The following is a 282,687-nucleotide window of genomic DNA, read 5'->3' on the forward strand; positions in this document are numbered from 1 at the left end:
TGTGACCACCACCCCGGCTGATGCAAGAACATGACGACAACTGTTAACCGTTTTTCAATACTTTTACACCCTGATAAACTTTTAGTATGAGAAAATAATTACATTCTAACAAAACCATTCAGATCTGTTTTTATTTGTTCCTGACCTGCCATTTCTTCATTACTGATATGCTGTTTGCAGAGAACACTTTAAAAAAAATACACAGGTAGATTAGCAGAATAATAATGCACTAAATAATCATGTTTATTTTATATAATCTTACTTACTATTTTTTCAATAAAACCTAAAATGCTGCTGTATTGCTCAAATTCAAATTTGCAGGGATACTGTACAGCTTGGCTTCACTGTGGAACACATTATTTTGATATGGTCGTGATAATGTCCATCAAATAAAAACGACGCTGAAGGGAGCTACTAGACAACAATCAACAGCAGATTCACATATTTTAAACTCAGTTACATTTAACTACAAGCTACAATCTTTAACACACACAATGCAATCAAAGCTCAGAGCTGAAGCCTGACATGTGCAACAAGGTCCCACATTAGACAACATCTTAATCATTTGTGATCAGAATCACATGCAATGATGCTGCTCTGGTTTGTTTACATTCACACTGTTTCCACACAGGGGGAGTATGTCAACATTTCCACTTATGATTGGATGAGAAACACAAAATTGTGATGTTCCCACGGCATGTCAAACTTTTATAGACATATATGTTTTATCTTAAATGTACCTGTAATTTATCTATTCAAAAAAAAAAAAAAAAAAAGACTAGATTACATTAACTCAAAGTGGCCTGACTCATAAACATCCCACCGTCTCCACCATGTAAATTCATCTTTAAAGCTTATATTTGGTGTCCGTGCCCACATGTGTTTTTGCACCAACCTCTCTGGCACCATGTGATGCCTCTATAGGCCTGTACGGGCTGACACAGGCGCCCATCTTTGCAGCAGGGTTCATAAAGAGGACATAAATCCTTTACTCAACGGGATTTTATGGCCATCCCGTGCTTCCCTGCGTTAACTCCCCCTCCCCAAAAAAAAAGCCTCGGCGGGCTGCGCTCCCACAGCAGAGACGCGCTGCCGGTGTTTGCACCAGCCTCACGGTGGACTGTGGAGCCACGGTAGCATAAATATGCCGCAACTTGCGTTCGGGCATTGAGAAAACAAGTGCTCAGCCGACTCACCTTAAAGCGAAGCGGACACTTGGTCGCTCGCCTCCAGTGAAGGCGCGGGGCGGTCCAGCTGTCAACGCGCAAATCCCAAGACTTCTCTCCGATCCCTGCGAATAAAACTGGCTAGAAATGACTGCAGATATGTCCAGGCGCATGTAACGCGCTATCTGTCATAGTGCAGCGTTCCCAATCCCTCCGACACGCACACAGGCGGCAGCCCGAGCCTCTGCTTGATGCCACACAGACCCGGTCGGGGACAGTGTTATTTCGGTGAAAATGCGTCCCTTTTCGTTGCAAACGGGGCCAGAGATGGCCTGTGCCAGAATGTCCGACGCGGATTAGTGATGTTTTGAGTCTTGAGAGGTCAAACTCCGCCCCTAGTGTAGCCTCAAGTGCACTGCTGCTGTATTGCAATCTTCAGTCCCTGCATGGCAAACTGTGTGCTGGCGGAAGGTCAGACTTCCAACTTGTCATGATGATGATGAGAGAAGACATCACATGACTGCACTGGTTTCATAATCATGCAGCACTGTGGGGACTAAACCCTGCCTGTTTTTTCTTTTTTCTAAATGCTCTCACTTAAATGTCAAACAACACAACAAAATGCTGTTTTATGTTTTGGTTTGGTACAAGTGAAATATCAAAATGCGTAAATATGCCACAGTTGCAATAAAAAGCCACACTGGACAAAATAGCAGTCATGCCTTCAATCACGTAACATGTAATATTAAGCGTGAGTTTTCATCAAATACTCATGCAAATGTTCTAAATCTACCATTTCTATCTCAGTGACTCTGGCGCTGCAGTAAAACCGGACGTGGAATCACAAAAATTGGGGCAGATGGAGGGCCTGGAAGGGGAGAGCCTGCAGAGCTGAGCAGGTTTTAAGAGTAGACAGGACGACTGAAAGAGGCTGATGGTGCGTACAAGCCAGAGTCAGCAAAAATGACACTCAGTAATTGGTGTGTCTCTCTTCCAGTTTTTTTTCTACATTAGTTTTTAGTGGATCTGTCTAAGGCAGAGCAGATTTCTTTTGCTGTGATGTTTGGACACACTGCTTCATAATGCAGTGCACCAACAAATCTTTGTCAGATTTTCAGATTTATTTTAGAAATCCAAGATAATTGAGTGATTTGGCGACACAGTGTACTCAACACACACGTTAGCCATCCTCATGCCTCGTGCCAACTGTTCAGCAGCTACTGCTTTTCTCACTTCCTTTAAATACAATGTGTACAGTAGATCCAAGTAGATCATTTACAGTATGGTATGTGTCAGTGTGTGTGTGTGTGTGTGTGTGTGTGAGACTACAGCATGTGGTCCAGCCTGTGAAAAATGGTGTAAATTCACTCTTTATGAGTTGTTACGCTGAGAAGTCCTCACAGATTTTGAGTCCAAGAATGAAACCTGTTTGTGAATATTAAACAGGAAAATCTTCTGTCACAGTCATGGAGAAAATCATTATGATTCACTGTAACTGTGACTGTAAAAAGACATCACTATTACTGTCACTGATATACTCAGTGTTATATAAAGTATGGGCCGTGTGCAGTCTATGGGATGGACATGTGTGTATAAATACAGCACAGCATCTCTCTGATCCTATCTGGGTTTCAGCAACAGCACTGAAACCTCCCTCGAGACACATGAAGAGTTTTTTGGTATCATTTATAAAGAAGCCTGGAAAAAAATAAGGCTTCGTGTTTTTCCTTCTGAATGTTACACCGAGTTTGTTTTTAACATGAGCTGTCAAACTCAACTGTTTTTAGGTTATTTTTGGATTCTTTTTTTGTGTGTGTGTCTGTTTTGTTCTTTGTTTTTTGTTCCCACTTCCTAGCGTGTCGCCGTTCAGCCTTAAAAAAGTGACTTAGAAAGACTTCGAGGAACTATAAATATCTACCCGCTACTATTTTTATCAGGTGTTAGACCTTTGCTGAAAAAAGGAAAAACTCTTCTGCCAACTTAAAGTACCCCCTCTGTATGAAACAGAATTTACATGCTGAGGTCAGACACTGTCCCCTCTACAGATACTCTACCATGAAATTACTGTTGCTGAGCCACTATTTATAATTCATGGTAAAACTCAGCAAGCAACCAAGACCCTAGACTTTCTCATAGTTATGTCTCAAAACATTTAATGCCTCAGTTGGCTGGAAAAAACATCCAAAAATATAAATATACCTTATTAATTCATTTTAAAATCATAATTGAATGAGTAGCATTTCATACCATGACAGTAATGTGAAAGCTGAAAAAGTAAAATAACTCTCATGCCATCCTGTGTGAGCGACGGGGCAAATTCCTTGGATTCCTTGGATTACTGAGATTTTCGAGAGATGATAGTCTTGTATTTAGTTTGCTCGTGAATTCTCACCGGCCTTGAATTCAATCCTGCCAGAGTTTTGTCTCTGATGTCTCCCAGACTCCAGTTTTCCAGCTGTCTGAAAGGCAGAGTTTGTGAATTGTTCCCTCATCCAGGGCGTATGTGCAGTCACATTCAGAAGCATAAAAAATATGTCACAACATATTGTGCTTATGAGTGTGTTCAAGAAGGCAACACACCTGAACTGTTTTAGAGGTAAAATACATCAAGTACAGTAGAGAAGTAAAATCCTGCAGCTTTAAGTGTTTTCAGCTTTTCTTTTTTCTTGTATTTTGCACACTTTCACCGTGTTGCTACTGTAGCAGTTACACATTTTGAGTTCATTTAATTTAGTTCATCAGGATACAGAACAAGCATTTCAGTTTTTTTCTTCAGTGTTATTTAACTCTAAACAAGCTGGTCTTGACATCCATTTTGTATTGTCCTGTGAGTGGTTATCGCACGGATAGTTATGGAATATATTTGCATATAAAGTCAAAGGTTTTGAATCCATGAATTTGCTGTGCTTCTAATTAACAGCCCATTCATTTTGAAGGGCATACTTCAATTTCTTCACAGGACAAAGTCTCGGTTCCTCAGTCCTTCTTCTGTTATCCTCTGTGGAGGATAACTGACCTAAACATGAAACAGAGCTCCCACTGTTATTTTATTTCTATATATCCATAGATGAAAATTGTAATTTGTTTTTAGGTTATTTTTCATGCTGATTTTTTGATTCACGTAAATAGCTTATTGTATATTCAGCATTTCTTGCTCTAACATGAAATTTTTTTTATGTTTTTGCCTATTATGATAATATAATAATAATGATGATGAATAAATAGCAATGAACATTATCCGTTTATTTTTCTGCAATACAGTAGATTTATGTTGTTCCAGTTGTGTGCCATCAAAAAACAAGTGTCATTCTTTATTTACATTACATATTCATCAATTCAGTTCAACATTTATAAAATTTACAGTTTTATTCAGTATCAGTGGAAACTCATTTTGAATTAATTATAGCACGTTCCTTTTGCTATTTACATGATTTTCTTTGGTGTAAAAGAAAAAAACTGTATTCAAACACACGAGCCAACAAGTGCATGAAACATTTTGTGTCATTGCATGGGAAAAATCCAAAATATTGGTAAGGAATTGTGACTGCACTACTAATTGACTGTTTTGCCCTCATCACAGGCAGGACCACTATACAGCCAACATCACATTGCCAGACTACAAACAGTTAGACCATCTACAGGTCATCAGACTCTGGGGCACTGATGGGCTCCATGGTCACAGTGGGTAGGATCAGATGGGTGCCCTCAGATATCCATCCCATGGCTGTCCTGTTGAAGGTGGGCCGCTTCACCCCGGGCTCCTGCAGCTCCGGGTAACTGGGTGGGTTCAGGTCCAACTCAGGGAGCTTGAATGTGATTCCTCTCGGGGCTTTGTCAAAGCCTCCAAAAGGAGTGGCCACCCTGTAAATTGACATCAAGTGTAAGTGGTATTCTTCATTACGCTCTCTTCTACATCACTAAAATGTAATAACAGTTTTCTCACCGGTTAAAGCATTTGTATCCAGGAAGATCTGGTCGTGGGTCTGGTGCCGGCATTCTCAGTTTGAGAGTTTCGGCGAGGTCGGGATCACTGAGGATTGCCTGCTCCCATGGGGAGTGGTAGGATTTGGGCATAGCTATAGCATTTGCCTTCTTTGCGGTCGTGTCTGTCAAGAAGAGACAAAAGCAACGTGGCACACATGAGGAAAAATCTCACCATGAGATCATATAGTAAAGGACTGTCCCAACATTGTGAACAGAATGAGTCACAGTTTGGTTTGCAGTTACGGGTTAATGCTGAGCTGTTGTCTCTAGCCGTTTTTTTGGAGGCTGAAGTTTTAGAGTGAACAGGATTATGAATAGAGACTGTGCTTAGAGAACACTTACACAGGCGGACTGAGTTGTCCATCATTGCGAACTGAAGCCTTAAAATAGCACATAGTTGAAGTGTGCACTCATCATATAATGTGTCCACATTGGGTGCTCCCTACTGGAGCATTTTAGAATAAGTACAGGGCGCTGTTTGCTAACAGAATAAAATATATAATAATAATAATAATAATAATAATGATGATGATGATGATGATGATGATGATGATGATAATAATAATAATGATAATAATAAAATAGAATGAAATAAAACGTTTAAATGTGCTCAGGTTATATGATTGATCATAGTTACATATTTGGTGTCAAGCTATTCAAATTGGTCGGCAAGACCAGCTGTTATGACTGTATGTTACCAGTTATCATTCTAATGACAGCATTACATAATCAGTCACTCCTATTTCACTGTGAAGCATTTTTGACAGTTTCACCATGAAAGAAATGGTAGTTATTGACTTTACTTATGATTATTGATTTTTTAATATTCAAATCCCGATTTATGTTGTAAATCTTAATGCTCAACAACTTCACTAACTAAACAGCAAAATTACCTGAAGTGGCGTTTTCTGGATCAGCAGTATTTCCGTCAGCTGGTGCATCCACTTTAATTTCCACAGTGAGTGTATTATCAGCTAAAACATCATTCTGGAAAACAGAATAAAGTAGAGTACATGTATTTTTGGTTACCATTTGCGCAACAAAACGTGAAGCTGGCACAACCATGGCTGCTCTTCTCTTCAGTGCATTCAGATACACCCGCACAAGCAGTCGTAACTGCATTGCACGCACACACACACACATGCAGAAACACATCAACAGCCACTGATAACCACAGGAGCAGCTCCTCAGCAAAGTGCCTGAGCAGCCTTTCAGATTTGGCTGGAGGATGCAAAAGGCACGAGGCACATGTCTCTGTTATCACCCATGTGTTGTAACACTTTTTTCTCAAGAGCATATTTCCTGATATATTTGCTTGATGAGTAACACACAGACAATTTTACAGGTTTTCATGCAGACAGCAGGGATGCCAGAATCCACAGTCAAGATTGTGAGAAAAGGCAGAATTGATTCACCAGTTAATCAAAGATGTGAAGTGAATGAACAACACGTGCAGGTTGACTCACATTTAGCTGCGCATTTGCCTCATTTTGAATGCTTTCAAACGTATATTTGTCAGATCTCCTCTGGCGCATTTTGAAAAGCCGGGAACCTCTGTTGGAAAGCAAAGATAACTCCTCCAACATAATGTCTTTGGGAGTGCTGAGCTTTTTTCCGAGATCCATTACGTCCCCTGTCGGACAACAAAGTTGAGAAAAACAAACAAAATGCAGAGTCTGTACATTAGTCAGTATGTTATTTGTATATTAATTGTTGCATTTCACATAATCGTAATCTAACAAGATTTTCAAAAATTGAAAATGGCCAATATGTGTCATTTAGTCAAGATATATTTACTAAAAATGGATAAAAAAAACTTGTTATTGTTATTCATTCAATTTGTTATTGATATTAATGGGCTGCCAATAATGATGGGGGAAAAGCTTGCCTTGGACGCCCCAAAGATGTGAGGTTTATGGAGTGGTGATCATAGTAACTGGATTACTTGCAAATTTGTTTGACAAGACAAACTTCAAAAGCCGTAATGTGGCATTTTAACCTCACCTTTGGGCTGTTTTGGGCCTTTAATGTATCAGCTGATTATGTTTACATGGTGCATAGTCTTAGATAAACTATATATAATCAAATTATCGCAAACTAGCTTGGAAAGGGGGTGGGGTGGGGTGGGGGTGGGGGGGTGGGGGGGTAGTGGCAGACGGTTTGTTTCTCCCCTGGGTCCCCCTAGTGGGTTAATCCAGGCCTGGTTTTAGAGCTGGAAAGTGCTGGATAGACAATATAAATATACACACAGAAATATCCCGATATCATTTTGCGAGCTGGTTTAAGGGAGGGTCCATAAAGGAGATCAGATGTGTCACAAAATTGATGTTATGCATTTGATGAGTCCTGAAAGTCATGGGAAATGAGTTATCATTTTACTTGAGAGTTAGTTTTGGGTGTGCATGATGCTTCCTCATCCACCACTGCAGACGGTATGTACCCCAGCTGTCACAGACCTTCACATAACAAACAGCTACACAGTTGGCCCTCGCAACTTCCCTCCCCTTTCCAGAAATAGACTTTTGAAAAGGACAACGACAAAGGATTAGCCACCATTGGTAGTGCATCATCCCATTAGCTTATTTATGGCAAGTGCTGGAGAGTAGCCCTGACATTTTGAACCCAGATCAGAATAGTTATTCTGTTGCAGCAGTGTGTTTGTCCGCTGAGCCTCAACTCTAATATCATACCATTGGTACCATGGACCTCTCGGCAAATAGCTGCTGCACACTTCTTCCTCTCTCCAGCTGGCATTGTACAGAATTGTGACATTGTGGCTTTGGCAAGGTTGGCAGAACTCAGGAGTACTGGAAACACATACAGGACACAGGATGTAGTTGTTCTGCCCAAGTCATAAAGATGGAGTGTTGTTCCTAATACTGTGACCCCGGTGAACATCAACAAAGTGCTAACCCTTACGTTGACGGGTTACAGCTAAACGCAGAGATTGCTTTTTATCGTGTAAGTGTAAGGTCATCTTCCATCAGCTGTCAGAAAAAATCCTCCATCTATAATGTTCTGTTATCGTCAATATGGTGACAAAAGGTGACAAGGACAGAATAAAACTCAGGATACACACACTGACTCTCTTGTGATAATGACATGATAGTTGCCCCATTCATTTCTGTTACATAATATACTAGTACAGTATATATATATATTAATCTATAAAATCTGTCTCCCATTTGCTGACAGCATCTATTGGAATTTGAGGATTTGATGATTTAGGAGGTCCCGCCATTAAATAAATCTGCCATATCAGTGTTTGTCATGTTATGATAATCTCTGTAGAGGTACATTTAAGAGATTACATGTATTGCATAACTCTAAACCCCATTGTACTTGCACTGGCACCACAGACGTAATTCTTAGATTGAGCCTCATCTCTGGATAAATTTTTGAGTATGTGAGCGAATATTAGTGGCATCTTCTTTTAATGTTGCCAGAATGTTGAGACAAACCACCTGTGTAAAGGTCAAGGGTGAATATTGTGTCCTAGGTTTGTATGTGTAGCTGGACGCAACAAATATCCAGTAGTACAAAAAACATAATGCTCAAACATAATATCCAAAATGACGTCGTTACATTTGCAGCTGCCGATGAAATTGCATATATTTAGTAGTCAAATGCAGAACATGATGCTAGAAGGTACATCTCTAAATAAACGTCTTTAAAAAGTCATTGTGTCCATCTGCTGACTTTGCAGCTGTGATGTTTGTAGCAATTTAAAAACAATGTCCATGCAAAGTAAAGACAGAGCATAGTGATGTAATTCTAAAGCTAGAAAATGTATCTGATTAACTGATAATCTGTCAAGTTTAGCTAAGAAAGCGACCTCTTCAATTCATAGAAAGCATAACTGTTAGTTAGAAGCCGCCAAATGTATTTTACCGCATAACGTAACTTTATATATAATTTAAATATACCACACATTTACAAAATACAGGCTTGTCCGTACCTGTGATGGTATCCCTAGTGTGCAACCTGTATCCTTGAAGGGGAGACACGGAGGCTCAGGGGTCAACCTACAGTAGGTAGTTTGATCTTCCCTGATCTTCACACTCCCGGACACTAAAGCCAAACTGTGAGTGTGTCTCTGTGTCTGTTGTGAATGGTATGCAGCTTACATCAACAGGCTAAATTTAACCTGCCAAACACTCAAAACCACTCTCAAACACCATGGGGCAAGGATAGCTACCAGAGAGAGAGAGAGAGAGGGAGAAAGAGAGAAAGAGAGAGGATGGACGACACACACATGCCCACTGATGTTCTGTGAGGAAAGAGCTCCCCTCCAGAGACATGTTCCTCCACTTGTGTTGAATCTTCAAAGTTAGTATGTCTCTGTAGGTCGCATTTAGTGGGCACAGCTGCTACTTGTGTACTCCTCTCTTGAAACTGAATTGTAGTTCTGTCATTATGTGTGGTTACTGACTCTGGATCAGTGAGGGGGGGTGAAGGGGGATGTGGTCTCATCCCTGAGATAGTGATCAGCCAAAAAGATTTTTATAAAGCAGCATCAAGGTCACTACCCTGGCAGCTAAACCTGATGTTATACTTTGGACATACTGAACATTTAATTTCTTATGAAAACATTTTCTGTTACTGTGGACCTCAAACGCAGAATTAAAGCCAAAAAAATGACACTTCAAAAACTTTTAGATTCTTTTTTCATATATTTTAATTTTGCAGTTTGTGTTTAAAAAGTGCAACAAGTAACATTTACTCAAGAAAATCCATCAAACATAAGAAAACACGGTGGCATCAGTCATCTTGAAACTTTGACACTCAACGGCAGAATTTGTGGTTCTGTTTACTCTTTAACACCACACAGTGTGCGATCAAAAGTGGGATAGTTTTTACTTTTGACTTAAAAGTATATATAATAATAGCAAAGAAGCTCACGTCCATTTTGAAATCTCACATGTGCGTCGTCAGTTCAAATAAGGCCAATGATAAGATGCAATACTTACTACCAATTTGCTGCTTCCCTAAAAAAGCTCCCCAAGAGCAGACAGAGATATTAAGACAGAGAATAAAACTGTTCACGCACACACTGAATATTCTTGTCATTACTGCTGCAACTGTAGTGAGAGAAAACAAAACAAGATGAGTAACATCTCTGATGGTTATTGCTGTATCAAATATTCAGATGTGAAACAGTTTGCATAACCCCAAACCGAAGACTGATGTGATCACAAAGCCACAGTGAGTTTTAAAGCTACAGTAATTATACATGACACAAAAGCCACACAAAAGTTTCTTATAGTGTCTTATTTCTCACCAAAACCAGCAATGTCAAAATGACCACCATTCCTGTGAGCAACAAAAAAACCCAAACATTTATTTCATCTATTTCACATTCACTTTAGCTTTCATAAAACTTTCTGGGCACTTGACACTTTTCTTGACCGTAGTGGTCCACTTCTGTCCTAAATCAGTCTGTAAAAACTACTAACTAGTAGGAATGTCTCTGCAATGATCGCTTAGACACAATTGAACAATCCCCATCAAGGCTTAGCAGTGTAATATCTCATCAGCAACACAACACAATAGCTACAGTACGTTGTTGTGCCCTTCTAACCAAGTGACCACTCATACCATGAAGGCAGTGAATTTTTTGGTGCGATGCCCATCACTCCCATCAACAATTTAAAATAAACATAATAAATTGACTAAAACATGCCAACATCTCAGACCTATTAGATAAACTTGAACCATCACACAACAAGAACAAATTCACTTTTCATCAAAATAGTGTGAGCTTATTCCATCTGTTTGGGCCAAATGTACCTTTTTGCTGTCATGTTAGTACACCTCTCTTTGTGTAATGTATGCCTGACCTCATCTTAGTGGTATTAACTTCTCTGGACTGCACTATAGAAGGAAGAGTAGTTTGGACCGGAGCCTTGTCCCGCGTATCCGACACTGGCCCTAGTGGCAGGCCTTAGCGGCTGGGCAGGTCTGAAGGGAGGCCCATAGAAGGCTGGTTTCTCAGGTGAAAATGTCCTGCTCATGGACGGAGCCTGAAAAGCTGGGGCTGCATGATAATGAGCCCTACTGACAGCTGCAGGATCAAGAGACACCCTGCGTTTCCACTCATCTGGAGGCTCTGGCAGAGATCTGCGGTGCCCTGCAGCTTTGACATTAGCGGCAACAGATGACGGGAAGCTCTGAAACACAAAGGCCTCATCCACAGAACCAATTGGGCTTCTGGACGCCGCCTCCCACGGTGACAGTGGCTTGTAGACCTTTTCTTGGAAGGATGCGCGCCTCTCTGTAGGTAAAAATGATGACTGGATTCCAGGTGTGCTCACAGGTGACATAAGAGGAGAAGGCATCGAATTCAATCGCTTGGGCAAGCTCAGGGAGCGGCTTCTTCCAAATCCCTGAAAGAAAAGCACACATTAGCTTGGCAGTGTTGCAGACTTTGCTGCCACCCTCTGGCTTCATGGTCGCCTAGACCACTAATAATGTTCTAGTTTATTTATGTTTTATTGTTAAAGTAAATAATACATTTAAATGATTTTGGTAATTTTGGTAAAGTTACTTGAAAATTTCATAGAAAGATTTTCAGCTCACTGTCAAAAAAAAACTAGAAGAGGCTCTTTTATGAGAATATTTACTTTTTCCCATTATGTTTTTTATATTTCCTAGATGTTTTTTTATATCATGTACTTTTCGCACATTGAACTTTTTTGTGTGTGGGAATCTTTTATGACTTGGGACTGGTGATTTTCACTACATGCCCAACATTATCATTTGAAATGCTTTGATTCAACAGCCAAACTGATTCACAATTCTCTGTCTAAAATAACTTTAAAAATTTCAGATTTGTCATCCAAATAGAGGATACCCTTTTCCTATTAATCCAATAAAATGGTTTGAGTGATACAAATGTATGGAGTAAGCAGCATTTGACATTGACTGGTTATAACAAATAAAGAAAGAAAAAGTTTCAAGAACTTACCTGCTGTTGGTTCAAGAAACTTGAAAAATAAGTACACTGGCAATGTTACAACATGAAAGACAAAAGATCAGGAAACTTTGTTTGGAACTATGTCTGTGCCATCTTGATTTTGTTTCATCTGCTTAAAGGGGAAATCCACTCTAAAATAGAATGTTTGAAGGCCCTGGGCATCTATGAAGGTGTTTTTATTTATTTATTTTATTTCAGACCTCAGATCTGGTTTAAGACTAACTAGTCAAAAGAAGCAAAATCACCTATTTCTGTTTACAATATGTACGCAGTTTCTTTAATATTAGAACTACATATGAAAACACTGAATGAATTGGCACTATATAAATGAATTAATATTGATTGATTGATTGATTGATTGATTGACTGATTGATTGACAACATAACAGAAACAAACCTATCTAAACAGGAGCACAAGAACATTTCACCACTCAGTAGGTCTTGCTGTGATGTAAGGTTGAACATACTCACCTGAGCAGAATTCATTAATCATACATACAGACACACATACATGTACTTCTATACTTGTGAGGAAACTCATTGACGTAATGCATTCCTCAATCCTTAAGTTAAACCTTACTCTAACCTTAACCTTAAAATCAAGTCTTAACCCTCAAACAGCCCTTTGAAGATGTGAGGACTGGTCAAAATGTCCTCACTTCCCAAAAATGTCCTCACTCTGCTGGTAAAATGCTTGTTCTGGTCCTCACTATGTAGCAAGTACAAGAACATACATATACACACAGAAACACAAGTACTTTTAACTGTGATAATAGATGCAGACTTGCCGTCAAAAAATTATTAAAGTAGGAAAATATAAATTCTGCTTTAGGGTGGATTTCCTTTCAATAGCACCGTCCTACAAACATGCAGAAACTCTTTTAAGAGCCGAGATCATAGTCCCAAACTGTGAAAACAAACACATCATGCAGTCAAGGTGAAACTTAAATTCACAGTGGTGATTTGATAGCATGGTTGTCCTGTTAACCTTCAGCAATTTATCATAAATTTAGTTAGTTATTGAAAAAAGCCAATGTGGTGAATCTTAGGAAACTGATATTACTGAAGGTGAAATGAATATGAGTAAATCTGTGTGAGGCAGTGAGAAAGAAAAAGGAGGAAATATGGGTCACTCAGAAAAAATAGTGATACAGTAGTTCAGGAAAAGAGAGCAGACACTCATGGCACACATAAGAAATACACATGAAGAAGGAAAGAGAAATTTAATAGCAAGATTGTGCTGAGTACAAGAAGTGCAATAAACAGTGATATGTTTGAAAGACAGAGACATAGAGACAAACAAGACAACTGTTTCCTATTTTCATTTTGAGTTGCTACCGGTAATGCGGATCAATAGTGGAATAGTCAAATCTCTGTGATAACTCGCTCATGTTTTACAGACTGTCTGATGACTTTACTGACAGTAAAATAACTGGCCATAACTGACAATTGCAGAAAATATATCCACATAAAAAAACATTTTAAATCATCAGGATTAATGATAATAACTAACATTAATGATTTTAACTGTTGTGATACCATAAAAGTTTGGAATGAGACTGAAGTAATTGCAAATTGTATGCATCCAAAAAATAAGTGCATCAACACGTTCTCCCAAGACACACTAAAATGTTCAAATATTCTGTAAATATAATTATAAAAGTGAGTAACTGTTATTCCGGTATATTTTTAACTTAAATTTTAATTTAATAAATAAATGTATAAATAAATATTATTAATTTATGTACCTTTGGGGGTCAGTGATGACTACATCTAGGTAAAAATGCATGTCGTGCATGTCATCTTATTTCTTACAAAAGAAAAACTAAAGAAAGAAAAACAACTCAAATTAGAGACCTTAGTTGAACAAGGCTCTCTGCACACATTATTGCACGTGTCATAGCACTTCCTGAGAATCACTCAACATTATTTAGTCTCACATTTCCTTTTTCAAGCACACATGCACCTCCCAAGTTTGAGGAAGATGATATAATGTGCTAAGTTATATATTACTCATGCTTTCCTTACATTACCAGCTAAATATACTCTTATAGCTGCATACTGTAAATCATTTTGGATGTGGCCTACATTTAGACAGTGCAAAAGTCAATACACCTATTGAGTATGACATTTTAGATGCTACCAAGTTCCAGACGTAATTGTGTCCTATCATCTCAGTGTTGCCCACACTAAAACATGACCATATACAGTATTAGAACTAATGAAGCATTGCAACAGGCTTCCACTGTGTGCATGCCACCACTGGCTTCTTAGCAGAAAACTTTGGCCGTGGTGCCATTTGACGTACGCCTCTAGCAATAAGAGATGCAGGAGAAAAAGCTGAAGCTATGCTGTCACCAGTAGATGACTGCTGGGAAGATGTGCTTGCAGGTCGCGCGCTTGGTGCTTGCTTGTTGGTTATGTGATGGGCTGCAGGTGTGACAGTGTGCTTTTCATCCAAGAGCTTGTCAGTTGCAAGAGGCTTAGCTGATCTTGTGGTTCGGCGGGCAGAAAAACTTTGGGAACTTACCGATACAGGAGACTTAGCATGGACTTCTGCCTTGCTTTGAACAGCAAGTTCGGGGGCATTATAAGGAGATTGAGAGGGGGTGGATCTTTGTTTAAGGCTTTTGGTAGCCTCAAACTTTGATGCTGGAGTTGGTTTGGGGCTGGGGCTTTTGGTCTCAGGGACTGCATCATACTTGAACAGCGACGAGTCCAACTGATAAGGCTGATGTTTCATAATATCTAATGGGTTGAGGTGCTTTGGAGCTTTTTTAGGTTTCTCTTTGGTCTTAGGTTTGATTTTGGGGCTTGTGGAAGGGGCTTGCTTGGCAGCTGATGGAGGATAGAAAGGAGCAAGAATGGGATTATATGACAAAGGAGGTGGGGCACGAACATTGGAAGAATACCTCCAGAAGTTAGGGAGGGACGAGGTTGGGGAGGGGGATCTTGTTTTGTTAGCTTGAACCGTTTCAGCATCAACAACAAACTTCTCCATACGGGACTGTCTTTTGGCAAACAACTCTGCACCTTTTCCTGCCATTGTTGGACGATCACCTGCTCGATTAACACCTTTGTCTGAGACTCGACCCTTCAGAGAAGCCTGTGACACTTTTGATGCATGGACGTAAGATTTCCCTGCTTGTGGTGGGCAAGAGGCAACTGAAGCTTGAGGACTGTCTGACTTATTCCTTGAGGGTGAAGGTGGGTGATGTGGGCTGTAAGTAGGACTGCGGGCCTGCATACTCACAGGGGATCGTGGTGGCTGTTGACTCCAGTTATTTGCAGTTGGCTGAGGATGAAGCTGAGAAGAGGAGTTGACTGGAGCCCAGGCATTGGCAGGTGTTTGAAGTGTTGCCCGAGTTTGATCTGGTGCCCAATGGTTGGCCATCTGTTGAGGCTGAACCCAATCTTGCTGCTGTAAGTAATGCTGACTATGAGGCCCCATGGGACTGTGAGAGGGTTGTGAAACTGGACTTCTTGGTGGAATATTGGTCTCACCAGAGGGGCTCCTCATCCAAGGTGGGCAGGTTGGGTTGATAGAAGGTTTTGGGGCAACTGGAGGGGGATTCTTGAGTTTTATTGGTCTGGGTTGCATGAAGTTACAGGCTTCAGCCCCCAGACTAAAACAGTCCTCCTCTGACTCAATATAAGACTTCCTTTCCCCCTTGTTTTGAAGGCGAATATCTGATTCTTGCACCAGCGTTGATGGCTGTTTATTAGTGGTTTTACGTTTTGACTCTGGTAGGATGCCGGTCTTGATTGCTGGCACAGATATTCGCTCATCTCTTGAGGCTATGATATCTCCAGTTGGGGACCAAACCTGTGGGTTAGTGTTAATAGGCACAGGCACTTTGAATTTCGGTTCTTGCTTTGTCACTGGAGCGATGCCAGCAGGTGTGACGGGAGCAGGCATGCTGTCTTGAAATCCTAGGAAAGGCCTTGCAGTTCTGTTTGGCACCAATGGTCTTGGCACATTGGATAGGTGGTTCATTTGTTTAATATTTCCCTGGTATTCGTCATACTGCTTTAGATTTGCATCCATGTAGTTGGCCTGATCAGTTTGCATGTAGATTTCCTTAGTGTCATAAATATCCTGTGCCTCTGTATGTTGGGGTTCTGCTGCTGTTTCCACAGGCATTCCTTTACTCCTCAGTTCTTCTTGCTCTGACACGATTTCATCCATCCGTTTGCGGCGTTGGGCAAACATCATAACACCCTTCCCTTTTGTTTCTGGTAATGCATCCATTTCTTGAACACTTCCCCAATTCAGACTTAAATTATGCTGCTGGTGATAAACAGAATACTCCTCCTCTATCTCAGATTCACTTGTTGCCACAAAGTTATACTCAGCTGATTGGACTTCTTCAGTTTCCTCCTCTATTTGGTCTTCACTGTCAACCTTGTTATCACCAGTCCCGTAACTCACGAGTGTATACTTCTTGACCCTCTGGCGGCGTTTGTTAAAGAGCAAGGCTCCCTTATTTTGAGGGTTGGGTGCATCTGTAAGAAGCCGAGCAATTCGCTTACATTTAGACTTGTTCTCCTTGACCTGTCTTTCTGATTGGCTCTCCTTATGACTGAGTCCTGAGACAAAGAAAGAGAGAGAGAGAGAGAGAGAGAGAGAGAGAGGGGATGGAGGTGAGGCGGATGAAAACATACAGATCCGTAATTAAATCAAACATTTATCAAACATTTTGTTTTGATGTTTTGTCAGTCAGTGCAAATTTAAGAAGCTACTAAGTCAATTAATTATGGGAAAGATTAAAAGATTAATTAATACTAATTGGTTTGTTTGATAAAGTGCTTTGGCATTATTTTATCTCAGTTTGCAAAATAAACTAATCATCATTATTATTATTTGAAGCAAGCACACTAATAACAAGCAAGATACATTTTGAAGTTGTCCCTGCTGAAGCAAGCATACTAATAAAAGCATCATATTTACTTACAGCTAACTTAGGGGGGTCCATGAGGCAAGGAAAATGATCAGCTCACTTTCCATTGCCGTCAAGTCTTACGATTGGAAAAGGGATCAGGTAACAGGCCAGCTTGACACATGTTGGTGTCTGTCAAATTTGTTTCTGCCAGCCTCATCATATGGTCATATTTTATTCTTATCCTGCACTGACTATTAAAGCCATGGGAATTCTCCCGGCAAGTCCACCACAAATAGAGCCCACGTTACAGCATGAAAATAACCAGCACCCATAATGCTTTGCACCAGTTATTTATTATTTAAATAAAGTCTCTTGCTTTGTAGAACTTCTATAATAGTAACAGAAAACGTAATTTAAGGTTTTTATCAAAAGTTCATTTGTGAGCAAACACAAAATTATTTTGTATCTATTAATAAATCATACATAATTTAGATTTCACTATATGCACAATTTGCTATATAGTCTTCACAGTTTGCACTAAAACCTCCATATGTCCGCTGGAATATGAAAAGTGAGGATAGAAGATAGATACTTACGTGTGCGCCTTGCCCTCTGCCTGTCCGGTCTGCACAGATCTGTGTCAGACTCCCAGTTCCACTTCTCTGCCTGCTCAGCAGCCTCGTCTGAAATTCCAAAGAAGACAGAAGCAGGAGGTGCTTCACTACGCCCTCCTTCCTCTGAGGATTCAGCCCTCCTGTTCCCAGTCCCTGGACCCTGTCTATTACTGGCTCCCAGGGGTTGTTCTGTGGTAAGGGTCAAGGCCAGGGTCATTTCAGCAGCACAGCCAACAGAGGAGGAAGATGACTGGGAATGCGGCAGTGATATCTGGCTAGCGTGAGATTCGGAGTAAGGGTGCTCTGGGTGTGGGGACAGCGAGGTTTGGATGTGAGGAGACTCTGTGGCGGACTCTCTTGATTCACTGAGATAAATGTCATCTTCTTCTTGGTATGACACATCGTCTTCACTTCCACTCAGTTCAGGCAGGGACTGTCGCTCACCTGCAGAGTCCCAGTCTTGTGACTGAAGGCCTTCTGGGGACTCGAGGTCAGACTTCGGGATATGAGCAGGTTGAGGGTCTAAAGGGTACTCTGCGTCACTGGCATCATCTTCATAGTAGGACTCAGAGACACAAAGTTCCTGGGAAGCATCTGAACCTGACCATGGCACCAAGTTATCATTGTTGTCTTGGTCTTCAGCCTCTGGCTCCATCTCTAATGCTGTTTCACAATGTGCTGGGTGTCACCAACAATACCTTCATTAAGACAAAGATAAAAAGATTCAGGCCAAAGTGCCCTTTCCCTTTAAATGGTGATTATGAAATAATATGACACTTTAGCACACTTTCAGTATTATGTGTTATCTATATAAAATGCCATAGAAAATACTCTCCATTCAGACTAATATGAGTGTAAACACTTGATTCTATTCAACACTTAAATTCTCTCGCAGATATGTTCAAATTCTAACAATTACGATTATAACTCCTTTTCATTTAAGTGTTTACTGTTTAGAAGAAGAGATTTCAGCATTAGTACACTCTGTGATATTTCTATCTACCATGTATTTCTCTATTCCTTTCCCCAATAGGAAGTGTAGCTTTGCTTTGGCAGTTGCATCAGGACTGCCATCGCTCTAAATGGAATGGTATGTAATATCAAAGGGGAAACAGCATTCACATCCAAGAGCATAAGCAAAACAATTGGGTGGCTGTTTTCCGAACTCCTGTTTATACAGCGTGGTTTCTTTCCCTCCACTGTTCTCATCTATCACTGCACCAAATATCAGCACAGCAATGGCTGTCTATTTAAGCATTTCCATTTAAGAACTAAACCAGAGAGGCTATTTGTTTTATACATAGTAGAAATACTAGGCCTCCTAGTCCCTCACACAAATCCAGTGTTTGTTTTGTATTGTAACCGTAACATGTTAAATCATATCAACAGTTAATCTATCAAATTGGCAACTAAATTATTCTCTCAAATTATTCTGGAGATCATTGTATCAGAATCACTGATAGAAAATGATTCTATTAAATTATCCAGTGTAAAACATCTGTTAGTGTTTTTCCATGTAATCGATCATTTAAGACAAAACTGATATCAAATTCAGCAGTTTTGTTGCTTACACCTTTTTCACATTAGTGTATGGACATAAACAGAAAATAGTGCCCTAATAATATCAACATTGTTCATATTAGTGCCTACACAATGTTAATCTATAGATCAGAGTTCAGAGCAAAGGATGTTTGAGCAGTTTTCTTCTTTTTCGTCTTCCAACAGATTTTACTGCAAACACAAACCTTTTACTGTCAGATGTCACATTTCCTGACTTCCACCAGAGGGTGGTACAATAACACTTCACACTACAACCTGTTCACTAATTTAAAGAAAGACATTGTTCCACCTGTAAAATCACCTGTAAAATCCTCACATGTTGTATTTCTACACTCAGAGGTTCTAATACACAAGTGTATCAGTTCTGAATTAATGAGCTGAAAACCAAAAACATGCCCACCATTAGTGTCACTACAAATATCATTTAAGTAAAAGCACTAAGAGAAAAAAATATATATATACGTATGCCATAATTCAAAGGAAAATAGTAGAAAATAGCAACATTTCCTGGAATTTAACCAACAGCACTCAAGATCTTTAGAGGCAGCATGTATTTTTGCAAAGTCACAAAACAGAAGCATTTTGCTATTATTAGATCCTTAAAAATAGTTGTGTTTAAAGGGTAGAGGTTTGCCCAGAGGGGGGCGCTAAAGCAAAGGCAATTAATTATAACCAGAAGTGTTTTTCCCAATAGGAGTGTGAATGTGGACAGCAAATATAATACCACTCTACCTACATTAAGAATTTCAGCTGATATTCTGGCCAGAGAGTGGCTCTTCAGAAGCATTAGGTTTCATTCACTGTGGATCAATAAATCTCCGACAATATATCACATCTATCTGAACAGTAGTTTTCTGGAACAGGGCAGTAGTTTTCTGGAACAGGGCATTGACAGACTGACATCACCCCTCTTAGTCCACAACTTGCGGAGGCATTGTTTTACAGCTGAGTACAAATTTTGACCAGTTCAAATGACCCTTGTCTACCCATTTATTTATTTATTTAGAAGAGTACAAAGTTCATTGATAGACAAAATATATCTTGAAAGTTCTTGTAATCGCTTACATGTCCCTCATAATTTGCACAACAGTTTGAGTGATTTTTTAAAATGATTTTAAATCAAATAATGATTAATGATGAATGATTTTTAATCAAATTTAATTTGTTGATCACAGGAATTAATTCTATAATATAAGAAGACAAATGAACATTATTGTTTTCATAAGGGCAATCATTGGCATTTTGTAAATGAACACATTTCATTGTCTAACATTTCATTGTCTCTTCTTGACTGAGTTTACAACCAATTTGCAACAAAGCACAATTAATACATGCATGTCTCCTAGATAAGATATTGTTTGACGATGTTTATGTCTGTAATTGACTGGCCCTCCTGTCTGCACAGGACTGCAAACTGAGCGGGCAGAGTCATATTTGGGTGTCATATATTTGATACACTGATCGGGGCAAAAGGATACTATAGCTGTGGGTCAACATAACAAGGGGTGACAGAACATCACAGTTTACAAAAAGCAATAGCTAAAACTGCAGTACAGCATCTATCATTGCACACATCCAGTTCATGCTCACATTCTTCGTTTGCAGAATGTGTCGCGGCTTTATGTGGTAATTGTCGAAGCCTCAACTAAAGTGTATTCGACTATGTGACTTATTTTGTATCTTTACTGCACCTACACTATACAAAAGCCCTTTGACACACACACACACACACAGCTGCAGGATTACTAAAAGGTTCAGACACTTGGGCACTATGCCTCATACCCACACTGCTCTTCACACTTGGTTCCACTTCATTTTCACACTCAAACCATCATCAAGCCTTACTTTGGTGCCACAGGAGTTTCTGTTTCCTAGTATGGCAGTAACTTGAGCATGTTGACTCGTTGCCATAGAAACAGGGAGTCAGCATCCCTGACAAACGAGTGAACTCTTGGTCTGGGGGATGACCCCAGCGAGGACTGAGCTCTAGCGGATTAGATGTTTCCATGTTATTGCATAATTAGACTGTCTATGACTCACACCAGGAGCCTTACAACAGAACAAAAATAAACTGAATCTACAGTTAACCCAGACATATCTTCCAATCAATAAGTATATAAAACCAGATGTATCTTTAATATAACTTATATTGGCACATTAATTAAATCAGTCCAGCAGCAACTAGAGAGATGTCATCTACTGTTTAATAGTTTCTTCCACAGGGAGAGCCATACAGACTTAATAAAAAATAATTAAACAACCAGACAGGCAGGCGGACTTGGAGAAAATCTCAGTAAATGAAATTCACAACATTAGGGTGAATGAAACAAAGATATATGACTTATCTTCACTCACATAAACATGCACAACAGACCAGCTGTCAGGAGGTTAAAGGAAGCCCAAAGAAATTGAGGAAAAAAACTGAGGAATTACTTTCCAAGCATCATCTACTACTTACAGTATTCATCCCTGAAGCAAGTGTAAGAAACAAAAAGTTGGTCCAAAAATGTCTCGTTAGGCAACATCCAGCATCGCAGTCTCGACATCCTGCTGGTTTCACTAGAGAGTAGACTAGACTAGAGAGCTCTTGGGAGCGCTCGTTGTGGATTGCAGATCATGTTCCGGTGACCTACCAACTTGCTCATTGTGTGGCCTTGCTCATTCATGTATGCTACTGTGCTTAAAGAGAGAGAAGAAAAGGTGTTCCTGCCCCCAACTAGACACAGCTCAGTTATAGCTATAGTTATATATGTAACAAACTTGTCAAAAGGAAACACTGAAGATATTTTTAGAGTGATTTGAAATGTGCCTTTAGCTTTGTACCGACATGGGTGCTATGCTTTTGATAGTCATCTCACTGGTTATTAACTGTCTTACACGAAATCAATGCAGACACGCTGTTTGCTGTTTTTCAGCAACAACGTTTAGAAGCTGCACTAATAATCAGTTGCTCACTGCTGTTTGGGCTGTGAATAATGGTTGATAAAATTCAGGGTGAAATGACACATGTCAAAGCTGCCGTTCAGTAAATAGATGAGGTAAGACTGCTGTTCTCTTTGACAGGATGCCCGTACATGGAACTGAGTCTGAGCTTAAATCCGTGCTTTGCAGAAGTTACATGGTAATGGAGAAACCTCTCTACTACAGCCTGGTAATCACATTCAATCATTATTTCCAGATTTAAAGTCTTACTTCTGTACTTGTGCATTCATTTAAAAGGGTTTTTGTTTTTCTTGCAGCCAAGTGCTTATTAAGTGAAGAAATATCAATGGATATTAAAGTATAAAAAAGGCAAGAAGCTGCTCAAGATTGTTCTTTTTACGTTTGTTTATTTCCGTAGTGATTAATGGTCTCACTGTGGAGTTCATGAACTGCAGCCTTCGGATGTCAGACAGCTGTTGCATTGTTGCTTTCTTTCCAAAATGTCTGTTAAAAAGTTTTAAAGACATTTTAAAGAAAGTTATGTTTCAGATAGAACCCCACAAAAATTTAATTAGATAAGAATAAAACACAGGCACAAGCAAACGTAACAACGTTTTTCATTTTTACTGTTGTGGGCAATTTAATCTAAAACCGTGACTGTGGTTGTTGTTTAGCTCATTGTGTTACACAATGAGAATCATCACGCATGGAAAATATGACACCACCAGACTAACAATATCTGCACATCCATCCATTGTCTGCACTGCTTATCCTTAAGAGTCATGGAGCCAATCCCGGCTGACATTGGGCGAGAGGCAGGGTTCACACAGGACTGGTCAATCACAGGGTGGACACATAGAGACCCCAGGTTCAAACTGCCTTTAGGTTCAAATCTGCTAACAAACCTTGTTGTGAGGCAACAGTGCTAACCACCACTTCACCATGCTGCCCAATATCTGCACAAATTCAACTTAAAAAAGCAATTCAGCACATTTAAAGGTTTTCGTTCAGAGCCTCAACAGAGCTTTCTTAATTGATGGTGAGGCATTTTTGCCCAGCGCCACTTTTTTTGACAGAGCTCACAAAAACGTGTACCACCTAAGAGGATAATGATTTATCACCACACTACGCCCCGCTGACTTTTCCATGCCTCCTGTGCCAATTTGATTACAAAAAAATCACATTGGGTAGAATAAAATGCTGAAAAGCAGGTTTCCTGAGGATAACTGTAATGATTAACATGGTCCTAGTAAATGTGTCTTTTTTAAGTCTCCATCATCCAAGTCCACTTAAGCGTTGCAACATTTTGCTTCCTGTCAACCTCCGGACCACAGCAAAATGAAATTTGACAACATACTTTCAGAAATTAATGGATTTGGAAAGTTCCAACTGAAATTAGTCTTGATTCAGATCCTCTCCCGAGTGACTCTACCATGTCACTTCTTGTTGAATAACTTCATGGCAGCTGTTCCCTCTCATCACTGTGACCTTACGGCTCTGGATGATGGTGGCGTCCTCGGTAATCTGACTCTGGAACAGAAACTGGCTGTTGGTGTTCCAGCAGAGCAGGATGGGACTCCGAGCTCCTGTCAGATGTTTTCAAAGCCCCAATATCAACATTTGTCTGGCTCGAACAGTAGTGAGGACACACTTATTGTTCAGTGTCAGAATGGATGGGTGTATGACAACAGCACATTTAAATCAACTTTGGCAACAGAGGTAAGTGTCCTCAATAAATATAATAGTATTATTTTATATAATGCATGTTTAAACCAAATGTTACTCTCCTCAGAGATATTATACGTGTTATTTGGTATATTTCTTGTAATCAAAGGGTGTTTTGGATCCTTTGTGGTTGAAATTTTGAAATGAAATGCAAGTAAAAATGCAGTTTTGAATAAGAGAAAATGCCAAAGTTTAACTTCTAAGAGTTCAACTTCCATGACTGAAAAATTACTTAGTTGTAATGCTTTCGATGGTTTATTTGCAGTGGGATCTTGTGTGCAGCAGAAAAGGGATGAACAAGGCAACAGCCACCATTTTTTTCATTGGTGTTATGCTTGGAGCCCCTTTATTTGGGTTTCTCAGTGACAGGTAAGATTGTAACAGAAAAAAACACATGTTCTTTATATATCTGAAATGTCACTCACTGTCTGCAACAAATGTCAGATAAGTTCAATCCAACTTGTCATGAGGAGCACTAGTCAGCCAATGAAAATGGTTGTACAATGTCTTTGGTCAACCTGGAGGAGCTTTTCAGAGTTTTTTTTATCTTTTCTTTACATGACCAGGTTTGGCCGACGGCCACTGCTGTTGGTGTCTTATTTGTCATCCATGGTGTTTGCAGTCCTAAGTGCATTCTCCACATCCTATGTAATGTTTGCCATCTTCAGATTTTTTACAGGGATGTCACTTGCAGGGATAAGTATCATCTCTATTGTTCTAAGTAAGGAGACTAATGCTAAAACATTGCTAAACTCTGAGATGAGTCCTTGTTCACATTTGTTATTTTTTTCATTTCAATTATCGATCTGGCCCTGTGCTCCAGATGTTGAATGGTTCAGCATTGAACGCAGGACTTTTTCTGGTGTGATCATCAGCCTGGATTGGACAGTTGGGAGCTGGATTCTGGTTGGAATGGCGTATTATGTAAATGAGTGGAGGATGCTCATTCTGGCAGTAACCTCACCTCTGATACTGTCCGTCATTGCTTGGAGGTAACAAAGTTTCACATTGTACATTTTGCTGCATAAACAACTGAATCCTAACAAGAGTCAAGTAAGACACTGAACTCACCATGTTTGTCGCGTCAGGTGGCTTCCAGAGTCTGCAAGGTGGCTCTTGGCAAACGGGAAGGCAGATGCTGCTCATTATTACATTATGCAATGCGCTGAGATGAACGGCAGAACCAAGTGTATAACCACCATCACACCAAAGGTAGATTTCAGGGTTGTTTCCACTTTGGTTCACTGACAATCTCACAACGATATAAAGAAACAAAACAAAACACTACTGTTAAGTGCAGTTGGAGTATTGTGAGTTAACAGCTTGATTGTGTTTGTCCTGCTTCCTCACAGGCATTACTGGAATCTGCACAATCTGAGACTGTAGACCAGAAGTACACATTTATAGATCTTTTTAAGACTCCGGGTATAAGGAAACTTGCAATATTCTCAGGGATAGTATGGTAAGCGTTAATTTCATGAGATGGGTTAAAGGAATAGTTCATCGTTTATGCTTATTTACTTTCTTTCTGAGAGTAAGATAAGAAGATTGATACCAGTCTCATGTCAGTGCACTAAGTACAGTCAAAGCCCTGCAACAATCTCCCTAAAGTTAAAACTGGCATGTCAGTATAAAAGTTGTAATGTTTTGTTGCATTTTCTAGGTATGGAGTGGCATTTACATATTATGGGATCAGTCTGAACATCACTGGGTTTGGACTCGACCCATACGCCACACAATTAATATTTGCATCCATCGAAATGCCAATGAAGATTGGTGTGTATGTGTTCTTGGAGAAAGTTGGTAGAAGACCTGGTGAGATGGGAGCTCTGCTGTTAACTGGCCTCTGTCTCTTCATCAACATATTTGTTGCAAAAGGTTATTTCGAGTTTTTATTAAATATAAAGGTACAGTTTGTAGGATTTAGGCGGATATTTTGGTATAGAGAGAATATTCATAATTATGTTTTCATTAGTGTGAAATTACCTGAAAACAAGAGCTGTGATTTTGTTAGCTTGGAATCAGCCCTTCACATCGATGATCGATGTACAGAGCATACATCCTCCTCCATGAGTCTACCATGTTGCACTTCCATGTTTCTACAGTGGCCCAGAATGGACAAACCTTCCACATTTTCATGTTGATGTAGCAGCTACACCGTTTGGAAGATGAAGTGGTTGTTGGTGTTGGTTAATTTTTGTGTTGTGAGAAGTTAGAGGACCCAAAAAGGCAGTTTTATTTGTATAGCACTATTCAGACACAAGGCGATTCAAAGGGCTTTACAGTGACATAAAACACAATGAAAACAAGGCACAGAAAAATTAAAATTGCATGTAAAAGATAATAAAAGCACAAGCAAATAAATAGTTAAAGCTTAAGAGAAGAATAATTGTAGATTACAAGAAAGTTATATGGCTCATTTATTGGAAAGCCACAGCAAACAGTAAGGTTTTAAGACCTGATTTAAATGAGCTGACAATTTTAGCAGACTTTAGCTTGTTCCATAGGTGGGAAGCATAGAAACTAAAAGCTGCTTCACTTTGCTTGGTTCTGATTTGGTTCAGGAGGTGTGAGGCAAAGGGTATTCAACGCTAGATGCCCTGAAATCCTACACACTGCTGCTTTTATTCTATTTATCTTAATGCATTTTTAGGTTTTTGTCTACATATATGAGAATTATCTTGATAAAATATCTAAACTTTTTCCTTCAGATAAGTGGATAATTCGTACTGTTGTGGCAGTCTTAGGAAAAGCCCTGTCAGAGGCCTCATTCACGATCATTTACCTCTTCACAACTGAACTCTATCCTACAGTCATCCGGTTAGTCAACAACAAGCTCAAGTTTGATTTCAGACAATGTTCTTCTATTCTGTTGTGCCCACTTGTACTACAAGTTTACATTAACGTCAGCGCTTTGGTTTTTCAGACAGAATGGTTTAGGCTACACCTCGTTTGTGGCACGACTGGGCGTGTCCATATCACCGCTCATCATGCTTTTGGAGGATGTGTGGCATCTCTTTCCTCCAGTCACGTACTGTGCAGTGGCGGTCGGGTCTGGTTTAGTGACCTCACTCCTGCCTGAAACATTAAACACCCAGCTGCCAGAGTTTATAGAGGATATTGAGAAACCAAGGTGAGTAGGAGTTTTGTTAAAGCAAGATTACATGTGATTCAGTAGTAAAGCTGCAGTAAAATATTAGCCACCTGAGTGAACATCACTCTTGAAGAATGATCCAGTCAGGTTCCTTGCAAAGCCTATTATGGGTAACCATAAATTCAACACATTGTACCTTACTTTAACATCGTACACATTTTAATAGTTTGCTAGTGTCTTAAATAAAAATGATTATCTGTGTCCTTTCCTAATTCTTTAACCATACATGCAATTCATGCATGATAAAATGACTGACGTAAGTTTCATCTATTTTGCAGGGTGCAAATAAGAAGGAGGCAGGAGATTCAATAAAAGTCACAAATATGGATAATGAGAGTGACACCTGTCACACAATTTAGAAGAAAACAGTAGAAGAAACCCAAGAGAAGTGTAAATGTAAATGTGCTTGTTGGCAAATGGACAGATGGATGGGTGGATGGATGGATGGATGGACGGACTGATGGATGCGAGGTCTGTTTGTTTATGTTGGCACGCTGTTATAAATACAATAAATTGACACATGACAGAAATGTTATGCTCTAATGCCAGATTCCTGAATATGCATTCATTCTGACTGAATAATCAGATCAGATTTATGAACACAGTGATGCATTCATGTGCATGTTAGTTTCAACACATAATCAGTACACTGAATATTACAATCCAAATTAAAAACTGTGTCCAGGGAAACTCAGAATATCATATTTATTAGGACTCATCCTCTAGACATATTTGGCATTTTAAAGTAGATTTTTTCATATTCATGGTACTTTATGTGTTTTAATATATTTTACTGAGATGATGAGTTTAATCAGTATCCTTCACCGAATGTTATCCTGCTGCTCTGGCACTGGAGTTTACCAAGACAAGTTCTGAAGAATGTTAATTGCAATCGGGATTAAGTCAGCTCCAATAACCATTTTTATTAAAATCCACCTAATAGTTGTGAAGATATTTCACAGAAAAAAAAATGTCAGCCTCATGATGGGATCACCAAAGTCATGTGGGTTTTAATGCATTAAATAAGTCTTGAGATATTTTAGTCCGGACCAAAGTGGTGGATGCAAACTGATTTTCTTCCACAAAGCAAGTTTTATTTTACCTTTAGATTAAATAAATACAATAATCCCCTCCTCTGTTATAATACGTCTTAAGTCAACTTGTTTTGTAAGTTCCTTTTTGTTGTCTGGACTCATCAGCCAATGATTTATTCTTGAAAATATGTTACTCATTTTACATACTTTAACATTTTATATGTAACTTATATGTGTTTGTATTTCCTTACTACTCATTCACACAGTCTCTTCTGTGACCATTATCAACATTGTCTAACATCTGGTATGCTTTATGATATTTTCTTTTATTCTTGAGCTTCATCCTGAATTGGACGAGTTGCACCGTTTATTTTGAAGATGAAGTTGTGAGAATATGCTGGCAGAGTTGGAGATGGCTTTGGGAGATTCCAATAAGGATGATCCTCTTCCTTCTGCTGAACCATTTCATAGCAGCTGTTCCGTCTCACCACTGCAACATCAGCTCTCTCGACAATGGAGGTATTTTTTGACATGTCCTGTAGTTTGACACCTGCCTGAGAACTCAGATCATTTATGAACCGGTGGGTTTGAAGTTCACAATGAGGCAGCCACGTCCACTGAGGTGTCAGCAGGTGTGTGCCTTTTCATAGCATAGCTTGTAAAGTGTCATATTATGTTATTAGAGTGTCTTTGGTTGTACAACAGATCCAACATCAGCTGTTACCTGGACGGTTGGACTGAGGGCAGACTAGATACTACAGTGACTCATGATATTCCCTGAAGTACAAAGTGTTATTAAACGAAAGTACAAGCCAAGGCTAACTGCTTAAAAAGATATATCAAATATCTAGTACAGCCGAATTAGTAATAACGCTGCATCTACATGATCTATGATTAAATTCAGTAATATCAATAATAATAATAATCTGCATGTGCTTTTGTGTTCTTGGGTCATTATGAAATGATTTATTTACAAATATTTGTTATAGTATATAGTAATATGTTATAGTTTTTATACTTTTACACAGTTGACTGAGCATGCTTGGTCTATTTATCAAACATTCACAAATTGTCATAGCTGACCATTAACCACAGGCGTTCAAAAGCCTGAAAAAGGATAGTGGCTCACTTTCACTCACATTTTGTGTGCTTGGTGTTTCATCAAATTCAATCATTATCTTTTCTCCTTTGTCTTATTTCGAAGATGAAGTTTGAAAATATTCTGGCAGAGGTGGATGGCTTTGGGAGATTCCAGTTAAGGACAATCCTCTTGTTGGTAATTCCTCGAGTGACTTTGCCTTTTCACTTTCTGCTGAGCAACTTCATAGCAGCTGTTCCTTCTCACCACTGCGACATCAGTGCTCTGGATGATGGAGGTGTTTTTAGGAATTTATCCGAGGCAGAGAGACTTGTTGTTAGTATCCCAGTCCAGCAGGATGGGACTCCAAACTCCTGTCAGATGTTTGCAGAGCCTCAGTATCACCTGCTGCTCAACTCTTCCAACATCACTAACCTGCACACAGTGCCATGCCAGAATGGATGGGTGTACGATAACAGCACCTTCAAGTCTACTCTGGCCACAGAGGTGAGTCTTATTCTCTGTCTTCCTACAAAGAATCAAACCAATATCAATCTCACATTAACCATTTTTTTCTTTTCCTTTGTGTGTGTTGTTTCCCCATAGTGGGATCTGGTTTGTGATAACAAAAGAATGAACAAAGCCACAGCCACCATCTTCTTCATGGGCGTCATGCTCGGAGCAGCAGTGTTTGGCTATCTTAGTGACAGGTGTTCATATCTATCTATCTATCTATCTATCTATCTATCTATCTATCTATCTATCTATCTATCTATCTATCTATCTATCTATCTATCTATCTATCTATCTAAATTATGATTATTGTTGTCATAGTTTTAGTCTGCATTAGCCTATGTGCTATGGTTTAGCATTAGCTGTCTCAAATGTCTGTTTCGCTACTGCAAAATTTTAGTAACATTTGTATGGTGTCTAAAAGTGTTCTTGCCAGGTATTGAGCGTGCATGGGAGAGTCTGAAATACAACCGATGCAGCTGCACAAGGCCAGTATTGTGTTTGCAGCCCACCGTTCCAAAGATCCTATGCAGATAGTGCTCCTCAGGATAGAGGGGGTGAATTCAAAGTGTTAAGCGATTCTCCAAAGACAGCATACAACACTCTTGTCCTAACTTGACATTATTCTTGACCTTGATCCTGATCGTAAAAGTAACCCTAACCCACACATAAACATTACAGCATAAACCAGCCTACTGGACAGTTTATGAGAAGGAATATATTTACTAGATGTTTTATACTGTAGATTTATCTATAATCATTTTGTCTCACAGGATTGGCAGGAAAAGAACACTTCTGGTGTCCTACGTGACAACCAGCGTCTTTGGATTTGCAAGTGCTTTCTCATATAATTTCACCATGTTTGCTGTCATGAGGTTCTTCACTGGATGTGGGATGTCCGCAATAAGTATAGTCACCATGGTCCTTTGTGAGTTTTATATCATCTTCTAAAAAATATTAATCTCTGACGACAAAGACTAAGAATTAACCCACAGTAGTGTTTTTTATAATGTAAAGGTGACTTGCTGTGAAGTTATATTTGTTGAGGGGACATTTTTCCTTTTCATCTAACCCTTAATTTATATTAATTTCAAAAAAGTATTTACTGTTCCCTAAATATTATCAAGTATGTTTTAATAGATTTGATTTGTCATCATTGCTCTTTATAGGCATTGAATGGGTGGACATTAAGCATCGCACTGCAGTGGGCTGTTTAATGACCTTAGACTGGAGTATTTGTACCGCTTTGCTACCTGTTGTGGCCTATTTGGTGAATGACTGGAGGTTCCTGACTGCCACAGTAACCACCCCACTGTTTCTGGCAATGATCTCCTGGTGGTAAGAAAAAAATTATTAACTGAGCTTTCTGCCATTAAAAGACATTTGCTGCCTTTGAGTCTGCAGCACAGTATGAAGCTTAAACTAAACCCACGAGTTTAAAAAAGAAAGAAAGATCTTTCATTTTTCTTTTTTTTTTTGCCACAGGTGGATCCCTGAGTCTGCCAGATGGCTGATAAGTAATGGAAAGGTGGATGCTGCTCATTTTTACCTGAGCAGTTGTGCAAAAGTCAATGGCAGAAAGCAATTCATGGCTGACCTAAAACCTGAGGTACTTTACATAATCTGATCATTTCTATTGATGATACCCACTACCACTCTGACCAAAGTTTCCTTTTGATTCTCCAGATTCTGTCCAAAGTCATACTTGTAGAAGATGTAAACAAAAAATATTCCTATCTAGACCTTGTGAGGACCCCCAGAATGAGGAGGCTGGCTGTACTTACTGGCATTGTGTGGTATATACGTTTATTTGGTTTTACCTTTAAACAAGTAAACTTTCTTAAACCTGGAGAAAGGTAATATGATATATAATAATATAATATGTACGATCCACTTTCCATATGTAGTCGCTCAACCTGAGAACAACACCTTTTAATAAAGAGGTGACAGCGTGGGTCAGTGGAAAGTTGCTGTGGAATCAGTAAAATAACAAACAAGGCATTTCAAACTATATTATCATGTGGATTAATTTAACCCATAGCTCATTTCAACATGCAGAGTAAGTTGATTTATTGTTTTAATATAACACAAAGCTAAAGTGCTGTTGCTATGGTAACCCACAGCTACATCGCACACTGACTTTAGACAGTGGTTCATCTTCTGATTGTTGAAGTATTTGGCTACAGATACCTGTCAGTCAATCAGAAACTTGTATATTGTAACTTTTATTTAAAAAATGTATAATTTCTGTCCATAGGTTCGGAGTGGCCAGTATGTATTACGGAATCAGCTTGAATGTCACTGGATTTGGTGTGAACATATATCTCACACAGTTCATCTATGGCGTCAGTGAACTTCCAGCAAAAGCGTTAATCTTTTTCACTTTGAACAAAACTGGCCGACGGTTAAATCAAGCGGGCACACTCTTTCTGACCGGACTGTGTATATTCTGCAACATGTTTATCCCTCAAGGTAAATGATCAGTTCAAGTGTGTGTTTCTTTGAAACGCTAAGCTGATAGTGAGACTACTGCAGCTACTGCAACAGTAGTAGATGACAGCAACTAGTGGAAAAACTACACTTGGAATAGAAATAGTACACACTTGCATTTTTAACTTGCATTTTGTTGTAAATAAGTAAATACTACAACTGGAGGATGCCAAACCTGCGAACAGTCAAATTCTACACATAGTTGGAAGCTTGGGTTGAAATGTCCTGTCACGATTATTTCCTTTCAGACAAGGGGGTGTTTCGGACAGCTGTGGGAGCTTTGGGCAAGCTGTTTGCAGAGGGAGCATTTATAATTGTATTTCTATACACATCAGAGCTTTACCCCACAGTAATGAGGTTGGTAAACTATCTAATATAGAGCGTATAGATTGCACATTTACAACAGTATCCAGTGCATAACTAGAGGTCTATTCCAAGAAGCAGGATAACTGGATAACTGAAAACTAGGATACATGAGGGGGCTGCAGTTGTATCCTGAAACAGTTTGGCCCTGATAGTTACAGTTTTATTGTATTTTTGGCCACACAGGCAGAATGGACTGGGCTACACCTCCCTCATAGGCCGTATAGGTGTGGCTATATCCCCCCTCATCATGCTTCTTGAAGAAGTGTGGGGCCATTTACCAAGTACCATTCTGACCTTGGTGGCTGTTGCTGCAGGGATGTCGGCTTGTTTACTTCCTGAGACACAAAACGTTCGACTACCAGAGACTATTGAGGATGTGGAACAGACAAGGTACGGAGCCATCATTTTGGATTGTATCCAAACATCCAATGAGTTATGCTACAAAATGAAAATGTCTTTTGTGTTTCAGAAGAAGAGAAATACCCACATCTGATGAGAAATCTCTGTCCTAACTGTTTCTTCATGGCAAGCAAAAGGCCCTTAAGTTGAGTTGTCAGTGATATTAAATAAGAACCACCTGTATACCTTTCCTCAATAAACATGATCGAATATTTTACAGTACCACTAATTCATGACAATTTTTTGTGTTGTTCTTCAATAAAGAATCTGGGATGGCAGGTTGTGCTGTTGAGCCCTCTGGAGATACAGGCAAGGCAGCTTTAGTTATATAGCACATTTCAAAGTGCTTTACATAGGCAAAGAGAGGCATTAGAATGACACTGATGAACGATAAGCAAAAATAATCAGAAACAACTCGATTAGGATAGAATAAAATGAGATTTTCATTTATTCAATAGATTTTTCATTATTAGATAAAAATAAAATACTTAGGATGTATAATATATAAGAAATTAAATGAAACACAAATGAAATAGACCATCACATCCTATTACAGAGACTGGAACACTTCATTGGCATTAAAGGAACTGCACTAACCTGGTTCAAGTCCTATTTCTCGGATCGATTTCAGTTTGTACATGTTAACAATGACTCCTCTGCCCACACTAACGTTAGACATGGAGTTCCACAAGGCTCAGTGCTTGGACCAATACCATTTACTTTATATATGCTTCCTCTGGGTAATATTATCAGGAAGCACTCCATTAATTTCCACTGTTATGCAGATGATACCCAATTATATTTATCAATAAAGCTAGATTAATCCAATCAGTTGGCTAAACTTCAAGTCTGCCTTAAGGAGATAAAGTCCTGGATGGATCTGTTCGAGGTTTCTTCCTGTTAAAGGGGAGTTTTTCCTTGCCACTGTTGCTCAATATAATATCTGATGCTTGCGCATGTGGGGATTCTTGAATCCTTAATTTTGAATTCCTGAATCAATGGGTCTCTCTCTTAATTAAAGAGTTTGGTCTAGACCTGCTCTTTATGTAAAGCATCTTGAGATAACGCTGTTATGAATTGGCACTATTTAAATAAAGATTGATTGATTGAAACTTATTTTCTTCCACAAAGGAAATTTTATTTTACCTTTAGATTAAATAAATACAATAATCCCCTCCTCTGTTATAATACGTCTTAAGTCAACTTGTTGTGTTTATTCCTTTTTGTTGTCTGGACTCATTAGCCAATGATTTATTCTTGAAAATATGTTATTCGTTGTACATACTTTAACATTTTATGTGTAACTTATGATTGTTTCTACAATTGAGGGATACCAAACATGTGTGTTTGCATTTCCTTACTACTCATTCACACAGTCTCTTCTGTGACCATTATCAACATTGTCTAACATCTGGTATGCTTTATGATATTTTCTTTTATTCTTGAGCTTCATCCTGAATTGGACGAGTTGCACAGTTTATTTTGAGGATGAAGTTGTGAGAATATGCTGGCAGAGGTGGAGATGGCTTTGGGAGATTCCAATAAGGATGATCCTCTTCCTTCTGCTGAACCATTTCATAGCAGCTGTTCCGTCTCACCACTGCAACATCAGCTCTCTCGACAATGGAGGTATTTTTTGGCATGTCCTGTAGTTTGAAACCTGCCTGAGAACTCAGATCATTTATGAACCGGTGGGTTGGAAGTTCACAATGAGGCAGCCACGTCCACTGAGGTGTCAGCAGGTGTGTGCCTTTTCATAGCATAGCTTGTAAAGTGTCATATTATGTTATTAGAGTGTCTTTGGTTGTACAACAGATCCAACATCAGCTGTTACCTGGACGGTTGGACTGAGGGCAGACTAGATGCTACAGTGACTCATGATATTCCCTGAAGTACAAAGTGTTATTAAACGAAAGTACAAGCCAAGGCTAACTGCTTAAAAAGATATATCAAATATCTAGTACAGCCGAATTAGTAATAACGCTGCATCTACATGATTTATGATTAAATTCAGTAATATCAATAATAATAATAATCTGCATGTGCTTTTGTGTTCTTGGGTCATTATGAAATGATTTATTTACAAATATTTGTTATAGTTGTTATACTTTTATACAGTTGACTGATTTATCAAACATTCACAAATTGTCATAGCTGACCATTAACCACAGGCGTTCAAAAACCTGAAAAAGGATAGTGGCTCACTTTCACTCACATTTTGTGTGCTTGGTGTTTTTGGTAAATTCTAATTTCCTCTGTTACTGAAGCATTTCCAATCATTATCTTTTCTCCTTTGTCTTATTTCGAGGATGAAGTTTGAAAATATTCTGGCAGAGGTGGATGGCTTTGGGAGATTCCAGTTAAGGACGATCCTCTTGTTGGTAATTCCTCGAGTGACTTTGCCTTTTCACTTTCTGCTGAGCAACTTCATAGCGGCTGTTCCTTCTCACCACTGTGACATCAGCTCTCTGGATGATGGAGGTGTTTTCAGGAATTTATCCGAGGCAGAGAGACTTGTTGTTAGTATCCCAGTCCAGCAGGATGGGACTCCAAACTCCTGTCAGATGTTTGCAGAGCCTCAGTATCACCTGCTGCTCAACTCCTCCAACATCACTAACCTGCACACAGTGCCATGCCAGAATGGATGGGTGTACGATAACAGCACCTTCAAGTCTACTCTGGCCACAGAGGTGAGTCTTATTCTCTGTCTTTCTAAGAAAGAATCAAACCAATATCAATCTCACATTAGCCACTTTTTTCTTTTCCTTTGTGTGTGTTGTTTCCCCATAGTGGGATCTGGTGTGTGATAACAAAAGAATGAACCAAGCCACAGCCACCATCTTCTTCATGGGCGTCACGCTTGGAGCAGCAGTGTTTGGCTATCTTAGTGACAGGTGTTCATATCTATATATCTATCTATCTATGATTATTGTTGTCAAAGTTTTAGTCTGCATCAGCCTGTGTGCTATGGTTTAGCATCAGATGTCTCAAATGTCTGTCCTAACTTGACACTATTCTTAACCTTGATCCTGATCGTAAAAGTAACCCTAACCCACACATAAACATTACAGCATAGACCAGCCTACTAGACAGTTTATGAGAAGGAATATATTTACTAGATGTTTTATACTGTAGATTTATCTATAATCATTTTGTCTCACAGGATTGGCAGGAAAAGAACACTTCTGGTGTCCTATGTGACAACCAGCGTCTTTGGATTTGCAAGTGCTTTCTCATATAATTTCACCATGTTTGCTGTCATGAGGTTCTTTACTGGATGTGGGATGTCCGGAATAAGTATGGTCACCATGGTCCTTTGTGAGTTTTATATCATCTTCTAAAAAATATTAATCTCTGACGACAAAGACTAAGAAGAAATATACAATTATGAACCCAAAGTAGAGTTTTTTATAATGTAAAGGTGACTTGCTGTGAAGTTATATTTGTTGAGGGGACATTTTTCCTTTTCATCTAACCCTTTTATCCATTTTGTATTTTAAATATTAATTTCAAAAAAGTATTTACTGTTCCCTAAATATTATCAAGTATGTTTTAATAGATTTCATTTGTCATCATTGCTCTTTATAGGCATTGAATGGGTGGACATTAAGCATCGCACTGCAGTGGGCTGTTTAATGACCTTAGACTGGAGTATTTGTACCGCTTTGCTATCTGTTGTGGCCTATTTGGTGAATGACTGGAGGTTCCTGACTGCCACAGTAACCACCCCACTGTTTCTGGCAATGATCTCCTGGTGGTAAGAAAAAAATTATTAACTGAGCTTTCTGCCATTAAAAGACATTTCCTGCCTTTGAGTCTGCAGCACAGTATGAAGCTTAAACTAAACCCACAAGTTTAAAAAAGAAAGAAAGATCTTTAATTTTTCTTTTTTTTTTTTGCCACAGGTGGATCCCTGAGTCTGCCAGATGGCTGCTAAGTAACGGAAAGGTGGATGCTGCTCATTTTTACCTGAGCAGTTGTGCAAAAGTCAACGGCAGAAAGCAATTCATGGCTGACCTAAAACCTGAGGTACTTTACATAATCTGATCATTTCTATTGATGATACCCACTACCACTCTGACCAAAGTTTCCTTTTGACTCTCCAGATTCTGTCCAAAGTCATACTTGTAGAAGATGTAAACAAAAAATATTCCTATCTAGACCTTGTGAGGACCCCCAGAATGAGGAGACTGGCTGTACTTACTGGCATTGTGTGGTATATACATTTATTTGGTTTTACCTTTAAACAAGTAAGTGTTTCACATTCTTAAACCTGGAGAAATATATAAATAATATGATATATAATAATATAATATGTACAATCCACTTTCCATATGTAGTCGCTCTAGTCCCTTTTAATAAAGAGGTGACAGCGTGGGTCAGTGGAAAGTTGCTGTGGAATCAGTAAAATAACAAACAAGGCATTTCAAACTATATTATCATGTGGATTAATTTAACCCATAGCTCATTTCAACATGCAGAGTAAGTTGATTTATTGTTTTAATATAACACAAAGCTAAAGTGCTGTTGCTATGGTAACCCACAGCTACATCGCACACTGACTTTAGACAGTGGTTCATCTTCTGATTGTTGAAGTATTTGGTAACAGATTCACAGTTTCAATCAGAAACTTGTATATTCTAACTTTTATCTTAAAAATTCATCGTTTCTGTCCATAGGTTTGGAGCGGCCATTGCGTATTACGTAATCAGCTTGAATGTCACTGGATTTGGGGTGAACATATATCTCACACAGTTCATCTATGGCATCAGTGAACTTCCAGCAAAAGCGTTAATCTTTTTCACTTTGAACAAAACTGGCCGAAGGTTAAATCAAGCGGGCACACTCTTTCTGACCGGACTGTGTATATTCTGCAACATGTTTATCCCTCAAGGTAAATGATCAGTTCAAGTGTGTGTTTCTTTGAAACGCTAAGCTGATAGTGAGACTACTGCAGCTACTGCAACAGTAGTAGATGACAGCAACTAGTGGAAAAACTACACTTGCATCTTTAACTTGCATTTTGTCGTAAATAAGTAAATACTACAACTGCCAAACTCTCTAACAGTCAAATTCTACACATAGTTGGAAGCTTGGGTTGAAATGTCCTGTCACAATTATTTCCTTTCAGACAAGGAGGTGTTTCGGACAGCTGTGGGAGCTTTGGGCAAGATGTTTGCAGTGGGAGCATTTATAATTGTATTTCTATACACAACAGAGCTTTACCCCACAGTAATGAGGTTGGTAAACTATCTAATATAGAGCGTATAGATTGCACATTTACAACAGTATCCAGTGCATAACTAGAGGTCTATTCCAAGAAGCAGGATAACTGGATAACTGAAAACTAGGATACATGAGGGGGCTGCAGTTGTATCCTGAAACAGTTTGGCCCTGATAGTTACAATTTTATTGTATTTTTGGCCACACAGGCAGAATGGACTGGGCTACACCTCCCTCATAGGCCGTATAGGTGTGGCTATATCCCCCCTCATCATGCTTCTTGAAGAAGTGTGGGGCCATTTACCAAGTACCATTCTGATCTTGGTGGCTGTTGCTGCAGGGATGTCGGCTTGTTTACTTCCTGAGACACAAAATGTTCGACTACCAGAGACTATTGAGGATGTGGAACAGACAAGGTACGGAGCCATAATTTTGGATTGTATCCAAACATCCAATGAGTTATGCTACAAAATGAAAATGTCTTTTGTGTTTCAGAAGAAGAGAAATACCCACATCTGATGAGAAATCTCTGTCCTAACTGTTTCTTCATGGCAAGCAAAAGGCCCTTAAGTTGAGTTGTCAGTGATATTAAATAAGAACCACCTGTATACCTTTCCTCAATAAACATGATCGAATATTTTACAGTACCACTAATTCATGACAATTTTTTGTGTTGTTCTTCAATAAAGAATCTGGGATGGCAGGTTGTGCTGTTGAGCCCTCTGGAGATACAGGCAAGGCAGCTTTAGTTATATAGCACATTTCAAAGTGCTTTACATAGGCAAAGAGAGGCATTAGAATGACACTGATGAACGATAAGCAAAAATAATCAGAAACAACTCGATTAGGATAGAATAAAATGAGATTTTCATTTATTCAATAGATTTTTCATTATTAGATAAAAATAAAATACTTAAGCTGTATAATATATAAGAAATTAAACGAAACACAAATGAAATAGACCAGAAATACAGTGCAGTAATAAATCAAGTTGCCCCAAATGGAACAAATGAAACAAGTATAAGTAAAGAGTAGATTAGCAGAGACACCTATTAATCCAAGGCACGGGAGAACAGCAGAGGTTTTGATTTAGACTTGAAAGTGTCTCCGATCTAAGAGCCCGACTGGGTTTATGAGACATCACAAGAGATCAGAAATGTGTTTTGGTTTGAAAAAAAAATCACTGCATGGAGTCCCTTTTAAAGGATCGGGCTTCTCTTGGCCAATGTGATAGCTACTAAGCTATAGCTGTAGCTGATGTACTGCATGTTAAGAGGATATTGTGTTCTCTTGCTCCTCGTATATGACAGGTCAGTCTTGGCAGATAAATAACTCATTACATTCATTCAGAGATAAGAAGTCAAGGGTTAACCATATTGAGGCATATGTTTTTGATTCCTATCAGCCACCTCACTTAAGTCAACCACTGAAAATAATCCAATCATCCCTGCAAAAGCAAGTGAGTTATGAGAAACTATGATTTCATTTATTATACAGTTTACAGAATATCTTCCTAAATGATTTATACTTCATGATTTCCTGTGTTAAGATCCAAGTAGGATCGAAGCACTGGCAATTTTGTGGCGTGGAGCGTGCAGGCGTTACTCCTTATTTCATTGTCATGATGTTCTGTCCCATCGGCTTGTGTATTTCCTACTCATTACAGTTTTGTGTGGTTGACAGAGCGTGCATGGTCTAAACATTCACACATTCTCACAGCTGACCATTAACCAAAGGCAGAATACAAAAGGAAGGCGGCTCACTTTCAAACTAACAGTTTGTGTACTTTGGTTCTGATAAATTCAAATTTCTTTTAGCATGTCCACTTATTCTTTTTTTCTTTGCTTTCTTATTTCGAGGATGAAGTTTTAGAATATGTTGACAGAGGCAGATAGCTTTGGGAAATTCCTATTAGGGACAATCATCTTGATGGTACCGCACTGATTCTGGCAGTGGCCTCTAGGTGGTATGGAAAGAGTACTAATTAAGCTTCTGTAGCTGTAACAAGCAATTTCCTGTCTGAAAATGAATATTTGAATATACTTTTGATAACGTGTCCTTAATCACACCACATCACAGGTGTGTTCCTGAGTCCATTAAATGGCTGGTGAACAGTGAAATTTGGAGTTTTGTTTAATTGGACGATCGGTCTAAACATCTGATGAGACATCTCCATCTTCATCATAGTAATTTGGAGCCCCATATGATGTTATGAGGGAGTTTATCATTGATGGTAACGTTCAAAAATCAAAACTGTAACTAAGTCTGTCTTACATACGCAATATATATATATATATATATATACCTTATTACAATATACTATTTAAAAACAAAAGTGATCATATGCATTAGTGACTCTACTTTTTTGTTGTAATACAATAAAGAGATTCTATTTCTTAAATGAAATGCAAACAAACGATGACTCACTTCGCTACATACTGAGGAACCTGCTTGAACTCTTTTAAAACATTCATACTTTAGTTCACACTCACACAGACAAATGTTGTCTTAGTGGTTAAGTGAAGTAAAATATTCACCAATTTGAAATGTAAAACCTGAGAGGAAGGTTTGCTGCGTACTTCTTTTTTCTCTACAGGCATGGGCGAATGAGGAGGGTTTCTTTTCCTCTTTTTAGTTTCAAAGAAAGACTTTTTGCACTCAGCGGGAGGCCACAATGAAGTTTGAGAACATTCTTGCCGACATTAATGGATTTGGAAGATTTCAGGTGATGATCATTGTCATCAGCTTCATCGGCCGCTTCACAATGCCATGCCACTTCATGCTGAACAACTTCATAGCGGCTGTTCCTTCTCACCACTGTGACATCAGCTCTCTGGATGATGGAGGTGTTTTTAGGAATTTATCCGAGGCAGAGAGGTTCGTTGTTAGTATCCCAGTCCAGCAGGATGGGACTCCAAACTCCTGTCAGATGTTTGCAGAGCCTCAGTATCACCTGCTGCTCAACTCCTCCAACATCACTAACCTGCACACAGTGCCGTGCCAGAATGGATGGGTGTACGATAACAGCACCTTCAAGTCTACTCTGACCTCACAGGTGACCTACATTTCTTTTCATTTGTAAAGCTTCAAACAAACTAAAACTAAAATGTATGTGTTAACAGCCACGAACAAACTTGCCTTGTTTATTTGTCTGTATAAGTGGGACCTGGTGTGTGACAGAAGAGGGAAAAACAAAGCAACTGCTACCATCTTCTTTGTTGGGGTGATGTTTGGAGCCATGACCTTTGGGAGTCTGAGTGACAGGTATCACAGCTTGGCTACATGTCCTTCAGTGTCTTACTTTGATTACCCAACGTTTCAAACAGTCTTTTTTAAAAGAAAGGGGACTTTCTTACACTCCCCAGGTATGGGCGGAGGATCATGCTGCTGGTGTCGTACGTGTCTGGAATGCTCTTCGCTGTTGCAAGTGCATTTTCTACGTCCTACGTGATGTTCGCAGTCCTGAGGTTCTTCACTGGGTTTTGCATCACTGGCATTGTCATTGTCTCGACAGTCCTCAGTAATAATATACTTTAACGTCTGTTGTAAACTGTTAAGCGTACTCTACATCATGTTTATCATCCCCTGTATCATCATAGCTAAGGCTACTAAATGTTGCACTAAAAGTTTTCTCTGGATCTTGATCTTTGAAAAGTGATGAGATGCTTGCTATGTGCAGGTGTGGAGTGGGTGGACATTGAGCACAGAAAACTGGTTGGAGTGATTGACAGCTTGTCCTGGACATTTGGGAATACAGCGTTTGCAGCTATTGCTTACTTTGTGACTGACTGGCGGTGGCTAATTGTTAGCGTCACCTCACCTCTAACCTTGGCCATCATCACCTGGAGGTACGACTCTCAAACACCCTTTTAGTCTGACAGCGTGCCTTGATTGACTGCTTGAGACTTGAGTGTCATGTGCCATGTATGCGTTTGAGGATGAAAGAAATTAGAAAAAAAAAAAATTCGCACACTAATGTTTCAAACTCCGCAGTGTAAGATCAAATAAACAAGGGCAAATAGTTAGCATGAGGTAGAATACAAAATCAAGAGCACATAATCCTATAAAGCAATATATACATACACATACACACACACACACACACACACACACACACACACACACATATATATATATATATATATATATATATATATATATATATATAAAATCTCATAACCTGGTGTGCTTATCCTTGTTAACGGGGTCCTACTGGGGTTCGATACACTGGTTTAGCACATTTTATTCACTGTATTTGTATTATGCAATGGAATTCATTATAGTACCATGTATTACATCAGAGTGAAAAAAAAAAAAGTTTTTGTCTTCAACATCAGGTGGATGCCAGAGTCGGCAAGGTGGCTCATTGCCAATGGAAAGCTGGAGGAAGCACAGGTTTATCTGAAAAAATGTGCCAAGATGAACCGAACAGAGGAGTCAGTTCACACACTTAAGATAGAGGTTAGCGTATGTCAGATTATTTTCAAATGAAGACAACTGATGAAAATCAACAACTGTAATCTTCAGATTAGAATTAGTTTGTGTTGTCTAAAGCACTATTATAATTACTAATCCTTCAATCTTTTTTCAATCACGTTTTAAGAAATAATGCTGCTTTGCAATTCTTTCAGACACTATCCAGTATTATTGTGACTGAGAAAAGAGATCGGGCCTATTCCTACCTCGACCTGATACGAACACCTAAAATGAGGAAGCTGGCACTATGTACTGGTTCACTGTGGTCTGTAGACACATCGTCTTGTGTCAAAGAGTTTAATTTTTAGCTCTGGTTGTATCTAAACTGACTACTGGTTTGATTTAATGAGTTTCCACTGTCTCTTGCTCTAGGTTTTGTGTGGCGACTACATTTTATGGCATCAGCTTCAACATCACAGGCTTTGGGCTCAATATCTATCTCACTCAGTTCACCTATGCTTTAATTGAGCTCCCAGCCAAATTGTCAGTTTACTACTTACTGGATAAGATAGGCAGGCGATGCACTGAGGTGGGAGCTCTGCTTTTGGCTGCCGTCTGTCTTGGGATCAACGTCGTAGTACCAAAAGGTGGGCATTCATAAATGTCCACAGGCATCAAATGTCATTTTGTTGTTTTATTCTAATATCTTAATCATAACAACAATAAAACGTCAACCATTAGTTATAAATGTCCCTTTTTCAGATATGTCTGTGGTCAGAACGGTGGTAGCAGTCATTGGAAAAGGGTTTTCTTCAGCATCTTTTGCTACTGTTGTGCTCTACAGTTCTGAGCTATATCCCACTGTCGTAAGGTAACTATGCATGTCCTCCTTTTCACTCAACCTGTCACACTTTTGGATTTGTAACACACAGTATGTACAGAGCTATATCATGACTGCAGGAAATTGAACAAATCTGCTTTTTTTCTGTCTAACAGTAATAAAATCATCATTGAGAGCCTTAAAGTTGTACACAATCTCATCTGTGATTGAGGGCAGTGTCTCTGAATGTGTTTTAGGCAGAATGGTATGGGCTACAACTCCTTCATGGCTCGCCTTGGTGTAGCAGTGGCTCCTTTGATCCTCTTACTGGATGAAGTGTGGAAGGACCTGCCCCAGATCGTCCTGTGCTCTGCGGCCGTACTGGGGGGAATAGTGGCAAGAACACTGTCGGAGACACGCAACAGGTGCCTGCCAGAGACCATAGAGGATATTGAGCAGTGGCAGCCAACACTGGAATCAGTCAGTATTCACTCAAGCAGTTACTTTAAGCGGGTCAGGATATTTTGGGCTGGATAATTAGGGATGTGTGAGGAAAACTTTATCTGGAGATTGAACATTGTGCTCTTTAATTAATAGTGAAGTTTGAGAATAACACTTTTGACAAATTAATTTAGATGGTGTATGTTCTTAACCTGTTTTTGCTTTCATACCAACTCACCGGCCTTTGTCAAAGGTTACAGGTCTGTAAACTGCAAGTTGTTTGTTGTTGTAAGTGATGTGATGAAAATGAACAAGTTTCCTATGCTATCTCTAGCTTGTTAGTCATCTTTGTACCCTGAAGGTTTGACCTTGTGATCCTTTGGCAGGGTTCAAACCCTCAGGTTGGTAACCACTGTTTCAATGTAAATTAGATCCAATTAGTGCATTTGTGATAAAATAAAGTATTTTAATGAAAAGTGTTATGGACTCGATTTTGTTTCCTAAATACTCAAACTAACAGACTGTTTAAAAATAAACCAGACTTATTTACTGCAATACATTTGCAATAACAGACTTTACTAACAAATATGCACAAAGAAATTAAGTCAAAGCTCCTTTATTAAAGAAACAAAGCAAGCACAATTCTTTTCTCAGCAATCCCCTAAAGGAAGTCAACCACATCTAATTGACATGTTTCTGATATTCCTTTTGAAAATCTTAATAGCCAGGTCTAATATTTACTGCTGATATTTCATCTGACATAACACTTAGTTACAGAATTAACATGGATGGGAAAAAGGAGAAACAAAAAGCGGACAAAATATAAAAATCAAAATGCCAAATTTTAAACATTAAGATACAATGATACAGAAAGATCTAAAACTATAGTACGCAATTGTTTTCCAGGACACTTCTTGGCTATTGTTCAGTACTGGGAATACTCCTTGCTCTCTAGTTTGGCAATGATTCGCTCCAGCTGTCTTTTAGCTTCACATTGTGGGAAGTTACTCATTTCATAGTATTGGGGTGCAATCTTCACCAGCCTGTTGAAGAAGAAGAAGAAGAAGAAAAGGCCATTTATGAGTCTGTCAGGAGATCATTTACAATCAAAGCTCAGTTATATTCATCGATCTTTATGAGCCTGTATTACTAAAAATGTTTGATCTCTGCGTACATACCATTCTGGTTTGATGTCTGTGCAAGTGCGGATGTAGTTTTTGGTGGTGAGGACAAATTCATTGTAGAGCACCCACTCGGGCTTGTGGTCCAGGACTGTAGATGGGTGCAGTTGGACCACTTGGTTGTCTTTCACTGTGAGGTAATGACCCGTGCGCTCCAAATGTGCCACCTGGACGATAAAAAAAAAAAATAAAGAAATAGATAAACAGATGAATGCGGATGTCTACAAGAGCTACAGGGATGTCAGTCGACAAACATCTCTGATGCAAACTTTAGTTACATCCTGTGAAAACATTGGTAAGACACTGATCTAATGACATCTTTCATAAAGAACTATGTAAAAATGTACTGATGCCTATTCACCTGCATGAAGAAGCCGGTGCAGAGCGCTCTGCGGATGTTGATGTAGTAATCTCTGCTGGTGAACTCTGTGCTCCGGCGGGGCAGGTTGAAGCGGTCCATGATCCTGGACAGCTGCTGCCGCACGTTGTCAGCAGACATCAGTGAACGGTAGTTGACAAAGTTGTCATAGCACCACTGGTTAGACTCGTGGTCTGGGAAAAGTGCAACAAGGATTCAGAGTCATTTGGTTAAAAGTGTGACCTTTATATTCTAAAAAACAAGTATGAGAAGTCTTCTGTGTTTTTTTAATTTTAATTTAAAGCTGCACTTATAAAAGAACTAGCTGACATTAAGGATACACTTTTCTCACAAGTCAATGGAGGCAAAAATCAGAGCATGCAAGTCTGTATGTTTGGATTAAATATGTACTCAAAAATGTTGTTAATTCACTTGGATGTTTGACATTTCAAAGCTGTTTTCACATTGAAATCTGAGTTTAAGACATCACAACTAGTTTGGAAGTACGTCATGGTGCAATATACAACTTACAGAACCTCAAGCCTTCAATATATAGGAGAATTAATTTTTAAGTGAAGTCGGAAATTCCCACCGGTTACACTTTAATGGTTGCTTATTCCTGGTGCAGCAATAGGTGCAATTTAAGAATTCTTAACAATCTAACAGATTTTTTTTGTGCTAAAAACATCACATGCAAATTCAAAGTGTGTTTATGCCTTGAAACATGTGTCAGTCTTTAAAGCCTGATGCTCACTTTGTTTGAAGGCGTGGTAGACGTTCAGCAGCGTCAAGTGGTCTCCGTCGATGTGAGCAAACCTCATCTTGGACTCGTCTGCTGCCTTCTTAGCTTCCGTGGGGCGGACAAAACACTGTGGGACTAAACAAGGTTGGTATGGGCCCCAACAAAGCCGCCCATAGGGATGAGTCAAACATTCACAGAAAAATGGAGCAAAGCCTATGATGCTAGGGCACTCGACACTGCGTTGGGACAGGGCAGGACCACAAGCTCTATCAAAGGGGGCTGCAGTCTTTTCTCATGGTCATTCCCAACTGTAATGGCTATTAGCTCGTAGAGAGGGGGTCATTTAACCACATCTGTAAAACAAGAGTTTTCACACAACTACAAAGTGTTAGGGACATCAGCAATGTTTTCAAGATTCAGAATTTTTTAGTATTTAGACATAATGACTAAGGATATGACAAAGCAGATAATCAAAATACATCTAGGCTACACATAGTAACTATACATAACAATAAGAGTTAGACTTAACAATGCATTACGTATATAAAGAAGGTTCTGATATATACGATGAATATGAAACAATGTAAGTGGTTCCTGCCCTATCCACTTGATGAACCGCTTGTGAAAAAGCTCACTAGACATACAGAGTGTATTATGGCCTTAAATTAGAACCTGATGTTGGGCTTTAACATTAAAGTTGTTCAGAGTGAAAGTCAGTCCAACTAAAACGGAAACTGTGGATTAAAAAGGCCTTTTGACGACGACACACGAGTTCACATTGAGGCTGCATGGCTATGAAAAAAAATAGCAAGATTGTGTTTTTTTTTAATATCATGATAAATAATGATTACTATAACTTTGATAATGCACCCCATAATATATTTCCTTAGGAAGATTTACTTTGTTGTGATTACAAGAGTCAAATATTTGTTCATCAGAACAAAATATGTCATCTTCTCCAACAAACTGAACGCTTTTGCAACTTCTTAAATTGTGATAAAATTTTAACTGAAGTTCACACTGGTCTGAAGCTCATCTGTGCTTTCTCAAAGAAAAAAACATCGCAGCTCAATTTTTGCCACTTTCTCACATCTAAATGCAACTACAATTCAGAGTGCATATCTACACTGTGCAATATATACTTGTTTGTTGCCATCTGGTTCAAAGATAATTATATTTTCAATTTCAGTTCTAATTAAATTCAGAAATATTTCATATATGACTTTGGGAAATACAAAAGCACAAACACTTATATTACCAAATTCAACATACAGTTATGTGCAATTAAGGGCCCTGCCTTCATTAACATGCGTCCAAATACTGTGAACAAACTAAATTCTAGGTGGGAAACTTTTTTCCAAAACCACCAGTGAGTACAGCGGGCAGGCGTGTGTTTAACCCCGAGAGGCCGAGGCCTACAGAGGGCAAGGAAGAGGTCAGCCCAGTCCTGGGCATTACCTGACAGCATGGCAGTAATGGAAAGGATCTCGTTAGAGCAGTTAAACTCGCAGCTGGCTATGACCATCTTAGCCAGCTGGGGGTCCAAAGGAAACTCTGCCATCATGGAGCCCAGCTCCGTCAGGTCACCGTCATCGTTGAGAGCTGCCAAGTAATTCAGCAGCTCAAGGGCCCTCATCAGTGTCTCAGGAGCTGCAGAGCGAGAAGGCAGACAGGAAGGTCAGAATCATGCCTAAGTAGAGATCGATAAGTGTTTTATCATTTAATCAAACTAATGCAGACCAACGAACCTGGTGGATCCATGAAGTCAAAGTGCACGAGGTCATCAATACCCAGCTTTTTCAGCTGCAGCACAACAGATCCCAAGTTGGACCGAAGAATCTCGGGGTATGTGTTATCCTGGAGTGGGAGTGTTTACAATGTAAATAAACAGGTTACAATAACTGAGGTTCTGTTTTTGTCTACCTCCAAATCTCAAAAAGTGCAGACAATAAGAAGTCTCCAACTATTGTCACTTGCCTGCATCTCTGTTTTGTAGGCCTTCTCTGTGTAGAGGCGGAAACATTTCCCCGGCCTTGTCCTGCCAGCTCGCCCTGCCCTCTGCTGGGCAGAGGCTTTACTGATGGCTGTGACAAGCAGAGACTCAACTCTGATACGGGGATTGTAAACCTGGACACACATTTGAAAGCATGTTTAAGCGAAAAAGCAGACGTGATGTCCCCTAATAAAACATACTGCAGGAATATCCAAATTCTGATGTAGCAGTATATTACACACAGGGTTAAATGCAGTAAAAACACGGTGAAGAGTGTTTAGCTTTGCCCACCTTTTGCTTGGCAAACCCAGGATCGATGACAAACACCACACCATCAATTGTCAGGGAGGTCTCAGCAATGTTTGTCGAAACCACAACCTGAGGAGGAAGCAACAGGCAGTCAGATATCATCAAAGTCTGGTGAGAGTAGTAAGAGTGACATGCATAATTTTACCTCTTTATATTTCTCATAGATCTATTATTTAAGGTGTACCTTTCTTCCTATTGCACCATTGGGCTTTCTTGGAGGAGGCGGCTCAAAGATCCTTTGCTGTTGCTGTGGAGGCAATGTGGAATACAGTGGAATGATTTTGATGTCTCCAACTTCAGGTCCGAGGTCATCTACCTCACGCTTGATTCGTTTGCAGGCCTCATCAATTTCCTGAAAGAAAAATTAAGACGTAATGCTGTGTGTGCTGAGGAAACAAAACAATACAGCTACAATGAGAAATCCACAGGACCAGAAATGCGAGCACAACAAGTCTTACCTCTTGACCAGTGAGGAAGAGCAGGCAGTCACCTTCATCTTCCTCACACATGTGAATCTGGATGACGGTACGGATCGCTGCCTCAAGGTAGTCTCGCTCTGGTTCGGGGGTGTAGAAGATCTCTACAGGGTGTGTACGCCCAGGAATAGTCAGGAGAGGACAGTTGTCGAAGTACACCTGGAACTTCCCGGCGTCTAGCGTGGCACTCATGACGATCACCTGTGCATGGAGGGAAAAAACGTTGTCGTGGATGTTGTTTTTCTAACTCGTATTTGCTCTATTTAAGCACAAATATGATATCAAGCATTTCTCAGTATACCGAAATGTGTTAAATAAGTTTTAATGACTATTGATCAGGCTCTTCTCAGTATAAATAGATGTACCCGTTATAATTTTTAAAGGCTGTTGTGGAACAAAATACAAGGAAGCTTATTGTTTTCTGTGAGTTTAGCCTGTAAGACGGGGTTGAGGCCTCCTCTCTTTCTGTGATACTGATAGGACTTTGTGAGAAAGACTTTAGGGAATAGCCACAGCTGGTCGAACCAGCGCTAAGAGAAAAAACAGTGAGATAGTAAGACCAAGAGGGTGTCTTGAACATATTTGGAAGGTCAAAATCATGTGCTTCCTGTTGCTGGCTACAGCAATGTTCTATAATAGCTGGTGAAGAGACAGCCCCTCTTCAGTCATATCTCTGTAATGGTGATGGTGACTCATGCTTGCAAGCATTAAAGATCTGCTGAAAATTTAAATAGTGCATCTTTTGGGTGTTTGATTACCAGCTCTCATTTGCACAAGACAAAAACTGATTTTGCAGTTTCCGTGACAGTAACAAGAATGAACATCGGACAAGAATTAAAAAGGACCAGCTGAGTCCTCAGCCTGTGCTGTACAGCATGGATTTGCTATTAATCATACGCCAAGCTCTTATACAGTCATCAAGTGTCTAATTTCAATAAGTGATTAAGTAATTCAGTCAGCACACTTGTAATTTTCATAATTCTCTCCAGTTGAGTAAATATTGGATTCAGTTATTGTGCCTTCCACAGACTCGCGACACTGTTAAATGCTTCCTTTATCTCAAGGACTCTAGAGTTTCTTTGAACTCTGCATCTGTTTGTGTTTTGCTCAATGGTTCACTTTCTTATCAGCCTACGTATTTATTAAAGCAACTGTTTGGAGTAAAACGTGGCATATATCATGGTGATGGCAAACAAATAATTCATTTCTTTTATTAAAAAATGAGCCAATACCTTTAGATCTGGTCTTTGACGCACCACCTCCTTGAGTACTCCCATCAGGATATCTGTGGCCAGAGTTCGCTCGTGGGCCTCGTCCAGAATGATCACACCATATCGCTCCAGCAGCGGGTCATTCATTGCCTCTCTTAGTAACATACCATCTGTCATGTACCTAAACAAATTACAGATGAACTTTGTTAGATTGAGACGTTCGACATTTAAACAAATAAGAGTGATTGCTCTGCAACTCTATAAAGCCATTAGCAGACCTCAAGCACTTACTTAAGTATAGTCTTGGCAGAGCTACAGTCCTCAAATCGAATGGAGTAGCCGACTTCCTGCCCAAGCATGACGTCCATCTCGTCTGCCACTCTTTGAGCCACGCTCATAGCTGCCACTCTCCTAGGCTGAGTGCAGGCTACTGCCCGCTTAGGGCCAGGCAAACCCCTCACCATGTCCACACACCACTGTGGGATCTGAAGATTGACGCACAGGTTGCAATTAATTCAGAAAAAATACTTTAAAAGGAGGAAATCAAATCATATGATGGCATTTCAGTTGTGTTCAACAAGTATTACACAAGCTTTAAGTGTCCAGCATATAAGAGAATGGCTGATTTACTGCATCTCAGACCTGTGTTGTCTTCCCAGAGCCTGTCTCTCCAACAAGGACGAAGCTCTGATGCCGTGTGATGATATCACTGAAGCTTTCCTTGTACTCCCACACTGGAAGCTGTAACCTCTTCTTCAGGATCTCGTAGTAGCGCGGCGTGTGCGGCAGGTTGGTGAACGGGTTGATCTGCTGATGCATGGCCATCTGCTTGATGGGTACCACGCATGGCACAGCCACCGTGCTGTTAGACGGGACGGGAGAAGGCTTCGGGTCTCTGTCCCGGTCTCTGTCCCTGTCTCGGTCCCTATCTCGGTCCCTGTCCCTGGAACGGTCCTCGCGGTCTCTGTCACGGTCCCTGTCCCTCCTGTCAACATCATCATCATCATCATCATTAGACATGCTTCCAGTGTAAAAGAAGTTATTATGAAGCTACTTTGTGATTTTCTGCCTATACTAATTCCAGATACTACTGCAAAGGATAAGCATTAGTTCAACCCTATTCACATCATGTAGGATGAACGGCAGAGATGGGAAACTTTCCCGTGCTTACGACTTACGGAGTATCAAATCAGACAAGTCAAAATGGTTGTATGATGGTAGAGTTGGTCATGGGAGGGTTGTAAATCATTTATCCATTAAATGTCAATCCATGAATGTAAGAGCATACATGTTGACCTGCTCTTACATACATGTATAGCTAACCCTGAAGCCAATATTGACTTGTAAGTTTAAAATAAATTCCAATAGCAATGAGTCTTTATGTATTTTGTTTTCTTTTTCAAAAATACATGACATTAAAAAAAACAAAAAAAACATTTGAAACCTTTTAATTCACAATCACAGGAAATTGATGGAAAATTAATTATTTCTTAATATCAAATGCAATTTCCATCAGCTCTCAACTTGTGTGAGTGAGTAAGCAAGACAAAGATTATCAGCTAAATATTCACTGTATGGCATTTATGCTGTTAAAAAACCAACTTAATTGGGCAACTCATTAAACATTGAGGAATAAAATGCATAACAGAGATAGAAATCAATATCATTTGCTCAGGTCACTTTTGACTGCTGTTATGCATCAGAGCTTAAAAATAAACACTTAAGCTTGTTTTTAAAATATAGCATGACTGGGGTGTACCATCATTAAAGTTTACAATTGAACAAATTGCTTTGCAGAGCTATCTGGTGAATAAAATTATGTAATGGTTGCTCTGTTTCTAAACCACCTGCTGATCAACATGTACACATGCTATAAATTGGCCAATATATGTGCACTGAGTTTATTAGGTTACTAATACTAACAGCCCAGCAATTAATCTTTACGAGACCTTAATCCATTATGGCTCCAATATTGAGCCTCTTTTATTGACAGACTGGCCAAAATATTAGATGCACAACAAAATGCAATACAGCATCACAGCTTACCCTCCAAAATAACAATAAAACAGAACGAACACCTCTTTACACTTAAACTGAACATTATACTCTTCATAACTCAGGGATTTAGTGCAGTTATATTAGCCTGCATTAGTTTTAGATGGGTGTGACGACATTGAAGTTTGAATTAGCGCCTTAAAAACAGTTTTAGTGGGCAATAAGATCCCCCAAAGTTCCGGCTAGCACAATGCTACGGACAGGACTAAACGGGCACCATGAACACGATCATTTCTAATAGTAAATTACTTTTTTCTTGAACCAAATCACAGCCTTTTACTTTGCAGATAAGGTTAGCCTGCTATGTCAACTTAAGCTATGCAGCAAAGGTAGTGAACAGCTCGCTAAGTCAACGCTAGCCGCACACACGTGCCTCAGTCGTAAAGGTAGCCGGGTGCTTCGTTAGCTAGTGCCGTCCTCGACAGCTACAGTAAGTTATTAAGGTACAGCAGCTAAGTAAAATACTTTCACAGCCCTGTATCAGACAGGCATTTAAGGTGCTGCTGTTGGGCTGTGGCTAAGACCAGAGCTACAGCACTAACAGCATATATTATCTCTGGTCTTGTTGTACATCCATGGTGGCTATTAGCCAACTGAGCTAGCATCAGCTAACTGCTAGCTAGTGTCTGACTGGAAAGGCAGACATGTTAACTTTGGAGCTTCACTTACCCTTCAGACCTCTTCTTACTGGAGGAGTAGTCATCCCCTAAATCCAGACGATGTCTTTTGGACATCTTCAGGCCAAAATGTAGTTTATCTTTAATCTGTTAACGCGGACACAATTTAACCGGGCAATATGGGACTAACTTGGTTTCCAGGTTCCTGTGGTTGTGTTTTCCTCATTTCAAGTGTGTTCACAGGTCACATTACCGCCGCCTGCTGGTCTGGAGGACGCACTCATATTTCCACCACTTCATAATGATATTTTATTGGCATTATAAAAAGAGAGAATTTACATGCACAAGGAAAAATAGAAAGGGTGCATTCCACAATGTTACACCATTCATTTGTGTTTCATTTGCACCACCTCACAACAACACAACTAATAGATTACTGATAAAACAGTGTGATACTGGAAACGTTAGAATAACTACTGATCACTTGAACACATAAAAACAAGTACAGCAGAATATATCAGGGTTTTGTGGGCCATTTAATGTAAAATTTATACAAATCCTCAGTACAAAAAAAAGTGGGACTCACTTTCTACTTCTCCAAATTTACACTTGTAACACAATCTGCTCTTCTCAGGTTCTCCTCCTATATATGTTTGCATGAATCTTAACTACATTTTTCATCACGTTACCACGCAGCACGCTTTATTCTAGCATAGGAAAATATACAAATTGTAGAGAGAGGGTGGGAAGAATAAGGGGGTTAATAGAAGATGAAAAAAATAAGAAGAAGGGGGTTAATACAAGCAGAGCAGCCCTGGACCCCCGTAGCCGCCTACAGGGGTGCAACACATATAGGGGCATATATGTCCCACAGCATCTCTGTACCTTATAGTAGCTACATGTATGTGGCATCCACATGTACCCCGAAAACTATGCAAGAAAACCAGTAATACTGAGCTACATTTTCTCTAAAAGCAATTGTCAGTGGTAGAAAGTACTGAATACTCATGTATAATTCTGATCTTAAATTTACTGCAGCATTAAAATGTTATGCTATTAGATACTGCACTGCATTTCAGATGGAAACACATTTTCTCTACATTTAGTTGCAAATGATTGCCACTTTCCAGTTGCATATTTTATATATAACATGCATTGTTAATGGTAAACCAAACTCAATAACAATATATAAGAATTTAAGATAAATTTCCACTGAGACCAGCTTCAGAATTTAAAATGCTCTTTACATTTTAATGCATCGCAAATATGATAATATAACAGTGATATCGGCCGTTGTACCTACATAATAAGTACTTAGTTTAGTTACATTTTGTTGAAAGCATACTTTTTGGATGTTAAAGCCGTTTTCCTCCAAGCTGCTTGGAGGAGGAGTTTATATCCCAAGATCAGGCGTAACACCAACTTATTTAATTAACAATCAGGCGTCTAGTCAAAGCCTTTCTAATAATTAATAAAAGTAGAACACACGAAAGTAGCTTCAGCTGTAGAAAAACAATGAAGAGTAAACATTTGACCTTCATGCGTTTTGAATAATGAAAACAGACTGGCGTCGCCCCAGACCTCAGCTCCACCCTCAGAGAGCTACGCCTATTGACAGGGTTATACAAGACATTTATGAAACATATTTCATCTTGACACGTAAGACGATCCACACTGAGCTGAAGTTTTTGCAGCTGTTTCTTCATGCTGATCATGCGTCCACATCGGTGAGTGGCACATTTAGGGCATGTGGTGCGTTCACAAAGTACAGTGTATTTATTTAAGTACTCATCTCAGGTACTAAGCTCGAATATTATCCCTTTATTACGACCTCGCCTTTCTACTCCGATAGCCTGCATTTTAAGGCGTCATGTTGTAGGCTGTTTTTTTTTTTTTTTTTTTAACTCTATTATATGTTTTACAACTATAGTTATTCTGCACATTTAGATTTTATACACCGAACATATGATAATGATAAAATATGGGAACAGCAAAGTTAAAATACTTCGTCTTACATGGCTATAGTTATAATGATCCACATCACCGTCAAATGAGCTATTCTGCATAATGAGGACTTTGACAATATGACAATATGTTTGTGTTTTCATAGTGTGATGTTACCACTTTTTCTTAAGTGAGGGATTTTAATGCTGCCTTCATCACTGTACTCTTACTAGATGGCAATTTTCATGCAAAGCATATAATGAGTTGATAACAAAGAGGTGTTGTCCCTATCATTTTGACATGTTTCAGACCAGAGAGCATAAGGGGAGCAGCAGTGTTGGTTTTGCTGGCTGTGAGTCAACAATGTCTCTCAGCTGACAGTGAAACTTTGGCTCCACCAGAGGTCTCCCAGCACAATGGCACTCTGTATGCAGCCTGCAAAATGAGACCCAGCACCTCACTACCTGAGGGTCTGCCCAAAGTGTACGGCCAAGTGCTGTTTAAGCAGGATTATCCTCAGGGAAATCTCAAAGTCCTCCTCCGCTTCAGTGGCTTCCCCAGAGGAGGTGATCCAGAGCCCAGAGCGGTGCACATCCATCAGTACGGAGACCTGAGCCGGGGCTGTGACTCCACTGGCGGCCACTACAATCCACACGGGCTACATCACCCCAACCACCCTGGAGACTTTGGGAACTTTGAGCCCCAGCAAGGACGAATCAATAAAATGATTGAATCAGAGGCAACACTGTTTGGAGGGCTGTCTGTGATTGGGAGAGCAGTGGTGGTCCATGAAAAGATGGATGACTTAGGCCGTGGAGGGGACTCCGGGAGCCTGTTGCATGGAAACGCAGGCCGGAGGCTCGGCTGCTGCATCATTGGGATTTCCTCCCCCAGTCTGTGGGATATACACCATAAGCTGTATAACAGGGGGATGAGGAAGAATTAGTCTTACAGAAGTGGCACATAGCCTACTGTGGGTGACTACCAAGAAAATCAATGACTTAATCACATCCCCTTTCTCCAGACATTCAGCAGACAACACTTGTGGAGACTTGCCTCAAGCATTGGTCTGAGCCAGTTGGTTGCACAGTTTATTGGCTGAAATATCTTGAGGGCTCAACACAAGATTTGGCACAAATTCATGGTCCCCAGAGGATGAATCCTATTGACTTTAGTGATCCCTTAACTTTTCCTCTAGTGCCATCCTTGAGTTAAAATTTCGGTTTGTCCCATACTGTGGTTCTTGACCAAATACCTGCAAAACTAGTAGCATTCCCCTCAAAATTCCCCTAAAATGGTAAACAACATACCTGCTAAATATCAGCACTTTACCATCATCATTGTGAGCATGTTGGCATGTTAACATTAGCATTTAGCGCAGTGTACCTCAAATTTAGCTTTGTTTCATGGCCAAATGCTCGCAAAAGTGTCATTTCCTTCAAACTCGTCTCTGATTTATGTTTGGTGTTTATTAGCAAATATTAGCATTCTAGCATGCTAAACTAGGATGGTAACATTACAACTGTGTGCATTAGCATGTTAGCAGGCTATTCTTAAAATAGTTTCTTCTGTCACAACAAACCAGTGGTTGAAAATTATTTATTGCAGAAATAAATCCATGTTGTACACATTTATGCACACATTCCACACATGGCTCTATGTTATTTCTATCTGGTGAATTCATATTTTTCACCACAAAACACAATCAAGACATCAGTGCTGGTAATCTAGGTGTTGTGGTGTAACAGACTAATAAGGTCTGTAAATGTATTCTTATCTAAGATCTGTTTATTCAACATCAGCTGACAAATTCTTGTAAATCATTAAATATTTGTTTCGAACATTGTCAAGGAATTAAAAGCATGGATCAAAAAATAACAATCAATCAATACTATACTGTAATTCAGCTTTTTATATAGCTTTGATAATATTGTGTTTGCATCCTAACTTGTGTAAGGATGTTAAAACAAAGTGACTGGAGCTTCTAGACAGACTCTGCTAGCAAAGAGGAAGAGCAAGTGAATGTCCTCCAATAAAGAAATGAAACAGTTTGGAAATGTTTGTGTTATATATTAAGAAAGTGAATAAAGCTGCTTCTTAGCTTAAATGTTATTAAGGGCAGCTGAGTGTCTGTTGATGTAGGGATCAATGAGATATTGTAGGTCTCTAACTTCAAAGGTGAAGAGTGGACAGAGGTAGAAAGATAAAGGGCAAACTTTTTCTTAGCAACACGATTTATGGCTATGATCAACTGGCAGCAGCGACTATACTTCTCTTAATTTGGAATTAAATGTCTATGTGAAACAAATCCTGAATCAGTGTCTCACTCTGGAGTGAAAAGCACAAATGTAATGCAAATAACATTTTCCCTTACTGTCGAGTTCAAATTCAGCCATTGGAGTAATTCCCACTGCTAAAGTAAATGATCGAAGACGGTAACTTTCTGATCACAGACAGAGAAATCTAAATCATCACACCAATGAAGCATTATAGCGATATCAGCTACATCCACCAGCCCTTTTTTTTTTTGCTACTTTTTAAAATCACCATATATCACACAGTTTCTTCACTCCACGCCACACATGTGTAGCTTCCAACTTGGTGGCAACAGTTTGGGAATAACCCTTTCCTGTTTCAACGTGACACTGCCCCATGCACAGAGTCAGGCCCATATCACTTTTCCCTACTTTGTTGTGGAAGAAGTTGACAGACCTGCACAGCGTTCTGACCACAGACTCATTCCTCATCTTTTGGATTCACTGGAGCACAGACTGCAAACCAGACTTTATTGCCCAACCTCACTAATGCTCTTCTGGCGAAATGGGAGAGAAACCCTGCCCCCAGTTTCCAAATTTTCGTGGAAAGGGTAATCCGAGTAGAGTGGAGGCTGTTACAGCAGCATATTAATGTTCAACAATCACATTAGGGTGTTATGTTCGGGTGTCCACAAATTTTAGGTCATGTAGGTTTGTTATGAGTCGTTATCATTAATTTGGCAGGAGTATATTAATGAGCAGATCATCCTTGTAGTCTTCCAATAATTGGTTTTGATATTTCTTGGATTTACACAGAGTAAATAGAAGCTGTGGACAACTATTTCATTATTTTGTAATGTAGTAGTCGTTTAAAACATCCCATATGTCAATAATCACTTTGTCCTGATGTTTTTCTCATCATTCTGAAGTAGTACCATGGTAGAAATTTAGGAATGCATTATTCATCCTTATCTTTCTGACCAACACCAGACTCGGTCTCCTGCTCTGACTGGACGTCCTCATGCTCTTCAGCACAGCTTGCAGCAGCAGCGGCAGGTATTGCGCTACTGATGTTTTCCTCTGTTAGAATACACTCCGTCTCAACAGTTCCCACACCATCAGTGTATTCGTCTGACTCATCCTCTCCTCCTCCTGAGTTCTCTAAAGTTTGCTGTAAGTGGTAGACGTCTGACAGATGGTGTGTGTTCACATCTGTCCCCGTGGGAGGGGACTCACTCAGACGCTCCTCTTCTTTTGACTGGTGGCTCGTTAAAGCTGTTAAATCAATTGTGATCTGCGATCGATCACTGTCATGACGCTCTTCGCTGTCTGGCGTTTCTGTCTGAGGGATGATCGGCTCTTCCTCGGCTGACTGGTCTGAGGGGTTCTGCAGGCACGTCTCCTCGTCGGATGCCTCCTCATGAAGCTCCTCTGGTGGTCCGCTCTCCTGGTTTGCGACTTCTGTGCAGCTCGACAGATCGACAGCTATTTCTTCTGATCCTTCAACGTCTGCAATCATAGAAGATTTAAGAAATATAATCTCGCCAACACACAGAACAATAGGCTGACAGAAGTATTGCCACATTGAATATTCACCTTCCTGTCCAGGAGAGTCTGTTGACTCAGTTTTTAGGCTGATGGTGTCTTTTCCTCCTATTATGACAAGACATTATTAAAATAAGCGTTTATAAAAGCTGTAGTAATTTAGTCATCTGTATGTCACCACTTGGATGGAGCGGATATAAATGAGTAGATGTAATTTGGTCACATATGAGAAGTGATGGATGAAGATGAAGTTCAAAGGTTAAAAGGCAGATGACACAGTTATGAGAGGAACATACTTCCGTATATTCCCAGAGACACATTGTAAGTCAGGCCTCCAGGTAGCCAGAAGCAAAATGGACAGAGGAAAGGATAAAAAGTGTAAATCATTGTAAAGAGTATGTAGTACACAGGCTTCAGTGAAACACAACAGTCTCAGTATATTAAAATACTTCACTGTTCACCTGGAAGGCTCCATAATCCAGATATTTCTAATGTTTTCAGTTTCTTCTCCAGCTCTGCTACTCGATTTCCAAGAATCCTAAAGAAGAAAGACATAAAAACTATGAAATTCACACGCTCGGTCCGACATCTAAGTTACTCATATGCGCAAATTAGAGCCTAGACAAAGTGTACACAGAGAGAGAGTGCAAAGAATGAGATGGAGTACTTGTTGATTTGACGCTGGTGCTGAATCACCATGTTCTTCTCGTGGATAGTTTCCAGTAAAGCGGTGGCCAGAGACTTGAGGTCTGAGATGGACTGTGGCGTCACCGGCAGACTGCAGCCGTTTTCTTCAGACATCAACAGTTCCTTCACTGCATTCATGAGTCACAGGTTAACTACAGACACCCCCATGCTGTCTTCAGATTAAAGGTTTATAAAAACACACACTTTTTTTTTTTCTTCTTCTGACCTTGTTTAGCAGAGAGCACCCCGGTCAGTGCACTGCTGTTGGCTTTCCCACAGATTTTGGAGTTTTTCCGACACTCCAGGGCACTCTGAAATCAGTGAAAGGCTTTAATGTGTGCAAAAGGCTTCTGAGAGCTCAGTCAATCTAAAACTCTTTTTAATAAATGTAACGTTTGAAAAAAAAAAAAAAAATTAAATGGCTCCGTTTTCATAGAATTGAGAAACTACAAACAACATGTAGCTACCTTGTACTTCACCAGGTTTCCTTTGAGTAAGTTGATTTCTTCTTGAAGTTGACTGAAGCGTTGGTGCAAATACCTGAAAGATTATTTTGAGCAAAAGCCAAAATTCAGACATCATTCAGCCTCCTCAGAATCCATTTCACCTTACAGATAAATGTATTATCTGTTATGAATATACTTTTTTTTATACTTTATGTCTGACTGAACTGGTCAAGTCTTGGAGAAACTCTAGACTTTAGACAGTTAAAGATTATTTCTTTAACTGTGGACATTGATGCAGATACTCTTAATATTTCTAACAGTGAAGCACCAATAAAATGTTTTTCAACAAACCTGTTCTCCATGCAGAGTGCATCTATGTCTAAAATCCGTATCTCATCATTTCCCACGATGTGGTTCATTTCCACATTGAGACGATGAGCCTTCTGCTGAAACACGTCGCGCTCTGCTCGCACGTCCTGAAGCTCGTCTGTGAGCGACTTCACACTGTGCTCCAGGACCTCGTTCTACACCAACACAAAACACACGCAGCAAAACTGTGACTTCATCTAATAATGCAACACTTCTATCTTACTTGTGAGTATAATATTTCATCAGTTCATAATCCTATTTATTTTTGACTCTTTGAGGTAAACTATCACAGTAATTCCATGTTGTTTCATTCATTAGTTTTGGCACACTTTTCTTTTATTACCTTATCTGGTTGTTCTTACCACCATTAATCTGGCATTAATATATTCGGTCGTGCCCTTGTGTGTCCGAGAGAGCCTCATGTGCATACACAGAAGCTGTTCAGGTTAAAAACTGACTCTTTGGAGGTTGGCACAGTATTTTGGAGTTTAATTTCAAAACAAAATTTTTGGAAAGTCGCATGAAATACAACTGAAAAAGAAACAATGGAAATATGACTCATGACTCTGAGTAATAACATCTGCTTTTAAATAGTCCTATTCTGACTCATGTTACAAAGTAATGTAAAATAAAAGGAAGGAAGATTTTTATTAAACATTTGTTAGCAGAAAATCATATATTTGCTATAATGATGTAATGTATACTGCATGTGTACATGTAGTCATGTCAAGCATCCTACTTTGACATTTAGTTGACAGGATTTTGTGCAACAAACCACCTGAGTGGCCTGAATATTTAAACACAGAAGACTTTAAAAGACAGAAGGCCAAGCAGCAGGCAGCGAGTCCCTGTTCTCACCTGTTCTCGAGCTCTTTCTAATTGTTTGACCAGATCCTCCCGTTCATGAGCAGGAAAGTGTCGAGTGCCAACCTCCTCGTCTCCCAACCTCTGCTTGGTGATGGTCATTCGGAGGAGCTGTTGGCACAGAGATACATTTTCCGTTATTTTCTGCACAGTGTTACAATATGTGATTCTGCCTTTTTAAAATCTCATGGCCTATTTTTTTGCATTCAAATGAACTTAAGCACTGCTATTTGACTTTGTTGCAGTATAGCGCACAGTGTGATGTGGTACCTTGTTGTCACCTTGAGCCTCCAGCAGTCGTTGTTTCAGCTCCTTCACCTCCTCAGAAAGTTGACTGTTTTTTTCTCTGGAGTCTCTCAGTAGCTGGGCTAAATTCACCTGAATGAGACACAAACACAAGGTCACACGAGCAAGATCACACAGGCTGGTCAGTATTACTAAACTGTATGCAAAGCATAGTAGCCACAGTAAATCATAACTGAATTCAGGGTATTAACATCCACTTATCTCTAGCTGTTTGGAGCCTATGTGCAAAGCTGCCAAATGTCATTTTAAGGAGCCTTATCGATATTTTAGTAAAGAGTAGAGAGGTTAAAATCAACTTACTTGGTTCCTTTTCTCAGGAGGCAGAGAGGGATCTCCATCCTGTGAGTTATAACATTAAACCAAACTGTCATTAAATGCAACATTTCATAATAGCGGACAGCAGACAATGACAATGTTTATTCTCCACTTTGCTGCCTGATGCAGCGCTCATGATGCATCTTTAGGGCTGTACTGGTTCAGAGATGTCTTACAATGAGTTCTCTGTACTTCTTCTTGAGTCCCTGGTGCCGCTCGCGGAGCTGGTTGGCCATCAGTTTGTACTGATCTCTCTCCTGCTGGCAGGTGTCCAGCTCTTTAGACAGAATCAGAAGAGCTTCTTTCTTACTCTCCAGCTTCCGCTTACAAATTAGGAACTGCATGTAAGGACAAGTGTTTTATCAGAAAGGGTTAAAGACATTGTTATGTGAACACTGACAGATACTAGCTAGGTAGGAAATCACCAAAGCCAGAAACTTTAATATTTAACTGTTTATTAAATAAGATTATGAAGCAGCTTGTGGACAATATGATCACACGAGACCTTCTTCTGATATTGCTAATAATAATCATGATCCTGATCCAGCCTAATAAATGCCAAAAAATAGTGAATACACATACAACCACAAACAAAAAACACAATTTTCCAGAGTTTATGAAACACAAACGCATCGGATCTTCACATTTGAAAGGCTGAAACAAGTGAATGTTTGGCATTGTTTGCCTGGATAAATTAATTAAATGATTATTCAATTATCAGGTCTGGTGATGGCCTAATCAATTAATCAATTAACTTCCACTTGTTAAAGTGGAATCATTCTGGTTAAAAATGGCTTATAATTTAGACAACAACATATTAAATCATCATATTCATAAAAATATCCCACAATAGAACAGATTACTGCTATAACATTTGTTTTTACAACATTTTACTGGATCTATGTAAAATACGGACATGGAGGTGATTAAAAGCTCATCGTGAACTAAATCATCTAAATGCATTGATTGTGACTGATTACAACCAAAGTGGAGTGAATACAGCCGCACTGTGGTTCATGTTGCTTCACGTGTCATCACCTCTGTGTGACACTTTGGCTCTGCAGGTGCAAGGAAAACCTACTTCCTTATCTACATTCCCCGCAGGCTGAGAGACACCAAAGCAGCTGAGATTTAATCCGGTTTAGTCAAATCGTTAACTATCCGTGGCTCCAAACACGACGCGACACGCACACTCCGGACACAAATGCACAGCTGATGTGATAGTTTGTGCACAACAATCAGTGGAGGTTAGTGAGTGTGTTTTCGCGCTCTGTGCTCTGTGCAGCCTCACCTCGTTGACCAGCCCCTGCCAGTCACTCTCGCTCCTCCTGGACGGATCCATCTCCAGCAGAAGAGAAAACCTTAACGATGATGCGACGTGAGGTTCAGATCAGCATCACCGTGATCAGGTCTGGAGACATTTTGCATCATCAAAATGGATTAGCTGATTGAGGAAAAACGACCTGCATCACTTCCGTACGTCCTGACGTCGGAGAAACGTCACGAGGCGTTTGGAGACCTTCGTTAAACGGAGTACTACCTGCAAGGAGATCTGAGTAGCTAGAAGATATTTATTAAGCCTGTAGCGCTGTATGAAATTAGTAATCAAATGAACCAAGACAGACAAACAGTGTACCTACTTACCTGCTGCTTGCAGCAGGGCCAATAATTTATTTTATTTTAGACTAAAAAACGGTGATATAACTGTCCAAATGACATTTTCAAGTCAGGTCATCAATAAGCTTGTATACATGTTTTGTATTATTTACAATTTCATGGTTATATTATATAAAAAATGTCTGTATCTATTGATGCAATTATTATTTCACACTGTCTCATCTATTGATTTTATATTACACACTTGGGCACTTTGCGAATTCAGTTCACAGTGCACAACCAATTATTGATACCTGATTAATATTTCATTTAAAAGTCAATTAAATTTTAATGGCTAACCAAATGCAATGCAACCATGCATTCATACACAAATAAGATGTTTAATAAAGTAATGAAACTGTCATTAAACACCTGAAAATACATAAAACTGATCTGATCAGTTATTTCACAGCAACAATTTGACCCTTATGCTTTATTTTGTGACATGGCCAGTAGTGCCTTGTGATGAAAAGTTTCAGATCAGCAGCATTTTTCTGCCTGATGTGATGTGCATCCTTTAGATTAGACTGTGTTAATGTGAGCATTATGTATGTTCTTTCAGTGTGAATATAAATTTCCCACATAGATGTCATTTCATAGTGTACACAAGAGAGAACAGCAGCTTTTGGCTGTTTCGTTACACTAATTGCTTACAGAGAATAAAATAATTACATTTTGCCAAGAAAGTAGTGAAAGTACACACAGGACAGATGGTTTGGTAATGACTGCTGCTGTTGATAGTGCAGATTGGACAGAAAATGTATGTTGGCTATTGGCAGAAGCACTTTGCACAGATTTGACAAGAGGCTTTTCCAGTGTCATCAGTCACACCTCAACATGAAATGACATTAATAACAGTGACATTAATGATGATGACACTTTGTCTGGCTGACTCTGACACTGTAACAGACACACACGATTTCCTCTGTTCTCGTTCTCTGAAATGAACCATATAATTCTGTCATTTGTCCTTTGCTGCAGTTGAAAGAAAATGCTCTCTCAGATGCCAGATGCTGACAGCAGCATTAATTTCAAGCATGCTGAGTTTGAAGCACTTTGTCTTTGCTTAATGGCCACATTTCACAGTTTTTCTTACAGCTAAGAATGAAAGATAGAGTGAAAAACAGATGACTACAAAGCCTTTGGTTACATGGTCTTTATTGCATTTGCACAAACTCATTCTCGCATAAGGCTGAAGGTTGGCGATGTAATGTTGTGTAAAAGATCAGTTGTTGGTAGTAGTGTGATACACTGGATGTACATCATTGCTATGTAGGACACCAGGCAATAATGTATCTTGTTTTCAAGAAATCTGTAGTACTAACAAAAACATTGCTTATGTCAGATCTTGTAAGCATTTTGTGACTTTCAGGTGTTTAACAGTCTAAACACCAAGGCCTAATTTACACATGATGCCTGTTATTTATGTGAAAAAGAATTTATATTCAGAGCCAAACAGTAATTAAATCTGTACAATACTTCAAAAAATATCAAAAGATCAGTAAAGAAAAGAGCACACATTTGTGTCCTAAGACCATGTAAATGGCATTTCAAGTCATATAGCAGCACAAAATTAACCTTGTGATTGTAATTCAGAGCAACATTCAGTATTATACATTTTGCATAGGAATCAGAAGTGAAGTTATTCTGCCACTAATCAGGCACTCTGTTCATACAGTAGCTAGTTCTAAATGTTGTGCAGTTAGGCTTAAGCTCGTGAAATTTAGTTAATAGGCTGCTGTAATTTTGGTGAAAAGATTTTGAGGAAAATCATGCACATTTAAATGCTCGGTCATGACGGTTACCAGGATGAGAAAGCTTCAAAATGTCTAGTGGCTGCTCAGAAAGATAACGTTCCAGTTGTTTCAAACAAACCACTTCACCTACAGAGTTTAGAGCATTTTAGGGCAACTTCTGACATTTTGCATGCAGTGGTGGATCCAATCAAATTCCACACACATGGCCGGGCTGAGCCTCTCAAAACCCACTCCTTTCCACATAGTTTCAATGACTCCATTTTTTTCTACAATTTTCAGAAACCGCTCTCAATTCCACTTCACAAAGGTTTGGCCAGATGTGAAGAAGTGAGAGAACGAGGAGTGTTGGTGCTCTCTCATGTATCACTCAGTGAAATCTGTCAGGTGTAACATCATCAATTTGTTCCAGGCGAGACCGTCTGAAAGTGTCGTCCCTTTAAACGATTATCGCATCTTGTCCCTATGACAGCAGGCTTTTCACCGTGCCTTCAGACACAAATACATTCAGATTTGGTCAGACAACAGCAAATTGGTTGGTTTTCGAGCATACTGACAACATGAAATCAGTCTCTCACTTTTTCTTTCACTCATTGAGGCAACAGTGAAGTTTACATGTGCACCATTAGGAATCATATATAAAGGTCTTTTTTTTTTTTTTAAATATAACCTTTAATGGAAAGTTTCTTACTACCTGTGTGGGTGGCCTGGCTACAGTTTATGGTAACACTGGCCAGAAAGGACACTCTGTGGCTCAGCCATTGTCTGCCGTGAAATTACCTTCATGCTGTTTACATTTCAAAGGTGAACAAGGTTTCCACACACTTAGAGCTATGCAGTGTATCTCTTTATTTTTGAGCTTTCGGCCTGTGCACTGATGAAGGTCTGATCAAAAATTGAGTGATACACTGCAAAGATCGAAGTGTGCGGAAACATATTTTATCAGTCTGTACTTTTTTGATGCTTAGAGCACCTTAGTAACAATATAACCGGACAGAGCAGTGGTTATCAGCTGCATTACATTTCAAAGGCTGTCTTTGTTTTATATTTCCATCAGCCCTCAGTTTCAAGTTACTTAGGGAACCTCCATAATTGCTAGAAATGCATATGAGTTGCAGAAACTTGCCAAAGATGTTCGTCTCAAACCAAGAAAGATATATCTAGTAGCATGACGAAGATATACAGCAGTTGAGACTCCTTTGTAGCATACACGCAAAACTGATCTGAGTGACCGACTCACACTGTGATTATTAATTTTCTTGTTAGGCATTATAAGCTTAAATCTACAATGATATGCTCAAAAACCATCGATTTGCCTTTGAAGCTGGAGGAGAAAATGAAATTCCTCCGGTCAGTGGTCACTGCTATAAATGACCGTGGTGACTGCACGTAAATGTCCTTGAACTTGTGAAACATTTTGGTCTCCACATCCCAGAGGTAGATTTGTGTGAAGGAATAATCGCTGCCAAGAGCAAGGTAGTGCCTGTCCGCGAAGGTGAAAGGTTGGAGGATCATTGCTCCTCGAGAAGGCAGAGCCAGCACCTCCGTGAACTGCTTGTTTGACCACTTGAGGACTTTGGAGTCACCGATGTAGCAAGTCATGGCCAGATACAACTCATCCTCCTCCCGGAAAGCTTTGACTGCCACCACATCGTCGACATGTGGGATTTCACCATGAAGTATGAACTTCAGGGTGCTCTTGTTCCACAGATAAATGACAGGTGACTGAGAGCGACTTGCTAAGATGAGGTAGGACTTCCCGTCCACCTCAATATACTCAGCATCCGTATCACGAAACCACTCGTGCAGAAACTGGTAGGAGAAGAAACCAGTTTCATTGCGGTCTGGTTGGTCGGTCCACTTGTACAGAGTAGACAAACCTGCCTTGGAGCTGTCCACAATCACAAAGAACCACTCACCGTCCATTTGGAAAACCTCAATGTCATTTGGCTTTGAGATGTTGAAGACCTCAATAGTTTGAAATTTTGTGAACTTGTTTTGCTGATCGTCAAACTTGTAAATGTGAGAGCCACCAAAGAGCTGGGTAACTATTATCAAGACATGGTTTTCGATCAGGACCGACTTGCATCCGACAACAGATTTCCCTGTGAGGATAAAAAAACAGAAAATGACTTTTAAGCAATAATTTAATTCTAGAGTTATTCTGTTAAATTAACCTTAAAACATACAAGTCACATTATTCCTAATTTTAGTTTTTGTCAATAAATCATGTGACTAAAACCAACAATATGTTGATCTGTCTCTTGATAATCTTTAACTTCCTATGCCAGCGTCTCTCTACTTCTAACCCATTGGTTCCTACTGGAGATGAAAATGTTAAAAAATGACTGTCATGACTATATACTTTCATTTTTTGAAAAAGTTAAAATAATAATAATAATAATAATAATAACAGTTTTTAGCAATCATTTCTCAAACAGGAGTAAATGACCAATTTGTTGGGGACTATTTTCAGCTGCTGAGTAATAAACACTTGGTGCTTTCGACAGTATTTACAGCACCAGGATGATGTTTGTGTGATTGACATAAAATAAACTACAGTCCCCATGTTCATTTCAGTGAAGTAACACCCACCAAATGTGACAGTGACGTGTTTTTAAGCCATGACAAAGGGGAATAAGCTGTGTCAAACTGCCACGAAGCAGGCAAATCTAGTTTGTAGCATCAGTTCATTGTTGGTTTTGTTTTTTTGTGATATTTTCTGACTATGAGAGAAATACAGAATATCAGACTTAAAAACTTTTAAGAAAAGACAGTGAGTGTTGTCAAACCTGTTATATTGTCAAATTTCCTGAAATTCATTTCAATGTGATCCCACTCCATGACCACACAGCTGTTGGAGTTTGGAGCAGCCATCGCCACGTAGATGTCCTCTTTAAAGGAGAAGATGTCCGCTGACATGGACTGAATGGGGATGGACTGATGCCGCACAAAGTCTGTGGGATGCAGACAAAAACAGAAACTGCTAATCTGCTGACAAAGTGATAGATTTATAACCTCACTGCTTAAATTACCTTTTTTCATGCTGTGAAAAGCTTTGAGATGACACTTTGTAGAGCCATAGCTATCATATTTTGGGTTTGTTTAATATTTAATTTGGATACAGCACACCTTCTAATATTATTGTTGTAGTTTTATGGTATGTTTCTGTATAATATGTGAAGTCTTTTTTATGCAGTGATTTGAGGTGTATTCATGTCACTTTGCACTTACATTGTCTGTCCACATTTGCACTGATAATAGTTCTGCCCAGGATTATTGAATAAGAATAAAAGTGAAACTAGTGTGACAACTGTGAAAGTAACGCTTAGGTTAAAAATAACGATAATAATAATTCCTTTCTAACGTTTGCATGCTAACACATTAAACTAACATGGTTAACCTGGTGAACATTATACTTGCTGACACTATCATTGTGAGCATGTTAGCATGCTGACATTAGCATTTAGCACAAAGGACTTGAGTGCCTATTTACAGCCTCACAGAGCTGCTAGCATAGCGATACACTCTTCTTGTTTCTCTGCCCTGTTGTTTGTGGATGTGAGTGCAAAAAAAAAGCAATTTCCCCCTGGGGATTATTAAAGTAATTCTGATTCTGATGTGTGAGTGTACATACATCTGTGTAGGTGTTTTCTGGGCCACACGTGTTACTGTGTGTGTCTTGTTTAATTATTCAACTGTTTCATTGATTTCTTTCTTTCCTTTTGTACGTGACATTTTTAGCTGTGTCTGAGCCTATTCATAATTGCCTTTGATAATGTGCTTGTTATTTTACCTGTGGAGATACACTCGCCCGGTGGAATAGGAAGGTCATTGAGCCGCTTGCCCTTCATGTCACTGGGGCCTGCGCAGAAGACATCTGATACTGTGGCGTTTGTGTTTTTCAGCCATGTCATCAGCCACTTGTTCTCACAGTTGCACTGGAAAGAGTTGCCTCGCAGATCCCTAATGTATGTCAGAGGAAATCATTAATATCAGCTTGGACACATTTACTGAACAATGAAATATGTAATATTCATATTGGCAAGAGAAAAGGTCAAGAGGGTTGAGATGCCACAAAAGCTCAAGAGAGGTGTGCTTGTGTGTGACAAAACAAAGTATGATTCAAACTTTTATCATTTTTTAGGTCAAAATGAATAAATGCTGCATGTTTTCTTTATGCTGTGGCATGCAGCATTATTATCGCATCTTCAAAATTCAAACTTTGCAGGAACAAGAATAAATAGTACTTGGTTTAGCTTGAGGATGAAGTCTTGCTAAATGTCTTAACTGACACTAATACATATATGAATAATTTTATCCACAGTTTATGTTACAGAAAGATTGTTTTTTAAATTGTTCTGTGACTATTTTTCATCGAGAAGCAGTTTCTCATTATTGTTAGGACAATTTGTAAATGAAATGTGTGTCAAATGACAATAAAGATTACAAATTTAGCTCCAAAGGAACTACAGAGGGTGACTGAGACATAAACGTGACATTTGCACTATTCAGTTTAATGAGTTTAATGCTGGCAAACACAAAACACAGCCTGAGTCAGCTTCACTTTGGAAGGCAGTATGGAAAAATATCTCTCTCACACACGCACACACACACACAAACACACACTGCTGACACCACAACTGCTTACTCACAGTTCCAGCAGTGAATCCAAATCAAAAAAGAGATCTCTTGGCAGAAACCTCATCTTGTTATTGGCAAGTGATCTAAGCCAGAGACACAGAGAGACCAGAAACATGCACATCATTGTCAAGTCTTTTTGAGATGATAAGGTGTTGGTGCTACAGATACTGTGTGGGTGGTAGAGAGAATAATGACAGCAGACTTACAGATGAGTCAAATCTCGCAGACCACGAAAGGCATTTTTGGTGATTGTTTCAATCTTGTTCCCTTCAATGAATCTGTTCAGCGAGTCATAAAACACCAAAATACCAGTGAATTAAATAACGTTGAACATAATGTCATGAATCATGTCATGTCAAGGTTTTGGTACAGAGATATCTGTAGATGTTGATACACATTTCAGAATATTATGTTTATTAACAACATTTCTTGCCCATCGAAGAGGCCGGGGAGGGGGAGTGTAGGTGTTCAAGGCTGAGATGGTAGATTGGATGGTGAGGAAGAAGCTGAGGTTGTATTTACGGCATGATGTGTTACAGTCAATATACGATGCAAAACAGACAATACAGTATGCAGTAGATACAATATTGTGTTGCAAAAACTAGTACAGAAACTCCCCGAAACAACAAGAAAACAAACGAAAAAACACACACAATGTCACACAATACTCACAAATACTCAAGATGTGGAAGGCCAGAGAAAGCATCATCTTTGATTGTGGTCAAAGAATTTGCATTGAGAAGTCTGTAAGGAACAAGTAAACCATAAAAACAGAGCAAACTGGAAATTAAAACTTTTGTGTTTGGCACCTTTCCTTCTTTCTTTTTTTTTTTTTTACCTACAAATTACCATGTTACACTGAAAAGACTTTGCATGATTGATACTTCATCTACTTTTTTATTGGCCTGGTCTGCACTGACCTGAAATGTCAACTGCTGATCACAAATGAACCAAAATTGCACTCACAGCAGCTGCAGAGAGGGCATGAGTGAAAACATCCCCTCTGTAATTTCAGAAATAGATCCATTGACCATGCTCCTGTTGAAAGAAACGCATACAAATCAAAATCAAACTCGTGCTGTGACATGTTAACACTCTGTACCAGACACACCAGGTGCCAACTCTGCAGGGAAGCACAGAAAAGCAAGTAAATTGTCTCCTTGAATGCAACACTGACTGCCTTGTGCTTTGTTAAAGAGATCATCCACTTTGGCCGAAGAAATACTATTTGTTACTCACAGTGAGTTGATCTCATTCGGTATGGTCCGTGGGATCTGTAAAGTACCGACGCAGATGATGGTCTCCTTGGAGCAGGAGCATCCTGAAGGACATTTGAAATTCCTCTTAGATTCAGCCGCTCCAGAAATACACAGAAGCGCAAAACCGGCCAGTAGCCACTCCTTAGTAGATGGCATGTTGCCTCTTGAACATTAATAACAGTAAGTGGGGACGTGGTCGGTGATGGCAGCAGCTTTTACCCGCCTGGGCGACATCAAAATGCAGCACTATAGTGGAAAGCCCTGACACAGGCTGATACGGCTGCAGCTGCGTCCCGGAAGGCTGCTTCACTTTCGGCCAGGGGGGGAAAAAACAAAAACGTCAGTAACCACAAAGGCAATTTGTTGAGAAGAAAGACTCTAAAAAATTTAGTGTTTATATGTTGTTGTTTTAAAAAAAAAAATCATTTGAATTAACGCCACAAAAACAATTATTTAATGTGATATTCAAGGTGGGGAAATCAAAGCAGCACCAAAACAATACTGTAACACAAAAATTGCTTATTTCAGCACCATGGAGAGCGAAAACGATGTTTAAATTCACGTGCAGGCGTTATCACGTGATACCATGTGCATACCGGAGCACTTTGACTCCATTAGTGCAGAAAGTCCCACAAAGAGGAAAATGCATTAAGAAGTAACACAGTAACTCCAGGTTAGGGGCCATCACACTGTTCTCTCTAATGCACCAAAAACATCAACAGTGTTCCTCCAGGGCCACAGTTACCAACCACTGCTCCATTTACTGATGCGTTTACTTCCCAGAAAACAACAGAAATGTCACTTGTCTGTACACACACGGTGCTGTGATGGTCTCAGTGTTACTTGAATGCACCACTAGAGGGCAGCTGCTGTAAACCAAACATAAGAGTCTTTTTCTGAACAAGTTACAGGTTTGTTAACAAAAAAAATAATCTGCTGTCTTTGTAGTTGGCAATTCTTTTCTGTTCATATTTTGCCAGTTTAAAGCTGTAATGTCAAGCGTTTTTATGCGATTGTAGCATCTGTCAAAACTATTCATACTGCATGAGGTTTTGTTTGAAATCTATTTGTTGGCTTTGGACCAGTCATTCTTCTGGCCCCCCAGGGTTTAAGCCAAAGCTTTAAATTTTAAAATCCTGCTCTTTAAAAGACATGTTTAGAAAAGAACTAGATATTGAAAAATTGTATCATCCTAAAAATGTGTTACCGTTAATTTTGTTACTTTCCGTCTGGTAGATTTATCACTCTGACCATAATGATTAATACAAAAAAAATGTCTTTAGTATAATAAAAAAAAAGACTAAAAACATACATTGATGCATGCTTTTCTTGCCTGTAAGGTTTTTTACATGATAAACTGGGGGGCACTTACCAAGCAAGTACATATTTAACATAGTAAACTCATTCAATTAAGTAGAATTATAAATAAATGTTTATTCTTGAATGGTGTCAACACAAACTGTGAAGACACAAAAAGATCACCCAGTTCCAACAGTGGGTTGTGTGATAGATAGTATTTAGTGTTTTACTTTTCACTTGGCAGACACCTTTACACAAAGCTAATCACATATTCTTTCCCACATATACACAGGAGCAATTATCAGTATCTTAACCTTAATTCTTTGTCTGTTAAGTAACTGAATCTGTATTAAACTGGCGACAGAAGTCAGGTTTCCCGTCTGGTTCACAGCCCTCACAGCGAGACTGGCTTATTTCGCAATCCACTATCATGTCCCTAAAACTCTAAAAATAACTGTTCCACAACATCATCTTAATACCACACAACACCATTATTCATAGAAAGAAGTATTCACTAAACAATAAGGTTGTAAGTTGTCGCAGCAGGCCCTAACAAGGTGCTGACCTTTGCTGGAGGACCAGTAGTTTATGAGCATGAGTGAAACCAAATACCCATTACCAGAAGGGAGCAACCGTACATGTCTGCCATTGCTGGCATAATTCATGACAGCTCTGCATCTAGCATTGCTGTTTTTAGGCAAGAGTATCTCTGAAACACTCAGAACACGTGCAAGCTGAAACCAGCGACAGCAAACATCTCTTTGCTGTCTCTTTCTAGACAACCATCGAGATGTGATCAAAACACCTACGTAGAAAAGTGTTTTTACTCTCTTTTGACATTAAGTCTCTGTGAAATACAAACAAGTCATTTTAGGCTCAGCCATTTTTCTTTTGCGAACATGATGCCCATCACTCATGACCTCTGACACAGTGAATGTCATATTATTAACATTTTGCTCATGTTTTGGATGTCTGTAAAAATTTATGCACACAATAAAATGTATTTGTTTTCATTTGGTTACTCACAAATCAAACTGCCAAACCAACCAGCAGTGGTGCAAAGGAACTTCAAAACTGCTCATCTAAAGTAACCACCATTAAAAAACAGCTGACTCGTGATCAATCACCTTTACACAGACAGAATAAATATCTGTACCACTGAATTTAGTAACACTCCTGCTGTGATTTCTGTGGCATTTTTCCTCGAAAATGAATTTGTAAAAAAAAAAACTAACCTGTACCTGATGCACTATAACAGAGAGCATAAAATAATATAAAGAAATAAAATAACAACTGTGGGCACAAAGATGAGCATTACTCTATGACATAAGTTAAAGGACTTTGTGTGTGATGATTGTTCTATCCAATAATCATGATCAATATTTAAATATACTTTAAAGTCAGCTGCAGCTCAGATACTTTCTTAAAGCCCTCATCTGTAGGATTTTTTCATTTTACTCTGGTGCCATCTGATGGTCGTATCAAGAATAAATAAATTGACATCATAAAGAGTCCTTGGTGTTTAGCAATTGCTTAATTGTTATTTAATAAATAATTTACTAATATTTATGGATCAGTTATAAGCTTTTATTTAGAATGACGTAAAAAAAACCTACCAATTTTTTTTAGTAATCATATGATGTAAATATTTGTAATGCAGTAATTAATATTCACAGATTTTGTACTGTCCAATTAGTCATTTTATTTGCTAATAAGCTGCTAATTTTAGGACTTTGGTTCAGATGCGCAGCACACAGCAGCATAAACACCATTTGTCACAACCTGGCGACAAAAAAGTTGTTCTTGATTAAGTTTATCAGTGACCTATAAATGATTTATTATTATAGCAAAAGCTGATAAATCATCTATAAACCGTCTATATAGGGTGTCTTGTTAGAAAATTTAATTATTTGACCTTTAGAAATTCAAAGATAACCTTTTGCACTTTTGCTGGAATAAACCTAATCTAGGGTTTAAGGATATTATGATTATAGAGTTAATGTAGATTATAAACCTTTTGAGGCAACCTTTGATTTATTTTGGGCTGTATCAATGAAACAGACTTGACTTTACATGAAACAACATACTCTTTAGGCAACATTTTGATATGAATGTGTTGCTTCTTTGAATTTGTGATATTTATAAAGTGGTAAACTTAGTGAACCCTTCAGCACCAGGTCAGTGATCATTTATCCTCTTTAAGTGAATTGTCATTATCGGCGGTTTAGGGTAGCGCTCTAATCCCTTACATCCAGAAAACTAGCTCACATGTGACACTTTCAAATCCAAAAATGACCTTTTGCCCTTTGAACTGTGAAACCCTTGATGGCTGGAAGGGGAACCTGGAGAAGTGCGGTGTCTGGCTGCTGGTGACTGCTTCACAGCAGGTGTTCAAGCTCTCAGACTTCTCCAGTTCCCACTGAGGAGCTGCACAAGGGAAGGCAGCCGCTATCAGATACTGACCGGCGCTGCTAGATGGCATGATCCTACAGCAAACACAAACAATTCACACTGGAATTATGCAGCAATCGAACAAGGCTGTGTTTACAATACGTTATTGTGTGATAACATATTTATGTTGGAAAATTTCATATCATATTTGTGCTATTTTCTTATTTTGTGAGTTATATACATATATGTCGCCTATGCCATTTTAGTCTAGCTTTTATTTGTTTATTTATTCATTTATTTCTGTAAATTATTGTCATGATTTTTATTTTGGTTTAGTCTTTTCATCTTTTTTTTACTGTTCTTTAGTCTAGTCTTAATTTCATCCTCTTTTTTTTTACTATTATTGCTCTGACTATTCAATATATTTTACTGTATTTTATATTGTTTTTATTTTTTGCCTTTCTCTCAGGTGCATTGGTTTCATATTGGATTTTCTTCTTCTGGCGAAATGTTTTTTCGCCTCACTTGTTCTGTCTGATTGTCAGTTTGTCAGTCATCTGTCAAAAGCTGTATTAACCTGTATGACCGGTGCTCTGCAAATCAAGTTTGATTGTTTTGTTACAAAATCCAGAACAATCTTTTGTATTTTAAACCCACTTAGTAAAATGAAGTTGATTAACCACTTGGCGTACAGTCCTCGCCCACAATTTTGTACATTATACATATTTCCCCCAAATTCTGCCAAACATACTTGATTTTAGATTTGAGCAATATTTGCCTGCACAGCATGAGTTTAAGTACTTTGTACAATGTCTTAAGTACAATTTAAAGATACTTGTACTTTTCTTAAGCACATCTATTTCATGCCACTTATACTTCTACTCCACTACATATCAGAGGCTATACTACTATTAAACAACAGTTTGTAAGGGTACAGCAGAGTAAGTACTTGTACATTTGATACTTTAAGTACATGTTGCTGAAAATACTTCATTATTTTTATGCAGTAATTATACTCGTAATGGAGTATATTTGCCAATAATCAGAAGACAATAATGCTTATCTTAAACTTTAACATTACCATTACACTTTTTAATTTGAATATGTTTGAATATGTCAGCTGTTATTTGTTCAATCAAAACTCTTGCTGCAGCTCTGCAGATTGGTCTAATTTTAACTTTTTTTATCACAAATGCTGAAAAAAATCTCTTCCAGTGACAAACTTCAGGCTCCATGAGGACCCACCTATCAGAGTTTGTGCGTGTCGACCCATGTCAGCTCTGCGAGTGGACAAACAACTGTCCGATCAACACTTGTCAACTCTGAAAATCTGTCACTGTAAAATCAACACTTGTTAACGCTGGAAGATTTGCTGTGTTACTGTTCAACTTATCCTTCACACTCACACGGTTATTTTTAGAGCAGGTACATATTGTGTGTTCTGCATCAACATCTGATGTGTGAGGGTGAGAGCGAGGGTTGAAAGGTCCTCACATGGACTGTTTGTGGCGTTGATTAATGGTGCTTATGATTTAACACCTGCTGTTTTAATGTAGCCACTGTAAGAAACTGATCTCAACATGCTTGCGTGAGCGGTGTCCCCATTTTAAATAGCTGCCTAAATTTATCAGCTTTGTGGAGGTCAGTTCAACCTGTGCATGTGTTCGTGTTTTGGCACAGAAAGAGAAAATCAAGTCTTTAATAGCTCAGATATTGAAGAAATAAAGACCACATGAGTGCCATTTTTCCACCTGAGGTTTATTATGAGAGTATATCCAGTTTTATGGAGTATAAAGCAGGAAGTTTCACGATACTTTCACGATATTTATAGAATTATGCTTTAGATTCATTGTTTGATTTAAGTCAAACATTCAGCTGCAACATAAATAAAACACTTTACAGTATTCAAGCACTGTGATGTCATTTCATAGAAACTTTTTGTAGATGTGAAATCTAAGCCTAAGTCATGACCTTTAGTAGTTTATGCTGTTTGTCTTTGCAGGGCAGCAGAGGCACTCATGCAAAGTCATGGCAGATAACCGGCTTCACTCATCAGAGAGGTGCTTCAAAAACAGTTTCAAAGACGTGTTCAGATCCAGAAGTAAAAGTACCAATAAACTCATGTACAAATACTCTATTGCAAGTAAAATTCTGGCTTAAACTTAAGTAAAGTATTATCAGCAAAATGTAATGTGATCAGAGTGGAGCAAGTTTTAATCCACAGCTGAGTATTTTAGTCCAGAGGTTCCCAACCAGGGGGTCGGCCTCCTCCAAAGGAGGTCAATGTATGAGGTCCTGAGATGATTAATGGGAGGTGAAAGATGAGAAAACAAGAGTTCTGATGCACAAATGTGTTGTATTTTTGTTTTGTTTTGGTTTGGCTACACCTTATTAATGACACTGAGGGTAAAAGTGGGATTTGAGGGTGACAAAGGTTTTATACTGGTGGCCTCTGTCCTTTATACTGCTGTCAGTGTGCCCTCCACATGGAGCAACTGTTGGCCCAACCCCTCCCTGCTGCATACCACCAATCTGAGGCCCTGTTCAGAAACAACACTTGTGTCGTCAACACTTAGACGGAGCTCTAATAACTAGATCGTCACCACACAGGGTAGAATTGTTCGGCTTTGTCCTTGACAGCAAACATTATTATCGAACACCCAATCCTTCGTTTACTTTTGTCAGCTCTCCGATATGACCCAGTGATGGGAACTGATTAGAATACAGATGTACCCATGAATGGATGAAGCTATAGTAAATTCTTCTAGCAGACTGGCACCAGCTGCTGGTGAATAATTTTCTCCGCCAAGGAAAAGGCAGCTGTTTCAGTGAGAGGGCAGAGCGCTGGTGCCATTCTCAGGTCCACAAATGGCATTGGAGACAATTTCAAGTAACTTAGTACATTGTAAATACAATATTTATTCCAACCTTCTTTGCGCAACCAAACCAGTCTTGCACTTCCACCACCAGACCAAAACCCTGTATATACAGTAACAGTTTGATCTACATACTGCGTTTGTCCATTTGTCATGTATCTTTATGTTTGTAATTGCTTTTCTTTGTTTATGCTTATGTCCAAATGTATATTTCTGTGCATAAATCTTTGGCACTATGTAAATATACTGAAAGCTACTGAGAACAGGGGTCATTTGTTATCTTCAAACACACGTGATCAATAAAACGGATTTTTATTCTTCACATTCTGATATAACTAAATATCAGAATAACTAAACTAAAGTGATTTAATGATAACAGTCCATCAGAAACATTCCACCGTCAAGCTGCAGAGAGTACATGTGTTTTTTGTTTTTCTTTAGAAAATGCCAAGTTTCAATAAACTTTACAAAACAAATAATTAAATTCAAACTTTAAATTCGAGATGACTCCATGTGGCATAATAGATTCAACAACTTGTTGATTAAAAGAAGCCTTAAAGCACAAAAAGCCACTTAGTTAAATCTTGTAACTTTTTGTGTTGGTTACACTTACTATTCTTAATATTCTTTACAGTTAAGTTAGTAATTTTTCTCATATATTTTTTTACATATCTTATCATTTTTCTTTATAATAATTGACTGATTTCTCATTGAGACTTACATAGTTAAGTCAGATATCTTCTGTAAGTCACAGCCAGCTGAAGAAACTCCTGTTACATGATTCAACAGGTTTCTCACTGCCAGTGTTCACCTTTCTGGAATCACCTTATATAAAGTTACCTGAGGGACAGATTTAGTTTTTGCACTGCCTATAAACTGTTGCAGTGATTGCACCTCCTGTGATTCGACAGTGTCAAAGAAAATGTGTTAAATCTCGCGGTGCGGAGCTGTTCTCCCAGGAAAGGTGCTGAATCTTTTTACAGGTTGGTTTCATCAGGCCACGTGCCGCTTGTACAAAGTTAGACTGTAAACCTTTGCGCACAGCCTCTCCACTCTGAGACTCACATCAGAGAGAAACCAGCATGGGATTTTCCTTGGGACTCCCCCCATCTCTCATCCCCCCTCTCTCTCTCTCTCTCTCTCTCTCACACACACACACACACACACACACACACACACACACACACACCCACTCACCCCTCTCGCTCTCCGTCCTCCCGTCCCTCCAGCCTGCAGAGTTTTCCGTCCTGTGTTGGGATAACATCGTAAAAGAGGACCACCTGACGGTAAGACCGGACTAAATGGAAGCAGCGGAGGAAACTCTCACTTACCGAGATGGCACCGGACTGCACAGGAAGCTGCTCCCAGAGGACAAAGATAAGGACAACCCGGACAGTAAGGCCCACGCCACCGAGTCCAACTATGTGGATTTGGACATGAAACCGGACGGAGCAAAAACGGTGAAAGTTACTTTCACCGGCGAGGGAAACCAGCTGTCTGTTGTGAAATGCGACATTTCAAAGCAAGGGGAGCACGACAAGGAGGGTGAAATCATTTCAGAGGACTTTGTTGAAGAGCAGTTAGAGGACGAGCAGGCCACCGTCCCCGGGCCTGTTTCGGATGAGTCCCCTTTGGACACTCCGGCCAAACCTCCCAACACCGATCAGAACTCAGAGAACGAGAAGCAGCGCCGGGCCGAGCTCGAGCCGACTGACTACAGCGAACATGTGTGCGGTGAGAGTGATGAGCTCCAGTACACGGACATGTATCTGAACAGCAAGACGGAGTCTGATGATGGTGCCAGCGCGGTGCTGTCCGACCACTGCGGCTCGGACACCGTGGAGGACGAGTCTCACTATATCACGACGCACGAAATCCAGCTGACCGAGCTCGACCACGACGTGGATTACGACCTGGGGCGAGGGACCTGTTGGGACTTTGAAGACAACAACCTGGTCTATTCATTTGTGGATTACGCGTCTTTTGAAAGCGATGAAACGCAGGAGGGGACTTTGATCCTGGAGGGCAGGAGTCAGGCGAAAGTGCAGTCTAATCTTGGTGGAGCAGTTGTCAGCACCGAGCAGGAGGACAGTGATCTTTGCGACTCGGACAAATGCGCCAGCTCAGATGAAAGCGTGTGCAAACATCAAAGCGGAGACGCTAATGGGGGGAAAATTCATTTGTCAATTAAAACATCCTCCAGGGCGGTGAACGAGCCTGTCAACATCTTTGACAACAATACATGTGGGTACACAAAACACTTTGGAGACAGGAGCCATTTCTCTTTCGTGAGCTCTGGCGCCAGAGCGGGGCCCTTGTGCGATAGAGCCCAGTATTTCATCCCTGCTCCAGGCCGTCAGCACCTTGCAACCAAACTGAGACGGAAAGATATTAATGAGTATTCCAGCGGAGCGTCCAGCTCCATCAGTGAGCTGGACGACGCTGATAAAGAGGTGCGTAATTTAACTGCCAAGTCTTTCCGGAGCTTGGCATGTCCATACTTCGATGCCATTAATCTCAGCACTTCTAGTGAGTCGTCTGTGTCGGAATATGGACTAAATAACTGGTCGGCTTATGTGGACTGGAACTATGGAAACATTTCGCGGGGGAGAGAGCGGAGCGTAATTGCGCACAAGACCTCCAGCGCAACTTTGGAAATGAATAAGACTGTGGACAGTAAGAGGCACGGTAAGTCTGTTACCAGCATGAGAGGTCCACAAACCAAAATGTATACAATGAACAAGAGAACAACTTCTCAACAATCCTCCTCCTCTAGTAAAAAGATCGAACTGAAGGATCCTGTTCAGCCAAAGCAGCGTGGAGTCACGCTGAATTTCCGCTGTAATGTTGAAGCGCCTGAAGGCGCCAGACGTCCAAAATGCTCCAAGAAAGCACGATCAAATGAGGTTAATGGGACTGTCTTGGCCAGGTCAGGGTGCGAGATGCAATATCAGCACACAGATAGCATGGGGGATACTCACAAAAGAGCAGTTTTTGCATCAAGTCTGTTGAAAAATGTGATTTCCAAAAAGATGCAGTTTGAACAGGAGCGTAAAATGGAGAGGGGTGAAATTTGTGACACATATCCAGCACTCTCCCCTCAGCACATTCAATTCAAAGATCAAGAGGGGATGAAAGAAAGGATTCCAGGAAGAGGCTTACAAAGACAGACATCAGAAACAGAATCAGGATTCACTGTTAATTCGGCTGATGATCAGCACACAGAGGGCAGCAGACCCAGTTCCTGTGAGCCTGCAGACAAGCAGATAAACAACAAAGCACCAGATGATCCAGAAAGGGGACAACAAGAGCCTTTAAAAGAACCACTCAGCCACAGCCAAAGCAGTGCATTTAATTCATCGAAAGAAGATGAGCCAAAACCTTTAAAAGAGGCTGAATCCATATCTGTAAATGACACACAGACCACAGCAAAAGAGGAATTAGACACAAGCAGCATGCTGACAAAACTACTTTTTGTTCCAAGCTGGCAGCTCCTTTCAAAAGAGAAGGATTGCACAGAAGACCCGCCAAGCCGTGCACCTGTCACAGTCACACCTGTTGGCCCACAGAAATGTGAAAAAGAGTTCAAAACAGGCAGTAATGAAAACATAGAAAGCAAAGGAGAAAACGGGAAGGGCGGAAAAACACCCGAGATTAAAATATGCCTGAGAAGTGTGAAGGAAAATAAAGGTTGTACACTGAATATTGCCAACCTGTTAACCCCTAAAATAAGTCACAACGCTGTTAACACATTCAGGGCAGCAGGTGATGCTAAATGCCACATTTTGTCTTCTTCAGATAAAGCTCCCAACTTCACAGTTAGAGACATACGCGACACCAAATGTAAGTTTCAGACACCAATATATCATGTCAGAGATGTCCGTAAATTGGTCAAAAGTTCATATCGCTTTGTTTCTTTGGATAATAGTGACGGTAAATCTTCCACAGCAGCTGAAAAACTTGAGGAAAAGCCCAATAAGGAGCCAGTTAAGCATTCATTGCCATCTCCTATTGTGATTAAATGTCACTCTGTAAAAACAAATGTTAAACAACAGACAGATGAGGTGTCACAGAAACAAGCAGACACAGGCGTTTCACCTGAAACCTCTCAAAGTGAAAATACAGCATCACATGGCACAACAAACAGGTTGCCCCCTGTTGTATCCAAGCAGCTAATCCCTGACCAGTCGGAAATTCAACCAAATACTGAAACCAAATTGGCAAAGCAGAGGCAGGAGAAGTTTGCAGGTGAGACAGCTGAGAGGAAAAATGAGCCTAAAATACCCAAACAGGCTGCATTAGAGAAGCTCAAAGCTGCGGTCAAAACGATGGAGCAACTTTACGTTTTCGATAGAAATGAATGGAAGCGCAAAAATCAAGCTCCACAGCCAATCACAGGCAGCCACGTGTTGTCGCTTATTGCCAGTGAGGAGCAGGGAGCAGATGAGCTGGAAACGACAAACACCGACAGACTGATTCCTCAGTCTGTGATGAACACCACAGACACAGGCAAACCACAGGAAGATAAAGGGGCTCTGAATGTCATTCATGTTCCATATAGCGATGACACATTTAAAACACAATCACAGCAAAGTAAAACATTTAGTAACAAAAGTGTCCTTCATTTTGGCAATAAGGCACGTGTCAGCATTAGTTCAGTGAGTAACCCTATTCCACAAAGCTCTGCGCTGCAAACATCGTCGACTATGAAAAGCTCCAAGACACAGATGGCTCCACTGTCTGTGAAAATAGAGCCCCCAAAACACGGCCAGGTGGAGCAGGGAAAGGTCAAAGTCATTCCCACTAATCCCACTGTTGCACAGGCCTGCTCCGACTCTGAGAACTATTTAACCATACCGGGGCTGGGGCACACGAATGAAATCAAACTGCTGAATCAAGAGCCTGTTTCGGGGGAAGTGGGTTCAAACGTTTGCCAAATCAAAACAGGTGACAGAAAGACACCAGAGCAGAAAAAGTCTCCGTTAATCATGGAGTACCCAGCGTCAAGCATCTACCATCACTCGGGGGCCACAACAGGGCCTCAAGCACAACGGGTGCTAAGTTTCTCTCCCTCTATCCCGACTGTGTCACCCACACCTTCTACCGGAGATAGAGCCCCACAAACCCAGCGCAAGATGCTTTTGGACCCCACCACAGGACATTATTACCTGGTAGACACTCCCATACAGCCCACCACAAAGAGACTGTTTGACCCCGAAACAGGCCAGTATGTGGATGTACCCATGCACCATTCTCCTGTTGCACCCATCACCCCTGTGACCCCTGTCACACCTGTGCCTCTCTCTTTGTCCCCCTTGGCACTGAGCCCGGGAGCATACGCCCCCACCTTCATGATCTACCCGGGTTTCATCCCCTCGCCCACTCTGCCAGCCCAGGCGGTGTTGTCACAGTCACCGTGTCACTCTGAGGATGCAGTTGGAGAAAAGGTAAAAAACGCCAGAAGCCCTCGACCGGAAACGAATGCAACAGGCGTAGAGAGTGCATATTACAGCGCGACGGGTGAGGCCCCACAAGGGCCACTGCAGTTACCTGTGAGCTTGGGACATGTGACCGCCAGGGGAGGCGTAGCGACCTCTGACAGGAAACCAGTTATCAGCATCACAACGCAACAAGGTCCAAGAATCATCGCGCCACCCTCCTTTGATGGAACAACAATGAGCTTTGTAGTGGAGCATCGGTGACCAAGGAAACATCTCTTCATACATGTAAGTTATCACATATTCCACATGTTCATCCAGAGTGGCAGTTTGTGTGTGAAAGATGGACACAGGGAAGAAGACCAGATGAAATGTCCCATTCACTTCTACGCTTCTTCTTTGTGTCTGTTGGTTAATGCAAATGTAATTAAACTTGTTTAACACTTGAATAGATTTGATTTGATTTGAAGCCTGGTAAAGTATTTAGAACAGTATTTCTAAATTGTTCTACACAGGTTTATTATCAACTCTACTGAATACATTAAAGCCTAAAATGTTATATATTCCATTGTTAAGCAAATTCACAGTTCAGCTGAGTTCAGTCACATTCATCATGAAGCATAGAGGGGTGAAAGTACATGTATTATTTATTATTTATATGTATTATTGCTCAATTAAACTTAACAATTGAAATATTGAAATATTTCTTAACATATACCATATTATCATATTTTTACATGTATGAGAACCATCGCATAACTTTGAAAAAGCCTCCTTTAAATGCATCTCTGACTTAGTTTGTTGCATATAAACATGTAAATGTGAAAAAGCAGATGTAGCCCTCGTACTGTATTTTGATATTCGTCTAGGCTACAAACCAATTGAGCTTCCAGGCAAATGTTGATGTAACATCCTCTTGCCTATACAGGCACCATTTAGCTACTCTTTGAGATATATTGAAATAATAAACATTGTGGATAAAATTTCATTCTTGACTTTTGAAAGTAGTAATTTGACAACAACTCATGATCCACTTATTAGCTTTTTCCTTTAATTTTCCTCTCACCAATCTTCATCAGCAGATGATATATGCTCGTATGTGGTAAATGATAATTTGGTCAAATTAGAATAAAGAAAAAAGGCTATTTTAAGGAATCCGGAAAATTGCTGCTTGTATTATGCTTAATAAAAACTTTATCTCGAAAACACACCATCATGAAGCTAAAACAAGGCAGCTTTTCTATTTGATCAAAAACTGACATTTTTGTTATACATAGTTTTCACAGGATGGTGCTCACACAACAGTTGGCAATAAGATTTATAGAGTTTCATATCATGAGGTCCCTCTATCATTCGGTCTCATTGTACAGCATTCACGGTCATACGTTAAGTTTTTACATCATTTTTGTGTTGTACACGTTGATAAAGCAGCGGTCAAGCTCGGCTGCCTCAGCAGTGGCATGTCAGTGTTAATAGACATGCAGTAGCTTCATGACAGGTAACCCGACTCCACTGAGATTGGATTTTCAGCCGCAGCCCGGAGCGAGTTCCCTTTTCTTTGCATTACACATCGTCGGGCTATTTTAATAGTGTGAGACGAGTTTGTTTACATGGTTTATTCTCAGGGCTGGAAAGTGCCACAGGAAACTATTCCAGTCAGAGACACCTTACATCAAGTTATTCTTAATCAGTGTTATAAATGCTTTAATTACTCGGATTGCGCTACAGTTCATTAATGTGTTCGTTCCTTGTTTGCAACATTTCATGAAGTTGGGACTAGACAATTTTTAGCGTTATTATGCGAACGATAAGTTCACTTGAAGTACAAAATAATTATGATAGGATGGAAACTGATACCATATTGCTACTGTAATGCAGTGTTTAATTCATGACAAATAGCAGTAATCTAATTCACCCTTTTTAAACAAAAAGAACTCTGAACTTGTGTAGTTTATAGGCTGTTGGTTTAGATTCATATGAAACTCACTGAAACAATTTTGTTCCTTATGGCACAGAAGAAGCCAAATATGGAGCTTTAAAGTTCAGTTCACCCAAATAACGAAACACACGTTCCCAACAATAGTTTCTCTTTCCAAGAAAGTTAACATTTTACCAGTTTTTGGTATGTTCTACTTCCGATTCTACTACTACGATTTTGTTGAGAGCTTTTCTAACTTATCTTGAGTTACTGGGAAATTGTTTCTGGAAAGAGAAGTTGGTGTTGAGTAACACCAAATCAAATGTATTTCAACTCTACAGCTACTGAGTTAAAGGTAATAAAACTTTATGCACATAGACGTGCCGTGGTGATTTTGGTACCTGTCTTGTACATCTCTATGTTGAGCAAAGTCTAAGCTGTACTTTTTCAACGCTCCATCTTTAGCTTAATATATCACACCTATATCACATTTACCCAACTCCAAACATATGCATTTTTTGTACACACAACAAAGGTACACTCATTTGACTCTGAGATACTGTACATTTTAATATTGCTTCAGAAACTCAAGTGAAGTCTTATGCTGCACAAGCTCTGGAAATTAAGATTCAGTGATTCAACTTTTTTAGCTAAATCTTGTTCTCAAAATCATGCATACAACTTAATTCTCACACAACTAACATGCTTAAGTTACAGGTCTAGGTTAAACTCTTTTTCACAGTAAACATTTTGATTTGTAATGGCTGGAAAAGCTCTGGGATAATTAACTTTAATGATGACTTTGTTCTATTTATGTGTCACAGTAAGCCAATGACCCACATGCATAGTGCAAGGACCCAATGACTGAAAAGCTAAAGTTATTCATTACACCCATGCTTTGCCTGCTATGATAAGTTATTATTCAGTTGGGCACCAATCAACAACAAAACACATAAAGGCAATAAGACAATCTCTTTACACTGTTTAAATGCTGCAACTCGCTCTTTCAAGAAACTTAAAATTCACTCAGTTTCTCATACATTCATATATATTTATATATATACACTTACAACTAGTCTGAGTCCATTCTCGGCTAATGTGTCAGAGCAATAATACAACTGCATGAGCCTGAGGGATACATGTCAGCTGGGTGCGTGGCAGGCAGGGGCCTAGCATGGGGGTGAGTAGTGGTGTGAAGAGGAACACAGGGTGTGTGTGTATGTGTGTGTGTGTGTGTGTGTGAAGTGTGTGTCTGTGTGTGCGTGTGTGTGTGTGTGTGTTTGTGTAACTGGTGGTGGCGGTGGGGTTGTTTGCGCGGAGGGACATGGGGGCATGGCTGGGATAGTGATGCAGGAGGAAAAGGTCAGGCAATGTAAAGTATTTGTTGTGCTGATGCAGGGAGAGGACAGCTGCTCGGAGAGATCAGATGCTGCTGCAGCTCCAGCTTGGAAGCGAGTCTGCGGGGCTGAGATGGGGTCAACTTTTTATAGCCCCCTCCCCCTTCTGCTTTTTCCTAAACAGGGAGAAGGAGGTGGAGAGCACTGCCAACCTCCAGCACTCCTACGTAAACAAATCGAGTAGCGTGTAGTCAGCTGGTCCAGAACCAGGAACTGCAAGCTGAACTGCACTGGACGAAAACTAAGCCATGTTTTCTCCTCTAAACTTTCATTGCATGCATCTGAGTTTAACACCAATTTTATCTTCTCTGTCACCTCTAGACATGTCCACAGAAGAATCTGCCTTTATTCACCGAAAGTGCAGTTTCACCCCCACCACCCCACCCTACCTGTGATCTACTACCCAGGACAACTTCCACCAACTATAATTTCTATCCCCACTCTGTTGTGTTGTTTGTCCTTGCAGCAGACATTACTGTACTCTATATGCATTGCAGCACTTTGTAGGGTGAATGCATTCAGCCATGTCCTCTGGTTGATGCGCCGCCATATTGCTAAATGAATCTGCTTTGTAATATTTTCCATTCAGCTGCTGTCTAGAACTTTTGAAATGCTGTTTGGGCCGTGCAACATGTCTATTCAAAAGGAAACAAGCCAGGTCTTCTATTACAGTTACACTTACCAGCAGAGCCGCTATTTTATTGTTATGAATTTAATTTAATAATCATGTCTAGTTAATCGTGTCTTTAGAGTGAGACTATGTAACTTTTGAAAAAAAACCCAAAAAACAAATCTCCCATTTACAAATGAAAAGTTGAACTCATAAGCAATAAAACACAACTTGCTGAATTAAATACACTCATGGGATTCAGTGCTACACCCTTTCTAGCATGGTCTGACCATATTAGCTAATGTTTGCAAATTTGATAGATATTAATGTGTAACTGTAACTAATTGTCAGTTTATAGTCATTATGTCTCTTTAAGTTGTGCTACCATTTCATTCCGTTTTAGGATGTCACAGATAAATGTTTCAATGGTTTTATCATGAAGATAAAACAAGGAGTAAACACATCGTATCTGAACAGGAGGCATGTTTGTTGTTTCTTGTGTTTGATTCCATCACAAGCACAAAGTGTGGATCAAGAGAGCCAGATATGTCACGGTGCGTCAGCCTTGCCGCCAGTCTGTTCTGGTGGCATAATGTGGTACTGCAGCAAAAAAAAATCTGTTGCAGCCAAATATATATTATTAAAGAGAGATTTATAAAACTCCCACTCCTATATTTGGTCCTGCATCCTCAGGAAAGCTTGTAAAAGCCTCCATTGCAGAAGTGACTGCTTTAAGTTGTGGCCAGAAGGTCACCTGTACTTGTTACAGCTAAAGATCCCACTGGTGGATACCAGTGGTGAAGGAGGTCATCAAACTGAGAGAGGTGTCCTTTTGAGTTTGTTTGGCCCAGACGATTCCTGAAACAGCAGGTATCAGGAAGCCAGAGAGACTGCAGCTTCTGTGGTCACAGATGCTAAAAGTTGGGTGTGGGAGGAATTCGAGGACACCGTGGAGAATGACTTTTGTTCAGCCTCAAAGAGTTTCTGCCTCTACGTCCTCCATAAAGTAGGCAGAGCTGGAAGGTTTGCGGATAGCTTTGTCCATTTTGAATAGCTGATGTCACCAAGGTAGGTAAAAAGGTCCACAGTAGAAAGTGGAGTGAGATTTGTCCTGACATGCTAAAAACATTGTGGGGCTGATTGGTGGTTCCAATTTTTAAAGAAGGGCACGGGAGAGTGCTCCAACTAAAAGGGTTTCAAAAGGCTCAGTCTTTTTGGTATAATGCATACCAAGGTTGTGGAAAGGAGGCTTTGACTGATTCTCAAACCTTTGGACTAGGAGGAGTAATGTAGAATAGTGGACCAGCTCTTTACCATTGCAAGAATACCAGAGGGCTTATGGGAGTTTGCCTATCCAGTCTACTTTTGTTTTGAGGCTATAGTGAAGGCTTGCGATAGTTTCCACTGGTGTACTGTATCTTGTGTTGGATGCTGCGCGAGTAGGTTTTACTGTTGCCATTATTATGAGCTATTCAGCCGCAAGGAGAACTGTGTCCACAGTTGGCATTGGGATATGCCAGATTTGTGCCTTGTCACCAATTCAGTTTGTTATTTTCAAGGACAGAATTTCTGGGCATAGCAGAGTGAGTCTGGTGGCTCTGCTGGTTTTATCAGACCATGACCTCCAATGCATACTGGGATGGTTTGTGGCCAGATGTTAAGCAGCAGGGACATGGGTCAGATTTCCAAGTCTGAGGCCATGGTACTCTAAATTGATGGATTGCTCCTTTCGAGTTTTGAGGTTGTCGCTGTCCAAAGTGAAGGACTTCAAGTACCTTGGAGTCCTGTACACAAGTGAGGGTAAGATGAAGTTAGAGACTGACCGGTGGATTGGTGCCACTTCAGCAGTAAGCAGACGCTGTACCGGACTGTTGTGGTGAAGAGATAGCTGAACCTGAGGGTGACACTCTTAATTTACCAGTTGGTCAATGCTCCAACCCTCATCTGTGGTCAGTAGCTTTGGGTAATGACTGGAAGAATGAGTATGCACAGGCAAAAGTGGGTAAAATGAATTCCTTCACAGGGGGTTGGGTGCAGAGGTTAATAAGCTTAGACATCCATAAGGGTCGCGGAGTAGAACTGCTGCTCTTTCATGTTGAGAAAAGTGAGCCGAGTTGCTTCAGGCCTCTGATTTGGTTGCCTACCAATGGGGGTATTCCAGATACATCTAACTGGGGATAAATCCGGCCTGGAAATGCCTCATCATCCTCCACAAAAGATGGAGAATATAGCAAGGGAGAAGGACATGCTTATCCTGCTCAGGCCAGACCAAGATCAGCAATGGATGGATGGATGGATGGATGGATGGATGGGCATCTGTTAAACAAGTATCTGAACACTCGCTCACGTCTTGGGAAATGACAGGGAATTCAATGCGCCATTATCCTGTAATCACTGGTTGTGGCCACAGTGTCGCTGTTAATCAAAAGTTACATAATCTTGCTTTAATTGACACGATAATGTAATAATAAATGATCATTAATTACTAATTATGAATCAAACCTATAATATGTATTTTACACAGCCTTCTGAGGACAGGGACCATTTGTCTGCACTGAAAAAAACTGAATCATTAATGTTGACTGAGTTCAATCAGATGATGAATTCAAATAATTGTCAAAATTATGTATTTTAAAGATGTCTCAAGTAAATGATAAATATCTGGCATTGCTATGTGTCATACTAAAACTCTCCAACACTAATTCTACACATTAACAACAACATTTCCATTTTTTTTTTAGGAGTCAGTGGTTCATATTCTACCTGAAGTATGTGTGACCTCTTGTTGTGTTATGACTCACAAAATGCTGCTAATACCTCCTTAACTGATATATCATGTGAAGTGATTTATGTTTATATTTTAAAAGCACACTCCTCACAAGTTACTGTGAGAAGAAAAGAGAAACACACCAAGTGTGTTGCTCAAATAAAGCAAAGCTGGGACTCTGGTTTAACAGTATACTTAGGTCAGTATTTCCTTAGTAGAGTTGGACCTAGTGAGTCAGAGCCAGCTGAGATATGTAGGGGATAACTTCCTCTATTTGTGTTGGTTTATTTTACACTTTTGTGTAATGAGATGGGAGCTGCTGCGTGTGCTTCTGAACGTGTCTGTGTGGCTCCTAGTTATGTGTGGCATTTCAGCATTCTGCGAGCATACAACAAGGAGTCATGTTACTTCACTGTAGGGTAGTAGAGTATACATGTGTTGGATGTGTCTTTACACTTTACACAGAGCAATGTCAGCTTTTTATTGTTTTCTTGCTCAAATCGCCTCTTTAATTTAAATGTGTATGAACTGAGGTTTTCACTAAAACGACCCGCAATAGAATTAAAGTTTTTTTTATTACTGCTTTCTGTACAGTGAAGGTCTGAGGTTATTTTCCTTTGTCTGTCCTGTTTCCTTTTGAATATGCAGTGCGTTATCATAGGTCATTGTGCTCTACTTGACTCAGTTATACCAGCATCCTACGTAGAATTAATGGAAACTGTAGATTGCTATTTTTAGCATGTTTAAAAACTAGACACACATTAAAGGTATTTGGAGCTGCTGGTCAGTCCATATACCTTAATTCTGTAAAATATATGTTATTATGCCTCTGTGACAACACACTTTATATAAATTGCCCTATGAGTTGATTTCATTATAAGTGATATGAATTCATGAAGTAATTTGGAAGATTTGATGTTGACTGTGCAGTAGATTGGATATCATTTGCTCTTTAGAGCAACTTGATGTTGAAAAATTCAATGCATTTTGAGGTGAATTGTAAATGAAATGTGAACATTTAATTAAATACATTGTACTTCTTAATGATAGTATTTAATTATGCTTCTAAATTAACGTTCCCCTAAGGCGTTCCTGAAAGCAGTGAAAGTAAAATTGTTATTTATCTCTAAATTGTAAAACGGTTGAAGAAAATTTACTTTAAAAAAAGTATCCAAAGCAAATAAAATAACCGAAGCAATTTTACTTAGGAACAATGAACAAGTCCAAATTGAGAGATATGATGTACTACCTCCTACCAAAGAGTTTTAAAAGTATGTGTTTGTTAATCAAAGGTGGAAGATAATGAAACACATTTCACTAATTTCATATGATGCATTGAAGCACATTTACATATCATTTTGAAACCCTGTGAATACTAACATAAATAAGAAATATAATTTGTAAGCTCCAGTAAACCAGCTATTCTAATGTTGTTAAAAACATAAAACTCATAAAAACACCACATGCATTTTTATTAGTTTCTTGTATGACCTTCGATCTGTGAATAATAATGTACTTAATGCACTTGGATTGTCACTGTTTGTCACCAACACTGACACCAATGAATGGCTGTAAACACTGGTAATAGAAGGAGCACTATAGGAACTTGTTAATTGTACAATGAAACATTGTTAATTTTTTTTCTGGTGAAGTTCGCCCAAAGATGCACCGTAACACAGATTACATAATTTATTTTGAATCATTCTTTCGGATGCCCTTCAGCAAACCTGCTGACTTTAAGGTTACATACAGGAAACTGACTACCAAAGCTTGCTTTTGTATAAAGAAAGAGGGTCAATTGAAGGTGAGATGGTCTGAGTTAAGTGCATTTGTGAATGTTTAAAGAAAAAGGGCACATATTTGAATGAAATCCCTTAGTGGCTATACTGTCACATAGTGGTATTGTATATGCTTTATGCCCGATGTCAACTGTGATGCCCCAGAAAAAGACAGAGGTCAAGATGACAGTGAGAGATACCTTGAAAGGAGAAGTGAGTGCTGTGTTTGCACTTACAAGATTGAAAGTGATAAATATGATGAATGAGTGTAATGTAGACTGACAAGCCTACACATGTTTGCAATAAATTTAAAATGCAAGCTACGAAACTTGTTTCTGTCTGTGAATTTAAATCACTTTAAGGTCTTGATTTTTGAATGAAATACATTTTGCTGCTGTCTGTATCAAATGAGCCAGACAGACATTAAAAGGCAAATAAGCAAACAAATCACTGTTTTGTTTATGTCACAGCTGTGATCCAGATACAGAAATGTCTGAATAAAGAATAGTAAAAATAGCAGACATCCAGATAAAAACAAAATAAAAAAACACATTTAACAAAATCAAGTATGAACAAATGGGTCTGGAGCTGCTTTTTAAAGGTTTCCACAGTGTCCATGGATCTAAATATTATAATGTTACCGATGGTATTAAACAGTTTCTTGGGATCACATCAAATGTATAAAATTAGCAAAATGTAGGGCTCTGGCATTCTTAACTATGTTGTTAGAATATGTTACAAGTACTGATAGTGAATTTGTAGATGGGTGGATTTCCACAAACTATTCAAAAGCTGTCGTTCATCAATGGGGAGGAATTAACCGAAGGAGCCAATCTAGCCTTTGTAAGAGCAACTTTATCCAGTAATGAAAGACAGTGGACAATAAAATGTTGTACATGAGAATTAACTTGGTTAATGGTGATGGTTTAGGATTCAGAATTGATTTCACAACAAGGTAAAATATCAAATTAAAAGACAACTCAAATAAAATACAATTGTGACCTGAAATGAAAAGATCCTCAGAAAATACAGAATAAACATTTAAGAGTAAAAGCAAGGTCCAGAGTATTATTACATGTTGAGTGAGATTAAAAGATGTATCCGAAGCAGATTAAAAGATTTAGCAGAAGCATCATCAATATGAATGTTAAAGTCACCAAGAAATCTAGAATAGATGTTAAGAAATCACTGAAAAATTTTAATTTGACATGTTTCAGAAGTTGATTATTATTTGAATTATAAACACTTAGTCTAGTTAAAGGTCATTTATTAGAAAATAATACCAAAATTTAATTCAGTTTCATTTAATGTATCATAATTCAACTAAAAACAACACACTACTTTGCTATGTTCCTCAGTAAAACTAAAGTGTGACCACAGTGTCCCATATTTCTAAAATAACAAACAACCACTTTGATTTTGACTACTTGATAGATTGTTCCTGAACATTAGTACATATTTTCGATGGTGTGATATTCTGCATAGACCATATTTGCATTTATATTTGCAGTTTATTTCCAGCTCCCTGATCTAATTATTGCGGCTTCACCACTAAAAAACGCAAATAAATGACAAGGGTCAAAGGGAATCAAACAGATTTATGCCGGCAGAAGAACACATTTGGCATCTGCCAGCGTGCAAGGTTAGCTTTCTGGTGACAGTGAAACATCACCCGGGCCGAGGCTTAAGTTTAACCTGACAGTTTGCTGCTGTGTTTACTTGGTTGCCATGGATGCAGTGAGACTGGCAGACACTGGTTTGCCCCCAGCTGCTCTCGGTGGTTTCTAAAGAATCTACATTAAGGCCCAGTTGTTGTGTTTAGATGCCAGTAGAGGCTCTGATGTCACAGCTGTGAAACAAGAAAAGACCAGATTTATTGCCTCACCTGGATCAACAAGTGTGCGTTACATTTAGGCCACTAAAGTACATTTTGCCTGCTTGCACATATCACAAGCTATCAATACAAATGAGGCATATAAAGCACTTCAGCTAACAAAGCTACATGCTACGTGGACACAACTTACACCGTGCGGAGAAAAAAGAAAGCCTTGACTTACAAAATCTGCTGAAATCTATACAGGTTCAAATGAAGGCTTTTGCTATTTTGAAATTGCCTGATAGTTGAATTCTCACACAGGAGGCAAGAACTTCTACTTTGGGATCATTAGTTTCAAAGAGCCTACAGCTATGCCAGCAGCTCTGTGAGCACTGCAGCCCTCTAAGGCACAGCAGTGCTTTTAGTTAAATATAATATCAACATACAAACTCAGTGCTTCAGTTCAGTCAGCATGCTAACATTTTCCAATTAGCTCTGCAACTACAACACGTTATGGGGATGTTTTGCTGGTATTTTGTCACAAACCAAAGTACTGGACAAAAGATCGGACATGGGGATTGTGGGTCATGAATTTCTGTGCCAACTTTCATGACAGCTCAGCCATTTCAGCTGCACTGTTTCTCATGCCACATGTACAGAAAGAATTTGATGGGCCAAGCAATACTACTTTTATATCTGTCAAATTGCAAAATAAAAGTTATTCAGCAAAACTGAAAACTGCACAGGGACCCCAGACTTTCAGGGCCCTTGAAAGCCCCATGTTCACTATATGTACATAAACTGATGCTATAACTGCCTTAAGCTAGTTCCTTTATTTTCACTTATTGTTGAGGGCCTGTCTTATGGTTTCACACTGAAGTACATGATGATTATACATAAATAAATTTGAGCTTTATCAAATACAATTAGTAACACAGACTTTCATAAATCGTCATAAATCTGTAGTCTAATGTAACTGGGTGAAGATACCTTAGCATCTCTCTCAGACTTTAGACATTGTACAAGTGTTTTCAGGTTAGGTTGTACTCCTCATGACAAATAAACTGACATATACAAGTGGTGAAGTGCTCCTTTGAAGGCAAAAGACGTGAAGAAAAGGTGGAAACACAGTTATTTGATGTTCCCAGAGGGTTAACCCAGCCCTGTTGTACATAATCATGTATGATTGTTCATAGACATTGTTTAAATCCATAAGCCAAGCCAAGCATCCAAAGTGTTTCCAGTTTATTGTCAGATAATTACAGATGTAACAAACTGATCCCTAAATATGGAAACACAAGTTCAGAGTAGCTCAAAAGTCTTAAAACTACGCAAATGTTTTCAGGCAAACAGAGCAATTACAGCCATGTATAAAAAATATATTCAAGTGTTGATAGATTCATTTTTGGAGAATTTTCATCAAAAATCTTGCAGAAAAAGACAAAGGAACAATTAAAAATCACCAACATGATTATTAAAAAAAGGAATTAATTGATACTACTCTGATAAATAAGTTATTTCAAGTGTGTGAACAGTGATACAGTGACATAAAACAATAAATTGCTCCTCCTAAAAAAACATTTAATTAAAAAAAAGGGGGAATGTTGACAGAAAGGAGCGTTTCTATTCATGGGGAAAGTTTATCCACTGTCTCCAGTGTGATATTTACATGTTCATCTTTACTGTAACTGCACAAGGGGAGATTGCAGTGATAATATCAATCCTGACTATTACCCATCAAATAAAACATACATCCTGTGTGTGCCCATCATAAATACATTTTCAAGGAAATCTATAAAAAGACAACGCAAGAAGCCCTGATTTCAAACAAAATGTCAAATTAAAATGACTTAAATACTCACAGGAATGTAAACATTGTATGTGTTGTTAAAAGAAAAAGTTCACCACTTTTCTCTCTTACGGTGTTTCACTGCATGAGGCTGAGGTGTGATAGCTGTCCCTGAATGCAATAAACCATCTTTGAGTGACAACTCGCCCCTGGATAGGTCATGGTATCTCTTCTACCAGCTGGAGTCGAAAACCTTCTTGCACATGTTTGAGTTCTCCTGGTGAAGAGGGAATTCAGAGCCAGGAACGAGCTGCTTCTTGCTCTTATGCGACATCACACTCTTCCCGGATGACAAGCTCTCATACTTGGTCAGGTATTCACTGAAAGCAGAACATGCGGAATAGTAAGTTAGCTTTTGTTCAGGCTGATTTAATAATAAAACCCCAAAGTTTATTGTAATCTTTTCTTTTACAGGGAGGATTTCACAATACCTGAAGGGGAAGGTAGTTTTGTCCATCTGCATGCATACCAGGAAGGGATATTCGGAAAACTGGACAGTGGTGATGAAGTCAAGCGCTGCCTCCGTTTCAAAGCTGACCTCAACACCCGCTCTCAAGAAGTCCATGTCCACTGTAACGTTGCCAGTGACCACTAATGCCCCCCTGAAACCAAAAGATACATAGAAGACTATGTAAAACTCAAGTGAAATATCACATTTCATTTAAGTTTATATGAAAATACCAATATACTACGTGGTAAATGTTACAAGAAACACATACAGTAGGCCAGCATGTGAATTATCACGTTGTAAAACACATGCTTGAATTACACACGAAAGTTACACCAGATAATTTGTGGACTTTTCACATTTAAAATAGTGTTTTGCTTGTTATGAACATGGGTTTATATGAATGTGTTTCACATGTGATAAATTCACATTTGCTTAGTGAGCCCCAGGTGGGGTGAGGAGGTTAAAACCCTTCATTTTCATTCATTTAAGTCCATTATTTTCTATATTGGGGCATTTTAGAGGGCAGCATTGTTGCTCACATGACAGCCACTTACCTAAAGATAAAATAAATTCTGCTGTTTCTAATCACAGTTACTTTAAGCAGCAGTTACCACTTAACTAGTGGTAACCAAAAAAACTGTCGCTATGGTTACCTGTAACAGATGGCTTCAGGTCAGTCAGAAGCGATCATTTTCTTTCTTTTCTTCAGCCTTGTCATAACATCTGTGACATATGGTCCTAGTTTGTGACCATGTATTTGTATCATACAGTTTGTTTCAGTGGCTCAAAAGCACAGTAAAGCTCAGACACTAACATGTAGAGTTTAACTGCTTTGTAACAACTTCCCCTTATGCCTCAAATCAAAGTGTGTGCCAGCCAGCTGAAAATCCAACCTCTGTAACTTTGCCTGCGGAGACATGCCTTGGCAAAGATGCCAGTGTGGTTTGTTCTGCTTCTATAGATAGCCTGCCAGTCTATTATCAGAGTGGACGAGCTACAACTATGCTGATCCATTCACCTGCCTCTGCCATTCCCCTGCACACATGGGTCAAACCATCCTGGAGTACAAATGCAAGATGTGACCCTTAACAGTAATGGAAAAAAGCAGGATGATCCTAAAAACAGAAAAATCTCTTTTCTTCTGTCTTAAACCATGTTGTTGGACATCCTTACATCCCCATCAAAATAGCCTTTTCATTTCCATATTTTTTAAGTTATTCTTAGTGGAAATTTACAACATCAGCGGTTTGATCCCCAACTCCTTCAGTCGAAGAGCCCTTGGGCACTGAACCCCAACTCTCACAACTTATAGTCTCCTCCCTGTAGATTCCCCCTGTATGAATGATGTGTGAATGGGTGAATGAGAGTGTAGTGTAAAAGCGCTCTGAGTGGTTGAAAAGACTAGAAAGGTGCTATATGAGTACAAAGGCTGGGTACTGTTTCAAAATTAATGCAGTGCAGTGCCAGTACAAAACCTGAGTTTCTGTAGAATTATAATTTTTCTGCAAACAACTTGAGCAAATGCATCATCTAATGCATTAAAATCTATGAATATCTATCAAAAAAACAAGTGAACAGGATGAAGAATCGGATCATTCAGTGCCAGGTTTTAGTTTCTGTGTTTGGCTTTCAATACTGTGATAAAACAAAATGTCTTTGGTACTTAAAAACTACTGAGGTGCATAAGCTGCACAGTAAAAATCACACCGTATTTGCATGCTAAAAATCTGTGGCATTGCTCTTGAAAGCACGTTTCATCACCAGATGCCGCGAGCTAACCGATACCAGCATGATGATGTGCTCCATTTTCAGCAGCTACTGTTGTACATGGGCTGTAATGTTTTAAAATAGAGAACCAGACAGAACTGACGTCGTATCCATACAAACCTAAAAATGAGACAGGCATGAAGCACAATACTGGAGCACGTCCAGCGTGCCGGTGGAACAAATGAATCAGGCAACACTTATAGACCATCTAAAGTTCATATGAATCCAACATCAACAGACATCTATTTGCAGTGAGGTGAAAAGGCCCAAGCTTCTCAAACAACTTTCCTTTCAGTCATAAAGGTTGTTTTCTAAGAATTATCTGTCTGTCATGAAGGCCTTTGCCCTGCAAGTGTGTTACATCATATTGTACATGCCTCACAGAGGTGAGATAATTTATCATTCCATGGTTGTACTTGAGGCTGTGACCTATATAACATTATGTAAACGCTCTACTGATGCCCCAATTCAGCTACGGCACAAAAACAGCTATTTCATTGTATTGTCTCTGGACTGTACCGGTTGTTGACGCTGGTCTTGGACTCCCTGTACCACAGACTGATCTCCATGCCTCCAGAGATGTCAATGGCTAACCCTCCTTGGAACTCTGCACTGGCCCTCAGACCAGACTGCAGCTGGATCATCTGCAGGACCGAAGATTAGCAGAAAAGAGAAAAAAAGGAACTTGGTTATGTCTGACTCTGACTGATGTCTGACTGATAATTAAGATTCCTTTCATCATAAAGCAGATGCTTTAAAAAACTGTTGAGTTTTTTAAAGTAGCCACAGATGAACCATAAGAAATGCCACAGCCTTGTATCAGCTGTATGCATTTAGACCATGTTCACACTCACTACACTCGACAACTGAAGTCATTAACTTGAGTCATTCACTATCTGTGTCTGTGTACACATACTTTATACGTATGACAAAGTAAACAAGTCCTCATGGTCAGCGCCTTCCAATATGACCCATATAGACTATGTTGCTACTTAATAAGCATTTGCGTAAAGTAAAACAACTACACTACAGTTAGAAAACTATTGTCTTGATAGTTAGCTGACTCAATCTCCAGTGTCACAGTTTATGGATTGTGTGCCCAATAAAATGTATGATGTAGCAGCACACTACCTCTAAACCATACGGTCTGCTGTCATTTTCTTCAAGATGGCACCAAACTGAACTACAACCTGCAAATCTAACACTGCTTTGAAGGGGAATAAAGATTCTGGAGGCTAATCACTGGGAATCAAATAAAAGTTGTGAAGTCCTGTTCTCTCATACATTCCATACAGACAAGGTCATTTATCAAGGACCTGCAGTCAACGACCCACCTGTCGCTACCTGTTGCATGCATGACTCAGGTCTTTACTATTGGCTGTCACTCTAGTTCATAACCATAACTTTCAGTCAGACTACTATATTGAGGGGTGCATTGTGAACGGGGCATTGATGTGTACACAGTTGTACCTGCTTACCTCAGAGTGATCAGTCAGCAGGATGAGACCCTTCACTACGTTCATGGGCTCCCCAGTCATGGAGAACATTTTAGACATGAGGTCACTGTAACCCTTGAAGAAGGTGACAGGCCGCAGCTGGACGTCAAACAGCAGAGCCGACATCCCAGAAAACGACTCCAGGTCTTCCTCTCCCTCATCGGGTGTGGCACCAATGAGTGACTCCAGACCCTGGGCCTCAATTGCCACCTGGAAGACAGGAAGAATATTCAAATTAGGCTAAATTTGCAATTTGATAATAGTCTGTTCTGATACTTTACATTACACAACATGAACACTTTTATCAATGGGCATAAAAACAGCATCAAAAGATTAAAATGCTCTTTATGTTTTATATATATTACAGTATTTCATTTCACTTTCATTATCTGGTTACTGTACCTGCAGTCCATGTAGCGTTGCTCCATTACTAGCACCATAAATATTCATGTTGCTTCGCCTCAGGATCCCCGAGCCTGAATACAGGATGTCCAGACTGTACGTGGAGGTCACATCAGCAGAATCTATGGAAAGTACTCAGTTAGTTTGTTGTGATGTTATTTACCTTAATATTGTTATTGTTAAAATACAATAAATAGTGAGACTCAAAGTGATGAGTTTAAAGGATAACCAAATACCTTAAAGGTCAGTGTTGATGTTTTACTCACTCGCTGTTATTTTAACAACATTTTTCCTTCTTGAGCCATTATATTGTGCATTTTTGAGTACTTATAGGCTTAGAGGTATGAGTTCATTACTCACGTGCCATGAATCCTGAGAAGGCAGACGATGACCCAACTTTTGAAAAACGGTCATAGTTAGAGGAAATCCTGTCCTTCATAGCTTGTTGTATAACTTTGCTGAAAAAATAAAGAACAAAATTATATCATACAATAAATGGCTGCAGTATGTATTGGTAAAATCTTGCTCTTTATGATCCTTTAGACAAAATGAAAATTTACTTTTTGGTTTTGTTTTGTTTTGCAGAAAACAAAAAGTTCTTATTTCTCTTTCTTAATTCGGTCCATCAGATGTATTGTAACACACCTGGCAGGCAGCTGGAAGCGGAGGATGTCCTGGATCTTAGACAGCATGTACTTGTTCATTTCATGAGGCAGGTTTCCAATAGACAGAAGCACATTTTTGACCTCTGTGTATGAGGGGTTGCTACTGAGGATGACGTCAGCAGCTGCAGCTCTCACATTTTTCTCGTAGATCCGTCGATTCTGGTGGTAAACCCTGTTCACCGTCCGCTTAACCTAAAAATGAATGAATAAATGTTAAATGTTGGGTTTGACCTACACGTAGAACATAAATGTCAGTTCAAAGGAGGTGGTATGTGCTGTATTCCTTACCTCATCTGTCATGAGAGTGACATCATATCTCTGCAGAGCAGTGAGGGCGATGGTGTTGTAAGCTCCCACCTCCGACTCTGCGTATTTGGTGAAAATAGGAATGGCCTCTGGAAGCATAGAGTTCTTCAAAGCCAGAAGATACATCTGGACCTCAGACTCAACCTTCGTGCTGTCAGGACCTTCTAAAATCAGCTTCTTCACCTTCACCACTGTCTGTGAGGCAAATATGCAGCAATCAGCTTTTAAATTCGTTCAAACTTGGTTTAATTTCCAGAATATTCCACAAACTAACTCATCCATTATCTGATAATTCAACATGTTTTACTTTTGGCGCTATAATTTTGTGTGACTTCTTATTTACTGTCTTTTTGGAAGCTCACCGGTAAGTTGCACCCTCCTTTCTGACACAGCTTATTGACCAGGGCTCCCATAATGATCACCACTGACTCTTTGATGTCAGTGCTGCCGATCTTTCCCTTTGAAATATCCTGAAACAGAAACTCTTGTCATTAAATTCACCAAAAACATTGGAAATGCTGGGATAAAACGTATGTACGATGTGGATTTGTTTTGCATAGTTATTCTTAGGACTGCAGGCTCTAAACTTTAAGACACATCAGGGACAATAGATGAGGTAAGTTTTTGCTTTCTTTTAACCGCTTGAGTGCTGACTTTTTCCTGAATTTGTCACTTTGCAGTTAATCTTTCAGGCAGGGCACTAATCTGAACTTCAGCAGAGGTGGAGCACACCTTTTTCTCTTCTAAATCACTGATATGTACCAAATGACTGCAGGTGTTATTCTTTCCCCTCATAAGCAAGTAAAGGTGCCAATTCTGTCGTTAATGACATGGCACTCACCAGCAGAGCCTGGAGCATTCTCTCGTTGGGGTGTGAAGCAAAGCCACATGCATAGAGAAACCTCTCCTGCAGAACCAAGCCTTTGGCATCGGTGAAGTTGAGGAATTCAAGCATGGCATCCAGAGACGCAACAGTCTGGGAGGAGGTCACTGCATCCACCACCTGAGGTCTGATACCAGTAGGAAGAGGGTAAACACAACAATGGTGAGTTAATCTCCTTGGATCCTGACGTTCTAAATCTTAAAAGTTAGACAAGTTCAAAGAAACAGCGATAGAGTCATAGAGTCGGTGGGTAAGTTAAGATGTAGGGAATAAGGAGGTGCCTGCTTACAGAGATGTTTTGCTGGCGCTCTTCAACACTTTGAGGATCTCGTCTTTGGACGCATGCCTAATGCTCTGAATGAGGGCCAGAAAGCTGCGAGGAGCCGTGGCTTTGGACAGGCTCGCTGGCTCCAGCAGTTTCTGTTGAGCCTGCCAATGTTCAAAAAGCTAAGAGGGAGAACGTGGGGGAGAAGGAAATTGGAGACAGATCGTATTCAGGTCAATAATTACAGTACAAAAATATACAGTATCTATTTCCTTATACAGTGTTATGTAGGAGTCATTTTGTAATAATGACTTGTACAAGCCAGATGGTTGTACTCTGAAGAGGGTCTGTAGGCATTAAAATGTTAGTTGTACTGAATCCATAAAGAGTAGTGTGCGAGGATCTTTATCCACCTGTATAAAAAATCCCTCCTGTTATCCCTCCTTGGAGAGGAGGCCCATCATAATGATGTATTCAATAAAATCCATAATTGTTCTGTTGAATGTTTTATAATTTACACTAACACATGGGCCGTAATATTGGGAACTGAGAGAATAAATATCCTGTCATTAACATCAGCATTATCTAATTCCTCATCACAAGCAGTCCAATGATCAGACAGGTTTTGAACAAACCCCTTTGGTTGGCAAAACGAAAGTGAACAGTAAAAAAAAATCCCCCAAACTGTCAGTTATGCTGGTATTTCATGATTAAACCAAAGTATTGGACAAATTGGAAATTTGACCTGGTGATGGACCAAGAGTTATTAGGATTCATCCTGAGAAGGAAATGAATATCTGTTCCAAATTTATCAACTATTTGACAAATGTCCAAGACATTTAACACAGAGCTATAAATTTTAACATCATGGCGGTGTTATAGGATAAGTCCGAGGATCACCAGAGTCATTAGTATGCATCCTCTGAGGGCCGTGAATGTCTGTACAAAATGTCATGGCAATCTATAAAATACATGTTGAGTCTCTTCAGTGTGAACATGGCGGAGTGACGTTGCCATCCATAGGGCCTGGCTGAAATGTGTTTGTGTATGAAAGTGAAACTTTGGTGTGTGAAAGAGAGCGGGTACTCACTGATGGACAGCCCTTGCACTTGGATTTGGCCTTCTCTGCAATGATACCAACAGCTGCCAGTTTGGCGTCGATCGACTTGACAACCCCGGCCACATCTTTCCCAGCAGCCTCCAGCGGTCCAGCCTCTGTCCCTACCAACGTGAGGGCTTGCCTGGGAAGCAAAGAATGTTAAAATTTTAAATGTGCCCATATCAGAGATGGCAGCACATATGAATTCTTTGTCAAGGAATTTACCTGGACACAACTTTAGCCGCAGCAGATCTGCGGGCGTTGACAGCCACTTTGTGTGTTTCTTCAGCCTTGGCTGAGCGGATGAAACCATCCTCAAGTGTGAACTTTGTAACAGAACTAGATTTCCTGCTCACGCCCAAGACCTGAAGACATCATGGCATGATTTATTAGTGAATCGTTATATATATATATATTTGCTCTGTGAGTTGGCTGGATGTTGACATACCTGACTGTGTGTGGTGAATCCAGTGTCTGCAGTCTTACACGTCTCCAGGATCTTGGTTCTTGTTACTTGACCTTCGACGGCCTTGTAGGCGACTGTGCACCTTCCAGACACGTCATTCTGTTCCCAGACATCAAGTGTGCTCACATTAGATGTGATGTACATTAGTACATGTGATAAAACATATATAAATATTTTTAGGCCGTTTACCTCTATAACCTTCCCAGTATTGAGCTGTAGTTGCAGTAAGCTGGCCAGCCCCCTTTTAAGGTTCTTGATGGTTGCAGGTTCGGCCCAGTAGGAATAAAATGCTTTTGTCTAGACGTGTGAAAACAAAGAAATATGTTAAACAATATTTTATGCTTTTGAACGGTGGGCACCAAGTCATTTTGCTCGGCAGATAAAGCAGCTCCTCTGGTTATATTCTCTACACACGTCAGTAAAAAGCAATGACCGGCATGAAAGATGAGTCTCATGTTTATCTATGTCGATGTTATCATATTAAAATAACAGAACCAAAGCTCAGTCAAATGTGTTTAGTTCATCTTAGGAGACATCATATCATGCTACAAAGTCTTCTAGTGTGGCTTCAGACTCAATAATGGACTCATGAGTGGAGGAAGCAGCCTACAGTGTCTCCTACTGTATACTGTATGTAGTTTATTTGTGGGCACTCAGCCACAATAACAGCTATGAACACCATAAATAGACTGTCCACTGCCACTCTGTGTATTTTTCCTGCCACGGCCTGCCTTCAGTACAAATAACCTGACAACACCAGGGAGGACACTGATCTGTCCACTGTCATACTGTCAGTCAGCTCCTTCTTTCAAACTTTACTCCATTACCGAACCGGTATTAATCCTGAGAGGTGACAGTTTAGCTCAAATTTCTTTTCTGCTGGTTTAGTTCAACAGTCAGCCAACAGTCAATGATACTTTTTAGAAAAAGATATATTACAAACAATATGCTTTTGAAGTGCCTCTGTGTGGAACTGAAGTCCTGGCATTATGTAAAGCCAATATGAAGAACAAAAACGTCTCTTTTTACTGCTCTTCATGCTGGATATTAGAAATCATGGTGCCTCCTCCTAATAAAGAGTTTGTAACTTTGAATGAATTGTTTTAGTCATGGTGAAGAAATCAATTTTAATAAATTGTTCATGAACAATTAATAGAGCCATTAGTTACAACTTGTAAACCCCTTATGAGTTGGCAACCAAGCCTTTACTGTATGTCTTGCACAACAAGTAATGAGAAGCTATTTAAATGTAAATGAGATATCTAACAATCAGCCTCCTACTCGTCTTTTGGTGGCTATTATGCATTATTGGATGGTATACAGTGATAATGATGTGATAACAGTGAATGGGTTTGGCTTTATCCACCAAGCCGAAGCTGTTCACTGAGTCAGGCGTGTTCATTCATTCACTGACCCTCTGAACCTGCTGACCTTTGCACGCAAGCTGGTATTTCCCCTGCCAGCATCATCACTCCGGCACAGTGACAGTAAGCTCATTAATTCTGTGAATGCAACAACGGTGCAGTGCTGGAAGTGCACGACTGACTTTCTAACACTTTTTATGTAGCATCTCTCACATGTATAACATCACAAACTGGCTGAAAACAACAATTCTACTGTTGTTCTTTGTCAATATTTACCAAAAATGTTAACTCTTTATGCAAATAGGTGTCATTTTGACAGTACGCCACCCATCTAAAGAGACTGAGTTTGAACAGATAATACCAGCGATGAGTGGCTCATAAGGACTACTTTCTTTATACGCATATTGTTTAATAGTTTAACCTAAACTCTTCAGTTCTCTGCAACTGTAAAGTGCTAAAAAGATCAATGGCTAAAAAGAATTAAAATGAGCAATGATTACCAGGTACTAGGAGTGGCGATGCTAATGCTCTTACCTTTCCATTTCTCAGATGCACTAAGAAAGGTTTTGTCAGAGCTTCTAGTTTGGTCTTCCCCAAAACACTTTCTGCTGTGGACCCGTGGAGGATGTTCTTCTGCTCCGATCGACGGGACGCGTGGTCGATCCTCACATTTGAGATCTACGAACAACAGATGAAGTCCTTTTTGCAATTAGTTTTGTGTGCATTGTCAGTTTTGTGTGTACTTGTAGTCGGAAATATTGTGTGGATTATTCTAACTCTCTCAGAACATATTTAATTAAAACATTTATAAATGTACCACAGAATGACATCATATCCAGTTTCAACATGTGATCGGACTGACATACCGCCAGTTGAATCAGTTGGTCATCTTTGTTGGTGGGATCTCTCCACACAAGGTGGATGTCCACATCTGTTGAGATCCTGTAGCCAGCACTGCCCTCCTTAGACCCCCTGGTCCTGTCCACCAGTACCTCAGTGGTGTAGCTGAATTTGTACAGCTGGTTGTTGTTCAGCCGGGGTCCTGCAGCACCACCTGAAGAAACACAGGAAACACAGCTGGTGAGCTAACAAGAGTGGAGGGTGGTGCTTTACACCATTGTCAACCACTTTCATACCACACATAGACTAACAAATACATTTTGTTACAGTTTTATTATTACACCTAAAAACTGATTTCTGATAGAAAAAAATGAAACTTAACTTGGTAATCCATTACAATTAACATTTAGTCATCTTCAATTGTTTGTCTCTGTACCCTCATATAATAACACAGTTATTAAGCAGTGTTTCTCTATTGGTGGAGCATTCACGCTCAAAAATTGTGTACTTTTCAAACCAATCCACACATTTAACTGCCTTTCTATTGAAAATATAGTAACTTTGACATGTGTTCACTGTGACGAATGAACACAAACCAGAGGACTCATAAGCTGTAAACTATGTCGGTAATTAGGTCAATTTTAATACTGAAGCATTCTGAAACTGGTGTGTAAAACCCTCTGATATGATTTTTTTTTACCAGCGATATTCACAAACACAAGACAAGATGGGCTTACGTTTATAATAAGTGATATCAATTGTATAAAAAAATAAAAACTTCCACTGAACATACTGCTCCTTTTTTTCTTTCATTGTTTGTTTCCTTCACAGAAAGTGGTGATTCGATCAGCAGCTTCTTAACAAGGCATGCTCAAGTTAGACAAGTTAAAAAAATCCCTCCTCTGCTTAATGACAAGCTTTCCATTAGATACGACATCAGGCCATGAGGGAAGACAGACAGACTGACGTGTCAGTACTTGATTTCGTCAGCGGTCACTACGAAATGTGGAGCTTGAATCCAACAAATACAAATTCTGGGTCAGTAACTGACTGACGTTCTTAGGTAACATCAGACGTAAAACACCCACAGAAATGATGATGATAATGAAATATGCTATGTTTTATCTTTCTTGGCAATTCTCTGATTAATCAGTGATGTCGCCAAGCAGCACTGTGTGAAGCTACTTCTTTGACAATGAAAAGGGGAGACTGACATTGTAGCTCTGTAACATCACCCAGAGTGATTTCCTGCCAGGATTCATTCATTAGGGGGTTTGAAGTCTCTGTAGCATGTTAAAGTGAAGCTTGACACCTTTGTTCATCAATAATTTATCAACGTTTCCCCTAGAAAGAAGCCTCCAGAGCACAGCCAAATGTCATTTTGAACTACAAATAAATGACACATTTCTACTGACTGATCATGAATAGACTTTTTTTTTTTTATCCCAAATAAATGAATGAAACCTTTACAAATAATCGGCCTAAAGTTTCTGTTCCCCAGATAAATATCCCACTGCCACAAACTGTATCTACACACAGGAAAAACTCCAGAACAACATATCCACTCACCTTTGGCAGCAGCTGAGACAGAGGAGGCTGCACAAAGCAAGAACACAGCTAGAGTTAACATTGTGTGTCCTCTCTCTGTGGCCACAAGAGTCAAACACAGTGAAGAGTCAGTGGCTGAGGTGGCACTGAAGGGCCAAAAAGAAAGGCAAAGCAAGTCCAAGCTACTCCTATTATGTTTTATCTGAGGGGAGGGCAGACTCCAAACTCCACGCTCAAGTACTAAGTACGAGATAACCAGCAAATCATTAACCTGAGGAGCACAGATTTGACAGGAACTTCTGCTAATGACAGATGCAGCCATGTAGGCGTCCTGCTTTTAACACGCTCTGCGTCTGCGCGCGGCCATGTGATTGACTGATCAATGAAAAGGAAGCGTTTGATTGATTCAACTCATCAAGGGACAAGTTAGACATGCCGTCTTGGAGGTTTCCAGCAGAGTGCATGTCCTGAGTAGTCAACAATAGGGTCGAGTTATATTGATCGGGGGAAAAAAAACAAAAAAAAAAACATGAAATTAGCACGAAAACATGTCAAAATTGCCCAAAAGATCGTTTATATTTACCGAGAGGTGGTGGACGGACCTCCTCATGTTAGATGCCTTTCACCTCAAGTCTTCTTGGGATGAACAGTCGGTGCTTTGTCGCTGTGTCCTGGTTGGAGGAAATGGGCAGTCTGTCCGTGAAACCAGCCCTCTAGCTCAAATTACAGCATCTCAGTGGACCCAAAGTTTGGCAAATTTCAGCCGAGAGTCAGTCTGTGTAAAGTGTTGAATATGGTATGTCGACATAACCTTGATCCGTGCTTGCAGAAAGTTTGGAGAAAAGGAAAGATCCCAGGCTGAAGTCAGTCCAGTTAATACGGTTCAGATCACATTAATCTATGAAATACTGTGTAACAGCTGCTTACAAACGTTGCACCTTCAGTGTGTAACATTATAATATGAGAAATAGGTGTTCTAGTAACCTATATACTGTGCAGTGAGTGTGTGTGTGTTTGGGGTCATATGAAGGCTTGAACAGGCCCTATATTAAATAGGGTATAAAACATTTGTATAATAAGATAAACAATCCGCTTATTCTTCAAAACCAAAACTTCCAGTCTGTAAAGACACAAACTTTTAGTGATCAGAATCACTCTCTGAATCTGTTGTAAAACTGTGCTGGAAAATACAAGGTAATTTGAGTCTGGCTCTTAATATACAGGCACAGCTACATACATTAGAGAGTGAGGGAGGGAAAATGTTTTTGCAACAATATTTAGTTTGTCACAAGCGTTATAGAAAATAACGAGGCTGTACGGGACAGCAAATAATCAGTTTTACTTAAGATGCAATGAAGAAATGCAATGTCTTTAAAGACGGTTGGGTAGTTAACAATGTGCTGCATGTGTTTGAATCATAGGTTTTATACGTGAAATGTAGCGGTCGGATAACTGTCATGGAGTTAGAAGTACAATATTTGTTATGAGATGCAGCAGAGTAGAAGTATAATGTCGCATAAGATGGAAGTTTATTAGTGCACGACTTGAGTAAATTTGCTCAGTTACTTTCCATCACTGAGCTCTCAAACATTGTGAATTTGACCGAAAAGCCAGTGGGGGGGTCAGTGTTTATCTGACATGACTTCCAGTTTCTGTGTTCTGTGTTCCAAGTTTCTGTGGGCGAATGTGACTCCAGAGCAGCAGTGAAAACAGAATTAAGATCACTTCAGCACTGATGTCTTCACAGATCGTTTGTCTCTTCAGGTTGATATCATTGCAATCCATCTCCAGCTCAGAGACATCATCTCATCTCTCCCTATCTGATGATTCCCTCACTAAAGATAGACGTCTCCAACAATTAGGAAGCTGCTCTGTCAGTAGATAATAGTTCTGGGTGTCAGTGTGCTTCTTTGTACAGATAAATGTACCAGGAAGTATGTCATGACCTGTGGCACACTGCGGGGATATTTCTGCTATTTTTAAAGTAAAAGGGATGAATAGGTTATCCCTACTTTTTAAACTTACTTTTAGATACTTTAAAATTTTAACTACAAACACCTTTTATAGATGGATAAGAAAATAGTTGTGCTGGTCAAAATCACAAACTACTGCTGAATAACTTCACCACAACGTTTATCCTCACATCATCACATAAGTGGATGAAGATTTAATATATTCCAATAAATAAGAATACAGAGACAGAGAGAATAAAGCAAATACTGTAGATACAGTAGAATACAATAAATTCAAAGCATATCAAAACTAAATCAATCACATTCACAAACATACCAAGTACATGTGTGTTGAAATGCTTTCTGACCATTTCATCTGAATGAGAATGGAAAATTCAGGTGGAAGAATGTGGGGCTGTCTCCACATTTATGGTTGGAAAAATTCAACAAGTGAAGTACACACACAGAGTACATGACACTGCAGGGCTGCTAAGGCACCATAAATGTTTCAGGGGCCCAGAGTTCAGAGTTTTTGCCATTAAACTGGAGAGAAAGTGAATGGATTTAAGAGGAAGGTTGATTACATCAGTGGGAACAAGTCTGTTGTTCACTACTGAGTTTAGAGAAAAGTCATACTAAGGCATCTGGACAAAGGTCAGATCAATCAATCCCTGATAACACAGCAAACAGATACACTTATCAAAGCTGGGTATCTAAATTGCAAATTATCTGTCTTGTGTTAGAAGAAAAGTATGTGTGTGTGTAACCTATTAATCTTTGTTGTTCTCTCAGTGAAGGAGGTTTATTCTAAGAAAAAATCAGCAACGTGGCTTCTCCGCTCCGACTGTGCACCGACGACGCCTCCTCAGTCTGATCAACAAATGAGCTAAAGACTGAGACGACACATGAACTGCAGAGAGACGAAGCTCTGCTCGGCCTTCTAAAAATCAATTTCTGTTCCATGGATTCACTGTATTTGAGACTGAAGATAATCTGTGCCTTTTAAATCAGCATATGTCTGGTTTTAGTCTTGCTGACAAAATTTGAACATCTTGAATTTCTCCTCTCACAATAGCCAAAATTGGAATGAAATATCATTTTAAGTGGCAGTATCCTACTTTTTTTTCAACGTAATATCAATGGTGAATTATTACTGTTCCTCTGGTAAAGCTGCCCTGGTATTGATCATGCTGACTCACTGTCACACTGTCACATGGTTTACTGGGACACTTGAATATCATAGAGCCAATCTTTACTGTTATTAGGACTGTGACGCCAATGTCTTTCCTAACCTGCCCATGAATATTGGTTAAAATGCCTGCTGTGAGAAAAAGGTCTGACCGGTGGAGATGATGCAACTCTTTTGTGTCTACTTCAGTTAGGATGAGACGACCGTGAAGCAATAACACTTTTCATCAAGGGCACCGCATGTCAGACAGGACATAAAAACTAAACTTATAGAGGAGGAATCAATATAAACACCCTTTAATTGCAGAGATCATGCTTTCACATGGTCACATATCACATGCTCCTTGCGCAGAAGTTGCTGTTTGTATTTTCTCGTTGTCCGTGACGGGGCAATGAATTCTACTGGCATTGTCAGACCAACTCACAAGCACATCATAAGCTTGCACATTCATTTGGTTCTCTGCATTGACTGTAGCTCAACGCTAAGAATGAGAGTATTAGTCTCAAACACTAGATGGTGGTATTGAGTGACAGCGTTAGTAAACCACAATTCCTCTGCAAAGGACAAAAACTACTGCATTAATCAGCATGACACAGCAGGAGAGGGCAGGTTTCTGTTTGTAAGTAGGAACCTTACAAAAGTGCAATTTGTTGCTGTCTTTTTTCTTTTTTTGTAACCAATGTAAAAAACAATATATACAACATAATATATATATGGTATGTAAACACAGCCAAGAGTTTACAAAGAACCACATTTATTCAGATATATATTTACAACTTGTCACAATCCAGTTATTTACAAGATGAGTACACAAGAACAAAAGCAATCTTATAGTCAGGAGTATGTAGAAATCACAAATATGGCACTGAATGGTAAGAAAAAGTGTGATCAGTCAACAAGACTTACTGGATGCTTTTAGTGGAAAAAAAATCAATTTCCACCCCATTACACCTGTATTACATTTTTTTTTACGATTTCAAAATGCAGAAGTGTGTTTCTTTTTTTAAATATATCTGTGTAAGAATGCAAAGGAAACATTCTGTGCAACCTGCCGCAGGTTCACACTGCCTTTACATAAAATGGCTGCTTATACTTTCAAGCAATGCAGGTCTAAGGTTGACACAAAATGACGCGCTTCCAGGTGATGTGTTCAAAGACAAACACAAGCTGTATCTCACTTTCTATATCTGCATTTAAAATAATGCTGGTGAGAGAGCCTGTGCGCTCTGCCTTCAAGTAATGCATGTATGTAAGCTATGAATCATTTCTACGTTCAGTTAAGTGCCACTGTGCAGCACCAGCATGCTGTCCATCATGAGCCATGGAAACAGCTTGTATCCAGTGAAAACTTACAGATCAGCACAGAAAAAAAAAAACTATTAAAACACAACCAACAAAAGGTATCTTGTTAATTAGGCAGATTTCATCAAGGAATCACGTTGGCAGCAATTAAAAAACAAAAAGTAAAACGAATGAATGAACACTGATGATAATGTAATGTGCAAGGAACGGCACAACACTCATAATGTGCTGAAACACATTTTCCGTCAAACTGCTTGTGGACAAATTATCTCACATCACAGAGCATCATGATGGTGCAGATGCGGTTTGCACGTGTTAAAAGGAGAAGTGCCCCCTCCAGTGGCTGCAGCTTGACTAAAATAACAGTCATGACAGGAACTGCAATGAGCTTCATCACTCTCATATGAAGATTAAAGTGCTTAAGGCTGAGTCTGGATTCAGATGCCACATCTTCTGGTTTCTTTAGGCATTTTTTTTTTCGTGTCACTGCCAAAGCTCTTAACAAACTGCAACTTTACAAAGCCTACAACATCCATCATATTTCCTCACAATACTGCATGTTACTACATCCACCTCAGCGCCACAAATTTCTGCTTACAAACTGTATGAATGTGTCCGTATAATACGACCTTGATTTTACATGTGGAAATAAATCTAAAGTTAACCCTCCATAGCTTTAAGTAGATTCCATTAAACATTCAACAAAGTGCTGACCAGCCGATTCACTCTAAACTAGTGACTATTTTACAAATATTTTAAAATACTTAACATTAATGAAATACATTTAGGAGAGCCAATGTCCTACCAGTAGACAATAGGCATGCAGTGCATTTCCAGAATCACTTTTATCTTTGTACACAACCCTTACATGCAGTGGTTAAAACTGCAGCTGTGAGACATATAAAATCAAGGCCCTTTTCTAAATGAAGCACCACCTCTGACTAAACATCAAATCTACCTTCATTTATGCCATTTATGTTAAGTTACGACCCCCTCGGCTCCTCATTTACAGCACTGCATTTGTTTAATTTGTACTGCATGAGAGCTACAATACATCTTAGAGCTTGTACATCATTCAAAAATAGGGCCACAAATAACTCTAAAAATAACTCTAAATTCACTATTTACATATGAATGGGACTCTTTGCTCTGGACACATTAGCTGATTAATTTATTCTCCTTCACTGCCGGCGTCCAAACTGCAGAGTCCTGTAAAAAAAAAAAACAGCATTTCAGTGCAGACACAGCCCACATGGGAGAATCAATACAATCAATCGATGTATACATAAATATTTATATACTGCAATGTTAATGGTGGAATCTGCTTACCTGGTACATCCTTCTTGCCTTTAGAGATTCTGAGGAGGTCTCAGGTAAACAAACTGCACAAAAACAAGATGAAGATTTAAACACAGATGCATAAAATCAAGACATTAAATGCAAAATTACATAGTAAAACTCGCATGGCTTTTTTTTTCTGGCCCTTAAGGCTGTACACACAGTGACTTTAGGCTAAATGTTGTCTGCATGCTAACATACTCACAATGAAAATGTTGGGTATAGTCGTAGACTGTTTACCACATTTACCATCTTGGTTTAGCGTGTCAGCATGCTAACATTTGCTAATTAGCAGTGAACACAAAATCTAGCTGAAGATGGTGGAAATATCATTAGTTTGGTGATAAACCATCACCACAGTTCACTCAAAACCACAAACGTGGAAGTCAACAAACAGCTGAATTCATCCTCTGGGGATCATGAATGTCTGTACCGAATTTCTGCCAATCCACCCAAAAATTGTGGAGATATTACACTTTGGGGGGGAAAAAATGTCAAAAGACTCCAGCACTCATGCAGCTAACATACAAGTTATTTTATTTACGAACCCTGAAGCATTAATTCCTGACTAATTATTGTTCCCAGCACATGTGAGCTTTGATGAACAAACTGTTGCCACCTACCAGCTCTCTCTCACGGCTTCGATGTCGCTCACGAGATTCTGTGCTAAACAGATGCCGAAAATCTAAAACAAGAAACAAATATTTTACATTAGGTTAATTAAAGGTTTACAGAGGTCAGATAATAAACTAAGCCGTTGCTCCTTACCTGTAGTAATGCAATCCCAATAAAGATGCCTGCCACCACTGTCAGGTTGTCCTGAAGCCACTTCTCAAACTGAGGGACACACCCTTTGATATAGATGAACGTCCGCTGTTCAGAGTCCTGACAGAACATATAAAAAGCATGACAAGTCAGTATGATACAGACGAAAGATGAAATGCTTTGGCTTTTACTTCTTTTCTCAGAGTTACTGTCGGGATTTACTTTGGTTTGCAGCACATGACAGCATAGTTATATTTAATGGTAGCAGATGATTCTCCTTTTCATCTTGTGGTCCCTTCACAATAAAATCCCTCTGAACTAAAGTTACCCCGTTGTTAACACACACAATCAGCCCACTGTTTTTCTGCTCTGAATCTTGTTAAAACTACCTCACTCTGGCCTTTTCCTCACAATTTAAGGCAAGAAAACAAACACAGCCTTTTCCTTACATTTTGCTACCATGAAGTAAGGCCAAAGCCAATCATGGGGGAGGGGTTTCAATTCCCAGTGCATTGCTGTAGCATGAGTAATACCACACAGCCCAAAGCGCTGATGGGGAGCCAGCTGCTGTATTATGAAGACTGAGGAGCAGGGGAACATACTGAAGGAGGAATATTGTGCCCAGGGTGGAGCACCTAATGACCTCATGCAGCCGAATAAGTCTGCCAGAGGCAAAATAAGCAAGAGCAATTTCTACTCTTCATTCTGTTTTATAGCACAAGCTCAATCTCTGTTATAAATGTAAGTTTCTGAAACCCACTCACCGTTTTTGCTCGGATGTCGTAGCCACACTGAGTGTTGATGACGTCCTCCTGTGAAGAGAGGATGGATTGACTCACTTTTGTCACATACTGTACCATTATATCCCCAGGAACACTGCTGTGTATTAACACTGTGTGTCTGGTCTCTAGATGTGTACTGGACAGTGAACTAAACCTGCATAAATCTGCACAGACCGCAACTGCAGACTTGAAACTTAGGACTTGGATTTGAGTCAGACCAAGGTCACAAAAATTGGGTGTGGCGAGACCTTACTCATGTTTTGATGTTTTGGTAAAATCCTGAAACCACAGGAGACAGGCAAGTCTTGTATGGCCACGCAGGTTGAACATTTAAATACTAAGCCTGTTTGCATGTAAAACACCATTAACACAACTGTGAGAGGAAAATGTTCCCATGAAAAGTCCAAAACTAATATTAAAATAATTTTAACAAGTAATATCTTGTCAAAGCTCCACTCTTCAAAAACACATCCATGCAGTATTTATTCCTTTTTGAGCAACGTTTCCTAAGAACTACATTACTCAGAAACTTGGAAAATACGGAGAGAAGGACAAACACATTGTTTGTTTTGGCCTTTTATGCTATTTGATGACAGTAAGAAAAATACAGAAGAATTCCAGCCTCATTTGAGTGTGACTGACATGCAATTCATTTACAAAAAACTGTGACTTAGCATGGACTTCCCCCAGAAGACTTAAAAATATCTCTGCATGGGATTCTGGGTGTTTTGTTTGGGGATTACAAGACAGAAAAGTCTGATGTTTTCAAATGCAGAAAATCCACCCTTCTGTGCAAGTGATACCTCTGGAGCACAGAGTGTTATTCAACTACTATTTTATATTCGTGCTTGTTATGAAGTGTTGCTCTCACAGAGGATGACCTTGGCGGAGCAGCGTGTCCTTGGATCAGCCAATAAAAAAAGACTCTTGTGCAACTTTGATTACAGTGAAGCAAGACTGCTAAAACAGAGCACTGTCACTGCCGTGCACCAGCAGCAGAATTTACAGTACTTTTCTGCCAAAAAAAAAAAAAGAAAACTCCTCCCAGCCACTTTCAGACTTTGCTGTGCTGGCAGAGTCTGAGAAGACTAAACACGGAGGCCTGGATGTCCTGTTGGAAGCCAGCCATGATAGTTGACAGTGTCAGCCAGCCTTCTGGCGGACACAGATAACCAAGCTATCTATCACAGGGTGGACCTTCATAATTTCCCCTCCAACTACCAGCACCATAAAGATTTCAACATGTTTCTCAGTTTGCCCTCCAAGGCTAAGCCACAAAAACTCCAAGTTACACCCATAGGCTTGTTGTGTTTTGCCATAAATGGGATCAAATTGACTGTGAATTTGAAAAAGTGAAGTGCGGTGAGTTTTTTGAGAAGACATACCGCTGGATCTTTGGTGCAGCAGGAAAAGGGTACTCCACACTTCTCACGACTCGGGTTTGAATCAGTGCAGTTAAAGTAGATGTTCAAATTCCAGTCGTCAGCTCCAAAAGCTCCACAACACTCCCACTACAAGGTCAAACAGACACACAAAAAAAAACTCAGATATATGTCAACGGAGATGACCGACCATGATTAACCCGAGGTAAAAACAATACTGCAGTGAAATCAGTACTGTAGATAAAGAAACATCAAGCTCACATATTCCTGGGTGAAGTCAATCAGGTTCTGCAGGTCAATGTCGTCTCTGTAGGCCCGAATGTTGTTGTTAATGAAAAAGTTGAGCTGGTCTTTAATCCAATCTTTGAAGACGAAGGCCAGAACTCCTGCAGTCAGCTCCAGGAAGAAAATGATACCCAGAAACACGGAGAACTGGAACACATAAACATTCACAGTTCCCTGAATTAAAGAAGTATTATTATGAGACCAAGTAAGACTGAAAAGGCTTTCTTATTTCTTCACAATATGTTTGATAAGGGAACGTACAAATTTGAGCAAAAAAGAGTTCTCTCGCAGCGCTCCGATGCAACCGGCGAATCCGAGGATGAACATCACACCCCCCACCACCAGGAAGAGCCAGACTGGGTCAAAACCCCCCAGGTCTGTGATGGACGAGATGTTGGAGAGAACACCCTGGTGAAACAGAGAGAGGGGTCAGGTGCTTACATTTGAAGTCTGATAAGTAAATCTAATCAATCTTATGTAACTCTATCTAACTATTAGGCGATTAATTGATTAATTTGGGGAAATATGCTTATTCACATTCTTGCCAAGAGTCGGATGAGAAGAATGATACCACTCTTGTAAAATTTATTAGCTGGATTATTTTTTGATGGGAGCAGTGATTTACTTGAAACTCTGCTGGCTGTCTGGCATGGAAGCCAAGAGACAGACGGCACGTTAACTCCCATAAAAGAAATAGATGTTTTTACACTTCTGCTTGTGTAAACATTAAAACAAATGAGGCATAACGTGCTAATTGATTATCTTAAGACATGCTGGTAGGAAGATTCTGTGACTTTCGGACAGAGCCAGGCTAACTGCCTCCTCCTCCTACGTTCACAGTATTTGTGCTAAGCTAAGCTAAATGGCTGCTTGTTCTTGCTTCATGTTTGCAAGAAAGAATATTAGCATATGTCCAAAAATGCTGAACTAATACTTTAATTTAGTCGTTTATTTTGAATATACCAAATATAATCTGGTTCCAGCTTTGCACAGGTGATGATGTGCACTTAGCCAACTACAGTGAATTGAATCTTGTTGGATTTTGGGCTGTTGGTCAGACAAAACAAGACATTTGAAGATGTCACATTTGGCTTTAGGAAACTGTAATGGTCATTTGCTGCTATTTGCTCTGATATTTTATTGAATTAATCTCTAATGGTTCTTTATTGAAAGTCAAGACACTTGAAAAGTCACAAGAGACTGTCTGTCCCCTTTTTACACCCCAGAGCCGAGAGTGAACAATGAATGAATCTGTGAAATGCATCAGATTCTTTCTTCTGTCCATTGTTCAGAGGGGCGTCCCACCGGAAAGCATGACATTCCTTTCTGATACAGTAAAGCCTCTGCCTCCATTTCAGGCAGACAGATGGGTGTAAACGACAGGGGATGAATGAAAATGATCTGCTTAGTTCACGGATTATTTGCAGGTTCATTAGTGAAAAGATTCACATAAAGAATGGATTCAATTTACTGTTACTTAAAGAGATATACACTAAACTCACTTTTTCGCTCCATGCCCACAGCCCGATGCCAAGGAACGCCACCCCGAGGAACTAAAGGACGGACGAAGAAGAAAGAGACAAGACAGCAGGATTATTTTGCTGTGATTGCAGCGTGTAGTCATCACATAGAGGCACGGACAGAAACCACACGGAGATTTTCCTGGCAGGGCTCCATTACTAAACATTTCTCATCTCAGTCTGCAGTATCAGCAGGAGACTCCCACAGCATCTTTTAACAGCCTGAACACATTATGACTGAACAAGTTTCAACCTACTGTGTAAAAGTTCAAAACCACATTTCATGATTAGAAAGGTCAAGAATGAAGGAACTGGTGCCATTTTGCAACTGGCTGATATTATTTTGATATAAAGCACAAACATTAGACGCAATTGTAAATACAATACTTGCTTCAGTTTCATTTCATAAGATGAATATTTTTTAATAGTTTTCATTTTTTGACTAAAAGCAGCAACTTTTAGGCATCATTTGGGACATTTGTCTCTACTTTTTAAATTTCATATGCTGAATGACTTGTAAATTAATAAACAAAAACTTAAAAACTTTAATTTTATTGTGGGTTTGCGCCTCTTGGGTTGATAGTAAAATCTACCACTGTAGCGCTGACATGGTGTCAGGTCATGGTAGGACTGGTATTGACGATGAACTGTGATATCTAAAAATGATGTCAATGATGACAAATCGATGTCATGTTAATAACACACACATTTTTGCGATAATATCATTATCGTGAATTCTTTTGGCCACGGTAGCTGTGTGGTGAAAATCTGATGTCTTGACAGGCCAGTTACTTTGATTCAGTGGGACACTCAGTGTGTTTATAGACCAAATATTGACAATTAATGGATAAAAAACAAAGTCAAAGCTCTTTCCTATCACCAATATTTGTGCATTGTGCATATACGTAAATCCCAGTAATCCCAGGGGGTACTGCAGCCCAACGTGAATATCAGTGTGTATTGACAACTATCCATAACGACTGAACAAACTCTGTCTGCTGCGAAGGACCATGAGATGTGTTTAAAAGCTCTAGAATTAACTAGTAGGCGGACATTGTGTTAATAATGCTGTCAAAATTACAGTGTGTGACTTTATGAGACTTTATAACTTCATAACAAGAATAAAAACCCACTAAACCCACTTGGCAAGACCACTAATACGCCGTTAACACATAGCTGCTGTCAACTCAAGACCTTTTGTCAGACCCATTTGCAGACTGGATCCTGGTTATGGATTACTTCCACTAAACAGATATAAAAGCACTTTGCAGATTAACTTTTCAAGCGATTATCTGTGAAACATTTGCAGAGGAAGGAGGAACAGATGTTTCTGACACGGCCAGCTTCCTCTGATGATATATGTATGGTGAAGGGATCAGAGAGGTCTGACAGGTGGTCTTCCTCTTCATCACCATGAGGTCCATGAAGGGCCACAAACATATCAGCTCAAAAAGGTTCAAAACGTTCAACGTTCAAAAAGGGTGCAGACGATATATGATGATATATATCAGTATATATCAGTATCCAACATAAATATTGTCAATGGGCCTTTTTCACAGAAGTAATTTTGACATGTCAGAGTCAGAAAACCAGTGTAAACCAAAAAAACTAAATCAAATGAATTAATCAAAATCAATGATGGCTGAATTCCATTTAACTGCTTCAGTTTCAGGGTCCTGCTTCAGTTCATGCTGGCTCACTGTGTGTTTTGGCTTACTGGGACACTTTAGTAATTACTAATAACATAATCAATATTCATTACAATGACAATCCTGCTTGTTGCGGACAATTTTTATATGGTTTTTCCACGTGTTAAGTATTAGGTATTTAATTCCCTGGATAAGCCAAAAACAGAGAGTCCCAACTAGTTATTTTATCCATTAATTATTTCCTTTCCTTATTTTCAATAAAGTTTTTCACAATACATGGTGGATTAATTAATTAATTAATTGAGTAACAGAAAATTAGCTGGGAAAAGTTTTTTAGAATGGATCATTGCAAAGCAAGATTTTCTGGGTCAAGACTCTCAAACATGTGGATTTGCTGCTTTTGTTTTAGTTATATAATCACAAATTGAGTACATTTGGGTTTGTACACTGTTGGTCGGACAAAACAAGCAACGTGAAGACATCATTTTGGATTATGATGAGTATTTTTTTACTGATCGCTTATATTTTATAGACTAAATGTAACTGATATGTGATAATATGACTAAATCAGCCCACAAAACAATTCTTTTTGATTACAAATTAGTCTATTATTATTTGTTTGGATTAAGAGACCAATGTTTGGTAGGTAAAACATCAGAAAACGGTGAACATGTTCATCACAAAATCCCCAAACCCCAAATTATTGTATTTATTAAGATCCAAAACCTGGAAAAGCAGCAAATTGTCACATTTGGACACCTGGAACCAATGAATGTGATTTTCTGTCAATCGATTTAATAATTAGGCAGTTTATCATTTCAGCTATAATCCTAATCATCCATCCCTCCTTTCAGATGAAGCAAACTTTAATACTAAGTATAAATTAATGACATAATAACAGGCATGTACAGTTAAAGACAAAGTGGAGGCCCAAAGTGAACTCCTTGATGGGGTCACTGGTGGGTCCAAAGCACAAGAGGAGGTGTTTGTTTTCTCTGTAATTCCCCTCATGCAGGATGATCAGGGATGAAGATGAATACTCTGATTAAACTTTGCAGTGAAAACATGACAGTAAAATGTCCTCAGACACCTTGATGTGAAACAAAAGAAGAAGCCCTTCATCAGAGCTCTCTCTCTCTCTCTCTCTCTCTCTCTCCCTCTCTCTCACACTGATGCTGCCACACAACAACAAAAGCCTGCTGGTGGGTGAAAGTGGGAGCAAGTGCACAGGCAGCAGGGAGCCTATAGCGGGGATGAAGTCATCCGTGTCTCCCATGAAACCCGACGTGGGGAAAAAGGAAACAGCTCACAGGATTACAAGCCAAGGCTGTTGTCGATGGAGAATAAAAGCATGTCATGTCAGTGTATTAAGCAGATGATAGCAGGCCTGGAGTCCTGAACAGCCATCAGGGGACTTACCCAGAAAATGATGTTGAAACCGAAAATGAAATACTTGATGCAGCAGCTCACTTCATGAGCCTTGAAATGCTTTCCTGACATCATTTGGATGGATTTTCTTCTTAAACGCCGCCCGTGGTGGAAAAAAAAAAATCACATCTATGGTCCTCTTGTGTTTGACAGCCTGGTTGTGGAAACACCTTTTTGTATTTTTTTTTTTTTTTTTGTTCCAATGCTCGACAACCGCGCCGTCAGTTGTTTCAGCGTCTTGTTATAAACATCGTCCTGTTTCCGCAGAGAAAAGGCGCAGAAGACGCCGCAGAGGAGCGTTTAGTCTGTCACTGTCCGCAAAGATGTTCCGCTTCACTCCACACGGAAGAAGAGAAGGTTTAACCAGTCACATAAATCCACAGAAGTCAACCAGATTACAGCCGATGGTCTTCTATCTGACCCATAATCTAGACATGGCTGTTAGTTGATTGACACGTGTGGGGACCAATGGGGGTCTCCGGTGGTCGAGGGAGGCAGGACTTCCTGTAGCAGAGGGCGTCACAGCCACCACGTGACCACGAAATACAGCGTGCCATGATATTTAATCACTGAGAGTATTATCTATTCATCCCTGAGTAGTTCATTTGGTTTATGATAGATATGTAAGATAATGATATGATATTAAACCCCTTTACACCCACTGGTCTATGGAGACCCGAAGAGCTCAGCAAATGGACATTGTGGAATAAATAGTTCAGTGTAGACAACAAATACAACCAAAAAAGTGAAATAATAATTTCAGAAACCTCAGAAAGTCAGCTCATTGGTATAATTTGTTATTTCATCCTGCATCTTTGTGTCATCTCTGCGTCATTTTAGTTTTAATTTGATTCCAGCAGGTTTTCTGTCTGTTTTTAAATTTCACAGTGATGCTTTTTCCTCAGTATCATTTCTTATTGCCATATTCCATCACAAGGTCTTTATCTGTCAATCAAGACTGACATGTTGAAAAAGGGGCGTCTTGAAATAAAAACAGTTGGTATGAAATAAAAAAGCAAAAACTAAATATTTCATGATAATGAGCTGAGCTTTCCAATTTATTGGGCTATTTCATAATTTCATTGTTGTATCATTTTGTCTATATTAATTCCTATACATATTAATTTCATAATATTGTGTTTATGGAATTAAATACAATAAATAGATTCTTCCATAGTACGTACTGTATCTGAAACTTTTATTTATTCATATTTTAGGATTTAGACGATATCTTTCATACTTTCTAACTTATGTTATCCATCATTAAGAATATGTATCAGCATTATGAGCAGAATGAACCCCAGAGCTCACATTTCTCACTATTCTAATTTTCCTTTTAATAAAAATTGAAGGTTGCTGAGAGAAAGAAAATAAAATCAAGGTGGATCAACTTTGCCCCCTGGTGGCAAAATGTGTCATCTGCATCATTCGCCATCCTACAAGTGTAAGACATCGAGCTACAAACTGTACAATAAACCATGAATCGTTTTTGATGCATGATCTATTCCAACATGATCAGTAAAATGAACACCAGTGACGATTTTAAGTATTGGCTTGGTTTATTGCATAAAATAAAATAAAGTACTAAATGGTCTAATCTATTACAAATATTCGTTTACAAAACAGGATAAATTATGAAAATAAATATTTCTGTGCAGTTTGTCTGTATTGTCAATGCAGGCAGAGAAAAACTGAGATTTATATGCACATGTATGTCCATAAAAAAGACACGACACACTGTTATGAGATCATAATCTCATGCCAAGACAAATATCACGATGCAGAGGGCAGCACCAAACAAGCTGTCCTGTTCACACAAACTCCTTTATCTGAAGGTGATTCACTGACTTTGTATTCATACAAACAATCCACCATCGTGGGTCAGATGTATGATTCAATATGATTTGCAGCACAATGCACCTGTTCTTGGGCACTGAAACAGCTTTGTTCACATTGTCAATACTGTCTGCAAAACTTTCTCCTGAAGATTACATAAAAAAAAACAACCTTTTTTTTAAGAATACAATACAATACAGAGCAATACAAAGGTAGTAATCATGCATTAACAAAAAGAATCCACCCTTCAATTTTGGCTGCACTTCACTTACAAAAATATAAATTGTTTTGGATTTAACAAAATACTTCATGTTGTTAAAAAATACCACTTCAGAATCTCACAAAAATATTTTGTTCTTTGAAAATCACAAGCCTTCACGTGTGCACAAGTTATTCTAGCTGTTTAAGTTTCCAGAAGCCTCTGCGGGAGGACAGGAGTTGAATAATATTAGTTAAACAGCTTGAGGCAGTTTTAAAGATCAACATTTAAAACAATGGTTTGTGGTGAAAGAGCTTTGGTGATCCTTGTCTTTTAGGTTAGTCTTTACCTTTGAAACACCCAACATACTTCCCTTTTATATTCTACACACAGAATTGATTTTCATTTCTGTCAAATGAACTCTGACGAATAGACTAGATTTTAGGTCAGAATTAAAAACCCACAATCTGTCCCATAACTTCACCTGCTGTTACCTAAACCTAATTTCTACTTGTTATTTAATCATTACACTGCACCACATTCCCCTTTTAGAGCAAACTGATTCAGACACATCACACAAAAACAAAATACGCCTTATTTTGCTTTTGAGTCCATTATCCTGTTTGATTAAGGCTTTTTGCACAGTTTTTACAGTTTCGATGATATCTAGCACAGAGTCTGAAATACTGAGCCTGCAATAATAAACCCTGAAGAGAAGTTCGAGACGTTCTGGGTGGGAAAGAAAATCTGCTGTGAAAACATCAGCATTAAAAGCTGTACATTAGCGGATGAGGTTTTGAGAAAGGAATCGCAATTATCGTGTTCTAAAATGCTACGCAGTGTGCATTTAGCCAAAGGCTTTGAGAACCATTCACTTCATTTTGTGCAAAACATGTAAATGTTTCCTTGAATAGTCAGTCACGTTTCAAAACATCTTGAATTCACATTCTGTTTTTGTTTTTTAACTTTGGGTTTTGGCCAATATCAAAGTGTACCTATTCATTCAGCAATACATGAATGATATATTTTTCCCTTGGAAAATAACTGCATATTACATTGTTAGTTAACAAAATATATACAGGAATATATTAGACACATCTTGAACAATCACAGTGGCATGCTGGAGGTAAAACATAGCACACCCATAATACAAGGAAGTCTGTAGTGTTCTCTGACGCTTTAAATTAAAATGTCAGTGGACGAAGAGAATGAATCCATTATGTATTTAAAACACATAAGGCTTTGTGTGAAATATCTTCTTTTAACACTTCTGTAACATTTTATGAATCAGCTTGTTGATTCATTGAGCATAGTAAGATTGGCTGAATAATACAAAAAGGAAGCTTTAATACTTGATGCGTTAATCACAGTTAATGAATCCAGTGATTTATTGTTTCTAAACATGGTTTCATCATGGCCAGACTGCACCTATGAGATGCTATATTCATGTTTATAAAGGCAATACAATGCTTTATAGTGAGGTTTTCTGAGTTACTATAAAATCTACAAAATCTTCTCTTGAAAGAAGCCTGAAATGCATAATACTAATACGTACATGATCGCTTGTGCAAAGCCTGAGAAGGTGTTTGGAACATTGTAAAAGGTGTCTTGGATTAGATACTGTGTTATTTAAAAAGTCACCCTGTGTCATGTTAGTCTAATTTGTGACACCTTCTGTTCTTTGTTCTTTGAGTTGTAAACACGGCGTAGTGAAAACTAGACCAGGAACAGAAAAAGGAAAAGATAAATCCTCGCGATTGGCCAATGTGTGTCACCTACATCACCCCTGTCATGACAGCACCAGCAACCCGACTCACAGACGTGTCTTGTTTCCATGTTGTCTGGATACATCCTAAATAGAAGCGTTCGACCAGCAGAGCAGCGTCTAAGTCACCTTGATAGCAGACTTCTTGTGGATGCAGAGAAAGGAAACATAGGGCACACCGATGAAGGCCCATTTCTCGTTGGGCCAGAACATGATAACGGGTCCTCGCTCTGGTGCCTCAGTCGCGACGTCGAAGTAGGCGAAACAAACGCAACCCAAGTAGGAAGCCAGGCAAATGAGGATGTGCCTGTAAGAGCAAGAGGAGTCTGAATGCACCAAACTGTCTGAGAAATGGCTCATTAAATATATCCAGGCGTCCGCGGGTGCAGGATACTAACATTCAGTCTTCAGCAGTGAAATATGTCTTCTTTGTCTGTAATTTGAGTTTTTAAAATCTAATTTTCTTAAAACAAGCAACAGTCTCCCAGCAGAGTAAGAGTATTTCTACTAGTTTGCAATGCAAATCAATTTTCACTTTTCACTATTTTAAGGATTTTATGATGTTATTATATCCAAAAAGGACTCTTTTTGCAGCATTGCTGCATAACAATACAACTAATAATTGCACTTTTAAACCATCAATGATAAACTTAACCCTTGTATGGTGTTCGGGTCTGTGGGACCCGTTTTTATTTATTTATTTATTTATTTTTTTAATCAAGAGTAAAATGATACGATTAATTATTTTTTCAAATTCAGACTCATTGGCCTTGGCTCATATTGATGAATCTGAGTTTGAAAAAATTATTAATCGTATAATTTTTCTTTTGATAAAGAACATGAAAACGGATGAAATCAGGTCCACAAACCCGAACACCATACAAGGGTTAAAACAGTCCAAAGTGGCTCTTCACGGCTGTATTTGAGCTTACCAAGCACAGTGTAAGTAGGGAAAGTTGACAGATGACCACATTTCGCAGAATATCCTGTCACTGATCCAGCAGAGCAGCGCCAGTGCCCACCAGATCCCTGAAACCAGGCCCAACTTGAACACACGTGGGTTTTCACACCTGCAATGAACAAACAGAGCACTGAGAAATGTGAAAGCACGCACACAAACCTACAGATAACGTCTGACCTGTAATGTTAATTCTAATATGTAACCATTACCATCCTCATTATCATCATACAAGAACATACAGTAAATACAGCGCACTGGTTTTGTATTTTTCCACCTCATTTTAAATATGCTTAGTCTTGTGTATGCAAACTTTTCATCTTTGATGGGAAAGTGAAAAGAATGAGAGAAGCAATTTATGCAGAAAAATTACATTAACTTTAAATGTACATCTAATTTATCATCTGTGCAAAACATTTTGCTATTTCCACCTGCCCATTTTTCAGATATTTTATTCATCTATTTATTTTATGCACAGTACTTGGCAGGGGAAACTAATTGTAAACACAGCATTATCACCTTTAAGGTGATAATGCTGTGGAGAGCTTGTTAGCAAACAGTTGCCTATTTACACATCCAGCAGATACTGAGCAATATTAGCATTCACTTGGAGCCATGTTTGTTTCCACCTGACAAATGTAAAGTGACCATTGTCCATTAAGCTCTGTCTTTGGTCTCCAATAACGTGCATAACTCATGTAAAACAAATGCTTAACACTCCACTATGTCTCCTTTAATATAAAAATATTAATTATAGTGGCTTTAAACTCTATCACATATTGTGCACTGATGATCATGACCATTTCATTGCTAACAATACATGACAGCATGACCTTATTGACCACCACAGTGAAAATAATTATTGTTGTTGTCATTATTATTATTATTATTACTATTATCCATTATTATTAGTGGTGGTTCTGATGTTTCTAATGACTCTACTGGTTGTGTTTTCCACTGTAGTTAGGATGCTTTTATCTTTACAACTGAAATGACCATAGCAGGATGTTAAATTGTACGTTAGCACATTTACCTTTAGATAAGGGGATTATCTTGTCTTTCTTTCTGTGACCCAAGTACCAAGAATTCTGGTCTACCTCTCTGCACAAACATCTGCTAGAGGACACACCACTGACCTACAGAGACGTGTGCTAATCCAGAGCGCTGCTGATAAACTATTCTTAGTCTCGTCCTCCCTAGACACACCAGACACGCTGCTGCTGGCTGAGGCAGAACACTGAGCGCCGAAACAGAGTCAGGGACAAGGCAGCCTGCCTGAAGTGTTTTGATAATGCAACAGTTTAGTCACCGTGACACAGTTTGTCACATTCCCTTAACACAGAGCACTTGATGAAGTCATGCCATTTTACAAGCCTTTAATTTGAGTTAACCATTGTTCCAAGGAGGCAGGAATGTTGGGAAGAAACAAACTTTCCAGAAAGCAACACAATATAAGACAAACAACAAGCATCACTTGGCAGCAGAGGATGTGGAAATATGTGGATGCTAGTCTATAAAGAAGGAGCAGCCATGACGGCTCTGTGACATTGGAAAGGGAAGGGCATTTTAAAGCTAGCTTATGTAACCTGCTGAACAGCAGCTACTGTGGCTGCCTGTGGCAATTACAGGAAAACACTTAAACTGCATTGGATTCTTTTGATCACTTGCGGACAGCGTAACAAGCTTGAAACACATCCTTCGCTGATTATCACCCTGTGAAGTTATTATTGCTAATCTATCAGCAAACAGTTGCTAAGCATTAATATCTGGCCACCTGATGAAAACGAGTTCAACATCTGCTCTCACCTAAGCTCCCTTTTGATCTCCGCCACCTCATGAGGGAAATATCTGTCTCTTTAGCCCACTAGGCGCTCCACTAGTTGCTACCTTTGTCTGCTGTTTGGTGCTGAACTGGTAGCATACAATGGGAGTCTAAGAGCTTTTCCACTAAAAACAGCTGGCTGCTGCAGATGGAAACAAGGCTGATGAGAATGAAGAACAATGAATTAAAAAGAGGCTAAAATGCTGAATAGAGCTGAGAGGAAAAAGCAGAGTCACGTGGCAATTCTCTGTGAGTTCATCATAGCAAACGACCCCTTTCACATTACAAGTCGTCAATTGATCCGTTGTTAATTTAATACAGGAAATATTGATTAGCGCAGCTTTGATGTTAAAATGTAGTGCAACAGTAGTACAAGTAGATATATAGATATTGCTGTGTGATACTGTAACAAACCATAAACTAGTGGTCATATCAGACTCTAGCAGCAAAAACTCTGAGAATATTGAATTGAGGAAGGAAGTGTTTGAACATTAATGGGTTCAACTTTTCAACTGTTAGAGGAAAATTGCGTTATTTCTTTTAAGCGAAGTAAGTCAATTAATGAACCATTAATGAAGCAAAGTAGCTCTATGTTACATAATTGGTCCAGGGGGAGAGTAGAAAAAAATGGAGTCAAGGCTACTCATTAGCAACAGGAAGTGCAAAAATAGATGACCAATGATACGTCTTCCCAAATGGAAATAGGCCATTAAACTGTCATCAATATTGTATTATACTGTTAAGTGTTTCGATCCATTATATTCACATGGGGGCGAATCATGACAATGTATCAGTTACAGTAACCAAGCCAGCTACAGAGTTAGTAACTGCCTTCACGTATGTACAGTACAACTGCCATAAGTTAGCCAACACCCCTTCCTGCTAACAAACATACTCTGACAAAACCATCAGCACACAGGATACTGTGACTATCAGCTCAAACAGAAGCATGTAAGATAAGAGACATGACATGAAACCAGGACTTCTCCTTGGAGACGGAGCGCTAGCAAGCGTGATGGAGAGTTTGACTGTTGGGAGTCAAAGATAAGTGAGGGAAAGGCCAGTCTGTCTATCAGGGGTGAAGTGCTGCAGAGAGGCTTCTCTTACTCAAGGGAAAAGAAAGGAAGAGGCTCCAGTGGGTCAGTGACAAAAGGTCTGATATTTATCACAAACACAGGAGAGAGATCCTCATGCACTGGTCAGAATGGTATAAAGGCATAGCTCGCACATGACTTTGTGCACAGCTGCACAGTAAATCAAGTTTAACCAGGAAGTCGGTCTCTAAACTATGATGGGAGTTTGCAATAAACAGTTTGAGTAATTATTTTTCCGTTCATCTTTGTTTTCCTTTTATTTAGCACAGTACAGTACAGAAAATGGCAAAGAGGTAACATCCAACAAAGGCCCCTGGCCAGAATCAAGCCATGCATGCAGGGACATGCATGTGTGCATCTTAATCACCAAACATTCATAATGTCATGTTTTACGTTCAAAATATTCACCTGACCACTTGTGCCTCTTTCTCCATCTGACTTGTTTTTAGCAATACCACCACATTTGAAGACCTCAGCATTTAACTTCACAAGGACTATGTTGTTTTTACAGACAGGAAACGATGGCCTCAACTACAAAAATGTGTTTTTTTTAAGAGCTATGTAATGAGTGGGACTTGAGTCAAGAAAAATGCCTGATCTTTCAATTAAAGTTTTAAATGACAAATAGCTGGTATAATGCTGTCTTTGGATGGTATCCACCAGTTTTTTGCAATATGAAAACGAACTTTGCTCTCACATGCACATGAGTCATTTTCCTGACACAATCTAACAGACGTACTGTTAAAAAAGCAAACAACAACAAACCAGTCTGTCGTTTCTGAGGGCATAAGTCCATCGGTCAGGGGCCACAGGAATTCTCTCCCACTTAGCAGAACAAAAACAGGCAGCCTCGATAGATGGCTGGCATTTGCTTTAATGTCAAGAATTACTAACAGGTTGAACAATAGATGACTGAGGGTTACAAGACTGACGGTGGTGAGGGAGGGATGTGGGAAACGGAAACAACAGAGCAGCTCCAGATTACTGTGATGGAAGAAAGCTTTAGAGGAACAAACACACACACACACACACACGTACAAATGGGCACGAGTGGCTTGTTGTGTGTTCTCAGGAACATTCTTTCACATCATAAGGTCCTATAATTAGCTTGGAACAGACAACATGCCATTAGACAATGTAAGTACAAAAGGTCAAAGGTGGCATGTTAATGCACTATAGACTACAGAAACTGTATCTTGACACCATTTCGGTTTTGTCCTTTTAACAACTGAACATTCTAGCTGATTTCTTTGACTGGACAACATTGAACCACAGATCAGCTCAATGATATCTGCTTAAAATTATGTAGCACTTTTATCCAAAGTGCATAGCAACAACAACACAGGTACAAATTGATGGCAGAGAACTACCACGCAGGGTAAACCAGCCATTGGGAGCAATTTGGGGTTCAGTGTCTTGCCCAAGGACACTATGACAGGTGGACAGGAGGAGGTGGGGATCGAACCACCAAGCCTGTGATCAGTGGACGACCTAATTTAATTCTGAGCCACAAGTGCCTAGTCTAAAGTTCAAACTTTGACTAGTTAGAAAATAACTAGATTTACAGTTTGCATTCTTATGTACAATTCAGTTTAATTATTGTAGGTATATTCATGGCCGTCCAGTTATAGTTAAAAGTGGGGGTGCATGATTAGTGGTGCGCAAGGGGTGGTATGGCAGAAACATTTTCATTTAATTACCACATGAAAATGCCATTTTCTACAATATAGAACCTGTAATCATGATCAGTAGAGCTGCTCTTTCAGTAAAAAGCTCAGTTTATATTGGACCATACAGTACAAGTTTTTCCTGATGTTCTGTACTAGTTTCAGCAGTGAGTGACTGATTAAATGCTGTTTCAGCCAAGACAAATTGCAAAGCCACTAAACTCATCTGGGCTTATTTCGACACAAAACCAAATTTTGGTTGCGTTTGTGACCTGATTCAACATCATGTGCATTTCAGTTTCTAACCGACAATAAACTCTAGTAACTCTAAACCCTAAAAAAAAAGTAAACCCTAAAGAATATTAGCCAAATCCTAACCCCTCATACACTTTTCTACCAGAAATCCATGAAGGCAAACTTCCTCATGCTCGGTGATTGAAAACCAACCACACAGATATTCAGGGCGCAGTAACGTAGTTAGTTATTGTATCTTACGTAGTTCTCTGGTGTTTTGTTTGGACCACAGTAGAGCAGCTGTTAATTCTGACTGGACCTGAATGCTCCGCTGTGAAGCAGCGCTAATGGGAGAGAGGACTTCCTTTGATTTCTTGTAAAATTACAACTGCAGTGTGCTTTAGCATCATGTCCTGCCTCCTGCAGCTCTCGGCTAAACCAGACAGAGTATTTCAGTAGGTGATTACAGTCTGACAGACTCTCCTGCTGTGTGCATAGACTTATTGGTTGTGTGCTACATGTGTGAAAGGGTGACTCTGGATGTCTGGACCTGATTCTCCGGGAACTGTCCGGAGTTCATATGAGAAAACGGCTTCAGTAAGGATGGCAAAAAAAATTTTTTATTCACGTACTATATATGATACAGCCAGATAGAACTAATTTTGATCCAAACTAGCTGTTGAAAAATAGCAAAATTGTCTAATCAAAAAGTAGTGGGGCAAAAACCCACGTTTGCTCCCCCAGGTCTAAAAGTGGGGGTGCAGCTGCTCCGCCTTGCTTCATTGCTCAGGCGCCCAGTGATATATTTACACCTACTGACTGCCAGGTGTATCTGCTGTGTCACTAACATTAGCATGCTAATATAGAGGCTGTTTAGAGTACAAGAGGTAGTAGAATATGGTGAATATGTCTAAATGTGTAATAACAGTATAAGCTAGAAATATTTAAAATAACATTGCAAAACCAACATTACTACTTTGCCAACAATGTTAACTGTTAAATAACTGAATAACCGCTGTTAAGATGGTATAGTTGGATATTTACCACTGATTCTAAACTGTATGATTATTACAAACTCTGAAACACAAGTATGTCTCCAGTAATGTATATAGAAACAAAACAAAGTCATACCTACAGTTACGAAGAAATGTCTGGCTAGTTCAAATTCTTCACCCCAAAACTGCCAACAGCCTATCAAGTGAATCTGTAATAATTATCCCTTAACAGATATTAGGAGCTACTGTGATACATGGTATAATGGCTCTGGATCAGGGCTGGACGCTCACGTCTGTTCTTATAAAAAAACCCTTTTCACTAACCTCTTCAGCTCAGTGATGAGCAGCACAGTGCAGGGGATGCCCAGGGTCATCAGTGACAGGGAGTTGACGACAGGTTTAACAAAGGCCAACCCAGTGGTGATTCCTGACAAGATGCCGATGACCACTTTGAACCTTGACCTAGATTGAAAACCAAAGATGAGTCAGAATAATAGAATTTGCGGCAATTCTTCGTTCTATGAAAGGCATTGTGAAATTCAGGGGTAATGTGGGGATGACTCAACAATACAACAATCAGATAATAAACAAGAGTCTCTCAGCTACTGGAGGAATATTTTCAAGCCACAGCCTGAAGTGAAAGAGGAGCTATGATGATTCTGCGACAATGGAAAGAGAAGTAAAGACATGTGATGCAGCTTTTACTGGTGTCAGCTATCTTGGACATGCCTATTATTAAACAGGGAGTCATAGCAGTGGACACAGCCTCATATGACAGCACAGTGGGCAACAATAAGCTCAGCACATGAGCCTGCTCAACATTATTACTGTGTGTCAACCTGAAAAAACTAGATAGAAAAGTGAGTTCATGTGAAAATGTGGGGGGGAAAATCAAAGTGGTTTCTTTGTATAATGCGTCCGTTATTTTATGTAACACAACCACTACTGCGTCAGACACCTTCGGCTCTGTGTGCACACAGCTTCCAAACCCTCAGCTAGAGCAGAGATATGTCCCTCCGCCGAATTCACTGATCAGGTGAAAGCGTGTAAATTAGCTTCTGCAGTGATAAGCTGAGGTGAAAACCTGCATGTATGTAGCCTATAACACCACATGCCTGGACCAGTGAGTTTATAGACCCAGTTCATCTGATGCAGCGTCACAGTGGTCAACATACCGATCCCTCCTGAACATCCGGGGCAGGTACCTCTTGGGAAACCACATGGCGATGGCACACATAAGCACCCACAAGATGGCCAGCTCATCCAGCATCTGGCCGAGGAAGCTGAGGGTGGCATGAAAATATGTCGATCCAATACCTGAAAGAAAGAAACACACAAATGTCTGTCAGAAAACAGCGACGTTTTACAGCGCATTGACAAGGCTGGATTTATATTTTTATCCAGTGTACAGCTGGCAATGGAAAAAGTAACCAATACAACAAAGAACACATGGAAAGTTGAGAATGTCCCCTCTGAATGATACCAGTTCAAACAGATAACAAGTACAAAGTGTGAAGGACTGGACTGACTCTTTTATCATAGGTGACTGATCACCTATGATGTAACTCGATTTGGGCCAAAAGCAAAAGCATCTCAGTGAGCCGATACTGAGAAATGGCTACTGTTCGAAGACAGCACAATGGAGTGAATACGTTAATTACAAACAGTTAGAAACCGGCGTTACTGTTACCGTGAGGTTTAAAACGCTGTTAATGGATGGATCAGTCAGTGCAGGTTTCTTATCACGGTCCAGCAGACCTGCTTTTAACAGCATTATCTGTTATGATAACAGGCGCTGCAGGAGATTTGAACCAACGTCTTATCTGCTCTCAGACATGAGTTACTAATCATGATGACCAGTTAGGATGCTCGTATATTGTCATGTACAGCGGCCGCATTCACTTTTCTAAGAGAAATAGAGCTGAAACAATTATTTATCAGCAGGTATTGAAATACCTGCGACCCATAGAGGCCTGCGACTGTTAAGGCTAAGCAGCACGAATGAATGAATTAACAATTTCAATTAGCAATTGACTGTAATTTTTTCAACAAAAAAAAAGCCAAAATAGTTGGTTCCAACTGTGTGTGATTTTTTGAGATTTTGTTTTCATCTTCTATGATAATTTCACGGACAAAACTGTTAATTCAATGAGCAGAATGAGCTGCAGCTCTGCCTGGTCACACTGCGTACATGTTGCAGTCATGCCATACATGAATGACTCAGCCTGCACACAGCTGAGGCTAAAACCAAAGAAAAGCGACTGAATGCTGTTTTCATACTGGAGTCTATAGGGCTGTTTGTCTGCTCCGGTCAAAGGCCGTCCCAACCACGGAGACAGCGGAGGACAGATGAAACCAGGCAGCCACTTGTTTCCTAACACTAACACAAGAAATATGTGAAAAAAAAAAAAAAGATTCTGCTTTTATTTCCCTCCAACTTTGATCCCTGATCTGGTTTGATAGGAGACGTAATCTGATGTGAAAAGACAAGATCAATTCAAAGTTAGATAATGAGAATAAATGGCCCATTTTAATCTGACCCATTCTTCAAGTTCATGCGGCTGTGGCGTTAATCCAAATCCTATAGAGCAGCTACAGTTGTTTTCTGTCATGCAATAAGGTCACCTGTCAGGGACAGAGGGAGGTCTGTCAGGTTATCTTTGCTGACACTGCAGCCAGAGTGTTTTCAGAGCAGCAGCGAGGGAACAAGGCACTGTAATCTCTTCAGGACTGGGCCTTTATTTACATACAGAAGCGCCATTAATGCTGTGTCAAATCAAATAAAACCTGAGCAATAGGCTTATTCATCCCACCAATGAATAAGCCCACTCATAGTACAGTGTTTTTCTAACGGGGCAAAATGATTCAGGATAACCTAAAGCTGTAACTCAGGACGATGACAGAGGCAACAGCTGAGGAAAATTCGAACAGTGTCGTTTCAGCAGTTTTACGAATGTGGGCTGTCAAGAATCAGTACCTACATTTAACTCAGATATGTTGTAAATTCCTTTTGCATGTGTACTTTATGTACATACTGACAGAGTTTGTGAATTTTAGGGCTGCATTTACAGATGATGGATTAACCTGCAGATTAATTTCTCCACAAACTAATCACTCTTTTGGCTTCTAGTGTCGTAAAAATAGTGAAAAATCCCTTTTCCTATTGTTTTTTAACGCCTTGTTTTGTCCAACTAAGAGTCCGAACACAAAATATTTAGTTTACTATCACAGAAGTAAAGAAATATTCACATTTGTGATGCTGGAACCAGTGAACTAAACTTAATTAATTTTCTATCTAATTGATTAATTGGCTAATTGTTTCAGCAGTATTTTGTCTCGCACTGCCCTATTGCTCACTTTGTATGGTTATGCACTACATGCAGCAGATATAAAGCTTGTTTTATATGAATACACGCATGCAACATTCACAAAAGTGCAACACATATATTCATTTCATACAGGTATATAGGTTTTAAAAGATGAGTAAAGGAGAGTTAAGACAGTGTACAATCGTGTCAGCCAGCAAACTTACCAACCACAACCAGCAGAATCCATATGAGGTAAATCCCACTGTTGAAATGTGTTGCATATTGGCGGAACAAGCACATTAATATGGGCGGCAAAACAAAAAACAAAATGTTGCTGATCTGAAATGATAAAACAAAGAAAAGCTATGAGCAAAGAAATACATCACAGTTGGACTGATCGCGCTTGTCAGAAGTTGATCAGTGTGCAGGCCTCGCTGGCCTTTAACAAACTGTCAGCCAGTGGAAATGAAGAAAAGGAAAAACTGTAACCTGATGCTACCAGTAAACATCATGATGCTGAAGCTGGAAAAGCGGCCAAACTGTTCAAAGTCAGTTGTGACTCACTGATGGCTATAACTAACCTGAGGCTGATGTTATTAAAAGGTATAAGAAAGCAGTGCAATACAAAGAAATAACAAAGGCAGGAGAGCTGTGGTCTAGCTGGGACTGTAAACAAAACTATTATGCAAAACAAAACACATAAAAAAAAACAAACAACAAGCACACATCGTTGGCTGCAAGTCCTTCAAACCGACCGTGTTGTAAAACTCAGCGATGCTGGGGTAGATCATGTAATTCCCTTCGCACCAGTCCACCTCGGAGCTGCCCGCCTGCAACTGGTCCCAAAAAATCAGATTAACGTTACTCATGTCTGGACTAGTCCTGTCGGCTGGACGGTGCACAGAGAGGCAGCACTCCGCAGTCAGCTTTGGAGACACGAAAAAACAACAACAACAGCACACCGGACGAGGAAAGCCACTGTCTCTGGGGCTCGTGGAGCTCACGCTAGATGTTAATTTTTGAGACCCGACACTTAATGCACATCAGACAGTGTGGCTTGCTGCAGGGATCGTCGCTGAGCTGCATTTTAAAGCCTCTGACCGTCCACAAAGCCTCCTGCCCGTCGTGACGCTCTGAGCTGTGCACTGACAGCTGCTCTGCTCTGCTCTGCGGCCAAAGAGTGTTCCGGTGTCACAAGAGGACTTCCTCCTGTTCGCTTCCTGCTACGGTCAAAGTGAGGGCACGTTTATTTCCTCCTCTACTGCTGTGTTGAAACTTCACAGCCACCCAAGAGAGGGATGATTTACTCAAAACCGTCATTTACGAAATGATAAATAAACATGTAAAAGGGCAATTCTGTATCAGGGGTTAAACCATATTACACCGCAAACATCTTTTTTTTTTATCCCCCACATGTGTAACACATTTTTGCTTTTGCTTTCACTTTAGTGCACCTTGTAGCTTTGTGACAATTTTACTTGTAAGCAGTGGTGTGAAATAACAACTGTAAATTCTGAATAAAAGAATAAAGTTCTATCTTACCTTATTTCCATTTTATGATACCTTACACCTCTAAGATTTTTTTTTTGCACTTTTTACTTATACACCAGTTGTTTAGCAGCTACTAGTTACTTTACAGGCTAATATTATAAGACCTTGAGTGGATAACATGTTGTGCTTTGTTTCACAGTAAATTAAGATAACAGTTTATTAGGTAGTTAGAATAAGCAAACATTATAACACTGTATACAACGCTGCATGCATTTATTACACATAACCACCCACTTCATGCATGATCATTCGTTTTGGTTTTTTTTCCCACTATTTGTGTTCGTTTACAATGTACAGAAACACTTGCCTTGTATATAGACGTCACATGTTGATGGTCATATATATACACCAACTTGTATGTATATAGAAGTTCTTTATTTGTTTTACCCAACTTGTTCAGCTCTGTTGTTTTTGTTTTTAGCTCTGTGTCTTGTTCAAGTAATGCTGTATAAAGATGAATGTAATGATGTTAGTAAGTACTGGTGTTTTCAATAACATTAACGATGGATCTGTTCTATTCAGGTGTCCCAGTAGGCGTGAAAGTGAGCCAGCATGAACAACACCAGGACCCTGAGACTGAAGCAGCTGAATGTAATTTAGTTTTCTTGAATTGTTGGTGTAATCCAAGATACTGATGTTACTGATGGTCATCTCCATTTATGTAAAGCAAGATTTAGAATGAATTTTTTTTACTGCATTTAAGTCTAAATTAAATGGGAGTCTACGTGAAAACTCATTGTGATTACCTCTATTTTAAATACATCTGTTGTAGTATAATTCCACATTTTACGTATTTATCCACTTTTATAATTTATACGTTTATCTGTTCTATTACCTTCGTTGCTTTTACCTCGTGACGTGCTAAATACTCAAGGTGACTTTAAAATTTGAACCCTACAGAGGATTTTTCTCTGACAGGAGTGGGACGGTAACTATCTTTACCTCTCAGCTCTTTACCTACTCTCTGGCACCCTCTGGCTGACGCATGCGCAGTGACTCAATAGTGCCATCGGCGTGTTGATGTCATAGACTGCGCGCTCACATGATCATAACCATTAATTAATATAAAAAGTAATTAGTTAATTCAGTGTAATTTATTATCTTGCTTTGATTTGTAGAAAAATACATTGTACACGTTTTTAGGCTCAAGCTGACACAAGCTCTCATATTTTCAGTATTTTTAACCGAAACCAGACAAATAATTAATCACATAAATAAATACATAAATAAATAAATAAATAAATAAATGGGCCCCACGCATTTTAAACTATGAGGCACTTGAACACGAATCTTGATGTGTGGTTCTTTTTACACGAAATATACATTTTACACACGTGTCCTAATCAGATAATTGGTTTAATGATGTTTCTTTCGTTGATTTTATATTATTTCGGTGTGTGTGTGTGTGTGTGTGAGTGTCCGTGTATGTGAAATTAGTTTAATAACCTTCAGCTTGAGTCTGATCAGGATCATCGGCTCAGTTCTCGCGATAACAGCTCGAGCCTATGTGAGACCACGAAGCGGATATCCGGCCTCTTTTCCGTGGCGGACCGTCGTAGGGCCGGTTTGGCAAAATGAAGGTACAATGTTTCCCTAACTATAAATATCTATGGGAAGTTATTTTCTCTGAAATACTCCTGTAAGGTTGAAGCCTTGATTCCGAGCTATAAAGCGGATTAGTTTGATGTAGCAGTTATTGCTCTAACATTGAGGATGAAGTTTGATGGTAATATAACAAACAGCGCTGACGGTCCATTCGTACAGTGAGCTGTGGAAACATGGCCGCACACTGGGAGAAATGTGCACCGAGTTCATGTCTCAGTTTACTGCTTTAAACAGCATTTAAACTTTAGTAACTAACTGCTTAAACTTCTTGTGTTATCTGCCTTTAATGTTGGCAGTAGAAGCGGTTGTTTTAATGCTAGCGATACCCAGAAGGCTAATGTTAGCGTGCTATGAAATGCTAGCCGGCAGAGCAGCTAACAGGCCTCTGGGCGACTATCTCTGCTTTAAGTAGCTCAGATATGGTAAATTTAGGGATATTGTCCCTCCTCATGTCTAGTATCAGAGGTTTGCATCACCCCTCCTTGTTACATGTTGTTCTGTGCTAACTTCAGCTGCTACATCTACCTGCTTGAGGATCTATGGAGCAGATTGGAGTTACATGCGTTAACAGTGATATTTTCACCCTTTTTTAGCTGAACATCTCATTCCCCGCTACTGGCTGCCAGAAGCTGATTGAAGTTGATGATGAGCGGAAGCTGCGCACCTTCTATGAGAAACGTATGGCCACTGAGGTGTCTGCTGACCCTCTGGGAGATGAGTGGAAGGTAATGGGCTTACTTGATGCTTTTGGATCTGATGTTTTGTCAGTACATCACGATGCAGAGTGTGCTGCACTGGTAACATGCGTCATGTGGCACACCAGTAGACCCTTTCTGACTGACCTGTAGTCTTTAAGGGGGGACAGTGTGTTGCCAGAGAAACTGAGGAGCTGCTTACCAGATACAAGACCATAATATTATTATGGCTGTTTTGTAACAGCATCGCTCCCTCAATGAACCTACCAGTTAACTTGTGTGTACTAGAATACAACGTTATTCAAGACACAGTGAAATTAAATCATAAATCCAAAGCAGGGTTTGCCACAGACATGAGGGGAAACATTTATAGTCACATTTGGAGCAAATGGGGTTCAGTTTCTTGCTCAAGGCCACTTTGAAATATCGACAGGAGCTGGAAATGAAACCACTAAGCCTACAATTAAGAGATAACCTGTTTAACTTTGGGGGCCACAGCTGCACCTGCCTTGCTTATTTCTGCCACATTTTTTTTTCAACAGCAGTCTTAATCCTAAGAATCCTCTACCTGTAAGCAAAAAATATAAATTTGAGTGGGAACCTATAATCAGGTCATATATTCAAACAATCCTTTTTCTTGGAGACTTTGTGTATCATGTGCCCTATGTGGAATAGAATTAAAGTAACTTGTTTCCTCCTCTTCTGCAGGGTTACATGGTGCGCATCAGTGGAGGCAACGACAAGCAGGGCTTCCCCATGAAGCAGGGTGTGCTGACCCACGGCCGTGTGCGCCTGCTGCTCAGCAAGGGCCACTCCTGCTACCGCCCCCGCAGGACTGGTGAGCGTAAGCGCAAGTCTGTCCGCGGTTGCATCGTTGACGCCAATCTCAGCGTTCTCAACTTGGTCATCGTCAAGAAAGGTAATTTGTCGTGTTTTGGCTCATGTGGACCATTTTATAGAGGTGGTAGATAAGATACTGAATTCAACTGTAAACCAAAAGCTGATTCTCAGCTGCTACACACTACAGACTTGTTTATCATGACGACGACTAGACTTCATGTTTAGGAATGTCTGTTAGTTGCTTGTAAAGTATGTCCATGGCACACCAGTAGACCCTTTTTGATTAGTCTGTAGTCATGAAGGGGGGACAGCGTGTTGCCAGAGCCGCTGTGGAGCTGCTTACCAGATGCGACCAGACCTACAATCCGTGGATGGTTGAACTGCATTGCTCCCTCAATGTCTTTTGCACACTAGTATCAGTGACCCCAGAGCTGTTGTACCTTTCATAATCTGACAAAATGCAGCCGTGGTTTACTACTTTGACATTGGTTCAGTTTGTGGTGACTGAGCATGGCTTCATGGCAGACTGAAGCCAGATGTGTTATTTTCAAATAGTTTCTCTGTACCCTGAAACTTTTTTGTTGTGTTGCAGTGTTTGTGAACTTTGCTTAAATCAACTATCGTTTCACTCATTTCCCCCTAATGTGGTCACTCTCAGGTGAGAAGGACATTCCCGGGCTGACCGACAGCACCGTCCCTCGCCGTCTTGGTCCCAAGAGGGCCAGCAAGATCCGCAAGCTCTTCAACCTGGCCAAGGAGGATGACGTTAGGCAGTATGTTGTGAGGAGACCCCTGACTAAAGAAGGTAAGACTAGGGCCTGTTTACCACAATTTTACCTAAACCTTCAAGTGCTCTTGGATGGCTGCATGTAGGATATGATTGTCGGTTAAAAGAAATATGAGTTAAATCAAAATTCCCAAGACAACAGTAAAATCACTGGGGAAATTATACTGCTTGTAATATTGCAAGTCCTTGTTTAAGCTCTGCCTGGAAATGCAGTTGGCTTAAACCTGGACACTAGTAATGGGACGTGCTGCTGTCTTTTGAATGTTAGTTAGGACCCCTAGACCCACACAGGTGTCATTTTGCTCTTGCTGGTCTTATCTGTATCTTGTACCGCTGTACATCAGCCACCCTCAAAGTCCGGACCGTGAGCTGTATATAATACAATTAGTCTAGAAATTGTCTAGTGTAAGTCTATTTGTTCAACATCTGTGTTAGATGGCCAGTTTTAAAGCACCAAAATAAAAGCCTTTTCATATTTCTGCCTTATCAGCATTCATGTACTGCTGGAAAAAAAATTCCAAACTCAGTCCAACAATAGCTATTCCTGCTTAGAGGCCCCAGTGTTAAACCACCAAACTCACTACATTCTGCCAATAATCACAGTACATGTTTACAGTGTTGGTGTCACACTGTATAGATTAGTGACAAAATATAGCTTGTGTTTAGCACTGTGGGTGGGGACAAAGGTTTTTCCCTTTGGGCTTTCAATGGTTTGCTAAAAATGCAGGGGAAAAACAGACTTTAGTTCCCCTCCAGTCTCCTGTACTGATAACAATCAGTAGTGGCACCTTACCTGTGGGGATCTGCATTTCAAGCAAATGTACTATCTGATAGTCTCTATGAACTATTCAGATTATTGTAGTAGTTCAGTAGTCAGAGTTGCCCAACCCTCTCATCACAGCTAGTGTTATTTACATGGTTGTGTTCCTCTCTTCTATAGGCAAGAAGCCCAGAACTAAGGCACCCAGGATCCAGAGACTGGTGACACCCCGTGTGCTGCAGCACAAGCGCCGCCGCATCGCCCTGAAGAAACAGCGCACCCAGAAGAATAAGGAGGAGGCCTCTGAGTACGCCAAGCTGCTGGCTAAGAGGATGAAGGTAATGTCTTGTGTCTGTCTTTCTGCCCTTATTGCAATGCTTGGGCATTAAAAACTGAAGTGCTCCTCAGAAACATTCTCTATTTTATTCTAATGAGTGAGCTGACCATGAAACACTTCTAAGTAGTAAAAAGGCACCATATTTTGATGGAAACTTTTAAACTGTGGTGATAAATCATTTTACGCAATGAAACTATTGTACTGAAGTTAAGATACATTCCAATTTTTTAGGTTTTTACTTTGATGACTCATCTAAAAGTATTACTCAACCAATATGGTGACATTTTGTCACCTGAAAGTTAGACATATTGCCAACAGTTTTTATCATTTAAAAATAAAATTAACAAATTCAAGTCAAAGTAGAGGGTCATATCAATCATCATCAGTTTTTAATTTTTGAAGCTTTTTCTGGACAGTAAACCACTGCATGTATCACTGGTCACTGAATGGAATGAGTATGGATCTGTGAAGAATCCTATATGATGTTAGTGTGGTATGGGGAGAGCAAATGGTGGTTTTTGGATGCGTTTAAACACTTAACTGATACACACTTGTTCCTGCAAACAGGAGGCCAAGGAGAAGCGCCAGGAACAGATTGCCAAGAGGCGCCGCCTTTCTTCTCTGAGGGCATCCACATCCAAATCAGAGTCCAGCCAAAAGTGAAATCCCAATGTCAAATAAAGTCACGTTTTTGCTGAAAAACTAGCTTGTGATGTACTTGTCATTATTTTTTTTCAATAGTGTATACATCATAGAAATAACTACAGGTTCAGGCACTTCAGTTCAGACTGAATGTAAAGACTTTCAGTCTGAACTGAAGTGCCTGCTCAGTTTCTACAAGAAAATGGAAGTATATAATTCAATGAATTTAGTGGTACTGGGCTTTTTGAAGCAAATTCTAATTTGTGCTGTCTGAACTGTCATACTACCACTAAGTTTTGCACTTGTTACATGTAAAACAGGTACTGAGCTACAAAACTGCTCCTATGCTTCCACATAGACATGTCATTAACATGGGAGGTGTTAATTGTATATCAACTGCATGATTATAACACTGCTACCACTTCTGTATTTCTCTGGGTTTGACTTCGTGCCCTTATCACAGTGGACTTGTCAGACTCAAAGGACAAGAGTTAATCATGAATGTTCAACTTTTAATTTATGCCCTTTTTCAGTTGCATTTCTTATTCAGCACAAACATGCTTATCAATAGTTAGTTTATCAACGGCGAACAAATCCTTTAACATTACACCCGCTGCCAAACAGGGGTGTCTTTGTTGGCTTTCTCTTCCGGCAGGTCGCTATAGCCTCTGGGTGAGCCTGGAACAAGTCCCTGTGAGTTGAGGTCTTGGCAGCCTCTCGACTTCTATCTTGATCAGACTGGTGTTGGGATGGAGGGCAGCATAAGTAGTACATCTGGGAGATGAAAAAGAACACAGACACAAGCTGATGCTGCAGACACTGAGGCAGCCGCCGGAGGCTCCAGGACAAGGTCGCCCAGCTGGTCTTAAGGTCCTGACCTGACGACCTGCACAAATTCTCCATGAACTGTTGAATAAAGGACAAAGGCACTATTGAAGGTTTGACTTGTCGAAGACACTCTTATGACCTAACATGTGACCTGCCAAGTATTTGATTCAACGCGGAAGCTATTGTATGAAATCAAGTCGATCCTAATACTTCTGCGTTCTTTGCTGGATCTACATTCTTATGCTACTGTCACATTAGATTTGTAAAAAAACAAAATAGATGTCCTGCGAATATCAAAAACAAAATTCAGTTCATTAGAACCAAAAACACAATGTGACTGCAAAGAAAATGCACTAATAACTGTGCCAAAGCTGGTAAATACATTATCTAGTCAGAAACCTTATGACTATTTGAGGTTATGTTTTCTATAACCATGCATGCTCACACTCAGGACCCAACCATCCTTCCGCCACTTGTTAAAGGACTAGTTCAACATTTTGGAAAATGTTCTTATTTGCTTTTTTGCAGACTCGGATGAGAAGATCAATACAGCTGAAGTCTTGTGGTCGCTGTGAGATTAACAGGCAACCAGGGGAAACTCAAGTAGAAAAAAAAAACATTACACCGATTAATTTCTAATGAACTTGCCCTGAATTCAGATATCTACGGCACATACCTCCCTGTAAAAGCACAACTTGATTTTACACTTTTTTTTTTTGTACAGATTAAACAGATAGAAAGGCTATATCTGTTTCTTCTTGTTTCCAGTCTCTATGCTAAGATAACTAGCTGCCTGCTGTAGCCTCATACTTAATCAACAGATATAAGAGGCATCGGGCCTCTCATCCAGCTCTGCAAGAAAGCAAACAAGCTTATTCCCCAAAATGTCAAACATTTCCTTTAAACTGTACTCACAGCACACCTGAACAGGTCGCATCTTGGACCCCACCATGTGATGGGTCCTCTTGCACAGCTTTGCAGCGAGCGAAACCAGTTGAGCAGGGTGACCTCTGGTGACTGCGGTCGCCTCAAAGCCTTCCAACAGGTGAACTTCCTCTATGAAGTCGGCAAGAAAGTACATTGAGTGACAGACGAAAGCAGGTGTACGTTATGAATGCGAGTTTTGAAAGGGATGCACCTTCTTCGGTTGGAGGAAGCACTTGGTCCATCAGGGCCTCCGACATGATCAGAGCAGAGTCCAGTCCCACGCTGGCCACACTCAGGGCTCTCTCCACGAGCGGCAGGTCAGCCTGGTTGTCAGCCTGGTTGTCCACCTGGTTGTCAGCCTGGTTGTCCACCTGGTCGTCCGCCTGGTCGTCCGCCTGGTCGTCCGCCTGGTGCAACCTGCCCATCAGCCATGTGACTGTGTGCTGTGCACAGTCAACGGTCCCGTTAGCCGCTACGCTCACCACAGCCTGGATCTTATGCATCTTGGTCTTGGCAGCAGCAACAATCTGGGCGAAAGAAGAGAAAGCCAGGAGAGATGTGCCGTAGCTTCTGGTGCTGTTTGAGGAGAACTGGGCGAATCTGTGTGTCTCGGTAAGATTTGGTCGAGGAAAAGAGGAGGTTACCTGCTCTGTGGGTGTGTGAAGCGCTGGGAACGTAGTCTCCAGCCAGTCAAGAGTGTTACACGCAACTTCATTTGCAATGGAAACTGGAAGGTGAGTATTAATTATTCATTTTCTGTTAATGCATGAAACATATTTTTTTAGCTGTATGAACTCACTGTACAAGTATTAATTGATGCCTTGATCGGGTTCTATGTACATTAGCATGTACATTTGTGTGATGTTAAGTTGAATACCTTTGGATTTTGATTTAATAGTTGGACTAAACAACAGATTTGAGATGCCACCATAGTCTCTGGGAACTTTTGTTGGATGTTTTTCTCAAGTCAATGACATTTTAGAGACATCATCTAAAACCAAATCAAAACATCAATTCCTAATGAGAACAATGATAAATTGCACAGTTATCTGAGTTTAGCCTGAAGTGACAGGACTCACTTTGGGGCTCTAGTTTCTGGATGACGGGTGAAACTCGGCCACAGGCGGCTGTGCCGATAGCCGTCACACTGCCCTCCAGCACCTCGCACACAGACCTCAGGCTGGGGTGGCTGCATTTAGTGTCACTGTACAAGACTGACAGCGTGATGCAAGCTGAGCGAACCACGGGCAGCTTGGCCAGTCTGGCAGCTGCACTCTGTACCTTCTGCAAAAACACAGCAGAGAGACAAGGAGCTTCATACCGAGGGGAGGTTACAGTGAAATAAACAATACATCGCTTATCAAAACTAAGCCGCAAAGTGCCTTAAATGGTCGAACAAGGGTTAAAACTTTTCAGGACTGGGGCAAATCAAATCAGGGAATTAAAATAACAGTAATAAAACCACCAACATAAAAGATAAATACTAATAAAACAGATGAGAGATGTTGGCAATAAAATGGTATGCTTGGATTTATAAAAGGCTTTTTAAAAGACATGTTTTGAGGTGAGGTTTAAAAGACGTCACAGCTTCTGCATCCTCAGATCCTCCACCACAGAGTCCAGAGCGCTGACTCCAGCCGACGGAGCCCTGCAGGAGGATCTGAGGCTCAGGCTCACAGGGGGGGGCAGCAGATCAGCAGCGTATGGAAGCTGAACCATGAAGTGCTTTAAAGGCGTTTGGTAAAATCTTTAGATCTTTAGGCTGAAACAAGGCTGACTGGTTCTGTTCCAGCTGGAGGCCTGTGATCAGTGTTTGGCTCAACCCTGAGTACAATGAATTACAGTAGTCTGACACAGATGAAATGTGCTTGTAATTGACCATCTAAAGATCAGGCAGATGTTCAACTAATAAAATGAAGTCATTTTGGTCATTTCAGAATCAAAAAAGTTGCCAAAATAAGTGTAGGCCCTCAGCTCAGAGTAGATTACTTAGGAGAACTTTATTGATGTCTGGGAACTTAAAAACTAAGATATTCAAACAAGACATGACTGCAGTAGTTTAGGAGGGTTGGGATAAGGAGGTTTAGTCTACCTGGATAGTAGAATTCTCACCTGGTTGTTGTTCATCGGCATGTTTCGTACACTTCGATGGAGGGAAGAGAAATGAGCCTCAGCGCGAGCAAACATTTGCTGCTTTAACTTTGTTGAGGAGGAAGTTATTGGGACAATAACACAGCGCTGCCTCTAAAAGCGGTCACTGTCGCTCACATGTCGTCAATCAGCGCTCACCTGTGCTGATCTCAGCGCTGATCTCGCGAGATGTCAACGCAGCGAAGACGTGATGATAAACAGATGAATTCAATCTCAGTCAGAGAGCTTTTTTTCTCTCTTTGTTCTCGGGATACTTAACAAGGTAGGCTTTTTTTTTTTTAAAAAAAGGGATTTTATTGATTTATTTTTCATTCGTCTTGTTTCATTCAACAAAATCTTCTTCGTCATCATCACCATCATGAAAATATACACAATGAATGTTCATAATCTTCCCTGAATTAATTCTGCATATGTTCTTTAATTATCTGTTGGCAACATTCACATTTTTGCGTGTTCAGCTGACTGAAAAACCACTTCTCAGGCACTCACACTAATTTAATGTAATTAATTGAAAAATGGAAAGTTCCATCAGCTGAACATTATTATCGCTATAATTACACTATTCCCTCCAGGAGACAGGAATGTAATTACAGACCAGTTAGATAAAGCCTATGAACTGCTTGATATTTACACACTGGTGTCAGCATTAAATCTGCTGTTTCGGAACAAACCACTGATTTAAGTTTACGTAGGTGGTAATGTGGTGTATAATTTCGGACATCCTGGATGTGTGAAGTTTAGATCACCATAGTTTTGCCAACCACTACATCCAACAGTAGTCAAATACTCACCTAGTTGAGGTTAAAGGTGAAGGAATGAACGCTGTGAGCAGGATTTGAACCTGCGCGGGGAAACCCCATTGGATTTCGAGTCCAACGCCTTAACCACTCGGCCATCACAGCTCGAAACCTGCTCACATAGTCGTATAAATTGAATTCTTCAGAGACAGATACCTGAGGATCTCCAGGCCCATCGATAACTGCCACGATCTGAAGGAGACAAATGTTTCCCCCCCGCCCGTCAAACAACACTCTGATCTCTGTGGCTCACCACAGAGGTTAACCTGCTGAGAAATCATCCACGATGGATGCTGACTCTAACGCCGGAGTCCTCTGCGGACCGCAAGGATCAAAAAAGCCTCCCTTTAGGAGCAGTGTAGCAGCAGCAGGACTCCACCTGACCACATCCAGCCCAAAGCCAAATGACAGCTGTTTCATGGGACAAAGAATTAACGATCAAACCAATCCATCTTCACCTCCACGTCACGTGTTGCAACATAACGAGCATGTCAGATTCTGTTATCCATTCAAACCATCATTTACGCCTTTATATCTCGAAGGTTTTACATCTTCGTCTTTATTTGTGTTTATTCTGTTAAAATGATGCTTGCTGTGGGTGCTTAATTGCCTTCTGCTGCCTGTATTCCTCCGTTTTATCCGTGTGATTTATTATCCGTGGGATTTGTTTTATGACAATAAGGCCTTCGCGAGCTTATCTCCAGCTTTTCTAATGAGGGGAAACCTGTGTGATGTTTTAACGAGGCTCCTGCTCACCAACAGGTTCATTTTCTGCCGTGGGGCCTGTACAAACACAGAGGCACTCAGGTTAAATACAGTCTCGCAAACACTCCCAGCCCACCACGGCACTGTACCCGCAGGAGTGACAGTGATGGCTGGTGATCACCGTGCCCGCAGGGGATCATTGTGTGTGCGCGTTAATACGCAGCTCCAGGTACAGACGCTCGTAAGGCTCAGACGCATCCACCCCTGTATCTGCATAGCGATGAGCACTGAGGTGATTTTTTCCGTTAGAGGACACGATGTTGTGGCTCACGCACAACGGCGAGCACGCTCTGAGCCACGAGCCACTGTCCGCGGTGCTGATGCTGCTGTTGTTGTCGTGGCTGCAGCATCTCGCAGAGCGTCTCCTGCACACGACGTGCCCACAAAATGTTTCTTCTCTGTATCTGCATGCGTCAGGGAGGAGGAGGGGGTGGGGTGGGGGGTGTAGCTCCAAGACTTTTTTCAGTCACAGGGTTTGGGACTGCTGCCCGCCGCAAAATTGAGAGACACAAGAGAAGCACGTGTAGTGGGTGGTCCCGAGCAGACGACTTTCACGTGGCTCTAGCGAGCGCCGAGCCGCCAGTCCGCTCAGTCCGGTGCAGCAGCGGCAGGAGTCAACATCAGCATGGCAGTGGAGATGGAGCCCGCGGAGTAAGTGCGCTCTCCCTTTGGGGTTTTTGTTGTTGTTGTTGTTGTTGTTAAATATCGAGTTGTCAGTGATAGTGTGGTGATGATAACAGAAGAGTAGTAGTGAGGAGACAACCTGTGTGACAATACAAACAGAAAACACCAGTTCTTCTTCAACATAAGACATGAGTGCGTGGGTCTTTCAAGGAAACTCAACATTACGCATTGAGCTAAAAGTCTGTATTGATGATATTATAAATCTGCTGCGATGTCTCTTTAAAAGTTCCTTTTCAAAATGCATTTGATATTGTTTCTCAGGTCATGACACATGTGCCTAAACAAAATAGTCAATTACACTAACGCACCCAAATGTTGCCTTTACAACTGTCTTTCTTTATTCCATGACGCTGCTGTTTGTTGTCTGCGTACTTTGTGCACCCATGTGGCGTTTGTTTAATCGGTTGTGGAACCTCCCATCCAATTGCTGACGCTCTTTTATTATTAATACACGGTTTATTGTGGTCAGTATGCCGCACATGCAGGCAATTTCGCCTGAGGATGCAAAAAATTGTTGATTAGGGCCATTTAATCTGATCTTCTTTGTTATTATGCTGATAGAGAGGCGGATCCAGGCTGTTTTGCAGCCACTATTCATAAGATGTGCTTCATCCACATGTGCCTGTTGATCTAATAGGCTCTCCACCCCTGGCAAGGATATGGGTGTGTTTCTTCTAGTGGTTAATTATTCAGCCTTCCTGTGAGGAAATGTGGGGATGGTGCACACATTGTTGCCAAATTTAGCCTCATGTTATGGTGGGAGATTAAATGGGAGAAATTGAAGCATTAAAATGGCATAGAGCATCCGTGGGTGATGCAACTCCAGTCACCAGGCAGTGGCACTGACCCGTGTCTCTGCTCGAAAGTGCACAGGAAAGACCACAAAACTTCCCGCAGGGTGATGCTGACAGAGTGGCAGCAGAGAGTTGAGTCTGAAGTGGGACTAAAGTCCTCATGAAGCAGGAACACCTCACACATGATATTAATTTGACAGCTTTGCCAGAAAATGGCTACACGTGTGACAGCATCTGAAAATAAAGTGCCCGCTTGATCACTCAGAACCATTAGAGGTGATGAATACTGACTTTGCCCTCCACAGATTAAGATATGGTGCTGCAGAGAAATGTCTCACAGAAACAATTCCAGTATTTGCGTGACTTCACCCTGCACTTCAAATCCTACAAGCTTGGTAGGTACGATTACAGGCAGCGTGTGTTTGTAACGTTAACCTTTCCTGTGTAGTGTGATCCGCCTGATAATGCAGTACCTGAAGGAGAACAACCTCTACCGAACGCTGAACACCTTACAGGAGGAAACCACCGTCTCGCTCAACACAGTGGAAAGCATCGACAGCTTCGTTGCAGACATAAAGAGCGGCCACTGGGACTCCGTCCTGCTGGCTATCGAGTCCCTCAAGCTGCCCGACAACACACTTATTGACCTTTATGAGCAGGTGAGCTTAGATCAGCTTATTCTTTCCCTGGCTTGCATTTTTAAATAGCAGCATGTAATGGACGCCGATCACTTGAACAGGTTGTTATGGAGCTCATTGAGATGAGGGAGGTGGGAGCAGCTCGCTCACTCCTCAGGCAAACGGACCCGATGATCATGCTGAAGCAGACGCAGCCAGAGAGGTACATGCATTTGGAGCACCTGCTGACATGCTCCTACTTTGACCCTCGTGAGGTGAGACAAGAAACATTTTTTTTTTTTAAATTTCAGAACAACTGTATCAGTAAGTGCTTCATAACTAAATATCCTTTGTCCGTCACTGCAGGCGTACCCCAAAGGCAGCAGCAAGGAGAAGCGGCGCAGGGCAATAGCCGAGGCTCTGGTGAGAGAGGTCAGTGTGGTGCCCCCTTCTAGACTCATGGGGCTCCTGGAACAAGTCGGCGTGAGTATACTGATCAATATCCTTCTCTATGCTCTCTCTAATTACATGGCAATCGATGTAGCACCGTTTGACTGTGAGTCAAAGACCCCAAGCTATTTCCCTCCCGTCTCCTCTCTTTCTCTCTCCCACTGCTGTCATGTATGCACTGCATGCCCACTTTTATCAGACGTTCTTCAAGCCACTGAAAACAGCTCCCCACCACTCGTGATGGTGTCCTGCGCGATCACACATTTGGAGCAGTTAATCAGAACTGTAAATTCACATATGTTGTTTGTTAATCATGACATATAAGAAGCACGTGGCCTAAACATCTACCGAGGCCTCTGCTCCACTGAAGAGACAATAAATAGTGACAAAAACATCAGATCTATGTGGACCTATGTAAAGAGACTGTAACGTTCCTCTACATTAATACGTGAAATAAATAGAAATCCATCATTTCCATCATCTTGTTTCATCCTCTTCCTCTCCTCAGCTCCTAATATTTGAAAAATGATAGTGGATAGAAATGCAGTTGAATTAGCATTTTCTGGAAATTCTGTTGAAATGTGCATTAAATTTGTCAGTCAATCCTGATCAAAGCACATCCACACAGTCCTGATGAAACAGATTAGCTGAGTTTATGAGTGATACACTCTAATAAATAGATAATAACTAAGGATGTTGTTTGTTTTTCCTGGAGAGTAACTTTGATTTTTGCCCACTTAGTCTTGAATATTTAATGTTACAGAGAAATACGTCAGATTTGAAACCCAGTTTTAAGGGACATTAAAGTTTTAGTGAGTGTGGCTTCATTGGATGGAGCAGCACATTAAGAGAAAAAGCGGTAATGAAACAAATCCAATTCCATCAGTCATATTTGTTTTTGATATCTAATTATTTTTGATGTAGGTCTTTCGGGTATTATTTCTTGTGTAGTTTTTGGTCTGCTAACTGATAACTTCAACACTGCGTTTAACTTGCAATGAAACAGCAATATTTTACCAGCGAGCTTGTACGTGTCAGACCTTGCAGTTTTTATGAAAACACCCTTAAGAAATACATCCCAGTGGTTTTTAATATTTTTGGCATTTAAATAGAGAGAGCGGTACATTTTCCTCAGGGGACAGTTCTCAGTGCCCATGATGGTAATGCAGGTGCCAGTGAAATATTTCAACAGATAGACATTTGAATGCAAAACATCAATACTAAAAACTATGAATAATCTATTAATGTTGATCGTGTTTTGGCTGTAGTTTAACAGTTTGTTTTCACAGTTTTTAAGCTGCAAGAAGTTACTTCATTGCTATCTTGCATTGCATTGTGGGGCAACAACGCAGAATTTGTATGCTTGATATTGTTGAGATCTTTACATCGACGGAGTAGAATAGCCTCAACTACCTCATGTGTTTTGTTGACCACTCCTCATCCTTGTTCCACGCAGTCTATGAGGCTACAGCAGGATCCGGACCATCTCTCCCCCGACTCGACCATCGACACGGTCGCTGTCAAGGAGAGACACGCGGAGAAGGAGAGCTTTCCAACACAGCTGTACCGCCACATCAAGGTAGACCACCAACCACCAACCACCAACACAGAATGACAAATTCTGCATCACATGTGCTACGCTGTTTACTACACACTATATAACAGTGTAACAAGGTTAGCTTTGTGAGCTGTGGGGCAAAAATTGCATTACTGTAGCTGAAAACAGTAACAGTTTTTAGTTTTTATTGATGAGTCATTGCTAAATTACCCTATTTATACTTTAGGCAACACACACACACACACACACACACACACACACACAGAAAACTAATTTTTACTCACCTGAAGGCACTTCACATGCATCCAGATGGAGCTGCCTGATTGCTTGTCCTTGCTTTTCTCTGCCCAAGGTGATAAGTCAGCCAAAGTCAACCTACACAACTTTAGACTGCAGCATCCCCGAGGCTGCCTGATATTAATATTGTGATTTTTTTTCTCCAAGTGTGGACGATAAAGGAGTGTTAATGAGGAGTTACTGTGTGTCATTTTAACCTGCAGTTTGGACGACGGTCGCACGTGGAGTGTGCTCGTTTCTCCCCCGATGGCAAGTACTTAATCACCGGATCAGTGGACGGGTTCATTGAGGTCTGGAACTATAACACTGGAAAAATCAGTAAAGTAAGTGTGTTTCACATCATGACTCTGAAAAACACTGAGACGTCTGAATGGATACTATACTGTGGTGTGCTGTCTTAGTCTGTTTATGTTCTATGTATTCATTAGTCAAACAATTTCTTATTGCTGCCCTCTTGGCCAAATAGAGATTTTTACCTTTTTAAATACATAAAATTTAAAATCAAATTGTTGCAAGAACATATGAATATCTCTTATTCGTTAATTTATTTGGTTTATATCATTGTTTTTCAATATTCTGTGTGTGTGTGTGTGTGTGTGTGTGTGTGTGTGTGCGTGTGCGCATGGATGAATTAGGATTTGAAGTATCAGTCCCAAGATAGCTTCATGATGATGGATGAAGCTGTGTTGTGTATGTGCTTCAGTCAGGACACAGATATACTGGCCACTGGAGCTCAGAATGGCAAAATAAAGGTTTGATCTCTAACAATACTATTTTACAACACTGATGGTTGATATTATTTTGCACATTTGTCAGCATAAGCAACCAATGACTGTGTCCGCAGTTAACCCCAAGTCTTGCTGTCACTGTATGGAATTGGAAATGATAGCACAGCAATGTCAAATTATTGAAAAATGTTGTAGTGTTATTAGCTGACTTAATAATGTTATTCAAATGTCTCATTACATCCTCTCTGCCAAAAATGTGTGTGTGTGTGTGTGTGTGTGTTGTTGGAGAAGGTGTGGAAGATTCAGAGTGGCTTGTGCCTGCGTAGGTTTGAGCATGCCCACAACAAAGGCGTGACCTGTCTGAGCTTCTCCAAAGACAGCAACCAGATCCTCAGTGCCTCCTTTAACCACACCATCAGGTGGGATATGACATTACCACGCTTTCTGTGCAGAGGGAACACACTACTGTTACTATCCAATATGGACCAGAGCATCTGCATTTATCTGTATTGATTCATCTGTATTTTGTGTAGTAAAAGCTGAGTTGGCTCTGTGTAATGTTGTTGAGAACATTTGCTGAATGACTGGTGAATGACTGGTATTCACAGTAGTAACATAACTCACATGATATAACTCATAGAACCTTTAGATTAACTGTAAACGGATTGTGTACACATACATTATTATTATGGAGAGGTGGATAACATTACAAGACATTGAATTGGCACTAAGATTAAGGAAAGTTGTAGATGAAGACAACAATATAGGTAAATATTTCATATCAAATAGATCTGTGAATGGAAAAAATAAAACAGAATTTAATAAACAAGCGAATTAAAATAGATTAATACCTGATACAGGAAATTCAATTTTAGTTTTCAAAAGGGAAGTGAATACTGAAGTTCACTAATGAAGCACCAGTAGTTTCAAAAGAGTAACAAAAACATAAGATGGGAACCTTTTTAAATTTCTGCAGCCTTGTCGTGGCAAAACTTTGCTTGTTTACTGTGGGAGGAAGTGAGAGCTCTCGCTGACCTCAGACATGATTCACAAAAGTTTCGACGGCGCACACAATGAATGTGAGTTCAGCTGGAAGTCGAACTCTTTTTACATCCCACACTGGATTAGTGAAACAGTAGATGAGGAAAAGAATTGGCAAAAAGATGCAAACAACAACAACAAATCCTTTTTTAGTTTCATGTTCAAAATCTGTTTGGTTGAGTTTATTGATTTGGCAGCTCATTTCTATTCCTTAACTTTTAATGGTTGTCTTAAAGGTTTGGTAGAGTGCATTTACAGTTGTGATATTTTGTTGCAAAATTAGTCGTACCTGTAACTTAACTGAAAGGTGTTAAGCCCAAAAAATCCCCAGGGTGCACTGTGGTGTGCAGAACCAAAGCTTTTCATGCAGCTTCTCTGCAGCAGAGAGATAGCTCTTAGCGTGGCGCCCTGTTTTTGGCAGCATTTTCAAAGGTCAGTGTATGTTTTTTCATGTTGTGTAGTTCCAGATAGTCATTCATGAAAATGAATAACACCCCAAAAACTCTGAAGACTTTGAATAATTTTTAAAAACAGGCTCAACCAATTGTATCCATGAATGAAAAGGTTGTATATAGCATTTCTTTTAAACCAAAATTGAATATTGCCATCTAGTTACACACTGTTGCCAATAAGACACATTTAATGGAATTTCACTGTATATTTGTTGAATTTCTAATTCTTGAGACATTTCTTTAGAGTTTTTAACGAAAATCCAGTGATAAAGTGGGTAAATTTGAGGTGTGTTGTAAATGGATATATCAAATATTTGGTAGAAGCTCATAATCATGTCAAACTGTACAGTCAGTTAAAAAAAAAGAACAGAAAAGGGACCATTATGAGCTGTATTATCAAACCAATTTAAAATGTCTGTAATTTATTTAGGCCTCAGTTAATATATTTCTATTTCTCTATTGTGAAGTGAATCCATAATTCCACACAGATATCAGACATCAGCAGCTGAGCATGTATGAGGAGTGCGTCTGGATGTGAATATGATGGGGAAAAAATGTCTGTCTTTCACTTCCTCACACACACACACACACACACACAGTGAAGCCCCTTCATACTTGAGAAGTTGAACATCTATTTCTGACTCCTGTGGGGTGTAGGCTAAGCCTCTGTGCTGTGGTGGAAGCACATGTGCTGTGTGGGTGTATCCCAGAGACCATGTGCTCGGGCACATAGCTGCAACGTGTTCGTCCCATTGCAATTCCACGAGCTGGGAATCTGAAATGTTTACATACGCAAAATCATTCTCATTCTCCCAGAGACGGGTGAATCAGTGAGCATTAAACGTTTTGTCACGGTTTAGCTAATCTGCACCCAGTCTCTCCACAGGAGCTAAAAATAACCCATCGGCTGCTCTGCAGCACGTTTTTCTCTGCTCTCAAGAAAAATCCACTCTTGAGTAGAATAAACATGGATGTGTTGATGAGTCAGAGATGTTGATTTATTTTAATTGTCCATTTGAACAGCTTTTATGTCTGTTAATTTTTCAACAATTGCATTTCATCAACAATATTGATGATCTCAACAATATTTTCAGAATCCATGAACTGAGATCAGGCAAGACACTGAGGGAGTTAAATGGCCATTCATCGTTTGTAAATGACGCATCTTTCACTCAAGATGGATTACACATCATCAGTGCCTCATCTGACGGCACAGTAAAGGTACTTGATGCAACTTGATGATGATAATTCACGTCTGTGCTTCTACGGTATTGTCATGTGGCTGGAAAAGTGCTGTACTATACTGACATTTGTGATTAAGTGGATTTATTTTCATTTCATTTTCAAATTTTAGATTTGGAGTACAAAAACCTTTGAATGCATCCACACTTTCAAATCTCTGTCCCGGACGTCAGAAGTCCCCGTCAACAATGTGATTCCTCTACCCAAAAATCCAGAGCACTTTGTGATTTGTAACCACTCCAACACGGTGGTCATCCTGAGCATTAACGGTCAGGTGAGACATGTAATCGATCATTATATCACATATAAATATTGAATGTACTTTCACCACTAGACGTCTGCCACATTTGTTGTATTTATATGCATTTTTATATGAATTGATTAAAAGCTAAACTGAGAGGCTACAGCCATGCTAGCAGCTCTGTGAGGCTCTGTGGGACAGAGATGCTTTTTAGCTAAATGCTGCTTTTTAGCATGTCAACATGCTCACACTGGCAAAGCTAACATGATGTTAAGCAGGTGTAATTAACCATGTTCACCATTTTACTTAAGTGTGTTAGCATGCTAAACACACTATTCAGCTGAGGCTGATGGGATTGTTTCCGAATAGACGGCCATAAATCAAAGTATTGTGCAAATTAAACAAAGTTACAGTACAGCTGAGGGGAACATGGATAACTGTACTGATTGCCATACAATGAATACTTGTTTGTTGAAATGTCAATCTTATAGTTGGAGCTAAAGAAAATATCAGGGGTTGACCAGAGTGTGTGAGATTCATCCTCTGTCATGGTAATCAATCCAATAGCTGTTGAAATATTTCAGTGGTGAACCAAATGACTGACACATCCTGAAAAACGTACACATAATTTCCCCATTTTGCCTTTATTTTTTTGTGGGTTGGTATTAGTGTTTTAGTCAATACCCACATGATACCCCAACATCTTTGTTTAGGCTAAATGTCTTCTCCTCTTCCTGCTCAGACTATGAAGTCCTTCAGCTCAGATAGAAAAGAAAAAGCCAATTTCGTGTGTTGCACCCTGTCACCCCGCGGGGAGTGGATTTACTGTGTGGGAGAGGACTTCATGCTGTACTGCTTCAACTATACAACAGGAAGGCTGCAGAAAACGCTGACCGTAAGCTCTGCTGCTAATATTCAATCATTATCAAAGTCAATGAGGTGGCAGCTCATCCACACTCATGTGAAGTATGACTTTTTAAAAATCTGGGCTGCCAGTGTATCTGATCTTTTTGTCTCATTTGGCACTCAGTCTATATTACTGCTGCTGTGTAGCAATCCTACTGGGGGTTAACAAGGAAACAGTAAGGCAGATAGGAATCGGAGAATGTGTGGTGATGATCTGTATTCCTCTGCACCCACAGATTCACGAGAAAGATGTAATTGGCATCGCTCACCACCCACATGAGAATCTGATTGCCACATACAGCGAGGATGGCCTCCTAAGACTATGGAAACCTTAAACCGGCACCTGCATCGTGTTATGGAGGACCCAGAGAGCGTTACACGAGGTTTAAAAGCAATTCATTAATTTCTATGTAATAAAAATTATGCATTTATAAAACAAATGAATACATCTCACCACAAGGTCCATTAAGTAGCTGCTCTGTAGCTTTATGTCACATTACATGATCTTCGGCAGATGGATTTTTCTGGTCGTTTCCAGTTCTGGCTTTTCTGAGCATTTTAAGGACTTCTTGTAAATGCTGTCGCAAATGCTGAGGTTCCAAATAAATGTTTGACCGTGTTAACAGACGCTTAGAAAACAGTCAATTGCTTGATATAAGAGCAAGAGGTCATTTGATATGACTGAAAGCACTTGAACAACCACTGCCTGGTAAAAATGTTTCTCAAACTGCTGTTTCCAAGGTCACATAACAAATGCTTGCACTGGCCATCAGAGGAACTTGTTGATTGAAAAGATTATTTTCTTCGTTTTTAATTCTGACTTACCACGAAATATTTTTTTCAAATTCTTGGTATAGCAGTTTAATAGCAAATGCTAATCAAACGAGAGACCGATAATGAATTTGTTGGGGACTAGTTTCAGCTGTGGATTGATACACAATTAGTGCTCTAGTGACTATTTACAGCAGCAGGACATTGAATTTGGGATTTGCTGTAAATAAACTACAGTACCCACGTTCATAAACATGTTGCCTGGTGCAACACTGTGGCTAAATAATGTGTTTTTACAATGGAGGTCTTTGGCACAGAAGAACGAGCTGTAACTGGATTCGGATCAACATACAGCACTTGTTAGTGGTCATTTCACTGAATTTGCTGACATTCAGAAAAATTATTGAACACCAGTACCAAGTACAATTTTTACACATTGTTATAAATTTCATTTAATTTGGTCCTAATTACTCACTTTTTAATAAATCTATTTGTCACTTATTTATATGTATATTTTTCAATTCTTATTCATTGGTTGCTTTCTTAACTTTTGCAGCACTGTCTAGGTCCTCCATACTGTGCACACACTTCCTCATGGATCCAGCTTCACCAGTGCAGTTTGAATCCCCATTTTCATCTCTTCTGTCTTTATTAGACATGAAAGTGCATGATGGTGAACTGTCGTGAAAACATTTAGAATAAAATCTGCCTCTTGTTTGGGCGTAAAAACAAACAATATCAGGTATATGATTTGTCAGCTTTGGTTTATAATAATACTTTTGTAACTTTGATTCAAGGATCGTGATGCAGATGTAATGACTTGTTTTGTCTTCTGTGCTCCCTGCATGCTACCTCAGTACACTGTCTAAATGTGGCTCTACAATAATTGTAGTTTTCCTTAAAATATGCATGATGACTGATGATAAGCCTCAATGGAGCTCCAGTGACACATTCTCTGTCCTGTGTGTATATAATCAATCTAACGTGGTCACATTACTGTCACTTTGCTGTAATCAGTGTTCCTGTGCATCAGTAGGACGTGTATGCCTGCGAGAAACAGAGCAACTGCCTCAACCAGTGTTTATTTGTACCATCTATCACCTGCCTGTACTATCATCCAAATGTCATCGTTACAAAATGTTAAGTCATTACACTCTATTTTGTATATTCATCATATTGTATATAATACTCTGTCATGTCAAAAATGATTACCAATAAAATTTTAAAAACCTTCTAGTTGTTTTTGTGCCAGTATAGGTATCATGTTTATTCCCTAAATGACAAATTATATTTTCAGTTGTAGTAGAGCCAAAAAGCCAGATTTAAAAAAAAGAAGGATTAAATCAATTTGAAACAACAAAAATATGCATGCGTTATTTGGATATACATATTTTATCTTGGGACAAGAAAAAATGGAAAGTGTACAAAGGCATTCATTTTTCTTTAAAAATGACATAGGTGATTATTTGATTATTAAATAAATATTCTATTAATGAATGAATTTACTAATTGTTTCAGCTCTGATGACAAGTGGCAAAGTAGAAAAAGAAAAATATTCTCGGCCAGTATCTTAGAATTATAGCAATATTTCTAAACCTTTACGTAAATCCACATATTGGTACCAAATACAATTTAGTTAACTTTAAAATGCAGATTGTTTACAAAGCAGCAACAAGATGGTGGCACTGTTACAGTTTCAAGCTTTTGCTGTTACTTGGACCAGGGGAAACCAAAAGCTTGATATGTAAAATAAGCAGTCAGTGGATCTCCTCATTGGAAAAATAAATATCACTCAGTGTCAACAGTTTCGAGAGACAATCACACCACATTTTATTAGAAAACATTAGCATAAACAAGTAGCTCATTGGTCCTAACAGGCATACAGTCAAATTAAGAACCAGACAACATTTATTTGAGTTTAATTTTGAGTTGAGTTCCCCAGACATTATGAGTACTCGTTTTTGCATCTGTGTCAAGAACTGTGAAACAATTTAAGGAATCTCCCTTCAAGAGAGCATACTTGTGTTTTACAATACCAAAGGCAAACTCGTCACTGAAACAAAAAAACCTGCATTATCAAGTGGCTTCAAGTTAAGTTATGATAAGGCTTTCTAACAGGCAGACACTTCAATGAGGTATCCGGTGTGCCGTTTTAAGTCCCTCCAAAACCTCCCACCGACACATTTAGCATTTACAATTAATATTAGAAATATGGGAAAAAGACACTTAATTAGCTTGTGAATCAACATGAGCAAAAACCCATCAAGTTTATCTTTTGAAATATTTGAAAATTCCAGAGAAACAACTCCTCATACTCCAGTGATTTTAAAATCACACACCTGACGTAAATCTAATAAAACAACTTGTACAACTTGGGAGCAACTTGGCACTTGACTCTTTAAAAGAGAGAAAACATTTGCCATCGGGTGCCTGTTTTAAGAAGCCATGTTTACCGAGTGATCTGGACAACTTTCTGCTACTCAAAAACTAAACCACATAAAATCTGGACATACAGTGACATTAAAATACGCATTCTGAGCTTGAGTTAAGTTCTTGAAAACCCCTGTGGAAATACCTATCCTGCCATTAACCGCAGACATATTTGGCTCATATCAAACTTTGCTGTATATATATACACACTAGATGCTCCACTTTCTATACAAGGTTTCCAAAACAAAAACACCACAGACAACCAACTGCAGCTCAAAAGTAAAAATGTGAGGCGAAATTAAGATATTAGTTTGAATAAACTACAATTTAGTGGCTTGAACCGATTTACTGCAATGCCTGTATCATTACCTCCAACACACATCTTCTTGTCACATTTTCAAGATTGTTTAGACGTGTCTGGAAAATAGCCCTTGACAGGGTAAAACAGCATAAATGTTTAAACTCAAGTCTTAATGCACATCCCCCTTTGCACAAGCATTTCAAGATTGGGTCTCCACTTACACACACATGCGCACGCACACACCACAAGACCGAACAAGTCATCCACAAGTGGTTCACAACAATAATTGATTTAGTAACACTATAAAAAATGTTATTTTTCATATTATAATTGGCGTCAGTTTTAGTGTAACTGCATAAAAAGCAGTCTGTATTTAGACAAAGAAGCTTTTTCTTTCTTCTGAAGCCTCAGTAATATCAGCCCTCCTCTCTAATCACAGTGTGATTGAAAAAAATAAAATAAGGCCCCAGAGATGACAAGGAATCCTTTACAGTCAGATCCGAGTTAAGTCCTGGGACGTTAAGATACTCTGCTCCGTCCAAAAAAAATATCATAATAAATCAGGAGGGTGTTGGGACACAGTTTTGTGATTCCACTTTAAAGAAAACCTAAACAAGTAAATGATTTTAAGAGAAGTTATTAAATAAAAAGTGCACAAAATTGCAAAAAGGTGCTTTGCTTTAGAGATGAGGGTATGGGCTTCTGGAATAACGGGCCCGTTTTTATTTAAGACGTCTGGCACTGAACACCTCCAGTGGTGGCATAGTCGTCTTCATCCATGTAGTAGTACTGATGATTGCGTCTTTTTCTGTTCTCTAAGTCACAGTCCTCCAGGTCAGCGTAGATGTAGAGGTCGTCGTCCATACTGTCCGGCTGCTCTGCATCCAGCTTTTCTGGCAGGTAGCGCTCCAACTCCTTCAGCTTGTGGTCGGGGAGGAAGTTGGCCTGTGGGAACACCACCTAAACAAAAACAGCCATGTAATAGTTCAGCACTGTGCAAGTTTAATCTCTTGATGTTTTGTGTAAAAAAATGTCAACATCTTACCGAGAAGTGAATAATAAGGCGTCCCTTCTCAAACGGTCTGCGATGCATGGGCATCCCTTCATTCAACACGCACTTTGTGTCTCCAGGCTTGATCAGTTCCCCTGGGATTTAGTATAAACATAAATAAATAAATAAAACGAAAAAAAGAGAGAGACTTGTGTTAGTCATGAAAAACTTAAAACACATTCTACATCCTTTTGTCACTTGAAACAATCTTACCAATGCAAATAAAATCAAATGAATCTAGTAAGAATTGGTTTTTGGTTGATTTTTCTACAGGTTTTACTGTAAAAGTTGGTGCTCTTTTGACACTGTTTTCTTACATATATTCAATCTAAATCATATAACACAAAAAAAGACCACTGTGAGGAACTAAGTTGGATTGCCAACATTTGACATTTCAAGGCGGTAGCTGTGCAGTTAATGATGCGGCTTACCTGGATGTGAGGTGATAAGGAGAGTTCTGTTGTCCAGTGTCTGAACAGGCTTCTTGAAACCACACAAAGCCTCCACCAGCTGTAACTCCATTGACATGACCAGGTCCTCTCCTCTCCTGGTGACAACAGCGAGAACAAGTTGGACAAACAACAAAGTGTTAATATGCAGCAAGCAAACTCTAGTCTAGTGAAAACAGTGACACAGTGAAGATACAACACTAAAATTAGATGGTGGGGTCTGGGGGCATTGCCCCCCCCCAAGAAAACGTAAATGATTTTAATACACAATTGATGCCTTTTGAGATTACAATACACGGAGAAAACAACATCTTGTTTTGAGAAACACGCACGTTTTATTGAGTTTTGATTATTTAACCCCAATGTCTGACTAGATGGAAAGTACAGGGGAAGAGGAGGGAGAAAACACACTTTTTCTTTGTTTTTAATCTAGTCTTTTCGCCATGCCTTCTTCTTGCCAGCTTTTCTTGTGCAGCCATGCCTCGTCTTTCTTTAGCAGCACTGGCAGTTAAACTCACTCCCGCGCTCTGTCTCCCTCAGAGATGCTTGCTGTCTGCCAGCTTTGTCCTTCCTGGCCCATCCTGGCCCTACCTTAAACTCGTATTATTATTGTTATTTCCAGTTCAGTGAGGTGTGTTTCACAGTTTGGACAACGCTCAGTGTGGAAACGGTGGAATGGTGGAAACTGCTGGTGTTTCTTGGGTTGATGACGTCTGACATGAAGGAACACTGACGAGGTAGGTTGGACATTCAGAAGAAGATGATACAGGCATAGTTGTGGCCCCATCATTGTTGGTAGTAGTAAAAATTGCTTTATTAGCATCTCTCTCTCTCTGAATGTAATGTTGTTGTAATTGTTAAAAAAGGCAGTTACCATCAGACGTTTTGGGTTCTCTCAGAAAAGCCTTTGGAGCATCTCAGTTGTGTGCTCATTTTTATTAGCTGTGATAATGAAGCTACATTTGTAAAACAGGATTATAGTCCTCTAGTATATTACTTTATATTTTTCACCCACTCACAGGGTGTAGTGGTTTGGCTTGCCTGAATCTGTCTGCCTCTCCTCCCATGTACACCTGCAGGCAGTAGTTTGTCTGCGTTGAGTTCAAGAGCTACCAGGGTCCGGGGGGACTGCTGGCAGGTGTTCTGGCTTCACAAAGCACGCAAGGAAGCTGGTGATGCCAGCTCCTTGATGTACAACTTGTGGACAAGGGTGCCACGACTCTGAGGGAGAAGTAATATTGGCAATTTCTGGCATCTATCACATCTTATCGAAGACAGAGCTATTAGTTATCATCACACACAAGATCGGTGTGCTTTTTAAAAAGGTTAATTTTAAACATCTTTCTGGGGCTGCAAATTGGTTGCATTTCTAACTATCAAAGCACAACGAGAATCAGTCTAAGTTGGAGTTTTTTAGTTGAAAATCAGTAGGGTTTTTATTTTATGATAACATACCTGGAACTCTGTGGCGTATTCTTTGAGAACAGCCAGGGCACCAGTGTGAACACAGTGACGCAGCTCTTTATTGTGACTTTGTGCCAGACTTTTTTCTGTCGTTGCCTTGCTTTGTCATTCCCGGAGGAGGACATTTGTAAAAACAAAGCTCTCGCTGTATGCACTCACTGGACACATCATTAGGAGCACCTGCACATACTTTCGTTAATGCACCCGTATACATGACTGAGTCTCTTCAGTCACGCTGTGATCAGCATAGAATTGTTCCAGGGGTTCCTTTTAAAAAGGACCTCATCTTGTCCATCCATGAACATGAAGTAGAGGACTTTGTATGCAGGGGCCATTGTGAGGGCTGATGCCAACATCATAAACTGACTGCCAACAATGCTGGACCCCTTCATTATTATGATGCAAACGTATGTACTCTCTGCGTTAAATTGTCTTCTGATTAAAAAGCTGAAATACAATTTAACAACTTGAGAGATTCCAGATTTTTGTCATTTATAAAGCCAGAAAGCGAGACAAATCACATCAATTTGTTTTTAGTTTCAATGTAAAATTCACAATTTATAACCATTAGGTTACAGTAGGTTACTTAGCTTCATTCAAGCCAAGCCTATTTAGCTTTGTACACAAACCTGTGCATTTACAACACGGTGAAACATAGGTAGAGGTAACTGGACTTGCTCTCTTGTGGCTTCTGGTCCTTTGGTGACTACAGTCCCTTAGTAAAACGCTCGTTTTGTCATGATGGTGCACATTTTCTGCTGGTGTTTGGCTATTTGACAACATGAATACCCTCGTTTCTTTAATTGATATCTTTTGAACAGAGGGTACATTTGGCATGTGCCTGTCTACTTTCTGGAAACACTGAAAAAGGAGCAATGTGGGGAGCAAACACTACATACTGTTGGGTAGGTTGTGAATTTCCCTCTGGGGACCAAACAGAGCCTGGATATATCATCATTTATTTATTGATGATATATTGTATCGTTCATATGAATCTTCAAAGTAACTAAAGACAAATGTAGTGGAGTAAAAAGTATAATGTTTGTCTCTGAAGTGTAGAGTAGAGAGAGTTTTTTTTGTTGTTGCTAGCATTATATATGAGGACGGTGGCTTTAAATTATTTTCATGTTGCTTTGTTCGGTAAGGCAGGGCCTTCTGTGTCATTACTGGCACATTATTTGCTCAGTTGAAGGTAATCAAACTAGACTCACGGCAAATTCTTGCACGCCAAACACAACGTCGCATTGCAGCTTTGGTGCATGACAGGAGTAACAATGCACGTTGGCTACGAAAATAAAAGTTGAGCGTTACCTCAAGTTTTGGCACATTCGCCGAGGCCAAGAGGGAGAGGGAGTCTTCAAACGGACGTTGCATAGCAGATAAGATTCTACACTATTGATTGGCCGATCCAAATCATTTTACGACGATGTCAAAGCAAAGACGCATAATGGGCAGACGCATTCATTCTCTCCTCGCTCAATCGGTGTCCCCCTCCCCCATCTTTTAAACAATCTTTGAATCTACCATGATCTACCTTGTTGACGCTTAAAACGGCGATTGTTGCTGGATGGCGATTAGTTTGCAGGTTAATGCATATGTGTATATATATATACACATACACACACACACACACACACACACACACACACACACACACACACACACACATATATATATATATAGATATCTCTCTCTCTCTCTCACCTGTACAAAATCCTTTTATTGGAAAATATTCCTGACAGCATTTCCCAGCACAGATTACATAAAAAACAAAAGACACTTGATATTACCTGGTGAAATGTGGGTGTTCTCGCTGGTCCAATACAATGATGATATCACCTGGCTCAATTCCCGGCTCCTGGTCTCCCTCTCCATGGAAAACAATCTTCTGGCCATCTCTCATTCCTGTGGCAGTCAAGTGGCCAGGTCAAGCATGTACAATATTTGGTTTTCTGGTGTGATCTTCAAAACAATCACAGATGCATTTAGATAAACTCTCTCGTCATTCTCACCTTTATCGATGTGGACCTCCAAAATCTTCTTCTGACGCAGGATCTTTCGACCGCCACATGCTTTGCAGCGGTCTTTATGGTTGATTTTCTGCCCTTGGCCCTGACAGCTGTGGCACACCGTGGACACCTGCTGGACCATACCTGGCATCAGTTGGTGCATGCGGACCTGCATGCCTGTGCCATGGCAAGTCATGCACATCTGTGCAGCTCCTTTTCGACTCCCGCGACCTGCCAAGAAAAAACAGAATCAGCACAATGCCTTGCAAAGATGAAGGATATTTTTGTGTTTGATTTGGCCTCTTATATAAACTGTGGTGACCTGGTGAGGAAGGACTGGATTACATTTACAAGACTGATGTGTTTTGTTATCGGACAAAGAGCCTTTTCATGGCCTGTTTGGATCTGTGTGCTGAAAGGCCTGCTTGGATTACTTCACAAGTCCTGTGACAGACACTAACAAGTGCATGTAGAAATAACTTGCATAGCAAAAGCCGTACCTTCACATCTCTCACAAACAGTGTTCTTCTGGAGGGCAAGTTTTCTTGTAGCTCCATTATAAAGATCTTCCAGTGTCACTGAAATCTGATGAACAATGTTCTTCCCTAGAGCAAGACAAGTCATAGATATTTTTACTACCGTTTCTTAGAATAAGGTTGCCAATTGATAAGATTTCATCAGTACAAATTCATCATGACAATGGTACCAACCCTAAATAACAAAAGGAAAAAAGTATTGAAAAAGCACTGAGAAACGCCACATGGCAACTGATGGAAGATGAACATCTATATCTATCTATAGATGCGGAGAATCTCTATGTGTACTACTTCATTTGTGGCTTAAAATAGCATTCCTTGTTAGCCAAGACTGTTGATGTGCAGCCAGTTTAGAGTTATTCTTATCATTTGTCATACAGCTCAACAGCTCGGTTTTTTGGCTATAACATGATCGCTCATTAGTACAAATGCACAAGGAATGAGGAGAAGTTTCATTGGAGCATTAGAAATTCTTGTTTTGTTCCTTAAAAAATATCTGCGGAGAGTTAATCCAATAATGACATATCGGCCAATATTAATTCCCTTTTCATAGCGCATAACATGAAAATACATTCTGGATAAGAATTACTTAAATTTTTTCTATTTTTTTAAATTTTTTTAGACAGTTGGCTCAGATGATGCATCAGCAAAAACAAAGTTTTGCCTGATATAACTCAATCACACATCAAAACAGACACATCACAAACTTCACTCATCTTCTCAGCTTAGTGATTATTTGTCTAATATTTCTGTACCTTTTCGCTCTCTGTGCATCCGACTACCCCCACCAAAAAACAAGTCAAAGATGTCCATGGGCGATGCAAAGCTTCCACCACCACCTCCACTCCCTCCTTCTTTTATAGCCTTTTCACCCCCACGGTCATATAGCTCTCTCTTCTTGGCATCTGACAACACTTCATATGCCTGTGAGATCTGCTTGAACTACAAAGAAAAGAAAGAAAGAAACAAAAAAATACATACAGCTTTGAAACAGTCAAAACATATTTCAGGCAATATATTGCTGCTTAAAAAGTATTCAACTCTTTTGATATTGTATGCAACTGAGGCTGGATGATACTTGAGCTCTTCAAATATAATGTTTATATGGCCTCTACGTATGCAACAAGACGATTTTCTTCCAAATCTTCCAAAGAGCAATGTAAATAGATTAAGCAAAGACTTGTTTCATCTGACCAATTAAAATTATTTCATTTGTAAATATCTAACATCCAGACAGATTTCACACTAGATTTTTCAACTCTTGGGAGGAAAATTACATGACAAAATTTGCCATTTTCTATGCAAGGGAAATCAAACACAGCTGCTCATGTTCATGTTTATGAGTTTAATAAAAGGCACTTACCTTCTCTCCTTCTGTAGGATTTTTGTCTGGGTGATATTTCAAGGCTAGTTTGCGATACGCCCTTTTCAGTTCATCAGGAGTGGCATTAGGTTTAACACCCAATGTGTCATAGAAGCCCGTTTCCTTGACCATGTTTGTCTTAACGGATGGCCTTGGAAAAGTACAAGGACACAATCATTATTTCAATACACAGTTTCAACTATTAAATACCCTCCAAAACCTACCAAAGACATTTTACCAGATGGAATTTGAATAAGAATATGCAACATGTCATTGTGAAAAGAAGAAATGTTAGTCACAGGGAATTCTCTCGCCTTAAATGAGGTGAGATTTGTTCTTTCTCTTGTTACAGAAAGTGTAAATATTTCTCTATACTCAGTGTCCCCCATGTATGTGGGGAATGTTTTTTTTTTTTTTAAACATGATGCAATCCAATACAACAAAACTATTTATTGCACAACTGTTGTAGTGGATTGCATGACACTGTACAGATGTAACTAATAAAATGTCAACTCAGTGTACATCTACAATGCAGTATATGCTTAGAGTCAAATTTAATGAAAATTTCTAAAAGGCTAAACGTCTCACTGTTCAGGGGTTTACAGTATACCTCTCTATACTGCTCACCTATGGTATATCTACACACTATGAAGAGACATAAATGTGTCATAAATGTACCAACAGTCATGTTGTATGGAGCCAGAGCAGTGACTTTAGACTTGTGCAATTAAAATAAAATGTGGCATTGACAACAAAGCCTGAAGTGAAAAACTGGCATGGCTAAAAGTTCCACTGAAAAATAAAAGAGGCATTAAAAAAATTAAATTTAAGAAATACAAGCTTCAAGCTTTTTACTCTTTCTACAGTTTCTATTCAGTGACTGGCTTTCAGTTTCAGTTCTCTTCACTGTTTTGGTGGGAGGGGATCAGGCACGGAGAGGCATAAAACTGCATACTAAGATAAAATCAATTTTATTAATCCCGAAGGAAATTATTTATTTTTTTTAGGCGACTGTGTTATTCTTCTTTATTTTTTTTCAAAGCCAAAAAGTAAGGTAAGTGTCCTGGCTCCAGAATTTTCAAGGCTGTGACATTAAGTCTGTCATGCTGTTGAATTGTGTTTCTAATGTTGTTTTGTTGACACTTAATCGAAATAAAAATCGATATAAAGGGGTGGACAATATATACAGTTTTAGCAGCAAATTGTGCATAGAGTATTAAAAGTAAAAGAAACGGCCCCATTCAACGTGTAACACTCTGCATTTGTTTGACATATAAACATATAAACAGTGAATTACACTGGTAATTTCCTATTTCATTTTTATGTTTGGACTATGAGCCCAACATGAAATCTAAGGCGGAACAGAATATAATACAAAGACGTTCAAGCATAACATAGTTAGCGTTACTTTGACACTGTCATGCTTATTTTTGTTACTCATATTAACATCTTCCCAAATCAGTGACTATTAACCACGAGCTAGATAACCAACACGGATTAATTTACGGCGGACACGATTTATTAATGTTTATATACTATCAACTACCTGTTACTGCTTATGATGCTCAGTGTTTCTTTCCTATCAGGCCCTGCGTACTTTAGCTAGCCTTAGCTACTTAGCTAACAGCTAGTCCTACCAATGTTAGCCTGGCTAATGCTAACGCGTTAGCTACGCTGTTGTTTAACGTTGAACTAAAAAAAAACTAAACTAAACATGTCACTATGACACACACACTATGAACAGTCAAAACATTATTTTCCAACCTTGTACGAAGACAATGATTTGAATCCTCACAAGTTTACAGCAGACCTCACTTCACGGACGCTCTTCCAGAATCTTCCAACCCGCCTCGTGTGACGTCACTATCCTGCGACAAGGCGATTCACCACTAAAAACAAGCATGAGCTGCTGCTGCTGCTGCTGCTGCTGCTGCTGAGGATCTCCGTTAAAATTAGCCCCAGGACATGATAAAATGCCGATTTGCTGGCTTATCAGCGAGGAGGGCAATCACAAACCCATTCGATTGCCTCACCTACAGGCACTTGTCCTCGGTCGAGGTCCAGAAACCACCATTAAAGACAAAAAGTGCTCTCGGCAGCAAGGTAAGTTGAAGACAATAAAACGATGCATTTCTGTTTGATACACTGCGTTAGCAAGTAGCCAAGTTCACAACATCAAAAAATGAAACGACATGTCATAACAATTTGTTCTTTAATGTTACCCAGTTAAACAAAGTTTAAAAACTGAATGACAGAGTGAAATAAATTGGTTCTTCAGTCTGATTTTTACAATCACAGTCAGCAGAAATTAACTTCATGTAGTCCCTCACTAACAATATTGGCAAGACGTTGCTTTATTCATTGATCTATTCATTTGCAGTAATTTTATGTCAGCAATAATTGTACTACCATAATGTACCTTTTTTATATATATATAATCCCCACAAATCTAAAGAAACCCCCTTCTATTTTTTTCAACAAAAATTCAGACATTACATTAGAAATATTGAAGACCTCAATATCTTAGTCATCTGTAACAATTCTAATTGTAATTGGTCTATGTTTGTAATTTCCTTCATAGATTATTGTCTACATAATTATCATGGACTGTTCTCTTTATATGTTATAAGACAAACTTCAACCTGTGCGAATGTTGTTCCCTCTCAACCAGTTGAATTGAAAGCAGAATGCAACAAAGGCTATGTCAAAGTTAAACAGGTAAGAAGCATAAGGAATGTTTTATTTCATTAGAATGAGACTCTTAAAGCATTATATATTATATAGCAGTTGTTGTGCTGAGTGTTCTTAAATACTTGTCATCCAGTCTGCCATTGAACACCCATTGCTGACCATTTTGTCAAGTCTGCCAGCAGTAATGATCAGTGAAAGGTCCTATCACTGGTTATTAACCCTTGTGTGTCTCATCTCCTGTCTTTGTTCCAAAGCTGGGCTTGAACCCCACCTCCATAGACTCTGTGGTGGTTGGTAAGGGCAGTGAGGTCAAAATGAAGCCTGGACAGCAGCTTCATATCGTTAATCAGCTCTACCCATACACTGTGCAGTTCAAAGAGAATCCCACTGGGGACCACGGAGGCACCAAAAGAGCACGAGAGCCGGCCTCAGAGGACAGAGAGAGGCACAGAGAGACTCCGAGTATCAAGGCAGCCACACAGACAGAAGACGTCTCTGTGGTAGTCAGCCATGAAGTGGCCACGAAAACCAGTGTAAGAGACGAAGTAAAGTGGGTTTGATTTCTACAGAACTGGTACTGTGCTGGAGCTGGAGCGTGGTATCCAAAACATGTTATAAAGCTCTTACAAAGCTGATTTGTGATCAGCTTTGATCTGATTTATTTATTTGTGAAATTACTGCGATTTTAAATAACTATATTGTTTTGAGTTGGTGTGTACGCTTTACATTCTGTACCAGCAATTCGGTAAAGTTTGATAAATGTTACCTTAAATATGTTGCAGGAAAGTGTTGGACATTGGAGCCAAGGTCTGAAGTCCTCAATGCAAGACCCAAAGATGCAGGTAGCTATTGTTAAAAAAAAAGAAAAAAAAAAAAGGTTTTGTGTGATGCTTTCTGATCTGGATCTCAGCTGGATTTGTGACTCCACGACTTAAAGTCTGACTGACCAGTGATTAAAAATCACTGCCTTCTTTTTTCTAGGTGTATAAGGATGATAAGGTGGTAGTAATCAAAGACAAATACCCGAAAGCTCGCTACCACTGGCTGGTTCTCCCGTGGCAGTCCATCTCCAGTCTGAAGGCCTTACGCGAGGAGCACTGTGACCTGGTGAAACACATGCAGCAAGTTGCTGAGCAGATGGTTCAGCAGTGCCCAGATTCTAGCTCGCTACGCTTCCGCACTGGATACCATGCCATCCCCAGTATGAGGTAAGTAATTACACCGAAAAACTATATTGGTAATACAGAAATATATATATATACATATATATAACTAAACATATAAGTCCACCCTGCACTAACATCTTTAACTGTCTAGTATTTATTTTAGTGTGCCAATGTCTTAATCTGTATTTCCTGCTTTATTTAAACAAAAAAGTAACATATTTAGTCTGTATTCTCTTTTACAGTCATGTTCACCTCCATGTGATCAGCCAAGACTTTGACTCTCCATGTTTAAAAAACAAAAAGCACTGGAACTCTTTCACCACCGACCATTTCATTGAATCTCACGGTGAGAGCAAATTACATTTAGTTTGTTGGCTTTTCATGAGTAGTTCACTTGAAGTTCCACAGTAGTACATTTTGTCCATTACTGCAAAATCTTATTAGCACATTACCAATTTTTTTTCCCCCCTTCTTCGTGACCTGCAGATGTCATTCAGATGCTTGAAACGAATGGAAGAGTCACCGTCAAAGAAGGAAGCAGTGAGTTGTTGAAACTACCTCTCCGCTGTCACATGTGTCGCAAAGAGCTCCCCACTATACCGGCTCTGAAGGAGCACCTGAAGTCTCACTTTCCCAAATGAGAAAGTGACCTCAAGGAGAGAGCATGTCAGATGTTTACAGGTTCTACATAGGACTGTGGTGTGCTGGACATTGTTTTTCCTTGTTAATTCAGTAGTTTTATAAAAACTGTACAAAACATGTTCCAATAAAAATGTGGTGATATCCATCTATAGCTTTAGTCACATCTTCCACTTATTTATCAGTAGGTTGTAAGAGGTTGGTCACCGTCACTTATGTTAAATTTCATCCGTTTCTTTTTTTTTTTTTTTTTTTTTTAACAAATCTCAGGACTGAAAGCTGTAAGAAGAAAATGTGTTTTATTTTATTTCTTGTTCCCACATTTTCAAACATTTGTAAATATGTTCTATAAAGTGTTTTCTACAAACTGAGCCCCGGATTTTTTTTTTCTCATTTAAAATTATAGCAAGTCTTCCCTAATAGTACAACACCTGCTTTTCCTCAGTCACTCTAATGTGGATCTACCTTTGATGCACTAATAAGGTATTTCAGAGCTTGTATGGGATGAAATAAACATACACTAGTTTGAGTCAAATGAAGTTGGAGAACCACCGGTTTACATGATGGGGGAAAAAAAAGATGATAAAAACGCCAAAACTTGTGTAATTAGGCTTGGAAGGATGAATTAGCATAATGTCAGCCTTGAAACATAAGTGCAATTACTGAGTGGGATGTGTTGGAGATTACCCATCTCACCCATCTCTCAGACAGTGGCTTTGGAGGAGACAGTGTTGTTTTGAAGTCTTGTTAAGCTTTAAAAACAAAAGTGCTGTTGCATCTGATATTATCACTTGAGACAGTTGTTACCCAATGCTGGCTAAAGGTTGATGAGTCAGCTGCTGCTAAAGTTCTACAGAGTTTGAATCTGTCTGAAATATTGCAAGGTGGAAGAAGAGTAGCCCCTGAAGACCCATAGTCCACCCACAAACTCATTTTTACTTATTGTGCTTGATAGGTCGTGGTTCTTCTAGCGGCTGTGTGGGTGTTCACAGACAATGCTTGATTGACATCTCACCCCCATGTTGGTTTTCTTATGCAACTTAAACTTTTATTGTGATGACATTATGTAATTCATAGCATAGCTGTACTTAATTTTTAGTTTGGCAGAAGTGTAATGATCCAAAACAAATTAAAGCACCAGTGAGGGTGTGCTGTGCAGGCAGGGCCTGTCAGTCAGTGTCAGAAAGTGTTGACTTTGTCGCCATCTAATGCTTCAAACAGGCAGGGTTACATAAACAATGCGCCAGGAGACTAAGTTTAAATATCCCTCTCATACATAAAGTTTGATGAAACGTCTTCACACTGGAGCCACCTGTTCATAATGAAAGACTCATAAAACGTAGTTGGCCCGTACGGGGATCGAACCCGCGACCTTGGCGTTATTAGCACCACGCTCTAACCAACTGAGCTAACCGGCCATGTTGGATTGGTCAAAATAATTATATCTAAACATTACAGTACTACTGTTTTCTTCTCTATTGTTTTATACCTGATTGGATTTATAATCTTTGAACATTTAAGCTGTCAATAATAGGATCTTTTATATCTATGGCTATATCAACTATAGAGCATAAAATGTGGTCCGCTTTGCAGACACAGTTTTTTATTGTCTCAGTAAGCTATGTGGTGAAACAAGTAAACGCATTAATACCTTAGTGCAAATAAAAGTAGTTACATTCAGTTTTATTTGAAAGCAGGCTATGAGTATTTCCATCAAAATGTGTTTTGAATGTTAAAGGTAAAATGGCCCCGTTCACGCTACAGTGTCATATAGGCTACTGTATATTGCACAGATTATTATTAGGTGCAGAGTTTACTTGCACTGCTTTATATACTGTTGGGTGCTGTTTATCTATGGCAAGTATTATTAACTACTTGAAGTAAATGCAGTGCTGTAAAAAGTAGAATATGGCTCTCTAAAATTTAGCGGAATAGAAGTAAAAAGTTGCATAAATTGGAAATATTCTAGTAAAATACAAACACTTCAAAACAGTACTCAGACTCGATATATTGCTGTAAAAAAAAAAAAGATGCAAGCACCCAAGCACTTGGTTATATTATTTGTTTATTATTATCAAAACAAAGTAAATGCATAGGCTATGTCATCATCACAATAAGAATCACACACACAAAAAAATCAGTCAGCTGCAGGAAACATTATGCCAAAATGAACATTCAGAAGCGATGGGCATGAGAAAATATGTCAGCCTGAGCTCCTCAGGCAAGTCATTTAATTAAGTTGTAGTTCATTGATGGAAACATGGAGATGCACAGGCGCACATCATCATCTCCTTAGACTTAACTCCCTTTCATCCTCATCTGGCACCATCAGATTGTCCACTGAGTAATGGGCATCGTCTCCTATATCCTGGAAGAAATACTCGTCACTTTCACAGCTCTGAGTTCCATTCACACAGTCCTGAGTTTTGATTTGTTGCAGCTCAGAGCTCTCACTCTGGTTACTCTCATTACTCTCCTCCGAGCTCTTGCTGGCGTCACTGCTGTCACTGGTCTCGCTGGTCTCGTTGCTTTCACTGCTGTTGCTCTCACTGCTGTCACTGGTGACAGCTGGTACTCCTGTAGTGTCACTGGTGTCTGCGCTGTCGCTGGTGGTGTCGCTGCTGTCGGTGGGACTCTCCACCAGCGGCAGGTTTTTGTGACCCTGAGCGGTGTTGCTTCCCAGAACGTCCTCTGGCTGTTTCTCAGTCAGGTGGTCTGATTGACCTTCGACCTCTGTGCTGCTGTTGTCCTCTGCGCTCATGACTTTGGTGACACTTGCAAACACTCGAACCCAACTCTGATGCAAAGAATAAGAAGAGCAGAGTGTTACTCAACTTTCATCTCAGCTAAAGCAGGACACAGTTTAAAACCAGGTTGTGAGCGTGCAAAATGTTTGTCTCACCTTTCGAACGTTCTCCTCACTGCCCATGCTGTCATCTCTGGTTTCTGCCATGGAGTTTGTCTGCGGAGATACAGCATATAACATGAGCAGAGACCAGAAGGATGCTGTGCCATACATGACCATTTATCAGACATATTTAAGTGATCTTACCTCGTCATGCTCATCTGATTGACTGTTACTCTCCTCTGAAGTCTGATTGTGGAAAAGAAATGCACTGTTTTAGAAACTGCTTTAGTATTACAGTCAAATGTATGCCACCAGTTTTTCTTTTCTTTTATTAATGAAAGTTATGAAAGTGCTTTCTTGGCTTCTCTGCATCAGAAACACATTAAGTAAAACAAAAGAGCGATGATACAACCCACCTTGTCCTCTGATGAAGATTCTAATGAATCAGATTCAGACTCTGAACTTTGACTCTGAAAAGATATGCATTTGTTAAGGTCAGTTCAGACATATTTACAGCGCATCGTTGGATCAGTTCGATCAACTTGTTCTTGAGTCATGCAGAAGACTGATGATTCCAAATAACTTACTTGATTTGAGATATTTTCCTCAGAGCTCTGCAAAAGAAATATGAATACACACACATTAAGGGGAAAATCAGCAACCAAAAGTGATGCAAAAATCAACTGAAGCAGAAAATAATCATTTATTCTTTATATGTGTCCATTACCTGAACCTCTGAGGTGTCATTTTCAGATGATTGCGAAACAGACAAGCTTTCAGTCTGGTGGAGGCAAACAAAGCAGAAACCACAATATGGTTAATTATACCTCATAAGTGCAACACCAACAATCATCCCATTCATTCTAAGATCCATTCATGTCAACCATCGCCCGGGCATGCAATCGCTATATGAATGGGTTCAGTGTAGTAAAAACAATAGTGTCTGAAATGGGAATGGGCTTGAGGTCTGGAGATTCTTTGAGTAACCGCACCTATTGTTAAGTTTTCTGCTGACTGTTTCACAAGGAACACAACCTGACTGCGGTCAAATGATTTATGTGTAAACAGTGATGAATTCCTGCTCTGTAACACCAAGAGTCGATAGTCACATATAGCCAATATATTGTTTTAAGAGACGACAGCACTCACCGTGTTTGGGTCAAGCTCACTTGATTCCAAACCGAAGTTGTATGAAATCTGTCAGACAGAAATCACAGGTCATCATTGCTGGTTTCTTGATGTGCGCAAAATCAATGTAGATCCATGTTAAGTGATTTTGACCCGTTAACAAGCTTCTTAAACTACTAAGCCTCCCTGCTTTACTGACATACGGTAGATATTGTTACTGTGGGAGGCAGTGCTCGCTTTGCAAAAATGTTACAAAAGGCTTGAAAGAAACAGCAGCACAAAGATGATTGTTTACACCGATGCTGTAATGGTTGCTACTGGAAGAGTCAAAGACAGTATATTTATTAAATGTTAGAAAACACATAGCATGATGCCATTTAGGAGGGAGACTCTGCTCCCTTGTTCGATTGACACAGTGTACAATTAGCATATGTGGTAAATTGATCCGAAGAATCAAGCAGACACTTTACAAATTTTGCTAAATGCATATTGAATTGCACAATGTTTATGTTTGTTTTATTTTCTGATTTTCATACTTACTGGATTGGCAAAAACTACTCCAATCAGGCAAAATATTATCATGACAGCCTTCATTCTGTAACAGACACAAAGTATGTGATTAGTATTGTTACTAATTTGATTCAATTTAATTTAAAATGCTTTGTCCCTAAAGGGCAATTTAAGGTAAACTGCTTTGCCAACATTAAACCACAAAACCCCCCACACGCAATAAAAAACATTATTAAACAATCTAAGAAATACAACACATGTTGGAGCAACTGCCTTTACGCATACGCTTAGTAAGATTAATCTTCCATTTAAATTGGTAACATGTAAAAAGAAAATGAACAGAAACTTAAAAACATGTTTAACAAAACAACAGAAGTGGAAGATATCCATCCACAAATCAGAGACAGAAAATTACATACTATATACTATTATGTTCAATCAGTACAATCAGTCAGTATGATCAGTTACCTTGTTGTTCCTCGTTCTGTGGCTGTAGCAGCAAGCAGGAGAACCCAGTGTTATTCTCAGTCACAGATGGGAGCTGCTGGTTGAGGCAGTAAAAGCGTCGATATGCTGTAGGAAACTCTGAGCACGACTCTATATAAGTCATCTTAAATGAAATGATTGCATCACTTCCTTCCGGGTGTCTCTCTCCTGTCGACACACCAAGGTGTATTTTCTTCCGGAGAGGGAGCTCAAAACAAACTCACATTGGCACGATAATGACTGCAAAACACACGCGCACACAGACACAGCACAAATACATGTATATACACACGCGCATACACACACATACACACATGCATAGAGTTGTTTCATTCAGTCTCTACATTTCCTCCACCCCCTCTCTAGTCTTCAGTGAAATATAGTTTAGCTCACTAAACCATAGGGTTTGTGGTCTGTTGAAAAAACAAACTCACCCACTCAGAGAGGAAAGGAGGGCCAGACAGGGTCATACATGTTTCCGGTGAAATGCATTTCTTATTTCTTCTTTACTATCTAGTCTACCAATAGTTAAAGTTTTATTGTTGTCTCATGATGAATCACAAGGAGCAGGTAGTGCCTTGCTCAAGGGTATATTCAAAGTTTAAGAAAGTTAGCTTGTATTTTCATTAAGGAGGCTTAGACTTGTGCCAACTTCAAATAATTGGAGTCATACACAGACTTTCAGTCTAAATTCACTGAAGATACACTTTATTAAAAAAATAAAAAACATGTTTCATAACCTGTTGTCCTCAGTGTTACATGGTTTTCTTGGAAATAGGGCATGTACAGTAGAAAGCCTAAATAAAAACTTCTACATTTTCCTCCCTGAGGCTCATTACTGTTTCCTGGATATCCATATATGGTCAGGCTTAAAATAAGATTACAGAATTTCTTGTTTAACCTCACTTTGGATTTCCACCATGCAAAAGAAACATGTAATTAGACTGGATGTTCACCAGTCTGGAGCTGTTCGCCAAAACCACAGCTACCAGTTGTTGTAAGGTCCCGCTTTAGAACCGGGGAGGAGTGAGGAGAGGACGATTGATGGCTGTTGTGGCACACAGACCGGCAGTCAACAATGACTGCCCCAAGTTACTGCCCCAAGTTTTTATGATGCCTTGACCCTTTCATCCAGGCATCTGATGTTGTTATCTGTTTTCGAAATGCAAACGGACATTTACAGCAGGGCGGAGTAGTAGATTCTCAAATGTTATCCTCAAGGGCCAGAGTGATTTTGTTGCTTAATGGTGTTTAACCAGCAGCAACTAGATCTTTATGGATTTAGTGTAACCCAAAACATTAACTCATGTACGGTACAAATTTAATGTACTTGATTATTTCCATTTTATACTTTATACTTCTTCTTCACTACAATTAAGAGGGAAATATTGTACTTTTTCCTCCACTACATTTATTTGACTGCTTTAATCACTAGTTAATTTGCATGTTGATACAAATACAAAGCAAAATACAATTAACAAATAAATTCTGATTCATTATCATAAATTCAGTTGCCCAGCAGTATATAAAGTAGTAACCAGCTAACACTAGTGATACTTACACGTTAATGTGTCAATAATCATAATACAATAATATAAATTGTATGAATTGTAACAAATATTTCGACACTGTTTTACTGGTATTTTTACTAAAGTAAAACATCTGACTACTTCTTCTGCCTGTAGGGAATCTCAAGAACAGAACTACAATTAATGGAATAATAGTTATAAGTAATATAGAACATATATTCTAATATTACCTAAAGCCATATAATGAAATTGATACATGATATGCACATACCTGAAGATCCATTTAATAACTGTTCTATAGCTCTCTGTCATATGACTTGACCTTCATAAGCAAGTAGAGTTTGTTAAAATGCCGATTTGAGCGTCACAAGAGGGCAAACTCTACCTGCTGATGAAGATCATGTGACATGATTGAAAGCTCCAGAGCAGCCACTGAATAGCCCATGAGGTGAAACTTTTTTGTCAAATGAGTAATAGTGTGATGATGAGAAAAAAAAATGTGAAATAGACAAATCTTGGAAAAATGAACTAATATAAGGATTACAGCTCAGTGAAAAGTGAATGAAAAAATTTTTAATAGAAAAATTAAGTTAGTGTCTAAATGCTGACAAATATTGGTTGTGTTGTAAACTGTCATGCCACTCATCATATAAAAATATTAACACTTGCCATATTAGTGGCCTTGAGAACACAGACATGTGAGACAGTGACATCTATTGGCCAAAACTGAGCATTTCTTTCTGTCCTAAAAATCAAGTTTCATGTGACAAGTGTCATGAAATGGCTTGGTTTACTATACCTATCTACCTATAACCTATACCATAAACAACTTACACCTAAGAAATATTCACTAAACAAAAAAGAAGAAAAACTAAACAAAAAGCACATATTCAATCCAGCATCAGACATGTACTTTAATCCATGAGCACTGACTGTAGTTATGTAAACAGCAATAAAACAATCAGAAATACAGAACTTACTCACTGATATTACATAACTTATACCTCTATTTCATGACTGATATCATCTTATGTGTGAAGTTATTATGTTATATCTGCACTGCAAGCTTATCCTCAATAGCAAACTTTGAATTTGTTTAAATGTTCAGAGTCATTTTGTTTGTCTTAGTTACCTACATAGGTTTCCCAAAATGGGAATCGGGAGAAAAAAAATAATGAAATAACTAAAAAGCGTAATTTCACCCTGTCTTTAATATCTCTGTAACCCAAAGACCCTCCCCAAGTTAGAAAAAGCACTGGCACCATAGACCCATAAAAAGCTATGTGTGTGTGTGAGAGTGTGTGTATGTGTGTGCTGCATCCAGTTTGTGTGGACAGTGTGAGCGCTGTCTGGAATACAAAAGGACATCTTCACAGGTTCAGCAGAGGCACATACTGGTGTTTGTGCGGGATTCTCATTTCTCTTGCAACTGCCAGCCTCAGGTAAAACCCTCATTACTGAGACTGTTCCACTGTTTTAGACTTTGTAAATGATCATGTGTACATGTGTCTGACGTCTTGTTCACCAACTACTTTGCAATCAAACTTGTTGATGCAGTGACTACGAGCTTGGTTATACTTTAGCTTCTTTTGTGCCAAAAACATCTTCTTAGATGCTCTCCATTGACACTGAGGCCTTAATTGTTTTTGTACATATCAATAGACTATTAATATACTGTTTATACTGCATTGTATGCCGTACTAATGTACTGTACATAATATACAAATTCAAATGTTGCTCCCTAATAGCTGTGCAGCACATTTTCAAACTTGTAAACTATCCTCATAGAAATCAAATAATTTGTATAAAATAGTGTAATAGATATATTTTCTCATATATTTCTCATATCATGTCATATGGGTTTGATATTAGCGATGAAATGTTAATATGTGTCCTTTGTGACTTTCCCTCAATATTGTTAAGATCAAACAAAATTGTATGATTTATTGCTATTGGTGAATTTTCAAACACACACTCTCCCTGTCGACACCTATTTGGGATGTGCTGGGCTGAACCGGAGCGCTATTGTTCCACTGGACGGGCCCAGTAGTCCCGTCTGTTTTGTTTCCGTCCAGAGAGACAAAAAGTTTGTGGACTTAGTCAGCTTTTTCCAGTCTGGTAGCTTCTGATGTTTACTTTAGCTTTGAATGTGACTTTTGAGAGAGAGGCGCATCTCAGAGGCCTGTAACCTTGACGACAGCGGAGGCCATTCCTGCAGCTCTGCTCATCATGAAAGTGTTGGCAGCATACAGATGCACTCATGTGTTTTAACTTTGGCAAAGATTTGCCAAATTCATGTCTTTGTTGTTAGAAGTCAGATTATAATGCATTGATTGTTCCTGGTGTGTTTTTAAACCTTTTGTTAAATCTGTTTTTTCAGCTGTGCAGTGATTCACAATAATGTAAATTAGCACAATGTTTTTAGTTTTTGTCCCATGTCTAAACTATTCTTCTGAATGTTTCAGGTATGAGGGCCTGCTTAGTATTCATTTGCTTACTGGCAGCAACATTTGCCCCATCTGTGAGTAGCAAAGCTATTAAAATTTTTCAGAATTTGACTGGATTTGCTGTGGGAGAACTGCCAAACAAAAGATGCCATGCGATATTTGTTTATTGCAGTTTTGGGATTCTCTGAATGGATGTTCAATATTAATTATCCCCATTATATCTAGGTAAAAAGTAAACCTCATGGAAAATATCATGGATTGCATAAGACTTCACATACAGCCAAAGAAAAGGTACAACAGCGCTCTAAACTAATAAAAAAATATTTGTAAAAATAGATGTTTCATGTTGTAAAATTAATATTTTTCTTTTTTCCTGACTAAGGATGCTATTACAGAGGAGGCCAACAAGCCACAGATCTTATCCACTTTAGTCACAATAGAGGCCAGCAGCCAGGAGCAGGAAGATGAGGAGCTGAGCTCTGTAGACAATGCTAATGCTAACAAGGACGAGGGAGAGTTTGAGGTGTCTGAAAGGAGTGACAAAAGCACTGCAGTCCTGTTGAGTGAGGAGGAACTGGTAGACCTCCTAAAGAAAGAAGCAGAAGAAGAGCAGGAAGCAGAAGAAAGAATGCTGGAGGAAGAAGAAGTGGAGACAGACAAAGGTACGGTGGAGTCTAGTGAGGCTGTGGAGAGCCCTGAGGGTGAGGAAACTGATGTGGAGGAGAAGATGTTGGCGGACGACACTAAAGAGTCGACAGATGAGGGAGAAAAAGTGAAGGAAGAGAGTGTGGAAGATGCTGAAAAGATGCCACTCAAGGAAAAGGAGCAAGAGGCACTGCTGGAGGAAACAGACGGTAGCACAGAGTCAGAGATCCCAGTTGATCTTGATTATGCAGCTGATAGTGGCCTCTTACAACCTCTACAGATTGTATCCGCTAAAATAAAACCCCACACTGACGACACGGAGTCTCATTCAAAAACAGACATCAAAGAGAAGGACACCATTGAGAAAGGACTGCTCACCATTGTAGATGACTATGACCAAGACATGCAAAACACTGAGGCAGTGGACAGTGAGGAAGTGTCTGATCAGGACATGGACAAAGATTCAGAAGCCAAATCTAAGGATACAGGTGTCGATAAGAAAGAACCAGAGGTGAACGTGGATCCTCAAGAACCAAAGAGCAACACAGAGTTTGAGTCAGGGTCCCGAATGGTTGGAAAGGAGGAAGAGAAAAATAAGAATGACAGTGGAAGTCAGGCCAAGGGAAAGACAAGGAAACAAAAGAAGAACCAGAGGGCAAGGAAGCACTCTCCACAGAGTGAAGAAGCACAGTCTGGACAGGAACAGAGCCCACAGGATCCTCAGGAGCCTGACAGCAGCAGCATTGACAATACAGTCAGCCACAAGGCAAAGAGGAGAAGGGCAGGAAAATGGGTAATGCATACCGAAAGTGTACTTTCCTTAAAGTGGCCATAATCAAAAAGCATAATTCAAAGCAACAATGATCACAAGACTACTTGCTTGTGAAAGTGGGGCATTCATAGTGACGCCAACAGAGCATTATCACAAAACTCTGCAGTTGCCCTCACATCTGAGTTTTTTAGCATCTTTCAGCTGATTTTTTTTTTTTTTACAGCCCACAGCTTTATTGTTACAGCTCTCTCAGTGTTGAACAGAACAGAAGGCAGGAGGAGAAGCTTTTTTCAGTAAAAAACGCTGAAACGAAGTCTCAATGGTGAACATAGTGGACCATTTAGTAGCTAAAGAGCCAGATAAAATTACCTCAGGAGCTGGTGAAGACCAAAAAACAGCAAAAATGAAAGGGAATATTGGACTTACTATCACCAAGTGGCAATAAACATGACTCCAGTGCTTCTCCAAATCTGCTGGATGTGTAAATGGGCAACTGTTGCAAGTCAGTTAACAAGTTACAAACGAACATAAGATTAAAGTATGTGTACAGCATGTTTCTGCTGCCCCCAAGTGGTGAAAACCTTTATTACTGCAAGTTTTCAATAGGGAAATGTGGCATTTACTTGTGCTGTGGTGCTGCAATCTGATGTGGCCATAAATAAGTGACTGAAACTGTTTTTCCCGTATGCCAAGATATTGCATTTTCATGTTTCCTGTGTACTCCTCCAGGGCCCTTTGGTAGGAATGAATCCAGTGCAGATAAGAGCCACAGTGGATCTCTACCCCAGTTCCAGGTCCTCTATTATTGGAGGCACCCTTCGTCCAGAAGCCCCTCCTGGTTAGTCACCATACTGACTAATGCACTATCCCAACAGCCTCACAGGGGAATTTGCTGACGGGAACATTTTGCTTAAACTTCCGCATGAATAGTGTCACCCTGCTTCATGGTCACTACCAAAACACAGCTCGGCGGGCTTAAGGAATGAACAATAGAGATCAAGTTGAAATGTACACACACAAATGGCGCAGGAATGTAGGGGATGGTGTGTAGTGGTTATACTTTATTGGTTTCGACTTATCATATTATGAAATAAAACCAAACCAAACCTGAAAATGATTGTTGATACCACTGGTTTTAAACTGGTCAACCAGTGGTCATTGTAGTGTTTGTCTTTTCTTCTAGATCCATGTGACACCTTTCCCTGCAAACGTGGAAAGACGTGTAAACTTGATGCAGACAATAAACCAAGCTGCATGTGTCAAGCGCCGTCAGAATGTCCCCCCAGTGCGAATGAGTTTGATCATGTAAGTATGGATGATCTGCTGAAACCTTAACTGGAAAGGCTTTCAACAGCTGCTGTATTAGTATTACCTTTGGTTACTGCATTGATGGTTGTTTAATTTCCGTAGGTTTGTGGGACAGACAACAAAACATATGACACATCATGTGAGCTCTTTGCTACTAAATGCAACCTGGAGGGCACCAAGAGAGGACACAGACTTCATTTGGACTACACTGGACCATGCAAATGTGAGTGTTAATTACTGATCAGAGCTCATGATCTATACAACAGCATTTTAGTTGATGTTGGAACTTTCATTTGTCCCTGATCCCTCTCTCTGTTTCTCTCAGTAATACCTCCATGTGTGGACACTGAGCTGGTCCAGTTCCCTCTACGGATGAGGGATTGGCTGAAAAATGTGCTGCTGCAGCTCTATGAACATGACTCCATGTCTCCTGGCTTCCTCACTCCTAAACAGCGTTTCAGAGTAAGATGCACTGCTCCAAATAATAGTACTGGGGTTCTCAGGCCTCTTCATTTCTTTTTCAATCAAAAACCGCACTTTTTCTTCAGGTTAAAGTAATATTGTTTATATGTAAATTATTGTGTTATTGGTATCAAATCAGTCAGGCACTGTGTGAGTCAGTCAGAAAGTCCCATAGCACCTTTGGGAAAAGGACCAAAAATGGATGACGCTAACTGTTTTAAGGTTTACGTTTTCAAAGTCAATCAAACCGTGGTGTTCTGTATTTTGTAGGTGAAAAAAATCTTTGAGAATGAGAGGCGCCTTCATGCTGGTGATCACTCTGTTGAGCTGCTCGCGCAGGACTTTGAAAAGAACTACAACATGTACATCTACCCAGTGCACTGGCAGTTTGCACAACTGGACCAACACCCTTCTGACAGGTACATTTTATTCTTCTGTGGTTACAGTAAACTCAACCATTAGATGACATTCAAAAGTGCTCATAGAGTTTGTACTGGACTAGCTAATATCAAATATTTAACCCAGCCCGTAGTCGGGGGGTGCGTCATAAAACCCATTCACAAGTCTAATTACGATGCAATCACACTGTACTGTATATGAATTAGATGCTCACAGTGATCTAAATTTGATGTTCATCTGTCCTGTGCAGATTGCTGTCTCACTCAGAGCTGGCCCCACTTCGAGTCCCTCTGGTGCCGATGGAGCACTGCACCTCCCGCTTCTTCCAAGAGTGTGACGCAGACAAGGACAAGCAAGTGTCCTTTAAAGAGTGGACTTCCTGTTTTGGTATCAAGAATGGTAAGACCATCACCTTGTTACCAAAACATTATGGTGTAACTCTTACATCAACACGTTTCTCAGCATTAATAATAACTTAAACTTTTATGCTTTTGCTATCATCTCCATGTGAAAAATGTATGGTACAGTTCAGGATAATCACAGAGTTCCCATAAATACTGTTGTAATGTATTTTTCCTCCTATTAATGCGTACTATCTATTTTCTCCACAGAGGATATGGATGTCAACCTGTTATTCTGAGCATCATTATGTTCCTCATCAACTACACATGCTTGATGAAGCAGCTCCAACAGTGCAGCTTGAGACAGAAGCCTCCCTGAACCTTTGTAATATAAGGAACTCTGACACATTCAGATGAAAGAAACTAATTTTACCTCCTGCTATAGAGGGCAAGTGTTGGTGATTATTGCTATTGTTCTGTGTCAGGCTCAGCTTGGAAAATTGGGGTATTTGTTCTGTAATTTAGAATAAGATGCTAGAATCATTTAAGTAGAATTTAAGAATGACTTATGTTTAGCTGGTTTTATCCAGAAATTGTTTTCTAATGCATTCCAAACTGGGGGAAAGTTTACATCAGCTCATTGGTAGAAAAAGTGTTGTATATAGTACCAGGCTTCAGAATAACTGTGGTTCATATGTTAGATTGATTTAGTGCAGAATTAGTCTTTGAATCAAGCTTAAGTAGATCATTTCAGATGCCTGTTGTCACAGTAGGAAATGTGAAACAATGCCTGTGTTTCTTATCTCAGTAGTAAATGCTGTAAATGTTTGTCTTTGCATCCTATGTTTCATGTGGCTCTCATTAAAGCTTTATGGACAGCAATGGACTTCACAATATCATGAGAATTTTACTACTGCAGTGCTCCCTGTTGTTAATGATGCCTTTTGTGTCTTTACAGTCCTGAAATAAAGTTACTGCATCATACTCTGGTCGACCCCTAAAGGCCCTAGGAAACATTCCTTTATACTCTAATATTATATTTAATTTGTTGGTCAGTCCTCCTGATGCCACCATTACATGAAAATATGACTCTGCAACCATGGTTTTAAGAATACAAGTCACTGATACCTGGTTTAGTTTGCCACATAATCCTGAGTAATGGCCCTCTGTAAGGTAACAAAGTGAAAAATAGCCTGCAGCATAGTCATGGTGATTACAGTGACTTGTTGTTTTGAGATAAAGTGCTGGACTCTGATTGGACCTTTTCTGGTGATCACTGAATCTGGTGCTTTCTATATAAGCGAAGAAAGAAGCAGCTCTTCACCTTGACTGTCTGCTGCGACTGAGATAAAACATGTTCTGCATACTTTGGGTTATCTTTCAGACCTTGGCTGTTGTGGTAGAGGGTGGCGTGTCTTCAGGGAGTGCTGAGGCACTTGCTAATGGCGGAGTGAATAACAATGGAGCAGCAGCTGGCAACAATGCCAATGCTGGGGCTCAAAATGGGGTCCCACCAAACAGTGAACCCCTTGTGGCACGCTTGATCCAACTTGGTGGCTCATTTTTTATCCAGCCAGTCGGGAACCAAGTTGATCAAGTCCCCCTGCAGCAGCTAATTCCCATCGGAGCTCTTCAACAAGGTGGGGCACTTCTTGTGGGCCAGGCAGGCGGCGCCAATGTGAATCCACAGGGGCAGGTGGCCCAGGCTGCCAGGGGTGGGCCGCTCACCCTGTTTGCTGTGTTGCCACAGAGAAATGCTGGCCCACAGGGTGCGCTGTTGACTCCCGGTCAAATGCAGCTGATCTCAGTGGCCGGGCTGAGCAACCAGCAACAACCGGGTGCTGCTGGTGGGCAGGCAGCTGGGAGAGTGAGGTTTCAGCGTTCAGTGGCAGCTCGCCTCAGGAGGATGCAGTCTCCGGTGAGGAAGGTGATGGCAGCTGAAGAGGAGGAAGAATGCTCTGGGATGGAGGAAGAGGAGGAGGAGAATCAAGCCAAATGAAAGCACACAGTCATCAGACATCACAGATAACTCATTAACTAATTCCTACGTTCCTGTTCCTGTCTCACCACAAGCTGTTCCTGCTCGAATGTCACCTTTATAGATCATTGTTATCATAAGTAGTGACCAATAAATGATTGAAGTCAATTACTGAATCTTTCTCGGGTCATTATTCAAATATATGAATGCAATACATGTTTGATTTCACATCATCTGGGGCCCAATGTGCAAAACACTGAACAACATGAACCAGCGTCATGGGTGTGGTTCCCCTGATGGTAGTTATTTTTGTGTAAGAGACTGGTACGAATATGCACACATTTCTATTTACAGTGCACTGCCAGTGACTACTTGCAACATGGTGATTTGTGTGTGTAAAAATGAAAAACACCCCTCACACAATATATCATAGCAGAATTCCTGGAGTAACAAATTCTTGTTTGTAAATCCTGTGAAAAACTCAACATGTCTTTATAAATGAATGAATCATACATATCAGAATGCTTAAACTTACATGGTTAAATTAGGAAATACCTTTTGTCACAGTATTAAACGGCAAACAGGAAGAAAATCTTACTTAATTACTGCATGACAGTCTGTAATTAGTGCAAAGCTCCAGACCAGACCAGACTTCCACAGAGGGTGTTTACCTGGTCTGCTGTGGGCTGCTCAGTCAGCAGCAGCAAAAAAAAAAAAAAAAAAACCTTTCCCAGACAGCCCCAGTATGTAACACCCAGCCAGCCACACAGGGAATGAATGTAATGGCTCTAAACATGTTGAGAAAATTTGCTATTTGTTTGCTTTTTACAAATTAAGCGGTCTGGTCATCGTTGTTGAGCGTAATATCAGTAGCTATTTTAGCACTTGTGTAAGTAAACCAGCTTGAGGCAAATATAAACTCATCACAAATTACAGTAATCCCCTTCTAGACATGCCTGAGGCAAATATTTTAACTTTTCATTATCATACAGCATCTATTCAATTCAATTCAATTCAATTCATTTTGTATAGCCCAATATCACAACAGAGTTGTCTCACAGTGCTTTACAAAGTTCACTGAAATAAACAAGAAGTGTAAGCGAACAAACAATCTAATAAAGAGTCCAAAAAACATGCACACTTCTGGACATGAGACAAATTAGACGATGTAATTCTCATTCAGCTGTTTTGTAAAGTCACAAACAACCAACACAAGTCCTGAAGTCACAAACGTCATGCCGCTTGCAGGGAACCGATTTATTAAATTCAACCATACACGTGTTTTACAAGGTTTCTCCACAAAAGGACTTGATGATGATGTCAGTTGTTTGCCTCCTGTGACCACAACCCGCAGCATTTAGATGGTTCATACTGGTTTGTAGTTTGTAGCCTCAAGAAACCTCCAAAACCCTGTCCAAGACACTGAATCACTCTGTTATTGTTTGTGGTCACTCAGCTGTATTGATAACAATGGAAGAATGTTGAACAGGGTGAAGTGTCCTTAAAATACCCAGCTCACTGCTACATTTCTTTAAATCTTGTGCAGTAGAAAAAGAAGATGTCATATCACAAGTTACCATGACACACAGGTGACAAATATAGTTTATGAACTAGTCAGTGCTCTCCTCTCTAATTGGTTCATTATAATCTCTGGGACTGTTAAAAGGTGCTCTAAATTCAGAGAGCAACTATAGTCGTTGGCACATAATATTAGACTGAAGAACAAAATATAAGGTACGTATGTGCAGTTGAGATTTTTTAATAATGTGAACATAAATGTGATGTAATTCAGTACAAAGATAAAGGAATAATCATGTTGTAACTAATATCACACACGTTAGCAAAAGATATTTAGTTTAATGAGTTAATTGCATCTTTCGTCTTTTTACAGGTTTCAGGCTACAAAATGAAACTTCTCCTCACAACACTTGTGGCAACTGTCTGCTATGTGAGTACAGTCTATCTATCTATCTATCTATCTATCTATCTATCTATCTATCTATCTATCTATCTATCTATCTATCTATCTATCTATCTATCTATCTATCTATCTATCTATCTATCTATCTATCTATCTATCTATCTATCTATCTATCATACAAAGCAGTGCATGTAACTTCTGGTCTCTTTACTTGCTACAGGTCAATGCAGGCAAGGTAAGAAACATTCACACTAATAGCATGATTAGTTCAATAATCCAGACTATTTAATAACAATCTCTTTTTTCACACAGAGACAGAGGATGATGGCAGCTATGAATGGAGGAATGATGGGAGGTATGAATGGAGGAATGGCAAACGGAGCGATCCCTGGGATGATGGCTGGAGGCCTGAACCTACCCATGGTAGCTGGTGGTGGGGCAGGTTTTGCTGGACAGCCGCAGTTTGCTCAGGTCAGTCCACCAGGTTGTCATTTTGATTACTGCTCAACTGGAAAGAAATTATTATTATAATAATGCTATAAACAAATAGAAAAACTTGACAGACAAAACATGAGAACTGATGATCCCCAAAATGTACAGTGTATGCACTGAGTATCAGAATGAGTGTGGTAAAGATTGTTTTTTGTTAAGTACACCACAAGATGGCGCTCTCCTGTTGTCTAATGTGTTAGTCCTTTATGTCCTAGATTTGAGCAGAACATCATTTTGCATCATTTTGAGCCCAATGAGCTAAATTCTGATTGTTTTTAACATGAACTAATGTAAAATATCTGATATATATATATATATATCTCAAAAATAGTTTGTTCCTGGACTTCCTGCTTTTGCTGTACCAGCCCCTGTTCCCAATGTGTACGCTGTCCCTGGTGTCAATGCGGTTAGTGCTAACAACACATCAAAACTTGTTTTAGGCTTCAGAGTACCAAACAAAAAGCAGTGATTTATGTCTTTATTGTCTACTGGCAGCTTCCTTTCATGGGAGTCCCTCAAATGGCACCAGTGAATCCTCCTCAGCAGCCTCTGATGGTAATTATTCACCTTTTAGTAAAGGTTACATGACGATTTACAGAAATTTATCGAGTACTTGAATCACTAAATCTTGCTTTTATTTGTTCAGGGGATCCCAGGTGGCGTCATGCAACAGCAGTTTCCTCTTCAGCCTGATCCTCTGCGAAGATTCAGGGTATGAACCAAGTAAACTGTATTTTCTTCCACTGTGTGTGAACACTCATGAAAGCCACACTGGCTAACTGTTCATCTTTGGCTGTCCAGCGGCAGATTATGGAACAAGACAGCACCTTAAAGACCACTGTGGATACTCAGGTACGACTGAGTCGTTTACAGGCAAAGACACAGATTTAGGAGGATAGGATTCCAAACATCATCGACACTGTCTCATATGAGGTCCATCTTTTCTCTTTCCTCAGATTCCAGCTCCATCTGAAACAACAACACCAACTCCCTGTGATGAGGAAGATCACCATGAAGATTATTAAGATGACTGTAAACAACTGACTTTAATCAAATATGCAGGAATTAGGAAAGTGACAATAAATCTTTTGTCTATCATGAATGACAATAGAAGTTTTGTGTGTGGTGAATAATTGAGAAACTAACTTTAGAATGAATCTCTGTATGAAAATAAATGATATAAAAAAGTTTGTTTTGTGGAACTGATATCACACAGATGTACTAAATCAGACAATCAACTGTAATCATCGTAGCATGGATTCAAAATGGACCTCTGCTGCCATCTAAAGGATAAAGAGTATAAAAAATCATGATAAAATTACCACGCAATGCACCACAATGTTTCATGAATACTAGAATAAAACAGGTTTGCTGGAAAATAAAGCTGAAACCATCACCAGTTTTAAACAAGGCCCAAAGTAAGAAGAGATTTTTTTAGGTTTCACTAACAACAGTTGAATTTATTTAGTAGGTGATTTATACATTTAATTTGTAAATCACCTTTGAAAACAAGAGCTACAAGGTGCTGCACAATAAAAGAACTAATAAAAAACAATAATACCAGAATAAAGAAATTAAGACCTGCACAGAGGATGATAATATAAAGGCAATTTAATACACATTACAAAACAAAGCACTTATAAATGCCTGCAAAGGCTCAGTCACCCTCAGTTACAAGCCTGAATTGTGGGACGGTCAGAAGTCCTGAGGGGCTCAGTGAGCCCACTGTGGCCAGGGGGTGAACAGGAAAGACAGGTTACTGCTAATGCAGATGTAAGCTCTACTGGTGCATCATGAATAATCTGTCAGATAGATCATTTTCATGGGAGACATCTAGACATTTGATGTCCCAGTTGGAAAAGCAAGCTATCACACTGCCATGACTTACACCTGAGTAGAACAGAGCCATCTACCCCTTAAATGATTAATTAATTTATTTTTTCTCCACCAATGCATCATTTTACTTATTATCATTTTACTTACTTTTACTTTATTTTACTTCTTTATCACAGCTGCATTCCCCGACACTTCATTTTCTCTTTTTGTTCTTTAAACTTCTATTACTGTATTGTACTCTAATATTTATTGTTTCAATGTTGTCAATATAGTTATACTATAATATATATATATATATATATATATATATATATATATATATATAATATATTGTCATATTGGTTTTCCTGCTAGTCTAAATATTTGCTATTACTATTTTGCTATTACATATTGGGCTTAAAAACAACAGTAAGTTTAAGTTTAATTGTCAATTTAAAATGAAAAATTAGGTATAGCCAAGCAAAAAGTAAGACATAAAAAACAAGTGCATCATAGAAATGTATTGCAACAATTTCTGTTTCATTTCCCATTAAATATATAGTCATAATCAAGCAGTCCAGTTTCACCAGACTGAATTACAAAAAAACACAGCTGGTGCAACTTTTTTAGTTTTTTGCTGTTTATCCTCAACCTGAATTCCAACTGAGTCAACTATTAATACCCATGTTTTGCCAATTAGATGCCAGCGTCAGTCAGCACATGGTGAGCAATTTGAACGTCTATGTGTAAGCTCCCAGGCCATGTTTTCCATTTTTTTCCCACGACACGCCAAAACTCTTGTCTTTCTGTACATCTGTAATTACACCCTGAAGCGCCATGCTGTAACACATAAACTTTACATAAGAGAACGGGTAAGATATAAGATATAAGATGCACACATGTCCCCTAAAGTGACAGTCATTGAGCTCTGGTCTGCAAAACTAAAACAGTCAATGAAAAACTGTTGGAAAGCAAAAACAATTTTAAATCTTAAATCTTTAGAGACTTGTTAACAACTTGACATAGACCATGTCATGGTGTTTACAGACATGACTTACCCCTAATAACATACTTACCTGTCCTGTGTTGTAAGTGTCTGAGTCTGATGCCATGAGAAATGTCTGTCACACTGACCACACACTGTCTGGATGGGTTGGCAGTGGACCTCTGACAACTCACATGGACACAGTTTAAAAGGGATATGGACAAGGTGAGGACGCAGGCACACAGAAAGTGAAAGCAAGACCAGAGACACGGTAAGACGGTGTTTGTAATATTCAATGTTTGACAAAAAGTTTTATTTCTGTAATTGTGAAGTGTATCGTAGTACTTATAGTATAAAGTTTTGCTAAATTATATAAATTCATGTTTGATTTTTTTAAACATGCCTCATATCGTATTTTTTATCTAGAATTTTACAGACTATAGACATCATGAAGCTGCAGACTACCCTTCTGTTAGTTTGTCTATTCAGGACAAGCTTTGCTCTTCCAGTGAGTTAAATCTCTTGTATATTTTAATAAACATAGATTTCTCATATCTTCTAAGATTGCAGAGATGAAGCGTTATTTTATTTTTTTCACAGTTGCAGATTGGAATTCTTGCAAGTAACAGCAATGAGGTAAACATAGCTGTTAAAACATTGATGTTTGTTGGATGAAAAGTCATTTAGGAATAATATTCCAAACTTTAACACCACCCTCTTGCGTGTTCAGATCCTCAGACTGAATGGACTAACTCTGGCAACTCTTGGACAAACACAGGTAGTGGAAGTGTATCTACACAAACACTGCTAATAATAATATTGTGCAGTCCTTGAGCCTTACATATGTAAAAAATAACACACAAAATTATATGTGAACTGAACCAAATCCTTTCCTCTGCAGGCGTCTTCAATATTGCCTCAGTATGTGCTGCAGCAGCAGCAGCCTGAGGTGCTGCTCACTCCACAGGTGGTGAACTTTAACCCTCAAGTGACTAGTCCCTTCGGTCCCCAGGGGCCTCAGCTGTTTGTCCCCAACCAGGGCAACCAGCCTGTGTTCATCCCCAACGGTCAGCAAGAGCAGCTTGGGCCTCCACAGGACCCCAATGTTCCTAAGGTCCCTCAGCAGGCCCAAAACCCTGTTCAGGTAGAGCAAAGCAGCATGTTAGATGCTGTGATAGTGTTATCTAATTAATTTGTGTCATTGAGAAATATGGGGAAATGAGTAACTGTTTTTGATTTCCTTTAGATGTTTCCACACTTCCAGTACCCATCTTATGGGTTTCCTCAACTTCCTAGACAGCATGTAAGCATTAAAACATATTGCCGTGTCTTCAAAGCTCAGTATCTTATACATTTAGTTGCGCACTGCAGATGTAAATTTATTCTATCATCCACAGGGCTTCCCTTACTTTATCCCTCCTTACGGCTATCCCCAGCAGAGGAATAATGTAGTGCTGCAGCCCAACAACGGTCAGCAAACCCTGGAGAGAACCACACAGAGACCACAGCTCCCTCTGCAGGTCAGACATCCAACATGACATGAAATATAGGTGATAAGGTCCAAGTTTTCTCTGGGCTTGTTGATCAAAAACAAATTGCAACAATTATCCAAAACATCTCAGCGATTGTGTCTTGCAACATACTTTTTTCTTGCCACTTTGAACTGAGGTTAAGAGCTGATAGCGCAGACTATGACGACTGATGGCAAGAATGAATGATCATAACATAGCTGCAGATGTTGGGTCACATACGGCGACTGTGATGCACTGTTGTATGTCTGCCATACTGACCACAGAGTGGCTGTCTGGCTATGCGGTGGACTGCTGCAATCTTGTCACCTCAGCCACATTACAGTGTTGAATAAGAGTTAAGTAACTCTAAAATGTCTGCGATGTACCGCACAAGGTTCATTGCTCAGTACTATTGACTATTCTATTTGTTAATTCATTTTTAGTCATGCAGATGGTGCTTGATGTTACATGTGGTTTATTTGCATATGTGCATTTGTGGTTTTGCTATTGTTTTATCTTGATAATCATATATCATATTATCTTATAGGCCTCTTGATATTTTTTTATCTTATCTTTGATGGTTTAATGTCTACCTGAAAAATACGATGTCGGATCTGAAGAGGTTAATTTAAAATGTACATTAAAATATGTGGGTAAATACTTACACATATACATTTAATACCTAGGTAATCTTTTGCAATCTAATTTTCCTGCATATCCTCCCATTTTAGCAGGCTTTCCAGCCTAAAGTGCAGACAGAAAAAGTGAGTACACTACATAAGCCTCATTTTCATAATTGCATCAATAAAGCAAGGAAGCAGACAAGCGTGCACCAGTTACGTCTGAGTTACTGAGTAACTTTCTGTCTCTCTCAGACATGGCCACTGGGGACACAAAAAGAGTCCACAACAATTCCTCCTGATCCTCGTGGCGACACATCTGGCCCAGGGATTGATGAGGTATGACTAAATACAATGACACTCAACCTTTGAATCTCTTATACATTTATGTACATGCACACAAACAAAACCTTGTTCTCTGCTTTGCGTTTGAATTTGCAGAAGTTGATTCTTTCAAAAACTTATTTCATGTTTCTCCAGGGTCACTCCAACTTCCCCTTCCTGTTTGAGCCTTAGATTTCACTTGGGAAATCACAACAAGGTGATTAGGCAAGAATTTAATACTGAGTGTTTAGCCACAGTCGCTCATTCCTCTGTGTGCCATTCGACTAAATGCAATTTGTTTGAAGTCCATTCTTTTTATATTGCACTGAAATTGTTTTGCTTGTTTCAGGAATCTGCTCTTCGCTTTCACAACAAGTCAAATAAAAAACTTTGCCGAAGTAATTTGTTGATGAATTTTATTGTAATACATTATGATTTTACAGGAAAATGTCGAATGTCATGAGTGCTCTCCCAAGATACACCACAGGAAGAAAAACAACATTCCTCTTTGGAGTTAATTATTCAAACTTTTAGCTGTTGGTATCTGCCTGAGAAAAGTACGAGATAAGGAAATTGGTCAGGAACAGTGAGCAAAATGATGATCAGGTCAATAAACTTAATCAGTAACCCTCCATTATCACCTTTCATATTTGTCAGTAATCTTCCGTTAGATTGTCTTCCTCTCCAACAATCTCTCCAAGGGTCATCTTGAAAATAAAAAAGCAAATGTTCAAATTAACCTCACAAGCCCCATTTTGAGGTACATTAATGTCAGTAAATGTGCTAAAATTGCTTTTTATAATTCGGCTAATTCCAAATTATAGGTATAGTATTACAGTTCTGTATAAAAGGAAACGGTAGGTCTGTGACTGGCCAAGTTGCCATATGCTTACAAATTGTCTGAACTTACAGGCTTCAAAACCCCATACTCAATGGAGACTTTGTTCTTCAAATAGAAAAAGAGAAATTATGATTATCATCGAACACAGATAACATAGAATGTATAGTAAATACAGACATCATCATCATTTTTTTGTGTTCAAGGAGATCACCGGCTCTTTGGAATTGTAGATGAGCTTCACGTATTGCTGAAAAAAAGAGACAAAAATCTCAATGCAGCTGTACTGAAAATAAAATCAAAGATCAAACTAAACAAAATCTCTGCAAACCATACAACTGAAACCAAAATAAATCAGCCAGAGTAGAATACATGTGTATTCTAAAGTAGCTGACGGAAAGTAAAGTTTGACAAACAGCCAGTATACCCTGGTCCTCTGAGGCCTGTGTCTTCCTCCCTGTAAAACAAGCAACAGTAAAACTCAAACTGAGTGTCTGAGACTTAATGCTGTAATCTTTGTCACAAAATATTCAATTACTTTTTATACCTTATGATGGTGAGGTCCTCTTCCACCATGCTATGGATGGATTGTAAGTCAAAAAATAAATCTTTATAGTCTTATATCCTTTTATTTAACTGTGTTAAAATCTTATATTGAAATTGATCTTCAGTCACCTACCTTTGGCATCAGAAATATGTTCTCCCCCTGCAACATTTTCACAACGCGGGTCAGTGTTATCATACAATTTCACAAGTTGGTGTAATTTACAACATAACGTGAATAAATAAATCAAATAACTAAATCATATTGTTTACCTCCTTCAGGGTTACATCAGTGATGTTCTGGGGATGAAAGACACACAATTAGTTGAAGAATTGCAATACTGAGTGATGCCTCTGCTCTCAAACTCATCAAACTCACCATCTTACCTGAAATGTCACGTTGTCAACCTGAAAAGGATTATACACACGAGAATATAAGAGTTTTTACAACTGTTCCTGTAAATATAAGTTAAAGTTGTCACATTGAGAGATGACAGTGGGCCTACCTTGATCACAGGGGAAAACACCTAAAACAAGAAAGTAGTTGTGTATCACATTTTATCATATCACAGAACAATGCCGGTTTTGCTTTAAGTTTAAGTATTTTTGATTAATTAAGTTAAGTAAAGCAAAAAGTAATTAAGTTGAATTTCAAAGCCATAAAAACACAGACACAATAAAAAAAGCAAAAATAATAAAGAAAAGAAAAACAATTATTATATTTTCAATTAACTTTTTTCATTAAAGTGTAGTTACCAGCTTACCATTACACCGGGGTTCCTCCTGTTGGGAAACTTGCCTCTTTGAGGTCCTTTGGGTCCGCCCAAATGCCCAGGATGAAGGACTCCAGGCTCATCAGTCATGAAACCAGAAGCCTGTATGACGCACAGATAATGCGCTCTTACAGTAAATTACATATATAAATAGGTAACAGAACAGCACGGTATGTTGTAGATGGTCTGAAGATGGTCTGAATATTATAACCTACTGTATGATGCAAGTGTTAAAGACATTTCAGTAAGTAGAGCCACAAGGTGATTTTCCAATATAACACTTTGGTCTTCTCTATGTCCAAATCACAGTTTACCTTCACTTTGTGCCCCCAATATCACAATATCTGTATTCAACTCCATTGTATTTACATGGAGATTCTGCGTTATCATTTCTCTGTGTCAGGATAAACATAGATAATCTCCAAATAGATCCAACGGTGTCACAGCATTTCCATTACTAACCAACACCATGCAGAAGTATAAGAAGGCAAACAAGTATGAAAGTAAATTTCATCAATATGATGGCACTTTTCTTAAAAGAAACTAGTCTTAGTCCCTGGATGCAGGAGGAAAACAGGTACTCAATAATCAATTAATTAATTTAACGACACAACCAGACTGAATAACAAAAAAAGCTGTTGTAAATACCTGTCTTTTGCCCCTAATAGGGACCTCAAAGGGTGTCCCCAGCTGATGGTCATTCCCATCAGTCCCTTTCTTGAGCCCCGATGGATTTCCATTTCCTGGTCTTCTAGAGGGTCTGTACATCTCATGTGGCTGCCCCGAACAAGAAAAGAGACTCATTGATTACCTCTAACTACCAGAGTTACCATGTCTTCACAATTAACTAATAACTATATGACTTGAAATTCCTCATACCAATACTGGGTGACCTGAGTCCCATTCTGGCCACTGTCCACTTGTCCCCTCATCTCCATCTTCTGGGGCTTGTGTCACCAACTGTTCGTCGTCACCACGCTAAACAAATAGGTAATTCAAGGAGAAGTACATGACATGCTATTCATGCTATTCATGTCATGTTATTCATGTCTGCTGACGTTTATTCTGTGTTACCTGAGAGTCTGCGTCCGGCTTGGGTCCACCAGTAGGCAGAAAATGTTCATCCTGCCAAAAAATAAAGAAAAATAGAATTATAAATAAACAATTTAAAAGTTAAGCATTTTTTCTGTATAATTTTAAAGTCACTGAAAACTCACATCAGCAGCTACTGCTGAGAAAAGTAAAGCTGCAATGCACAGGAGCTGCATTACTTCTGAAGAACCTGCAAGAAAAAGATCTAATATTTAATGTTTGAATGATAATTAACTACACCAGTTTATACCTAAAAACAGACCAAACACTTCACACAGCAAGCGACTTACCGTATAACATCTACTATAACACTCCACTGTCTTGTTCAAGTACAGATGTGTGTCCCATCATTCATTCATACTTATATCAGACATCAGACACTGAGACACACCACACATTTCTCAAAACAACATGTCTTAGTCACGCTTGATTATGTACAAAACAGCACTTACTTCACACATTATTTGCTAATGTCTTAATCCCTTGATGCTCAATCTTAGCAACAGTACACCATGATAGCAATGATGACTGGCAGTGATGATTAATGATAATTAAATGAAAATTAGAAATAGAAACCCTCTTTAGACCACTTTAATGAATGAACATTTTATGTGCATATCTATAGTACATAGTTTCTTGGGTAGTAGGGGTAATAGCCACAAGTCATTTCCTAAAACAAGAGGCAGCAAAAGGAAATGCAGGCTTCATTGGGTGTTGCCTGTTACCTGCCTAAGACGCTAAGTCACTTGACTTAGGTTTGTAATCATGAAACCAGGTATTTCCATGTTTGGAATCTGTTTTCTGGTTTGCCAATACTGAAGGGTGGAGAATAAAGAGATTGAACCTACATAACAGTGGTAATAGTGGTAAAATGTTTTCTGCCTCACCTAAAATATTTAGATTTGAATTTTAGATAAATATGGTACATTATTTCTAATATGAGCTATCAAATGAATGCCACTTATCGCACTTCTAGGTGTGGTTTCCCTCACTGATAATTAGCCTCACCTTCAAATGTTGAGGTGGAAGATTTCTTAATAATTGCAATTTCTCAACAATGCTGTATGCTAATGAGATGACATCCGCTGCTGTAAGTGTATATAAGAAAAGCTCAACGTTCAGGGCGACACTACAACCTCCTCGACTGTGAGATAATCTGCTAAATCTGTCAAGACTTGAAGGTAATTGTATGAATCTTTTGTTTCAGTATTTTCTGTGTGATTTTAGAAAAGCTGTTTAAAAGCTGAACAAATCTTTAATATTTTCACTAAGATCACTGTAACCATGCTGAAGCTAGCCCTGGTGCTTGGATGCCTCCTGAGCCTCGCTCTGGCTCATCCTGTAAGTGAAACATTTTCATACTCAATATCAACACCAGTGTTATTACATTTTGATGCCAGTGAGATTATTGCAGTGCGATAATGGAGGTAATATCAAACTTGCAACCTGTGTATTTTCTGCAGATGGCGCACAAACGAGTTGCTCGGTCGAGTTCTGGCTCCAGCTCCAATGAGTCCAATGAGGTGGGTGCTTTCTTTGTCTTTTACACGTCAATATTCAACACACCTGAATGTCAGTTACTGTAAAATTTCATAAAAATTCCTCTGCTGTATATTTTATATGAATGTTTCTGAATGTTTTCCTTTTGAAGCGTCGCCCCGCGGTTCCAAGCATTATGGACCAGTTGCAACAGCTGAAAACACTGGCGGAGATTATCAGACTCCTCCAGCAACCTGTGACTGCACCACCTACTGCATCTACTACAACTGCGGCTACTACTACTACTAAAGCTGCCACTACAACTACCGCTGCTGCCACTACCCCTGCCCCAGGCACTACTGCAGCTGCTACTACAAAATAACATCTCAAATTTAGCCAGAGATCAATAAGTGAATGAAATCTGATATAGATTGAAAAACATCAGCGTTGCTTGTGTCAGCTTGTCATGATAACTGCTTTTCAATGAATCATGGATCAAACTCACTCTATGTTTGTTATGATATCTAATTGCTGAATAAACTTCATAAATGGAAAACACGGACCAAATATGTTTGTTTATCTCAAAATCTATATGCATGAGAAACATTAAACTTATCTTAGAAAATTATTAGATAGACAAATGTTAATGTCCATACTATTTATCATAATATTTGAACAAAATGTATTGCATTGAAACATTGTTCAAACTTTGAGGTCAATAAAGCCTTTGAATTGAGTTGAGTTGACTAGATAGATAGATAGATAGATAGATAGATAGATAGATAGATAGATAGATCTTTGAGCATATCATAATGAAGCGGCGCTTGAGTCACATCCAGCTTCAACACCTTATCTCTGTTTCCTAACACCTGCTTCTGTCTTGTGAGGACTGTGGTCAGTATGAGCCACCACATACAGGATTTCATCACATTTCACACCATTAATAGAAACACAAAAACAGCCCACTTTGACAGCTGATTGGACGATTGAGTACGAAAAATGTATTTAAAAAGCGGACCTGCACAGATGGATAACCACTGTTAAATCTGGCTCCTTATCTGACTGCTATTAAAAACTTAATTATTTAATTTGAGGTAAGAATAATTACTTTGATTGTTTTTCTTAAATAAGGTGTTTTTAATAACAGCTGATCTTGAACTGTCTCTGTATTTTGCTCTACAAAGGATCATCACACATCTGAGCTATGAAACTGCTGGTTTTGATTTTGTGCTTCACAGTACTCTGTTCCTCCATCCCAGTAAGTATGGCAAAGCAACTATGACAACAATCTTCAAACCCATCTCAGTCACTTTAATTACTGTGGTGGTGTTGTGGTATTGCTTCAGTGCTTAATGCAGGTAATTGAGGTCTGTCAAGAGCATTTTTGATGTGATTTCATTTGAATCTTAAGGTCTCTGAGAAGAAGAAACGAGTCAAACGTTCAGATGATAGTGATGAGGTCAGTGTCTGGACACATGCTGTAGCTCACTGTCAAAATAATCACACACACACTACAGAATATATCTCTGTATGAAATCATTTTTTTTCTTTTGTGTATTTTCCAGATGAACCAGAACTACATGCAGCCCTACATGCAGCCGTTTCCTGTCCCCATTCCAGTGCCAATCCCCCGACCTTTTACTTTTCCTCTTGTCATCCCACCCATCCCTCTACCCGTCCCTCCACCAGTCATTCCTCTGGTTGGAAAATGAAACAGGCACCTGGCTGATTGGAAGACTTTAGTGTACATTTACCTTAAACATTGTCCAACTGAAGTGCAATAAATGATTAATAAAGCAATGTTTGAATAAGAGATTGACTTCTACATGTTTTGTTTTTCACTTAAACAGTCTTCAGAAGTTGACAAACAGCATTTAAACCAGTCCCACCTCTTTGGGACCAAAATGATCATGCCAGCATATCAATATATGATGAATTTACAGTTACTTGCTTGTACAATGACTAGATAGTTTTAAAATTAACACTTATTGTCAGGAGCTCTCCAATTTTAACCAGCTGTGCTTTAAACAGCACTGCTGGGTGAATGAGGTCTCCTGAGTAAAACTAGTACTCAGTGACAGCATGGAAGAAGGAAAACCTTTTTTATAATCTACAAATTTTGTTGAAAACACACGCCTACTGACATTTATCCTCAGTTTTACTACACCATCACTTGACACAGCAACACATGCTGTTAAAAACCATTTAATAGCCACTTACTGACAAATAAGTGTAAGATAAGGAAAGTTTGTACGTAGAGTAATATATTGTCTGTGGGTGTTTTTAGAGGTTGTGAAATGTTAAGAGGCGATAGCTTTTGAAAATAAAAATTTCCAGCAAACAATGCAAAGACTTCTTCTACCAACTGCTATGAACCTCCCTTCTCCCGTGTATCAGTATCAGCAATAAGGACCATTATATTTGTTCAGTCATGTTGCCACTTACTCTCCATTAAACAGAATAAAGTCATTTGTTGGTTTGGAAAAAAAAAAAAAGTGTTAATCAAAAATATTAAATTTTTTACTCCTTTATTTCTGACATTTTGAGGAAAACCTAAGGTGCAACATTATACTTGTGCAACAAAAGATTCTTTACAAGACATATAGTGGGTTACACAAATAATGATACACAATTATACTGCATGCAATCCATTTGTTGCCAATATCTATAATGACCATATTTTAGTTTTAAGGTGAAGGTTAATTTCTTTATCCAGTTTATTTTGTTGACAGTTGCAGTCCACTTGTCCTTTGCTGGAGGGTTTGGCTCCAGCCATTTCCATGTGACAACTTTCTTGTGGTTTCAGGGTCCAATATTTTATCTGGGGACCATTTGTATTCCAAGCAAAAATATCAAATGTTAAAGTAAAAATGCACTTGAGGTACATCATTGACACGTCTTAATGCAGCTTACATAAACAATTTAACCAAATAGCTGATGGACAAGGTCAAATGACCAACCAAGGACAAAGTTGTCAACAACAAAAACCAGCGAATATGAATCATGTAAACACCACTTCACTGTTTCCCAACAGCTGTGAGATTAGTTCTAAGTCTTACATGGATGGTGGACAAGACGTTTTTAGGATTATGCCCCCAAATACACCATTTCATCACATTTCACACATTTGAGACAAATATAAAATCAAAACACCTTTGACAGCTGATAGGCTACTGGAGGCAGAGTTTTCTTTAAAAAGGACACATGGACACTTTACTTCAGACCAACATTTACCACTAGACTCTGTGCTTGGTCTGTGTTGTCAACATTACTTTTGACTTTAAAGGTAAGGTTTTTATGTTTAAGGACTTTATATAGTTTGCCAGCCTGCAGCTCCTATAACTAAATTCATAATTTAGTTTTAATATATAATTTACCTTTTTACACCTTGTGTTTCAGGTTTTGGAAAGGTTTCTTGTGTTTTGCAGCGATGAAACTGTTGGTCCTTGGTTTGTGCTTAATGGCCTTAAGTTACACCTTTCCTGTAAGTACTTGTATCACTGTTGACCTACTATGTTGTAGTGTCTATGCTTTCAAACTTTGTACAAGGCTGCATGTTTTTTTTAAACGTTCAATTCAGATAAAAAACAATTAATGTGAATTCTTGCAACAATTGGTGATATATTCTATTCTTAAAGGTCTCTGAGGACAGTGATCGAGTCAAACGCTCAGGGAGTCATGAGGTCAGTCTGTGCAAAAAGATTCATTTACTGACAAAATAGTTCTATTCACATTCTATAAAATCATTATTTCATATAAAATGCCACAAAATATATGCTTTTTTCTGTGTTTTCCAGATGAGCCATTATATGCTTTGGTATCCGTCACTCTACACCACCTATCAACCCAACCAAGACCTGACAGTGTTGCTGCAATTTCTGTTGGCTAGTCTTGCCAATGCAGCTGTTCCTCCTCCTCCTGCTGGAAAATGAGGCAACAAACTGGAAGATAGAGAAAAGATATGACAACTATCTATAGTGTTTTTCATGCTTAGCATTTTTTCTTGAATAAAATAAACAAATCATGAAAAATAAATGTTTTTTTTTGGTTCTTTTTTCTTTTCTCTTTACTGACAGGCGCGCGGAAATTATGACACAATATAAAGATCTCGGTTACTGTCACCATCTGTGCTCATAATTCCATTGTGTAACTTAAAGGTAAAGTTAGGTTACGCTTTCACACTGCAGCAGTACAGTTTTTACAGTAAGCGGTTGTTCTGTTTCCTATTTGACACCATACAAATTAAAGGGATTAATAACGGGGCAAGTGAGGGCAAATACAACTACAGAATGCACATGTGCATATGATTACCCAACTAAGCTGCCCTCCACTCACCTCCTTGTGTCTAGACAGGTTTACCATTTAAAAAATATCAGAGATGTACTTGCAGGCCCAGGACAGCAAACACATTAACAATATTTACTCACAGCTTTTGTTTTTACCCGTCTGGAAAGAGATGGAGAAGTATCTGCTGTCGTACGACTAGACTACAAAGCAACTTCTTTTCTACTATAACTTGCATGTCACTGAGCAAACCTGTGTTGCAGAATCCCACTAAATGAACCTTATACCTTGTACCTAATGATCATATTCACAGCTAAAAGCAGCTAAAAGTGAAAAACAATATAATAACTTTTTCCAGATGTAAATTTGTCCTCGCTTTTTCACAGCTTTCTCAACACCGCGATTTCAGTGATAGATGAAAGCTAGTAATAGCAAAACAAGCTGCTGAAATACAACAACAACATCTAGAAAGTGGCTAGAAATGACCTGATTGCTTCAATGTGCCAGACCACAGATAGCAATAAAACTGTGTCCGTGTCTGAGTCTGCAAGGGCTCCAGACTGGGCTCAGGCCCTTCTGGGGCCCTAAGGAAGAACTTACATAATTAACCTGGTGAAACAGCACTCATTTGGTACAGTTTTCCACAAAAAGAAAGGGCAATAGCAATGAAAATAAAAAAATAAATTAAACCTTTGAGATGCTCTGCCTGATTTTGTTGTGGCCCCACCAAATTGAGACAGTGTGAGACAGTGAGCTGGCAGAAATACAACACCTACCTTCAGAGCTGCATGCCACAAAGATGACTCACACATCAGCTGGGAGAGAACATGAGAGTTTACCATCAATACCTCACACAGAAAATATAGAAACAAAGTACAGAATAGTATAATATACTATTCTGTATAATGTGTCTGTCTGACAAGGCCAGAAACTGGTGCAGTCAACCTGACCTTGGAAAATCATCAATACCAATTTGAGATGTTAGTGTCAAACGTATGTATCTACAGTAAATCTCAAACATGAGTCCTCATACTTTTAATATGAAAATGATTAAATAAAACACCCAAAATTTAAAAGACCAAGTGAGCAAATTGTCTTTTTTATATGAAGATAGATTCAAATGTAAATGTTTTTTGAAGTGTGCACAAACAAATCACTGTTTCCCCACAGCTATGAGATTAGTTCTAAACCTTGGTGCATTTTCAAAACAACAAATAAGGCTCAATGTTTTTCTGTTACTTTCATCTTGGATAAAAAGCATGTAATGTGAATTTATGCCACAATCTTTCAGAATATATTAAAACTTTTGAGACCCCTAGAGTCCATTTATTCAGTGGTCAATACACTGAATAGATGATTAATACACATTTTATGAATAGTATCATATCTTTATTTTTATATCATGTAAAGAAATGATGAGAAAATCTCATTCATCTCATTTATATCTTTAAATTAGAAAACATTTTTGAAAAAAATGTTTGAAACTGTGAATTATTAATATTTTCAGTGATTTAAAGGCATACATATGCTATCAATGAAAAAGTCACAAAGAGTCTCCAAAAATGATTCAAAATGAGCCAAACCCCCTAGAGGAGTAGCATTTGAGATAAATCCAGTTAATCATAGTAGATTATTTCTGATACGAATGTTTAAATAGATTGTACCATCACACTGTCCAGGTGTGTCTCTGGTCATCACACAGCCTATTTCCTCACCTTGAAATGTTGAGGTGGAAGATTTCTTAATAACTGCAATTTCCCAACAATGCTGTATGCTAATGAGATGACATCCGCTGCTGTAAGTGTATATAAGAAAAGCTCAACATTCAGGGCGACACTACAACCTCCTCCACCAGCTGTGAGATAATCTGCTAAATCTGTCAAGACTGGAAGGTAATTGTATGAATCTTTTGTTTCAGTATTTTCTGTGTGATTTTAGAAAAGCTGTTTAAAAACTGAACAAATCTTTAATATTTTCACTAAGATCACTGTAACCATGCTGAAGCTAGCCCTGGTGCTTGGATGCCTCCTGAGCCTCGCTCTGGCTCATCCTGTAAGTGAAACATTTTCATACTCAATATCAACACCAGTGTTATTACATTTTGATGCCAGTGAGATTATTGCAGTGCGATAATGGAGGTAATATCAAACTTGCAACTTGTGTATTTTCTGCAGATGGCGCACAAACGAGTTGCTCGGTCTGACTCTGACTCTGACTCCAAGGAGTCCACTGGGGTGAGTGCTTTTGCTGTCCTTTACACTTTGCCATTCTACACACCTGAATGTCAGTTACTGTAAAATTTCTTAGAAAATCTTCTGCTGTATATTTGACAATGAATCTGTCTGATTCTTTTGAAGAGTTCCAACGCCCAACCTCCAAACCTCACGCAACAGTTGCAACAATGGTTGGAGATCCTCAAACTCCTCCGGCAACCTGTTACTGCGCCACCTGCTACATCCACCACTACTACAAAATGAAAGCTGAGATTTAACCAGAGAACAGAGAGTGTGAATGAAAACCAGTTTTCAAATTTGAAGAATGTTGTCTAAAGCAGAGCGTTTTGCACTCATCATTCTAGTTCAAGTAAACGGGTGGATAAAAAGTATCTGCGAAATAAACTTCATAAATGGAAAATGTGCAGTATGTTTGTTTTTCTTTAAAGCCCATATGTATGATGAACGTTCATGAAACTTTGTAAAAAGGTGTGTATCATAGAATGATTATGTTAGATTGAAATGCAGTCTAGTATCTGACCAAAAGTGCAAAAACCTGTGAAATGCAGAGTGAACAGTATACTATTTAGGTAAAAAGGGTAGAAATGAATTGACTAAAATATACAAAGTCTGCCTATAGATAGATAGAGAGAAAAACACAAGCAGCCTACTTTGACAGCTGATTGCATGACTTGGGGATAAATTGAGGACTGACGTTTTGTGCAGTTCATTGAGGTCGGCCAAAAGAGTTTCGGATGTGACTTGATTTGCATCTTAAAATCTCTGAGGAGGAGAACTGAGTCAAATGCTCAGTGTAGAGTGACGAGGTCAGTATTTGGACACACGCTGTAACCAACTGTCAAAACAACCACATACACCACAGAATATATCTTTGCAGCCTCCGTCTCCTCTGTTGGCATCCCGCTGGACCTTTCAGCAGCTTTTGATGCAGTGGACCATCAGATCCTCCTCTCCACCCTTCAAAAAACGTAGAGTCTCAGGCTCTCCACTCTCATTGTTCACATCCTAGCTTAAGCACTACACTTACAGGGTAACTTGGAGAGAATTTGTGTCTGAATGTGGTAGCCTTACTATACCAATGGTACTTACAACTTACTTTGCTTGTTTGCTTACTGGATAATGATGAGATAATATTCAATCAAAGGTCAGATCAAACGCTCCGACAAAAGATGCAAAAGAAAATGTGAACGTGACAGTGAAGCGGGTAGAAAGAGATTTGCCGGAAAGATTTATTTAATTTCTCATTTTCATTCTTCATTTCATTTCTTTTTTTACTGGAAATCCAGTCTATTTATTTGAACATCATTAAATCAAAATTTAAAGGAGTAGCTGTCTAGATGATGTCGAAATGAATCAATGTATGCAACCAGCACAGCAAACAAACATGAAGCTTTTAATTGCTTGACGTGGCAGCACATGGGTTACAAAAGAATGTTTGGACACTTGCTGGTTTGTCTGTTTTGTAATAACACTGTTACATTGCTACAGTACAAACATGGTCACTATACTGGTAAAGTTAAATTAGACCTTGACTGAGCTTACTGAAGTAAGACATGTCACAAGAATCTACTGCAAATAAAAAGCCATGATGGGATCATGCTTTGAATAAGTGTCTCACTGGTTGATCCAATTAAAAGCAATGAAGACCTTTAAAGTGCACTTCATTTCCTTCTGGTCTTTATATTGTGAGGGTCTAAGATGGGTCTGAGAGGGTCTGAATATGTGGTGTAACTGCTGTGCAGTTTTAGTCTGACATGGGGACAAGCATTTTTGTGACAATAGTTGTCAGTAGTAAAAAACAGGGTGTAATGTTTTGGTGTCCTGTAAGTGTGCATGTTGACCTCATAGTTGCGTGAAGGAAACCACACCGCCACCAAGCAGCTGTTAAAATGGGCTGATATTGCACCAAGGTTCAAGTTCAGACAGGAATCGCCATGGCAACCCCACTGCAGGAAATAGATACATTTCACAAATTGCCATGTCAAAGTAACAACTCAGAGCTGACCCTGTGAGATTAAGCAGTTTATGTTAGAAATGGTTTCCTCCAGACCTGTCTGATTCTGATTTAACAGGCACACTGCTGATAAAAGCCAGATATATATACTTTATTTTTCTTAGTTTAACATGAAAATCCATAAAAATCTTCATACGCACACATATGTGCTTTGATACTCTCTGTTAGTCATAACTGAATCTGTCTCTCACTAGACAAAATTGTGTTCTCACATTGCTCACGTCTCTTGTGTCTGCAGCTGTTTCTGGTATTTCACTGAAATTTGTTTCCCATAAAATTGAATTTCCTCTGGTGACACATTTTACGCCCAGTTTCACACCAGGGATGAATACACCAGCATCACAATCTTTATGGGTTGTTTTAGCCAAGCAAGACTAAAAAGAAAGAGGCAGTATCCTAGTAAGAGTCATTTTATCTCAAAGTGGCCCGTTAATAAGTAATGTTCTTGTAGGGAGACACATTTTACATCACAAGGAGCAAGAATTGTTCCCGTAGATTGGACTGAAAAAGACCTGTGTGGGGGCATGAGGATACTTTACAGAGAGTCAATAAAAAACAGAAAACAGAAAGGCAACATGCACGTTGTTTGATTGATAAGTAATCTCCAGAAAATACTGTGCAGACATGAAAAACAATTAACATTGCTTCTAAAATAGATTATAACCTTTTAAACCCAAATTTTTCATTACATTTCTCTTAAACCAGCTTTCAAACTAAATATCTTTTTTTTTCCCCACACTGCTTTAAACGTTTTCTTTGTCTGAATGCAGCTATTTAGCTATTATCATCAAGTGTTATGTGATGTTGTGCAATCACACCAAATGATAAATTGTAGATGTCTTTATCTTTCTATCTTTATTTAATGTATCTGAACATATATCTTGACTCTTTGTGACTTCTTACAACAGTTTAAATTCTTGTGCAAAGCCTGGCCGTGGATCATGACTGTAAAGGCAATAACATGTCTCCTGTATTATAACCATGTAGCGAGTCTGAAAGCTACATATCATAAAACCTGTTGCCAAGATGATCTTTATATGAGCTCCTTGTCAGATGCTATTTTTCTTTTTACAGTTTCATGATGTATATTCTTAGGTGTTGAAATTGAAGTTGTCAGAGGCCGTTATTCAGTGGAAAATCAAAAACCAAAAGTATTATCAACAGATTACATTTTTGCTTTATGGAGTCGTCCCTCCCTTCCTTAACCCAGTGTATACTTACTTTGATATCCTGTAGTACCATATTGACATTATCATGGAAAAACCACCTGCCATTATTGTGTATGTGGTGTGCTGCATAGTCAGTATAGAGGTGAACTTGTTGAACTCTAACCTGAGGCTATTGCAATTAAAATATAGGACATTCAGTGCTTTTAAATGTAGCTACATAATAACAATGGCCATAATCATATTGAGACCACGCTGAAAATGAGCAAATTATCAGTGTTGGTCCGCCCGCTCTTGTCCATCATTGGGAAATAAACACTTCTTAAATCTCTGGATGCCACTTGCAACAGGAAATAAAAGAGGTCCACCAAGAGTAAACAAGGTGATTACAGTATTTGGAAAGGATTGAGCAAGTATTGTTTTGGCGGTGGAAATATAGCTCTAGGCAACAGATATTACGGTTTCGCAAGTACAGAGCGCTTCAACAACATCAATCATGCCTGACTTTGACAGCAAATATGTGGAATACTTTTCTAAATATTACTGTAATGTGTTATAGCGTGTCAATATTCTGGATCGAACTCAGAATTCAGGCCGTGTTGTTTAAACAAAAGGAGATGTGTTACGGTGGTTGTGTGTGTGTGATCAGCTGTACAAATTAGGCTTAGCGGTTAATTCAGCTCAACATGTGCTAGAAAATACTTTAAGTCAACAGGATTATAAACAGGATGTGGACCTTTAATGTTACAAAAACACAGTCTAGTCGGGTAATGAAATTGTGTTCACGCCTATTTTGGTTTTGTCTCCGGAGGCGGCCATGAGACTGACCATATCTGACATGAAGTAACACACCTTTAAAGTGTGAGAGCAATGTGGGCACACTGAGGCTGCTTAAAAGCTAATGGAGTTTCCTGAAGGGACCAGCTTGAAGGTAGCGAACACAGGCTTAATACTGTATTCATTGTTAAACTGTTGACACTCTACTATGGCTCGCAGGCACCTCTAACTATCAAGGGATTTGAATTAGAGTTTGAAGTGCAAGATGGAGTTTTTTCTTCTGATGAATTTCTGCTTGATCAGTATCACCATAGTTGTAAGTACAAAAGGAGGAATGCATATTCTTTTCTTGCAATTATTTTTGATGTCTCTTAAAGGACTTTCAGCGAATTTGAAAACCAAACAAGTATGTTATTCAATGTTTTTTTTTTTGCAGAATTGTCATCATTATCATAGCAGTGATTCAGACAGTGATGAGGTAAGAACGAATTCTCATCACTCTAGCAGTGAGTCTGACAGTGATGAGGTAAGAATTCTATTAATCCTACCATTTGTCAGCTCTATTGAAAGATAGCAAAACAGATTTGATTTTTAAAAATGATTTTTAAAACATTATATTTTGTCTTGCTGCAGAGAGGCAATTGGTCCCCAAAGCCGATTCCTCCCTGGTTTTCCTTTCCTATCTGGCCTCTGTTTCCTGGTCTGTGGCCACAGCCACCACCTGCCCCACCTCCACCTACGACACCAAAACCAACCCCAGCCACAACCAAGAGGCCAACCACAACCTCAACCCCAGCCCCAACCCCAACCCCAGGCCCACAGCCCCCCAAGACAACAGTTGCTGCTACCACTGAGATCCCTCGAGGAGACAGCGGATGAGCTATACTGACTGTATAGGAAAAGCAAATTGACTGCTTACTTTACTTCCATTCTCCAACAACAGAAAAGGTACTCAGTGATATAAACATGTACGCTGTGTGTGTGTTTTTTGCATTTATATATGTTGGTAGTATTTTATCACGCTGAAGCCATTTTTCAACCAGATTTTATTGACTTTTACAAAAACGGACATGTATTTGTTGGCATGTTTTCACATTTCAGTATTGTTTTCTGTTTTTCTTATGACTTCTTGTTGTTTGTCTTCATGTTTTCTCACTTTTCATATAATTTAATAAGCATTATGTGTTGTTCAACTTTTTTATGCCACAGTGCAGAAATAAAATCTGTAGAATGTAGCGGTACATTATGACTTAGAACATGCATAATCGAGACGGGTGCTTCGTCAGAGTGTATTATGAGTTTTGTTGGAGATTGGAGGCTGGAGGATAGTGGTGGAGACACCTCATGGAAGAGTGCTGACAACATGCCGGTGTAATATTCAGTCTGTGGGCACATACATCACCATCCCTGGATCAACACAGCTTAGGAAATGGATAAGTGTTGAGCATGTAATACCTGACTCTTCACCAATGCCGTCTGGCACACGGTACTTTTATCATGACTCAGCCTCTTGGCTAATTTTCCCATTCATTGCACTGCATTGCCAACCGTTTGGCACCTTTATTCACAGAAACTTTGACAAGAATATATACAACTGCATTAACATTTTCACAGATGCACACCTGTTTCTTAATGTAAAACAGCGACTCATTATGAATGTAAAGTTTGTTGGAATGTCAATTCAAAACTTTGTTGTAAAGTTTGTTAAATGATTTAACCAGCCAAACAACAGGCAGAGGATGATGAAAATCAATACTTACACTGAACAATAACGTTTTATAAATTGTATTCAGTGGGGGTTTGCACACTAAAATAAAACTTTGAAATGATCCATGTGTGGGTGGCATTCTTATTCTAGGGGTGTAAGAACCTGCTGGTCTGTTGATGTTTTAAAACATATTTCTATAAACCCAATTTGACTAAAACGTGGCAGAAATGTCATGTGTTGACCACATCGCTGCAAGAATTATCATTTGAATGAATGTTGATCTTGAGTTAATAAATATTGATGTTACAATTGCAGTCCAATTACAGTAATAATCATATCAGCCTGTTTTATGTTGTTTGTGCCAAACTAATTGCTCTAATCACTCAGCACGTATGCTGTTCAGAGATAACCAAGATAGTTCTGTTGTCTCTCTATTTTAAAACCATTGTGTTGTTGCTAAAACAGAGAGGTTTCATACATCAATAAAGGGGGCATTTTGTGACGTCTTTTCCTTTAATTCTGGAAAGTATGTAGCTTACCCTTACCCTGCAGCTTACACTCATTAAAAATGTGAAGCTGAAGTACTTAAACTCATTCTAATGAATGTATAAATATTGTATGTTATGATGAGACTCCAGAGGCAAAATTTACATGTTACAGCAGTACATGAAACAGTCTTAAGATGTATGAAACAGTTGTTTAAAATAATATGAATGCAGTAAATGTCAAAGGCTATGAATACTGTACATGAAAATAAATGCCAAGCCATATATGTGACATGACATTGTGTGGGAAACTAAGTTACATAAATAACATAAATAAGATACATACGCAGAAGAAAAGAGTATTTCCAATATTTCTAATTCACTACTTAACAATATCAAGCAACAGTGATTAAGATCTCAACCATTTTCCAAAGACAATATTGTCAAATGGGTTTTATACAAAGTCAAGCATCATAGCTATGATTGGGACAGAGTGTTCATCAGTCTATTACTACTGGCCATGTAATAGTGATCTTGCTTCACAGTGCATGCTGAGATGGACTCCTGAAAGGCCTGTAAAACTGCAAAGGACAATATAAGTAAAGATTGAGTAACATGAAGCAAAGGGTTTGACACATTTGAGTAACTATTGTGTTTAATGTCAAGTTGGTTTCTGAGTGAAAAACATTTAAGAAAAAAACTATAAAGATTGTAAGACAATTGACACCTGGGTTGGATATATTTTAAGTTTCAGTTTCTCTGTTCACTGGAACCTTTAGCTGTCACAGTGCGTACAGCTTTTCTTGGATGAAATGTAGGTCGTGATTCACAGTTTTAAAATTAAAATGAAATTCTCTTTACCTCAAGCTTTAGTCTGCCCCCTTGGGCACTTGTATGTATACTAACAATCTCTGACTGCGTCCAAATGAGAAGACATATAGTAAATGTTCAAACACTAATGATGATCTGTAACATCTGGTGAATTAAGATGTGTTTCATTGATTGATTTGTGTGTCTAATTAATTAATTTACCCTTTATGCTACTTTTCTACAGCTGAATTTGATGCCTGATGTCCATGATTAAAACATTATACTGACATTTCTACCATTTCCTTATTCATCCTTTTATTGTGTTGTCATTGCACATTGCACACATGTTTGGTTTGACCATAATTACTACAGTGAGACACTGACACATCAGCCGCACCCACAGGTGCTCTGAGCAACAGGAAAACCGCAAGTCTGGGGGTTCTCATGTTTGTTTATTCGCCTCTGTAGACATTACAGCATTATAATTGAAGGACAACAGTTTAGGGCATTCAGCGGATTTTATTTGGTTTCCACCTCATTGTTTCATTCACACCAGACGTTTAGGTTAAATTTGTCTGTTTTTTTCTGTCATGTCTGTTCTGTCATTGGTTGTTTCACTCTCTGAGCAGTGCATAAGTCAATGCCCCCTCTCACAGTGTTTCATTGAATTTAAAGTGCTCTAAGAGAACATTCCTTTCAGTTTTCATTGATCCTCTGACAATCAATTCAAAACCAATTTCTATTATTTGTTTTGTTTTTGGAAATGATTATCCTAATCCTACTGTCATGTTTTACCGTGATGCTGTCAGCAGTGCCAGTAAATGGCTCATTTGTTAACAATATTTGAAATGTCACATTTCACATTATCGTATGATGTGAAACCTGTTGTAACAGTGATCATTTAGGGATTTTTCTTTTATATTTTCAGGTCTTTCCTCCCCTTCTTTCACAAGGAGGAGCCATTCAAGCTCAGAGAGTTGAAGCCACAAACCTGACACCTGACGCTCAGACGCCAGCCCCGCTTTCCCCTGAGGTGGAGCAACCGCAGCCTGGGGCAACCCAACAGCTGGGTCCTCAAGGTGGCCCCCAGTTCCTGCCTCCCACACAACACTACACCTGGTCTCCACTGGGGGGCAGTTCAAAGATCATACTGTTGCAGCCAAGTGTCCATGGAGCTCAGCCTGCTAACCAGCCGACACTCCCACAGCAGCTTCAGGTAGGACATAAAACATTTGGAGAAATATTAACAGATAAAAAATATATATATTTATCTTTATTCCAAAGCTATTTTATTTTTTTACTCATAGCAATAATGTAAATTCTAGAGATACTCTCCAGTGAATCAGAAGTAACTAAGTTTACTTTGTTGCTGTATTTTTCAGATTTTCTCTCCTTATGGTTACTTTCCTCTTTTTTCATCATCCTACAGAAATCAACTGGTAAGATATCATTGAGAAATAATAGTAATGCAAATAGTACAGTGTTCTGTGCTGTGCTACAAACTGTAGATGCAAAACTATTTTCCAACCACAACCCAGCTTGAAAGATTTCACCTGGAGGGTCTTTAACACATTTCTACAGTGCACATTTTTTTCCTCATATGTGCTGTCAACATGTTCTGTATAGAATAACTGAAACAGCTATAACAGTGTTGTGGAAATAAAGACATCTGTACTTTGCCGCAATCTGTCACTTGATTTATGACTCTCTGAGATGGAAACTTAGATACTGTTTCGCCTTGAGCATGTTTTTCTGTCTCAAGTGATGTTGTAATTGTATTAATTTATCTATTATATACGGTATGCAATTGATGTTTGGTGCAGAATTGCAGTTGTGTCTTGTCTTTTGCAGAATTTGTTGACAAACATTAAATATAAGATTTTTCTCTCTCTTAGTTTTCCCCATATGGATTCCCAATGATTCTTGAATCACCTCGTCCACAGACTCCAGCAAATCAACCTCAACCTGCAGAAACACCTTCTGAAGTAGGTCCTTTAGGAGATCCACCTCAGCAACAGCAACAGGTGTGTTATAAACTTCAATCAGACAGCAGTGCTCATATAATAAAAAAGACAACATATTCTACTTCAAAATGAGGCTAAAGTTGCATTATGTCTTATTTTCATCCACAGAATCCCCAAAATGTATACATACTCCAGCAATCCATGGTACGTGCAAAATACACTCTGTAAACTTGGATATACTCATGAATCGTGCTCAGTCTGTCTTTTCTGTCTGATTATGTTTTATTGGACGTTTGCTGTCATTCTTTACTAGAGCTCTCAACTTGGCAGTCTCAGCTCAGAAGAACTTGAGGTAACACCGCCAAGATTTTTATCTGTCTCCCAGCTTGTTCAGACAATCTGCTCAGTGAACTCATTGATCCTATTGATGATCCAATTGTTCTCCCTCCCTTGACTCTAACAGTATTTTTCCTCTCTTCTATGTCTCAGATGGCAGCTAAAATGGGCCAGCTGGGTGTGTACCTGCCCACTGTGCTTGCAAACCTTCCTGCAGGAGCTGTGCAGCCTGTGAGCCAGGCGGCTGGGCTCGCAAACACAGACAAGCAAGGCATCGTGCCAACTGTGGGGACCTCGTCAGCCCCACAGACGCAGCAGCTTGCAAGCTCTGGACCACAGCCGAACACTAACGGGATCCCTGTAGGTCTGGAAAGACCCATGCAGAGGGAGGCCACTGCCCAAACACCTGTTCAATCCATACTCCAAACCACACAGCGAACCTTTGTCTGAGAAAGTCGACACCAGAAGAGATAACTTATAGCAGCATACTGAGAATAAACTAATTATTAATGAAATCTGTAGATTAACAATGAGTCAATAAAGGTTTTCATGCATTATGTTTCATCTTAGCAATTTATTAACTGTGAAATTTTTATTTCATTGATTACTGCTATTGTGTATTTAATAAATAATATCAAATAAAAACAAAAATGTTTTGACTGTGGACACAAAATTGACTTATTATGACCTTATAAGTTGATATGATGAACATGGCACACATCCAGATGACATAGAGCAACATTAACATTAATTTGCACTCTGTTTTTGATCTCCTACATATGTGACTCTTTAGCTGCAAAACACTCCACAGTGTTCACCAGCTAGTTGCTAACTTTGATGGTGTGCTGATTGGTGCTGAGCAGGTAGGGTACAGTGAGCTTTTAAGCAGAAAACAGGTGCCTGCTGCAGCCAAAATGCAGAGTTGATGGTGGAGAGATTGAACCTATGCAGTTAATGGGCTGTAAAATGGGCTGTAAAACAAAGACGGTTACAAATGCTAAAACTCTCTCAGTTCTGAGAAGAACTGCTAAAAAAAAATACATAATGAAATATATACATTCAGTTTCATGTGCATGCTATTAAATTGGCTTTGAGACTTTCATTACAGCACCTAATTTTTTCAGCAGCACCCTGATCGTGTGGGAAATATAAGAGGGCACTCTAAACTTCCCTCCACTAGTCTTTGCTATAAATACAAGGGTCTTGGCAAGAAAACACACATTGGCATTTCCTGGGCTTTAAATTTCAATTGTGTTTTATAAAGTTGGAATAGGTCTCACACATACTTGTATGAGTGAACCTGTGGTAACTTCTTGTGTTTAAGAATTACAATTTAGCTCAGTTCAAATGTCTTCACTGATAAAGCGTCTTTCTGACCAGTAACATCATTTTTTGTGTGAAGTGATGTTGTAATTGTAATTTAGTCATCATGATGAAACCTTTTCTTCCCTACTGTGTCCCTACTGGCTCACATACTGTGCAAGTGACTGTTAAAGTACTGTATTTTCTTGCTGCCACCAATTTACTGTTCCACGAAAGTCATTAAATCATATTCAACAAAAGGTGAATGAGTTTTAGTCAAAATGAAGAAGTCTTGAAAGGCTCAAAACATCGTAATCATCATAATGATAATCATGAGGGAATTGCTACAACTATTCTAAAATAATAATATTCATCATCCAATCATCATCTGCTATGATATAGTATATTAGTTAATAATGGTTGTTTCAAAAGCTTCACTCTACACCCTCTGGATAAATGTGGCTCCTATTTTTATGCAACCCTTGTGCCCTTTTTGGAGTAAAAGATGTTGCAAGTGGGCACCTGATGAAACACATCAGTGAGGGATCAAATGTGATTCATGTGCATTTCAAGCCAAAAATGCAATTAGAGGTTTCTTACTGAGAAATACCTGCCAATTCTGTAATCGTAAAAATGAAAATCCTTGGCATATCACCAATACCTGTCATGGGTTTGCTCGTCCCTTGTTCTGTCAGCAAATAAATAGGAGTAAATCTCTCCAGTGATCACACTCCTCCTCAGCAATCATTCAGTTTTCTTGGGCTGCCAGCAAGGAAAGGTAATGTAGACAACTCATATCATTGGCATTCTTTAGGAAAATTTAAAATAATGTTCTGATTAAATGATCTGTCAGGTGGTACACTGAATATTGTAATAACTCAAAAAGTCTCTTTGACAGCTCCATTCAAAATGAAATTCATCCTACTTGCTGCCTGTGTCCTTGGGATGGCTGTCTGTGCTCCTGTAAGGAAAACATCCTATTTCTACAATATTTCTCCTTCTTCTGTCAAATATATATTTTGGCACTGCTTTTACAAAAAAAAAAAATCCTTATGTCAACTTCCATGTCGCTGTTTTGAAGCTTTCAATCATATCACACAGTACTCATCAGCAAATGGAGTTTGCTCGACTGTCCTTATAGATGTTCAAACTTTTACTTTTTCTGAGCAGTTCAAAGTCTTTTTGCATTTGTTCTTTATTGACAGTTGTCTGTGGATAATATCTTAAGTTTGTCTGTGAATTATAGATTTTGCACTGACCTGCATTCCCTTGATTCTGCTGTATTTTCTCTTTTTCAGCCGCAGACTTACATGGAGTTTGACATCCGTTACGCTCCAGCTGAGGTACAGTAAGATGCAGTTTAGATCAGCTGGTGTATATCATCACATGCACACAAAAACCACAGTAAAAGACACATTTTCGAAAATCACTGAATAAGCTCTGCTCACAGGTCTGCTATTATGTGTTCCCAAATGATGGTAATGTCTGTATAGCTGAGCCTGTTGATGTCTCGTTTACTTGTAGTTTGCTGCTTTTATCAAAATCTGTGTTCATCTGAAGGTTAAAATGATTAATGATCCTTACAGGCAGCCAAGGCTATTCCTGCTGGAGCTCCAGTTGGATCTCTGGATGTTGTAAGAGCTAATTTATATTGTTTATATGTATCGAATTTTATCTAATGATTATGCTTTTGTATGATAATCTCGACTGTTTTTATTTCCAGCTGCTCCCTGTTGATGCCCAGAGGCAGCCTATTGGAGGAGCTGTGAGTGCCTTGATTTATGTGTGCATATATTACCAAGATAATTAACAGTATATACAATCCAACAAAAAGTAGTTTCAGGGACCAAATGTATATCACAGAGCAGAGCTAATTTATACCTGTTTTTAAGTGCGTGCGTGTCTGCATGTGTTTTCAATCAAAGGTCCGTGGCTTTGTCAAGCAGGAGATCCCCGAGCCAAATGGTAGAGACTCCAAGGATGTGGTAAGAGCCTGCAGATTTTCATTTCTCCAGCAGAAGTAGTATAAGATTTTATTGACCTAATGATCTTTTCTTATTCTCACCTGCTCCAGTTCTTCCCCTTTGGTTTTGACCTGCCGGACCCTGCCGCTGCTGCCCCTGCTGCTGCTGCCCCTGCCGATCCCGTTGCTCCTGCAGATCCCGTTGCTCCTGCAGATCCCATTGCCCCTGCTGATCCCGTTGCTCCTGCTGATCCCGTTGCTCCTGCTGATCCCGTTGCTCCTGCTGCTCCAGCTGCCCCTATTGTACCTGTCGTTGTTGCTAGTGTCCCCGTAAGAATGACCACAATTTTACATTTTGAAGCATTTAGGTTGATAGAAAAATCCAAAAGATTTGGTCACAAGCAGCTGTCAACCATATTAATGGTTTGATTGATTTTAACGTACAATAATAGCTTTAAATGACTGCAGCAGGCAGGAAACTGTATTGAACTCAAGTGGTGACGAGGGCATCGGGTTCATTCTAATAAATTAGTGTTGCGTCAGAGGAACTGTCTTCCAGCTATTTCTGCTGAGGTGTTGAGAAACATTGACTAATCAGGACACACACATTAAATGATCCTCTCTCCTGCCTAGCTAATCAGAAGCGTCTGTCATTTTAGGCTGCCAAAACCACTGGAGATGATGATGATGATGACGACGACTAAAAAAGCAGAGTTAGCAGGGTGTGCACACTTTTGTGCATAGACAGGTACACATGCACACACAGAGTGTTCATACATTATCTTTCTGGGTGACTGTCTGAATACATGAAAGTTTTCTCATCAAGGACATTTAAGATGTATCTTCTTCCCTTCCCACTGTAGGTGATCAATGCAGAAAGACCAGCAGCCTTCCCCGGTATGAGATGACTAGCCAGCAATGCTGTTTCCTTAAGTATGAAAAATATATTGCTATGCCTTTGAAAAAAAGTGGTGCTCTGCATTTTTAGGGAAAAATGGTGGTATGCACACGGTGCTATGCTTTTCAATGAAAAACTTGAAAAAGTGCTATGCCTCTAATAAAAAGACGATCCTATACAATGAAATATGAATTACTGCTTGTTGTTTCCTCAGTTTTCTCAATTTGCTATAACTATGCTTCATAATAATATAATATACTATATTCATATAATATATTACATATAGAACATTGCAGTAATAAAAACTATATTCATGCAACAATCAGATATTCTTATCCATCTTCAGATTGTTTAAATGTGTAATTCAGTCAAGCAAAAGTGATGGGAATTATAGTTCTACCTCCTGTGTACATGTTAAGTACATTTATCTTCTTCAGCTGCGTTGATAGTCTGGCCTTAGAAGTTGTTCTGCTCTGCTGTTGTGATGATTTGGAAACGCAATTAACATGTGAGCAACTGGAAAACAACATCACATTTACATATGTAATGGACATAGCAGTTTCAGATATCGATAACACAGTGCTGCAATTGCACTGAAGCAGTAATAATAATAATAATAACAATCATAATAATGATAATAATAATGATAATAATAGAGCCAAGCAAAGCATGGACAAAGTTAAAACAAATAGAAAAAAGACAATAAAAACAGTAGAGAGACAGCAGGAGGAAAAATACACAAATGGTACAAAAAGTATAAGACAGTAAAAACATTAAAGAATACAAATATAAATAAATACAAATAAAGTAATAAAACCATTAATTAACAAAGCAATACAAAACAAGATGACATCACCTAACAGCAAATCTGTAAAAATGGGTTTGAATGGGCCCCAACTGTGGATCTAAGGAGTCTACATTTCTGCTATGCAGTGTGGGGCCAGACAAATACGTGCATTAAAAGTAAAATCTTAAAATCTATGGATGCTTAGATCTGAGTCAAATAGTTCTCTTAGATTTCTGGTGGCTGGCTTCACATTAGTAAACAAGGCAATTTTCAATGAGTCTGATTTGGACGATTGAACAATATGACTTTCTTATTTTGAGTTACTGAGTTGAAGAAAGTTTTGTGACATCCAGCAGCAGACGTCACTAAGGGTCTAAAACTGTCATGATGGTAGAATGAGTAGCACGCAGAGTGAAGGTGTGCACCGCTCTAGACAGTGTAATCAAACAGAGTCTGCTATTACACAGAAAGTGGATTTGACCACTGGTCATTTAGTAAAGCTGAAGACTAGACGCCGACACTGTACCTACTCATTGGGCAACATCACTCCCACTGGCCGTGATTGGCTCTCAGTTGACCTGGCACCCTATAAAAGACAAAGTAACTCTGTGGAAGATCCGATCAACTGGCATCATCTCTCCAGTGGTGAATTGATCACAGAAGGTGAGTTATGAAGAACTTCGGCATAGGTTCATGCATGCTCCTTAACAGCACGGCAACCATTTGGTGTGACTTTTTTGGTTAATGTGATGATGAAATGTGTTTGCAGGACTCGGTTAATCTGCAAAAATGAAATTAACCATCCTGTGCCTTTGTCTGGCAAGCACAGCCACAGCTGCGCCTGTAAGTTTTAGAAAATAGACAAAAGTTGCTCTCATGATTTAATTCTCTAGACTAAGACAAAATTTTGACATTTATTTGATTAAACTATTTCTGTTTTTCCAGTCCTTCTTTCACTACCTGCCTCATGTAGGTTCCAGACAACAGGTACCACCCTCACAGGTAATCATGTATATTATGTGCTGTGCTAATATGAATAATAAACAGTACACTACTGAGCAAAGGCTCCTTGTGATAAAGATATGAAGCACAGTAGAAATATTGCCGTGTGGAATTCACCGTCTACTACCAATCCCAATGTCTTTAATCCATTCAGATGAGAAATCCCTTTACTGCTGGTCAGTCCCTCCCACAACCTGGACTACATGGCGCTTACAGTGTGGAGCTAGTACGTCACACTATTTCTTTCTTCATATGCTGTTTCATTTCACTGACATTTGTTTTTCATGAAATGCTGTGCATGCTGTGATTACAACTCATGCTTACAGTGTAATTGTGCTTTTTCTAAGATTTATCCCCACAGATTTGCTGGTGGTGCAGGTGGGTCACAGGTAAGCATGTGTGCGTTTTACAGAAACATCTTTGTAAATGTGATAAAACATCATGTAAATGCTCACTGCTTTTCACTTTTGTTTTTCTCCCTTTTCCTCAGCCCTTTCCCTCCCAGGGTCTCATCAAGTACTCCATTCCTCAGCCACCAGGCAGACAGAGTGTGGAAATTGTAAGTGTGGTTTCCCATTTTAGACTGCAGATTACAACATTGGGACTGAAATCACTTCAATTAATGCTCACAGTAGGAGTATATTAGTTGCAATAAACAACTCAATGGAGCAAAATTGATGTTTGAACTCTTGTTTTGTTTTTTTTACCTTTGCAGTACTACCCCTATGACTTCTCCCAGCAAAGGGTAAACATTTTAAACCTTGAGATATTATCTGATTCATATTGTAAATATGACATAATACAAATATACTTCCATATAATTTTACATGATACATGTATCTAATGAGTGTATTTGCTTTTCTTCCAGATACTGACAGACATCCCGCCTATGACAAATGTCATTCAGATGCAAAATGTGAGACATTATTAATTCTATATTATGCCTTTTAATGTTATTCTTTGATGTTGATCTGTTTCATATTTTATGCACCTTTTTTGTTTTCACAGGGGCTTCCATTTGAATATCCCCCTCAAATTATTCCCCAGCAAACTCCAAATGTGAGAAAATTAGATTGATATATTGTATATATACAGTATAATATCTCATAGTGCCTTGAAAAAGTTTATTTTATTTGTCTCTGAGCGTTTCTTCACTTTTTCAGATTCCCTCATTTGATGTCAATGCCCTTCCATCCCAGGATCCTCTGCAGCCTCTCCAGCAGGACCAGCCCATACAGACAAACCAGGTACTTATCAATCTATATATTATTACAGTTCAATAACAGCTGCATTGAAAATTGATGCAAATATTGAAAATTGCTATTCATATGACCATAAAGGCAATGTCATCTGTATGGAGAGTGTGTGAAATGAACAATATTTGTTTAAAATTGTTTATTTGTCTTTGCAGATGCCGACAAGGGTTTGAAGTGGATGAGAGGCATGAGAAGGCAGCAAAACTATTTCTTCAACCTTAACTTTCATTTGTAGTTGAATAAATGACGTGAAACAATTGGCTTAAATCCGTTGCAACACCTGTATGTGCTTAAGTTAAAATACTTAACGTAGAATACTATGATGATCATAAAATAACCACTTTTTATTTAGAATACTTTTGCAGTAGTACACTAAATCATGATAAGGTCACCTGCATAGAACTGAATATATTTCTGAAGAATTTCTTGGGCTACTTTATAGTCTTCATAGATTTTTAATATTAATGTTTTAATGAGGCACTTTGTAATGCTGCATTTCCACAGTATTCAACAAATGTATGTCTATTAACTCATTTGAACTTTTCCTTAAATGTAATTTTCCTTAAGAATTAAAGTGTATGTCTTCAAGCAATCTTTGGTTTTTCTGTGTTTTTGATTTTAAGAGTTTGGTTAGTATTATTTGGATGTGGTAATCTGTGTTAAAACACAAATTCTGTTGGAAAAGTTGCTACCCTAGCATTGGGAACAACTGTTTACACTGCAAAGCAACCCAAAACAGGAAGTTTTACTACTATAAAAGCAATAAAAAAAAGTAAATATTCGTGAAATGCTTCAGAATGATGAGACTTGCATGATGCTGCTACTTTCATTACCCTGTAACAACTAAATGTGTTGCAGTGGTTCGTTAGGTTGTGTCATGGATGTAACGTTATCATAAGACCTCTTCTAACATATACATGGAGTGTGTAGGAAGATTTACCATGAAAGCAGGCTATGTGTGGCTGTGTTAATTATTGCTGATAGTTTAGCCTTCTGCTAACTGTGACATTAGCAAAAGGCTTGTAGCTGTGGGTAATTCAGTTTATCTGGATAACATTATGCATTGGGATCAAAATCACGTTTGGGATGATTGATGCTGCAAGCTTAATTTTCTGCGATATGTATGCATAGATTAATCATGAATTCAGGCAAAGACTCGCTGTGTTAAATGTTGCTAATAGTTTAGTCATGTGCTAATGTTAGCCAAAAGGCCATGTCTGCGGCTAATTTCAGTTCATGTTCATGTAGTTCATTAACAAAACAACCACAAATACAAAGCTTTACACAAGTTTGGAAAGAAAACAGGGAAGATGCACAACCGTTTATTGTAAACATGATTTTAGTAAAAGATATCATCAAGCATTGTCAGAATGACAATAAAAATCAAGATGTTCAAATTATGCAAAAATGGAGTGTGAAAACAATAAAGGGCCTACGATTGACCCCTGTGGACCCCGCAGGGTAAAGGGCAATGGAAGAAAGACAGCTTTTTAAAATAATGAATTATAATTACACATTTTTAGTGTGGGAAAGGTAAGAGATATACAAGTCCACAAATACCTCCTTCTTGTTATATAATGGTAAAGTCATAAATCAGTGAACCCAGCATACACAGTACATGCACAATATATGTACTTTACACACTGTATAGGTGACAGTACATCATAATTACAACAACAGTGAACATAATATGCCACAGTGGTTGAGCACATTTCCCCACAGTGAATGGTAACTGACTTAGAAGAATAAATACTATAGAGGGAAAGGAAAATATCTTCCTAATCCTTGCTCCCCTGGGGACAAATGCCTGTCACAACATGACTTCACACTTATCTCTTCAAAGACACTTAAAATACAAAGGAGCCATCGTCTCACGCTATTACTGTTTCTTTCCCACAAGTTCTGTTTCCTGGAACTTTAGAGCACATAAATTCACAACCTCTATCACCCACAGCAGTGGAGATGTTGACAGCAGGTTTAATAGCCTTAATTTGACTTGTCACAACTGCAGTATGATGGCCTTTGCACTATAAGGTACTTCTGTGAAGTTATAAAGTCACATAGACATACACAAACACACAAAAAGAAAGTCTGTAACAAAAAAAACGGTGGAATATTAAGCAGAGGTAACAGCTGTAGGTCTAGATGGTTAAAGAAAGAAGAGCAACATGGTTGGAGTAACAGGCTATGTGCGATTTTGATCCTGAACTGTATAAAACAGACACTTAATCTGGTGAAATGCTGGCACAGGCAGACATCAAAGTAAGAATAGGAAAAACGCATACTCATGTCTCTGATGCAGTCATACACTGTATTTCTACTTTAAAGATTACTATTTCAATGAAGCACCTTACTGCAGTTTACTGTGGAACATGAGATGAACATACTATAAATCGAATACTTCAAAGTTTTCAGCCCCTAAAAAACTATAGGCACTGTATTTGGTGTCTCAGTATAACAGGAAAACACTTTATTATTCACTTTTAGATTTAGCTCCATGTGGTGCATCTGCAGTCAAACATTGTTTCTGTACAACTTTCAAAATGGATTACCATAGGATTACTTCCAAGTCCACCACCACTCTGGGTTTTTTAATATGGATATGGATACTTAGAATGGATACAACTGACCGTATATCTTTTTTTGACCCCTCAGTTGTGAACACACTACATAATCAAAACCTGCTTAAAATTAGTTTGTAGTATGGATCTGGGAAACATGCTAGGAGTCATAGTAGCACTTGGTGTATATATATATATATATATAAGAAACGGTGCTGATATCTTATACTGTATATAAGATATCAGCACCGTTTCTTTGCCGACAAGCATAAATAATTTAAGCTGGCAAAAGTTAAACTTTCCTGTTGGAACAGAGAGTATTATAACCTCATTATCCTTCTCACTGCTGTTCTTCAAGGTAGCTAATAAAGGAGCAATCACTGTGTGCCAGGATAACAACAGTAAAAGTTTTGAAGGACTAATGAAGAGATTGTTATCTTATGTGCAATTGAGGCTATTAGCTCAGCAGGTTCAAGGCAAGAATGTCTAGAATATACTTTTGCAGATTACAGTTAGTCTGTCATTATCTAATTTGGAACCACACAAAATAAACATATGAAACCTAAAATCCCTGTGATGTATGACCACACCTGCAAAAACAAACATAGGGATCAGTAAAAGCTTAGAATGAAAGACGTACTTCCCATTAGCAATGTGCAAACACACTGTAGATTTATGTATTTATTCTGATAAAAAATGTTACTGTTGATGTGAAATGAATGTGATGACGCAAACAAACAAATAAACAAAACAAAAAAAACCTGCATTTCCCTTGAAAGATAGTGGAGTAGAGTATAAACCATCATAAATGGAAAATACTCCAGGGAAAGGAAGAGTACCTAAAATGGTATCTACTGAGTTTCATACAGGGTATCCTCACCTGCTGACGTTCATTGTATTTTCATTTTAATATTTAGGTTACTAAATATTGTTTATTCCAGTACTAAACTGCCTTAAACAACAAACACTTTCTGCAAAATATTTAAAAGCAAAAGTGCTATAATTATCATTTCAATCTTATGTCAGCTTGATGCTGTCTTTTCTTTTTTTTTTTGAGGCTTGTGTAAGGGCGATAAAGAAAGGGGCATGTGTGCTAAGCATACTTGCACAGCATGTAATTAACTATAAGAGGGGCCTTCACTCACATGCCTCTTTTTTCATTTTTGAAGTGTAAGGAGATTTCTTCAAACACATAGCTCTGTGTTTTTTACTGGAGGTGATTGGCTGTCACAGGATGCTCCAGTATATAAATGACATCCATGTTAGAGATGAAGTAGATTACTTTCCATCCCTGAGGAAACACATCTTCAATTTCTCTCTGCACCAAAAAAAAAAAGGTGAGGTGGTTTTTTCATATGGACACAATTTTACACTGTGTTAGAAACATAAACCTACTGATCTTACAGGCTTTGTAGCCAGTTATCTTCCCTTAATTTCAATTTCGTGCTTTCTCTTATTTAACAAAAGAAAGGGAAAAATTATACGATATATGTTTTATCTCTAGGAACAGTCATGGTGAAGCTATTGGTGTTCATGATGTGCCTGCTGGTTACTGCTTTGGCTGCTCCTGTGAGTCTTCAGTGTGTCATTTCATCTGCCTACTGATCCCTTTTTAAAGATTTTAAACACTGTTTTTCTTTAAGGAAAAATACGTAAAGTCATTGTTTCTCAATCTCTCTCGTCATTGTCATTTCTCTTGCTTGGTTTGCAGGTTACGCAGAGTGAAAGTAATGAGGTAAGATTAAGGTTTTAGCTTTTCTGTGAGGATTTTGTGTCTGTCTGCTATGGCATGTCATACCATGTTTTTGTCATGTCATCAAATGTAGAGTATGATAGATGAAGAGGATAATTGGCTTAATTGCAGCTCATGTCTGGAGATGTCTGGTATTTCCTCTGCAGGTCGCAGCACATGCTAATGAGGCCCTCAGGTGGATGGAGATGTACAGGCTGTACCAGCAGCAGGTAGTGGGGGTTCATTGTAGCTTAAAAAAAAAAAAATCATACATTATAATCATAAATTAAAATCATGAATCTGTATTTTTTCAGGGAGTAGTTGGAAACCCCTTCCTTCCTGCTGCTGATGCTCCTGTAAGTGTATGTCTCGTTAGACTCTAGCATGACTTCAGTTTTAGATTTAGGTGAACACTTTAAAACATAAACTACACACGGGCATATTCATTACAGTTTGTGTGTTTCATGAATTATTCTTTTGTTTAGGCTGATCCAGCTGGGGCAACAGTGGTAAGCACACACAGAAGGCTGCAATATCTAACTTGTTTACACTTCAATATTGTTAAAAGTGCTAAAAGTGTTTTATTTGTTCAGGCTGACGCTGCACCAGCCCAGCAAGCTGATGTTGCCCCTGCAGCAATTGCTGTTGAAGATGCATCAGAGGAGGAGACTGAGGTAGACACATAACCGAAATAAACTATACATGCATATATGATATTGACATACTTTTACCTACTTGAGGGGAAATATAAGTTCTAAAATTAATTCACCAGTTGTTTGTTTGTAACTAGTTTGGACACAAATTGCACTTCCACTTCCATTAAACTAAAAGAAAGCTCATGATATATTGTGATTTTTCCATGAACAAAACAAAACACCTCCATTGGATTTGTAATGGAGCACTCATCAATTCATATAAGGTAACAGTTTCATGTCTCCTGCACTGAATTTCAATTGGGAGCTCTGCCTGCAGTGCATTTCTTTCCCAGACAAAAGGTATCACTCCAAGCATCTTTTTTCTGAATTTTTCTTCTTTGCTGTTTTTCCACAGAAGATATTTTGACATTTCATTGTAAGAAAATGAGAGGCATTACAAATAATATAGGTGATGGCTCTGCTCTATTCTAGTGTCCAGTAATATGTGATTCAGCATGCACAATACTGAAACTGAGGCACCTAAATAGAATTCAGTCTTGATTTTATCACGTAAACCTGTGCTTGTTCTCCATTTAAAAAGAGAACTGGTAGATATACTCCGCTGATATATGCATATGCTTTGTAATGATGATGAAGGAGTACTCCAAAGGTAGATAACTATTGTACTTATCTTGCTGGCTGTTATTTCCTACAATGCAACCCCACCCCACCCACATGGTAAATGTACACCTCTTCCAAACGTCGTGCCTCCAGTTTGTACACAGGCTGTTAAAAAAGCATAATCTCCAAAAACAACATTTGATTACTCAAGTGATACTTTTCACTGGGTAACTAAATGTATGTGGAATGTATCCATGTTCACTCAAAGTCATTTTCTTTCTGTCTCCTTGGCACAGGGTGGCAACACTGCCCTGAAAGCTGCTGCTCCTGCTGCTCCCCTAAACTCTGATGAAGTGGAGGAGGCCGAAGAGGTGGAAGCAGCCGAGGCTGAACCAGCTGTTGTTGAAGCAGCACCAGCAGAGCCGGCAGCAGAGCCGGCAGCAGACCCTGCAGCAGACCCTGCAGCAGACCCTGCAGCAGACCCTGCAGCAGCTGTTGAGCCAGCTGTGGTTGACGTTCCCGTAGATTCTGCAACAGTCGATGCTACTGTTGTGGATGTACCTCCTGTTGATGTGGTTCCTATTGACGTTGCCCCGGCGGCCCCTGAGGTAGCTGCTGATACAACCGCTCCTGCCGCAGCAGATATCCCTGCTGCCGCTGCCGATGCTGCTGCTGCTGCTGATGCCGGTACTGACCCACAGGCAGCTGAGATCGACATGAATGGAGTGGCAGCAGATCCTGCTGTACTGTAGTTATCTGTACTGTTATTTCTATCCTAAGTGTTCCTTTGTTAGCTGTGAGAACAGTTTGTAACAACAATGAGTATCATGCAGCACAAAAGGATGAAAAAGCTGTAGCATATTGAATAGAGACTGAGAAAAACATAAAAAAATAAAGCAAACAATATGGGGAAAAATTGGAATGCTTTCTGTAAAGCAAAACCAGAAAATTAAAATGTTTCTTTGTGTTCTTCTTTGTATCTTTAATTAAAATACTTTGCAATTCTGTACTTGAAATTCAGTTGTGATTGATTAGTCCAGCACATAAGTATTGTGTTCACAAGATAAAAATAAATATCATTCAGGACTTCAGGGACTTCATATGTATGTCTTTTTCACAGCAGTAATGTAATTACATTAGTAAGTACATTCCCAGAAATTCCCCCCGGGGATCAATAAAGTATTTCTATCTATCTATGTATTAGCAGTGGCTCCGTTCTATTCAAGTGTCACGGTAAGCCATGACAAGCATGCACAACACCAGTCATTGAAAGAAGTTAAATAAAATCATTTTATCATTTAAACTTTTCGCACTGTGACACATCACAAATGAAGGACTGGGTATCTAAAACATACAGTAGCTGGTGTCTAGTCATTATTTTCCTTTCCACTTTCCATCACCAGAAACACACACAACAAAACTATATAACGCAATCAATACTTGTTACAAAATACATCAATATAAAATAAGAGCTGTAGCCTAAATTGTGTTGTCATGAAGCTGCAAACACCACATCAGCCAACAGGGAGTGCCACTGATCCACAGGATGTCTGCAGCATGCCGGGGAGAAGGCTCTGCTGCTATTAGGACGGAGCACTCAACACTGATAGAGGTTCAGATTTAATTTCACTCTAATGATTCTTACTCATATAAAAGGACCTGATCCGACTGATCTGAAATCTGTAATACCTGGCACGATCTAATAGGATCAGAGCTGGATATGGCTGAGAGTGCTGACTGAGCAGGAGATGGTGGTGTGCGTGTGTCTGTGTGTGTGTTTGTGTAAACAGACTAAATCCTCTGCTGTTCCGCAAATGGTCAGGAAAATTATGGCCTGTCGCAGATAAAAAATGGGTGTCAACACAAAACGGTTTTCAGTGCTCTGGATCCTCACTAACAGGTTAACTCAGGGTTGTCCAAACTTCACTTTCATGTATCTCATCTCCCATTGGAGTGTACAAATAAGACGGATGAGTGACTTTGCCTCTCCTCTACTCAGCCAACTTTAATCCACAAATCCTTATCAGGGTCACTGAGTCTCTATGGCACAGTTAGTTAGACTCAGTGCCTAAAAGTGACACTTGTCTTGCTACATTTGATATTTTCATTAGCATCTAATGATTGATACAATAAATCTACTGCTGCTGTGAGTCGCCAATTTCTAGATCTTGAAAAACTATTAAAGGATCAAGGGGAAATGGACTTCACATTACAATAACAAGTGGAAAAGGTAAGTTACTTGAAACCAACTGGATTATGCATCATCACTACACTTTTTGAAGTATCATCTGTTTGTGTGACCAGATTGAACATCACATTATATTGTTTTTCTCAGTTCATTTGATGCAATTCTGTAACTGTGGTTTGGGACTACAAATTTAGTGATCACAACTTTAAATGCATTCACTTAACTTTTAACAAAGTCTGATTCATTTCACACAACTCTCTTTGCTTTTCACTCAATTGCACAAGTTACACAAACTATTTATCAGTATTCAAGATGTCTTAATAAAGAGAATATTACAGTAGGTGTTATTGGATGAAAAGTTTCCCCCTGATGTAAATACAATACTATACATATATGGAGAAATAAAAACACTGCATATAATATTTTGCTAATTTTGTATTGCCGCTAAATGACCGTGTTAATGATTTGATGCACTGTAAGAAAGGTTGTTTTTCCTTTTTGCTCTCTTCTGTGAGGAGAAGATTTATTTATTGATTTATCTTTACAGGGTAAACTGCAGATCTGCCACCATGACCACTTCAATGGCCCCTTCTCACCTCAATGTGCCACCTCACACTGTAACACAAGTTGCCAGGGGCAGTAAAGAGAGCAACAAGGATGAGCTGTAAGCAAAATTTGCTAATTAAAGCTTTCTGTACATTAATGAGAAATAAATAACTTGTCACTGAATTAACTTAACATGTAATGTGCTGTGTTTGTTCCAGAAGTGCACCTCAATTAAATCGTCATCATCTGCTCAACATGAATAACAATAATAACAGTGAAGAGTAAGTACAATTATGCAGACATAAAGAGATAAGGGGAAGTCTCTTTTTGTAGCTGTAGCTTTGTAGCTTTTCTGTCATTTCATTAAGGCATTACATTTATTAATTAATCCTAATCCAGGGAGAAAAAGCAAAAAAGGAGAAGAAAGAGGAATTACATTGTATTGCAAACCTTTTAGCAAATGCTTTAAGTGAATATATGTTGCTCAATATTCTTTAATGCACTTTACAGACAGAAGGAAAAGGAGGCGAAGGAAAATGCAGAAAAGGAGGCAAAGGAAAAAGAGGAAAAGGAAGCAAAAGAAAAAGCGGAAAAGGAGGCAAAGGAAAAAGAGGAAAGGGAAAAAAAAGAGAAGGAAAAAGAGAAGTAAGTGCATCATTTAGAGCGCTAATGGCGGCACAATTTCAAACACATTTTCAGATATTTATATTTACACTTTATTTCTCTCTTTTCATAGGCCCAAAGAATTATTTGTCATTAATCCTGCTGGGAATTTGTATTACAACTGGCTGTTCATCATCACAATACCTGTCATGTACAACTGGACCATGATCATAGCCAGGTGACTTCTATGAATGAGTGATTCTTTTTCAGCAATACAATTTCTCTGCAGGTCAGATGTTCATAGGATTTCACTCAGCTCCAGTAAGCGCTATCAATATTGTAGTCCACATGAAGGTGTTTCAAATCATTTTCAACAATTTTAGCAGTTTTATCTGACTTTCTGACTTTGTGCAGAAACATAGCCTTGTACTTTCAAAAGTAGTTGGCAAGTTTTTTGATTTAATATGGATACACTGCAAGAATGAAAGCTATGGTTATTTGAGACTTGTAACACATTGGCTGCAGCAGTTGCACAATAGGATAACAATGAGGAACGACAATAATAGGATAATAACATTAGTCATTTGCATAACACACTCATAGTTGGTGGTCCTCCTCTCTTGAAAACAGGGCTTGCTTTGAGGAGCTGCAGCATAACTTCCTCCTTTACTGGGTCTTTCTGGACTACTCGTCAGACATAATCTACGTGGCTGATATGGTTTTCAGGACAAGAACAGGTGAAACGCTGACCTGAGCCTCCCAATCTGCAAAGAGGTTTTCAAAATCTGTTAAAGAATAGGTTCACAATTTTTCCATGTCTGTTTTAAAACAACAACATTCACATACTCACATGTACACTGACAACATTGTCGGCGGCTGCTTGTGATTTCGGTGTGAACAAAATCCACAGTCCTTGTTCTGTGTATACGCGCTTTTTAGAGCTCAGCTGAAGCTAATCTGAGGTTTCAGAAATCTGAGAGAAACAAATTAAAATGGTATTTTACAGGGTTACAATGTTTTAGTGCAAAACTCCCTCTTTGTGTTATTGTCCTTCCACTGCCTCATATTAGCTTCCGTTGAACCTAAAAATAAATTTTTGCTCAAATATGCCAAAAAACAAAAAAATATGTACAAATACATCTTGGACTTAGTGTTTCTTTGTTTTACAAATCTGAATCATAATGGATGTAATTGGGGTTTTTTGGGAACCTGTTTAACAGAAAATAAAGACTAATGTCCCCACATTCCTTCACTATAAGATACCTAAATCATTACTGATGACTATTTACATTTGAACAGTGATCATCTGTAATCAAAAAAGAACTTATTGTGTCTATAAACTTTCTACCTCTTTGAATGCAGGTTACCTTGAGCAAGGACTGTTAATCAAAGACAAGCAGCTGCTACAGGATCGCTACACCAGCAGCTTCCAGTTTCGTCTCGATGTTGTCTCCATGTTGCCCACTGACTTCCTCTACCTCTACTTCGGCCTGGACTACCCAGAAATACGCCTCAACAAGCTGCTGCGAATCGGCCGCATGATGGAGTTCTTCACAAGGACCGAGACTAAAACCAACTATCCCAACATCTTCCGCATTGGAAACTTGATCATGTACATCCTCATTATCATCCACTGGAATGCCTGCTTCTACTTCTCTTTCTCCAAAGCCATTGGTTTTGGTGCAGATGACTGGGTTTACCCGGCCCTAGATGATCCAGAGCAGCCTGACTTTGGAAAGCCCATGAGAAAGTATTCATTTAGTCTCTACTGGTCCACACTGACCCTCACTACTATTGGAGAAACTCCACCACCAGACCTGGACATTGAATTTCTCTTCCATGTGTGTGACTTTTTAGTAGGGGTCTTGATCTTTGCCACTATTGTAGGAAACATTGCCACCATGATCTCCAATATGAATGCTGCCCAAGCTCAGTTTCAGTCCCGGATCGACAACATCAAGCAGTACATGCAGGTATAGATGCATCTCTTTTTACCACTCAAAAAGGTGGAACAAGAATCAGCTCTGATTATATTTTGAATGTTTGTGTTTTTCTTTTCTTTATAGGTCCGAAAAGTCAGCAAGGATCTCGAGTTGCGAGTCATCAAGTGGTTTGATTATCTGTGGAATAACGGCAAGGCCCAGGATGAAAGAGAGGTGCTGAGGTATCTTCCAGACAAGCTAAAGGCTGAGATTGCCATCCAAGTCCACATGGACACACTGAAGAAAGTTCGTATTTTTGCAGACTGTGAGGCAGGCCTGCTGATTGAGCTTGTGCTCAAACTGCGGCCACAGGTGTTCAGCCCTGGAGACTATATCTGCAAAAAGGGTGACATTGGCCGTGAGATGTACATTATCAAAGATGGAAAACTGGCAGTAGTTGCTGATGATGGTGTCACACAGTTTGTTGTGCTTGGAAGCGGCAGCTATTTTGGTGAGATCAGTATCCTTAATATCAAAGGCAGCAAAGCAGGCAACCGGCGTACAGCCAACATCCGCAGCATTGGATACTCAGATCTCTTCTGCCTGTCCAAGGATGACCTGATGGAGTCACTGATAGAGTATCCGGATGCTAAAGGCATGCTTGAGGATAAAGGCCGGCAGATCCTGATGAAAGATGGTCTGATAGACTTGGACCCAGCTAACATCAAGCCTGAGGCCAAGGAGCTGGAGGAGAAGGTCAACAAATTGTACAGTGCAATGGAGCTGATGCAGTTCAAGCTGAAGAAGATTCTCGTAAATTCCAAGAGCTCTGATAAGGCTCTCAGATACCGCATCAAAGATCTGGAGCATCTAACAGGCGAGAAGGTAGAAGATGAGGATGACGAGGAAGAAGAGGTGAAAAAGGAAGAGAAAGAGGTCGAAGGGGAGAAAAAGGAAGATGAAAAATTGGAAGAGGGGGAAGGAGATGGAGAGAAAAAGGAAGAAGAGGAAAAAGAAGAGGAGAAAAAAGATGAGGAACCTACAGAGGAAGAGAAAAAATAAAACTATAGTTTCTGTATTTAAAAAAAGCACTTTTCTAAATAGTCACATAGATTCTTTATCACAAAGAAATGTTTCTCACTGGACTTGCTTCTTAAATGACTCACAGATGATTAAAAGCTGCAAAAGGCACACTAGAAACTGTCTGAAATGCCTCCCAGAACTTATCTTCAAAAGGTACTGCCATTGTATGTATGTGTGTGTATATATATATATATATAGATAGATAGATAGATAGATAGATAGATAGATAGATACAGATATATATATATATATATAGATATATAATAAATAATTAAAGACAGAATTCAATGGACAAATATTGCCAATAACAATATTGACATTAAATTCAAATAAAATATTGGCTTAAATTTTTTCAGTTTATTTTCTGTTTCTTTTGATTTTCATGACTATATTTGAACATATTCATATACTGTAAAACCCTCTGCTATTCCCGACCCTGCAGTATAGCTGTCCACATGGGGATAGTAAGCGGCAAGGATTTACAGGTAATCACATCACTGACAGTAGCTCTGCACTATATATTACAAGTCATGCATCTTAGGAAGCTCTAGGACTGAGGCAATCATTGCACAACAGGCTATATCAACCAAGAACTTATGATAACGATGACTAAAGCAGATGAATGGTTGATGAAGGCAGTCTATTTTTATGGCAAATTTATGCAGTGCTACAACAGTGGCAGTTAAAAGTGTTTAATACAAAGCATCAAATAAAAGTATGGAACAATAAAAAAAAAAAAAAAAAAAAGCTTAGTTTAACAATGGATACTTGTAAATGACTCTTCATCACCACACCAGTGATAGATCCTATGGGCTGAACAATACTCCACTACCATGAGATTTATCAATCAATCAATCAATCTTTATTTATATAGCGCCAATTCACAACAGCATTATCTCAAGACGCTTTACATAAAGAGCAGGTCTAGACCAAACTCTTTAATTAGAGAGAGACCCAGCGATTCATGAATTCAAAAACTCCCACATGAGCAAGCATCAGATATTATATTGAGCAACAGTGGCAAGGACAAACTCCCCTTTAACGGGAAGAAACCTCGAACAGACCCAGGCTCAATGTGGGCAGCTTCTGTAGGGGTCCGCGTTGGGTGGAGGTTGGACAGAGAGAGAGAGAGAGAGAGAGAGAGAGAGAGCACAAACAGCAACCAACGTACTAGCAGTGACTATAGCACTAGCAATAGGAATGTGACTAAAAGACTAGCAGTATGATATTATTGAAAAGCATGACAAGTGTCCGACGATCCGCAGCAGTGATTCATGAACCAGAGAACCACATCAGCAGGACCAGGACCAGGATCCACAGGAACCTGAGAGATGAGAAAGCACAGAAAGGCTCCGGGGAAGATAGCAAGTTAGAGGCAGACATTTATTGAGACAATAACAAAACAGCAAAGACACTGAAATCAAAAACCACAAATACTTCTACGTGGATGCGGGAGTTTTCAGGCCCTCCTTTTTTTTGTTGTTGTTGTCTTCTTTTGTTTTTTTCTCTCTCTTCTGTCAATCCCAATGCAGATGTGCAACCTGCTTACCTCGTGCACCACATACCCCAGGCACATGTCACACATCTATAATCATCTCTATGACTTTGTCATTGAGATATGACCTCAAATAATGTACTAAAGCTTGTATCCTGGAATGTGAAGGGGACCGGCAGTGCCACAAAGCTGGGCCGGGTAATGACCCACCTGGATCGGCTTAAAGATGATATATATACTTTCTCCAGGAAACACACATGCTTAACAGGGAGACAGTTCGGCTTAAAAAAGGCTGGGTTTGAGACGTTTTCCACTCAACGTTTAATAGCAAGGCCAGGGGTGCTGCCATACTTATTCACAGGGGCGTGCCATTCATAGCGGACAGATCAATATTAGACCCACACGGGAGGTATGCGATAGTTTCGGGGAGACTCCAAGGCATTCCTGTTTTGTTTGTTTGTGTCTATGGTCCCAATTGGGATGACAGTCCCTTCATAACCAGACTATTTACGTCCTTTCCAGACCTTGAAGGTCACTATATAATCATAGGAGGCGATTTTAATCTGGTTCAGGATCCGGTGCTGGACCGATCATCCAATAAAGTTGCTCCACCATCCAGATCAGCAAAAACCTTATCTACCATGTCACAACAATTTGGCCTTACTGACCCGTGGAGACATAGATTTTCGGAAACCAAAACATACTCCTTTTTCTCTCACGTTCACCACTCCTACTACTTTTTCTTTTAGATGTAAGGTTACTCCCAAAAAAAGTTACAACAGCATATCATAGTATCATTATTTCTGACCATGCCCCAACTTCTCTTGATTTGGCTATGTTTGCACGCCCACAACCGCTGAGACCGTGGAGGTTTAACTCTGTCCTTCTAGCGGAAGAACATTACAAACAATTCGTGCACTCATAAATTACAATGTTTTTTGAGCTGAATGACTTACCCGATACAGGTAGAAGAATACTTTGGGAGGCATCTAAGGCATAGGTCAGGGGCCATCTTACCTCTTTTATATCAAATGTTAAGAAAGTTGAGAATTCACAAACAGCTAGATTTCTGAGGGATATAAAGGCTATACATGAACGTTATGCTATCAATACAGAGAACGCCTCAAACTACAGACTGACTTTGACTTTATTTCCACCACTAAAGTCAACACCCTGCTACTAAACCAAACAAATAACCAAACACATAAAAATAAAACAAATAAACTAAGCGATGGAAAGCAGGCAAAGCTGCTCAATTGCTACGCAAAATTAAATGCATGCAACACATCAAAATTGAATGCATGCAGCACATCAAAATTAAATGCATGCAATAGAATGACCACAAGGGCTGCTGTTAGACCATGCGAGGCAAAGCAGGGCGAAGTGGAGCAGCGCGAAGCCGGTCAGAGCAGAACGAAGCAAAGCAAAGCAGCAGAGGTTCCACCATAGAGCCACACTTCAGTACAGTCTCTGTTAAGTAAACCTAAATCAATACACGACAATGGTGGATAAAGCTACAAATCGCATGCGGCTTACCTTCCATTTAGCTGTCATAGGAGAGAGAGGTGAAGAGCACCTGCTTGCGTAGCGGCGGCAGCAAAGAATGCCAAATCATGCCAGCCGCGGGCGAAACACGCCGACACGGGATCCACAAACACACGTGGCTACAAACAAAACATGGAACAATGATTGAGACCGTCAGCGAGGTAAAACGCTGACATCGAAGCAGCTAAGGCTACATTACCTGTTACCACGCAGAATGCAGGAAGCGAGGCGACAGGAAGTGGGCAGTCTTGGAGCCAAAGGGCAAGAGGGGCCAAGATAAACAACGCACCCTTATGAAGAGCGCACTCAGGTGGCGATAGGCTAACTAGCGCAGCTGATTGCAGTGCAGCACACTCATTAGGCCCAGGGATGAGACACTTAATCCTGCCACAATAGGGCTGGACCAGACTGTTTTTTTGTCAAGCCGACAATCCTTTCACAACACCAGGCGTCTGTTTAACATTGTAGTACCACCCTGTTCTTTATCTCCAGAGGTTGTGGTATCCCTCGACGCAGAGAAGGCCTTTGACAGGGTTGAGTGGGGCTTTCTATATGAACTGTTGGCCAGGTTTGGGCTCTTTGGTTACGCTCAGATGCTGGCTTTCCCCCTGGTATTACCCGTTCAGGTACAGTCCACAAGATTTCCTTGTACGCTGATGATCTCCTTCTTTATGTATCGGACCCACTCAGCTCATTCCCTACAATTTTTAACATTCTTGACGAATACAGTAGTGTTTCTGGATACAAACTCATACCAAAAGAGTGAGATCTTACCGATAAATGACTTAGCCAAACAGGTTCCGCACTCCATAGTTCCATTTAAATGGTCAAATAATGGTCTCCGCTATTTAGGTATTCATTTTATTACTTCTCTCTCTGACCTCTATTGCAATAATCTCGCTCCCCTGGTTGTAAAGACTGAAGGAGATTTTGATCGCTGGTCAACTTTACCCTTATCACTGGTGGGCCGAATAAATCTGATTAAGATGGTTGTCCTCCCCAAGTTTTTATACCTCTTTCAGCACCTCCCTGTTTTGTTGACCAAATCTTTCTTCGTCACTCTGGACAAAAAATTTCAACATTCTTATGAAACGGCAAACCGGCAATTCACAAATCAATTTCGCCAAGACAGAGGCGGTTTTGCCCTTCCTGTCTTTAGACATTATTATTAGGCAGCAAACATACAAAAGCTTCTCTTCTCGTTGTGCGAAGATCAAGAATCCGTGCCTGTGTGGGTACACTTAGAAAACAAAGCCCTCCCATTTTCATTGCGATCAATGTTGTGTGCACAACTTCCTCTACCTGTATCGAATTTGGCCAGCTGTCCTATTGTTGCTGTCTCTTTAAAGGTCTGGTGTCAGTTCAGAAAGGCTTTTGGCCTACTAGCTCCATCCACTCTGACCTCCATATACAGAAATTGTACCTTTGAGCCATCTAGTTCCAGCTCAGCCTTCCGGGTCTGGCATAACAATGGTATAAAGTCAGTTAATAATATGTAATCAGACAAGACCTTTTCATCTTTTACACAACTTCAAACTTATTATAACCTCGACATCATCTGTTTTGTTTCTTTCAGATTCGCGGCTGTTAAAAAACTATTACCCCACTTTCCAAATCGCCCCCCCAGAAACCTTAGTTGATACTCTTTTAAATACAAATCCGATTGCTAAGGGTTGCATTTCTTTTTTGTATAGGTCTATTTCGTCTGCATCTTCTACTTCCCTTACTGCTGTTCAAAGCATATGGGAGGAAAGTCTCAATGTCAAATTGACTGAACAACAATGGTAATCTGCACTTTGTCTTGTTCACTTGTCGTCGATCTGTGCCCGGCACAAACTGATACAATGTAAGGTCTTATTCAGAACTCACTATACAAATGCAAGACTTGCAAAAATATATCCCTCAGTTAATGATACCTGTGGTAGATGCAATTTATCTCCTGCAAATCATGCTCATATGTTCTGGTCTTGTGCTAAACTGGGGCCGTTTTGGGCATACATTTTTGATACATTAACTAGGGCATACGGTTATGCTATTGCTCCAAACAGTTCTGTCTGCGATTTTTGGCATTGCACCCTCCACAAGTGCTCCTAAAAATTTGAAACAGGCCTTGGCGTTCTCCACCCTATTAGCTCGTCGTCTGATTCTCCTCAATTGGAAGCTCCCTGGTTCCCCTTCACATTCACGATGGGTTCATGAGGTACTTTATAATTTGAGAGGTTCTGTGAAATCATTTCATGTTACTTGGGATCTTTTTTTGAACTATATACATTCGCTAGACTTTTCACCTGAGCTGGAAGATTGAAATGTGTAAATCTTCATTCATTTATTTAATTAATTATTTATTTTCCTTTCCTTAACTTTTATTTATGTATTTATCCTATTTATTTATTTAATTTCATGTAATAATTATTTTATTCATCTTCTAGTATAGAATGTTGAATAAGACATACAGCCAGCAAAACAACCAGTCTGCAATTCAGAGGCCCCCTATCTGCAAATTTATCTACTTCCTTTCCTCGACCAAGTGCACTTCATTCTGGACTCATCAGGTATGGAAGTCCTGGGCAGGGCTACAGACACTAGAGGAAAATGGACAAACAGCACAGAGAACAATGACAAAAGCAAAAGCAGACACAAAAGTTACAAACATTTGTGACAAAATAATAGTACTTTCTTTGGTAGATCTCTGGAGAAAAAACACACTCTTCTAACCCAGTGGTTTCCAACCGTTGTGACCATGGCTTGTGACCTTAAAATTAAGTAGTGTCCGCTTGTGGCCCAACTTCAGAGTTTATGGCCTTAGTGTGGATATGAATAGTGAGTAGTTCAAACAACGAGTACGTTTTCCTTCTCAAATTGTTGATGGAGAAATTTGACATATTATGCTCATTTTCAGGTTCATATATTTATGAACCTTTATTTGATTTGGGGGTTCTACTATAAAGTTTACATGCTGGGATGCTCAAAAAGCGTATCAGTTTTTTCTCCCACTGGACATAGCAGCTGCACCTGTGTTCACCCTCTTTCTGAGGACTGTTTTAGTTCCCGTCTCTTTAAGGCTGCACTCCCAAAAAGCTCAGTCTGCTGTCAGCCATCCACTGAGTCCTGCATCAGCTGTGCTGTTTCAGATGGGGAACCACATCATCCGTGCGTCATGCTAAAGACTGAGTTTACCAGCCAAGTTACCGGCCCTCTAAGAAAGCAGTTGGAGTAAAACACATTCACACACATACACATTTGGTTACAATTTTCTTGCTGATATATTTTTCAATGTTTAGCTCACTTTCATCACATCTGAGATTTTCTTCACAGGCAAAATCTTCCACCACCAAGTAATGGTTTCTGACCCCTGCTTTTGATGAAACATAATAGATAGCATCATAACAATCAATGGTTGTTGAAAAAAACAGTAGAAAATGTGATAAGCGAGGAACCTGAATCTAGTGGTGGAAAAGGGTCTGGTGGAAATGGGACAACAGGGTGCAACCAGGCTATTGCCAAAGTATGTAATTCTGTGTAATTCATGCTTTGTTCAGTTGCTTTGCAGAATAACTCAGATCCTTCTTGGTTGCTACTGAGGATCTTTAAAGAATATCTTCACTTCAGAAGTCTGAAGAAGTCTCAACTACAATACACAGGGGGCAGACATTTATGTTAAGATTAAAAAGTGCATTTTGTATAATATATTCCCTTTAAGAGATCTGAAGAGGTTAAAGTAGCCTATCCAGGATTTAACAAGAAAATCTGAAAAAAAAAATACATGTATAATTTTGTTGAATAGAATTATCCGGCAAACAGTTTGCAAAGCGGTTGCAAAGCCTCAAGTTGAGAACCACTTGTCTAAACCAATCTAGGAAATCTGCCTCCTCTAAAGGGTCAATAGATAAATCTGAGATTATGAGATGATTAATGGGAGGGGAAAGAGCAGATTTTAATATTCATCATCTATTGTATATTTGTACTTTTGTGAAATAATGGATCTTATCTCCAGGCCGTGAAGAATTATTTGGGTTAAAGCATGTGTCTAGAGGGAGAATGTCTCTTTGTTGGAACTGCCAACAACTCATCTGAAAAATGGCAAGGAGCCCCAACAAGACACTACTTTATTGAAAGGAGTCTGAAGCCAAGCCACTGGTCTAAACAGCTTGGGTGAATGCATTGATTCTGTGTTGTACAGCATACGACACCCTCTATCTTTAGACTTGCAATTTGGAGAAGGAAAAAACTTCCCCTACAATCCCTGTTAATCTCTTTACCAGGACAGACATCCATGTAATAGATGTGTGTACACAATAGACAACATAGTAAAATTACATTATAGGCAATCAGGAAAATTAAACATAAAAAACACAAATTATAACATGGATTGTAAAGACATATGAAGATCAGAGAGGACGTGAGACACACAACCTTCTTTCTACCATAGAGACCTGGAAGAGGACAGACAGACTCACAAGACTGTCAAGCACCCTTTTCACACAGGTAGGAGGAATTAACAAACGCACAAAGGGAGAGGGAGACAAGAGGAGGAGGCTGAATCCAAACATTTGGAATGAGGCCCTGACAGCCAGGGGAGATAGAGGTCCCAGGATGGCCAGTGGTGCAGCACAGAAGAGCTTGACTGAAAAGACAGGACAAGAAACACAAACTAGCGTGGGAGAGGGGGGACACTGCTGTTGGGAAATCACATTGGTTGTCCAGTCTCTGATTTTAAGCCACAGTGCTCAAAGCAATGACAGTAAAACATCTGAATTCTCAAACTACAAAGCGTTTCTACCGGAAGGCAGAGGATTTCATTCATTGGACAGACAGAATCTATCGGAAATGTTAGCATTTCCGTATGTGTTTTGTGTGAATGTGTATGACTATTGCACATTGTTCGACATGACTGAACATACTTGATTTTGCTGAGAAAAGATTTTGCAAAGGAAAATCTACTTTCACATCAAGAACTCCCTCACACAGCAGCACTCCATACATCACTGCCACCTTTTACCTGTGAACAGAACTGAACAATTTACGCACATAGCCAGACATCTGAGGGAACAAAAGATGCCACACACTTACTCTCCTCTGACAGTGTGACAGCAACCGAGCATGCGACTATTGATCTCTCAGCACATTCCGTCACATTCATAGACTCAAATGCATCAATCAAGTCATTGATAAAGCCAAACCAAGATAAAAAGAAACCAATTTGTGACAGATGGCACGACTTAATGGGTAAAACAGAGATGCTGATGATTTTCTTGGAGGAGCTGTGTGCATAACCTTGCCAGTTTCATTCATTTTTTTTCTGACTTTGTCATATAATTCTATAATTGTCAGTGTGGTGCATTCTGGGAGTAGAAAAATGTCCTTGTGTTAATTAAAGAAGAGACAATGACAGCAGATGGTTGTTATACTGTACTGTAGAAGGTAGCGATTAAGAATTAAGAAACAACAGGCCTTTGTATTCTGTTATCTTTCCCTAAATCTCTCTTACTTTTTCTATGAAGTTTGCTAATACACGTGTCTAAAATCATATTCACCACACTCTTATCTCTGCGAAGCTGTTGTAAATCACTTGTTTCAACCTGATGAACGCCATCTCTTCACAAAGAGGTGCTTTCTCTTGAGACACCCCCGAAACTGCCATATGTGGAGAAAAAAAATCCACTCACTTCCACAGACATTCACATAAATGTTACCAAACAGTAAAAAAAAAAGACCACGGATTAGGGATAATTTAATTAACTGCTAATGTGATGTGGCTATGCACTACTGAAGTACCAGATGGTTTATTACACAGAACCATCTGGAAAGTCATCTGTAGAAATTGTTTGTAGTTGCAGGCACGTTTTAAAAAATATTTAGCAGGTGACTAGATGAACCATCTGTCTATCATTGTCTAACAAAGGCTGATGTCAATCAATCACATTAATGAACCATAGAACATCGTCAAACCTCCTGACGAAGCCAGTCTGGAGAAGTGTTGTTCTTCGCTCTTCTTTCAATGATGAAATACTCTCTGGTTCAGAAATAACTTGTGGTTTAGCAGCATCTGTGCCAACCTCTTTAGGAGCCGCCATAGTTATTTTCAAATGAACAGTTGCTTTTCGCTGTCGTCACACTTACGCTGACTGGTCACAAGCATATAACTGATTCTTGTGTGACTGATTTCACGAATCCAGCTGCCTCTCAAGGTAACCACTGAAGCAGAATATTAACAAAGGATAAGAGCCTTAAAGAGCAATATAACATCTTAAACATGCTTAAACATGCCCCTTACTCATAATCAGAATGTATTTTTAAAATCAAACTTAAAATATGTTCATTACTCATATACTCGTGAATTTCTGTGGTTAGGATTAGGCAGCAAAAGCAGCTAATGAAAAAGGTTTTGGTTAAATGTTAATAACCGTAACCTTAAAAGGTTTAGCAATGAGGTAGTCACTATTAGCAGATATTGTAATGCAAGAAATGTGCTGGCAGAAAACAAATTGAATACGCTGTCAGTGAACATTTTATTGATACTTTCAGTATCAACACTTTCCTACTTAGCATATGCATTAATTAACAACATTTTTACGCTAATAGAAAACATAGTCTGGCTGGCACTTTTCCTTCAAAGAGTATTTCCTGTTGCAAATTACTTATATAACTTTAAATCAAAGGCAACAAGGTTGTCTATTTTCATTACAACTTCACTATGTACTAATACTTTTTATGATTTGTCAGTTTTCAGTTGTGTCGGGACTAAGGATACAAATTAGGTGTTGAGTTAACCCCTGCATATTTACAATTGTGGTGGTAATTTTCAGCATTGATCAATGACCCTATAAGTAAACAAATAAACAAACAATGCAATCAAACCCAAGGCCCTGTAAATAAATATGCATAGTGTTGTGCTTCACTATACAGTGAATAGCACATGGTGAAGACCGCATGTTTCTTTGTCTGTGGAACTATTGGACTCCTTTCCCCAATGTCCCCCAGTTTCACAGATAGGTGTGAAATCACCCCCGCACCCAGCTCCACATTCACCATCGGCCGGAGGGGGGACACATGATTTTACGACCTCAGGCCAACAAAACCAGTTCACCCCCACTGAACTCTCTCTCCTTTCCAATGCCTCTCCTGGAGGAGAGACATCTCCTGGCTCTTTCCGGACACCTCTCCTCAAGAGGAGAGAGACAACTCTCTCCTGATCTCTCCTGAAGAGGAGAGAAGCTCAACTCTGCTAAGCTCTGCCTCAGTGTGGCCTGTACCAGAGCAGCCACCTCCGTCATGGTAGCGACACAAGGTCCTGCCTGAAGTAAGCAGATCAGCGCCAGCAGACGAACCAGAACCAACAACAGGAGCACACCAGCAAGTTAGCACAGAGCTGCTAACTAACAGGAACAAAGGAGCGACCGGATTCCTCCAGCCTGCAACCACACAGCAACGGACAAGAACCACACCTTTCCTCCAGCAACAGGCTGAGAAAGCAGCATCCTCAAGGACACTTCTTCTCCCCTTTAAGGACTGGTAACAAACTCTAACTGGGCTAGCATAGCATTACTGCATACATGGTTTACCCCTGTTAATGTATTGACTTGCTTTAATGTTCATTTAGTTTGATTATTGTGATGTGTTGTAGTTACTGTGTAGCCATTAAGTTTAGTGATGTTAGTTTGTTCACACAGACACAGATCTACACACAACTAACCACCTTTTCTTAACCTGGCGCCTTTATCTCACACACAGTTTCCAACAGGCCACTGAAGGACAAAGCTAAGCTAACAGCACTTAGCTTCTTTTGTCTCCTTTGCCCCACACCCCAGGGGGTCTGGCCATCACCATTTGGGCTCTCCCCCACCTTTGTGGGCCCATCTCACATTCCTCAGCCTTATCACGCACACACACACACACACACACACACACACACACACACACACACACACACACACACACTCTATTATTTGTTAGTGTAGTCATAGAGACTTAGTTAGATTGTTTGATTGATTTTATTTCTGTAACAGCAGATGTCTTTAATACCTACTCTGCTTCAGCTGTACTTGCAACCAAAGTACAAGTCCTTCACCTTAACGCATAACAAATGATGTCCCTGCGTTTTGTTCTGTTTTAATAAATGTTTTAATACCTGCTGTCTCCTTTAATGTTGTACAAGGGTGAACACTGCCAACCTCTACACTGTCAAGAACTCCAAAATCCTTCAGCTAGCTATCAATGTTGTAATTTTGGTAGTAATTATTAAATTAATTATAAAACATAATTCCAAATTGATAGTTTAGTATTTTTATGAGACTAAATCAATTAGAATGGCTATCTTTTCCTCGTTTTTCGAGGTGGTGCCCCAATCCAGGTGGACTTTATTCAAAGTTCCATTCATTTTAATAATTATTAATTATTTCCGATAGCCAAATTGAACATTACCACTTGTTAAAGCACAACAATAGTATGTAATTTTGTGACTGTATGTTAATATAGGGTGTCACTACATTACATTTTCAGATTTCCTTTTTTGCTATCACCAGGTCTAATTCTTTGCTTTTATCTGGAACTGTGCAGTGCTCTCTACCTCGTATAAATATTAATGACACATACTCTTATTGTTGTCATGATCTCAGTTGTGACAGCCAATGAAAATGTCTGGAGAGCATGTCATTTATCCCGGGGGAAATTGCCACCTATGATGCTGATTTCCCAGAAGAGGCATTTCTTTGTGGAATTCAAACCTGGAGGGTATTCACCGTATTGAATAGTATTAGCATAGCCATTTTCAAAAGAAGAATAAAGGGGTTATATTTTAGATGCAGATATGTAGCTGAGCAGTAGAGCCACTTTTGCGTTAGTGATGATATTACTTTCAGTGACATTCACCAAAGGAATGGTCATGATGCTAATGATCAGTATCACTAATGAATTAATTGGAAGTGGTGAATAAATTCAACTGTCTGGGAACATCTATTTTCAGTACAAGTATATTTGCTCTATTTACTCAAGAGGACATGAACCAAATATTCCCAGCTGTAATCAAACTGGAAATTTGCTGTAGCTATTGTGTTTGTCATAAATGAAAAGACTGGTGTTATTCTATAACTTTGTTATCGTCAACAAATCTCACAAAAGACAATAACAATATTTACTCCAACAAGCAGACATGGTAGATGTTATCCTTGATAATCCAAAAAAAATCATAACAGACAATGGCTGAATGATAATTATTCAAGGCACCAACTTAAAAGAACTGTCAAGTAGTCAATGCAGTGCTGAAGTAATCCTACTGAGGAATGCTAGCAGCCACTGCTTAACCTTTGCTTTGAGGGGAGACACCTTCTTAATTAAATAAAGCAGTTAAGCATATTTTATTCAGTCCATGGCACCAGTATACAGAATATAACCTTTTACCTGTCTTTATTTCCATCTGTAAAGATTAAATCTATCTTTACTGGTTCTGATTTTTTTTCTCCTCTTTTTCTTTTTTTTTTGGGAGTTTTGAGTTCAGAGAGAGATGGGAAATGAAATACATCAGCAGCCGCACACAAACTGGAAACACTTATTAAGACTTATTTGTCTTATTGACTTATTGTCTGTGCTTTATATCTCAGGCACCTTAAACTAAGTCTAACCGTAACATCTTCATTTGCTATTATCATGAAGCCCATGATGCTCTGATTGGCCAACTCCCACCAGCCCGATCAGACACCGCCCATCAAATCTCCAAAGGGTAGCCACGTTAACCAAGCAACATGGTAACACCAAGTTCAACAGACTAGCCTGCCAAGTAAACACGAAAATACAACATAAAACACAGCAAAACCTAGAGCTACAGGTCTGAAGTTGGGTCCCAGATAGCTTGGAGCCCATACTGTTAACAGGTCTCGTTAAGAAAGCAGTCTAAGTAAAATAATATTAGCATTCCCGTCACAAGTCCATCCACCTCCATCTTCGCCTCCTTAGATGGTGGGAGGACATGAAACCTTGTGTAGGTTTTTGCAGCCAACAGCAGAACAATCTGCTGCTTTGCTCCAACCTACCACATCTTATTACCAGAGCTAGTGTTAGCCACACAGTAGAGGCAGACAGTGAGGTGGATTCAGGTTTTCGGTGGACTGGACCGTCCATCAGCCTGCTGAGGGGCTGAAGAGGGTAACATGATCAACACATTCCTGCATGTGACAGCACAAGAGAGGCCAAACCTAAATGAAGGATGGATGGAACAGGGGACAAAGAGACTGGATGGTCTTTTGTCAGAGTCTGACCCAGGGACACACTGCCTACCTGAGCAGTGCGCTTGAAGTGCAGAACCTGCTTTTTTTCCCCCACATCCATGTTAACAGGTTAGAGCCACACAGCCCACATTAGCAGCACCACAGGTGCAACTCACACAGCTCGGATGCCGCTCATCTAGAGAGTTGGGTCTTGCCTATTTTTTCTGTGACACGCACAGTTCACAGCAAAAACAGACCATTAAAATGAACTGTGATAGTTGTATTGATATTATACCAGCAACATTATACACTTTTCAAGACCGTTTTGATGTCTGTAGCTGTAGAATATGATACAGACGAGGAAGAAAACTTATATAAATTTTCTTAACTGAACACTTGAATTAAAACAGATAGCCCTGTAGCATTTCTGTAGACAGAATCCTTTCATTTGTTAACAAGGCTTTTATTTGACATCCATTAACAAAGGCAAACTCAATGTAGAAAGATAGGCTGGCTGGCAGCAGCAGCCACACTGTCCATGTGTCCATGTAGCAGTCATGCACAGGTAGAGTTAGGCAGCGTGGAGCCGGTGTGCAAGTCCTTAAAAAGTGCATTTTAGATAATGTATCCCCTTTAAGACACTTGGGGAGCATATAGTCCTCCAGGTCCTTAAAACTCAGAGCAACAACCAGATCATTAAAGCCTCTCTCCTGTCTTTCAGTTAATGGAGTTGTATTGACAAAAACTCTCCCCTCAAGTCATATAGGTCTAAAAACACTAATAATGCTTGTGGGGAATGCCAGTGTGACTCTGTTGTGGTGAAAGTGACCATGCTGATTGGTGTATAAACAAGCACAGCAGGCTTATAGATAAACTGCAGTGCTAGAAGGAGGAAGGAGGACCACATTTCTTTCTCCATATTTCACTGGTATGCTGACCTTTATGCATATAACATATCTCATTTTCACAAGTATCACTGTCAGGAGCAAGAGTGCTTTCTTCTTATCAGAGTAGCAGTTGATATTCACAGATAATTGCAGTGGAACATGTTTTCTTAAGGCGCTATACGGTTTTGTCCTACTGCATGAAGAATACCTTAACACTGCCTATTTAGCTGTATTGACAAAACTGTCCTATCTATGAATTTGTGTTTCAGTGGCACAAACACGTCCTCTGATAACCTTTGATTGATTAGTATGTGACAGTCTGTTGGTGGTCAATAGTGACACTTGCTTTGCACACAAAACTCTAATACAGTAAGCCTCAAAGTGAAGCATTCACATGATATTTTTCTTAGGAACGTGTCCAGCTGTTAATATCTAAGGTAAGGACTAATTAAGAAATAATTGAAGAGCAACGTTCTTTCATTAGCAAATAAATTGCTTTCCATGGTTACACTTTGAATTGATCAAAGCAAATAGCCCCGAGCCCTTAGACCGAGTTCTGACATACCACAGAGGCAGCTGTGAAAAGAGCTGATGACAACGCTGCAGCTGAAGGCATGTTACTGCTGCCCTGATATGCAACGAGAGATGTGCAAAAATGGCATTCCATTTCCAAAAATGTAATTACCTAATGATATGCATATCACAAAGTCATGGCCAGACATTGAGCCCACAGCACCTCATTAAGCAGCCAGTCACAACAGACGGGTCAAACAATATGCATCACATGCAAATGAAGTATTTTTTAACCTTGGATCTTTTGTTTTTGTCACAGTGTTCTTTGACAGCTATTACATAATGCTACTTTGACAATATGTTCACAATATGCCTAATGGGCAGTAGTGTTTCTGTGTCATGTATTTGAAGACCAAACATTTAAAACTGCTTTTTGCTCTCAAATTTAAATCATCATGATCTTTTCTCCCTTTTAAAATGCAAATATCAGAGGCAGGCTTTTAGTCTTGTGTGTTAAGATGCATTTATGTAACCACAATGTCCCTGATTCAATTCTGGTCTGGCAACATTTTTAATGTAAACCTTTCTAACAGCTTTTCAAAATTCACCTGGTCCAGACTTCTCAGCATTAGTTGTAAACTGTGTTTGTGAAAGTAAAGCAATCACCAAAAGATTTATCTTCCCTTGTTGTTGTGCAATATGAAACTTCCTAGCATATATTTCCACAATATTTCTCAGTGAGTTGAACTCTCTATTTCCAACAGACCTCTAAATATTGCAATTCACTTACTGTGGCATACACAATATGCAACTGCTTCTATTAGTTGTTATTGATATCCTGGACTCATATTATTGAGCAACAGTGTGGGTCTGCAGATCCACTGGAGGGGACAAAAAGGCTCAGGTGCTACAAAAGCTCAGGAACCTGCAGAAAATAATTGTTTTCCCATAGAACTGTATTGTGGTCTTTAATGCTTTTCTCATAATACTGCACTCAAAACTAAACCAGGGTTTTATATGCAAATATTTGTACAGGATTAATTTGTTAACACCTCAATGTATTGTTCTAACACATGTGGCCATATGCATCCTTTTAATTATTACTTAATGGCAAGACTTCCACTACTTTTTAATAAAACTCAGTCATATCAGACATAGAAGTGGGCAGCCCCTCAGGGTTTTTATTAGTGATCAAAGCCTCAAAGTGAAAGCCTTAGAGATGAGGCCAATGCCGTCTGTCAGTGGTTACCTCAATGTAACCTGCATACTAAAGTTGCAGCTCTTTCTGTTACTCCATTTTCAACTCATAGACTTACTCTCTAGGGAAAATGTAACTTTAACATTGCTCACATTGAGGTCTTTCAATAACAATTTTCTTTCAGTTCACATATGAACAATGCCACAGCAGAGTTCAAGCTGAAGGTGACTCAAAATCTTAACATCAACCTCTACCTAACATCAGTATTCATATTTGTATCAATACCCATCAATTCATATAAACGAATCACTGACTATGTATCGTCTATTTTGATGCTGCAAACACTGCTTTTATATTAAATTGTGTCCATCATATGTTTGGCAGTATGTACGTATCCTCAGGGGCAAAACTTCAAAATTGCCATTGTCTCATATGAATTTGAATCAGAACTAGAATGCAGGACTGGAGAGTAGGACAAAAAGCTCATTTGATTAACGCGTGCTGGGTCTAACACATAAATCCCTTATTCTAAATGACTGCAACAATCAATCATTTTAACAACATATCGTAATAATTCAGTGATTTCTTAATTAGGAGTAATTTAGGTTTTGTTCCTGCATCACTCCCTCTTGATCCCTCTTGATTCCTCCAACATAAATTTCCGGTAGGATGCGTTAGAGAGCATCATAGAATCTCTGAATACAACTATGCTGTTTATGATAAAATGTGATAAGAATGTATGATGCATCGGTGTTGCACCACAAGTAAGACTGTTAAGAGACTAATCACCGCTCTCTTTAGTCTGGTGCAGTACAGTGAAAATGTTCTATGACTGCCCTCTCAAATATTCTGCAGATTCAGTGGTCATTTCGACTCATTTTTTTATCTGATATGAAGAGTTGAGGAAAATCACCTTGGCTGGGAACTAGGGCACTTCTACAGATTTGTATGTGTTTTAAAGAGCTGAGTTACCCTGGGCACCTGTTAGAAACGTCGCTGTCTGCTGGAAAGCTTAACTGGATTGATTGGATTTGATCAGCCATGGAAGACATGTAAATGTACCCAAGTAGAAGATACCAAAGCTATAGCTAAGGGCTATGTGGGCAGATGAAGGAGGTTTATCCGATGTGAACAGTTGGAAGTCTGCAGGGTACTTCAGCCTGTTAGATGTGAATGTTGATGTGACAGAAAGAGGTAGAGTCACAGCCATTATACCAACAGGGTGATACAACATTAGTGATACATCTCTATTTTCTCTGGTGCACTGTGAGGATGATTTAAGATTGTAATACTAGGAGCTTTAAGGCAGGTTCCACCTTAAGTCGTTGAGTTACACAAAATTTGACAGTAGCAGATAAGTCAGCAGAAGCAGATGGCACTAAACTGCATTCATTCTTCTGACCCTACAGCTCAGGGCAGGAACGAGTGTGTCAGACACACACACACACACACACACATACACACACACACACACACACACACCACATTTCAATATCCTGTTCGCGCCAGCTTTGAAATGCTGTTGACACAAAATCACCTGAAGGGTCACGGTAGATAAGGGAGCACAATGTGCGTTGACTGATTACATGGCGCGGAGGGAGACAGCACAGTCCATCTGTTATTCATGAAGTTCAAAACAGCAGCCACAAGTATCAATCAATCTTTCACCATTTGTGCCACTTGCGCGTCACTGAGTGCGCACGGCGCCCTGCCTTCGCTGCTGCTGCTGCTGCTGCTGCTGGAGGAAACATTGTGCGCTGATACGCACATTCAACAGGCACAGGGGGTACTTTCACCGCGTGGTTAGGAGTGGTACGTTATACTGGATAGTACTGGAGGCGACATTGTAGGGATCTAGAAAGGAAATGTGTGTTTTTCAGGGATGGTGATGTGTTTCAACCGCGCGCTTTGGTGCATATACGCAAATCAGTAGGTAGATCAGCATCGTGAAACAACTAAAGCATTCACTACACGAGGGAGGAAGGAGAAGAGGATGGCAGCTCCGCACAACGGATCCAACATAACGGCGAACTACACCAACCAGTTTGTGCAGCCGCCGTGGCGCGTCGCTCTCTGGTCCGTAGCCTACAGCTTCGTGCTGGCGGTGGCGGTGTTTGGAAACCTCATCGTGATATGGATCATTCTCGCTCATAAGCGCATGAGGACGGTGACCAACTACTTTCTCCTAAACTTGGCGTTTTCGGACGCGTCAATGGCAGCGTTTAATACTTTGATAAACTTTGTCTACGCTGCCCACGGGGAGTGGTACTTTGGGGAGGCGTACTGCAAATTCCACAACTTCTTCCCGGTCACATCTGTGTTCGCAAGCATCTACTCCATGACTGCGATAGCTGTGGACAGGTGGGCTTATGAAATGCTGCAAGAACAATATTTCAGGAATGACTGATGATACTCCCCACGCCCCTTACCCATCTTTCTCTTGAAGTGATCTGTTCTGTGTGGGTAAAATGATAGTCTTCCACTGAATGGGAATATCATAGATGTAGTTTCTGTGTAAATCTTGTCTGCACTGAGTTAATTTAGCAATCAGTACAGATTGAGTCATTGAGATGGAAAAAAAATATTTAATTCTAATGCAGACTAACTTCAACACACCTTAATCATCAAAGAAGGAATGATGTATCCGGAGCACACACTGTTTCATGCTTTACAGCATGCAAAAACACTAACACTTGCCTATCAAATGCTTCAAGCATGAGCTTTTGGACATCTCATTTCTGATTATTCCACTTGGCTATGCTGGTGGAAAATCAAATCTTGTGCTCGAAAAAAAATCCGTTTTTTGTCCAGCTTCAAGACAAACTGCACTCCATTTCGAAATGCTTATGCAGCTCATAACAACTTAGTCCCTATAAATGTAATTAAAATTCCACTGATGGCACATCACACATTATTTCATTTCTTTTAATTATTTCAGGGTTTGTGCTCCCCACTAATTTAACATGTATTTCCTTTCCTGGTGAAGGAGTGGGTAATTTAATTGTTTGTAATTTTCATTCATATACTGGAAAGGAGGTTACTCAGCAGGGTGACTGCCATCTCACACACCATAGGCCTATTCCACACATTTATTTTTACATTTCACCGCCAATGAATCATAGACTGGAGCTGTTGTTTCGCAAAGAGTCTGCACTGCAGTGAATGACTCTGTGTGATAACACCCGGGAAAGATCACCCTTTATTCTATGCTTTTTACGCTCTCTGACTCTTGTTTTCTGTCACATGCACTCATATTATTCATCTTCTTTGCTCTTTCACACCTCTTTCTTTCTTTGTTCCTTCATCCCTCTCTCTTTTCCTGACCGGTGCTTTCCAGTAATGTGGTGATGCAGTCATCAGTATCAGCTGGGCTTTGATACTGATCAGTGGACCATCATACGTCATAACGTTTGCATAAAAGGATTAGACTGATGAAGGAAGCAGCCACAGGCTGAGCACAATGAAAACAAAAAGCATACAGAAACTGCATGCAGGCACAGTGTGTGTGTACAGCTAGTGTCACAGTGTGTTCTGATATTGTGTGAGGTGTTTTCCTCCTCCAGTACTTCTCCTTGACGCACAAAGGGAGCAGTGCATTTCCTGAGGCCGTGCTCATTTTGGATCCTCTACAGCAACTTCCATGCATTTGTATTTTTGGTCGGCAGTGTCCATTCGATTCTGTCAACTGTGTACTGAGAAAGAGAACATCGGCATGACCTACATGATGTAGATGTAACCTCCGGTCATGCTTTTCGTAACCCCAGTATGGTGCTGTCTCCGCTCTGATGTCTTGAAATGGCATGAGGCCACAGTTCGCGATCATCTGTGAATTTGTCCTTCCTGCTGACTCCCTGTGCTGAAAGCCGTGTTTCCTTAGGCACTGCAGCCAAATACACGCAGGATTCTGTGTGAAAAGTAACTGGTGAAACCTTGTGCTTTTAGTGATGCAGTCACAATAGTATGGAGAAGGACACAATATACTGAGAATAACAAGTACTGTTTCCCAGAAAGGGTCAGTTCATTACAAAGTCATGTAAATGCTGCTTTCCAGTTTGTGAAATATCCATCTCTGAGATTTCTGTCTCCACCCCAATACAGTGAAGGTTAATGTGAAGTGTCTTATCAGAGACAATGTTCCAGGTACTGTGAAGTTTTCATCTCAACTACTCTCGGTAGAGGAAATAGTCTACATGTAGGCGCTGACAGTGATATTTGTGGAGTGTCTAATTAAAATGGAGGGAGTCTCTCTCTGCCTCTAAATATATGTATGTCTGTCCTTTGATTTTCTCAGCAACTGTTAATCTGATCATCTCCATTCTTGGTGGGTGTACTGCTGTGGCCCAAAGGCAGTGACAAATGTGGCAGTGTCGAGTGCGAGCTCTTGAGATCTTCTGGACATGTTTATTAGTAGTGTGTTACTGCCACCAGAAGTATGCAGTGTGTAGTGTATCAAGAGCAGATCCCTATTAAGTGTTACACTGCCAAACGGCATGCTGGGTACAGCTCGTTCGCCATTGTTAGCTTCAGTACATTCAAGAAAAGATGAAGAAAGAGCAGCCGGAGATGATACATTATAGTAAACTCAATCAGCCATGTAACTTTGGGAATCAACGCTTTTATTCCTGGAAATAGCCCTGTCCCAAATAGCTAAATGTTAGCAAGTGTATTGCTCAGGAACCAAGGAAACGCAGTCTGAAGTGTGAAGTTGCTTGGCCAAGCGGACTCAGTTTAGGGCACTGTCAGCAAACCAAGTCCATTTCTTTTTATTGTATTGTGCTGAAGCAGAAATGACAGTGGTGGATGCCTAAAACTTGAAACAAATCAAACTAAAACTATCTGCATGGCTACACAGGATTAGTGGTATTGTAAGTGTAATTCTGGTGAACTGATCCTGAAGTGATGGTATGAGGACATTTGAGCCAGCATTTGACATTTAGCTGTGTGCATAATATTTGGCTACTTGCACGGTCTCATCCAAAGTAATCTCTGCTTGTTTAACACCAGGCAGTGACAAAGTGGGTGTTTAGTCTGTGTTGTCACACCAAAGAGATGCATTTTCAAAACAGTACATTGTCCAAAAGCTTTGTGCAGCTTAAGGCATGACAGACTCCCAGGTTGAACGAAAAAAATAAAAAAATAAAATGATTAATTTGCTGCTATAATGTCTCTGTGATTATAACCAGGCCGATGCCTCTGTGAATGCACTTCGATGTGTAGTCCTATTGATCTTATTGAAGTGTTACTGCCGTTATTGTTCAGTGGTTACAAGTCTATTAGATCAGCTACCGTTGTGTGAGGTTGTTGGAACCTAAATGGTTCAGACTACTGTGGCACATACTTGATTGGACATCTAACAAGCTCTTCCCATGCTGCCATCCACAAGGACCAGTGAGACACGGAATAAATGGCAAGCAATTACTGGTGAATAGATGGTGCATCTTTGTTGTTGTCCTTCAGAGAGTTCCAGTCACTGAGGTGACAGGACAAGGCCCGTTCTTTACCATCTGATGAAGATTGAATTAGCGGCTCTAAACTTGTATTACCAGCGATTGAAAATTATGTAGCATCCTGAGTTGGGTCCATGTTTGGCAGGTAATCTCCTGTCAGCTCTTTCACCGTGTGGTATAAACAAAATCTCATCGCAGTTTTTTGGAATGAATCATCCATCAATTTTCCTTCAAAATCAAACATCACAGCATAATTGAATGTAGGAAAAAATAAAATGCCTGAATCATCCATTGATTTTTAGGTCAGAGAATTTCTATTCAAACTTAATCTCATATAGTAGTGCTCCCTGAGAATCCATTGCAGAAAAATTATGTTTACTCTTAATATTACTTAATTTACTCTTTATTTCTCAAGCTTTTCTAGTGAAATACTGCTTTCTTTTACTTCTTTAGGTCACTGAAAATCTTTAAATTATCGAACATCATGAAATTACTCTTAATTTGAAAAGCTCTCAAGTCAAGTTTACTGTTATGCCATAACCTACAGTTTCAGAAAAACTGCCACAAAGTGTACACAAATAAGAGACTTCCTGAGAGTCCCTAAATCAATCAGTAACAAAATATGTAAAGTTTATAAATGTCTTTTTGACCTACTGACCTCTGACCTGTAGGTACATGGCCATCATCCATCCCCTGAAGCCCCGTCTGTCAGCGAAGGCCACCATAGGAGTCATCGTCTGTATCTGGAGTCTGGCCGTGGTTCTGGCCTTCCCTCTCTGCTACTTCTCCACCACCCGAGCTCTACCCCGCAGGACGCTCTGCTACGTGGCCTGGCCCCGCATGGCCGACGACCCCTTTATGTGAGAATTTTTTATTAACTTGCTTTTGAACCAAAATTTGAATGAAATGATTTTTGGATTATCATTAATGAGATGGTATTAGACATACAACCACACAGTAGGATCTCACATGTATCACATGTATGACTTTGCTTTCATTAAAGGAGTAGTTTGACATCTTAAATGAATAAATTCTTACTTGGTTTTTGCTGAGAGTTAAATGAGACTGACACTAAGTGTGCTCTGGCCAAAGATAAAATATATCAACCTTTAAGCACCTGTGAAGCTCACTAGTTAACACGTTATTTCTCACCAGACGCAGTAGATCTGTAGAGTCTTTGTCAATGCTCAGGATCATCTACAGGCAGGTCAGGCCTACTGGCGCTCAGTGTGTTGGATCTAGTTTTATTTTGAAGCTCAACTTTTATTTGAGTCTTACAGTAACCTATTGCTGTGACTGACCCCATGTGTTTGTATTTTCATGTAGACTAAAGAAAATAATGGAAGAAAAGCAGATGGTACATAACCACTGAAAAACTAAAATATTACTGACAGCTCTGTGCCTTTTATTTTCTGGTGACATTTACCAATGCCTAGGACCATCTACAGCTGTTAAACAGCCTCTGGATTCTGACTCTAAAAGTTACAGCTTTTAAAGTAATACAGTTTCATACCTTCGAAATGATGCTACCGTCAGAAGTAAGGACTGTCACGTTCATCATGCCCCCCGCATCTTGGATCTAGCCAGAAAGAAACGCATCTGTCATCTGCTTGGGGAATTATCTGTCAAGCAACACGCACACTGCATTACAGAGAAAGGGGAAACCCACTTCGCAGACTTTGAATATCACCCTGCATGTGAATAAACTCATTCTCTCATGGACACTCAGATCCAAACAGAATATGTGACACCACCTATGTGACACCTACTCAAACCTATGAGTTTTACCCAAGATCTCCCCATCAGTCCCACAAAAATAGATAAATATTAACAATGATGTCTACTGAACTACTGTCATTTACCAAGTAGGTTGAAAGAATAATGTGTAAACAGTACTGGACAAAGATCCTTAAACCCAGCAATCATAAGGCTGAAAAATAGCATATTTTTCACACCATTAAGTCATGCCAGGATCTTATGGCATCCCTGAACCAGGAGGGATGCTGTTTTATATTAAAGAGTATATACACATCCAGTGGTCCTGCAATAATGGAGTTGTGTGCATTGGTCTCAATGTCTCTTCAGATACCTTATACCATTATTGGAGTTTAGCGGCCACGCTCTGTAAAAATTGTATTTTTGAGCAGCTTAAAGCCGGCATGTCTTTGAACTGTGGGAGGAAGCCGGAGTACTTGGAGAAAACCCACGCAAGGAACCCACGGGGAGAACATGCAAGCTGGCATGGTTTGAATGTGGAGCGTTCTTGCTGTGAGGCAACAGTGCTAACCACTGCACCAACATGCTGCCTGCATCTTTACTGATCTGTTAATCAGAATGTTCCTGCTGAGGTTGCAATCCTTTCATCATCTCAACCAGTTTTTGATGTAACAAATCTCCCTGAAACAGCAGTACAGAAGATGATAGATGATAGATAGATGATATTTAAGAAACTCAGAAGCCTCAGATGTGTTTGGAATGGACCTTAAAGGGTTCAAATCTAAAGTTTAAGTTTCTTTTTTATCCTGTCTGTAATGTTATTAATTTATTCTTTAATTGGGTTTTGTTTGAAAGCTCAGAACACAGACTAAGAGGCAGATTAAGTTTAACAGATTTATTGTAAGGAGCTTCAGATGAGATGTGATGGTTAGTGACGGCTAACCAAAAGGCCAAAAGGCAGAGGTGTTTCATAATATCCCCATACGTGTACGTACATTTATAGCTACCACAGTGGTAGAAACAACAATCTAGTCATGAATAGGAGGAAAGCAGATGAATTGATTGTAAACACACACACACACACACACACACACACATAAACAAAGTGGGGACATGGACACAGGAGCAGTGTGTAACACAGGAAAACACAGAGGCACAGCCATGACAATGACAAAAAGTGTAGATCCTGTAGCCTGAAATTACCTCACCTATTTTTAAACGAGATGAGGCAGCCCGTATGAATAATTACACACCTAAAGGTTTTCTTCAGGTAATGTACAGCAGAAAAATAGACTTCTTTCTCAAAGAAAATTTGTCACGGTTCAATCGTAACATCCTCTTTGCTGAATTGTATTTTATTTTTTCTGTTTTAAGCTGGTTCAAATCCTACTTTGAAAACAGAAATCGATGTGTAAGGATCAAGAATGTCGTTACACACTTATTATTGTGTATATATATATATATATATATATATATATATATATATATATATATATACATACATACATATATTAAACAAATCTGAATCTGTTTTATATTTTACATTCTCCAAAGTAGTCTCAGTTACAATGTAGTAGTTATTGACTCAGTGTTGACAAGGAAAACAATAATCAACAACAAAATCAATAAACAACAATAATCTGTAACACTATAACAAGGCTCAATTCAGGTTGATAGTAGAATAGAAAATCTTGTGTTAACATGTACTGGTAGCACTCTTTTGAAACAGTGCGGAGCCAAATAAATGAAACAGCCTTTTCTCCATGTTTTTCCTAGGTATCACATCATAGTGACAGTTCTGGTGTATGTGCTGCCCTTAGTGGTGATGGGCATCACTTACACCATCGTGGGAGTGACTCTGTGGGGAGGGGAGATCCCAGGAGATTCATCTGATAACTATCATGGACAGCTCAGGGCGAAAAGGAAGGTAAGCATACTTGAGGGAAAACACTGGCAGTGCAGCAATCGGTCAGACATAACCTGGGGCAGCCCAATTAGCGACTGTAAACACAATGGGCTTTGAACGCCAGAAGTCAGAGACCCAGGAATAATTTGTAATTGTGTCCCACTGAGCACCCTGGAGCTGCAGGTAATTAGCATCTCGCCTCTGTTTTATATTCTGAACGGAATAAGGAAAGGACAATTTGAGCCAATATGTCATTTTAACACCTACTCGCCTTCAAGAAAAAAGGTATTTTTCAAGTTTTTTGATCTTTTTTGTTAAACTAGAAGGCATTTAAAAACAAGAATGCCTTTAGGATTTGGATAAGCCTCTGTATCTGTAAATGTAATTGCTGAAGCTGAGAATTTATTGTCTAAATGTGTAAATCCCTGACCACCACCAAATCTAATTAATTGTAATCCTGATGATAAACAACCTGATGAAAACACAACTTCCTTGGTGGAGATAAAATATAACAAGGCAGTTCTTTACAGCAATTCCCTAGGAATGATTTTTCACACTTTTAATAGTTTATACTTGTAAATGAACCAAGAGAAATCCCTGTATGATTTCTGCTGTGATCTTTTAACTAGAATGAATATTTATGCTTTGAAAATGATTGGACGTTTTGTTTAATGAGTATTAGACATGCAGTAGCAGCAGTAGGACAAAATGGAAAGCAAAAACATTATTTTTCTTCACTGCAGCAAGAACATTTGGTTCTTCAAAGAAGTAAATGAAAAGTAGCAATATTGCATGAAATTCCCAGTGGTGAGATTGTAAAGGAAAATAAATTTGATCGAGCTCAACAATCAATAAAGTTCTGTAGTTTTTCTTTCAGTTTTAATGTCTATGTCAATAGAGAAAGTTAGAAAGGTAGAGAGAGATTTAGAGGACTTATAAATGTCAAACTTGAAAGTGAGAACATCAGCTACAGCATATTGCAGTGAACAAGAAGAATGACTTTTGCCATCTGTATGTGTGCGATGCAGGTAGACACACTCGCTGTGAACATTTCAGGGTAGAAAACCTTGATTCCACTGAACACAACCTTTGCAGTTGTCACTTGCCCTCAATCAACTGTTTGTCCATGCATGTGGACAGGCACAAGCCTGAAAACCACCAGTGTCTGGAGGCATTATGAGTATTTCTGCACTTTAGTAGACATGAGACGCCAAGCCCTCTCTGTCTCTGGAGCTCCTTCAAGACATTTGTTTTTTTTACAATAAGACAGTTTACTGCTACCATGAAGGACGACCAGACATGAAAAAACATCATGCAGCAGACAAACAGCTCATAAAAAGGTGATAAAGGACAATAAATCACCAACCGCAACATTAGTAAATAAAATTCAGCAGAACTTGGCACAGGCAGGCTTAGTTCATTCCAATGGATTTCTTTTTGAGTTATATTACTCTACCATCTGTTTTATGGGTGTATTCTTTACTTTCCTATAGTAGATAATCAGCAGTTCACAACCTTTTTTTTTTTTTGTCGTACCACCACAATCTAATCAGATGAGTTCAAATACACCATCATCAAGCTCCAAATGTTTTTATTTAAGCTGGTGTTAAACTGGATGTTAACTACCTCATAATTATATAAACGGGATATTTTAGAATATTTTATTCATTTAAATATAAAGCAGATTTGATTCAGACACTGTATTACTGCTTCCATTATGGGTTCACTCACCATAGGTGTCAAATGACTAGTGGTGACCAGTCAGTGCAATTATAATGTTTATCAATTTTTCAAAAAGCCTGATTGTTAGTGAACAGGATGTGGATGTGTGATTAATTAACACACATGAAATGGCCTTGGGTTGAAAGTCACTGTGTGCTAACATGCATTTCTGACCATGGTTCACAAGGTGATTCACAAAGCGCTTTATAAATTTTTTTTTTTTCATGCTTTCACCCTTTCTTATGGCGTCACCAGAGTGGTCATTATTTTGAAGTCCTCCGGCCAGAAAATTGATCCATGAGGAGCAACTGCAAAGATCAATAAGTTTAAATGAATATTTGTGCCAGGGCCAGGAGTGTATGTGTTTTGTTGTTTGTGTTTGTGCACTTGAGTATTTCAGCCGGGTTTTACTTGACTTCAGGGATGATTTCGACAGTATTTTTGTGTGTATTTAAAGTCTTTATTCTGACAAATTGGCATCATTTTGGAGATGAAGCAGTTTATCTTTCAACCTCTTTCCTGTCCTCCCTGGTATCCTTGGTAGGATACAGTGTCTTTTTCTTGGGGAAGAATGTCATGCAGGTTGAAAGTTTTGTGCTCGCGGGCTCTGGTCAGAAAAGGTTACAGAGAGGAGAGAATAGCCCGTGGCAACACTGTCAAGCATCACAAAACTTGCTGCTTCAAACACTTATGTTTTTTTTTTTACTGTATTCCAAATTCCTGGAAACTGAGCTGAGCTGAATACTTTGAACACACAGTGTGATCACAAGGAAAAAGTGATACAATTAAGGATACTCAAATACTGTATGTCAGTATGTGTAGTAAATCTGCTTAACTGTTAAAGTATGTTGATGACCACCATCATGCTGATTCAGTCCAGAAAGAGTTCTCACAGCTGCAAAAATGTAACTAACAGATTGATTAGAATTGAAACAGCTACAGGAAAACCTCCAAAAATGGAAATTAAACGTTTTGCTTCCTTTAATTAGCAGTCACAGTGAAGTATATGCATACTGCTGGTAGTATACAGTAGTACAATACTGTGTACCACTAATACTGTATAGCTCCTCGTTTCCCAGCACTTTTGCCATTAGCTCTTGGCTACTCTGCTCAATATCACGCAACTCAATTCCACCCTGTTCCACTCAATCTGCATAACACTCGTTCCAAAAAAAAGGTAAAGAAAGGCTGTGTGGTATTGTTTTATTGTTTTAATTTGAGCTTAAACACCATACTTTCATCACCAGACTAAACCACAAATTAAACATGAGCTTGGCAGATTCCTCTTGTTTCTTTCCAGACCACTTTAAACAAATAATTCCATGTTTTTTAAAATGATAACCCAACTCAACTCAAACTTGGACAGGAGAACTGTATTTATCGATTTTCAGTTCTCAGTCAAACCCTCCCACAAACTGAAGAATAAATGAAACAATAAAAAAATCCTACTGGGACTTACTGTAAACCCATGCTGTGACTTGTGGCAGAGCAAAATTGGATGGAGCAGCAGGTAAGGTGAGGCTCCAGCTTGTTGAAAAATCTGCTCTGCTCCATTCAAAATTCTCCTGCTCACACTTTCCACTTGCTTGCTCTCTGCTCCACTCACACGCTCTGGAGTGTGGTGTGAAATTTAAATGCAGGTTTTGTTACGCTAAGAGATAACCACCAAGTATTATCCACCAGATTGACCTAACTGCTGCCAATGTTTTTGACTTTAGACGAATAATTAATACTGTCCATGCAATGGTGGGGAGTGATGGGGTTGCCACATACAGGCAAATGTGGGGCAGTTAGTGGTTCACCACCTTGCTCAAAGGCATCTCAGCAGTGCCCAGGAGGTGAACTGGCATCTCTTTTACTAAAATAGATTTAAAAATCTGGAGTTCTAGTAGCTAAGGTTACTCATTCGGTTTTTAGATAAGGTATAATATTATCAATATTATCAATGTTTATCAATATTATCACCTTTATCATGAAGACATAATAAAGGTGAAAGTAACTTCAAACAATTACATACTGACAGAAGAACATGGATTTGCTATTATGATAATTATCACAATGATATTGTTGCTAGTCTAATCAATCAATCCTTAGGAAGACGCAGATGTCTGAGCATCCATTCAATAGTTGATATATTTTATTCAAACCCCATAAAATGTCTTCACCAATCACCAAAGTTCATGAAAACTTGAAACTGCTGGCGGCATACACAGAAAATAGGGGGACCACTACAATGCATCCTCTAGGGACCATGGATGTCTCTACCAAATCTTGTAAAAAGTGGGAGCCAAAGTGGTAAACGTGGCACTACCATGGCAAAACACTTTCTTCACATCCATGGTATTGGGTTGGCAGCACATTATTTGGGTTAATTGACCCTTTAAGCAGAGATGAATGCTTTTAGAGAAGTGATGGTGGTGGTGGTGGTGGTGGTTGCCACTTGTTTATCCCAGACTTCTGCTTGTTTGAGGTAAGTATGGCCTTTAATAACCTGTTGGCAACGTCATATATGACTAGAATTTTCTAAAGGTGTTTGTGTGGGTCAAACCCACTTCCCCTCTGCTGCCCCTTCATTGAAATGATTGGAGGCAGTGAGTTACTGTGTTGTGGTGTGAAAGCCACTTAAATGTGTATTAAATGTTGACAAGTGAATCTTCAAAACAGACAGTGACCCACTCAAGGGACTGACAGAGTTATTGATTTCTTGTTCATAGTATGAGAGTGATGAAGGTCGCTAAAATGAATGAATAGAGTAATGATGCAGAAAGTGATTATCTTGTACAAAAATAACCTATGATGACTGTTATTGTTTCTCAAGTATTTCCTAGTGTTTCACCTTCATGACAAATTTCTTGTGCATGTATCACAGGTCTGTGAGGTGACATGAAGCGACAAAAAGCTTCATCCTTCTGTGATTTCTCATTTTTTTTATAGAAAGAAACATTCACCAGTTCATTGTTTCGAGTTAATCCAGTCTGCTGCAATCACCACACCACAGGTGTTCTATTTTAATCTCATGCTTGGGGATGTGCATCCGAAATGTCAGTCTGGGGTGCAACACTAATGACCTCTCATAAGTCTGTTGCACGGCTCTTAGAGACAGTGTTTGACTTGTGTTGTAAGCACCATCAATTGTCCATTTTCCTTGTTGCCTGAAAACAAAGTACTTTGTGTGGATGTAAGGTTTCGGATGGATTACCCCTACAATCAGATTTCTCCTGAAATGAAGCACAACAGTGTTAAGGTGCAGTGTATGTGAGTGTCATGTTAACCTCCAGTGTCAATAAATGTGTCTGTCCTGAGAGAGATAAGAGTAGGTGTACACAGCCAAGTGCCCAGGCTTGTTCCATAATGAACACCACAGTCGAAGCAATTTTTAAAGGGTCATTCACCTTTTGAGACTGAGTACCAGCTTTAAGTATTGTGGCTACAGTCACATAACCTCCTGTGCTCTTTCTTCTCACCAGGCATTGTTTATTGATTTTTTCACATCCTGACAAAAGCTCCTGCTTCAACACTGTGGTATAAGCTATGTTTTAATAAATGCGTTTTACTTCATTTAGACCTCCCAGTACCTTGGGTCTTCCATCCTTTCTTGCAATGGCTTGTTACTACTGACTCCAACAGATGCTTTTGTTCACTAAGCAAAAACTGTGTCATAAAAACAGGTTAATTGCAAAGTTTTAGAAAGCACTAAATTCAGTTTTTCCTCTAAAATCTTAGCTTAGGAGGAAGGAATTAAAAGTCTAAATTAAATTTAACTTAAAACATGCTTTCCTGGAATTCTTAATGTTAGTTATAAAATTGTATCTGTTGCAGGCTGTTGTGCAGTGGGGAAGGTCTGACAAAATAATGTCATATAATTATACATAGTTCTAATATTCTTCCCACTTTCCATCATACTTTGTTAGTATGACTAAAAACAGGTATTAAATGGCATTCTATGCCTTATTTTCCAAGATATGACATAAATACGGGTACACCGCAAACACTAGCTGCAACATCAAGGTCGTTGCGTTCGTGTGTCAAGTTGTCAAGCTATCTTTTGTCTTACTGTCTTTAATGTTAAAACTGTACCATGGCTGAAACATCATGAGTAAATGTGTGAGATGCTTTTGTTGGCTTTGTTGAAAATCAGACGGCGCTCTATCAAACCTGCTCTACCATCAGTCATTCTTTTAAATGCCAGACCATTGAAAAATAAACTAGACCTGCTAAACGTCTTCTGGAGGCATTTTCAGGGAGTGTTGCTCTGTCCTGGAGACTGAGGTTAGCTATGATGGCTTTAGGATCATATGGCCAATTACAACCAAAAACTTTGGGAAGGTGCTCAGGGCTGTGAGGTGTGCATGAATGTTAACTCCCATTGGTGTTCCAATATCAAGGTATAAGGAAAGATCTGGAATCAGGACCAGGAGTTGCTCATGTGTATGTCCAACCAAATGCCAAATACAAGGAAGCAACTAAGCAAATAGTGCACAACACACATCATGCTTACCATGCTTACTTTAATACCTGGAGGCTCTGGTGTTCCTCGCGCTTTGCCAGCCTTCAACCACACGTATGTTCTGATAGTCCTTACTGGTATCAGAATTTGCTGAATTTATTTATTCATAGTATGGTATGTAGAATTTCATTTATTCAGTGATGACCAAAATCTGCAGCACCTGCAAGTTCCATCAACAACTAATCTAATGGATCTATAACCTCTTCTCCAACAGACCACAAATGGTCATACACAGGAACTCCCCATGGATGTGTACATGTATACAATCAGTTTCTCCTCACCCTCTATACAAACGACTTTCAAAGTCCATCCACAAACACTCTCTGCTTCAGATATGCAGATGCCACAGCCATCCTCGTACTACTTAATAACAACAATGACTCTCTCCCTGCCTATCAACAGTCTATATCCCATTTTAGCATATGCCGCAAGCAGATACATTTAACTTGAGTAAAAGCTTTCCTTATAATGTGGATAAAAACATATTGCGCCATTATGAGGCATTATGTCATAAATGTAGACTATATTTACTGTAGCAAATGAAGGGTACATAAGCACCTGAGACCTGTTTTAATTTGTCTTCTTTCTGAGAATGAGGTTGATGCTGAGGTTTGTCTCCATCGTATCAGGTTTCATATTGTTGTTGCGACTCATTCTGGTTTCAAGTTAACTAATGGGTAGTCATTTACTGGATTAAAGAAGAAACATAAATCTAGTGCTCTAGCCCCAAGACTGTTTTGGTCGATTACAATGGAACACAATATCCATTATATGTATTAAAATGCTCATTAGCATGGGAGTTTCATTACTTTCTTTGGAAAGCAAATCAGCATCAAATTAATATTTTCCTCATCTGGTCCTATTTGTTTCATCACTGCTCATTTTTTAATTTATATGTGGAATACTATGGTGATGGAGATTTTGATAGCAAAGTACAGTGAGTTGGTATCCAGTGTTTACCTCAGCTTCTTTTAAGTTTTTTGTTTATTATTATTATTTTAATTCATTTAGTTTGTACATGTAAATTCCTTTGTATCAACATTAATAACACTTTAAATAGTCTGACCTTAAATTTCACAAATGAGGCTGCCCATAAATCACTAACACTTTAACTTAAACACAAATAAATGCCAATATCTGTGGTCCTAATGGTTCGTAAAGTCCCCCAGCAAAGCCTGCTTTAGAGCTAATTAATTAGCGAATTAGCTCGCAAAGCCACTAGTTTCAAAGTTAAAGGCCTCTCACATCATTTGGATTTTTTTTCCTCTTTTTGTGGCTAGAATAGTCCTGCTACCATTCAACCTCAGTAGAGTTATAATTAGCCTGAATAACAAACTAAAATGAGAAAGAATCTATCGTTAATTGAAAAATGAATCACCTGTAGAGTATTTGAAGCCTTTAATAGTAAAGCAAACATGAGACAGTTCACTGATCACTAAACCACCCACCTGTCTCCTAAAAATTTTATTTGAAAGGGCAAACTAATTTGCAACAGCAAATCAGGTTTGAAGGAAACATGATCTCGCCTGAATAACGATTTGTACAATCCTCAAACGCTCATGTGGGACAAATTTGCGAATCATTCACTGACAACCTATTTGATTTCTTCCCTACAATATTTGCACTAACACTACATCTATTTGATTTAATATAGCAACAGGCAAAGCGAGTTAAAGCAGCAGACAGGACATGCTTACTTCATTAACAAAATGTCTACACAGCTCTTATGGCAAAAGCAGAGCAGCAGCAGCTTAGTCTTTCTTCACTGTCAATACAAGATGCATTCAGGCACAGCACTAAGTGTAGGTCATATGTAGGCATTAAAAACAGAAGAAAAAACACTTGACATGTAAAAACACACTTCAGGTCTGGGATACGCTTGTATAGTGTGAGTGTAGCATGCTACAACATAGTGTATAAACCAAGTATCTAGGAGGCAGGTTGGTGAAAATGATGAACTGTGACCGGTGATTGTAGCTTGGGGATACTCTCATTTATCTCATCTGATTCCTACTATGTGCTCTTCAGGTGTCATATTCTGCTAGCAGTCTGGCCTTCACATGCGTCAGGGAAGTAATTTGTGCCTGTCACACATTTCTCCTCCCACCAGCTTCCTTTCTATGAGGGACCACATAAAACTTTGCAATCCAGTTTTCACCTTGACGTTCAATGAGAAAACGCCCCTCTCCTTTTCATTCCTGTTTTCATGTTGCAAAACTGATGTGAAATAGCCTTTAGATTACAAAGACATGCTTCTATGGGCCAGTTTGGTGTAGATTGACCGTCTATGTTTTAGAAGTGGGAGTGAACACAAACTCATTCTACTCTCAAACCTGATGGAAAGTCTCGACAATAGCAATAGCCCCATGCAGTGCTCAGCCAATTGCTCGCACTTGTCTGTCCTGGTTAACATTGGCATCTTCTAACAAGAAAAAACACCTGTGAACATTTGCCATCTCCAATTACCAGGCATAGATGGAGTTATGTTACCAGTTTCCAGTGATAATCTCAAAGCATTTTTCATCCACTTGCATTCTGCCCTCCTGTTATGTTATAAAAAAATTGCCATGGCCGTAAAAATGCACACACACACACACACACTTACTCATTCATGTATAGCAGACAGGCTGGAGAGAGCAGTCCCTGTTTTGCATTCATTATCAGTGAGGATTATGCTGTGAATCACTACCCACGAAGCGTAACCTTGCATGTGTTTTGCTGCAAGGGCAGAAAACAAAACCCAACCAGAGGAAAGTGTCAGCCACTTCCTTAGCACAGAGAAAGACTGCACCAAGTCACGTAAAGCAGCCCAGGAACCTCATCTGTTTTGCTGGTGAAATTACTTAGATTGATTTTGCTACCCACAGATTTGGGTACAAATCCTAGAGATTTTCCTTTATTTCTCTTCTTGAGAAAGCTTCTGAATAATAAGTGCTTCCCTCGTTTCCTCTCGCAAAGATGCACCAAGCCTTCAGTAAACTAAAGCACAGCTTGTGCTGCTGGTTTCAAGGAATAATTTGTCTCTCATACCCATAAACTAAATATGAAGCTACACCACCAGCCATTTAGCTTAGCTTAGCTTCATTTAGGTTAGCTGTTCTTTTAACCATACTTTTTAATTTGCAGTTAACTTGTTGGCTGGTTGGATTTGTACGGTGAGATTTACTTCTTCTCCCGAATGTTCTGAATGTTATCTTTCCATGGGACTCTATGCATCCATAAGCATCAAGAAAGCATTCACGGTTATGTTGCATGTTCTGTGAAAACTGTCCTGTATCTCAGCACAATAGCACCAGAACTCCTGCTCCACAGACCTATATTACACGTTAGGATTTTTTTTCTCTGTGTGTTTTAGTCCCACTGGTCTTTGTAGTGTGGCAATCACGAAACATCAAAGTGGTAAAAAACAGATAAGACACCCTGCCTTTGAGGTCTGCACTACTGTATTTCCTGTATTTATTACACATTCATCTCTTATTCTCTCTGTTCTGTCCGAGTCCATTTATGTAGGATTTTCAAGTTTAATCCAAGTCGGAAACCATCAAAGAGTCTCTAAATGTGCACACAGATACATTCATGGAAAAATTTATTTCTGCATGTTTCTCTACCATATGTTAACTGAGCGCAACTGATTCTCATAGAACTTGATAAAATTGTCCATCGTATTCTGCTCTGCCATTTTTTAAAACCACAGTGTTTGGTCAAAATGGTGACTGAGCATCTATTTATTTTTTCAGTCTTTCCTTTTTGATTTTTATGTATCATTTGATTTTTATATATTCTTATATTTTCCCATATTTATAAAATGTGCTTTATGAACAAAGTTTGAATTGCCTTAATAATTGGTGAGAATTTACATAATATCAGGAGGATAAACCTAAAAAGTAACCTTACTACACATGACATATTACATAACTGTAAAAGGCAACAGTACTCAATCAAATTTAAAAAACAGAAAGAGAGCTTGAAAAGGCTGTTGTTTTGGTCACTGTATCTCTGTTTTAGTTGGTATTCCAGCCCTTCACTTGCATTCTTTCTCAAAGGTAGACGGATGTCATTGGAGATTTACGTGAAGTGCAGTTGTATGGTTCCCTCAGTAGTTAGACCTTTCTTCTCTTCCTCCCCTTCTGGAAAATGACCTCTGCGGGGGGGAACAGAGATTAAAAAAAAGTTTGAGACACACAGAGAATTACTTTGTTTTTCTGGCGTAACTATCTCTCACTTTGATCACAGTACAAAACAAAGCGGTTGATCTGTCAATGAGGAGGGTAGAAACAATCAGTATGAAATGTATAACAATTTAGCTGCTTTTGAAGCATAGTTAATCAGATGTGCCACAAGTTAAAGTGATTCTCATAATGTACTGGCAACGTAAAATACCTCATGTTTGTTTAAGACATGGAAAGGGTAATAGACTTTTTTCTTGCTTTGCAGTGTTTGTGAATTATATTAGTTATATTACAGTGAGCCCCTGTAGGCTGTTACCATGACACTGGCCAACATCTTAGTCAAATTTGCTTCCATTCCTTTAATAATACTAACAATATGGAGCATATATATTTTTGGTGTGAAGAATTTATGATCAAAGTAACCTTCTTAATTTCATTGTACATTCAACTTGTGAAGGACATATCAAGAGAGTTTAAAATACAGGTATAATACTGGTATAAATAAAGGTATAAAAACATAAACGTGTGAAGAGACAATACAAAATACTCTATGATAGTACATTACACATGACTGACAACAGGCACATGCCGTTCACAATAAAAGCTTTAGTGTTTACTTTGGAAAAAGGGTGAGAAATATCAGATCCTCTGACAGATGGTTCCAGTTCATGGGAGTGTTAAAACAAAAATACATTTTTCCAGTTTCGGAGTTGACTCTTGATAGTTTTGAAAGGCCAGCACCAGATGACCTGAGGGATCTGGAAATAAGTGATGGATATGCCAGATATACATTGTTTGGTGCCAGAGTATTCAGAGCTTTGACTACTGGAATGAGTTTATATTCAAGTGGGTTTCACAAGAAACTTCACAATTTAACAACAGAGACATGTTTGTTTGAGTGTCTTTGTACAAGCTGTTGTGTTGTGAATGTGCTGCAGCTGGCTTATAGTCCCCTTTACAAGGCTTGGCCAAAACCATCTATTTGGACAGCTGGACACAGTACACAGTTTTGTGTACAAAAACATGTTTTGCTCATGTTCAGGTTTTGCTCTCTGTACCTGTTTTAGGTCAGACCAGTGAAGCCACCCACTCAGAATAAGATGAGTTTCTTAATTAGTTTATTAACAAGAATAAGGGGGATTTGGCTTCAAATCTCCTCTTTATTTTCAGAGGTGAGCACCAGAACCAGATCCTTCCACCCACTTCAAACTGATCAATTACCTCAGATATCAGATACCTCTGACTTCCCAGCAGAGTGCCTCTTGGACTCCTTGGCCTCTCATGAGTTGGATTATGAGTCCTTCCTAACCAGGCACGACGTCTACCACCAACTTATTAGGTGTCCAAAGTCGGGTCCTTAAAAACACCCATCCTTCACTCTCTCTTCCCCTGATCACTCAATTCCTGTTATATGGAGGACGTCAACTGTCATCCCTGTTCCTAACCACATTAAATCACCACAGGCCTGTAGCTCTAACCTCTGTTATAATGGCATGCAGGTCCAAAACCTGGACATCCTAGGAAACTACGCCAGATTTATTTTCATTGAATTTAGCTCCACCTTTAACACAATACAGCACCATCAGGTCAAACTAAAGCACCTCCAAGTTCCATCATCACTAATGTAGTGAATCAATAACCTCCTTTCCAACAGACCACAAGCAGTAAGGGGTGAAAATTCACTTTCACCCACCATTATTCCCAACACAGGCACTCCCTATGAGTGTGTATACAGTCAGTTTCTCTTCACCTTCTATACAAACAACTGTCAAAGTCACCACTACTCTTCTGCTTCAGATATGCAGATGACCCAGCCATCCTCACACTGCTCAGTTACAATGACTCTCTTTGCAACAGTCCATATCCCATTATAGCACGTGCTGCAAAAATAACTTTCTCTATGCTAACATCTAACAGCTCATGAATATAATGGATGTCACAGGTGACAGCCAGCCCCACCTGACCTGCTACCTTCCTCTTTTTAATAAATGTTTGATTATGAAATGTCTATTCCCCTACAAACTTTTATCACAAGAACAACTGCAACATCACAAATGACTTTGACCCATAAAAAGAACATTGCTCTGTTTGGCTGTAATAAGATCTGTGACAATCATTCTCCCCTAATCAGAATCAGAATTCCTTTAATAATCCCCAGGGGGAAATTTCTTTTTGTTACACACAGCTCCAAAAGAATAAGAATACACTTCAAACACGAAAGTAATAATAATGATAGTAATAATAATGATACAAATAATACCACTACTACTAATAATAATACAAATAATACCACTACTACTAATAATAACATACAACAACATGTACACTCAGAGTGAGTAGCTGTATTATATAATTCTAATAATGATAACAATAATAATAATAATCAGGTGAGTCCAGAGTCCAGGGTCCTCTCCTCTCTGGTGAAACAGTTCCCGTACTTGGTGAAGTTGGGCAGTGCCTTTGCCATGGTGACATGGTTGAAGACAGAGATAGCAGTGAGTGCACTCTGGTGTAGAGTCTGTACCGGGGCTATGGTGGAGTGAGGGAGACAGGGTTTATATATCTTTTCCTCCATACGCCTCCGTTGTCTCCTTCTCGTTTCTCTCCTCCGCTGGTTCTTCTTTCCACTCCAACCTCGGTGTGTTTTCCTCCGCAATTCTTCTGGAATTTGTGAAGATCTCGTGGTCAAGATGCCAGCAGGTTTCAGAGCGATCAGCTGATCACTCCTGTAGCCAAAACGGCTACCAACGGCCATATGTTTACTGCACCCGGCAGAGTTAAAGTAGTACTTTCACAGCAAAAAGACGACAAGAGCTCTCTCCACCAGCATGTATTGGAGAGGGAACGTCTTAAAAACAATGCTTGTGGTGTAGGTCCGCAATTTTTCCTTTGAAAAACAACAAGAGTGGTTCAAATGTGCCTCGCTCACCAGAGGACTGCTGTCATCACTTGTTTGGACTCCTGCAGCTGTTTTTATTGAGGTGAAAAGTTTGTTGCCTGCCTGTAAAAAAATTCTTGGAAATGAAAACACATTACTTCCATTTTGTGGCTTTCCATGAGATTCTGAATCAGTTTCAGGGTGCATTTCTGATAGATTTGAAGGCAAAGTGCAGCCAGTGATTAACAGATGTGAACAGCTGTAGGTCCCTCTGTTTTGCAACTTCCTGTTTGATAATCACAAGCCATTGTAATCAACAAACCCTATACACTCCAAGTACCCATTTGTTCTTTGTTATTAGGCTCTATTTATTCACCAGTCAGGGTTTCCTCTATTCTCACTCTCACACATACAGTAGAAGTCACATAGAACAATTGACGAATGGACAAATGATTGCTTGTGTTTTCAGGGTAATTGCACCTATCGCTTTTGTCCACATATGCTCAATTCAGTTTAGAACTGTATAACATGCAGCCAGGCAATTGCCATTAACAATCTTATATAATATGAAGACATCGCTTGAAATATGTGGTCTGGCATTCTCATTATTGCCTGTGATGAAAAATGGACGGCACTGGTGCAAAACCTTTCTACATCTCAGTGTTTTTTAGACATGCTCACAGCTCTAAAGGGAATAAATTGAGAGTCAAGAGAGTCCAATAATGTATATATGAACCCCTAAATGAGCTCAGCTAAACCTCCTGTGTACCACAGGATATACTTAAAATACTGTTTATGTAGCTGTGTGAGGAAGAGACTATGGATTCTGTCTTTCTACCATGTATAAAAACTTAGCCCTCATGGACTGGATTTTACAGTAGAGAACTCTGCAAATGAACAAATGCTATACTCTGATTGACCTAACTGCATGCTAAATGTATGTTATATATCATTATATCATTATATTTTGATTGCCTTGTGTTTAACACACAATATTTTATTGTTTCATGTCTTCAAGAAATGCTGTGTCCTTTAGTTCCCTTCTGGACTTGAAATGTCTGATAACACAGCCACAATGACATTTACTTGCTTGTTTAGGGCATCAGCATCTTCAGTGGGTGATGACATGTTTACATATCTGTTGAGAATTCAAGGGTACACTGCAAATAATTCAACTTTCTCTATTCCTCTTGTATGTGTAGTTCTTAAAGCATATGCAGAGACAATAAGTCTTCAATAGACTGGAAAAGCAGGCACATAATTAAAATTTAAGAAGCCAGTCTCCTGTATATCCTGTGTGTTTACACATATTAAATTATAAGTTTTGCATTCAGTCAAATATGGACTGTTTAAATAAGACCCAAGAGCACTTAGGAAGTGTGTTTCTCCTCCTTAAGTGTATTTACACATTTAGCTAAACTTTCCTAATGATAGGACAGCTTAGTCTAAAAGTGCATTAACAAAAACCAAAGAGTACAGCACTTGGTTCTGCCTGTCACTTTAATCGATCCTACTAACATACATTTTCTGTGTAGCCAATGTCTGATAGCTTATTCCTATGTGCCATAGACCTCCATTGTTACCAACAAAATAACACACTACATATGGCCACACTGTTACGTGTGTTTCACTACCATGAACATAGGCACTGAGGATTATTTGCGAGAACCAAATGCACATTAATACTTAATGCGCTGCTGAAAATAGTCCCCAACAAATGCAAAATGTTTTCCTCTTTGAATAGCATTTGATAAAACTGCAGTGACCAGCTGCTTTGAGAAATTACTGAGCACTTGTGAAAAAAGGATCCTATATTTGTGACCTGTTTTTAAACATTTACAATGGGAACAAATGAGCTCAGGGCTGGATGCCACAGACAGTCTAGGGAGGTCAGAAAGTATTGGCGAGATGGACATTGTTCGCTTTGGAATTTCCTGACAGTAATAAGAATACACATTAATGCAGCATTGTCCTAACATTCAAAAAACATATTATTAACAGACCAAAATAATGTAGGCACATCTTCTGCCATCCTTTAAAACTTGAAAATTAAGTTTCACTATTACAGAGCTGTAGACAGATTAGATACAGTGCATATACTTTAAAATAAACGCAACACTGGACTCTTCATGAATCAGTCAGAGCATTGTCATTGCTGTAATACACTGAGGATTTTTTTTGGCAACATATCCAAAGTGATGGAAACATTTACACTGCACCCATAACAACTACTGTGGCCTTTACATCTTTCTTTAGTCTTATCACATCAATTTCAAGACCAACTTGTGACTTCTTGAGAGAATCAGAGCCTCCATTTAACGTCCACACTTCATCAAACAAAAGTACTGCTTCGGCACTGTTTATCAGCCACCTCGCACAGTTTACAGCATGGCTTGTGTTATGCCATTAACGTCTTTGACACACGCACTCAAAACTAGGGGTGGCAGGACGGCAGGACTACTGTTTGGATTTCAGGAGGGACTGAATGATGTCTGGTTTGCCTCTGGTAATGTGCCTCTCCAGCCTGCCTCTGAGAAGCCACACAGTATCACGGATCATGTTTCCAGTTACCACCCACAGACAACACAACAGCAGTTCATTCAGTTCACTTCCAAATAGAGAGAGATAGAAATAGTCACGAGCATAGGATTTTTAGACATAAAGAAATATAAAACCATAATCTCATTAAAGCAGAGTTGGTAACTTTTGTAAAAATATCTTTTTGTCATATGCACTGAAACTGTTACTGTGTCCTGACAGTAGTACATGAGACAGACAATCTGTGAAAAAATCAGCTACCTCTGACTCCTCCTTGTGCTCCTAATATAATTTGTAAGAATTCACCGTGCCAGAACGAAAACAGTCAACAAGAGCAGGAGGAGCCCCTTCCTCCCCCGAACAGGCGTTCAGTCAAGCTTAATATCTTCAGCGGTAGCTTCAGCTAAAATTCAGCTAAAGTGGAGTTTAGTTTGTGTTTCCTTTTTACTCCAGCTGCACACAGGAGGCAGAAGCACTGGGAAGCACCGTGTTCAGTCGATTCTCAATGAGCAGCAGCCTGGCTGTTCATACCACAGTTGCATTTCTCTGTAATGGTCAACAAGCAATTCTGCTCCTTTGCTCCTTTATAATTGCACATACAGCTGATCTTTATGAGTGAACATGCACCACCAGGCCTCAGGTCAGCTGGCATGTGCATGACAGCCTCATCTGTGGGAAGGGTCTTTGGAGGCAGAAGTGAAGCACGCTGGAGAGAGCAGGGGAAGGATCTGTAACCCTTTCAATCTCTGTGTCTACTCTCTTCTCAATGTTACAAACTGCTGCTTTAAATCGCAATTATGGAAACACTGTTTAATTTCATTTAGAGCGTTATTCCTTTAATTTGTATCTTCAGTTAAACGCAGGCGAGTATTCAAGAAAAGTATGTAGATATTTCGGATTTCTGCACCAACAATTTAAATGCACTGTATTTAGTAGTGTGTTTCATATTTTGTCTAGCAGTAGAGTTGGTAAAATAATAAAAGGCACCCTTTTCATCTTTCTAATGTAATTTTGTCAATACAGCATTTTAAATGAGAGTTAAGGATGAGAATGCTACTTTCAAAGTGTGGCTACAGTCGAGGTCTAAAATGAAAATGTATTTAATTGTAAATTTATTGGCGTTACTGTAGTAGTGATTCTATGAAACACGAAATTAAGTGTTCCCAAAGAACATACATGCAAACCTCCAGACAATACGGCACACAATATGAAAAAAACACTGAACATTATTGATAAACTCGTCGCGGGTCAAATGAATGAGCACTGGTAGAGAGCATGAAAGATTGCAAAGTTAAGATCAATCAAACTTTTCATAGAAGTTAGTTTGAGGTCTCTATGGTCAGAAAAAATTTGTTCAACAAATTAATGTAACTGGTTCATCATCTTCACATTAACACATTAACACAGTTTAGTGTCAGTTAAACAAAATCTTCCACAATGGTGTTTGCTATGAGACAGAGAATCAACTGTGAATCTGTCTCTCGTTTTAGCTTGAAATGATGGTACAGCACAGAAAGTTTACAAAATTAAATATTCAGGTTTGTGGATTGACTTACACTTAAACAGCACGCTGAGCAAATTATAAAGAAAGTTACTTTTGGTATTGGTGCTCTATATTGTTCCAGACATTGCATTATACTTAAGACAGAGACATAGCTCACAAGTTAAATTACCGATAGCAGACTATGCTTCTAAAACCAATCTTCCTCCTCTCAATGTGATACATAATAGGCTCTGCAGAGTCGTACTGGGGTGCTCTTTTTCCATGCACCATTACAAAGTGCTTCATGTGCTTAGATGGCTACCTCTTGATACAAGACAACAATTTCATTGCCATCAATTTATTTTTAAATGTATTATTTCTCCTCTTTGCTCCTCTTTATGGTCCCCTTTGTGTCTATGGAAATTGAAAAAAAAAGCTTTTATATTTTGGGCTCCTTCCATTTGAATAATTTAACTGTATATATATATATATATATATATATTTATATATAGATATAGATATAGATAGATAGATAGATAGTCTTAATCTCTTAAAATAAATTGAATGTGTTTTCTGTGATGCTATCACTGACGGTTACTCTATAGATTGATCACTGAGTCTGTCCTAAGGTGGGAGCTCTTTTGTCTTGTTGTTACTGAGTAGATTTTTTTCACTCACATTGTTGTGTTGGTGTGCAATGTGTTGTTCCCTACTTTTTGATTTTCCTGTTTTTTCTCACTGGTTATGTTGGGACCCACATTGAAAATGAGATGATACATCCCAAAGGGGTCTACCCTGATACAGTGAATGTAATTTGAGTTCAGACTTTGTTACAGTGGTACTGTGTGTAAATGTTTTCTGGCCTACGTGTTCATGTGACAAATGCCTTCCATGACAGTCGTACAGTAATGCATCACCTGTGGGTTTCCTGCATTACCAGGTGCTACCAAAATGCTGTAATGCAGAAATGGACTGAAATTACATGCACCACATTCTTCCCATCAAATAATAATCAGCTTCAGAGAGTGGCAGTGATTTTTTTCTTTCCTATGTAATTTTCTCTGGCTTACTCACTGCTGCCTTTCACTCTCAGTGCTTCCAGGCCTCCAGACCACAGTTAACAGTGACAGCTTGTGAATGTTTCTCATCATTGCTTGCTCACTCTCTTGCAGGTGGTGAAGATGATGATCATCGTGGTGGTGACCTTTGCTCTCTGCTGGCTGCCTTATCACATCTACTTCATTGTGATGGGTCTTAACAAGTGTCTGAGCAAGTGGAAGTACATCCAGCAGGTGTACTTGTCAGTGCTGTGGCTGGCGATGAGCTCCACCATGTACAACCCCATCATCTACTGCTGCCTCAACAGCAGGTGAGGAACAACAGGGTGATGTTAGAATTTGATGAATGAATGAATGAATTTTCCCCACCGTAACAAAATGAAACAATGAAAGTGGAGCTGATTGTAGGACTACATCGCAACACTGAGTCTAATTATGTACCAGTATGTCACACACAAGTATAAGTTAGACACAGGATCATTCATTATGGAATAACCGTTTTGAGCTTTTGTCATTATCTCCTAATGCTAAGAGAAAGAGAAAGAAATTAGTTTATAATCTGTGTTATCAGTGAAATCATCCGGGCTGTATTCAGTCCAAGCAGAAATAAATTCTTAAAATCTGATGGTATGACATTGAAAACTGATTAGCTTATTAATTTCACTTGCCTGTTTTGTCAGATTGTTTTGTTACATTCACATGCTTCCCTCTGAATTTTCTTAAGTTCTTACGTGTGGTGGTCCATCTTTAAGTCTATCAGACACTATAAATGCAGAGTCTATCAAATGATGAGATGCTTTTCAAATAATTTGTAGATGTGGCACTTACAAAAGATGTTATGAATGTAATTTGTTGTGAATATTACTGTGGAAAATGTTTTATTTAATGAATAGTGACTCTACCCAGTCTATCACTCAGTGTGCTCGTAAAAAGGGGTTGATTTATTTCAAAGAACTAAAGCTGCTCGATGTGTCAATGAAAACAGCCTCAATGTATTCTCAAGAGGATCCACTGCCAGGATCTCAAGTACTCAGTCAGTTTACTGTTGAATACTCTCACTATAAATACTGCACTTCCACACCAATTGACCCCTTTCATTATTGTACAAACATTTATACATGCATCCCCACCGTCCTTTGTAAAGACTTCAGGGACACCTCAATACAATCTTTTTACAATCTTTTTTCTCAGCTGAAGAACTACCCTCTGGAGCAGCGCTGTATGCATTATACGCTGCTCCTTGCAAGAGTAAATATGCAACATTCATCAGGAAATATAATGTTGTTAAAGGGCCGTCAAGTAAAAAATACCCAGAGAGATTTACTCACTTATTTTCCACATGTTATTCTCTCTCTACTTCCCAAACAACCACCTGCCCTGTTTTTCACCTCTTCTCCTCTCCTTCTTTATGTGGCACCAGGTTTCGAGCTGGCTTCAAGCGAGCGTTTCGTTGGTGCCCATTCATCAAAGTATCCAGCTACGACGAGCTGGAACTACGCTCCACACGGCTGCACCCGACACGCCAGAGCAGCATGTACACGTTATCCCGAATGGATACCAGCGTGGTGGTGGTTTATGACCCTGCCGAGGGCGATGGCAGCGCTGGTGGTGGCTCTGGGAGAAAGCAGTCCCCTTCTTCTAGAAAAAAAAGCTACATCACATCTCGCCACTCCGAGATCACCGGATGCAACGGTGGCAGCGTGACAACACAAAATGGGGAGGCTCCAAACGCTGAGCCTGAGGAGTTTTCGTGAAGGGTGTTCTTACAGACTTACCCTCAGACATATGCATGTAAGAAATGTATTCACAGACATCATACACTGTACATACAAACACTGCACAGATGTTTGCTTAATTTAGATGTAGAAGCATTATATCAAGGCAGAAGTGGCTGCTTTAAGCACATGGATATAGAGATCATTTAATATTTTCAGTTTGAAGTGAATGTTACAAAACAGTAACCAGTGCTCAAAGAGAGGTGTGTCAGTGTGGCATGGCCTGTTTCACAAAGCATTTTGTGAGCAGTGCTTATGCACTGGTTCCAAAAGGTTGCAGCATTACAATCCACAAAAGATTGTTGCTCCCAAATTCCAGATAAATGTGTGAGTCTTACGGGGCTCAAAATGGAGATAATCTGAAAGCATGTCATGGTGATTGTGATTATGTAAGTATGTCATAGTTTTCATTTCTATCTGGTATTCAAGTATTAACTGCAAACTTTTATGTGATACAGATGATGCATTCTGTATCTATTTCCCCCTGAAGCCATGAATGAGCAGAGTGGCCAATGGAATAGCTGTTGATCGAACAATGTTTGGCTCTATGTGTGGCTCTGAAAGTACTGAAACTGACTTTGACTTTCAATTATATAACTACTGTAAGGAACATTTTTCCCAGTGATGAGCCACAGGCAAAATCCAATTTACATTTGTAGCACGTCAATGAATATGCTGCTGGAGCATGAGCGGATTGAAGGCAAACTAGCCAGGTAAGAGCTAGTCAATCTTGTTTTTTACGTTTTTAACAAAAAAGAATAAAGGACGCATAGTGAAGCGCAGTCAACCTTTGTTTTACTGTTCTATAATGTTCTCTTAATGGCTTTCTGGGATGTGTAATCAGAAAGCAGGACAGTTTTCACATTATTGCAGTTGGTGTTTCAGTAGTTTCTTCCAGCGTGCCGTTAACTTGTGATTCGTCTTAATTCAACTCCCACTTTGTGTGCACATCAAGCAACACGCTTGCTTGTGTAATATAAGGTTTGCGATATGGTAAGTGGAACCACATTGTGTCATGTAGGATTATATAAACCATAAGATCAGTTCATCCCTTCTGACTCAGTGCACGGCAGCATGTAGACCACTACTACTGGAAGGGTGAGAAAACCCCTACTGTATGTGTTCATGAGTGTTGCTATAACTCACTGCTGAGAATAAAGCATAACATTGTATAGCCTTGTTTAACTTGATCATAATTAGTGTTTTGGTGTGTTTTTTCCACCAAACACCACCTTGCAGTAAAAGCTGAATTTGGAGTTCAGCAGTTAATGATGGCAGATATTATACATGTTGCTTAACAAATGGTGACATTTTGTCACGTATGGAAGAAAATTAAACCATAAATCTTCTAGATTATTCAACAGCTGCATCCGCAGAAACACAGTATAATTGTTCTTAATGATTCTAAGCAACAGTTTCGAATGTTCAGACTTCATGAAAGTATTTACTTCAGAATGTGAAGAAAAAAATATTGTGCATTTCAGTGTTACGTATTTTTAAGATGTTGTTTAATCATTACATTGAAGTTGGTTAAGTATTTTATGTGGAACTGAAGATTTTCTTTCAAGTTTCTCTGTGTAAATGTATGTGTTTTGTATGAATGTACAGTATAGTGTGTGCCTCTATCTCTGTCAAGTGGTGACCATATAATTGGTGGTGTCTTTGAAGGATAACTGCAATTCATTTCAACCTGAGCCTCTTTTCTTCTGTCCTTCTCCACCATGCAATCAATCCTAATGTCACATTTTATCCGTTTTACTTTGCAGGAAGCATCTCTTTCTGTGCTCTTACTAAAAAACACAGACTCAGGTTGAGAATGACTTTTGTATTATCCTTTAAACAAATAATTATAATGTTCATATTGCTGGCAAATGACATCTATTTTTGGTAAGTTGAGATGACGAATTATAGAAACTTTCTGTTTTGACTATAGTAAGTGACAATTCTATATCATATTTCTCATAGGGAGAAACCCAAAAGGTTTTTTTTGCTCAGCGTTGCGCAGTACTGATGTATTTGCTTGATGTAGCTTTATTCCAACACCCTTCCTTACAGTATCATCAGTGTTTTCAATTGACATGCTTATGATGAAATGTAGCTGTGACTTGTTGCAAACGCAGTCATATTTTGATGAGGAGAAAAAAAGCTGAGCAATAGTGTTTTGTTTTATGTAAGTTGTCAGAAACTATGAATCTTATTATGGTAATTCGCAACTTTTGAATATCTCAGTTTATTGATATTTCCCAACTTTATAGCATACAGTTTAGATTTGACTCCATGGAAGTAAGCTACATTCATAAAAGGAAGATGCTTCTTTTTCTGACAATTACCGCTATGACATCTCATAATTACTTCTAAATATTGTAATTTTTGGAAGTATGACAGTTTTCTCATAATTACGAAATCTTGTTACTGTGATGCACTTCCACATCGACTTCTACCCAGCTAGTTAAAAATTTTACATGGGCTGTTGTTCAAACGTGAACAGGAAGCTCTTACATGTGAAAATCAGCCATACAGATAGTAATCTGTTATTAACGTGTTTGTCGTGAGCAGCAACAGGCATGAAAGCAATGCACACCTGTGCAGAAAATGTAGACATGATCACTGTGCAGCACAGACTAAATTGCTATCATTCTGGTATTTCTAGTCCTTTGAGCCACAGAACAACAACTTGTGTTTATTTATTTTTGGTTTGGAAGCTGATATCAGACCAGTGAAATGCAGTACAATCACCACTCAGTCACCAAAAATGAGATCAACACAAATGTTGCAGATTATAATATTAAGATCACCTTTATCAAAGTGTTAATATGTGTTGTTGTCTCTGTCTTGCTATACAAAATTAGTTAATAAACCAATGAGCATTGGAGCAGAAGGGGTCCAGTAGCAGATGCTTATCTGTGTGTGCCTTTCCTGTGTCATCATAATGAGGGATCTGTTAGGGGAATCATCTGAAGTTTACAAAAAAAAAATTATAATTTCTTGTCTTTTCCAGCCCATAACTTATGGCAGCAGATGTGAGGGATGAACAAGTCTGTTAACATGTACAAACATGTAACATATAATAACAGGAAGAAGTCTTACTTGACTTACATCACAAAAAGTCAAGATAGCTCGTTGAGCGAGGACACCAAGGTTCACAGTAAGACAGCCATCCTTTCATTGCTCTTCTGAGAAAAACCTAACAAAATCTTGGCTCATCTGAGATGGCAAAATGGCTGCAGCTCTTCTTCCAAATTACAGATATAATGTTTTATCTCTTGTGTTCTTCAAAACATTATTACAGCATGGCTTGTCAAATTGTAAGAGTTGCTTTCAAAATTGTGTGCTTAGCGAGAGACTTCAGCCTCTAGATGCTTCTTGTCCTCAGAGTTATTAACGAATGCACTGGCTGAAAGAAGTGCATGTTACCAGGCAACAGTCATCAAACCACAACCTTTGAGATTACTTGATTACTTCTTCCGTTTTACTCATCTATTCAGTATTTCTTTTGCAACTTGTTGCAATGGTTTCATCAATCAACATTGTTCCCTGAAAAAGCTCAAAATTAAGTTAATGACGATGGCAGCCGATAATGTGCTGCTTTTGGAAGCAAATCTACTGTCTGTGAAATTAGCCCTGTTTGTTTGTTATCAGCAGATCAGGGTTTAATTACTGCTGTTTATACAATCCGAGAAATCTAAGAAACCACCAACTGAAGCCTAAGCAGGTGCACACAATAAAAGCTCAAAAGATATAAGTGCAGTTACCCCCAATGACTGATAATACGAGAACATGTTAATGTCTGATGGTATATTTTTACTCTTTGAGGTTACCTTGACATGGAAGAAACCCACTGGTATTCTGAAATGTAAAACTAATGTTCCCTAAAATTAAGAATTAAAAATTAAATTCAATCACCAGATTCATTTTGTTTTACAAATGTCAAGAGAGAGAGAGAGAGGATGTTAAGACCTCATCCTTTCAGATCCTACTTGTGAAACTAATAACATATTTCAGCATATAGACCTTGGATATTATAACCTGAGATCAATTATTGATCTATGATTTTACTCCGCAGTGAGCACTGCTTAATAAGGAAGGTAGGTATTCTGCAGCTTGTCTCTGCTACTCACTGCTTGAATGTACAGTCTGCTGGTCATGACTATGCAATTGTCAGGAATGTTTTTTTACATCTTCTATAAACAGTATATATTGTATATACAGTATACATTCGTAGGAGACTGGATTGATTCTCTGCGTTGAGATCCAGTAAATACTGAATCTACCTGATGTTAAAACTCCATGCACCTCCTGCACAAAAGAGGTGTTTCTGAAGAAGTGCATAGATCTGCACCACTAAAAAAGGCAATTGTTATACAGCAATCCATGACTACTGAATGTGGCTTAGGAGTGCTGGTCTGCTGCTCTGTGTCAGACCGCTTGGCAGGTCAGTCATTTTTAGAACAGCCTCTTACCCACCACAGAGGCAAGTAGTACTGCCAATTGCCTTAACACTGTTGCTAATACCATATACACTTAATGTCCAGTGGTTACAATTATTTACTGTTTCTGCCCTTCTCAAAAGAAAACACTTTATTATTTATTATCTTTGCAATTGATTTTTATGTCAACAGAACACTGAATGGCTCTGTTTCAGTGACTGCATGATGAAAATTCATCTAATGAAATCCATAAATGGTCAAAACCTTTTTGTACATATCTGTCTGATAATTCAAAACATTTTCCTCAAGCTTCCAATTTGAAAGGATTCACCAATACTATGGGCTCTCTTCAAGCCTCAGCAAGGAGACAAAATGTGCTGCAACACCATTACTATCAAAGGTGATTTTTGATCAGCCCATTGAATGCATCATTAGGAGCACACATATGTATGGTAGTATGGCCACACTCTATCTCCTAATTGGCTTAGTAGGCTGTTGTCTATTAGCATGCTGGATCAAACCATATTTTGGCGGCGATACCAAGTGGCCATAGTTATCATGGCGAGAGCAAAGCTAATGCGGAAGTAAGGTGAGTGGGGTTCCTGTCCCATGTAAAAGTGAGCGC

General features: G+C 39.3%; 25 protein-coding genes, 1 long non-coding RNA gene and 2 other non-coding genes across 33 annotated transcripts; 15 read left to right on the forward strand and 13 right to left on the reverse strand.

The window, feature by feature from the left end:
* Positions 1-4,394: 4,394 nt before the first annotated feature.
* On the reverse strand, positions 4,395-9,200 carry myoz2b (myozenin 2b). Of its 2 annotated transcripts, XM_070828060.1 has the most exons (6): positions 9,109-9,200; positions 7,841-7,957; positions 6,617-6,783; positions 6,044-6,137; positions 5,110-5,272; positions 4,395-5,027 (listed from the first exon to the last, which is right to left on the reverse strand). In XM_070828060.1, exons 2-6 carry the CDS (start codon positions 7,920-7,922, stop codon positions 4,802-4,804), a joined length of 732 nt encoding a protein of 243 aa, XP_070684161.1. In that variant the 5' UTR covers positions 7,923-7,957; positions 9,109-9,200; the 3' UTR covers positions 4,395-4,801. The 2 variants fall into 2 exon arrangements, with proteins under 2 accessions (XP_070684161.1, XP_070684162.1); XM_070828061.1 differs by lacking the exon at positions 7,841-7,957.
* A 1,294-nt stretch (positions 9,201-10,494) lies between these two features.
* On the reverse strand, positions 10,495-18,278 carry synpo2b (synaptopodin 2b). The gene is made up of 3 exons (XM_070856621.1): positions 17,606-18,278; positions 14,657-16,716; positions 10,495-11,536 (listed from the first exon to the last, which is right to left on the reverse strand). The coding sequence occupies exons 1-3, from the start codon at positions 18,276-18,278 to the stop codon at positions 11,006-11,008; spliced, it is 3,264 nt and encodes a 1,087-aa protein (XP_070712722.1). The 3' UTR covers positions 10,495-11,005.
* Positions 18,279-23,443: 5,165 nt separating this feature from the next.
* On the forward strand, positions 23,444-27,514 carry LOC139198937 (solute carrier family 22 member 7-like). The gene is made up of 10 exons (XM_070827926.1): positions 23,444-23,824; positions 24,096-24,199; positions 24,397-24,551; positions 24,654-24,822; positions 24,919-25,042; positions 25,183-25,292; positions 25,494-25,708; positions 26,542-26,650; positions 26,757-26,963; positions 27,263-27,514. Exons 1-10 carry the CDS (start codon positions 23,444-23,446, stop codon positions 27,294-27,296), a joined length of 1,608 nt encoding a protein of 535 aa, XP_070684027.1. The 3' UTR covers positions 27,297-27,514.
* A 967-nt stretch (positions 27,515-28,481) lies between these two features.
* Positions 28,482-33,093, forward strand: LOC139198790 (solute carrier family 22 member 7-like). 3 transcript variants are annotated; one of them, XM_070827737.1, is made up of 11 exons: positions 28,482-28,650; positions 29,223-29,603; positions 29,703-29,806; positions 30,383-30,537; positions 30,779-30,947; positions 31,095-31,218; positions 31,296-31,405; positions 31,867-32,081; positions 32,348-32,456; positions 32,649-32,855; positions 32,938-33,093. In XM_070827737.1, the coding sequence occupies exons 1-11, from the start codon at positions 28,618-28,620 to the stop codon at positions 32,975-32,977; spliced, it is 1,647 nt and encodes a 548-aa protein (XP_070683838.1). In that variant the 5' UTR covers positions 28,482-28,617; the 3' UTR covers positions 32,978-33,093. The 3 variants fall into 3 exon arrangements, with proteins under 3 accessions (XP_070683838.1, XP_070683837.1, XP_070683839.1); XM_070827736.1 differs by having other exon boundaries at positions 28,488-28,650; positions 32,935-33,093; XM_070827738.1 differs by having other exon boundaries at positions 28,517-28,537; positions 32,935-33,093.
* Positions 33,094-35,157: 2,064 nt separating this feature from the next.
* Positions 35,158-38,741, forward strand: LOC139198868 (solute carrier family 22 member 7-like). Of its 2 annotated transcripts, none has more exons than XM_070827839.1 (10): positions 35,158-35,554; positions 35,655-35,758; positions 36,028-36,182; positions 36,453-36,621; positions 36,770-36,893; positions 36,971-37,080; positions 37,544-37,758; positions 37,996-38,104; positions 38,297-38,503; positions 38,583-38,741. In XM_070827839.1, exons 1-10 carry the CDS (start codon positions 35,174-35,176, stop codon positions 38,623-38,625), a joined length of 1,617 nt encoding a protein of 538 aa, XP_070683940.1. In that variant the 5' UTR covers positions 35,158-35,173; the 3' UTR covers positions 38,626-38,741. The 2 variants fall into 2 exon arrangements, with proteins under 2 accessions (XP_070683940.1, XP_070683941.1); XM_070827840.1 differs by having other exon boundaries at positions 38,586-38,741.
* Positions 38,742-40,761: 2,020 nt separating this feature from the next.
* LOC139199124 (solute carrier family 22 member 7-like) lies at positions 40,762-44,240 on the forward strand. The gene is made up of 9 exons (XM_070828140.1): positions 40,762-41,142; positions 41,248-41,351; positions 41,453-41,607; positions 41,767-41,935; positions 42,425-42,548; positions 42,719-42,828; positions 42,936-43,150; positions 43,266-43,374; positions 43,581-44,240. The coding sequence occupies exons 1-9, from the start codon at positions 40,762-40,764 to the stop codon at positions 43,858-43,860; spliced, it is 1,647 nt and encodes a 548-aa protein (XP_070684241.1). The 3' UTR covers positions 43,861-44,240.
* Positions 44,241-44,413: 173 nt separating this feature from the next.
* LOC139225593 (ATP-dependent RNA helicase DHX15) lies at positions 44,414-52,906 on the reverse strand. The gene is made up of 14 exons (XM_070856376.1): positions 52,759-52,906; positions 50,677-51,019; positions 50,326-50,519; positions 50,056-50,215; positions 48,806-49,024; positions 48,532-48,699; positions 48,330-48,416; positions 48,023-48,172; positions 47,794-47,902; positions 47,504-47,695; positions 46,058-46,180; positions 45,307-45,497; positions 44,943-45,112; positions 44,414-44,807 (listed from the first exon to the last, which is right to left on the reverse strand). The coding sequence occupies exons 1-14, from the start codon at positions 52,821-52,823 to the stop codon at positions 44,690-44,692; spliced, it is 2,289 nt and encodes a 762-aa protein (XP_070712477.1). The 5' UTR covers positions 52,824-52,906; the 3' UTR covers positions 44,414-44,689.
* A 1,353-nt stretch (positions 52,907-54,259) lies between these two features.
* Positions 54,260-56,082, forward strand: LOC139199232 (extracellular superoxide dismutase [Cu-Zn]-like). The gene is made up of 2 exons (XM_070828270.1): positions 54,260-54,471; positions 54,960-56,082. The coding sequence occupies exons 1-2, from the start codon at positions 54,260-54,262 to the stop codon at positions 55,594-55,596; spliced, it is 849 nt and encodes a 282-aa protein (XP_070684371.1). The 3' UTR covers positions 55,597-56,082.
* Positions 56,083-56,233: 151 nt separating this feature from the next.
* LOC139199083 (coiled-coil domain-containing protein 149-like) lies at positions 56,234-62,857 on the reverse strand. The gene is made up of 12 exons (XM_070828096.1): positions 62,729-62,857; positions 61,614-61,775; positions 61,423-61,461; positions 61,087-61,194; positions 60,811-60,927; positions 59,935-60,107; positions 59,605-59,677; positions 59,364-59,448; positions 59,118-59,265; positions 58,912-58,988; positions 58,502-58,558; positions 56,234-58,414 (listed from the first exon to the last, which is right to left on the reverse strand). The coding sequence occupies exons 1-12, from the start codon at positions 62,777-62,779 to the stop codon at positions 57,864-57,866; spliced, it is 1,641 nt and encodes a 546-aa protein (XP_070684197.1). The 5' UTR covers positions 62,780-62,857; the 3' UTR covers positions 56,234-57,863.
* A 3,259-nt stretch (positions 62,858-66,116) lies between these two features.
* LOC139199084 (leucine-rich repeat LGI family member 2-like) lies at positions 66,117-70,906 on the reverse strand. Its single transcript, XM_070828097.1, has 8 exons — positions 70,731-70,906; positions 70,458-70,529; positions 70,164-70,235; positions 69,698-69,769; positions 69,503-69,574; positions 68,644-68,813; positions 67,640-67,804; positions 66,117-66,952 (listed from the first exon to the last, which is right to left on the reverse strand). Exons 1-8 carry the CDS (start codon positions 70,904-70,906, stop codon positions 66,117-66,119), a joined length of 1,635 nt encoding a protein of 544 aa, XP_070684198.1.
* Positions 70,907-78,617: 7,711 nt separating this feature from the next.
* LOC139199235 (uncharacterized protein C4orf54-like) lies at positions 78,618-86,861 on the forward strand. The gene is made up of 2 exons (XM_070828278.1): positions 78,618-83,042; positions 86,391-86,861. The coding sequence occupies exon 1, from the start codon at positions 78,618-78,620 to the stop codon at positions 83,016-83,018; it is 4,401 nt and encodes a 1,466-aa protein (XP_070684379.1). The 3' UTR covers positions 83,019-83,042; positions 86,391-86,861.
* A 7,411-nt stretch (positions 86,862-94,272) lies between these two features.
* Positions 94,273-106,618, reverse strand: mttp (microsomal triglyceride transfer protein). The gene is made up of 18 exons (XM_070856210.1): positions 106,463-106,618; positions 104,920-105,095; positions 104,588-104,731; positions 102,879-102,986; positions 102,672-102,788; positions 102,449-102,588; positions 102,215-102,365; positions 101,149-101,306; positions 100,818-100,986; positions 100,339-100,446; positions 99,959-100,171; positions 99,651-99,862; positions 99,366-99,463; positions 99,006-99,127; positions 98,586-98,813; positions 97,627-97,751; positions 95,321-95,491; positions 94,273-95,209 (listed from the first exon to the last, which is right to left on the reverse strand). Exons 1-18 carry the CDS (start codon positions 106,521-106,523, stop codon positions 95,062-95,064), a joined length of 2,649 nt encoding a protein of 882 aa, XP_070712311.1. The 5' UTR covers positions 106,524-106,618; the 3' UTR covers positions 94,273-95,061.
* Positions 106,619-110,319: 3,701 nt separating this feature from the next.
* On the reverse strand, positions 110,320-120,459 carry LOC139225249 (tetraspanin-5). Its single transcript, XM_070856220.1, has 10 exons — positions 120,025-120,459; positions 116,939-116,989; positions 115,698-115,844; positions 115,413-115,583; positions 115,155-115,280; positions 113,752-113,799; positions 112,991-113,107; positions 112,846-112,907; positions 112,214-112,266; positions 110,320-112,093 (listed from the first exon to the last, which is right to left on the reverse strand). Exons 1-9 carry the CDS (start codon positions 120,106-120,108, stop codon positions 112,254-112,256), a joined length of 819 nt encoding a protein of 272 aa, XP_070712321.1. The 5' UTR covers positions 120,109-120,459; the 3' UTR covers positions 110,320-112,093; positions 112,214-112,253.
* Positions 120,460-123,019: 2,560 nt separating this feature from the next.
* acer2 (alkaline ceramidase 2) lies at positions 123,020-134,817 on the reverse strand. The gene is made up of 6 exons (XM_070856575.1): positions 134,667-134,817; positions 134,136-134,250; positions 131,779-131,920; positions 130,928-131,065; positions 124,766-124,903; positions 123,020-124,140 (listed from the first exon to the last, which is right to left on the reverse strand). The coding sequence occupies exons 1-6, from the start codon at positions 134,778-134,780 to the stop codon at positions 123,954-123,956; spliced, it is 834 nt and encodes a 277-aa protein (XP_070712676.1). The 5' UTR covers positions 134,781-134,817; the 3' UTR covers positions 123,020-123,953.
* A 2,165-nt stretch (positions 134,818-136,982) lies between these two features.
* Positions 136,983-141,191, forward strand: rps6 (ribosomal protein S6). The gene is made up of 6 exons (XM_070827934.1): positions 136,983-137,042; positions 137,661-137,792; positions 138,471-138,681; positions 139,261-139,407; positions 140,330-140,487; positions 141,054-141,191. Exons 1-6 carry the CDS (start codon positions 137,037-137,039, stop codon positions 141,147-141,149), a joined length of 750 nt encoding a protein of 249 aa, XP_070684035.1. The 5' UTR covers positions 136,983-137,036; the 3' UTR covers positions 141,150-141,191.
* A 516-nt stretch (positions 141,192-141,707) lies between these two features.
* On the reverse strand, positions 141,708-145,111 carry LOC139199238 (perilipin-2-like). Its single transcript, XM_070828280.1, has 7 exons — positions 144,996-145,111; positions 143,963-144,167; positions 143,528-143,610; positions 143,279-143,410; positions 143,095-143,206; positions 142,879-143,012; positions 141,708-142,034 (listed from the first exon to the last, which is right to left on the reverse strand). Exons 1-7 carry the CDS (start codon positions 145,068-145,070, stop codon positions 141,708-141,710), a joined length of 1,068 nt encoding a protein of 355 aa, XP_070684381.1. The 5' UTR covers positions 145,071-145,111.
* Positions 145,112-145,854: 743 nt separating this feature from the next.
* Positions 145,855-145,936, reverse strand: trnas-cga (transfer RNA serine (anticodon CGA)). The gene has a single exon. It is a non-coding gene; the product is annotated as a tRNA-Ser (tRNA).
* Positions 145,937-147,221: 1,285 nt separating this feature from the next.
* On the forward strand, positions 147,222-155,941 carry LOC139199156 (WD40 repeat-containing protein SMU1-like). The gene is made up of 12 exons (XM_070828182.1): positions 147,222-147,247; positions 148,523-148,733; positions 148,814-148,966; positions 149,058-149,174; positions 150,598-150,720; positions 151,200-151,319; positions 151,632-151,748; positions 152,016-152,143; positions 154,312-154,438; positions 154,572-154,733; positions 155,443-155,595; positions 155,843-155,941. Exons 1-12 carry the CDS (start codon positions 147,222-147,224, stop codon positions 155,939-155,941), a joined length of 1,536 nt encoding a protein of 511 aa, XP_070684283.1.
* A 2,241-nt stretch (positions 155,942-158,182) lies between these two features.
* dnaja1 (DnaJ heat shock protein family (Hsp40) member A1) lies at positions 158,183-167,835 on the reverse strand. The gene is made up of 9 exons (XM_070828008.1): positions 167,745-167,835; positions 165,981-166,131; positions 165,373-165,559; positions 164,582-164,686; positions 164,085-164,312; positions 163,863-163,977; positions 160,591-160,706; positions 160,154-160,254; positions 158,183-160,068 (listed from the first exon to the last, which is right to left on the reverse strand). The coding sequence occupies exons 2-9, from the start codon at positions 166,110-166,112 to the stop codon at positions 159,835-159,837; spliced, it is 1,218 nt and encodes a 405-aa protein (XP_070684109.1). The 5' UTR covers positions 166,113-166,131; positions 167,745-167,835; the 3' UTR covers positions 158,183-159,834.
* A 68-nt stretch (positions 167,836-167,903) lies between these two features.
* On the forward strand, positions 167,904-170,758 carry aptx (aprataxin). 2 transcript variants are annotated; one of them, XM_070827988.1, is made up of 7 exons: positions 167,904-168,083; positions 168,652-168,698; positions 168,926-169,204; positions 169,454-169,513; positions 169,653-169,879; positions 170,080-170,183; positions 170,324-170,758. In XM_070827988.1, exons 1-7 carry the CDS (start codon positions 167,954-167,956, stop codon positions 170,476-170,478), a joined length of 1,002 nt encoding a protein of 333 aa, XP_070684089.1. In that variant the 5' UTR covers positions 167,904-167,953; the 3' UTR covers positions 170,479-170,758. The 2 variants fall into 2 exon arrangements, with proteins under 2 accessions (XP_070684089.1, XP_070684090.1); XM_070827989.1 differs by lacking the exon at positions 168,652-168,698 and having other exon boundaries at positions 169,043-169,204.
* A 1,062-nt stretch (positions 170,759-171,820) lies between these two features.
* On the reverse strand, positions 171,821-171,894 carry trnai-aau (transfer RNA isoleucine (anticodon AAU)). Its single transcript has one exon. It is a non-coding gene; the product is annotated as a tRNA-Ile (tRNA).
* A 685-nt stretch (positions 171,895-172,579) lies between these two features.
* Positions 172,580-175,506, reverse strand: scpp1 (secretory calcium-binding phosphoprotein 1). Its single transcript, XM_070828281.1, has 9 exons — positions 175,431-175,506; positions 174,993-175,047; positions 174,474-174,521; positions 174,052-174,105; positions 173,912-173,938; positions 173,741-173,794; positions 173,529-173,570; positions 173,379-173,438; positions 172,580-173,273 (listed from the first exon to the last, which is right to left on the reverse strand). Exons 2-9 carry the CDS (start codon positions 175,044-175,046, stop codon positions 172,761-172,763), a joined length of 852 nt encoding a protein of 283 aa, XP_070684382.1. The 5' UTR covers position 175,047; positions 175,431-175,506; the 3' UTR covers positions 172,580-172,760.
* A 3,938-nt stretch (positions 175,507-179,444) lies between these two features.
* sparcl1 (SPARC-like 1) lies at positions 179,445-183,650 on the forward strand. The gene is made up of 10 exons (XM_070827925.1): positions 179,445-179,498; positions 179,650-179,715; positions 179,807-180,862; positions 181,571-181,679; positions 182,025-182,146; positions 182,252-182,372; positions 182,475-182,611; positions 182,882-183,030; positions 183,261-183,409; positions 183,622-183,650. Exons 1-10 carry the CDS (start codon positions 179,445-179,447, stop codon positions 183,648-183,650), a joined length of 1,992 nt encoding a protein of 663 aa, XP_070684026.1.
* A 7,340-nt stretch (positions 183,651-190,990) lies between these two features.
* Positions 190,991-193,189, forward strand: odam (odontogenic, ameloblast associated). Its single transcript, XM_070828289.1, has 9 exons — positions 190,991-191,050; positions 191,143-191,178; positions 191,273-191,320; positions 191,444-191,686; positions 191,789-191,845; positions 191,940-192,062; positions 192,785-192,817; positions 192,929-193,012; positions 193,154-193,189. Exons 1-9 carry the CDS (start codon positions 190,991-190,993, stop codon positions 193,187-193,189), a joined length of 720 nt encoding a protein of 239 aa, XP_070684390.1.
* A 10,797-nt stretch (positions 193,190-203,986) lies between these two features.
* On the forward strand, positions 203,987-204,460 carry LOC139224030 (uncharacterized). Its single transcript, XR_011586129.1, has 3 exons — positions 203,987-204,058; positions 204,181-204,240; positions 204,364-204,460. It is a non-coding gene; the product is annotated as an uncharacterized lncRNA (long non-coding RNA).
* Positions 204,461-215,546: 11,086 nt separating this feature from the next.
* On the forward strand, positions 215,547-217,836 carry scpp7 (secretory calcium-binding phosphoprotein 7). The gene is made up of 9 exons (XM_070828317.1): positions 215,547-215,580; positions 215,701-215,765; positions 216,101-216,145; positions 216,389-216,436; positions 216,526-216,567; positions 216,728-216,787; positions 216,877-217,095; positions 217,425-217,513; positions 217,629-217,836. Exons 2-8 carry the CDS (start codon positions 215,712-215,714, stop codon positions 217,467-217,469), a joined length of 513 nt encoding a protein of 170 aa, XP_070684418.1. The 5' UTR covers positions 215,547-215,580; positions 215,701-215,711; the 3' UTR covers positions 217,470-217,513; positions 217,629-217,836.
* Positions 217,837-229,014: 11,178 nt separating this feature from the next.
* On the forward strand, positions 229,015-232,578 carry cnga1a (cyclic nucleotide gated channel subunit alpha 1a). Its single transcript, XM_070827917.1, has 7 exons — positions 229,015-229,109; positions 229,210-229,272; positions 229,502-229,636; positions 229,728-229,832; positions 230,225-230,331; positions 230,957-231,567; positions 231,661-232,578. The coding sequence occupies exons 1-7, from the start codon at positions 229,015-229,017 to the stop codon at positions 232,576-232,578; spliced, it is 2,034 nt and encodes a 677-aa protein (XP_070684018.1).
* A 17,797-nt stretch (positions 232,579-250,375) lies between these two features.
* On the forward strand, positions 250,376-277,974 carry tacr3a (tachykinin receptor 3a). Its single transcript, XM_070856507.1, has 5 exons — positions 250,376-250,797; positions 254,555-254,743; positions 257,376-257,526; positions 275,975-276,171; positions 277,281-277,974. Exons 1-5 carry the CDS (start codon positions 250,430-250,432, stop codon positions 277,612-277,614), a joined length of 1,239 nt encoding a protein of 412 aa, XP_070712608.1. The 5' UTR covers positions 250,376-250,429; the 3' UTR covers positions 277,615-277,974.
* The last annotated feature ends 4,713 nt before the right edge of the window (positions 277,975-282,687 follow it).

The sequence above is a fragment of the Pempheris klunzingeri genome, chromosome 3 (genome assembly GCF_042242105.1).
Source record: "Pempheris klunzingeri isolate RE-2024b chromosome 3, fPemKlu1.hap1, whole genome shotgun sequence".
Lineage (NCBI taxonomy): Eukaryota > Metazoa > Chordata > Actinopteri > Acropomatiformes > Pempheridae > Pempheris > Pempheris klunzingeri.

What these genes read in the sequence shown, in the direction of transcription:
- acer2 (XM_070856575.1), bottom strand. Translation starts at nt 134,780, where the DNA reads ATGAGTAACGTTAATCTGATTTTTTGGGACCAGTTGCAGGCGGGCAGC. An exon ending in TCGCTGAGTTTTACAACACG is followed by an intron (nt 134,251 to 134,666) that starts GTCGGTTTGAAG and finishes TTATCATTTCAG; the next exon opens with ATCAGCAACATTTTGTTTTT. An exon ending in CTCATCACTGAGCTGAAGAG is followed by an intron (nt 124,904 to 130,927) that starts GTTAGTGAAAAG and finishes TGTTCATTGCAG; the next exon opens with GTGTGAAAACCCACGTGTGT.
- mttp (XM_070856210.1), bottom strand. Translation starts at nt 106,523, where the DNA reads ATGTTAACTCTAGCTGTGTTCTTGCTTTGTGCAGCCTCCTCTGTCTCA. An exon ending in ACCAACTGATTCAACTGGCG is followed by an intron (nt 104,732 to 104,919) that starts GTATGTCAGTCC and finishes TGTTGTTCGTAG; the next exon opens with ATCTCAAATGTGAGGATCGA. An exon ending in CTTCTCAGGATTCATGGCAC is followed by an intron (nt 99,128 to 99,365) that starts GTGAGTAATGAA and finishes TACTTTCCATAG; the next exon opens with ATTCTGCTGATGTGACCTCC.
- cnga1a (XM_070827917.1), top strand. Translation starts at nt 229,015, where the DNA reads ATGACCACTTCAATGGCCCCTTCTCACCTCAATGTGCCACCTCACACT. An exon ending in AAAGAGAAGGAAAAAGAGAA is followed by an intron (nt 229,637 to 229,727) that starts GTAAGTGCATCA and finishes CTCTTTTCATAG; the next exon opens with GCCCAAAGAATTATTTGTCA. An exon ending in ACATCAAGCAGTACATGCAG is followed by an intron (nt 231,568 to 231,660) that starts GTATAGATGCAT and finishes TTTTCTTTATAG; the next exon opens with GTCCGAAAAGTCAGCAAGGA.
- tacr3a (XM_070856507.1), top strand. Translation starts at nt 250,430, where the DNA reads ATGGCAGCTCCGCACAACGGATCCAACATAACGGCGAACTACACCAAC. An exon ending in ACTGCGATAGCTGTGGACAG is followed by an intron (nt 250,798 to 254,554) that starts GTGGGCTTATGA and finishes TCTGACCTGTAG; the next exon opens with GTACATGGCCATCATCCATC. An exon ending in TACTGCTGCCTCAACAGCAG is followed by an intron (nt 276,172 to 277,280) that starts GTGAGGAACAAC and finishes ATGTGGCACCAG; the next exon opens with GTTTCGAGCTGGCTTCAAGC.
- myoz2b (XM_070828060.1), bottom strand. Translation starts at nt 7,922, where the DNA reads ATGTCACAATTCTGTACAATGCCAGCTGGAGAGAGGAAGAAGTGTGCA. An exon ending in AGAGGTCCATGGTACCAATG is followed by an intron (nt 6,784 to 7,840) that starts GTATGATATTAG and finishes GTTGTCCGACAG; the next exon opens with GGGACGTAATGGATCTCGGA. An exon ending in AGGCAAATGCGCAGCTAAAT is followed by an intron (nt 6,138 to 6,616) that starts GTGAGTCAACCT and finishes TCTGTTTTCCAG; the next exon opens with AATGATGTTTTAGCTGATAA.
- synpo2b (XM_070856621.1), bottom strand. Translation starts at nt 18,278, where the DNA reads ATGGAGCCAGAGGCTGAAGACCAAGACAACAATGATAACTTGGTGCCA. An exon ending in GCAGAGGGCAAGGCGCACAC is followed by an intron (nt 16,717 to 17,605) that starts GTAAGTATCTAT and finishes TCTTTGTCTCAG; the next exon opens with GACTCAGTCATAAGGAGAGC. An exon ending in ATGCTAAGTCTCCTGTATCG is followed by an intron (nt 11,537 to 14,656) that starts GTAAGTTCCCAA and finishes CTTTTCTTTCAG; the next exon opens with GGATTTGGAAGAAGCCGCTC.
- LOC139199235 (XM_070828278.1), top strand. Translation starts at nt 78,618, where the DNA reads ATGGAAGCAGCGGAGGAAACTCTCACTTACCGAGATGGCACCGGACTG.
- LOC139199238 (XM_070828280.1), bottom strand. Translation starts at nt 145,070, where the DNA reads ATGTTTGCTCGCGCTGAGGCTCATTTCTCTTCCCTCCATCGAAGTGTA. An exon ending in CCAGAAACTAGAGCCCCAAA is followed by an intron (nt 143,611 to 143,962) that starts GTGAGTCCTGTC and finishes CTCACCTTCCAG; the next exon opens with TTTCCATTGCAAATGAAGTT. An exon ending in GCTTCCTCCAACCGAAGAAG is followed by an intron (nt 143,013 to 143,094) that starts GTGCATCCCTTT and finishes CCGACTTCATAG; the next exon opens with AGGAAGTTCACCTGTTGGAA.
- LOC139199232 (XM_070828270.1), top strand. Translation starts at nt 54,260, where the DNA reads ATGAAAACAGACTGGCGTCGCCCCAGACCTCAGCTCCACCCTCAGAGA. An exon ending in GCATGTGGTGCGTTCACAAA is followed by an intron (nt 54,472 to 54,959) that starts GTACAGTGTATT and finishes GACATGTTTCAG; the next exon opens with ACCAGAGAGCATAAGGGGAG.
- rps6 (XM_070827934.1), top strand. An exon ending in GAGACCCCTGACTAAAGAAG is followed by an intron (nt 139,408 to 140,329) that starts GTAAGACTAGGG and finishes TCTCTTCTATAG; the next exon opens with GCAAGAAGCCCAGAACTAAG. An exon ending in TGCTGGCTAAGAGGATGAAG is followed by an intron (nt 140,488 to 141,053) that starts GTAATGTCTTGT and finishes TCCTGCAAACAG; the next exon opens with GAGGCCAAGGAGAAGCGCCA.
- sparcl1 (XM_070827925.1), top strand. Translation starts at nt 179,445, where the DNA reads ATGAGGGCCTGCTTAGTATTCATTTGCTTACTGGCAGCAACATTTGCC. An exon ending in GTGCGAATGAGTTTGATCAT is followed by an intron (nt 182,147 to 182,251) that starts GTAAGTATGGAT and finishes TAATTTCCGTAG; the next exon opens with GTTTGTGGGACAGACAACAA. An exon ending in CTACACTGGACCATGCAAAT is followed by an intron (nt 182,373 to 182,474) that starts GTGAGTGTTAAT and finishes TGTTTCTCTCAG; the next exon opens with TAATACCTCCATGTGTGGAC.
- dnaja1 (XM_070828008.1), bottom strand. Translation starts at nt 166,112, where the DNA reads ATGGTCAAGGAAACGGGCTTCTATGACACATTGGGTGTTAAACCTAAT. An exon ending in ATCCTACAGAAGGAGAGAAG is followed by an intron (nt 165,560 to 165,980) that starts GTAAGTGCCTTT and finishes TTTTCTTTGTAG; the next exon opens with TTCAAGCAGATCTCACAGGC. An exon ending in GGAGGTCCACATCGATAAAG is followed by an intron (nt 163,978 to 164,084) that starts GTGAGAATGACG and finishes TGACTGCCACAG; the next exon opens with GAATGAGAGATGGCCAGAAG.
- LOC139198868 (XM_070827839.1), top strand. Translation starts at nt 35,174, where the DNA reads ATGAAGTTTGAAAATATTCTGGCAGAGGTGGATGGCTTTGGGAGATTC. An exon ending in AGTCTACTCTGGCCACAGAG is followed by an intron (nt 35,555 to 35,654) that starts GTGAGTCTTATT and finishes GTTTCCCCATAG; the next exon opens with TGGGATCTGGTGTGTGATAA. An exon ending in TATGGTCACCATGGTCCTTT is followed by an intron (nt 36,183 to 36,452) that starts GTGAGTTTTATA and finishes TGCTCTTTATAG; the next exon opens with GCATTGAATGGGTGGACATT.
- odam (XM_070828289.1), top strand. Translation starts at nt 190,991, where the DNA reads ATGAAGCTGCAGACTACCCTTCTGTTAGTTTGTCTATTCAGGACAAGC. An exon ending in GGACAAGCTTTGCTCTTCCA is followed by an intron (nt 191,051 to 191,142) that starts GTGAGTTAAATC and finishes TTTTTTTCACAG; the next exon opens with TTGCAGATTGGAATTCTTGC. An exon ending in CTAAAGTGCAGACAGAAAAA is followed by an intron (nt 192,818 to 192,928) that starts GTGAGTACACTA and finishes TGTCTCTCTCAG; the next exon opens with ACATGGCCACTGGGGACACA.
- LOC139199156 (XM_070828182.1), top strand. Translation starts at nt 147,222, where the DNA reads ATGGCAGTGGAGATGGAGCCCGCGGA. An exon ending in CTCAGAATGGCAAAATAAAG is followed by an intron (nt 151,749 to 152,015) that starts GTTTGATCTCTA and finishes TTGTTGGAGAAG; the next exon opens with GTGTGGAAGATTCAGAGTGG. An exon ending in GGCTGCAGAAAACGCTGACC is followed by an intron (nt 155,596 to 155,842) that starts GTAAGCTCTGCT and finishes CTGCACCCACAG; the next exon opens with ATTCACGAGAAAGATGTAAT.
- aptx (XM_070827988.1), top strand. Translation starts at nt 167,954, where the DNA reads ATGCCGATTTGCTGGCTTATCAGCGAGGAGGGCAATCACAAACCCATT. An exon ending in AAAGTGCTCTCGGCAGCAAG is followed by an intron (nt 168,084 to 168,651) that starts GTAAGTTGAAGA and finishes CCTCTCAACCAG; the next exon opens with TTGAATTGAAAGCAGAATGC. An exon ending in TGCAAGACCCAAAGATGCAG is followed by an intron (nt 169,514 to 169,652) that starts GTAGCTATTGTT and finishes TCTTTTTTCTAG; the next exon opens with GTGTATAAGGATGATAAGGT.
- LOC139199124 (XM_070828140.1), top strand. Translation starts at nt 40,762, where the DNA reads ATGAAGTTTGAGAACATTCTTGCCGACATTAATGGATTTGGAAGATTT. An exon ending in CATTGTCTCGACAGTCCTCA is followed by an intron (nt 41,608 to 41,766) that starts GTAATAATATAC and finishes TGCTATGTGCAG; the next exon opens with GTGTGGAGTGGGTGGACATT. An exon ending in CTATGTACTGGTTCACTGTG is followed by an intron (nt 42,829 to 42,935) that starts GTCTGTAGACAC and finishes CTCTTGCTCTAG; the next exon opens with GTTTTGTGTGGCGACTACAT.
- LOC139225249 (XM_070856220.1), bottom strand. Translation starts at nt 120,108, where the DNA reads ATGATGTCAGGAAAGCATTTCAAGGCTCATGAAGTGAGCTGCTGCATC. An exon ending in TGTGGGCATGGAGCGAAAAA is followed by an intron (nt 115,845 to 116,938) that starts GTGAGTTTAGTG and finishes CTGTTTCACCAG; the next exon opens with GGTGTTCTCTCCAACATCTC. An exon ending in ACGACATCCGAGCAAAAACG is followed by an intron (nt 113,108 to 113,751) that starts GTGAGTGGGTTT and finishes ATGTTCTGTCAG; the next exon opens with GACTCTGAACAGCGGACGTT.
- LOC139225593 (XM_070856376.1), bottom strand. Translation starts at nt 52,823, where the DNA reads ATGTCCAAAAGACATCGTCTGGATTTAGGGGATGACTACTCCTCCAGT. An exon ending in CTACCACGCCTTCAAACAAA is followed by an intron (nt 45,498 to 46,057) that starts GTGAGCATCAGG and finishes CACTTTTCCCAG; the next exon opens with ACCACGAGTCTAACCAGTGG. An exon ending in GCACCGGCTTCTTCATGCAG is followed by an intron (nt 45,113 to 45,306) that starts GTGAATAGGCAT and finishes TTTATCGTCCAG; the next exon opens with GTGGCACATTTGGAGCGCAC.
- scpp1 (XM_070828281.1), bottom strand. Translation starts at nt 175,046, where the DNA reads ATGAAGGCTGTCATGATAATATTTTGCCTGATTGGAGTAGTTTTTGCC. An exon ending in GAGTAGTTTTTGCCAATCCA is followed by an intron (nt 174,522 to 174,992) that starts GTAAGTATGAAA and finishes TCTGTCTGACAG; the next exon opens with ATTTCATACAACTTCGGTTT. An exon ending in AATCTTCATCAGAGGACAAG is followed by an intron (nt 173,571 to 173,740) that starts GTGGGTTGTATC and finishes TTCCACAATCAG; the next exon opens with ACTTCAGAGGAGAGTAACAG.
- LOC139198790 (XM_070827736.1), top strand. Translation starts at nt 28,618, where the DNA reads ATGAGGCAGCCACGTCCACTGAGGTGTCAGCAG. An exon ending in GTCCACTGAGGTGTCAGCAG is followed by an intron (nt 28,651 to 29,222) that starts GTGTGTGCCTTT and finishes CTTATTTCGAAG; the next exon opens with ATGAAGTTTGAAAATATTCT. An exon ending in GAGGATGTGGAACAGACAAG is followed by an intron (nt 32,856 to 32,934) that starts GTACGGAGCCAT and finishes TTTGTGTTTCAG; the next exon opens with AAGAAGAGAAATACCCACAT.
- LOC139198937 (XM_070827926.1), top strand. Translation starts at nt 23,444, where the DNA reads ATGAAATTTGACAACATACTTTCAGAAATTAATGGATTTGGAAAGTTC. An exon ending in AATCAACTTTGGCAACAGAG is followed by an intron (nt 23,825 to 24,095) that starts GTAAGTGTCCTC and finishes GTTTATTTGCAG; the next exon opens with TGGGATCTTGTGTGCAGCAG. An exon ending in CTCTATCCTACAGTCATCCG is followed by an intron (nt 26,651 to 26,756) that starts GTTAGTCAACAA and finishes TTGGTTTTTCAG; the next exon opens with ACAGAATGGTTTAGGCTACA.
- LOC139199083 (XM_070828096.1), bottom strand. Translation starts at nt 62,779, where the DNA reads ATGGATCCGTCCAGGAGGAGCGAGAGTGACTGGCAGGGGCTGGTCAAC. An exon ending in AGGCTCAAGGTGACAACAAG is followed by an intron (nt 60,928 to 61,086) that starts GTACCACATCAC and finishes CTGTGCCAACAG; the next exon opens with CTCCTCCGAATGACCATCAC. An exon ending in GAAACCTGGTGAAGTACAAG is followed by an intron (nt 59,449 to 59,604) that starts GTAGCTACATGT and finishes CACTGATTTCAG; the next exon opens with AGTGCCCTGGAGTGTCGGAA.
- scpp7 (XM_070828317.1), top strand. Translation starts at nt 215,712, where the DNA reads ATGAAATTCATCCTACTTGCTGCCTGTGTCCTTGGGATGGCTGTCTGT. An exon ending in CAGTTGGATCTCTGGATGTT is followed by an intron (nt 216,437 to 216,525) that starts GTAAGAGCTAAT and finishes TTTTATTTCCAG; the next exon opens with CTGCTCCCTGTTGATGCCCA. An exon ending in TCGTTGTTGCTAGTGTCCCC is followed by an intron (nt 217,096 to 217,424) that starts GTAAGAATGACC and finishes CTGTCATTTTAG; the next exon opens with GCTGCCAAAACCACTGGAGA.
- LOC139199084 (XM_070828097.1), bottom strand. Translation starts at nt 70,906, where the DNA reads ATGCCATCTACTAAGGAGTGGCTACTGGCCGGTTTTGCGCTTCTGTGT. An exon ending in CCGAATGAGATCAACTCACT is followed by an intron (nt 70,530 to 70,730) that starts GTGAGTAACAAA and finishes TTCTTTCAACAG; the next exon opens with GAGCATGGTCAATGGATCTA. An exon ending in GAAATTTGACAATATAACAG is followed by an intron (nt 66,953 to 67,639) that starts GTTTGACAACAC and finishes TTATCCTCACAG; the next exon opens with GGAAATCTGTTGTCGGATGC.